Below are 278,451 nucleotides of genomic sequence, written 5' to 3'. Positions count from 1 at the left end.
AAGTTGGAAGAAACAAGAAGCTATCATTGCAATAAACATAAATAGGTGTAGGAGGAAGAAAAGGGTGTGGCATTAGGAGAGTAGCGTTGATACATACACACTACCCTGTGTAAAACAGACAGCAGGTGGGAAGCTGAGTGTAGCGCAGGGAGCCCAGCTAGGTGCCCTAACTGGAGAGGGAGGGAGGTCCGAGAGGGAGGGGATATGTGCACACATACAGCTGATTTACTTCCTTGTCCTGCAGAAACTAACACAGCATTGTAAAGCAACTGTATTCCAGTAAAATTTTGTTAATGTAAATAAGTTAAACTAACCAATTAGTCAGAATGCAATCAAGAACATATACTCTTGGGACTTGCCTAGCAGTCCAGTGGTTAAGACTCTGCGCTCCCACTGCAGGGGCGTGACCCTGGTCAGGAAACTAAGTTCCCACATGCCTCAAGGCCCAGCCAAAAATAAAATTTGAAAAAAAAAAAAAGAACATATGCTCTCAGTGAACATCTCACTTTCCCAGAAAACACAGAGAAAGAGCCAGGTTTACCACACCCAACCTCTAAAACTAAAAATTATACTTTCATGGAGGAATTGTTTTCTTCTTTCTTTGAGGCTGGACCCCAGAGAAGGGCAGGATTAGGTGGGGACAAAGACAGGCATAACCCTATGTCCTGTCTTGGTGGCTGGTGACATGTTTAAATAAGTGTTAGTCACTCAGTCGTGCCTGACTCTTTGTGATCCCATGGACTGCAGCGCACCAGGCTCCTCGGTCCATGAGATTTTCCAGGCAAGGATACTGGAGGGGGTTGCCATTTCCTTCTCCAGGGGATCTTCCTAACCCAGGGATCAAACCTGGGTCTCCTGCACTACAGGCAGATTCTTTACCTACTGAGCTACAAGGGAAGCCCTAGTTTAAGTAGGGGACGACCAAATACTTGAGGAAGCAGCTGGAGAAGGACCTGAGGGCCTTGGAGCAAAGCTGAGGGAGAAATCAGAGGGCCACTTACATGGGGCATATGGGGATGAGGGCTCTTTAAGATTGTCTAGAACTAGAGAGAGAGATATATCCATTGGAATCCTGGCCTGGAGCTTGAGAAGCAGGCCTTCCACTACCCATCCTGAATCCTGGGAGTTTCAAAGAGCTAATGCTGCCAGATTCAGTGACAGTCTGGCTATTTATGAGGATGGGGGACCAGCAAGCTGAATAGACCAAGACTTCTTGACCTTGTGCATTCATTTCTGCCTGTCCTCTAATCCAAAGCATTAAAGAACTCTGGGCCAGAGGTCATACAGCAATTGAGTAGTGTCACCAATGTCACTCTAATTACCCATATTACTGATTCCAACAATGTCCCTGTGGGTAATGAGTAAGTATACAATGCATGCGTGTGTGCTCTCTCTTCAATCGTGTCCGATTCTTTGCAGCCCTATGGACTGTAACCTGCCAGGCTCAGTCCATGGGATTCTCTAGGCAAGAATACTTGAGTGGGTTGCCATGCCCTCTTCCAGGGGATCTTCCCCATATGCCAGCACAATTAAAATTATGAGGGCCCATAACAATGTAAAACAGAAGCAACAGCAGTAATACACTAGTAGCAGCAATACAAGGCACCTGGGCAGATTTTAGCTTCCACCCAAATGAGGATGGAAGGCAGGGAGAAGTGTATGAAAGAGATCCAGCCCCCCAGCTGCTATTACAAACTCCAAATATGTTCCCATTTTCCTTCTTGTCTTGAAACACAGGAATCTTAGCTCCTAAGTTCTATCCACCTACTCACCTCCCTCATCTCCATTTAAGCACCTTGAAATTCTACCTCTGCTTCCTTGTACCTGTACTGTTGGACAGACTTCCTTAAAGTAAGAAAGCCGCCCACAGTGCTCTAATAAATCCGGTCTTCCTACACTGTCTGCTTCCAGAATTACAGCATCATGTTTATTCAACATTCTAACAAACCTAAGGCAAATACTAGTGAGAGAATTTAACCTGGGACAGAGCAACTGCTATCTATTATTTTTCCCCTTCCAGCCCCTCTTTGAGAAGGAAGCTTAGGTCTGCCTCAGCACTTACTTCTTGGGGAAGTAAGAACCCAGGAATCCGGACCATCCTCCCTTAGAAATTCCAGCCATCCTACCACTCAGCTGACCCCTAGGACTAGGAAGCAGACCTCATTTTCACCCCAGCACAGCCCCAGGACCGAGATCGGTACATTCAGCTAGAGAGGACTGCATAGTTATAAGTGATGATCAGGGCAGGATCAATTTGATACCATAATGCAAACCACAAAGGGATACCAGCAAAGAAAGCCATCTCAGGGAAGCCTGTTCTGCTGATGGATGAAGTCACTGCCTCACGTAGAGCTGGGCTCACTGCTGGAATTTGGGTGGCAATCAGTGTGCACGGTCCCCCAGCCAGCGCTGTATTCAGCACCATCCAGTCATCACTGTACATCAGGCAGTGGGCAGTAGCAGCAAAAAGGGAAGAGGGAACCGTAGTGTCTGGGTGCCCTGCCGCCACCCAATGTCACCTACCTCTTCCTTTTGGCTTAGTTCATGTATAAGAATGAGCACACAGGGATATCACGGCATGGCCTACAGAAGCAAGGGTCAGCTATGGGCCTGCTGATACAGCCCCAAGTCCGGGCTGATGCCTTGCCATCACTCCTGACTCTACCCCCTTGAACACTGGCCAGTGGTTTTGGCAGACAGACACCCAGTATCCTATCCTATGTGCATGCGTGTTAAGTCACTTCAGTTGTGTCTGACTCTTTGCAACCGCATGGACTGGAGCCCACCAGGCTCCTCTGTCCATGGGATTCTCCTGGCAAGAATACTGGAGTGGGTTGCCATTTCCTCCTCCAGGGGATCTTCCCAACCCAGGGATCAAAGCTTCGACCCGTAAGTCTCCTGCATTGGCAGGTAGGCTCTTTACCACTAGCGCCACCTGGGAATCCCTAAATTCCCAGATATTCCAAATCTTCTAGAAACAAAAGATCCATCCTACCCGCCCGCCCCCCACCCCGCCCAACCACAAATCCAGTTTTCTCAGGTTTACCAGTGTTAACTGTCGTCTCTGAGATCTCTTTCTCCAGTATCTTTCTCAAATTCTCAGCACCATTTTAAACTGTCGACCACTTTCTCCAACCCGAAGCCCTGCCCAGTTGTGGTTTGCATGTGTACCTGAGTCTCCTGTCTTCCTGACCCCTCATCTGTGGATATGACCCCGTGTCCTCTTTGTTAAGCCCTGTACATGTCACTTTGTCACAGTCAGGCACGGGATCTTGTGAGCTTCCTCGTACCCCACACAACACCAAGGGCAGTACTTTGCCCAGACTGTGATTTCAATCCATACTGGTCGCACGGCAAGTGGACTAAGTGCCCTGTTCCCTGAACCTGAGTCTGCCCAGGAGTCCACTCCCCCAACTCACATTTCCTTTCTGAAGCCTAAGCCCTCTTACCTCATCGCAGGATACTCCTCGACTCTTCTTGTTCTTTCTCTCCGTCCTCTGCAAAACCCCCAAAGTCTTGTTTCCTGTCTTCACGCTACCTCACAGGATAACATCCTGTTGAGGCTGCGGCCACTGGCAAGGTAGATGATATGGCCAGTCAGGCCCCCAGAATGAGGTCAGATGGAGAGCGAGGGCAGCGGCAGGAGGAAAGAGAGAGCCATGCTCCTTAGCAGAATAAACTCGGAGGCTGAGAACACACAGTCAAAAAGGAACGTGGGAATAAGGCTGCAGCAGGAAGAGATTAATCGCCATAGAACACAGTGGTCCAAACCCCAGACAAAGAGGAATGACTTCCTCTTCCCACTCACTGGGGAGCCTTTTCTACTGATGTCTGAGGAACAAAGCAATGCCCTGGGAGAGGGCCATACATCTCTCCTTTCTAGAAAGAAACTTGACTTGAAGTCCTTACCTAAGCAGATGAGGGAAGTGCAGGGGATGGGATACGATGCTCTTGCTTGAAGACTGAGTGCTTTCCCCACCAATTTTCATTGCCTTGTATGTAGCACTCAGTACTAAGAGGAGAGAGGTGGCTCAAGCTGGAGGATTCCAAATGCTGCAGCTGCAGGAAATGGGGGAGAGGTTGGGAGAAAAGAGAAATTTTTAATTCCAAGGTTCGCATAGGAAAACATCATTTCGATTCTATTTCCAAAAGATATCATGCAAATTATTAGATTAGACCAGATAAGAACAATTCACAAAGAAAAAACTCAGAGAGCACAGAGGGTAGTACACAGGCACACCTCATTTTATTGCACTTTGCAGATACTGTATCTATTACAAATTAAAGACTGGTGGAACCCTGTGTCAAGCAAGTCTGTTGGTGCCATTTTTCCAACAGCATTATATTTTGGTTTTATTTTTTAATACAATTTTTAAAGCTTACACTTCAGTTAACAGCCATTACAAAATACTGGCTATATTTTTCTGTGTCGTATAATACATCCTTGTAACCTATCTTACATCCAATAACTTATACTTCCCACTCCTCTATCTGCCTCTACAATGCTACCCCCCACCCCACCCCTCGCCATCTCTGGTAACCACTGGTTTGTTCTCTACAACTGTGAGTCCAGTTCTTTTTTGTTATATACACCAGCTTGCTGTATTTTTTAGATTTCACATACAGTACTTATCTTTCTCTATCTGACTTATTTCACTTAGTGTGAAGTGAAGTGAATGAAGTGAAAGTCACTCAGTCATGTCCGACTCTTTGTGACCCCATGGACTCCATGGAATTCTCCAGGCCAGAATACTGGAACGGGTAGCCTTTCCCTTCTCCAGCGGATCTCCCCAACCCAGGGATTGAGCCTAGGTCTCCCAAATTGCAGGCGGATTCTTTACCAGCTGAGCACTTAGTGTAATGCCCTGCAAATCCATCCATGGCACTGCAAATGGCAAAATTTTCATTCTTTCTTATGGCTGAGTAGTATTTTATTGTGCATATATACACCATATCTTCTTTATCCATTCATTGTTGATGGACACTTAGGCTGGTTCCACATCTTGGTGGTTGTAAATAATGCTGCTATGAACACAGGGGTTGTGTATATCTTTTCAAATTAGTGTTGTTTTTTTCCCCAGATATATACCCAGGAGTAGAATTGCTGGGTCATGAAGTAGTTCTATTTTTAGTTTTTGAGAGACCTCCATACTGTTTTCCACAGTGGCTGCACCAGTTTACATCCCAATAGTGTATGAGGGTTCCCTTTTCTCTACATCCTTGCCAACATCTGTTATTTGTGTTCTTTTTGATGATAGTCATTCTGACAGGTGTGAGATGATATCTCATTGTGGTTTTTATTTTCATTTCCCTGATGATTAGCAATGTTGAGGATCTTTTCATATGCCTGTTAGCCATCCGCAGTTCCTCTCTGGAAATTGTCTATTCAGTTCTGCCCATTTTTTAATCGGGTTGTTTGTTTGGTGTTGAGTTGTATGATCAGTTTAGATATGTTGAATATTAATTTATTATTGATCACATAATTTGTAAATATTTTCCCCCACTCAGTAGGTTGTCTCTTCATTCATAACAACTTAGACAAACACTCTTTGACATAAATCACAAGGTTTTTTTGGATCCATCTCCTAAAGTAAAGGAAATAAAAGCAAAAATAAACAAATAGAATCTAACTGAGATTGGAACAGTGAGAAAAAAATAATGTGAAGAGATAATGGTTGAGAATTTCCCAGAAATAAAGACACAATAAGGGGCATGGATCTACTGTCTCAAATATCTCAACAAAGCCAAAACAGAAATTTTTGAAAAATCCATACCTAATCACATTTGATTGAAAATATAGGAAAATCAAATGAAAAAATAGAGAAGACAAAAATAACCAGTGCCAGGAAGGAAACAGAGGCTATGGCTACAGGCTCTGCAGACATCAAAAAGGGAATATTACAAACAGCTCCATGCACATAAATTTGACATCTGAGATCTATTTCTGCTTTATTGACTATGCCAAAGCCTTCGGCTGTGTGGATCACAATAAACTGTGGAAAATTCTGAAAGAGATGGGAATACCAGACCACCTGACCTGCCTCTTGAGAAACCTGTATGCAGGTCAGGAAGCAACAGTTAGGACTGGACATGGAACAACAGACTGGTTCCAAATAGGAAAAGGAGTACATCAAGGCTGTATATTGTCACCCTGCTTATTGAACTTATATGCAGAGTACATCATGAGGAACACTGTGCTGGAGAAAGCACAATCTGGAATCAAGATTGCTGGGAGAAATATCAATAACCTCAGATATGCAGATGACACCACCCTTATGGCAGAGAGTGAAGAGGAACTGAAAAGCCTCTTGATGAAAGAACAGAGTGAAAAAGTTGGCTTAAAGCTTAACATTCAGAAAACTAAGATCATGGCATCTGGTCCCATTACTTCATGGCAAATAGAGAGATAAACAGTGGAAACAGTGGCAGACTTTATTTTTTGGGGCTCCCAAATCACTGCAGATGGTGATTGCAGCCATGAAATAAAAAGAAGCTTACTCCTTGGAAGAAAAGTTATGACCAACCTAGACAGCATATTAAAAAGCAGAGACATTACTTTGTCAACAAAGGTCTGTCTAGTCAATGCTATGGTTTTTCCAGTAGTCATGTAAGGATGTGAGAGTTGGACTATAAAGAAAGCTGAGTGCCAAAGAATTGATGCTCTTGAGCTGTGGTGTTGGAGAAGACTCTTGAGAGTTCCTTGGACTGCAAGGAGATGCAATCAGTCCATCCTAAAGGAAATCAGTCCTGAGTGTTCATTGGAAGGACTGATGTTGAAGCTGAAACTCCAATACTTTGGCCACCTGATGAGAAGAGCTGACTCATTTGAAAAGACCCTGATGCTGGGAGAGATTGGGGACAGGAGGAGAAGGGGACAAAAGAGGATGAGATGGTTGGATGGCATCACCGACTCAATAGACACGAGTTTGGGTAGATTCTGGGAGTTGATGATGGATAGGGAGGCCTGGCATGCTGCAGTCCATGGGGTCGCAAAGAGTCGGACACGACTGAGCAACTGAACTGAACTGAACTAATGAATAAACCAATTCATTAAAAAGCACAAACTAGGGACCTCCCTGGCAGTCCAGTGGTTAAGAATTCACCTTCCAATGCAGAGGACATGAGTTGAATCCCTGGTCAGGGAACTAAGTTCCCACGTGCTGGAAGCTTACAGCACAGTCACATAATAAATAAAAATAAATTTTAAAAATCAAGGGACAAAACAGCCAGATCCCAGAATGGATTTGGCTTTGAAAAAACAATTGCATAAACTCTTGCAGGACAACAGAAGAAACTCAATTATAAACTGGATACTAGATGAAAAGAATCTAGTTTTGGTTATCCTGATTTTTAAAGGTTTATACTGAAATATTTGGGGGTGGAACATCATGATGTCTGAAATTCACTCGAAAATACTTCAGTCAGTTCAGTCACTCAGTCATGTCCAACTCTTTGCGACCCCATGAATCGCAGCACACCAGGCCTCCCTGTCTATCACCACTCCCGGAGTTTACTCAAACTCATGCCCATCGAGTTGGTGATGCCATCTAGCCATCTCATCCTCTGTCGTCCCCTTCTCCTCCTGCCCCCAATCCCTCCCAGCATCAGGGTCTTTTCCAATGAGTCAACTCTTCTCATCAGGTGGCCAAAATATTGGAGTTTCAGCTTCAGCATCAGTCCTTCCAGTGAACACCCGGGACTGATCTCCTTTAGGATGGACTGGTTGGATCTCCTTGCAGTCCAAGGGACTCTCAAGAGTCTTCTCCAATACCACAGTTCAAAAGCATCAATTTTTCGGCGCTCAGCTTTCTTCACAGTCCAACTCTCACATCCATACATGACCACTGGAAAAGCCACAGCCTTGACCAGACGGACCTTTGTTGGCAAAGTAATGTCTCTGCTTTTTAATATGCTATCTAGGTTGGTCACAACTTTCCTTCCAAGGAGTAAGCGTCTTTTAATTTCATGGCTGCAGTCACCATCCACAGTGATTTTGGAGCCCCCCCAAAAAAAGTCTGCCACTGTTTCTACTGTGTCCCCATCTATTTCCCATGAGGTGATGGGACCAGATGCCATGATCTTAGTTTTCTGAATGTTAAGCTTTAAGCCAACTTTTTCACTCTGTTCTTTCATCAAGAGGCTTTTCAGTTCCTCTTCACTCTCTGCCATAAGGGTGGTGTCATCTGCATATCTGAAGTTATTGATATTTCTCCCAGCAATCTTGATTCCAGATTGTGCTTTCTCCAGCACAGCGTTCCTCATGATGTACTCTGCATATAAGTTCAATAAGCAGGGTGACAATATACAGCCTTGATGTACTCCTTTTCCTATTTGGAACCAGTCTGTTGTTCCATGTCCAGTTCTAACTGTTGCTTCCTGACCTGCATACAGGTTTCTCAAGAGGCAGGTCAGGTGGTCTGGTATTCCCATCTCTTTCAGAATTTTCCATAGTTTATTGTGATCCACACAGTCGATCCACACTACACTTTGGCGTAGTCAATAAAGCAGAAATAGATGTTTTTCTGGAACTCTTGCTTTTTCAATGGTCCAGCAGATATTGGCAATTTGATCTCTGGTTCCTCTGCCTTTTCTAAAACCAGCTTGAACATCTGGAAGTTCTCGGTTCACGTATTGCTGAAGCCTGGCTTGGAGAATTTTGAGCATTACTGTACTAGCGTGTGAGATGAGCGCAATTGTGCGGTAGTTTGAGCATTCTTTGGGATTGCCTTTCTTAGCGATTGGAATGAAAACGGACCTTTTCCAGTCCTGTGGCCACTGCTGAGTTTTCCAGCAAATTGCTGGCATATTAAGTGCAGCACTTTCACAGCATCATCTTTCAGGATTTGAAATAGCTCAACTGGAATTCCATCACATCTACTAACTTTGTTCGTAGTGATGCTTTCTAAGGCCCACTTGACTTCACATTCCAGGATGGCTGGCTCTAGGTGAGTGATCGTACCATTGTGCTTATCTGGCTCGTGAAGATCTTTTTTGTACAGTTCTTCTGTGTATTCTTGCCACCTCTTCTTAATATCTTCTGCCTCTGTTAGGTCCATACCATTTCTGTCCTTTATCGAACCCATCTGTCACGCGAGTATATGCTCCTCTGTTCTTTGTCTCGTCACAACAAAAATTTGGAGTGACGGACATTAAAGCCCCTTGGCGGGTCACAGCTCTCGGAGGACAGACCGTGTTATAGCTCTCAGGTCTCAAACGGACCGTGTTATAGCTCTTAAATAAATCAGTGTTACAGCTCAGTGTTACAGCTCTATTTATTTAGATAATAGCAGGAAAATCCATCTTTGAGGCATGAGGGCACGTTGACCCAAAGACGCGAAGAGACGATCGCCCCATCGCGCGGGGGAGAGGGAGGGAGCAAAAAGGGGAGAAGAGGGCTTTGGCTCCTCATTTTATATGTTTCTGTCCCTGGGCCTGCCTTACGTAAATTGGGCTTAGGCCGGAGCGTTGTTTGTTTCACCTGAGGTTCTCACTCCAGTCCTCGGACCTTCCTTTGTTCTATTTTCGAGGGCTTTCCCTTCCAGGTCTTTTAGCCACCGCCATTTTGGACTCTTTTTCCCTATTCTAACTACCTAACACATCTTTGCCTGAAATGTTCCCTTGATATCTCTAATTTTCTTGAAGAGATCTCTAGTCTTTCCCATTCTGTTGTTTTCCTCTATTTCTTTGCATTGATCCCCGAGGAAGGCTTTCTTATCTCTCCTGGCTGTTCTTTGGAACTTTGCATTCAAATGGGAATATCTTTCCTTTTCTCCTTTGCTTTTTGGTTCTCTTCTTTTCACAGCTATTTGTAAGGCCTCCTCAGACAACCATTTTGCCTTTTTGCATTTCTTTTCCATGGGGATGGTCTTGATCCCTGTCTCCAATACTTAAGCACATGCAAGTAAAGTAAAGAGTAACATGTTTATATGCTGATGGGAATGTGACGAAAAGAAGACTGTTAAGAGGAAAGATGATTTAGGAGGAAGAGGGAGAAATTGGCTGAGTGATATTCTTGAGTAGGCACAGGGGGATAAGGTGTAGAGATGAAGTGGTAGATGGGAGTGTGAAAAGTTATTGCTTCATTTTATTCAAGAAAGTAGGTTAGGTCATCAGCTGAGTGTGGGAATGCAGAAGGTTTCAGGAGACAGGAGAAATACATGGGCACTAGGGCGGTGGCTCAAACTTCGTGCACATCAGAATCACCTGGAGGACTTCTTGAAACAGACTGAGCTCCTTCCTGTGTGTGGGTGCTCAGTCGATCAGTCATGTCCGACTCTTTGCGACCCCCTGGGCTGTAGCTCACCGGATACTAGAGTGGGTTGCCATCTCCTCCTCCAGGGGATCTTCCAGACCCAGGAATGGAACCCGCATCTCCTGCATTGGCAGGATTCTTTTACCACGAGTCAGCTGGGAAGCCTGAGCTCCTCCTGATTCTGGTGGTCCCGATTCCAGGAGTCCTGGTTCTGTAGGTCTGGGGCAGGGCCTGAGAAGCTGTATATCTAACAAGCTGCAGGTGATGCTGATGCTGCCAGCCTGGGGATCACTTTCTGAGAACCACTGTGATTGCTGTGCAGCAGTAGGGCCCCCTTGAAGTATGTGGTCAGACTCTAAAGTGAGAACAGTCAGTGAGAAAGTTCAGAGAGAACTTTTTCTCCAAGCGTGTTCTGATGAACAGGTGCGGTTGCAAGAGGCAGAAGGTTGCATGAGCCAGAGATGATCACCGAGATCATCAGAGAGCTGGCTGCTTCTTATCTGTATGTGTGCGTATGCTTAGTCACCAGTCGTGTCTGACTCTTTGCGACCCCACAGACTGTAGCTCGCCAGGCTCCTCTGTTCATGGGGATTCTCCAGGCAAGAACACTGGAGTGGGTTGCCATGCCCTCCTCCAGGGAATCTTCTCAACCCAGGGATCGAACCCAGGTCTCCTGCATTGCAGGTGGATTGTTTACCTTCTGAGCCACCAGGAAAGCCCTTTTATCTCTGGGCCAAGCCCAAATGAAACTGCCTCAGAAGCATCTTTCCTGACCATCTAATCTGACTATCTTCCTCCTCCTCACCATCTTGCACTTTCACTTTACTTTTTCTGGCAGAAAAATTTTCATTCTTCAGAATCTTAGGTAAATTTATTTTGTTACCTGTTTCTGAGTCTTTTCACTGGAGTGTATGCACCACAAAACAGGAATCTTTTGTTGTTGTTGTTGGTCACTGCTATGTTCCTAGAACCTAGAAGAATGCCTGGACACCACAGGTGCTATTTACTCATGAAAAGTAGAGAGAAAGAAAGAAACAAAGGAAGGGTGAGAGGAAAAGAGAGAGAGAGCCAAGGAAACACAAGAAACTAAACGATAGTATTTGTTTTGACTACGAAGATGAAAATATTTATATAATTATAAACACAGATTACTAAGTCTAAGAGGCTGGGATGATTAGATAGCATCACTGACTCAATGGACATGAATCTGAATTTGCAAACTCTGGGAGATAATAGAGGTCAGAGGAGCCTGGCATGCTGTAGTGCATGCAGGTTGCAGAGTCAGGTACAACTTAGCAACTGAACAATAACAACACAAAATTAATGTAAATACATTAGAAAGATGGGAAGGAGGAGCTAGCTAGTTGCATCTTCTTTTCCTGAAGACAATGCTTCCCAAATTCCCTGTTTGGACCACGAGTAGGTTGTGGTCATTGGAACTTGGGCAGTGAAGATGCACACCATTTTCATGCCTGGCTTCAAAACATCTCAGGCAATCCTTCATTCTCTGTCTCTGTCTCTCTCAGCTCACCAGTGCGCGGAGTGCAGAGGACCCAGTAGTGACCTCTGGGGAGGCCCTAGGGGACAGTGGAGTTGTAGGATGAAAGGGACCTGGGTTCCCATGTGGCAGCTTGGAGGACAGCAGTGTAAAAGCCTGCTCCCGGACACTGGCGGGACTTCAGGTGAGTTGAAAATAAACTTTTATTGTGTCAAACAGCCACTGAAATTCCAGGGCTATTTTTATTACTGAGAAAAATAGAAATGTCAAAACGTGATTTATTAGTAATTACTAGTGTTTCCATTTATGTTCAATCAGGAGAAAAAGAAATCACATGTTAATCTGAATAGGGAAAGTTAATGTAAAGAATTATTCACTGTAACAGAGTAAAGAGAGTTCTAAAGAACAGTAGTGAGTTCTGGAATAATTCTTCACCTTACTAATTCGCTCTAAAGTGGTATCCCTTCTGCTATGTATTCCATCCACTGAGTATTCTTAAAGAATATTTCCATTTGCAAGCTAGCTAGTGAGTTCTTTGTAGGGTGTAAAGAATGCAAAGTAACATACATGCTAATCAAAATAAAATTGACTCCAGGAGGGATCTGAGTGTCTGTTCCCACATGGCAACAAAACAGCAGGAAAAAATGGAGTGAAGAAACACTGGCTGGCACTGCACTCCCCCACCTGATGTCAGTAGGGCAAAGTGTGGACCTGAACTTGCACCTTCATCTGGAGGCAACAAGGCCATGAGAACTGGTACTCCACTTACACCAGGGTGGCACTGGCAAAGCCCAAAGGAATGACACATAGCATTTGTAATATCCACAATTTAATTTTTCAAAAATGTGAATACATATAAAAAAAGAATATCCTGTGAGTGCTCACTGAGCTTCTTGACAGTGAGTTCCTTGAAGATGAAGACTTGGTCCACCTTTGAAATTCCAGTGTCTACCTCAATAACTAGCACACTGCTACCTACAAAACTTTTTTCCTATATGCCAAATTGTAATTTATTAATTTCCAAGGATAAACATGTTTCCAAGACTTACAAAGGTGTGTATAATTTGGGGCACCATTTTCTTGATTTTAAATAAGGCCATTCCTTTAGTTAGGGCTTGGAGAATTGAACACTTTCCATTTAAGCATTCACCTCTAGATCCCCAGAATCTATGCTAACTTGCAAATTAAATTATTTTTTCCTATATTGTCCCAGCTTTTCTCCCAGGACTTCCTTCTGGTTTTTGGAGACTTTTTTATTATGGCCTCTGGATCTCTAACTCTGCTCTTTGACCTTCCTTCTTTTGAAAAGGAGGGAACAAATCCCGAGGTGTAAAATAACATGTTTTCATCCATCTCAGTGGCAGAGCTGGCCTGCTTCTTCCTGTCTGAGTCCGTTGCCAAAAGATCCCAACACCACCCCCCAACCTCCAACCCTCAGCGTAGCAGAGCCTCCCGCCTGGAAGCCATGCATTCTTTTATACACCCTTAACTCAACCTTTCCTAGTGCACACGGCTTGTCCCAGGGGATTGAAGGGGCTCATCTCTCAAGTGGTACTCTTACTACACTTCACGTGACTCTGCGCCTGCCTTGTTCACTTACAAGTTGAGCACTCATGAGTCAGGGCTGTGTGTTTTCACCATTTTATTCCCAAAGCACATGATGCTTACCCCGCAGTCCTTGAAAAGTGCTGGTTGAACTGGTGTCATCAAGGTGAAGAGAACCAAGAAAGGCAGAGTTGGAGCTGGGAAGTCTGTTGATGGCTGTTTGATAGGGGAATAATTTCTTTTAGGAAAATAACAGAAAAGGAGGTTGTGTGTGACAGGCAAGGGAGTCTAGTTTCAAAGCAAACAACAACCCCCAAAAATCAGAATCAAAAAGAAAAAAAAATGCAAAGGGAGGCAGCAAAGATGCCAAACCCACAGGAACCAGCCATAAATTAACCACTGTGTTAGTCAGGGTTCTCCAGAGAATAAGGGGATGGGGTTGGTGGGAGAGAACATATTTATTTTGAGGAATTAGCTCACAATATGTGGGGACTGGTAAGTCTTGAATCTGTAGGCTAGGCCAGCAGACTGGAAATTCAGGAAAGGGCTGATGTTGCAGTTTTGAGTCTGAAATCTGCTGGGCAACAGGCTGGAACTCAGGAGTGTTTCTATGTAATTAAATTCTTGATGAGAATTCCTTCTTCTCCGGAAACCTCAGTCTTTTCTCTTAAGACCTTCAGTCGCTTGGATGAAGGCCATCCACATCATGGAAGCTAATGTGCTTTATTCAAAATTGAATACTCTTTCTACCTTATATACACCTTCACAGTGTAGGGAGGCATTTTTGTTTTTACCTCTACCCTCTTATGTTTTATATGACATGGGAGCCCTCACAAGGAAATGAAGACCCAATGAAATGGACAAATCTATGTGCTTTTTATAGCAGGCAGAAGAAAAAGAGGCAACTGAGGAAAAGTGACTAAGCTGTGGGGAGGCTAAGGAAAGATAGAAATTATTTTAATAAGGTCTGTTTTACAGAATTCTCTAGCTCTACATCCTGTAAATGGAACTCTGCTTTATGGAGAACTCTGCATAGCATTTCTCACTGCTCAATATACTTACTTTCTTATTTATTAATTTATTATCTAGCTCACCCTTTGCCCCACAGCGCCTTGAAAACAATAAAAAAAAATATGTCTTATTTGTATTCACTGCTACATCTCCAGTTTCAAGAACAGTGTGTGCCACACAGAAGGCACTCAATAAACACTGGTTGAATGAAAGACTTTGCTCCCTTCATAAGTAGTATGATTCAAATTGTTTGTGAAAATGAAACAATTCTAGCGATGGCTGATGAGCATTGTCCTGTGAAAGATTCCTCTGTGTCAAGAACAATGAGAACCAGGAATTTCTGAGGTAAAATCAAGTGTAACTTAAAAAAAAAAAAAGTTGGCTAGTGGAGCAATGGAAAAAGCATCAGCTTCAGCAACAGCGGACTCAGACTGGAATCTGGCTCTGTCGCTTGCCAGCTGTGTGCCGTGAGCAAGGCTCAATCTCTCTCGAGTTTCCACTTCCTCATCTGTATAGTATCTGGGGATATTATTACAAGGATGGTTAATGAGGGTTTGGCCAGTGTATAGATGAAAATGCTTGGAATGAGTTTGTGCTTAAAAAAAAAAATACCACAAGGCCATGGAAGGTTTTGCAGATCAAGCATCTCCACAGAACTTTCTCTCTCTACATCCCCCTCCAATTTAAATTTCATATTATAATCATACCTGATTTTTAAAAAGGCATCCATCTTCTCTAACTGGTTTTCTCCTCAAGCAGCAGCACTTAGTTTTACTTTATTGATATGATTCACATACTGTAAAATTCACCCTTTAAAACTGTACAATTCAGTGGTTTTCATTACATCCACAAGGCTGTGAAACCATCATAACTCTGTAATTCCAGGACATTTTCATCATCCAGCACAGCCATTAGCAGTCACTCCCCATTTCCCCCTCTGCTCAGCCCCCAGCAAACAGCTAATCTGCTTTCTGTCTCTATGAATTTGCCTAGTGTAGACATCTCACAGATACACCCAGATGATATGTGGCCTGCCAGGTCTGAGTTCCTTCACTTATCATGATGTTTTCAAGGTTATCCATGTGATAGCATAGATCAGTACCTCATTCCTTTTTACAACTGGATAATACTCCATTGTATGGATATGCCACATTGCTTTATCTGGTCTTTAGTTTATGAATATTTGGGTTGCTTTCTATTTGGGGGCGATTATGAGTGATGCTGCCATAAACATCTGTGTACAAGTTTTTGTGTAAACATACAGTTTTCAGTTCTCTTAGGTATGTATTTAGGAGTGGAATTTTTAGGTCCTATCTAACTTTCATTTATAAATATAGTAACTCTATATTTAACTTTCAGAGGAACCACCAATCTGTTTCCCACAGCAACTGCACAATTTTACATCCCTACCTGCAATGTATGAGGGTTCCAATGTCTCCAAATCCTCATCAAGCTTTTTTTTTATTAGTTTATCATCATTTTGCCTCACATTAATATCGCAGCAGACCTAAAAACTACTTAAATTAAAACAGAAAATTTCTATATGACACTCATATATTCAAAAAATTACCCCAAGGTCATTTTCTAATTATTCTTGGCAGAGAATATTCAGTATTACAGCTGCCTTAGCTAGGGAGGGATAATGCTCTATCACATAATTTCTTACAGAAACCCGGGACAAAAAATCGCTTTGGAACAAATTCCTGTCAGAGAGCTGCCTGAAGTAGGCACAAGAGTAACATCTGAAGAGCTCTTTATCTACGTCTCTCGCCTCTGTCACGGTTCCACCTGCAAGCCGCCTAGCATTGTTGGAATCTGCCCCCACCCCCTCGTCCCCGTGTGCGCAGGCGCAAACTTCTCAGCTCGGCCTCCTCCCTCAGGCTCCGCCCCCAGGCCCGCCCTCCGCCGACACGCCCCCCACCTTCGCGCTCTGGGGCTCAGGGGAGGGGAGAAGAATGTTCAAGAGGATGTGCGGCCAATGCACGAGCGTCTCGGAAGCGTCGCTCCGCACTGGTAGAGTAAGTCTGATGACGTAGCCACTCTCCAATCGGCATCCCGGGGGCGGGACTAAAGTCGGGCAGGGCAGGGCCGGAGGAGGAGCCCGCCGGGTGGAAGCACGTGATCACGGTCTGGAGCCGGAAGCCAGGTCGGCTGCAAGCGCTCCCAGCACCTAGAGCTGCGATGGTGAGTGAGGACGCATGCGCAGAGTTACGCTAGGCGCCGGGGGTACCTTGCCCCTGTCCCCCAATCTCTTTGGTTGCCGCGCCCTGAGTGTGCCCTCCGGCCTCACCTTCTATTCTCCCCGGGACTGGGAGGGAATGGAGAAGGGAGGGGTGGCGACGTAGAAGGCCAAGGAGAAGTCGCTGGGAGGGTGTGTAGAGGCTGGGGACTGGTCTGAGGGGGAGGCGCAGGCCACAGGTGGGTTTGGGGAGGGGGCCCGTAGGGTAGCAAAGGGGACGTGTGTAAAGCTAGTGGAGCCCCGGGCGGAGGAGAGGACTGACGGAGGCTCAGGAGGATCAGTGTTGAAAGGCTGTGTAGATGGAAGAGGGTCTGGAAGGGCCCTGGCTGGGTAAAGAGGCTTGGAGCCGGGGCAGGGGGCACTGTCAAGAGAGAGACTCGGGTTTCCCAAGGGCCGTCCTTTCGGCCTACTCCTCACTAATTGCATCTTTACCCACTAGACTTCGGCACTGACCCAGGGGCTGGAGCGAATCCCCGACCAGCTTGGCTACCTGGTGCTGAGTGAAGGCGCGGTGCTGGCGGTGCGTTCTGGAGACGGGAGGGGCGTGCTCCAAGTTCACATGACCCTGGGATGCCTTCTAATGTTGCCGTTTGGCCCGATTTGTCTCTGTTCTTGATCTTTACCTGGTATCACGCCTGGCATGTAGGATTAAATCAATTAGCCAATCTCTGGACTCTTAGTCTTGTAACTGTCCTGAAGAGGTTTACTGACTTTACCAAAGTCAGGCTAGTTACAGGTTTGTTGATAACTGACAATACCCAAGTTACTCTTGAGTATGTCTTTATTTGGTATTTATTGAAGAGGCTTGGTATTTTGTTCTGTAGTACAATACAGTGTCAGCTCTAGAAGTTTTCAATCTAGTTAGAGAGACAAGGCTTAAGGCTAAAAGTTCAAAGTAGTGCATGTGGTTAACGCAGCTGAAGGAGTCCAGAAAGTGAAGGATTCAGCCCTTCATACTGTAACTTGTGTTTTGGCAAGGAACCTTCCTTGGATGAGGTAAGAATTCATCTGGGCTTAAAAGATGGATAGATGGCAGAAAAGAAAGAATATTCAGGGTTGGGAGGTGGACGTGTTTGCAGGAGTGTAACACCAGCCTGTCTGAATTGGTGATGGGGTTATGTTGAAAAGATTTGGAAACATTTGGGGGAAGAAGAGGAGGATATGGTAGGGAAAGGTCCGATTGAAGGACTTTCACGGCTGGGTTAACACATTTGGATTAACCTTGGGGGTAATAGGTTTGAAGGGTTTTTGAACAGAAACAAGCTGATGAAGTGATTGAGTGGCATTGTTCTGTTAGGTGTAAAGGTAAGCCAGAAGGGGCGGGATTCAAAAGCAGGGATGCTGTTGCCGAAGTCTAGGTATGAAACCTCTGGTTGCAACGAGGAGCAAGGAGAGAAGGGGTTTTTAAACGAAGGATTGTCTTAGTAATGACTTAATGTTAGTCACTCAGTCGTGTCCAATTCTGTGCAACCCCATGGACTGTAGCCCACCAGGCTCCTCTGTCCATGGGATTCTCCAGGCAAGAATACTGGAGTGGGTTGCCATTCCCTTCTCCAGGGGATCTTCCCAACCCAGGGATCGAACCCTGGCCTCCTGCATTGCAGGCAGATTCTTTACCATCCGAGCCACCTAGGAAGCCCTTGTAATGACTAGAGCTCGGGAATAAAGGGGACACTTTTCCATCCTGTCCAACTTTGAATGCAAGCCTAGACCAGCAGGGTCTAGTTAAGTGCCTTAACCAGCAGGGACTTAAGGAAGGAAGCTGATTGGGGAGGGGGAGAGGTAAGGGGGATTTTGATAGTCCAGCTTTAAACACTTGAGTTTGATATAGAATAGGGTAAACTATAGGAGTTGGTGATGGACAGGGAGGCCTGGCATGCTGCGGTCCATGGGGTTGCAAAGAGACACAACTGAATGACTGAACTGAATAGCAGTTAGATAATGCCAGGAGCTAGTCTGAGCATCTTGCCAGTACTCTTGTGACACTCCCAAGCACGTAAGATAGGTACCGATGTACCCAATTTACAGATGAGGAAACAGAGGTATAGAATCCAGCAGGAGGGCCATATTGAGGAGGTAAGAAGTTGAGCTCAAAAAAAAAAAAAGTTGAGCTCATTATCAGAAAAGAGGAAGCCCAGGCCACTGTGACATCATTACTCAAGGGCCAAGTAGTCCGAAGGGGTTCAGAGACAAAAGGGATGTTTACGTGTCAGGTTCTGCAGACAGGGTGACAAATGGGAAACAGGAAAAGACGGGGCCTGGGACTCTCGCTGTGGTGGTTGGGCACTGATATGTGAGAATGTGGTTTTTTTCAAATAAGTGGAGACAGGGAGAGAAACCGAGATTCAGGGATTGGGGAAACAGGGTCAGTGAAGAAATGGATGCGAGTTCCTGCTTCCTCGGGGAAGCCCAGTATTTTAAGGATGACAAACAAGATGGCATCAAGAGGGGCAACAGTGTCATAGGAGAGTTTAGGTTTTTCCAAAACTAGGGGTGATGTACGGAGAAGGTAATGGCACCCCACTCCAGCACTCTTGCCTGGAAAATCCCATGGACGGAGGAGCCTGGTAGGCTGCAGTCCATGGGGTTGCTAAGAGTCAGACACGACTGAGCGACTTCACTTTCATGCACTGGAGAAGGAAATGGCAACCCACTCCAGTATTCTTGCCTGGAGAATCCCAGGGATGGGGGAGCCTGGTGAAGCTGCTGTCTGTGAGGTCGCAGAGTCGGACACGACTGAAGTGACTTAGCAGTAGCAGGGGTATGTAGGAGTGTTGGAAAGTCGAGACAGGTTACACATGCTAGCACCAAAGTGTTCTTGGAATTGCCTCCCAGTCCTGTTCCCTGATTGCTGCCGCCCTCCCTCTGTGTGCAGTCATCTGGGGATCTGGAGAATGACGAGCAGGCCGCCAGCACCATCTCTGAGCTCGTCAGCACGGCCTGCGGCTTCCGGCTGCATCAAGGCATGAGTGTACCCTTCAAGCGTCTGTCGGGTGAGCCACGGCCTCTGGTTGGGGGGGGGGGGTGCTGCTCCCCAAGGCCACTCTTCTGGGGGAAAGACACCTGTCCTCTACCAGCTGCCCATCATCTCCTCTGGAATCCTTGTCTTCCCCTTGGTATTTACCCCTGTATCAGAACTATGAGAAGAGCAAGAGAAAGGAGGGAATTTAATGGAGATCTTCCATCTTCTAATGTTTGAGCTTTGAACTGTTGAATTCCTTTGGCTTTGGATCCTAGCCAGTTTGTGTGCGACCCCTACGGAGGCCCCCACAACCCACTAACTCTCTCCTCCCTTCCCTCTCCCGGGGTGGGGGAAGGTGCATCTTCCCTCCAGTGGTCTTTGGAGAACACACGCTGCTGGTGACAGTCTCGGGACAGAGGGTGTTTGTGGTGAAGAGGCAGAACCGAGGTCGGGAGCCCATTGACGTGTGAGCCTGCCCAAGGGCGAGGGGCAGAGGAGGAGCCTCTGTGACAAGAAAGATGGGAACCTCCGCGGCCTGTCTCTTGGTGCCACTAGAACTAAAGCTGTCTGCTCACCCGCTTCCCCACCCCGACCTGGAAGGGCAGAGGCTCGGGAACTTTGTACTCTGTTAAGGAGAGTGAAGGTGAGAGGACCTCCCTTCTTCTCACCCTCCCTAATAAACATGAGTGTGATGTTCCTGGGCCCGGGGATGTGTTGTGTGTATTGGGGGAGGAGGGTCATACCCCATGTGTCTTTCAGCTTCCTGGGCCTCAGTCCAGAGGAGTGGGGTGGACAGAGAAAACTGGGAATCAGAAGAAAAAAAAAATGGGTAGGAAGGGAGCTATCTGGTGTACAGGCTGGAGGGAATCTTTCTGAGCCCTTAGGTCTCTGCTGCTGCCACCCACGCACAAGTAACAGTCTTCTTCTCCCTCCTGAACAGGCATTTAATAGTCTTATTTCAGTTGGAAGCAGTAGTTGGAGAATAAGTTACAGGGACAGACAGACCAAAAAAAAAAAAAAAAAACCCAAACCAAAAATCCCACACAACTTAAAGTGCTTCAGGCTGCAAACGTAAACAGGAGGATGAGGGGAGGCCACCTAGCTCTCTCCCCTGACCTGAGACAGGAGGGTCGTGTCATTGTCGGTCCCTTTACCGTCACCACCCTCTGATCTCAGCCCTGCGGGTGGGAGGGAGGGAGGGAATGTCAGAGGCGGGGAAGACAACATAGGAAGAACTAGGAAAACACTTTGTAAACTTAGAACCAGGGTGCAAGGCAGGGGGCAAGGGAGCTCCTGGAGCCCCTGCCCTGGCCACGGGGTGGGGCCAGCCCCCCCAGGAAGTCCGGGAAATACTGTTGGCTTCACGCTGCAGCCATCCCCGGCCATTTCACAGCTTCTTCCCTCGTCCCTCATCAGTAGACACAGACAGGCGGCCCTGCGGGGGCCCCCTCACCCTAGGTGGGAGGCTCCCCGGGGAGGTGAAGCCTGGAGGGAGCACCCACGCTGGGGGCTATCCATTTCCGAGAGTGTGAGAGGGAGGCGGCCGGGTGGTCTACTTGACCGGCTCCACCACCAGGACCTTGCACTCGCGTTTGGCGATCTTGTCCAGAGAGAGCACAGCCTTGTCCGGGGGCAGGTAGAGGGGGCGGCCGACAGGGGAGGCCACGGGGGGCGTGATGGCCCGGCGCTCCATCACACTGCCCGACCTGGAGGAAGGTGGAGGCTATGGGCTCTGGCCAGACCCCAGGGTCCCGTCCTGCTCCCTTTCCAATCCCAGCCTCTACTAAGCCCGCGGGCCCCTCCCCGCACACTTCATACCTCATGAGGTGGCTACGGGAGGGCTGTTGGTGGGAGAAGGACTGAGAGCGGCCCAGGCTGGCCTGGTGCCTCTCCACCAAGTCCCGGACAGCAGGGCTGCTGGGGCTGCTCTTGCGAGAGAGAGGCCGGGCCTCGGGCGGCGGGTGGGACACGCTGGCAGTGAACTGCAGCTTCAGTTTCATGTGCTGGCTCAGCTGGGGTGGGGAGACACAGATCAGCCGGCCAGCTCGGCTGCCAGGCCCCTGACCTCCTTTCAGGTCATCTTCCCCACTTGACAGGCCGAAGTGGGATCTAAAGCCCACCTTCCCTCCACCCGGCTTTGTAGCACCCACCCATTTATGCTTCAGACACAGAAGCCAGCAGCCCTGACTCCTCCCACCCGACGCTAGGCCTCACCCAGCCCACCTCGAAGAGCCCAGTCCGCAGAGCCTGGAAGGCCACACTGAAGGTGAGCGCGCTGCCCTTCCGGGAGAAGCCGAGGTTGTTGAGGGGTGTGTGGCAGACGATGGAGTCCAGGGCTGCCTGCATGGCCCGGCGCTCCTCCTCACACAGCTGCTTTCCTGAGGGTCAGAAACAGGGCTGGGAAACAGTCCGTGTGGCCTTTCTGGGTCTGCAGGGGGCTTTCATGAGCACAGTCTTGTTTGCTGCTCAGAGCCACTCTGTGGAGTAAACTGACTATATGCTATTGTTTGCTGAACTTCATAAACAACAGTAGCTAATAGTTACTGTGTGCCGAGATCTATTCTAACCACTTCACATATGTTAACTTACTAAGTTGCTGTGACAGCCCCATGAGGTATTATTTTCTCCATTTTAGAAATGAGAAATCTGAGGCTCAGAGAGGTTAAGTAACCTACTAAAGGTCACACAGCTAAGAAATGGGAGATGTACAAGTCAAACAGGGAACCCAACTCCCGCCCCACAGCCTCTCTAAACTCTCCATTATGACACTGTGGAGACCACCCAGGTACACAGCTGAAGCAGCCTGCCACAAGTCACCCGCCTCCATGACATCTTCCTTTCCCTTCCCCTCCTAGCAGCTACCTACCAGCCTGGGCGTGCTCTGGGGTCCACACGAGCCTTACAGCAAGGAAGTCTTGGAGATTGTTGAGCAGCGTATAGGTAACAGTGAAACGCTCATAGGTCCGAACAGGGGACTCACAAGAAGCAGTCATCACAAAGCACGGGCGGTCCAGGCGGATGCTGGGCAAGCTAGAAGCAGTGAGAGAGAGAGAAGGAAGCAGGATGTGTGTGTTTCGAAACAGATGAACAGGATGGTGCCCAGTGGGGAGCATGGGGGGTGTCCCACAAACTCACCGGTAGTGGGTATAGATGCTCTGGGTGAAGGGCAACTTCGGCGTGGACCACTGAACCACAGCGATCAGGGGAACCTCTAGGCCCTGTTGGACGGATGAGCAGAAACATCACCTGTGTGTGATGACCTGAAGGAGAGGTTCCCTCTCCCATTAGTCAACTCCCTGGCCTCTCCCTTCCCATTGCATTTTCTCAGCCTTTCTCCTTAAATACGCCAGTCCCTTGTACTCACCTCCTTGGCCCCTGGAGGGGGCTGCTCACCCCCTCTGAGCTGAAACAGGAAGTTATGTTCCTCCAGGGCACTAAGTGGGCAGGGGAAGCAGCCAGAGGTACCAGGGAGCCGACAGAAGGAGCCCATGGAGACTTCCCCAGATTGGTGACTAGTTGAGAAGAAAGGGACCAGAGCTGGACCTTTCGCTGCCAGAGCTCTGGGCCCTGCGGCTGTGCCCAGCACTCTGCGGCCCCGCCCCTCCCGGGCCTCACCAGACATTGTCCACCAGCAGCACAGAGCCGTCGGGCATGACAGGTAGATAACTGGCATTGAAGTTTGGGAGAATGCGGATATCCCAGACAGAAATTTCCTCCTGGGAGGAGCTGTTCAGCACTGTGGGAGGTAACCAGCTCAGCTCAGAGTATCTGAGCTCCTCGGACCACACCAACTCCCCCCTAAAACGGATCTATCCCCACTGTATTGTCCAGGGTAACTGCCACCCAGCCGGCACCCTTGCTGCTACCCAAGACTGGAGCCTCTAGTCTGCTCACCCTTGAGCACGGTCAAGTGTTTTCCAGCCACAGTGAACTGGCGGCACTTCAGAACCGGAGGGGGCAGCAGAGTCAGCAGGGTGCTCACTGCAGGAGAGGGCGGAGGCTGGAGATGACGGGCTGGGCACACCTCACCTCCAACCCACAGGTCCAGTCTTCCTCTGGACCTCTGCCCGGATCGGGCACTTGCTGGTGCCACCCCTCCACCGTCCCCACAGAACCCAGACACGAGCATTTCCCCTCTGCATTCCCCTCCCCACCTTGGGCCTTGAAAGCGCTCTGCTCGCCTCTGAAGGTCTCCCCAGGAGACCGGGTCTGCAGCAAGCGCAGGTAGCCTTGATCTCTGACCTCCGGTGCCTCAACCTCCCGCTTCCACACGGTCACTACAATCTGAGCACAGGGGACACGGGACCACAGTTAAGGAGAAACAACCTCAGAAAGGGCGTCTGAATTCAAACAGAGCTCCACCCCGTGCTAACCTTACCTTCGCCTTAGGTGTCCCTGGGGGCAGTCTATCCAGTGAAACGGTGAGTGGGAAGATGACCTCATCTGTGGACACAATTGGTTCCTCCACAGGCAGCTGGGTTGCCAGAGGGGTGAAGAGGTCAGGAGAGTCAAGGCCGCCCGCCGCGCCCGCGTCCCCTTTAAGATATACGGTACGTGGTTCTCGCCCTCCCCTCTCCTCATCCGTCATAGGCCTCCAGCTTCCCGCTAGCGTCCCTCTCCCCTCCGGTCTTGGGAGCCCAGCAAACCGCCCCTCCGCCCTGTGTCGTGGCCCTCCGGGCTCCTCACCGTGGTCGCTCCCCCTGAGGTAGCAGGGCCCGGGCCGTGGGTGAGGAGGGGGCTGCAGCCTCGAAACAACCCCCCACCGCCAGGGTCCCCGCCCCCCGGGGGTTCGGGGTCCTGGTCGCCCGAGCCACCGCCCCCGGGCGCCCCGCCTCCAGCGCTGACCGAGGCCAGGGCGGCCAGGGCGGTCGCCAGTTCCGCCCAGGCCCCACGGGAGCCCAAGCCTGGGCCGCCCCCGGCGCCGGACCCCGCGCCGCCCCGGCAGCGCAGCACCAGCAGGAAGCGAACCGTCTCCCCTAGGTAGAGGTGGTTGCGCCGGGGCAGCGCCCGGTACCGGCCCGGGTCCCCCGCCAGCTCCGCGCGCGGCGGCAGCGGCACGGCCGGGAAGTACATCGAGTAGTCGCACTGGGACTCCATGGGCGGCGCGGGCCGGGGGGCGAGGTGGGCCAGGGCCGGCGGAGGGCAGAGGGACCGCTAGGGTGGTTCCGGGAGCCCCGAGTTCCGACTGGTGCTGCGCGCGGCCGGGCCGGCCCGACAGACCAGCTGGGGCCGGGAACCGGGGCAACGAACCCGGAACCGAGACCCCACGGGGCCGGAACCGGGGTGCGGGACCGAATGACTGGTGAGAAACCGGAAGCGGAAGGGAAGGGGCGTGGCCTCGGAGGCGCCGGAATTTGTAGGTGACCGGACTTCGGAGAGGGGCGGGTGTGGCATGGGTTAGGCTGCTGTAGAAGGCTAGAGTTCTTGGACTACGAAAAGAACCCCCGCCAACCCCGTTTCTTCCAGGAAGATGCTCCATCCCCTTCCTTGTCGCTCTAGAGCAGGTCGAAGTTTCAAATTATTTATTAATTAAACATTTCATTCATAGTGAAATGAGCATAGCCCAGTAACAAGTGTTTCATAGATGGACGTATTATTCTGATCCCTTGTGTCCCAGACTTGCTCTGTCGTACTCCATGGTTTGCTCCTCCAGAAGGCCTTCGAAAGTGCAGCTTGTACCTTCAGGGATGGGGATGGGGTCGGGGGTGGGAAAGGGGAAGAGGCAAAAATGGGAGGGAGCCTGCTGCTCGGTCTGGGATTCCTTGGCACAGGCTGGAGGATGTAGGACCCACATTCTTGCAAAGTTCCACTTGTCCTCTGGGGAGCAGACATGCTTTCTGAGGGAAGCTGAAAGGGCATTTGGCTGCCTCACAGTCATCACTGGCGCCCTATGGCTTAACTGCTCTTCAGCTTAAGACAGTGGTTTGATGCTTAGGGGGAGGGTCGCCTTGAAGTCTTGAGGGGCAGAGAGACTGTTGGGGGGAACTGCTTGGCATCTAGCTTATCCTTGTACTGCAGCTCGGGGGTAGCCAGGCGCTCACACTCCTCCTGGTCTTGGAGGCTCAGCCCACTTCGGAGCACATAACCCAAAACCTTACCTGACCCAAACTGGAAAGGGCGGAATCGCCGGTCAGTGATGTACTTGGGATCTAAAGCCTCACCCCCCACCAGACAGTGTTTAGCCAGGGCCTCTCGGCGAGCCCGGAGCTCCGCCACAGCACTCTCCAGCCGGCTCTGGCCATATTGCTTTATCCGGGCCCACAGACTTCGGTTGAAGTGAACATAGAGAGCCCAGTCCAAGTTGTTCCAGGCTCGTGCCCGGGCAGTCAGCTGCCTGTCCTCAGTGGTCAGTCCACCGTCGTCAATGGTGCTTCTGTCCTGCCCACCTCCAGCCTGGGCGTTGTGCATAAAGCCTACCACGTCATCTAGACCCCAGCACAGCGCATCTGCCAGCAGGACCAGTGATTCATCAAAGTACTCAGCCACCAAGACCAGGTCAAAGACAGAGTCCAGCCAGGCCAGATTCCACTGGATGAAGGATGAAGATCCCAAATCTAAAGAGGCGGGGCTGGACATCTGGCTGTGACCATCAGCAACAGTGGGAACAGGATGGAAGAGAGCATTGGGATCCAGGGTGTGGGCTGGAGGGCCAGCACCAGAAGGTAACTGGGGAGGGTTGGGGTCTTTGGAGACACGTGGATTCCCTCTCTTGGTCCTCATATCTGGGGGGAAGGGGAGGCCAAAGTCAAACCATAGCAAGTTGCGCGCATAGTGGTCCCCCCGGGCCCCAGGTCGGTAGAAGGCTCGAGGATTGGCCAAGAAGGCAGCCAAGGATGGTGCTTTGCGGAAGGCCGATGACGCGGATTTATAGTAGGAGAAGGCAGAGCGGGCCAGAGCCGCTGGGTCTCGGACAATGGAAAAGAAGAAGCTGTCAGAAGGCATGACCTGAAGTACCTGGGGAGGAGAGGAAACCAGCACAGAGAGTGAACTATAGAGGAAGAAACTTAACAGCAGACCCAGTGCGCACTCACCCCCCGGCCGCCTCCAGCCTCCTCCTGACAGCTCTGCTGGGAACCCCCAGCTGCCTGCACTAGCTGCACAGACCTTGGTAAGGTGCTTGACATCTCTGAAACTCAATTTACTTATCTGCAAAATGGGACCCATCATACCTTCCTTCCTAGATGATTATGGAGGTTACATGAGATAAGGATAGGAAGGAACCCAGAATATGGGGAACTCCTGGAAAACATTAATTTCCTCAGGCCTTTCTGTTTGCTTTGGTTGGTAACACTTCTAGGAATCAAGCCTTGTGTTCACTTCTTCAACAAAAACCTATAACATGTCTACCCTGGGATTCTTGGTCACAGCTCCAAGAAAGGAACTGGCTTCAGGCCTCCTCAGGAGGATCACTGGCAGCAAGTAGATAGCAACCATAATTCTATCTCAGGCACAGGTGTCAGGTGGGCAGGCCAAGCCCAGCATGGCTGAAGGTCAGGGCACTTGGGAGGCTCCTTGGCATCTTGGAAAGCAAGAGACATCCCTGAAATGGGCACTGAGGAGCCATGGCCATTCAGTAAGGATCTGTTCTGAGTCTTGGGACGTAAGATGCCACTTGTTGGCAAGAAGGAAGGTGGGCATTGGGCTGAGCCACACCCTAGTGTGGTCCAGCAGGCAGATCCACACCAGAATCCAGCTCTGGGGCTCCCTGAAGGATTTCTGCCTCTGCATGTGACTGTGGTCGTTACCATGACTCCCTGACAAGCCCTCCACTCTGTTTTGTGGATGTGGGGCATGCCTGAAGGACAAGCCTGTGAACTGTGTCTTTGAAGGCATAGGGGAAGAGTGCAGAGAACAGTCCATGGCATCAGAGGGACCTGGCATAAAATTCCCATTCAGCCACTTACCAACTGGTGTAACTTTGGGCAGGTTATTGTGCTTCTTAGAGCCTTTATTCCTCCATCAATAAATCTGGGTTAATACTCACTTTGAAGAATGTGCAAGTGCATGGAACATGGGAGGTAGTCAGTGAATGGTGGTGACAGTCATCCTGAACTCCAGAGACACCTGCCTCAGTGACAGTGAAGCTGTCCTTGCTTCACTCTCAACAGTGCCCCTCGCTGCCTGTTAGATCAGTTCATGCTGCTGCTCCTTTCTTCAGCTCCAGCTCCAACAGGACTGTCTTTGCAGCCACCACTGAAGTACCGTCACCTACACACACACACACCCCACTGCCACCGTGTCTTTGAGATGTTTTGCTCTGAGAACACCCGATATTTCCCTTACTACAAAGTCATGTCCACTCTTCCCTATAAAACCCACCTGTTGAGAACACCCCACCTCTTTTGATGAATAGTCTTCCCACCGTTCCAAATAACAAACACACATACGCACACACACATGCAATGGAAGGCACTTTGGAGCAGCTGGGCCTGGGTTCAAATGCTAGTCTGCAGTTTTCTGTTAACAGAGGGCCAGTCCCTTAGCCTTTCTGGAAGTGAATCTCCTCATCTGTGTAGTGGGGACACTTATGCCTTCCTGGCAGGGTGACGGTAGGACGATTACCCAGCACTCAAGACATGTTCAGTGAAAGTTGGCTCTTGGCCTGTATGTTTTCATTTGCCCATAGATTTCCTCCTCCAAGAGCTCCCAGGTTCCTGTGTGTGTGTGTGGATGACATGTGAGTGCGTGCACGCATCACCCCATTTAGAACTGAGGCTGGGGGCAAGGAAGGGGGGCTGGGGTTGGGCTAGAGCTTGGCATATAGCTGATCCTCGGAATCTGGCAGACATGGTGAAGGGCGTGAGAGGAAGGTGGGTCCGAAGGCAGTGACTGCGCAGGGCCCCTGGTGGTATCAGTGGGAGAGGCCCGGAAGGGCCAGGGGCACCTGGAGGGAGGGTTGGTGGGGTGGGGTGAGAGTTGGCAGGGCACTGCTGCCAGCAGGCTAAATGGATCAAGGAAAAAGACTAGTAAATTCTAGATGGGAGAAGGCAGAACTTCAGGTGCCAGAAAATTCTGAGGAAGGGACAGCTGAGGAGAGGAGAACAGGACTCCCACCTTTGTGGGACCGCCCCCCAGCCCAACCTTTGGGTAAGGAGATGCCTGGGGAGCCCCCATTGCCTGGGGTCTCCCCCCTGGTGGTCTTGGCTACAGGCCTGAGCCCATTTCTCCCCAGTCCCTCCCACCCCATCAACACTCCTCACCTCTTTCAGGTTGAACCTCATGTGATGACAGAGGATGTGGAAAGGGGGCTGGGTGTCTCCACTCTGAGGGCGGTAGCCTTTGACCCGAGAGGCCTGGAAAAGTCTTGGGTAGCCAAACTGGTAGCGGGCAGGGAGGGCAAAGCGCAGCCCGTGTCGGTCCCCATAGCGGTGAAGCAGACTCAGCACAGAGCTGCTCCCGGATTTATGTGTCTTCAGAAACACAAGGCGCTGCCGCGGCGGGCACGATGGAGCAGCTGGTCCCGGGGCTGAGGCCCAGAAATGTCGGAGCTGCAGCCCGGGTAGCCTGGGGAGAGACAGGAGGGGAAGTGTCCTGTCCCTCACCAGCAGGTGGATGGGTGTCTCATGGAGCCAGGAAGGCATGGAGTGTCCTCTGAGGCCCCAAGAGTCACAGCCCCAGATGGAACAGACAAGAGCACGGGGGGCATCTGGGGGCCGTTGGGACAAGATGGGAACTCACCTCCTCTGGAAGGGACCCCCCCAGAGCTGGAGGGCAAATCCGATGGTCATGAAGACTCCCAGAGCCACCCCCAGGCCCCGGGGCCCCCAGAGGCGCATGGTCCTGGTGGGAGACAGAAGGCCCATGTGGCCCGGGGAAGGGTGACGCTGGAAAGGGACAGGGCAAGGGCCAGGCGCAGAGGCAGAGACAGCTGGAGACCGCCGTGCAGCCGCGGAAGGCGCTCATTCGAGTTCGGGGGTTCATTCCCCAGGCCTGCTCGCAGCCCCGGTTGAGTCTGCCCCCTGAGTTAGCAGATTTTTGCCTCCGTCAGCGTCTAGAAGGGAAATGAGGGGGAAGGAGGGGAATCTAAGGAGCGGGTAAGAGCCTTCGCTCCTGCTGCCGGGCAGCCGCGACCTCATTGCAGGCAGGGGGGCAGGAGGGGAGCTCTCTGTACACCCAGATCTTCCAGGTGCCCCATGACTGCGGCTCTGCTGTCAGCTGCAGCTCCCGCCAACCTCCAAGGACTGTTTCTCCCCAAGCCCCAGGGATTTGGAAGTGAAAGGGAGGACGATCAGACCAATCCACTCGTACCAGGGAGATGGACATCTCCAGGCCCCAGGCCACCTCCTCTGTCCCTCTGCCTGTGCCAAGTCCGAATGCAGCGCCCCTCTCTGAGGCTGAGAGGGGAAGCCTTAAGGAAGGCCTGACGGGGCACACGGCTTAGAAACCGAGGGAAGTGAGACCGCAGGAGCGACTTTGTAAGGAGTAAGAGTCGACCGGCTCATCTAAGCTCAGGCATCCTTTCCCTCGCGGCGGCGGCGGCGGTGGCTGCGGGCGCGAGCTGACGCCAGTGTGTGAGAGCGGCCTGGGGGGTGTAGGGTTGCTTACGAAGCCCAGTCCCAGCCATAAACGCCCCCCCAAACACACCCCCGTTTCCACTTTCCAATCCCAGCAGTGCACCCAGAGGGGATCGAGAAGGTGGGGCTGGGGAGAGAAACTCTGTGACACAAAGATAGCAAGACAAAAAAAGCGAACGCTGAGCTTTGGAATTCCTTCTCAGGCCCCAGCTTCCCAATCAATTGGGAGTCCAGACCTGCCCCTTCATTCCAACCCACAGCCACGGGCCACAGCCCGTCTTTCCAGCAAGCCCTGACAGCCCTCTTCCAGGATGAGCCCAAAGCGACCCCAGGCAGAGAACCCACACTTGCTACCTAGAGACCCGCCCTCTCTGGCATCACCCCCTTACCCCCCCCCCCCCCGTTTCCTCCCCCAACCTAGCCCCAGGGTCCAGCCCTGCACCGCACCCCCTCCCACGTTTAGATTTCTTGTCTTCCTTCCACCCATCTCTGTCTCCTCCCATTACCTCCAATTCCAGCCCTGGGACCCCTCCAGCTTTGGGGATTGCTCAGTCTGTTGCCAGCCCTGGGTTGGCTCCCTCTGGGGTTCTCTCTGTGAAACCCCTCATGACTCCTCCCATCAATTCTAGAGTCTTTCCACTGATCTAGGCCTCAGCTTCGCTTGCCCACTCACCAGGCCACCTGAGGAGCAGCAGGGAAATCGGGGTCTGGCCCGCCCGCCCCAGCCACCGCCCGGTTCCTGGCTCAGCTCAACTTTCCCCAGAAACTTTCTCAGCGCCCAGGCTCCTCCCCCTCCCTCCCTTTGTCCCGCCAGTCCGTGCCGCTGATTCGGCTTTGACGGCGGAGTCTCTGGGTCTCTCCTTCCCCGCATCTTTCCTTCTCTTTCAGCGCACCCAGCCTGCCCTTAGAAGACACTTCTACCCTCCCTTCGCAATTGTACTTTTTCTTTCAGCTTTCTGCAGGACAAAAGACTCAATTCAGGCAACTGAAAGAAAAAAGAAAGAAGATGGTAACAGTTTAAAGCAGACATTATCAAGGATATGACAAGGTAGTCAGAGGAACCTTCACTGAGGAGGAGGAGATGGGGGCCGAGGGGGCCCACCCACCCTGAAGGCAGAGGGCAGTAGTATGGTGATATTAACGATGCCTTGGTTCCAGAAGAGTTTTGCTAGTCTCCAGAATTCTCCCCATTTTGCAGATAGGTATTCAGACCCAGAGGGTGGACAGCTTGCCCAAATTCAATCCCAGGGGACAGGTTCCAAGATAAGGAGGCAGAAAATGAACTGCTGGTCACAGAGACTCTGGGGCTAAAGGTACAGAAAGTCATACACCGGGTCCAACAAATTAGCCATTTATTTACAGAATAAACACTGAGTTGAACACTGAAACATGAAATGGGGATGCCTGTGAAGGATGTGGATGGCAGAGACCATGAGATGTGGGTTTTTGTTTTTTGATATTTTAGTTTAAGAAAGTGATACTGAAAAACTCAACAGAATCCAGGCCAATAGATCCTGACAACTTAGTCCCCTGCCCTGCACCCCATAAGCGCCCAGCTTTGTCTATTTCTGAGTTTCTGAGACCAGGTGCCGCACCCATCCCACTTTCAACTTCTTTCACCACCCCCCCCCCCCCCACCACAACTGCAACTCTAAAACTCCTTCCTTTTTCCCTGTTGGGGCTCACCACCAACCTAACTATAGAGGCTGGGTTGGAGAGACCATACCTCCTTCCTAAATAAACACCCCCAGCCCTTCCTCCCCAGATACCAAATGAAAAAATAAATATTGTGAACACCCACCCCCAACCCACCAATGGAAATCTCCTGGATTTGGGGCCCCAGCCATTCACCCAAAACGTCCCTCTCTACCCTCTCTGCAGCCCTCTTCGACTCCTCCCCCGACCCAACTGATGGGGGAGAGGGGAAGGGCCATGAACCCTCCCGATGCCAGGGCACCCCTCCCCTGTTATCGAGGTCCAAGCAGGGCTAGCGCTAAGAGGAAGAGAATGAGGAGGGGTTGTGTGTGAAAACCAACAGATGTCCCTCCAGTCCTGCTCCGGTCCTGGCTGTGGCGGATAATGACACCTCCTTTGCCCCCAGCACCTTCCCTTCGAGGAGGGCGAGGAGCTCGCGCTGGGGGGGCCACAGCTGCTGCGCCAGCCATCCAGTCATCTGCATAGTGTTGTCCCTCTCCAGAGCCGCTAGCGTCCTCTAGAGGGAGAGGGAGGATAGGAAACAGACAGGGATGGTGAAGAGGGGCAGCGTGAGACGGTGCAAGAAACAGCCACAGGCGGGGAGGAAAAGAACTCGAGAAAAAACAGTCAGAGGTTGGGGCAGGGGCAGGCAGGGTGAGAGGAGGGAGAAAGTGAGTGACAGGAAGGCGAAGAGAGATCAGACAGACATGGAAACAAGGCAACGAGACACACGAAGAGACGAGACAGACAAAAAAGACAGATGGGGGGAGAGGATAAACAGGAAAAGAGAGAAAACAGACACGGAAGCAGCGAACCGAAGGAAGAGGAGTGGGGGAGGAGAGACAGAGACGGTGGGGGAGAGGGGAGAAAAATGTATGTCAGTGCCTTGCATCTCTGGCAAATTCTACTTTGGGGAGCCAGCCCCGTGGAACCCGCACCCCACTTCCCCGCCTCCCTGGATTGCCGGTGCTCCCCAGTCTCTTCCCACAGCCCACCCTCGGGAGCTTCCCACCGCTCGGTAGGAATGTTTTGCCGTCTCCCCCAAGGGACCGTGAAATCAAGGGTAGAGATCTTCTCATTGGTCTTCCACTCCCTACCCTTGAGGTAAGCGCTCAATACAGGCGTGTGAACTGCGTGAGTGAATGAATGAATGGTAACTGAGACGCGAGGGGAGGGACTACAGACGCAGGGGGCGGGGCTGCGGGTTGGCCTGCGTCCAATCGCGGAAAGCGGGGCGGAGCGAGGTCCTCTCGGTGTTCGCGGGTCTCACCCCAGTCCTCCAGCTCCAGGTCTCGTCCCAGGGCGGCCGCTTTCATCCTGGTGGTGGCGGCCCGGAGCTGCAGCCGCCGCCTCCGCGTCTGGAGGTCGGGGCTTGAAGCTTCTGCATCCAGCTCTGGGTTGTCGAGCTGCCCAGCCTGGGAGCCGACCACGGGCGACAAGTACCTGCGAGCAGAGCAGCCCCGGAGGCTCCCGCCCCACCCCGCCCCCGGAGTCAGCCTCGCCCGCCCGCGCACCCGCAGCCCACCGCCCGGCTCTCACCGGCCCGGTCCAGCTCCGGTCCAGCAAGGCGCCGCCTCCTGCGAGAGGTCCGCCGCCACGCGGGGGTCCCCGCACACAGTCTGGGGCAGTCCGGCCCAGATGCCCCTCACCCGGCCCAGACGCTCGCGGAGCTCCCACACCTGGACGTAAAGAGAGCCGGCCGGGCGGAGATGGAGCGCGCGCCCCTGTCCCCCGCGCTCGCGCCCCTGCCACGGCCGCCCGCCACTCACCAGCCGGGGCAGGCTGGAGCCCGCAGCAGTCGTCGGCCGCTCCTCCTCCGCCGCCGCCGCGGACCAGAAGCGACCCACGTCCTCCCTCGGGGCTGGGGCACGGCGGGCGCGAGTCCGCGCTGGCTGGGGGCTCCCGCATTCCTGGAATACCTTCGGCGCCGGAAGAGACCCCACACACAGTCATCCCTCAGTAAAACCCACACCCCAACACTCCAAACGTCCTTGACACCCCGGTTTATCCAGAGACCCTACAGTGTCTCCCTAACACCCCACATTGTCCCCCCACCCCAGGGCCTCCCCTCCACGCTTCTCCCTCCTGTTCTCCTGCCAACTCCCAGTCTGACACTCCCACCCTTCTTGTGGCCCCTGTACCTGGGCTGACACCCCTACACTGTTTTCCTGCAAATGCATCAAGCCTTCTGAGATCTTCACCCCGATGGACTGGGCCGCGAGCTCAAAAGAAAAGGGGCCTTGGAGCTTGTCGGCCAGGAACAGGAGGCCATCTTGAAAGAGGGTAAGACACAGAAAGGGTTAAATGAGGGGCTATCCAGGGAGATACTCACTGAAGTGGGATGTTCCCACAAATCCTGACCCAGGCCTTGGAGGCAAGCAGCGGGTCTTAGATTGGGGGGAGAACTGACATGAGAAGAGCGCCCCCCCTCCACTCAGCATTGCTGAACACTCCCTCCCCAGTCCACCCTGCCCACCCCACACAGACAGCTCTCTCAGGCTTTCCTGAATCCCCTCACCCAGATAGGGCCCCCAGTCAGGATCCAGTCCTTGGCTGCCGATACAGCCATAGGCCACGTTGAGGCAGAAGCCCCGGCAGGGTGGCAGCGAGGGGACCCCCCGGCAAAGGGGGCAGCCTGTCAGACGCATCACGGCCCGCTTGCAGCCTTCGGACAGCGGCATCTGGGAGCAGAGAGCAGGGCTGTGTCATCCACAAACAACTGGCTGCCCTCAGCCAAGCCTGGTGCTGGGCACAGAGAGAAATCAAATACCCCACCCCGCCCTTCCCAGGCTCCAAGTATGGAGCTGAATGTGAACCTCTAGGGTTGATGACCCCACGCGGCAGCAGGAGTGACCCCAGGACTGCGCCAGACCTGAGGAGGGAGGCTCCTAGGGGCCGGGTTGCACATCCTGCTTCTTGAGAGAGATGGACCAGGGGGGGCAGTGAGGGGCCTGAGAAAAGGTTCAAGGACAAGAGTGAGCCCATCATGGTTGAGGGGAAAATGAGGATGCAGGAAGTAAGGCTGGGAGGCCAAGGAGAGAATGGGCAGTCCAGAGAGGGCCTTGAAGGCCAAACCAGGAATCTGGCCTCTAGGAGGGAGCCACTGAGGGGCCCTGGAGAAAACCCGGGGGGCCAGTGGGCCAGTCTCAGAGAGGCTGTGGAGATGAGCAGGTCAGAGAGGCTGGCAGAGGGTAAGTCATCAGAGGGCAGAAGAGGGTCAGAGGTGGGAGGGGTCATGGGTCACGATGCTGGAAAGACTGCAGTCTTCTTGATTTACGCAGGACGCCAGGGCTTCACGGCTGCTAAGGGAAGGCCAGGCCTCTCCTGCCAGCTGGCCCCTGACTCTTCCTCATGGGGCCTCTCCCACTTCCTCTCCCTCCCTGGGCCCCACCCATACTCAAGCCCCTTCTAACCTTAAGTGTTTCGCTGACCACATTTCTTCCAGTCTCCAGGCCTTGGACAAAGGCCCGGGCAGCCACCAGGGCCCGGGTTATCTGGAGGAAGGGAAAAGTGAGAAAAACCACCAGACTGTTGAGGGTCAGTCAACACTGGGGCCAAGAGACTGCACCAAAGAGATGAGCAGTGGGGGTAAGGTTTGTAGGTTATCTTGGGGTGATTAGGAATGTCAGGTGGTTCTGGGAGGCAGGTTCAAGAAGACCAAAGAATTAAGAGTCTGGCAGGACCAAGGGGAACTGGGCTTGGGAAGAGGTGGAAGGATTACATTTTACAGGACTTGGAGATAAAGGGACTTATATTTTAACAAATGCTGAATCTGAAGCCAGGAGACCTGAGTGTGAAACCTAGCTCCACCCCTTACTGGCTCTGAGACCTTAACTTCTTCAAGGTTCAGTTTTCTCATCTATAAAATAGGAATGTGAACATCTACTTCATAGAGTTATGATAATTAAATGAGATACTATAAATGAAAATCCTTAGATAGTGTTGAACCGGCCTTCAATACACTCACAACTCACACTCACACTACACAGCTGAGCCAGAGGAAGTCAAGATATTGGGAACAGGGATGAGTTGTCAGAAAGGGGAGCGGGGAGCAAGAGCAGATGAGTGGGTCAACCACTAGTATGAAACTAGGACACAGAATTGGGGGGCGGGGCTCCAGTCAAAGGAAACCAAGGAGATCTGGGTCAGGCAGAGGTGACTGGGGCTCAAGATAGGGATCACCAGGTCAGGGGCGAATGAGGCATGAAAAGGGGGTCACTGAGTTGGAGGTGAGTGGTACACAGTTCAGAGGTCACTAGGTCAAAGGTGGCTGAAGCTCAGGCGTTGGGGCCCCTCACCTGCAGGCGGAGGCGGCGGGGTGAGTCCCCAAAAGGCTTCAGAGAGTCATCAGCAGAAGAGGCCAGGCGTGTGAGGCAGAACAGGTAGTCGGGGGAGAAGATGTACTGTGGGTGCAGCAGGGGGAACATTTTCTCCAGGAGCTGAGCCCAGAAATCCACCAAGGCATCATCTAACCCCTCACCGGACCTCTCATAGTAGTCCCGTAGCCGAGAGAACAGACCACTGAACAAGGGGGTGTGCTGGGCATACAGGCGGCCGAAGGAGCGGTGGAAAAGCATGGACAGGGAGTGCTCAGCTGAGGAGAGCATCTCCCGAAAAACCTCTGTGGCAAGTGCAGAGAAAGAGGTGTGAGGTGGGGTGAAGCCAGAGAAGGATGGAAAAGTGAAAAGGCAGAGGCAAGAAGAAATGGGCATGGGGAGAAAAAAGAAAAGACAAGTGAGTTAGAAATTAAGTAACGCTTAGAGGTCTGGGCAGACTGGGGTGGGGGGGAATGTGGGGCAGGACCCTGAGAGAGCACAGGGTGAGGAAGTGGGGGCTAAATCAGGGCTGGAGTGCCTTTGGGAGAAGTCAGGAGTAGGTACAGGATGCTTGTGGGGGTCATGAGCTCAGAGAGAAGGTATGAAGCCAGGTTTGGGGACGCAAGGTCCTCACCATCGAATTTTCTGTGTCGGGCAGCCAGTGTGTGAACCAAGAAGGAACCATTCTCCTCCACCAGGCCTCGGAAGGTGGCCTCAGTTTCCCAGGTCAGCCTCTGCTCTATCTCACTGGAACAGCAAGTGTACTCCTGGGGACAAATCCGGAGGTGTTCACCTGGACAGAGGAGACATGAAGGAATGGTGGGAAGTGCTGTCATGAAATTCCTTCCTTCTCCTGATCATCTCTGGGGGCCATCCTTTCTCTTCCAGCTGTCTGGTTTCTTTTCTATTGTCTGCCACCTCATTCCCACCTGGTCCTACCCCCTTCCTATTGTCCCCTCACCCATCCCAAGTGCACTGCCTTTAGGCATGGGATCAAATAGGAGTGGGCCAATTGAGTGATCAGAGAGTCCTCAGGTAGCCTGCCTAACACCACACACCCCAGATCTCAAAGGACAAACAGGATGGTTTCAATGGGAAGAATGGGGTTTGGAGGGGTGAGGTTACCTGGTAAGAAAGAAAGCACTACCATACAAGGGACTCATGTTAATAGCGAGGGAAACAAATTAGGCTGTGAAGAAAGAAACACAAGAGGGGTTGCTAATCACTAGAAAGGGATTCCTGGGGTGAGGGTGGAGTAAGAGAGCTGTTATGCGAAGGGGAGTGTTATTGTGATCCTGATAAAGAAGTTCCGGAGGAGAAGAGACATTATTACCGTGAGAGGAAAAGATTATTACAACGGCCACTCTGAAAGGGAAGAGAGTTATTGTGAGATGGGGAGGACCGGCCGCCGCCCCCTCCCTCGCCCCCAATTCTCTAGTCTCCCTCTTTCTCCTCACCTGAGATCAGGGCGGGAGGGAGTACGCTTAAGCTATATCCCCGGGCCCCCAGAATCTGCCGGGTCTCAGTGCAACTCCGGGTGACCTTTGCCTCGATACCGGGTCCAGGACCAGGACCGGGACAGAGGGGCAACAGCAGAAGCAGAAGAGAGCGCAGCGCGTACATAGCTGCTGCTGCCACCTTGGGACCGCAAAGTGGGTCGTAAGGAGGAAAGAAGAGCCGCCCGAACTCAGAAAGCCGGTTCTCTGCCACAGGACCGTCCCGCCGGCCAGAGAAAGAGCGCGACCTCCGAAAAGTGGACCTGGAGCACGATCGCTGGACCAAGGCGGCATCTGCCGAGACAATGGGAGCGGGGAGCCGGGCAGGAGGCGGGGCCCGGGGAGGGGCCCCGCCAATAATGGTTAGGAGCCGAGTTTAGGGGCGGGATCAAGGAGAAATTAAGCCAATGTACTGGGGAAGCTCGGCCGCGGGGCGGGACTCGGCAGGACTGGGAGGTTAGGGGAGGGGTGTGGTCTTCCTCTGAGGCGTGGCTATCTACATCGAAAGGCGGGGCCTGAGTGGAACTCAGCCTATGGTAGTTGAGAAGCCAGATTAAAAGGAGTTACTACTGGGGCAGTGTGAAGCCCAGCCAATGGAGGGGAAATTTGGGGACAGGGGGCCGGGCTGGGGAGGAGCCAGGAGGAGCCGAGTTAAAGCAGGTGGCCAGCGCGCGGGAGCCCACGTGATACGGCACGCCTGCAAGCTGGAGAGCTCGTGGCAGCACGAGGCTGCTGGCGTGGCGTGGCTAGAACGTGGTAAGCACGAGCTCGCACACGCTCAAGTCTCGCGACAACTTGCAACCCTGAGACAAACCGTTGGGCTCGCGCCTTCCCGCGTTTTTCTCTATTCGCCTGCCACCCAGAGGGACGGGGGCGTGACCACAGAGACCTAAGGGACCCGAGACGGTGACTTTTCCTCAACGCTGCTCGGCCAGAAGTCGCTGTCCCGGGCTGTCACAGTGAGGCTCCCCTTTCACCCAGGCGTTCGCCATCCCCCGCACTCCAGCCCTGAGAAGACCCTCCCTCCCCCACGGCTTCTTCCACAGAGGCCAGGAATCCTAGCCCCGGAAGACAGATAATCACTCTTTTGAGCGGTTAGACGGCTCTGTAACCCAAATAAAGTAACCGAGGGTGGGGTACAGAGCCTCTCTTCTGGAGAAGTGGAGAACGCGAGCTTTCCGTGACTCCTTCAGCGTTTCCGGCCCGGTTTTGATGGCGCCTCCAGGCCCAAATCCTTAAGCGCGTCCCAGTCTGGTCCTTGGTGGGGGGGGGGGGGGGGGCAGGTTCTAACCTTGCAGAAATGGAAGTTTATGAGCTTCTGTAGCGGGATGGGGGGTTATTTTCTTATTTTTCTTGTCTTTTGTTTACCCCGTGGGAGCTGGTTCCGTTTCACAGGCTCCTCTGAATTGTGGGGAGATAAGGGTGTGTTTTAAACTACCCTAATGTGTGCCTTGGGGACTTAGGGAGCACCCTCAAACCCGAGGATGGCGTTGGGGCAGTGGCGTCTTTAACTCCCTGATGCCTTGGGTCAGGACCTTCTCAGTCGTTTTTTTTTACGTATTGAAAAAAAAAAAAACGGTTTTCAATGTGCCAATCTCTGCTGTATAGCAGAGTGACTCAGTTATACACAGACATGGATTTTATTTTTGCCGTGGACTATTTTTGAAATCTTTAAAAAAATAATTCGTTATTTATTTTTGGCTGGGCCTTCGTTTCTGCCAAGGCTTTTCTCTAGTTGTGGCGAGCAGGGGCTACTCTTCAGTTGCAGTACCAGGGCTTCTCATTGCGGTGGCTTGTTTTGTTGGGGAGCACAGGCTCTAGGCCGAGTGGGCTTTAGTAGTTGCGGCTACTGGGATCTAGAGCACAGGTTCCTTAGTTGTGGCATGGGTTTAGTTGCCCCACAGCATGTGGGGTCTTCCTCTACCAGAGATGGAACCCATGCCACCTGCACTGGCTGGCCGATTCTTTATCACTGAGCCACCAGGGAAGCCCCATTTTTGAAGTCTTTATTGGTAACAGTATTGCTTCTGTTTTATGTTTTGGTTTTTTGCCTGGGAGGCATGTGGGATCTTAGGTCCCTGACCAGTGATGGAACCATTGCCCACTCTCCACCCCCATTGGCAGGTGAAGTTTTAACCACTGGACCCGATGGAAAAGTCCAAAACATACACATTTTGTAAAAAAAAAAAAATTCTCTTCCTTTATGGTTTATCCATAAAGCTGTGCTTTTCTGTTTTTTTTTTAAATTGATGTATAGTTGATCTACAGTGTATTATCCCTCTTATTTTGCACCCCCCCCCCCAACTCTGAATTCCAGAGCCATTCCCATGTAAAGAAGGGGGATTGTTGGAGCTGGGAATGGAGACGTGATAGGTGAGGACGTCTTCCCCTCTCTTCCCTCTCTCCCGAAGCTGGACCACCATGCCCACCCATCGGTCGTCCTCCTCCCGGAGCAGCGCGTCCTCGCCGCTGCGCAGAGCAGTAGCGGCTGGATGGAGGAGCGTGTCTGCTTCTTCTAGTTCTTCTGTGTCTGTTGCTATGCCCTGCGATGGCCGGGACTTGGAGCAGAATTCAGAGGGGTGAGTGGAGTTGGTGAGAAATGGTCGCGTCGTCCTCAGGTTTTTCCCATTTTCATTTTCCAAACGAGCAAACTGGCAACACGTGTGTGACAGAAAAGCTAGGAGATGCTGTGCTGGTTCAGAACAGTGACCCACGCCTGCCCCCAGTTCTGCTGGGTGCCATTCGGCTGCCCTAGGTGTTGGAAGCGTCAAGAATAATCCATCCTGTTATAAATCCATCATCCATCTTGTCTAAACTTTTCTTGAACACGTTTGTATGTTCAGCAGGGACAGCCTCTGGTAAGGGCCCAGACATGGGGGAAAGGGGAAAGAGTTCTTTATTTGGTGCCAGAAAGCTAGTATATCCTTTTTAGTTGATGTCCTGTAATTCCTTCATTTGGGGTTATAAAAACAAGTCCTTATCTGTTGGCATTTATGAGCTTATTCTGTGATGGTTATGAGAGTACATCTTGGGTTAAAAAAAATTTTTTTTTAATTTTTCCAGGAAAAAAAGTCTCATACAAGGTCTAATTTATCCCCTGGTAATTTTTTTTATTGAGGTATAGTTGATGTTTAATATTAAATAAGTTTCAGATATACAACATAATGATTCACCATTTTTAAAGTTTATATTTCAGTTATAGTTATAAAAATATCCCCTGGTAATTTTAATTGGTCTCTTCTAAATCATTGTGCTGTTTTCGACCAGGTTATATTTATTTTGTATGTTTTAGTCAGTAAGAGGTGAATTTGTTTTAAGGGCTGAAATTTAACACCAGGCACAGATACAATCTCCTGTTTGTGTATTCAGTTCAGTCACTCAATTGTGTCCAACTCTTTGCAACCCCATGAATTGCAGCACGCCAGGCCTCCCTGTCTATCACCAACTCCTGGAGTCCACTCAAACTCATGTCCATCGAGTCGGTGATGCCATCCAGCCATCTCATCCTCTGTCGTCCCCTTCTCCTCCTGCCCGCAAACCCTCCCAGCATCAGGGTCTTTTCCAATGTTTGTGTATTAGTATTAATCAAACACAACTTCCTGACCCATGCTAATTTTTCTCTACACAGCAGTGATCCCCCTGACTGCCTACGTGAATATCTTTATCTTTTTTTTTTAATGTGGATATTAGGAAAGAGCTTGGAGAAGGAAATGGCAACCCACTCCAGTGTTCTTGCCTAGAGAATCCTGTGGACAGAGGAGCCTGGTGGGCTGTCCATAGGGTCGCATAGAATCGGACACGACTGAAGCGACGTAGCAGCAGCAGGAAAGAGTTGTGCTTCATCTCCCTCAGTGCCTCATTCTTCATTTCCAATTCTTTCTTTAAGTGAAAGTTTTCTTTTAAGTGAAAGTTTTCCTTTAAGACATTGTCTGTACTTCTGGCAACAGTCAGCTCATCTCTCCTTAAAATCTGAATATATTTTTCTCATGGAGAGGGGTATATAGTTAGAGTAATTATAATTCATTTACCTTTTTATATATAGGGACTAGGGTGTTGTATCTAAGCAGAACCACACTCCTTCATAGGGATAGTGAATCTTTGTCAGCTGGTGAAGGCAGTGATTTCGAAGACAGCTTGAGACGAAATGGGAAGAAGAGAGCAGCAAAACGGCCACTCAGACCAACCCCAGTGAGTCAGTTTTGTTTTTGAACCTGGTCTGGGAAGCGGTGAAAGAAAACCTAGAAGAGGCTCAGGTGATATGCTTGATGAAAGGACAGGGCTTAAAGAGTCTTAAGGGACAGAAGTAGAAAGAAGGCAGATTTTGAAGAGCGGAGAATACAGTATTAGTGTATAGAGGAACAGGAATGGGGTTAAGGAACTTTTAAAAGGAGATAAGGCTAGAAATAATAAAGTTTACAATATAAAAAATCCTTGATTCCTAAGCTGAGTCAGTAACTCAAATTCTGCTGTGGAATTGGCAGCTTAAGCCTAACTGTGATTTTGATGAGAGTAAGTGTTAATGTCACTTTTACTTTTTAAAAACATTAATGATTTCTTTATACTAACTAGGCAAAACTTCCAAAGAAGAGGTCCCGAAAAGTACGTGCTCACGGTCAGAAAGAGTCAGAGCCACCAGCCAGTGATCTCTTTGATGCTGTGAAAGGTGCCAAAAGTGACATGCAGGTAAAACAGAGTATCTCACCTCTGTTTCTTGATACCATTGCATTCCTTGTTGGGTGGAATGATAACAAATGTCTACAAACTTGATTGAGTGAACATAACTGGTATCAAGAAAGGCAGATTAGGCCACAGAGTGAATCCTTAGAGTGATGTAAGGGAGATCTTGCATGAGGGGGAATGTTCCTTTCCTAATAGTATCACAGATGAGGGTGGGTCTTGCTTTTATTGATTGATGGAAGGGGCAAGGAAAGGCATTGGATAATTTAGAGAAGCAGCTTGGATTTGGGTGGCAACGTGTTCACCCTTGTCACTTTTAGCTCCACTTTGACAATTATACCTATCCATTCTGCCTGTGTCTCCTTTAACAAGAGAGATTGATTTACATTTATTGTCAGTACTGATATATATCAATTTATTTCTACCATCTTATGTGGTTTTGCTTTATATTGCCTTTTCTGTTTCTTTCCTCTTCTCTTTTTTCCTTTTGAATGTTTTATCTCATACAAGAACCTAAGCACATTTTAATTCCAGTTAGTCCTTACAGTTTACATACTGGTGGGGTTTTTTTTTTTTTTTTTGGCAGTGCCAAATGACTTTCGGGATCTTAGTTCCCTGACCAGGGACTGAACCCATGCCCCATACAGTGGAAGTGCGGAATCCTAATGACTGGACTGCCAGGGAAGTCCCCTTACATGCTGTTTGTTGTGCAGTGTTTTAGTTCTGTCCTTTCCTTCTCTTCCACGTTTACATCGTTGTTTTAAATAATGTTTGTTTATACTTATCTACATTTTAATCATTTTTTGTTCATCATTTCTTCTTTTTAAAAGTATTTATTTGTACTGGGTCTTAGTTTCGGCTCTCAGGATCTTCAATCTTCGTTGCAGTATGCAAACTCCTAGTTGCATCATTTCCTTTCAAATCTGAAATCTTCCACACAGAATCATTCTCTTGCTGTCCAAAGTTTATGTTTTAAAATTTCTTTTAAATAGTTTATTAACAAACTCATTGTTTGCTTGTATAAAATGTCTTTTACCCTTGTTCTCAAAAGGTTGCTGGGTATCAAATTCTAAGGTGACTTTTTTTCTCTCGGCATGTTAAAAAGATTATTCCACTTCCTTCTAATTTCCTGTATTGCTGTTGGAAGTCAGCAGTCAGTCTAAGCACTGTCTAATACAACAGTCTCTAATGATGGAGATGTCTGTATCACTGTTGTCTGGTACAGTAGTCCACCAGCCACACATGGATTTTTGATACGTGGCTGGTGTGACTGAGGAACTACATTTTTAATGTTTGATTTAATTGAATAACCATATACAGCTGGGACTGTTTTTATGCATGTCTAACTTATAAATGTTTTTGTTTGTAAATGTTAAATGCATGTCCTCTGTAAGTAATTTTTTTTTTTTACTTGACAGTTTTCAAGACTGTTTTGCTTTTGCATTCTTATGTATTATAGGATGTTCAGAGGTATAAACTTTTCTTTTCATGCTTGAGATCAGTTAGGTTCCAGGCTCTGAGGACTGGTGTCTTTTGACAACTATGCAGAAATCTTTTTCAACGTTGCCTCTTTCTCATTCTGTTAATCCCCTTCTGGAATTCAATTAGACATCATTAGAAATTCTCGCTCTATTCTCCGTGTCTTAATAACTTTTATCCTTATTTTTATTTGTCTCTCTGGGCTACATTTTGGATACTTTCTTTGACTTAATCTTCTATTTCACTTGTGTTGTAGCCAGTCTGTTTTTAATCCGTTCATTAAAGTTTCAAATTTTATTCATTATATTTTGCACATCTACACATTTTGTTTGACCCCTTTCCAAAGTTAATTGTTCTTTGCTTGTATTTTCAAGCTTCTCTTTTATTTAATCATGGAAATAATAATTTTATAATCTGTGATAACTTCAGTGTTTGAAGCCTGTGAATGTAATTCTGTTTTTCTGCTAATTGTTAGTTTTAGTGTCTTGTTTCTTTGTTGGGGTCTTTGTCAGGGTCTTCAGTGCTGGGTCTTTGTTGCTGTGTGCAGGCTTTCTCTAGTGGTGGCAAGCAGGGGCTGTATTCTAGTTGTGGTGCGCAGGCTTTTCATTGTGGTGGCTTCTCTTGTTGCAGAGCACGGCCTGTAGAGTGCAAGTTTCTATAGTTGTGGCATGCATAGGTTTATTTGCCCCATGGCATGTGGAATATTCCCAGACTAGGGATTGAACCCATGTCCCCTGCATTGGCAGGTGGATTCTTAACCACTGGACCACCAAGGAAGTCTGAAGAATCACTTTTAATTAAATTCTGATTGAAATTATTTTGATTTTATTGGTAACATGGATCTGGGCTACAAATCTAGATATGGGAACTGGCTTATGGTTATGAATTCTGAAGGAACAATTCTTTTTTTCTTCTACCCCACACTAAGGTCATAACAAGCTAGTTGTCCTGCTTCCCCTTCTGACCTGTAAATTTATTTCTCATTCTTGCTTTCATGAAGGTGTGCCTCTTTGCAGGAGCCTCCTTTTGGACTCCTCTCTTTGGAAGCCCTTTAGCCCTTGTCTCCTGCGCTCTACATTCTATACATCCATCTGGACAGAAAGTTAGGGTTCCTGGGGTTTAGTAGATCCTCAGCGAAAGTCAGCTAGCTTATCTCCCAGAATTGCGACCTTCACTTCCATTTTTGTTTTTATGGAATTCTACCTTTCATTCTCGTTTAGTAGTACATTTTAAAAGATGTTTGTAATATTTTAATCAGAAGTTTAGATGCTTCAGTTAGGAAGCTTATACAGAATTTCTAGTCTATCATTGCCAGAAATAGAAATCATCCGCACTGTTTCCCTAGTCTTTGGTAGATGAGTGGCTGGATAGCTACAAGCAAGACCAGAATGCAGCTTTCCTGGAGCTGGTGAACTTTTTCATCCGGTCTTGTGGGTGTAAAGGTGAGGAAACGTCGCCCTTTTCTAACCCCCAGCCTTTTTCTCTTATAAAAGTTTTTCTTGTGAATATGAGTGGGATTAGGCATTCCTAAAGAGAGAGGGTAAAGTGTAAGAAAAGTTTCCCTTATTTAACTACTATCAACTACACTGTTGATTGGTAAATAGGAAGTGATCCAGTAATGAAATGTATTGGTTTGGAGACAGAATCCTTTGGAGAAAAATAAACAAACATACTAATGTGATGATATTTACCGATTTGGACCATCAGACTTTTCTTTTCTCTAAGTAATCTTTTATTTTCTTATCCCTTATTTCTCAGCCATTTCATCTCATATTTCTCTACTGAAACTGTGGCCCTAGGTCCCCAAAGGCCATGACCTAATTTACTGGGGCAGATAGTGTTATAAGACTGCAGGTTGTGTTATAAGAACCTGGCATAGTTTTCTTGCTTTCTTTTTGTTTGGAATTTTTTTTTTAACTGTAGTTTTTTGCTGTTTGATTTCCTGGGGTTTTCTAGACAGGTTGCCTTATATCAGATATTCCAGTTAGATGGTAGCAGATTTATGACTAGGATTCAGGTCTTCTGATTCCCCACCTGAGTTCTTTTCAATATATTTTTAAGATCATCTTCAAATGTTTATGTAAATGGTCATGGTATCTGTTATTTTCCTTCTAAGTACCTCATGTCCTCCATTCCTCAGGCACTGTGACCCCTGAGATGTTCAAGAAGATGTCTAACTCAGAGATCATCCGGCACCTAACTGAGCAGTTTAATGAGGTGGAAGAAGACTATCCAGGATCCTCTAGCGCACTCTTATTGCAAAATACAAGGCCCATTACCTTCTTCTTTTCAATTCTGGGAAATAGGATAGCTTTTAAAAGGAGGGGTTTAATTTCTTGGGAGCAAAAGGGACCTATACACATTATCCAAATATGCCTACAGAGTTGAGAATAAGATATAAGAGATACATTTTTTTACTATATGGTTGGGTTTTGACATCCAGTCCCTATGACTCCATGGACCTGGTAGTAACTCTCCCATCTTTTTCATAAACTCTTCTTTAGGATTCAGGAGACTATCCTCTGACAGCTTCAGGCCCATCCTGGAAGAAGTTCCAGGGCAGCTTTTGTGAATTTGTGAGAACATTGGTCTACCAGTGCCAATACAGCCTCCTCTATGATGGCTTCCCCATGGACAACCTCATCTCCCTGCTCACTGGGCTCTCAGACTCCCAGGTCCGTGCCTTCCGTCACACTAGCACCCTGGCTGGTAAGCAGTCACTGTTAACTCTGTAAATGTTCTCATGGGAACTTCCCTCTGTTCTCTAGTCCTGGGTCTTCTTTCCTGCCTGCATTCTAGCTCTTTACTTCAAGGTCATGCTTATTTTGTCCTGAACCTTCATCCAGTTTCTCATTAGTGGGATTGTAAAAAGGGGTGGATCACTGTGACAGTTTCCAGCTTTAACATGTTTCTCAGAGCTCACTGAGAACAGGCTAAGGATTAAAACAAGCCCAAAAGAGGGAGAGAAAAAGCCCACTCGAGAACAGCGAGTCTTGGGATTTTAGGGTTACCCTGCTCTAGCTTTTCTATTTCACTGCCCCTTTTTTCTTCTTTTTTGAACATACCATCCCTCCTCTCACTTAATGATTTTCTTAACTTATTTTTACTGACTCAAAGCCATGAAGCTGATGACCTCCCTGGTAAGAGTTGCCCTCCAGCTGAGTCTGCACAAGGACAACAATCAGCGTCAGTACGAGGCTGAACGGAACAAGGGGCCAGGACAGAGAGCGCCTGAGCGGCTCGAGAGCCTGCTGGAGAAACGCAGGGAGGTGAGCCGTTTCCCGCCTCCCGCTTCCATCACCGCTGCTTATCACAGCACCTTATCAGTCCCCCAGCTTCTCTCTCCCAGGCAAGCTTTCAGACTATGAATGATGGAGTCTGGCAGTAGTTTAATAGACCCATCCTGTTAGAGGTCATTGTATGTTCAGCTTGTTTCTGGGATGTGGGCTCAAGAGAGCATTTCTAGTTTAGAGTAAATTTTAAAAGTTCTCTGTAATTCCACTTTTGCTCAGTTTCTGTTGTCTGCATTCATTATCACAAGTGTCTAAGTGTTGTGCCTGCATCTTGTGCAAGGAATTAAGCACTGACTTTCATCTCAAGTGTTATGGTATGCAGGAGTGCTGGGAGGCCAACTGCTGGTGGAGGAGGCCAAGTTTTCAACGAATGGAAAGGACACAGGCCTGTCATTCACTCCTGGATTTAAATTCTGTTCCAGTTAGCTATTAGCTCCATGGCCTTACATAACCTCTAAGCTTCAGTGTCCTTTCCTTTCAAAAGGGGGTAATTCTTTTTGTGAGGACTAAATGAGACGAGTAAATTGCCTACCTGGGCACATAGTAGGTACTTGCTTTGATTCCTTTTAAACCTGAAGAAGACCACCAGAGGACATAACTCCCAACAAAATCTCTTACACTGTGTAAACCTTCAAACAGTTGTGTATGTCATGAGACTTAGCACTGATTTTCCCCTCACTTCTCCAGAGTATCTGAGACCTCCCCAACCATGAGGTTGGCAGGACTCACCATGTCTAACTCTGCCAACTGACCGTTTTCCAGCTCTCATCAAAGATCTCTTCCATGCTAAATCATTAGAGGAGGGAACGTTTTACTTCCCGGATTCTCTTGCTATTTTCACTGTCAGTGTGATCTTAAATTGTATATATGTTAAGTCTGTTTCAAATCTTACATACACTCGTGTGATTGTTTTATTTGGACTTCTCTGGCTCTTGCTTCATCAGTTGTAGTTTTACTTTCTTTAATTTCTCCCTCCCCACTGGTGTTTCCTCTCTCCAGTTATAAATGTATATAAGCATTTGAATCTATCCTTAATCCTTCTCTATAAGTTACTCCATTTCTATCCTTTTAGTATTTCCTTACTTCCCTAATATCCAACTGAATCCTTTTTGCTACCTAGCTTCTACCCCCATTTTTTTCTTTCAAATTGTTCTCTCCAAACCAGTAACTTCTAAATCCCTATAGCCAAAATAAATAAATAAATAAATCCCTATAGCCAATGGCCTTTTTTCAGTCTCCCTTTTTGACTACGTAAAATTTGGTATTGATGGACCCACCTTTCTTCCTTCCCTCTCTATCTTTCCTTTTTCTTTAAATATGAAAATCTTCAAATGTTCAAAAAGATAATACTGGTAGAATGAACACCACATATGGACTATCTAGATTTAACAACTATTATTTCGTTCAGTTACTCAGTCGTGTATTTCACTATACTTCATCTATTTTTTTTCTTGCTATTTTTCTTACTAAATTGTGGATGTGTGTGTGTGTGCGCTCAGTCATGTCCAATTCTCTGCGACCCCATGGATTGTAGCCCTCCAGGCTCCTTTGTCCATGGGATTTTCCAGGCAAGAATACTGGAGCCAGTTTCCATTTCTTACTCCAGGGGATCTTCCCAACCCAGAGATCAAACCGCATCTCTTGCACCTCCTGCATTGGCAGGTGGATTCTTTACCACTAGCGCCACCTGGGGATATTTTAACCTAAAGATTTGAATATGTCCTCTAAAAAACATGTTCATGTATTATCTCAATACTATTTTCCTATCCAAAAACAGTAACAGTGAGTCCCCAATATTTTCTAATCCAAACTCCTATTTAAAATTTTCCATTTGTCCCCAAAATGCCTTTCCAGTTCAGTTCAGTTGCTCAGTCATGTCCAACTCTTTGTGACCCTACGGACTGCAGCATGCCAGACTTCTCTGTCCATCACCAACTCTCGGAGTTTGCTCAAACTCCTGTCCATCGAGTCAGTGATGCCATCCAACCATTTTATCCTCTGTCGTCCCCTTCTCCTCCTTCCTTCAATCTTTCCCAGCATCAGGGTCTTTTCTAATGAGTCAGTTCTTGGTGGCCAAAGTATTGGAGTTGCCGCTTTCAGCATCAGTCCTTCCAATGAACACTCAGGACTGATCTCCTTTAGGATGGACTGGTTGGATCTCCTTGCAGTCCAAGGGACTCTCAAGAGTCTTCTCCAACACCACAGTTCAAAAGCATCAGTTCTTCTGCGCTCAGCTTTGTAATCCAACTCTCACATCCATACATGACTGCTGGAAAAACCATAGCTTTGACTAGATGAACCTTTGTTGGCAGAGTAATGTCTCTGCTTTTTAATATGCTGTCTAGGTTGGTCACAGCTAGTCTTCCAAGGAGTAAGTGTCTTTTAATTTCATGGCTGCAGTCACCATCTGCAGTGATTTTGGAACCCAAGAAAATAAAATCTCTCACTGTTTCCATGCCTCTTATATTTGGTTAATTCCAGCCAGGATTTAGTTAAGGACTGTGCATTTCATTTGGTCTTTTTGTGTTTCTTAAGTCTCTTTTAATCTTGTATAGAACCTTTGCCCCGGCCTCCACTTTCCACTCTGGATATTGATTTATTGAGTTGGGCCAGTTGTCTTCAAGAATGTCGCCTTGCAATTCTGCTTCCCTGTTACCTGTTAGGGTAACAGATAACATCTAATCTAGTGTTACATCTAGTGTTAATCTAGTGTAACATCTAATCAACAGTGCCATTTAGGAGTCTGTTCTGGCATTGTTTCAGCATATGTGCTCAGTTGTGTCCAACTCCTTGAAACACCATGGATTGTAGCCTGACAGACTCTGTCCATGGGATTTTTCAGGCGAGAGTACTGGAGTGGGTTGCCATTTTCTCCCCCAGGGGATCTTCCCATCCCAGGGATCAAACCCATAGCATCCCTGGCCTCTATCCACTAGGTGGCGGTAGTACCCAGGTCGTAATAAACAAAACTCTTTTCAGGCTTTGCTCAAGTCCTGTGGGAACCCCAAATTGAGAATCACTGATCTAATTGCTTCCTTCTCTCTCCCTTTTTTGTTCCATTTCTTTTCTCAAACAAATTGCATTTATTAAAAAAATTTCCCCAATTGATGTTCGTAGAAAACATGTATAACTACCAGCTAGGACCTCTGAATAGCCAAAGATGGTCAAAATAACAAGACACAGAAAGGATAATACTTTTTTAAAACAAATCTCTGAGGCATTAGTTGACTATACAGCTTCTTCCAGAATTAGAAGGTTTAATCTTTTTCTATTCTGATAACTTATTGGCTACGTTTTCTCTTTCTTTGCTTTAGACTGATGAGCTTAATTAATTACTTTCATTTGCCAATGCCAGCTTTCTCATCAGCTTTGTATTTTAGAGGTATCTTACTGACTGCCTGACTTCACTGGGCTATCCACTATCACATGTGCATGAGTAGGTGATACTCTTTTCCAAGGTATCTAGTCCATACCAAAGGAAAGAGAGAAAGTGGCTTGTAACTTTCATACCTTATTTATAGATGTGTATTTTTCATGTGGAGAAAAAAGTTATTTGGGGAGATAGAAGTATTGTGAACATGTGGGAAATAAAGTCAAATGACCTGAAAATAAAGACAGTTTAAAAGGGAACATAGGATACAAGAGGTTCAGACTGTGCCCTGTAATTAATAGGAAACAGGTGAATGTCATATTTTTCTTTTTTTTCTTTTTTTTTGTATATACACCTGTTTTATTTTTTTTCCATTTATTTTTATTAGTTGGAGGCTAATTACTTTACAACATTGCAGTGGTTTTTGTCATACATTGAAATGAATTAGCCATGGATTTACATGTATTCCCCATCCCAGTCCCCCCTCCCACCTCCCTCTCCACCCGATCCCTCTGGGTCTTCCCAGTGCACCAGGCCCGAGCACTTGTCTCATGCATCCAACCTGGGCTGGTGATCTGTTTCACTCTAGATAATATACATGTTTCGATGCTGTTCTCTTGAAACATCCCACCCTCGCCTTCTCCCAGAGTCCACAAGTCTGTTCTATACATCTGAGTCTCTTTTTCTGTTTTGCATATAGGGTTATCATTACCATCTTTCTAAATTCCATATATATGTGTTAGTATACTGTAATGGTCTTTATCTTTCTGGCTTACTTCGCTCTGTATAATGGGCTCCAGTTTCATCCATCTCATTAGAACTGATTCAAATGAATTCTTTTTAATGGCTGAGTAATATTCCATGGTGTATATATACCACAGCTTCCTCATCCATTCGTCTGCTGATGGGCATCTAGGTTGCTTCCATGTCCTGGCTATTATAAACAGTGCTGCGATGAACATTGGGGTGCACGTGTCTCTTTCAGATCTGGTTTCCTCGGTGTGTATGCCCAGCAGTGGGATTGCTGGGTCATATGGCAGTTCTATTTCCAGCTTTTTAAGAAATCTCCACACTGTTTTCCATAGTGGCTGTACTAATTTGCATTCCCACCAACAGTGTAAGAGGGTTCCCTTTTCTCCACACCCTCTCCAGCATTTATTGCTTGTAGACTTTTGGATAGCAGCCATCCTGACTGGCGTGTAATGGTACCTCATTGTGGTTTTGATTTGCATTTCTCTGATAATGAGTGATGTTGAGCATCTTTTCATGTTTTTTTTTTTGCCATCCGTATGTCTTCCTTGGAGAAATGTCTGTTTAGTTCTTTGGACCATTTTTTAATTGGGTCATTTATTTTTCTGGAGTTGAGCTGGAGGAGTTGCTTGTATATTTTTGAGATTAATCCTTTGTCTGTTGCTTCGTTTGCTATTATTTTCTCCCAATCTGAGGGCTGTCTTTTCACCTTGCTTACAGTTTCCTTTGTTGTGCAAAAGCTTTCAAGTTTCATTAGGTCCCATTTGTTTATTTTTGCTTTTGTTTCTAAAATTCTGGGATGTGGGTCATAGAGGATCCTGCTGTGATTTATGTCGGAGAGTGTTTTGCCTATGTTCTCCTCTAGGAGTTTTATAGTTTCTGGTTTTACATTTAGATCTTTAATCCATTTTGAGTTTATTTTTGTGTATGGTGTTAGAAAGTGTTCTAGTTTCATTCTTTTACAGGTGGTTGACCAGTTTTCCCAGCACCGCTTGTTAAAGAGGTTGTCTTTTTTTCCATTGAATATCCTTGCCTCCTTTGTCGAAGATAAGGTGACCATAGGTTCGTGGATTTATCTCTGGGCTTTCTATTCTGTTCCATTGATCTATATTTCTGTCTTTGTGCCAGTACCATACTGTCTTGATGACTGTGGCTTTTTAGTATAGTCTGAAGTCAGGCAGGTTGATTCCTCCAGTTCCATTCTTCTTTCTCAAGGTTACTTTGGCTATTCGAGGTTTTTTGTATTTCCATACAAATTGTGAAATTATTTGTTCTAGTTCTGTGAAAAATACCGTTGGTAGTTTGATAGGGATTGCACTGAATCTATAGATTGCTTTGAATAGTATAGCCATTTTGACAATATTGATTCTTCCAATCCATGAACACAGTATATTTCTCCATCTGTTTGTGTCCTCTTTGATTTCTTTCATCAGTGTTTCATAGTTTTCTATGTATAGGTCTTTTGTTTCTTTAGGTAGATATACTCCTAAGTATTTTATTCTTTTTGTTTCAATGGTGAAAGGTATTGTTTCCTTAATTTCTCTGTTTTCTCATTGTTAGTGTATAGGAATGAAAGAGATTTCTGTGTGTTAATTTTATATCCTGCAACTTTACTGTATTTATTGATTAGCTCCATATTTTTCTAATATTTCTGTGGCCTTGAACTGTTGGGGAACATGAGAGATTGACCTGTTCCTCCCCATCCTCCAGCTTCAAGAGCATCAAGAGGAGATTGAGGGGATGATGAATGCCCTTTTCAGGGGTGTCTTTGTACATCGGTACAGGTGAGTTACTGGGCTCCTCTCATTGAAACAGCTGGGTCCTCAGTTACAGAGTCTGTAGAAATAATGAGGTCCCCTCCTAACCATGTTATCTGGTTAGTCCCACAGCTCACACAGCTGGGAAAAAACTCTTTAACAAATGTTCCAAATAAGGTTTAATTTATTCCTGCCTACAAAGGATTGTATAAACTCTTCTGGGAGGGGAGATAAGAGCATCAGGCTTTGATGAGTATTCTGCTCCAACTTTGCCCAAGACCTCCCCTCCCCCATCTTCCTGGGACTTGAGCCTTGAGAGGACAAGAGGAGAGAGCCAAAAGCAGGGTCTTTCTGAGGGTTTACAGCTCTGCAGGCCTTTTCCCAGCCCACTTCACCCTGCCTTTCACTGTGCTAAAGGCAGGGGAGTTTTATACTGGGTAAACAGCTGGTAGAATTAAGTTAAGGAGTGTATCCCACTCCTACGTAGATTTCAACCTCTGCCTTTCAGAACCCTTCAACTGATTTAATCTTTCCTTGAAGTGGAATCAACACACATACGTGGATATATTGTACAACATAGAGACTATAACCCATCGTTTTACAATAAATGAAACATAATCTTTAAGAATTATGAGTCACTGTTGTACACCTGAAACTTATGTTGTATATCAGCTGTATCTCACTTCACCACACATGCAGTTGGGCTGATAAAGATTCCAAAATCAGTTTTTAAAAGGGGCATGGAAGATAAATTTTAATGATTGGTTACAGAAGGGAACTGTTCACTTTTTAATGTATTTTATTTACATTGGGAGGAGGAAGTGAAAGGGCTAGTCCTTGATGATTAGTCAAGAACATAGACTCTTCTGTGACAAACAGGTATCTGCTAGGATGGAAAGTCAGTTTGGAGAGAAGGTGAAAAGGGTCAGTTTTGTCTCTGTGCCTAGGGATGTCCTTCCTGAGATCCGTGCTATCTGCATTGAGGAGATTGGGTCTTGGATGCAGAGCTACAGCACCTCTTTCCTCACTGACAGCTACTTAAAATATATTGGCTGGACCCTGCATGATAAGGTGAGAGTTGAGTCAGTCCTCTTCCCTGCCCCAGGATGCTTCAGCTTTTCCTGATCTCACCACTTAGGTGTTTCACTAGTGATCAGTGATGAACTCATCAAGACACTGAACCTCAAAACTCCCCTAGTACTGGGGAGGATGGGAGAAGTTAGGGGAGAGACGAGTATATTTAGGGGACTAAATGCTTTAAAACAGAGTTGAGGGGAGACTTTCCCTATGAAAAGGCAAGAAAGTTATTGATAGGGTGGTAATACAAGTCCTGGGGTGGTAACCAAAAGATCCTTTTAATCAGGATTGCTGGATTCTGCTGAAAAGGAGAATTTTGGGTTTTAAGTGAGAAGATAGTCATTCATTCTCTTTGAGACATCTCAGAGTCTTCAATATAGAGGACACCCAGGCCCAGAATGAGCAATCTGAGAGGGAAGTAGGGACATCCAGTGGGGGTAAGTAGAGGAGGAGTCATTCATATTTCCATTCTCCTCAGTAGCATCGAGACGTGCGTCTGAAGTGCTTGAAGGCTCTGCAAGGGCTGTATGGCAACCAAGACTTGACTGCGCGCCTGGAGCTCTTTACCAGCCGCTTTAAGGTAAAATCAGGACTGTGCTCCTGTGCTTGGCTCTGTCTGTGGTTCCCATTTCCTCACCTCATTTTTCCACTTCTATTGCTTTTATGTATCCGTGGCTATCCCAGTATCTGCTTCTACACCCCCCCTTTAGGAATCTCTCAAATTCTAAGAGGATGGTGTTCGGGGATGGATACAAGGAGGTACTGAGTGATGTTCTCCTTCTTACAGGACCGGATGGTTTCCATGGTCATGGACCGAGAGTATGACGTGGCAGTGGAGGCTGTTAGGTTGCTGATACTTATCCTCAAGTGAGTCCTGGGAAGTGGAGAGACAGGCATCTCAGGGTTCTTTTCAGTATCAGACAGGCCCTTCCAGAGTTTCTCTCCCTCCACCCATTGTAGGTTGACTCTTGTCTGTGTACAGGTTGAAAGACAGAGATCATTCCCAAGTTGCAAGAGCTCCAGGGGGGAAATTTCCCATCTTTAACTCTCCATATCCCTCTGTCTCCCATTCATCTATTTGCAAGTTCTTTGTGAGTTAATCCTTGTTGGCTTTGCCTTGTTTCTAACCTTAGTTGTGCCAGAGGACAACATCCATATCCACCTGCTCTTTCTGCTTTTCTCCCGGCAGGAGCATGGAAGGGGTGCTGACAGATGCAGACTGTGAGAGCATCTACCCTGTTGTCTACGCCTCTAACAGAGCCCTGGCCTCTGCTGCAGGGGAGTTTCTGTACTGGAAGTGAGTGGGGCTCCTTTTGTTTGTTTCTTTAACACCATCTTCTCTTGGTTTCTCCCCATCATCTGCTGCCGCTCTAAGCTCCTCTCCCCAACCCATTAGTCTCCCTTGGTATCTCCGTCCCTCCTCAATTCCTTGAGACTTGCCTTAGCTCTGTGTCTCTTTCCCCTTTAATCCTCTCCCACCAAGGTAACTTGTACTCCTTCCTTTCTCCTGTGCTGTGCCCTTTCCCTGTGTCCCTTCTACCAGGCTCTTCTACCCTGAGTGTGAGACAAGAGCGGTCAGCGGGAGAGAGCGACGCCGAAGTCCACGTGCCCAGAGGACTTTCTTCTACCTTCTGCTGTCCTTTTTTGTGGAGAGTGAGGTGACGTATGGAAAGGAGCTGTTGTGCTAAGATGTGCAGGTAGAGAAGGATGGGAGCTGGCTCTACAGGAAGGGGAGAAATGATTCATCAGGAGCCACTTCTAGCATGTTAACATGTGGCTTCGGTGACTTAACATCTACCTGCTCCCACAGCTCCATGACCACGCCGCATACTTAGTTGACAGCCTGTGGGACTGTGCGGGGCCTCTGCTGAAGGACTGGGAGAGTCTGACAAGCCTGCTGCTGGAGAAGGACCAGAGTGTGTACCAGCTGGTAGCCAGGGAAGGGGACCTCTCCCCTCCTTGTAGGAAACCAGGAGAGATTGCTCTCCTGACTTGTAAAAGGCATAGGTCATGGGTGGTGGGGGCGATGGAGGGGGTTCTTAGGGATTGGGGGTGGCTAGTCTATGAATCTGTTTTCTGTCCTCCTGCCCACCCAGACCTGGGCGATGCACAGGAGAGCACGCTGGTAGAAATCCTGGTGTCCAGTGTCCGGCAAGCTTCAGAGGGCCACCCGCCTGTGGGACGGGCCACGGGGAGGAAGGTACAGCGTGAGGGGCGCGGGCTGAGGGTTGTTGGCAGGTACTGTCTGTCCTTACCCTCGAGTCTTAGGTTAGGGTGCTCCTTCCTCTGCCTCTCAAAGAATTCCACTTCTAGCAGAAGAGATCTGAAGCGAGCTGCTTATCTTCCTAGGAAGATAAGATTATCAGGCAGAGGAATACACATACATACACCCTTCCCCCATCCCCAAATGACTGATTTCAGGGCTTAACCGCAAAAGAACGTAAGATCCAAGCCGATGACAAGGTGAAGCTGACTGAGCACCTCATCCCCCTGCTCCCCCAGCTCCTGGCCAAGGTAAAGACGCCTCAGCGCTCAGCCTCTGGGAAAGAGCGGGTGGAAGGAAGCGGCCTCGAAATGAGCAGGGCGGAAGTTGTAAGTGGGCCCTCAATCCCGCAGTTCTCAGCTGACGCAGAGAAGGTGGCCCCCCTGCTGCAGCTTCTCGACTACTTTGACCTCCGCATCTACTGCACCAGGCGCTTGGAGAAGGTGAGGGGGGCGGCGACGCATTCCCTGTCCTTGCTGCTCTTGTCCTAGAGCCAGAGTCTACTGCCACTATCTGGTTTTGCTTAAGGACATGGGTTCTAGAAGGACCAATAAGCCTTCCCTCTCTCAGCCATCTTATCCTTGAAGTTTAATGTCAGTGCTCTTTCCTTTCTCCCCGTCTCTAGTTCCCTCAGGAGGAGTTCTCTTCCCCCAGCTCCCCCACAACACTGTCTTTTCCCACCTTTTCTCTCTCAGCACCTGGAGCTGCTCCTGCAGCAGCTCCAGGAGGTGGTGGTGAAACACGCAGAGCCCGCAGTGCTTGAGGCTGGCGCTCACGCCCTCTATCTGCTGTGTAATCCTGAGTTCACGTTCTTCAGCCGGGTGGACTTTGCCCGCAGCCAGCTGGTGGATCTCCTGACTGACCGCTTCCAGCAGGAGCTTGAAGAACTGCTTCAGGTTGGAAGTAGGGCTGTGTGACAGGACTCCCCAGACCTGTGTGGGAGAGGCCACTAGATATGGGGGTGTGGATCCGTGAGTTCTCGGGGAAATGCCACATGGACCTCCTTTCTTCCTCAGTCGTCCTCCCTAGATGAGGATGAGGTGTACAGTCTGGCAGCCACTCTGAAGCGCCTCTCTGCCTTCTACAAGTGAGCAGCTCCCCTCCTGCTCCCGCTTCAATTGCTGCCGGTGTCTGTGGGGTGGATGCCTGTTTGTTCTGTTCCGTGTAACATTTCCCTCTTCCCGCCCCCCACCCCCGCCACAGTGCCCACGACCTAACCCGCTGGGAGCTTTATGAGCCCTGCTACCAACTCCTCCGAAAGGCTGTGGACACAGGAGAGGTTCCTCACCAGGCAAGTAGACAAGTTGGAAATGTGGAAGCAGGTGTTTTAAGGGCCCCGCGTCCTCAGTGGCCATCTTTCAGGTGGTTCCAGTCCCAGGGGTGTGGAGTTTGTGAGAGAGAGCTCCATCGTGTGTGTTGCTCCTTCTGTCCTCCTCTTGGAAGGTGAATGTACTTTTCTAGCACCTGAAAATAGTCATTCTGTCTGGCTTCTGGGGAGTCAAGGATAATATTGAGGGATTATAGGAGACTTTAAATCAGGAAGAGATGGCATTCTTGCTCAGGATAAAATCCTCTGAAGACTGTCCAGAATCACTTTTTTCCTCACCAGAAAAGGAAGTAGGTCTCTCCTCATCTCACTCACTCTAGTCTGCTTTTTTCTTCTTTCCTTCATGTGTGTCTGCCTGTCTGTCTCTCTCCCCACCTGCCTGTTACTCTACTTACCTTTGCTTTTTAACATGTGGTTCTTAGGTGACCCTGCCAGCCTTGACGCTTGTCTATTTTTCCATTCTTTGGACACTATCCCACATTTCTGGATCAGATGCTTCCCAGGTGAATATGGATCTGAGGAGGGGGAAGAGGAATGGAGTACCAGTGTCTTCCTTCATTCCTTCCCCCTGAAGTCATTGTCTCCACAGAAGCAGCTGTTGGGTCTGAAGGGAAGGATGGTGGCCTTCTGCGAACTCTGCCAGAGCTGCCTCTCAGATGTGGATTCTGAGATCCAGGAGCAGGTGAGCGTTTGCCAACGATGCATGTTGTCTGTGGCTCTGCTCCCATGGTCTGAGGAAACCCATTCTGAGGGGAAATTCGCAATGTAATTTCTGTCATGGTCAATTTTCTGTCCTTTTTAAGCATTCTTTTTTTCCCCCGACAGGCTTTTGTCTTGTTAAGTGATCTGCTTCTTATCTTCAGCCCTCAGATGATTGTAGGAGGACGAGAGTTCCTCAGGCCCCTTGTCTTTATTCCTGAAGCCACCCTGCAGTCTGAGCTAGCCAGCTTCCTCATGGATCATGTCTTCATCCAGCCTGGGGAACTGAGCAGTGGTACCGGGGCTCAGGGAGGGTTTGGGGCTCAGGCCTGCCTCAGGCTGGAGGGCAGGAGGCCTGGACTGTGATTCTGATGTTTGCACTCTGCACTTGGGGTGAGCCAGGTCGTTCCCAGGAGGACCACATACAGATTGAGCAGCTGCACCAGCGGCGCCGCCTCCTGGCTGGCTTCTGCAAGCTGTTGCTTTATGGGGTGCTGGAGATGGACGCAGCCTCAGATGTTTTCAAACACTACAACAAGGTACAGCGGGGCGCCAGGCAGAGCACGTCGCTGACCCAGGACCTCAGACACTGTAGCGCTCCAGGAAGGGTGGGGGAAGTGATAGTACCAAGCTTAAAGGGAAAGCGGGGGGAAGGCCCGTAGTTTAGAATAAAGGGACAAAGAAAAGAGACTTGGCTTTTTCTTCACAAGCTGTTAGGCAGAAATTCATTGGAGGGAAAATACCTTAACCTTCCTGTCCAGAAACTTTTTTTTTTTTCTTTCTGTGAGCCTAGTCTGTGGAATGGGGTAATGTAAGAAGGAGAATAAAAAGAACAGAAGAGGTTTCAGTCCTTCCAAGGTACCTAGATACCTACCTTGGTCTCCTCACCCCACCATTGTGTTGATTTCTATTTATTGAGCACCTAGTATCCCAGGCAGTAAGGGCCCCTCAGTGAACAAAAGAGTCAACAGTTCCAGCTGCCTGGAGCTTCTGTTCCAGGGTCAGAGACAAACAGCGAAGGCTGCAGTGCAGTGTGTTCTGGCAGGTTCACTACTCTTCTCTAAGAAGTGGACTCCAGGCAGGGCTTCTTTCCTTAATTATTTGCCTAAACCGTGATTTCTCTGGGGCTTTGTCTCTACTGGCTGGAGATGTGGTCTAGTGTGAGTTGTTTCATGCTTAGATTCATATTCCCTACCTCAGGTCCTTTTGGAAGGAGGTAATAGTTAGGGCTGTGAAGGAAAAATCAGAACAGAAACAGTCCTTTGCTGTGGTCGACATCGTTTTCTCCACTTCCTTCCCATCAGTTCTACAATGACTATGGTGACATTATCAAGGAAACACTGACTAGAGCGAGGCAGATGGACCGAAGTCACTGCTCCCGAATCCTGCTGCTGAGCCTCAAGCAGGTACCCTTCTGCCAGGGGGCCTCAGGCCTTCTGCACCCTCCCTGCGGCCCACCGCTAGCTGTTCAGAACATGAGATCTTTCAGAGCAGGAAGTTTATGACTTATTTTGACTTTTATTTCACATGACAGTCTCCTTCATAACTAGTAGATCCATAAAAAGTAACTTATTTTAACTGTCGGGGCAGTTTCTACCCCAGTCCCATAGAACTCCTGTGTGAGTTAGCACATGGGAGCACCAACAATAAAGTGATAGGGAATTCCTAATTTTCTTCTAGTCTGTTGTCTCTCAGCTCCTTCAGTTACTACAGACATTTTAATTTATTGTTACAGAGCATGGTGAAGTCTTCTCTGGTGCAAGGCAGTCAGGAATAGGGTCAGTGTCCTCGGAGGAAAGAAAGTAAAAACAGCAGATGGTGTCCCAAGCCCTTTAGCGTTTCTGGACAGAGAAGGGAATGCTGTACTTGCTTGTTCTATCTTGTTCCTCCCTCCCCACATGTGCCCTGTCTCCTGGACAGTTATACACAGAACTGCTGCAGGAACAAGGGCCCCAGGGCCTGAATGAGCTTCCAGCTTTCATCGAGATGAGGGACCTGGCCAGGAGATTTGCCTTGAGCTTTGGACCCCAGCAGCTACAGAACCGTGACCTTGTGGTCATGCTACACAAGTAAGGAAGTATTGGTGGAAAGCAAGGTACTTAAATCTTTCGGAGAGGGCTGCACCAGAGGCTGTGTACAGGATCAGCTGGGAGTGAGGTCTCAGAGGGAGGGTCATCAGGTCCAAGAGTAGCAGTCACGTGGGTGAGCAGGTATCCCTGGGCAACAGGCTGGGTCCAGGGGGAGGAAGAAGCTCTTGGACAGGATGCCTCAGCCCTGGGAGAGAGTTGGGAGGGGCCTGTCTTCCTAAAATGATTCTGCTCAACCAAGGGAAGGCATCAAGTTCTCCTTGTCTGAGCTTCCTCCAGCTGGCTCCTCCAGTCAGCCCCCAAATCTGGCATTCCTGGAGCTCCTTTCAGAGTTCTCCCCCCGACTCTTCCATCAGGACAAGCAGCTGCTGTAAGTTAGGGGTGGGTGGATAAAGATGTGGGTGAGAGAGGAAGGGTATGGTGAGGGCTGTGACCACTTCAGCCAGGCTCCATCCCACCTCTTTCTTAGACTCTCCTACCTGGAAAAGTGTCTGCAGCGTGTCTCCCAGGCACCTGGTCGTCCCTGGGGTCCAGTCACCACCTACTGCCACTCCCTCAGCCCCGGAGAGAACACGGCCGAGGTCAGCCCTCAGGGCTACCCCCCCTCCAAGAAGAAGCGAGTTGAAGGTAAAGTGCTATGAATGTGGGTATCAGGGTGCTCAGTGCTCCTGCCTTGATTGCCACTGCTTAGTGAAGCAGCATATGGTCTTTTGCCTCTCAAAGTCTTTTGAGTTTGGTCAAATAAGGAGCCCCTACTATCATCAAGGCTACTCATTTTCTTCAAGGTTTATCTAGCCAAGTAAAAATAGCCAAGTTCTTTGAAAAATTAAATAGAAACTCATGATAAAACCAAAGATTGAACTAAAAAATCTGTACATTTATGATGCCTGTTGTTGACATCTTATATTGTTGTTTTGCAATTTTAAAACATTTTATAGTCTTCATGATTTTTATAGTCTTCAGATCATTACCTGTTATATTCACATAAGTTTTTTCTTTAAAGTGATTTTTTTCAAATATAGTTTCATCTTGTGATAATACCCTAGAAATCACAAATCTGAGGTGTAAGTTTGTTTTCTAGTGTACATTTTAAAATACTGGTAGTCATACCCCATTCCCCCAGGTCTAGGCAGTATACTTACCTATTTCTTCTCTCTGGGTTTGTTTATTTTAGACATTTTATGTAACTGGAATCATAGTCTGTGGCCTGTGTCTTCTTTTAATGAGCATGTTTTTAGGGTTCATCCATTCTTAGCATTTATCAGTACCTCATAACTTCATGGCTGAATAATATTCCATTTGTATGGATATGTCATTTTATCCATTCATCAGTTAATTGATACTTAGGTTGTTTCAACTTTCTGTTAACACATGATACTACTGTGAACATTCATGTGTAAGCTTTTGCATGGATGTAGGATTTCACTTCTCTTTAGAGAAATTGCTGGATTATATGGTAACTATGTGTGTAACTTTATGAGGAACTACCAAACTTTTCCAAAGTGCCCACATTGTTTTGCAATTCCTACAAAAATTGACAGGGCCCCAGTTTCTCTACATGCCAACACTTGTCTTTGATTTTATCCATCTCTTAGTGACTGTGAATTGGTATCTCATCCATTGTAGCTTAAATTTGTATTTCCTTAAGTACTAATACTGTTGAGCATCTTTTCACATGCTTATTGGCTATTTGTATATCTTCTTTAGAGAAATATCTATTCAAATTCTTTGCTCATTTAAAAATAGGGTTGTCTTTTTTTATTGTTGCGTTGTCTCTTATCAGATATACAGAAAAAATTTCTCCCATTTTTTGTTGTCTTTTCATTTTCTTGATGGTGTCCTTGAAATACAAAAGTTCTTAATTTTGATGAAATTCAACTTACCTGTTTTTTTGTGTCTTTTTTTTTTTTTTGAAGGTGCAAACTAAGTCGCTTTAGTAGTGTGACACTTTGCGACCCCATGCACTGAAGCCTGCCAGGCTCCTCTGTCCATCAGGTTCTCCAGGCAAGAATATGGAGTGGGTTGCCAGGGCCTTCTCCATTGTTTGTGCTTTTGATGTCATATCTTAAGAAACTTGCCTAATCTAAAGTCACAAAAATCTATTCCTGTGTTTTCTTCTGAGAGTTTTCTAATTTTAACTAATACATTTAGGTCTGTGATCCATTTTGAGTTAATTTTTGTGTGTGGTGTGAAATATGGTGTGAATTCTTTTTAAGGTCTTCTGTACACCACCTAAAATTATCTTTCATACCACCAGGAAACTCTGCTTTTAATTAGTAAAGTAATACTTGTTAAGGACCTACCATGTGCAAGATATTGTATTAGGTGTTTTAGAGGCCATGACAGATTCTCAAGCAGCTTACCATCTAATAGAAAAGCAAAAAAATACATTTATAGAAAATCTGAGCTGTGAAGTCACCAGTAAGTGATAACTTCCCTGGGGTTTCACAGATGACTGCTATAGAATTCAGAGAAGAAAGGTATCATTTTATGTTCAGTTGATCTATGAAGGCTTTATCAAGAAGATGGTATTTAAGCTAGATCTTGAAAAATGGGTAAGATTTATGTAAGCTGAACAGAGGAAGAAAATAAGTACCATGAACTAGCAGAATAGCACAAGCAAAACAGAGGTCAGTGTTTGCCAAAGCACATGAATATATAGATTGGTTTGCCTAAAACAGAGGGTTTGTAAAGTTAGGATAAAACTGAAAAAATTGGTTCCATTGTTCATTGGCACCTTGCATTCAGTTGTGCTTGGAATGCAGGAGTGAGCTTTCTTTGGAATAGTGTCAGATAGTAATGTGCTGTGGAAGAGGGTGGGGAAATACTGGGGAGGTAGGGACTGCAGTCTTACAAAAAGTAATCAGAGAAAGCCACAGAGTATGAATGCAGGACAAAAACTGGAGAAAGTGAGAAGGGTGCCTGGTGTACATCAGGCAGACGAGGACTTAACCTGGCGGTCCAATGGTTAAGACTGTGCTTTCAGTGCAGGGGCTGTGGGTTTAATCCCTGGTCGAAGAACTAAGATCCCACATACAACACAGCCAAAAAGTTAAAAAAGGGGCAGCTGAGGGAATAGCAGACAGGCGGGTGCAAGTGGTCCAGAGGCCATGGTGGGATGTCTCTGGCTTGTTCAAGGAATAGCTAAGAAGGCCAGTATTGCTGAGTGGAGATTGTGTAGGATACAGGACCAAAGAGTTTGTCGGGGTCCCGAGCATGAGTCAGAATAAAGACTCTGGCTTTTACTCAGAATAAAGTGGGTAAACATTAGGGATTTGAGCAGAGGAGTGACAGGATCTGCCTTACATTTTAAGGGGCTCCTGGGTGCTGTGTGGAGAACTGACTGAAGGAGAGGCAGGGCTTGAAGGCAAAGAACTGCTGAGGAGGCTGCTGTAAGGGCCCAGATAGGCGGAAGCTAGTGAACTGGGGAGAGGCAGATGTGAGAACTGACCAGACTCTGGACATATTTCCAAGCTATCATTAATAGAGCCTCATAATAAGAAAGAATGTAAAATTGAGAGAGAGAGGAGTTGAGGATGACTCCAAAGGTTTGGGCCTAACATTGGAAGATTGGAGTTGATAGCAGCTGAGATGGGGAAGTCTGTAAGAAGTGAGACCAGGACTTTGGTATGTTACAGGTGGAGATGCTGGAGACAGGAGTCTGGAGTGCAGGGGGGAAGGCAGAAGCTTGAGATAGATGTAGGAGTTGGTGCTTAAAGTCGTGAACCTGAAGGGCTAAGAAAACCACTATGGATGGAGATGGGGAGAGGTCCTAGGCTGAATCCTTGGACATTACACCAGTTAAATAGGCTGGGAGATTAGGAGTCACATGGGGGCTCAGGTTTATTCTCTGGGAAGACAAGCTCACAGGTGTGGCTCTTCCCTGTTTAGGGAATGTCCTGCTTACAGCAGAAGCAGCTCACTCTCTGGTTACTGGTTTCAGAGTGCAAACAAGGCTGTGGGGAGGGAGACAATGGGGATATGAGTATTTCCAGTTGATAAATACTAATATCCATTTGACTTATGTTTTGAAATAGCATTACCTGGGTTTTCTAAACATTTTGGCTTCTTTCTCCTATGCCTTCGTCAGTCTGTATAAGAGACAGTCCTTTATATTTTGAGCCCCAGGTCTTCCTCTTACCCTTCATATTAGAACTATGCTGACATTACAGTCATTTCATTTTTTTTCTGGCTTTTAGAAAATCCAGTCTTTCATTTTTCTGTTTCTCCTTAACTCTCATGCTTCCTGCCTAGTTTCAGGCCATTCTAAACTTTTTCTCACTACAAAAACCTTGAATGAATGAAATCTGAGATTTCTTCATTGATTAAATGAGACCTCTCAATCTCAGGGACTCCAGCCCTCTCTCACATTTGTGTTTGTATATTACTGTTTATCTGTGGAATGTATGTCTCTTTCCATCTTGTTTTCTAAGGTATGTATGAATCTCTCCTGGACAAGCCCTTGATACAATCCTATAAACCCTACATTTTAGTACGTAGGGAGGGCTGTGCTCAGTTTTAGTCATGTAGTAATGAGACTATCTAGATTTTCCACTGCCGCCTTATTTAACTGTTTAACAAATCCTGAGCAGGTCTTGAAAACCTGAAGTGTCCGGTTGTACCTGGTCTCCAGTAAGCATGTGCCTCTGCTGCTTGCAGGGCCCTCCAGGCGGCACAGAGAAGACGTCTCTGTATCCCAGGAGGAAAGCCTAGAGCCGAACAGCATCCCAGCCACACCTACCCTCACCTCCACAGCTGTGAAGAGTGGGCAGCCCCTCGGGGCATCGGAGAAGATGGAAGAAGGCGGCAGCTCAGAATTGGCATTTCCCCAAGGGTGTGTCCCCCGGGGAAACTTGGCTCTGATTTCCCAGTCTGGTGTCTCCCCGTTTCTGTTGTGTTGTTCCCTGCCACAGGACCCCCTCATTCTTTATTCTTCCCAGACCCTTTCCCCTTTTTTCAGCTTTTCATTTTCTCTTTTTCCTTCCACTCTGAACTTTCTGCTGGCTTTAATGCTGGCCACTTTACCTCCTCTTTTTACCCTATATTTTTATCTCTTGTCACTGATCCAACTTCATTCCCAACAGCCTGTACCTTTTAGGCAACCCAAGGTCAAGGTCCTTGAGTCCACAGCATGTCCAGACTCCACTCAACCCTTCAGGTTCTGGTCTGGGCAAGCAGCTGACCCGGTGAGCTTTTCTCATCATCTGTCTTCACTTCAGGTCTGTCCCCCGTTATGAGGGCATTCTCCCGGATCAGTGGTGCTGTGCTGGTGCTTTGTGGACTGGTTTTAACCACACAGCACTGCCTTCCAGTGTCATGTGGAGCCCTGTGTATCAAGCGGATGGAAGTAGAGCTGCTGTGTTGGGAGCGGGGTGTGATCTGGAGCCCTGGTCCGCTTACTGCCCTGCCCCCGCTTCCCCATCCCCTGGGGGTGCCTGGGAAACTCTTGGGTCCTTGAAAACTGCTACTCTTGGCCACTGCTTCCAGGCTTAGCTTGATGGAAGAGGATGAAGACGAATTCGAAATTCAGAATGACTCAAGTGAAGAGTGGCAAGGTTCAGGCAAGGTGAGTGGACCCAACAGTCCCTTCTCCCTTTAGAATTGGAAGCAGATGTGAGGGAGAGAACCTACAGTGAGTCTCCTTTGTCTTGATGCTTTGTCCTTGGAAGCTCTCAGACGTTTTGAGTCATAAAAGAGGAAGGGTTTTTGTAAGTTTCTGTTCACTTTGCTTGGACTTAAAATATTTCTCCCCTATATCTTCTTAAAAAAGTAAAGTACCAAAAAGGACTGGAACCACACTCCCATTCTCAGTCCCATGTAAGTATTTAGTTTCTTAACTGCCCCAGAATTAAAGGGAGCCCTTGAGCTAGAGAGAGATGGGAGGTTACCCGGCGCTTGGAGCCTGGCAGCAAGTCTCTCCTGTCACAGCGCAGGCTCAGCCGACCTCCTCTCCTGAGAGGGCTGCCCTTGCCTGCCTGCTTCCGCAGGAGGAAGTGCTGCCAGTTCAGTAGGAAGCACATGGGATTCAAATGAGGAGAGGTCTCATAGGAGTCCTAGGTTCCCCTACTTTATCAAGTTAACTCCATAACCCCTCTCAGCCTCATCTGAAATGGACCTTTTACGCAAGATACAGAGAGAAGGCACCTTATAAACAGAAGAGGATTGTGTTTCTGTTGCTGTTCGCTCCTTTCTCTGCTCTTTTGAGGAGGAACGGGCACAGCGGAGTGGGGTGGGGAGTGGGGGGTCTTGTGCTTGAAGGCAAAACCAGACAAAATGTTCCACCCAGAGCCTAGACAGCAGGACCTCTGTTATAGGTGTTTAATCCTATAGTTCCCCCAGGAAAACCCAATCTCTGGTTCCAGAGCTGAGCAAACATAAGGTCTCAGTTGGCAGGCCAGGAGAGGAGGCACTGCCCTGATGACTCTGACTGTGCTCCTCTGCCCTCCCTGGCTGCTTCAGGGACCTACTCGGTCTCAAATTTGTCACGTGAGAGGGAAAGGCCCCTCTGTTGTTGTCTGCAGATGATGGGAATGGTGAGGGACTGTTCTGACATCTGACCCTGTTCTGTCTAGTCCTCCTCCTCCAGTGAGCACAGGCTGGACCTTTTAGATTCTACAGAGCTGAACTTTGAGGTGAGCGTCCCCAGAACAGACTGCAGAAACAGGTTAAGAGGCCACAGCCCTGGGCTGCCGTCTCAGTTGCCAGGGGCTTTAGCATGTCCTGGGGGAGGGGCGGTATGGGAAGAGGAGGAGAGTTTGTTACCTGGAGGACATTGACCTCTGGTCTCTTTGACCTCTGGTCCATTGTTAGGTCTCTGTATTCTACTTTTATCTTTCTCATTACAGGATTTCTGATGTAACCCTAGGCCCTTCCCCATCTCCACGACATGACCACTTAGAAAAAGGCCAGCAGAAGACGGAATGAAAGGAATCATTACTTCCGCACCCCTGGTCTCTGAGGGGAAAGAGGTGGGCTGTGCCTTGCTACCCTGGCCTGTCCTTCCTGGGGCTCCGTCCCCCTGTTTGAGCAGAGTGCCTATTTTCTGCTGTTTGGAGGTGGGGGTTGGGGGAGGGCGTTACCTCGGTCGTGGAGAGGGGCACCGAATACCTGTGTTGAAAATAAGGAGCCCATAATTTTTTCTGTATTGTGAGAAAGTTTGAGCTGCTTTTGTGCCCTATTGATTTAGCTCAATAAACATGTATGAGTCAGTTGCAGGATCTGGCTTGAGACTTACACTGATGGGACGTCAGGTTCTTTGCTGGAGTCTTAAGCGGCTCTGCCCAGCCCTGTGTTCCATGGACAGGTGCTGGCACTGCCCCCGCCCCCAGCAGGTGCTTTGTGCACTGGCTCTCAGGGATGTGTTGCTTAGTAAATGGGAGACTGGCTGCCTCCGAGTAGTCTGTCTGGTGGAACGACTTTAGGTCGAAGAGGAAAGGTAGGGGAAATGTGGCGAAGGGCGGACTGTGTGCCTCCACTGAGACCAGGCCAGTTCCCGTGTCTTGGCAGCCTTCACCCATGTGCTTCTTTCTAGGGATAATTTCATGCCCTCATCCCAGAGACAGCTGTTGTAACTGGAACTTTATTATAGAACCTCAGTATCTGAGAGTTGGGAAGAAACTCAGAAGATATTTTGAATGTCCAACCCCAAACCCTCACCACCACCCTCTCCTCGTCCTTTCATTCCCCAGCTAGTTCCTCACCAAGTCCTTGCAAGTCATTCTCCAAAATTTCTCTGATCTCTTTCCTGTCAGTGCTGCCATCATCTCTCACCCAGACTCCATAGAATAGCCTCTGGCTACTGGACTTCTTGAAACTCTGACTTGTTCTCATTTTGCTTCTTCGAACAGCTGTTCTCTGTTCCCTCTGACAAGTAATCAAATACCTGTGAAAACACTGTTGTCACTTTTCTGCTGTGACTGCTTCCTTGTGTGATTTAAGGAACTCTTCAGCCTCTCCTTTTAGAGACGAATTCAGTTCTCCCCCGTCCTGGGCATCTGCTGTAATCTCAAGTTCTCGCTGTGTGGTGTCCCAGGCTGGACAGAGTCATCCAGCCGGTCTAGTGGTTTCTGCAGAAGGATGCATGGTTTCCTATAATGAGGTCACTCAACCAAACTCATTTCTTCCTCCTCCCTCCCTCCAGATAAAAGATAGAAGTTGGGCTTGTGAGTTTCATTTTAGAGAGGCAGAGTGCCCTGGGCACCTTTACTTGTATTCAGTGGAGCAGTTCCCAAGAGGAGCCTTTTCTGTGGGGTCTGGGAGCCCAGTGGGAAGACCAAGGTGAAGATACAGAGGTCACTAGGGGTCTAGGAGGAGAAAGAATCCCAAGTTACTTAAATACCAGTCAAGCTGGTACTTTATGAGATCAAAAGAAAGTTGGAAGCTCTGTAAATGTGGAGATCTTTATGCAGCCAACAGAACAGTGTAGGAGGTTGAGCCCCAGCCTTAGAATCTGTACATGTTTTATATCATGTTCCCCAAATTCTTTGCCACTCTTCACATATTGAGAGTTTGGGTCTAAGTCCTTTCCCTTTGAACAGGCTCTGTGAGCGCTAGGTAAACAGAATATGGTGGAGTGATGCTGGGCCAGTTTCTGAGCCCAGACCTTGAAGAAACTGGCAGCTTCCACATCCCGTTTCTTGAGGTACTCACTCTTGGGGTCCCAGCAGCCATGTGGAAAGGTCACATGTCGTCGTCCCTCCAGCAGCCCCAGCTGAGGGCCCAGCCCGTGCTGAGCTCCGAGCACCAGGCATGGTTCCGACAGGAATCAGGCGATTCTGATGCTCAGCTTTTGAGTCTTCTAGTTAAGGTCCCAGACATCGGGGAACAGAGACAAGCCATCTCCCAGTACCTCTTCCAGATTCCTGACCCACAGAATCGAAGAGTGTAACTGAACAACGGTGTTTACACCATTTTGGGGGGTTCGTTATGTAGCATTAGTAACTGAAACAGAACCTTAGAGTCATAAGATGCTTTGAACATATTTGTCAGCTTAAAAATTATATATTAAATAAAAAATTACCACTTTTATTATGCATTCACATGTAATTGATGAATTTATGATGGAATGTTCTTAAATATTTTATTGGTTAACAGTACAAAAACCCCTTTTTTTGCTCTAAAAGAAACATTATACTGAGAGCAAAGTGAGAAACATGAGAAAACATTTTTATCGCGATTGCACCCGTCCTAACATCTCCTTGTGGGGCCCTGGTCTTTGGACGTAGGATATCTTTCCTTGGTAGGTGCCAGCATTTGCCAGTGGTTGTTTAGCAGTTCACTGTGATTTTGGCAGATTTTGGCATTTTTTAAGAGGTGGTACGCTCATGTCCTTCTCCACCACCTTATCTCTGCCCCTATTTTGAGAAACATTTTTAAAATCATGGCTTATTTTCTGAAGTTCTAGTTAAAAGTTTAAAACTATCAAACTGAACTTCTTAACTGAAAAGAGTATCTTTCAAACATGTATAAGTCCAAATGGAACAAGTGCTTCTTTGGCTGCATTTGTTGCTTTTTAAACAGATGAGTCAAAACCCACTGAGACTCTTCATTTGGAAGACTTGTCAGCAGGTGGGAAAATGATTTCCGAGTTGAAACAAAACAGCTTCTTAGAGGGAGAAACACTTTGTTCGGGACAAAAACCACCACATCCTGTAGCACATTCAGCTGCAGTTGGTCATACAAGCTGAGCTTGCTTCTCTGACCTTATGATACTGATCTTGTTAGCAGTGAACCATGGCATGTGTAGCCAAGTGAGGGCACCATTGTGTCACTTGAAAATACAATGAAGTTAACTTTTTATTAGTTATCTTTGAAAATTAGAAATTTCATTTTTCCTACACGACACCAGTGGATATTTTGCACCACCTGAGTTGCAGACACCACACCTTGACAGCTGCAGCTCTGGAGGGTTCTGTGCCAGTAAGCCCCGTGCTGGCAGAGGCAAGGCTGTGGGCTTCCTAAGCAGCAGCTCCGGTCAGTCAGGCCCAGGTCAGGATGGAACCACAGCTGAGGCCAGTCCTGGCAGGAGAGGTGGAGGCCTCTGCACGGCTGACCCTTCCCGTGTTAATAGTGACACGAATGTTTGCAGGGGACTGGCGTTGCTATGCCTGGCCTGTCTGCTGAATCACTGCTTAAATCATTTTAAATATTTTTCATTAAGACATTTTCTCCCCTTGCAACCATGAGCTCTGCCAGAAGGTGAGTTGTTGTTGAAAAAAAGTGAAGTGTTCGTCATGTCTAGCTCTTTGTGACCCCATGGGCTGTACAGGCTCTTCTGTCCATGGGATTCTCCAGGCAAGAATACTGGCATGGGTTGCCATTCCCTTCTCCAGGAGATCTTCCCAACCCAGGGATCAAACCCGGGTCTCCTGCACTGCGGACAGATTCTTTACTATCTGAGCCACCAGGGAAGCCCTGGAGGAGTTGGTGGTGTCTCCTAAAGTGAAGAGGGTTTTTCCAGTTTGTTGAGAAAAGCCTTCTGCTAAGAAATATTTAAAGTTTTCACTTTGTCCTTTGAACTCCAGGCAACACTGACCCTGGGGATTACAGGATGAAAGGAGAATTTGTGCCTGGATGACATGAGAGAATGGGGTGGTATTTTCATAAATACATTTTAAGGTCTTCTCTGTAGTTCCTTCCCAGGGAAAAGGGAACATCAGGATCCCGAGAAGACGCCAAAAAGCAAGTCACCCTCTACCACAGATTCCCTGAAAACCCTGTGTGTTGAGTGGTATTGCTGAGAAATAGGCCCTGAAGAGTGTGCCCAGGCAGGAGGAGAGAAATGGAAAGCCTGCAAACTCACCAAAGATGAGCCTCGGAACCTCAGGAAACTAGAGAACGGGAGCTCAGAATGCTGGGGAAACCTAAAGGACAATCCATTTAATTCAGTAGCTTAGACCCGGTCATGGGCTGAGTGGTGTGGTAGACGCTGAGAAACAGGGTCGTGTGTTGGCCTCCCCCATCAGGATGGCGAGGGCACCTGAGGTGGGAACTCAGCACAAGTTCTCTGCTGAGGTGGCAGATGCTGCTGCTTTTGTGACAAAAACCTTATAATTCCACTTAAATTTTTCACTGGGACAAGCAGCTGAGCGTAGTGGTTAATAGAGTGAGTTTGGGAGCTACAACTTTGTTCACTGTGTACTACTAGCTTTGTGATGCTGGATAAAGTATTTGCTCTTAAGGTCGTTGTTATGAGCAATTCACATATGTTAGCTTCATAGTTACAAATTTAGCACATAGTATATACTCAGATATCATCTTTTACATTATTTTGATGCAAGAACTTAAGTGGCCTATTATACACATTTAAAATAGATATAAAAATGAATCTGTCTCTACAAACTCAAAATGAGGATGGTCCTCATTGTGGATGGGCACCAGGATCCACTGAGAGGGCTTGAGCCCGTCGCGGGCAGAGCGCTGCCCCGCGCTATTACCTGGTCCTCCAGTCACACTCAACCAGCTTTCCTGCTGCTTTGCCTGATCGTGAAGACCTGGGAAATCCTAGCCCCGGTTCAAACCCTCGAGGTTTCCAGAGACTGATCACAGACGCTGCTTGCTCTGCAGGAGGACTAGGGCTGTGGCCACAGGGGTTTCACCAAGAAATGTCAGAGCAGGAGGTGGCCAGTACCAGACCTGTGTTATCTAACCTGTACCTCCAGGCCAGAGGGCAAAGGCCAACAGTGGTGAACACAGGGCTTCACTGTACTTGGATTTTAATGACCTTTGTGTCTCCAGAGCTCAAAATTCTGGAGACTATTCAGGAATAGCCAAGAAAGTTCTGAGAAAGGATGAGCACCTTCACACACATCAGAACATAAAAGCATTCTACTTAGGACCATGTGATATGACACTGGAATAATCAAATAAATCAATGGATAGATTAGGAAAAAGTCCAGAAGTAGGCCCCTTTGTGAGAATTAATGATTAAGACACCAGGAGATGGAGGGGACTTGGCCAAAATGGAGTAGAAAAACCCTGAGTTTACCTCTTCTCATGGGCACACCAAAATTACCACTGTTTACAGAAGATTTAATGAGAAAGACCAGAACCTACCAGAAAAGATCTTCTACAACTAAAGATATAAAGAAGGAGCCACAAGATGGATGAGAGGGGCAGAGTTGGGACAGAGTCTACCCAGAGCAAGCAACCCTCAAATAAAAAAGGAATTACAGTTGCAGAGGTTCTCCCCATGGAGTGTGGGATTGGCGGCCCACATCAGGCACCACAGCCACTGGGAAGGTGAGCCTGCAGAATGGCCTTGAAGGCTAGTGGGGCTTGCTTGTGGGGGAGCCAGAGGGCTGTGGGAAATAGACTCCACTCTTAAAGGGCACGTACAAACACATGGTGGGGGACTCTGGGCAGAAGAGGCTGAGTCAGAGCCACCTCGGACAGTCTCCCAGAGAGGCAGGTGGCAGCCGGCGTCCACCTTGGGGATGTTCTACCACAAGGACACGGGCACTGGCAAGTTCCACTGTGGACTCCCCTCCAGTTCATCAGCCTTGGGACTCGGCCCCACCGCTGCCTGCACCAACAGCCTGGAGGCACCAGCGCTGGGAGCCTCGGGCCAGGCAACCAGCCAGGGCTCATGCGGTCCTGGCGGAGCAAGCTGCAGGGTTGCGGTGGTCCTGGAGTTGGTGTCTGCCCACTGGTGGGCTGGACGGGGGTCCAGGGCACCCCACCCAGCAGCTGGCAGGCTGCCTTAAGACCCCCAGAGCCCACAGCCACTGTCCACTGGAGGGCACAGGATCTGACTTCTCTTTACACACCAACCCCGAGACCCAGCTCCACCCATCAGTCAGCAAGTACCAGCCCCGAGACCCCTGGGCCCCCGGGTCCATCTAGTAGTGAGCTGGCAGGCCCTAGCCCCACCTGCCAACAGGTAGACATTAGCCCCAGACCACTGCAGCCCCAGAGCCTGCCATAGTGGGACACAGCCCACCCATCAGCAGGCAGGCAGGCACCAGCCCTGGCGCCCCCCTGGGCCCTGCTCACCGGTTCTAGGACACCTTGGGCCCCTTGGCCAGAGAACTTGGGATTTAGCACCACCCAGCAAGCAGGTTAACACCTGTGTCCTATGATCCACAGGGCCCAGTAACCAGAGACCCTGGGACCCATCTCCGCATACCAGTAAACCAGCACTGGCCCCAGGACCCCTGGGTTCTGCAATCAGCTGCCTTGTGATCAGGCCCCAACTAGGAGCTGGTAGACTTTGCACAAGACAGGGCCTAGAAGCCAGCCCAACCAGGGGCCAGCTATGCCTACCAGACTGCCCACAGTAATTAGCCTGCCACCATAACCCACACAGGGTCACCCCTAGAGCGTGTATCCCTGGTGACCAGAGGGGAGTGCGCTGCTGGGGCGCATAGGACGTCTTCTACAAAAGACCACTTCTCCAAGACCAGGAAACATAAGCAATCTACCAGATAGTGTGTTGGTCACTCAAGTCATGTCCAACTCTTTGTGACTTCATGGGCTATAGCCCACCTGGTTCCTCCGTCCATGGACTTCTCCAGGTAAAAATACTGGAGTGGGTTGCTATTCCCTTCTCCAAGGGAACTTTCCAACTTAGGGATCAAACCCAGGTTTCCTGCAGTGCAGGCATATTCTTTACTGTCTGAGCCCCCAGGGGAGCCCAGGAATTCCAGTACATTCACAACAAAGAGTCTGGCCCTACATAGAAATAAAAACAGCAAATTAGGCAGAGTAAGGTGACAGAGTCCCTTGGACTGCAAGGAGATCCAACCAGTCCATCCTAAAGGAGATCAGTCCTTGGTGTTCATTGGAAGGGCTGATGTTGAAGCTGAAACTCCAATACTTTGGCCACCTCATGCGAAGAGTTGACTCACTGGAAAAGACCCTGATGCTGGGAGGGATTGGGGGCAGGAGGAGAAGGGGACGACAGAGGATGAGATGGTTGGATGGCATCACCGACTCAATGGACATGAGTTTGAGTAAACTCCGGGAATTGGTGATGGACAGGGAGGCCTGGCGTGTTGCGGTTCATGGGGTCACAAAGAGTCGGACACGACTGAGCGACTGAACTGAACTGAAGGTGACAGAGCAACATGTTACAAATGCAAGAAAAAGACAAAGTTGCAGAACTACATGAACTGGAGACAGTAATCTACTCAATAAAAAGTTTAAGGTAATGATCATAAAGACGATCAAAGAACTTCAGAGAAAAATAGAAAAACAGAGGAAGAAGTTGGAAGTTTTTAAGGAAGAATTAGAAAATACAGAGAGGAACTGAATAATAACTAAAGATAAAAATACACTAGAAAGAATCAACAGATTAAATGATACAGAGGAATGGATCAGTGAGCTGGAAGACAGCAGTGGAAATTGCTATAGCTGAACAGAAGAAAATAAAAAATGAGGGCAGTTTTAAGAGACCTCCAGGACAACACTGAACACACTGATGTTCACATTACAGAGGCCCCGGAAGGGAAAGAGAGAGAGAGAAAGGGGCAGGAAACATATTTGAAGACATAAGAGCTGAAAACATCCATAACCTGGGGAAAGCAACAGACATTCAAGTCCAAGAAACACAGAGTCCCACACAGGATCAACCCAAAGAGGACTACACCAGGACACGCTGTAATCAAAATGGCAAAACTGGAGAATATTCAAAGCAGGAATATTCAAAGGGAAAAGGAACCAGATTCATACCAGGGAACTCTCCTAAGGCTGTCAGCTGAGTTTTCAGAAATTTTGCAGGCCAGAAGGGAGATGCATGATATGGTGATGAAAGAGAAAAACCTACACCTAAGAATACTTTACCTGGCGAGGTTTTTGTTCAGATTTGATGGAGAGATTAAAAGTTTTATGGACAAGCCAAAAGCTGGAAGAGTTCAGCACTTCCAAACCAAGAAACCTTAAAGGCACTTACCCAAACGAGAAAAAGGTAACTACTAGAAACATGAAAATTACAAAAGGAAAAAGCTCATTAGGAAAGGCAAATATACAGGAAAAGTAGTAAGTTAACCACATACAAAGCTATTAGTAAGATTAAAAGTCAAAAGTAGTGAAAATCATCTATACTCACAATAAGCAGTTAAGAGATGCACAACAAAAAGACATTAAAATGTGTTTGAAATCAAGAGATCAGCAACTTAATCACATATATATATATACAGACTGCTATGTGTAAACCTCATGGTAACAACAAACCAAAAATCTATAATACACACACACACAAATTCAAATACTAAAAATAGTCATCAGTTCACAAGGGAATAAGGCAAAAAAAGAACAAAAGAACTACAAAAACAAGCAGAAAACACCACTTGGACTGGAGACACGGTAATGCCACAGGTGTTAGTTTCTGCAAAAATCCCCCAGTCAACATTAACACCACAGGTGTTCATTTCTGCAGAAATTCCCCAGTCAGTAATGTGTTAATAAAACAGCCATAAGTGCATACCTATCAGTAATTACTTTAATGTCAATAGACTAAATGTTTGAATCAAAAGACATAGAGTGGCGAAATGGATACAAGACCTGTGCTGCCTACAAGAGACTCACTTCTAATCTGAAGAGACAAAGACCAAGGGGATGGAAAAAGGTATCCGTGCAAATGGCAATCAAAAGAAAGCTGAGGCACCAATACTCACATCAGACAAAACCAACTTTACAACCAAGACTGAACAGGAGACAAAGGAGGACATTATGTAATGACCAAGGGATCACTCCAAGAACAATGATTAAAGATACATATGCACCCAACATAGGAACACCTAAATACATAAACTAATATTAACCGACATAAAGGGGGAAGTTGACAGTAACACAATAGATGGACCTGGAGGGTGTTAATGCTTAGTGAAATAAGTCAGAGAAAGTCAAATACTGTAATCACTTATAAATGGAATTTTAAAAAATACAACAGACTAGTGAATATAACAAAAAAGCACTCATGGAGAAAAAATTAGTGGTTACCAGTGGGGAGAGGGAATGGTAGACGGGCAAGATAGGGGTGGGTGATTAAGAGGTACAAACTACTATGTATTAAATAAGCCAGAATGATATTAGTATGTAATACAGGGAATATAGCCAATATTTTATAATTATAAATAGAATATAACCTTTAAAATTACGAATCACTATGTTGTACACCTGAAACATATAATATTGTACATAAACTACACCTCAATTTAAAAAAATAAGGCTGCAAGGTTTGTACAGTACAGGGAATATGGCCAATGTTTTGTAACTTTGAATGGAGTATAATCTATAAAAAAGTTAAATCACTATGCTGTATACCTGAAACTATATTATAACTCAACTATCAATAATAATTTTAAAAGATGGCAAGTGACTATTCAACAAGGGGTTTGGGGACATTGGCTGGCCACCTAAATTGTAAAATAATACCACCTCCAAATTAAAATTCTTCGTGGATTCAAAGTAAACCCTCATAAGAGTTAAGCATAAAAACAAAACTATGAAGTTATAATTTGGCCCTCCTAAGCAATACACAAAATCCAGAAACAAAAGACGGACATTCTTAACATTACTGAAAAGCAAAACGCAGAGGGAAAAGGGAGCGGGCAGGCTGGTGAAGAATGGTAATGTTTTCTACTCTTCAGTCACAACGAACAAAACACCACCGTGGCGTTTGAATCTCCCACGATGAGGGCTCACTGGGGACAGCGTGGCGTACAGACGGAAACAGACGGAAACTGCTGGTGGACAGCGAACCGTGCCACGGCTTCTCACTCGCCGGTCACCCCGTATTAGCTCCTCTGTGTACCTGGGCCGTGTGGAGGTTACTAAAAGGCCGCCACGCAGGGCTCGCCATCTGGGCAAGAGGTTATCCATGAAGGGAAGGCGCGCTCGAGACAGCTTCCTCGGTGGGGTTTGACCTGGGCCTCGCCAAGCGGGGAGAAGGAAAGGGTCCTCCAGGCTAGAGGCTGAAGTCGGCGGCCCATGCACCCTGGTGCCCGGCACCCGCGCTGGGCTGGGCCTCCTTGAATCGGGCGAGCTCTGCACAGGGCTCCCTCACCTCAGGGGAACGAGGGGAGAAAGCGGGTGAGAGCAGGTCTGAGTCAGGTTTGGAGGGAAGGTCAAAGGGTAAGAGAATGCACGCCACCTGGGCTGGGCGCCGAGAAGTGACTGGCCCGGAGGCCCTGCTTATTCTGGCTCTTGGGTGTGGATGGCCTGACAGTTCACTTGAGACCGGCGGGCTGATGGCTGGCACCACGGAATCTGAAGAGATGCTGAATCAGGGGCATGTGGCCAGGGCAGGCCTTGGCACCACTGCCTTCTGAGTTCTCTCCACACCCCGGACAGAAGTCCTCAAAACAGACCCGTGGCTCTATGCCTTAAGCTCAACAAGCCACTCTCAGCCCAGATGCAAGTTCAGCGAAAGACAAGACAGGATGCAAAGCATTCTGATCACTCATCACTGCTGACAGCAGCACTCTGGGCAGTGTGTGTTCTGTAAACAAAGGTGCACAGGAAAGCAATTCAGAGTGATTCTTAGGGGGAGAGACGGCGTGAGCCCGAGAGGTGGGGGTGAGGGTGGTTAAAAAGAGGCCAGGTGGTCAGGATGGGAAGCCTTCAGAATTTCGTGATGGGCTGGAGGTGGGTGAAGGGTTGCTAAGGCCTTTGGCCTCAGCAGCTGGAAGCCAGCTGCCCTCAGATGTGGGGAGGAAGGTGCAGATGGAGCGGAGCTCCGCAGGCAGATCACAGCCCAGCTGGGCCTGGCGGGCTCCGCTTCCTCTCCCCAAGGTCTGCCACATTCCCTTCAGTGAGCTTGATGGGGGGGGGGGGTGTCTCAGCCTTCTTCCTAAAGACAAACCAGGGGGTCCCTCCCTCTCCAGGGAAGAGCATCTTCTGGGGTCCCCCTGCAGTGTATCTCCCCTCAGAGCCAGCCCCCAAGGGCTGGTACCCTTAGGCAGGGCAGGGCTGGGAACCTGAGGCGAGGCACCATCCCGCTCACACTGGAGCGCAGCATGGGGACACGGAAAATCTTGTCACTGTCACTTTAAATTTCTTGGGGGGAAGGGGGGTTCCTCGACCCCAGATTCAGAGAAGGAAGTGGGGCAGGTTTGCAGAGAGTACCCAGCAGCTGCTCCCAGGGCCGGCTCATCCTCATACGTAAAACTTCCTGCGATGACACCGGAAATACAAGTGCTGTCCCCACGACCACAGCCCCCTGGAGCCCGGGCCAGAGGGGAGCCATGGACAGGCCCCGGGCCCTGGGCCTGCTCTGGGTGCTGCTGACTCTCTGCCTCACTGCCGGTGAGTGGGGGCCACAGAGGAGCAGAGGCCCCGGGTGCGGGTGGAGACCCAGGCCCGGACCTCGTCTCTGCACCTTCTCCCGCAGGGACTCCGGAGGTGTGGCTGCAGGTTCAGAGGGAGGCCACCGAGGCCTCCTTCACCGTCCGCTGTGGATTCCTGGGCTCGGGCTCCATCTCCCTGGTGACTGTGAGCTACGGGGGCCCCGACGGTGCTGGGGGGACCACGCTGGCCGTGCTGCACCCCACACTCGGCACCAAGAACTGGACAGCCGCCTGCCGGGCCCGCTGGGAAACCAGCACCAGCGTCTCCCTCACCTTGGAAAGCGCTCCCACCGCAGGGAGGGGCTCCGGTCCCAACACCACCTTCTGCTGCAAGTTCACTTCCTTCCCTGAGGGCTCCCAGGAGGCCTGTGGGAACCTGTCCCTCAGCACAGACCCAGGTGGGGCGGATGAGGAGGGGGTTCGGGGGACAGGGAGGGACTCGGGCAGCCGGCCACCTGACTGGCATGTCTCTCTGTGCACAGGGCTCCCTGCTGCCAGTCCAGCCCCCGTGCTGCGGGCCGACCTGGCCGGGATCCTGGGGGTCTCGGGGGTCCTCCTCTCTGGCTGCATCTACCTTCTTTACCTCCTGCGTCGGCAGAGGCACTGGTGAGACACAGCCTCCGCCGGTCCCAGTCCACCCCCCGCTTCCCCCCTCCCAGGCCGGCCACACGCTTTGCCTCTGACCCTCCTCTCTCCCCCCAGGGCCATCATGAAGCTTCAGCCGCCCAGACACAGCAGCCCCCAGACAGACGGGAGAGCCAGTGTGAGGATGGGGGCTGGTTTCGGAGGGGAACGGAGGGGGCTGCAGCTTGGGCGCCAGGAGAGGGAGCCTCACTCAGGCCTCCGTCCCCATCACCCCTGCAGGCAGCCGGCCAAGCCTCCCTGACCTCCTTCCACGTCCCCTATGCCACCGCCACCGTCACGACCGCCAACTACTTCAGCCCAGCAACCCTGCACCGGGTCCCCCCACCCCAGTCACTGCCCGGGTGGGTGCCGCTCCCCACCCACGCCGCGCACCGACCCCAGGGCCCCGGTCCCTGGGCACCCCCGCCGGCCTCCACACGAAGCAGCTTCATCTCGGTCGAGAACCGACTCTACGCTCAGGCGGAAAAGCGGCCGCTCCACGCCCGCGCCGACCGCATCCTGCTCCCGGACCCTCTGGGGCGCAGAGCCGCTTTGGGGCCTTCAGGAGTGCGATGAGAGGGACCCCAGGTCACTGCCCTTCTCTCCGGGCCTCGAGAACCACCCCTCTGTTGGATGTCTGCGTTCTGGGGGCCACCGTCTTTGCACAGCTTGTTTTATCCCTAGGCTTCCAGCCAGCGTCTCCACACAGACCCCGCGGGCTGCGGATGTGGGCAGCACGTGTTCAAGTCTGGGCACGCAGGTGTATGTGTGAGGTGACAAAGCCCCATCCCTGGTGGTTTCCTGTTTTCAAGTCCTCAGCCCCCCAGGTGAGGGCGATAACTGTCAACAAAAATGGTTTCTCTGACCTGGGCCTTTTCTTCTTTGGGGGGGGCGGGGGCAGGTTTGTAAGAGTTTAGGAGAGTTTCAACCCCTGGGAGGCAGAGGCCAGGTGAGGACTGGAGGGGAGGGGGCGTCAGCATGGCGACCTCTCCTCTGCCCCACCCCCGGCAGGGGTAGGGGGTGGGGGCGTCCTGGCCCTGCAGGTCTGGTTGAGGAACGCCAGGTGGAAAGCAAGGTTGGGGGTCTGGTGGCCCAACCTCAAATCCCACTATGTCCTGGGACCGCAGCAAAGGCTTCTGGGGCTTCAACCCCAGAAAAGTGCCCGGGTCAGGGGCTCCCCGAGATGGCCCGGGCGTGGGGCCCTGATGCCCTCCCTCCAGAGCTGACACTCAGAGGCAGGGGACCCGCCTCAGCTCTGCCCACAGCGGCTTCCTCCGGCTCCTGTTACCTGGGCACCAGGATTGCTCCCCACTGGCCACCTTGAAGGGGTGGGGGGCAGGCAGAGGTCGCTCAGACACGGCCTGAACCCACGCTCCCCACCTAGGAGAGGTTTTCCTCCTGCAAACAGGCCCAGCAGCCCTCACTGGGCCTGGGCCTCCTCACACCTTCGCCACAGGAGACGCGGTGAGAGGCCTGGAACTCAAGGACCCACGGGCCGCGCCGGGTTCTGGGTGGCAGGCTGGGGGCCGCAGGATGGGCCTGGAGCCGGGCTGGGACAGCACCCAGCCAGGCGGGGGCACCTGCCGCCTGGCCCCTTCCTGGGTCCTGCCTGTGGGAAACCCCAGGAGTGCCACCTCTATCCCAGGAACCGCCTCCCCTGCTGGCTCAGGGAGGGTCTGCCCAGAGGCTACGTCCAACCACAGAATCTTCCAGAAATCTCGCTTACTCCTGCAGGCATTGTTCAAACATGGTGCTCCTAGAACCCATGGGAGCCCCGCCAGCCAGCAGCTCTACACCACACAGGGGAGAGGGTGAACCAGAAAAGGGGGTGGTTGAGGGGCATCAGCATCCCCTGAGGAGCCCTCAGCACTGGCCTGGTCAGCTCAGTGGTCCATGTAGGATTGGGGGTTCATGGGAAAGAGGTGGGGTTGCTGAGGAGGTCCCCGATGGTAAACCAAGGTAGAGAGATGTAAGCGAGGGAGTAGCTTGGGGCCAGGCAGCCTTGGGACCACGTCAAGACCAAGGACAGATGGGTGGGCAGGGGCTGAGGGGAGGCCTTGAAGGAAGCCTCACTTGCCTAGTAGAGATTGTTCATGGCAGGAGGGGGCCGCTCTGAGGGCTCCTGGGCCCCCAGCCAGGCCACCTGCCCATCAGAGCCAGGAGAGCCCCCCACCCGCGGCCTGAGTAGGCCTTCTGCCAGCTCAGGCGGCCATGAAACCCTCATCCTCGGACCGGAAGGTTTCCACCGCGGGTCTGTTCCTAGCCAGCCCCACGACAGAGCCAGCGGTGGTGAGGGGCCCGGCTGAGAGCTGAGGTGTGGCTGCGCACAGCCCCCTCAAAATCCAGTCTTCGTTCAACATGTGGGGTCCCTGAGGCCCAAAGGGGCGAGTACTGGCGCCAGGGGACGGGACTTAACCAGCCCCAGCACCTCTCCTGGGCACTGGGGCCATGCCCTCAGCCGATCAGGCGTAAGGTTTGGGTTCTGACCTCAGGCGCCGCTCCCTGCCTGGGGGACCCGAGGGGCTCACTTCACCTCTAAGAGGCTCACTTTGCTCCTCACAGGAGGGAGCTAAGGCCCTAGGGGCATGAGGAGATGGTAAGCCAGGCCCAGGAACTAAGCAACTCCGCTCGGAGCATCCTATTTACTACTCTGAAAACACCTGCCACTCGGGGTGTTTAACAGCCCACTTAACAGATGTGGAGCCAGAGCCGCAGGTCCCACAGCTGGGAAGGCGAGGCGTTCTTAGCGGGAGGAGGGGAGCAGAGAGAGGCCGCGGCGGAGACCCCGGCCGGGCGTGCGGGGGCCACCAGGTGGCGCCACCGACACGACTCTGCGGCCCTGCGAGGCGGCCCGGAGGCCCCTCCGCAGAAGCCGCCCGCCCAGCCAGCGGGAGCGAAGAGCGTCCTCGAGGCGCTCGGGGTGGGGCGGGGGCATCCGGGACCCCATCCTCTCTCACCTGGCCCAGGAGCCCACCCCAGAGCCTGCGACCCCAGCCCAACCCCCAGGACCCTTCCTCCCCGCGACTGCCTGCCACCCCGGCCACCTGCTCCTCCTGCCCCTCCCATCCCACCACAGCGGGGCAGGGGGGTCCCTGAGGACGCACCCCAACCTCCCCCCTCGGCGACCCAGAAGCTCTCTTTCTGCAGTTCAGCACCCACCCACCCTCGGGCTCGCCCCGCGCCCCGCCCTGAGACCGCCCCCAATCCCCAGCGCTCAGGAGCCCTCCTCCCCACCCCGTCCGCCACCTCTCCCGCAGCGGCTCCCACCCTCCCTCCAGGTAGCCCACCGGCGACGGCTTTTCTAGGCTTCCGACTCTCGGCTGCCAGTGCCCAGTGCTGCTGCCGGCCCAGACGGAGCGCTGGACCCTGGGCATCACCACCACCTGCCGGGTGTGACCTCGGGCTTCCTGTGGGTCCGGGGAGCCTCACACCCTTGCTGGTTCGCTGTAGGGGCTGGGCAACGTCGTGGCCTTGCCCCCTAGTCCAGTCCAGGCGCCCACCAACTGGGGTTGACCTTAGCAAAGGAAGGGAGGGGCCTGGGACCTAGGGAGCAGAAATCGGACGCTCCCTGAGGGCTTAACCAGCCCCAGCACCTCCAGAGAGAAGGGCTGGCCTGGATGAGCCGGGGGATGGAAGGGGCCAGAGTTGAGGAGCCAGGAGAGCCTCTGGCCTCCCTGCTGGTCTCTGGGCCTCTCCCAGGCCCCTGGGAGTGACTCCCCAGAGAGAATGCACAGACTGTGCCCCATCCCCAACACAGGGACGCCCAAAAGCACAGGCTGCTATGTCTGCTGGCACAGCCAAGGGTGGGAAGGCCCTCCAACCTCAGGTTCCACTCAAACCCTGCTGAGGGTGGGCATGACATCTAGAATTTCCATTAGTGACCCCTCAACAGCTTCATTTCAGCATCCATGAAATGGGTCAGAAAACTATTTTGGATAAAATAAACAGACATTACAAAAGATTAGGGTGCTCTGAGAAGCAGTAATAGGGATCCTCTGGGATGACTTTTTTCCCCAATTTTTTTTTTCCTGTGGCAAAATATACAAAATTTACCACATGAGTCATTTTCTAAGGGAAAAGTTGAAATGCAGTTGAGGAAAAATGGTAATTCCAGGTGTACTAATTGATGCTTTTGAACTGTGGTGTTGGAGAAGACTCTTGAGAGTCCCATGGATAGCAAGGAGATCAAACCAGTCCATCCTAAAGGAAATCAACCCTGAATATTCATTGGAAGGACTGATGCTGAAGCTGAAGCTCCAATACTTTGGCCACCTGATGTGAAGGTGAGGGTCATTGGAAAAGACCCTCATGCTGGGAAAGATTGAGGGCAGGAGGAGAAGGGGACAACAGAGGACGAGATGATTGGATGGCATCACCGACTCAATGGACATAAGTTTGAGCAGACTTTGGGAGACAGTGAAGGACAGAGAAGCTTGACAGGCTGCAGTCTATGGGGTCTCAAAGAGTCGGACACCACTGAATGACTGAACAACTACATAGTGATTTGACATTTGCATATAACATGAAATGATCACCATTCTAAGTCTAGTAACAATCTGTCCACAAAGTTATTACAATATTATTGACCATATTCCTTATGCTGTGTATTACATCCCACGACTTATAACTGGAGGTTTGTACCTCTTAATCCCCTTCACCTATTTTGCCCCCCATCCCCCTTCTGGTAATCACCCATTGGTTCTCTGTATTAAGGACTCTGTTTATTTTGTTTGTCTAGATTCCCCATGTAAATAAAGTCATACAGTATTTGACTTCTGACTTATTTTGCTTATAATACCATCTAGATCTACCCATGTTGCTGCAAATAGAAAATTTTCATTTTTAAAAAATGGTGGTGTAATATTCCATGGTGTATGCATGTGTATCATATCTTCCTTATCCATTTATCTGTTGATGGGCATTTAGGTTGCCTCCACATCTCGGCTGTTGTAAATGCTGCTGCAGTGAACTTGGGGTGTGTATACTTTTTCAAATTAATGTTTTTATTTTCTATATCACATGGCAGTTATATCTTTAATTTTTTGAGGATCCTCCGTACTGGTTTGCACAGTGGTTGCACCAACTGACATTCCTACCAACAGTGCCTAAGTGTTCCCTTCTCTCTACATCCTTGCCAACATTTGCTATTTGTTGTCACTTTGGTAACAGTCATTCTGACAGGCGTTAAGGTGGTATCTCATAGTAATTTTGATTTGCAAGATGACATTTAAAATAAAACCTGAGGGACTTCCCTGGCCCCTGGTTGGGACTCTATGATTCCCAGGAAGGGGACACAGGTTTGATCCCTGGTTAGGGAACTAGAATCCCACATGCCACACGGTGCAGCACCCGCCCCCCCAAATTAAAATTAAACCTGAACACTAGTGGTAGTGCTCTATGCAAAGATTGTGACGAGATCTTTCCAGGCAGGAAAAAGTACGTACAAAGGTGCCGCGGTTAAAAAGAGCTTGGCATTAGCATGGCCCAAGGAAGGGCAGGAAACAAGGAGAGAGAGAGAGAGCAGTAAGCAAAGCCCATAAAAAGGGATTTGGATTTTGTTCGGGCAGTAGTCACTCTTGCTGGGTTTTAAGCAGAACAGTAAGATGATCAGATTTACATTATACAAATATCGTCTGGTGCTGGGTAGAGAACACCTGCATGAGAGGGAGAATAAAGAGCAATTAGCAAGCTACCGTATAGTCCAAATAGGAGATGGAGTGTCTGAGTCGAGTATGGTGAAAAGTAGATGGAAAGAAGCGGATGGATTAAAAATGTGTTTTGGAGGCAGAGGGTTGTTCCCGGCTATGGAAAGAAGGGATCAGGATGGTCTTAAGGGTAAAGCCCAGTTTTCCAGCTTGAACAACTAGGTAGGGGGAGATGCCATTCACTGAGGTGGAAGATTGACAGCAGCACGTCCCAGGGAAAGGGTGATAAGGGGCCAATAAGAGCTCAGGTTGAGATAGCTGAGATGCTGAGATCAAATCAGGAGCAGGTATGTCAGTGCCTCCTAACAGCCCAGGCAGCATCTTAGGAAGGGACAAGAACTATATGCAACATATTGGAAAAAAATAAAAGCTCTAAGTAAATGGTAAGATATACCATGTTTATAGATCATGGTATATCTATAGATATACCATGTAGAAACTGCCCAGAAGATTTTAAAACTTACACTGTATTTGGAAAATACAGAAGTAAAATTCCTATATCATATGGCAATTATATCTTTAATTTATTTGGAAAAAGCAAAATAATTCTGAAAAAAAACAACAAAGTTGGAGACTCATATTATCGAATTCAAAACTTATGTAAAGCTAAAGTGAGGAGTATTGGGGGAAGAATAGATGTAGATTAATGGAACAGAATAGTCTTGAAATAGACCCCACATGTGTATATGGAGAGTCAGCCCTCTGTATCTGCAGATTCAACTAACTGTGGATCAAAGATATTTGGAAAATTTTTTTCAGAAATTTCCAGAAAGCAAAAGTTGAATTAGCCACATGTTCACAACTCTTTACATAACATTCACATTGTATGAGGTATTGTAAGTAATCTAGAGATGATTTATTATTTTTTTTTAGGGATGATTAAAAGTGTACAGGAGGGAGATTGCCAAGATGGTTGAGAAAAAAAAAGTACACAACAGCAAAGAGTCTACAAATAATAAATGCTGGAGAGGAAGTGGAGAAAAAGAACCCTCCTACACTGTGGGTGGGAGTGTAAAGTGGGATAGCTATTATGGAGAAAAGTATGAAAGTTCCTTAAAAAACTAAAAATAGAGCTACCATATGATCCTGCAATCTTACTCCTGGGCATATATCTCGAGAAAACCATACTTTTAAAAGATACATGCACCCTAGCTTCACTGCAGCACTATTCACAATAGCCAAGACATGGAAGCAAACTAGTACATGTATACAACGGAATATTACTCAGTCTTAAAAAAGAATGAAATAATGCCATTTGCAGCAACCTGGATAGACCTAGAGATTATCATACTATGTGAAGTAAGTCAAACAGAGAAAGACAAATATCATATGGTAGTGCTTGTATGTGGAATCCAAAACAAATGATATAAATGAACTCATTTATAAAACAGAAACAGACTCAGAAGATAAGATTATGGTTACCAAAGGGGAAGGGTGGAGAGAGAGAAACTAGGAGTTTGGGGTTAACAGATACACTTTATATATATAAAACAGATAATCAACAAGGACCTGCTGTATAACACAGGGAACTATGTGCAATATCTTAGAAGAACCTATAATGGAAGAGAATGTAAAAAAAAAATATGTATTTATTTACACATACAATTGAATCACTCACTTTGCTATACATCTGAAATTATCACAATAAAAATTTTTAAAAAATAAACTATACAGGAGGGAGGTGACCAAGATGGTGGAGAAGGAAGACCCTGAACTCACCTCCACCCATGAATAAACCAAAATTAAACTACTTACCGAGCCACTATCTATGAGAATGACCTGAAGATGAACAGAAAAGATTCCCCACAACTAAAGACAAAGAAGGAACCACACTGAGATGGATAGGAGGGGAAGAAATGCAGTACAGTCAAGACCCACACCCCCAGGTTGACAACCCACATATGAAAGAAATATCACAACCCTAGAGGTCCTCCCCAAGGAGTAAGAGGTCCAAGCCCCACATCAGGCTCCCCAATCCCAGAGGTCCTACACTGGGAAGATGAGTCCCCCAGAACATCTGGCTTTGAAAACCAGTGGAAGTTATGTTCAGGAGAGCATGAGGGCTATAGGAAACAGTCCAAAATCTCACACAGATCCCAGTAGAGAGGCAGATACACAAAAATCCACAACAGATACACAAAAACTAGAAAGGAATACAACCATACCACTGAAGAAAATCAGCCAAAGGGGAAGAAACTAAACGAACAGAAGAACTACAAAAACAACCAGAAAACAACTGACTCAGCTTGAAAGGAGCCTGGGTCAGTTCCACACGCTGATCTTGGAGCCCCCTAGACAGGCAGAAGGCAACTGGGTCTCCCCCTAAGGACGGAGGCCCTGTCCACCGGCAGGCCCGCGGCAGCCTCACGCCCTAGCCCAGGCCGACAGGCCAACCACAGTCTACGGCCCCCACCCTCCAGTGGGCCTTGGAGCCAGCGGGGCCGGGACGCCGCAGCTGCTAGCACACCCGCAGTAGTTGTTCTTGCTGCGGCGGAAGGGCCCAGGCAGTGTATGCAGGGGGCACCCCAGAACACATAGGTCTGGTGACCAGAGGGCACCGCGCTGCTGGGCCCCACTGAACGTCTCCTACACACGGGAATTTTTTAAATGTAGGTCTTTCAGGATTCATGTGAATTTAAATGACTACCAGTTTAAAACAAGTGAGTCTAGTTATAGGTCAACATGTATGAACTCCGTGGTAACCACAAGTCACAAATCTACAACACATACACAAAAACTAGAGAGAAAGGAATACAGCCATACCACTAAAGAGAATCAGCCAAAGGGGAAGAAACTAAAAGCAGAACGGAAGAACTGCAAAAATAACCAGAAAACAAGGAACAAATGGCAATAAGTAATACAGAACAATAGTCACTTTATGAAGAAGGAAATGGCAACCCACTCCAGTGTTCTTGCCTGGAAAGGTCCATGGACAGAGGAGCCTGGCCGGCTGCCGTCCATGGGGTTACATGACTGAGCACATGTGCATGAGGGTGGAGGGAGGTGGGTTGGTAGCAATAAACTGGTAGAACTGGAAAAAAAAAATCACTTTAAATGTCAGTGAACTAAATGCTCCAATCAAAGAGTGGCTGATTGGATTATAAAAGACTCATCTATATGCTCTTTAAAAGAGATTTGCTTCAGAGCTGAAAACATTCAAATTGAGAGTGAAGGAATGGAAAGAGATATTTCAAGCAAATGGAAATGACAAAAAAGTAGCAATACTCACATCAGACAAAATAAATTTTAAAACAAAGTCTATAACAAAATATAAAGAAGGGCATTATATAATGATAAAGGGATTAATACGAGAAACTATAACATGCATTAATTCATTAATTCATCGAATATAAGAGCACCAGTTATTATACACAGCAAATATTAACAAACTTAAGAGTAGAAACTGACAATATAATAACAGTAGGAAACTTTTAACACGTCACATCAATGGACATTCTGTTCGAACAGAAAAATAATAAGGAAATGATGGTCTTAAATGACACCTTACACCAGTTAGACTTCATAGATATCTATAGGACATTATATCCAAAAGGAACAGACTACCCAACATTTAAGTGCACATGAAACATTCTCCAAAACAGATCATACACTAGGCACAAAAGAAGTGTCAACAAATTTAAGAGTAAAGAAATTATATCAAGCATTTTTTCTAACCACAATGGTATGAAGCCAGAAAACAATTACAGGAAGAAAAATGGGAACATCACAAACACACGGAGACTAAACAACATGCTACTGGAAAAAAAAAAAAGGTTGAAGAAATTAAAGGGGAAATCAGAAAATACCTCCATACAACGAAAAGGGAAACAACTTTCCATAATCTATGGGATACAGAAAAGCAATTCTAAGAGGCACGTTTATAGCTATATAGGCCTATCTCAAGAAACAAGCAAACTCTCAAACAACCTTACTTACCATCCAAAGGAATTATAATAATAATCATAGCCCAAATTCGGCAGAAAGACCAGAGAGGAAATAAAATAGAGACCAAAAGGAAAAAAAAAAAAATCAATGAAACAAAAGACTGTTTTTTTTGAAAAACAAAATTGATAAGCCTCTGTACAGGCTCATCAAGCAAAAGGACCTAATAAAATAAGAAATGAAAGGAGAAATAACAACTAGAATTACAGGGACACACACAAAAAATCCCAAGTGAATACTGTGAACAGTTGCTGTTTAGTCTCTAAGTTCTGTCTCTTTGGGGACCCCGTGGACTGTAGTCCACCAGGCTCCTCTGTCCATGGGGCTTCCCAGGTAAGAATACTGAAGTGGGCTGTCATTTCCTTCTCCAGAGGAATCTTCCTGACCCAGGGATCAAACCTGCATCTCCCACATTAGCAGGCAGATTCTTTACCACTGAGCCACCTGGGAAGCCCACACACACATACACATCACAGTATGTTACTCAGCAGTAGAAAAGAATGAAACTCTGCCATTTGCAACAACGTGGATAGAAATAGAGGGTATTATGTTCAGCGAAATAAGTCAGACAAAGACAAACACTGTGTGTTAACATTTGTATGAGGACTCTAAAACAATAAAATAAATAATACAACAAAATAGAAACAGATTCACAGATGTTATTAGTGGTTAACCAGTAGGAAGTGGGGAGGAGTGCAAGATAAGGGTAAGAGATTAAAAGATACAAACTACTGTGCATAAAATAAATGAGCAAAAATGATATAATATATAATATAAAGGATCATAAAAGAGATTACTATGAACAATTTATGTCAACAAAATGGACTACCTAGAGGAAACAGACCAATTCCTAGAAATTATAATCTCCCAAGACTGAATCAGGAAGAAACAGAAAACATGAACAGATTACCAGTAATGAAATTGAGTTAAGTAATAAAAGCAAAGAAACCCTCCCAACAAACACAAGTCCAGAGCAGATGGCTTCATAGGTAGAGTCTACCAAACATTTAGGAAACTTTCTTCTTCAAACTATCCCAAAATATTGAAGAAATGCTTCAGAAATCATTCTAGAAGCCCAGAATCACACTGATACACAAACCAGACAAATGAACCACAAAAAAAAAAAAAAAAAAAAAAAATTCCAGGGCAATATCCCTCATGAACATAGGTGCAAAGTCTTCAAAATATTAACAAACCAAAAACAATACATTAAAAGCATCAAACCCAAAAATCAAATGGGATTGACTCCAGGGATGTAAATTCAATGTCATTAAATCAAAGTGTTACATTACATTAACAAATTGAGTGATAAAAATCACATGATAACCTCAATAGATGCAGGGAAATCTTTTGACAAAATTCAACATTCATTTACAATAAAAAGCCTCCACAGAGTTGGTACAGAGGGAACTGACTTCAGTATAACAAAGGCCATATATGACAAACCCACAGCCAACTTTATACTCAATGGTGAAAGACTAAAAGCACTTTTTCTAAGATCAGAAACAAGACAAGTATGCCCACTCTTACCACTTTTTTTCAACATAGTATATTGTAAATCCTAGCTGCAGAAGTCAGTGAAAAAAACAAAAAATCCAGATTGGAAAGGAAATAGTAACTTTGTCACTGTTTTCATGTGATATGATACTATATACAGAAAATCCTAAAGATGATAGCAAAAAAATAACCCTACAAGAATAAGTTAATTCAGTGAAGTGCAATATACAAAATAGAACAAAATATGCAGCATTTCTGTATACTAAAAATGAACTATGAGAAAAATACATTAAAACAATCCCATTTACAATTGCATTTAAAAGAATAAAGTACTTAGGAATAAATCTAACCAGAGGGCTAAAAGACTTGAACTCTGAAAACCTTAAGACACTGATAAAAGACATTTAAGTTGACACAAATGTAAAGATACACTGTGCTCATGGAATGGAAGAATTAATATTGTTAAAATGACCAGACTAAATCTACAGATTCAGTGCAATCTCTATCAAAATACCCATGACTTTTTCCACAGAACTAGAACAAATAACTCTAAAATTTGCAGGGAAACACAAAAGACCCCAATAGCCAAAGCAATCCTGACTATCACATGCCCTGATTTCAAACCATCCTACAAAGCTGCAGTAACCAAAACAGTATGGTACTGGCATAAAAACATGTACCTAGATCAATGGAACAGAATAGAGACCAGAAAATGAACTCACATTTATATGGGCAATAAATATATAAAAAGGAGGCAAGACTATACAACAGGGAAAAGTCAGAATCTTCAATAAACGGCACTGGGGAAATTCAACAGCAAAGTAACATGCTAAAGAAACAAACTGGATTACTTTCTCACACCATGTATGAAAATAAACACAAAGCGGATTACAGACTTAAATGCAAGACCTGAAACCATAAAACTTCTAGTAGAAAATACAGTCAGTAGACTCTTTAACATCATTCTTGGCAATTTCTTTTCTTTTTTTTTTTTTTGGATCTCTCTCCTCAGGCAAAGCAAACAAAAGCAAAAGTAAACAAATGGGACTACACTGGATTGCAAAACTTTTTTACAGAGAAGGAAACTATCAACAAAACATAAAGATCTCCTACTGAATCAGGAAATGATAATTGCAAATGGATAAGGGGTTAAAATCCAAATATACAAAGAACTCACACAACTCAACATCAAAAATCAAACAGTTAAAAAAATTTAATGGGCAGGAGAATAGACATTTTTTCCAAAGAAGACCTACAGATGGCCTCCAGACACATGGGAAAACGCTCAATATGACTAACAAGAGAAATGCAAATCAAAACCACAATGAAATGACCAAAAACTGCACATCTGCCACAGTGGCTGTCATCAAGAAGATAAAAATGAAGTGTTGGTGAAAATGTGGAGAAAAGGAAATTTTGTGCACTGCTAGTGAGAATGTAAAAGAGTGTAACCACTATGAAAATCAGGGTGGAGGTTCCTCAAAATACTAAAAAACAGAACTGGATATGATACAGCAATTTCACTTCTGCGTATTTATCTGAATGAAAACACTAACTGGAAACAGTATTTGAATGCCTATGTTCACGGAAGCACTACAGTACCCAAGATATGGAAGCAGCCTAAGTGTCCATCAATGGATGAATAAAGAAGATGTGGTATATTTAAACAATGGAGTAATTACCCAGCCATAACAAAATGACATCTTGCCATTTGCAGCAACATGGATTCATGAAGAGGGTACTACGCTAAGTGAAATAAATCAGAGAAAGACTAATACCACATGACCTCACTTATATATGGAATCTAAAAAATAAGACAAAATGAAAGACAAATGGATACAAACAACATATTGATGGTTACCAGAGAAGAGAAGGTAGAGGGTGGGGACAAAATAGGGGAAGGAGATTAAGAGGTACATACTTTCAGCTATAAGTCATGGGCATGCTTCCGTGATGACTCAGATGGTAAAGAATCTGCCTGCAATGTAAGAGACCTGGGTTCCATGCCTGGGTCAGGAAGATCCCCTGGAGAAGGGAATGGCTACCCACACTCCAGTCTTCTTGCCTGGAGAATTCCATGGACAGGGGAGTCTGGCAGCCTATAGGGTCTACAGTCCATAGTGTCACAAAGAACTGGACATGACTAAATGGCTAACTTAACTTTCAATAATACTGTAAAACTTTTGTATGGAGACAGATGGTTACTAGACTTAAGGTTATCATTTCATAATGTATGCAAATGTCAAATTATTATGTAGTACACCTGAAACAAATTTTATGTCGTTGTATTTAAGTATAAACTAATTAGGGTTAAATGTATGAGAAGATTGTGCAGGTTATATGCAAATACTATGCCATTTTATATAAGGGACTTGAACATCCTGAGATTTTCGTATTCACAGGGTGGGTCCTGGAACCAATCACCTCCATAGATAACGCAAAGAGTCATGTCCGTCTCCTTGCAACCCCATGGTCTATACAGAAAATCTTTGTGACCTTGAATTAGGCAAATATTTCTTAGATTCAATACCAAAACCACTGTCCACAAAAGAAAAACACTGATAAATTGAACTTTTTCAAAATTAATAACTTCTGCTTTTCAAAAGATGCTATTAAGAAAATAAAAAACCACCTACAAACTGGAGAAAATACTTATAAAACACACATCTGATAAAGAACTTGTAACACAACATGTAGACTTCAATACTCAATAACAAAAATCCCAAGTTTTAAAAACTGGAAAAATACTTGAACAGCTATTTTATCAAAGAAGAGATACAGATGACAATCACATAAAAGGAAGTTCAAAATTATAAGTCATTAGGAAAATGCAGAATAAAACCACAATGAGACAAGACTATAGTACCAAGAATTGATGAGAATGCAAAGCAACTAGAATTCTCATACTTTACTGATGGGGATGAAAAATGGCACAACCAGTTTGAAAATCATTTTGACAATTTCTTTTTTTTTCATTTATAACATTTTGACAATTTATTATAAATGTAAATATGAAAGTGAGTGAAAGTCACTCAGTTGTGTCCGACTCTTTGCAACCCCATGGACTATATGGTCCATGGAATTCCCCAGGCCAGAATACTTGAGTGGGTAGCCTCTCCCTTCTCCAGGGGATCTTCCCAACCCAGGGATCGAACCCAGGTCTCTCACATTGCAGATGGATTCTTTACCAGCTGAACCACAAGGGAAGCCCTTGTATAAATGTAAATACATATTATCATATGACCCAGCAACCACACTGCTAGGTATTTACCCCAGGAAATGAAAACATGTTCTCGTGCAAATCTGTACACCAATGTTCATAGCAAGTTTACTCATTATTATTCACAATGAAGGGAAGATTGTCCCTCAACTGATCAACTGGTGAGTGGGTCAGTAAGTCATGGCACATCCATACAGTGAATATAACTCAGCAGTAAAAAGCCATCAACTACCAATACGCAAAGATGTGGGCAAATCTCAGAAGTATTTTGCTAAGTGAAAAAAAGCCAAACTCAAGAGGCTACATACTGCATGATTCCATTTATGTGACATTCTGGAAAAGGCAAAAGTACAGACAGAATTCAAAGCAGTGATTGCCAGTGGCTAGAAATGGGAGGAGAGTACTGAATACACAGGGCATGAAGGACCTCGGGGTAGTGAGGTTCTCCATGTCGTGACTGTGATGGTGGCTACAGAACCTTATTCCTTTTAAAAGTTCAATGAATTGCAACATCTAGAAAAGATAATTTTACTCTATGTAAATTACACTTCAGACCTGAATTAATAAAGATACAATTATCTAAAAAAACAAAACATGCTAATAGCAATAAAATGAATAAATCAAAAGATATGTAAGACCTTTTTGAAAATTTTATGAAACTATTAAAATTTAATTTTACACCATGGTCATAGAGACAATATCATAAATACACCAATTCTTCTCGAATTAGTCCATGAATGCACATTGTTCCAATAAAAATCCCAACAGGTCTTGTCATGGAAATCAACAAGCAGATTCTCAAATGCAATTAGAAAAACAAAACATATAGACTAATTTCATTTAGATGAGGGTCTCAAATACCAGGTCTCACATATTGATACTACTTAAAGTTACTGAAATTAAGACAATGTGGTTTTGGCATAAATAGAGCAATGAGAAGACAGCCAAGAAATGGAAACTTCATGTTTAAGAGAGATGGCATTATAATTCAACAGGGAAAATAGCCAGGACAACTGGCTATCCATCTGGAAAAAGCTAAATTCCGACTTCACACCATACACAAGAACCAAGTTAACTGGATGAAAAACTTAAATATGAAAAGCAAACCTTTCATCTTTAACACAAAATACAGGAGGCTGTGTTTATGACCTTAAAATCAGCCAAAATTTCTTACAAAGACACACAAAAAGAGAAGGATGAATCTGAGATCTGATTTAAATTTCTATAGTTCAAAAGTAACGTGAAGGGCTTTCCTCGTGGTCCAGTGGTTAAGAGTCTGTCCGCCAATGCAGGAGACACGGGTTCAATCCCTGGTCCGGGAAGATCCCGTATGTCTTGGGGCAACTAGGTCCATGGGCCAGAGTCGCAGCCCTAGAGCCTGTGCTCTGCGACAAAGAAGCCACCACAATGAGAACCTAGCCCACCCCAACCAGAGAGGAGCCTCGGCTCCCCGCAACTAGAGAAAACCCGCGCACGGCAAAGACGCAGCCAGCCAAATAAAAAGCTAAAGTGAAACAACAAGCCACCGACAGAAAGAGGACATGTGTAACATATAAGATTGACAAATAATTAAAATTCCAAATATCTAGTGAACGGCAAACCCAATTTAGAAATAGGGAAATATGTTACTGAACTGGTTTGTTTGCTGGACAGGTAACTGGCGGAAGAATGAGACTCCGAGGTTTGTGTGTTCAGGAGGCAGCCATGCCAGCAGAGGGGAGAACATCCCAAATCTGCCTCCGGGAAGGGAAGCGGAGCGGCTCAGGAGTCTGCGGCGACCAAGCCGAGGCCGGGGGAGCACGCGGAAGGTGACTGGAGAGAAGTGGTAAAGCAGTAGGCCTTCTGCGCAGGCGCAGTCAAGCCAAGGCGGCATCACCGGAAGCACCTGGGAGAATGATGGCGTTACCGTGCGGGGGCGGGGTCCTGTCGTGGCTGAAGGTCCCCGAGTGAGCGCTCGCTGGACATGCCCGGCTGGAAGGTCAGTGGTCTTTGTAACCTGCTCAAGCTTGAAATGGACACAGCGGACTCCCGGTTACTAAAAGACCAACTTAACGCAAACACCTTTATTCTTTAGGCTACAGGGAAGCTTGGAGGACATGCAGCAATTAAAGGAACTTGAGCGGTGAGGTCAGGTTACAGGTGTAGTGAATCTAACGATCACCCTCGGTTTCCAGTATAAGCAAGATAACTACAGAGACAGTTCACAGAAACATAAAATGGGGGAAAACATGAGACATTTTCTCTTCTCTAGCCATCAAGGACATACCAATAAAAACAAAGTAGGTCAGAGACAGATGAATACTGTATGATATAATTAATATGTGGCATTAATAGGATACAAATGAAAATTTACAAAACAGAAACAGGCTTGAAGACACAGAGAATAGACCTGTGGTTGCCAAGGGGGTTGAAGGGGTCGGGGAGAGGAGGATTGGGAGTTTGGGATTATGCATGCATGCTATGTCTCTTCAGTCCTGTCCAACTCTTTGCAATCCTGTGGGCCACAGCCTGCCAGGCTTCTCTGTCCATGGGATTCTCCAGGCAAGAAGACTGGAGTGGGTTGCCATGCTCTCCTTCCAGGGGCTCTTCCCAACCCAGGGATTTAACCCACATCGCTTATGTCTTCTGCACTGGCAGGTGGGTTCTTTACCCCTAGGGCCACCTGGGAAGCCCTCTTGGGATTAACACATGCAAACTATTATATGAAGACTGGATAAACAACAGATCCTGTTGTATAGCAGAGACTTATATTCAATATCCTGTGATAAACCACAATGGAAAAGAATATGAAAAAGAATATACATACTGAATATTCATTGCAAGGATTGAAGCTGACGCTCCAATGCTTTGGCCACCTGATGGAAAAAACTGACTCACTGGAAAAGACCCTGATTTTGGGAAAGATTGAGGGCAGGAGAAGAAGGGGGCAACAGAGGATGAGATGGTTGGATGGCATTACCGACTCAATGGACATAAATTTAAACAAACTCCAGGAGATGGTGAAGGACAGGGAAGCCTAGCATGCTGTAGTCCACTGGGTGGCAAAGAGTCAGACATGACTTAGTGACTGAACAACAACTGAATCACTGTGCTGTACAGAAAAAATTAACATTGTAAATCAATTGTATTTCAATAAATGTTTAAAATATAATTTATAAAAACAGACAAAATGTGGCTTTGCATAGAGACAGACACACAGAGCAATGGGAAAAGAGAACCTGGAAACAGATCCCTGTGCTTTTGGAAACTTTGAGATGGCATTACAATTCTATGAGGAGGGATGACCAGAACAACTGGCTATTCATCTGGAAAAAAAAAAAAGTTACAACTTCACACCTTACACAAAAAATAGTTCTAACTGGATGAAAAACTTAAATATGAAAAGCAAACTTTCAGTCTTTAATGTAAAATACGGGAGACTGTCTTTATGACCTTAAGAGTAGGACAGGATTTCTTACAAAGACACATAAAGAGATATGGATGAACCTGAGATCAGGTTTAAATTTCTATAGCTCAAAAGTCAGATAAGTGAAACCGACAGAAAAGAGGACATTTGTAACACTGAACACATATGACTGACAAAGAATTAAAATTCCAAATACCTAATGATTGGCAAACCAATTTTAAAATAGAAAAACGGGCTTCCTTAGTGGCTCAGTGGTAAATCCCCCTGCCAATGCAAGAGAAATGGGTTCAATCCCTGATCCGCCAAGATCCCACAGGCCACGGGAGCAACTCAACCTGTGCGTCACAACTACCGAGCCTGTGCGTCGCAACTACAGAGCCTGTGCGTCGCAACTGCTGAAAGCCTTCGTGCCTAGAGCCCGTGCTCTGCACCAACAGAAGCCACCGCCATGGGAAGCCCCGAGCAATGCAACGAAGAATCGACCCTGCTTGCTACAGCTAGAGAAAAGCCCCACCAGCAGCGAAGGCCCAGCACAGCCAAGAATAAATTAATTAACTTAAAAAAAAAAATAGAAAAACACAGTACCGAACCTGGTATGTTCACCCAACAGGCAGCAAACCAAACACTGAGACTCCGAGGTTTAGAGCTGAGAAAAAGCGTCTTCACGAGGCAGCCATGCCAGCAGAAGAGAGAACATCCCAAATCTGCCTCCGGGAATGGGAGGGGCTCAGGAGGATGATGGGACAAAGCTGAGGACTGGGGAACATGGGGAACGTGATTGGAGAGAAAAGGGTGAGGCAGTCGTCCATCTGCGCAGGCGTAGCTAAGCCAAGGCTGCTTCGTGGGGCACACGTGCAGAAAATGATGGCGCTACCTTGCCGGGGTAGGGGAGGTAGTGTGGCTTGGGCCCTCTGTCATCTAAAGTTCCCAGAGTGGTCACTCGCTGAACATGCCCAGTTAGAGAGTCAGTGGTCTTAACAGTCGTAACCGGTTCAAGCTCAAACTGGACACACATGACTCCAAGTTACTAAAAAACCAACTTGGGCAAACATCTTTATTCTATAGGCTACGTGAAGCTTGGAGGACATGCAAACGTTCTGTAGCAACAAAATGAGCTTGCTCAATGAGGGCAGGTGTGACGGATCTAACTAATAATCACCTTGGGTTTCCAACATACACAATACAAAGAGGCAGTTCACAGAAGAGAAGACTAAAATGGTGAAAACATGACGCATGCTCTTTCTAGCAATCAAAGACATGTCAATAAAAATGGCCATTTTCACACACATCAGATTGGTTAAAAATTTAAATGTGACTAATAGATTGTTGGAGGCAATGTGAACAGTGGTGGAAGACTGTCTTGCTACTGTCTGGAGAACAATTAAATATAATCTCAAAAAGTTCAAGTGCACAAACTCTGTGAACCAGAAATTCCACTTTTAGGAATATACACTGGAGAAATGCTTGCACATACCAAAAGAAACATGTAAACAATGTTTACTGCAGCATTATTTACAAAAGCCAAAGACTGAAAGTAACCTAAGTGTGTCCATGAACAGGAGAATGAAGAATGAATAAGTAGATCATCGAACATATTCACACTGAAATATGTGTATTTTTTATGGCTGCGCTGGCTTCAGCCTGCATGCAGGCATCCCTCTAACTGGGGCAAGCAATGGCTACTCTTCGTTGTGGTGTGTGGGCTTCTCCTTGCGTGGCTTCTGTTGGGGAGCATGGTCTCTGGGTGCAGGGGCTTCCATAGTTATGACTCACGGGCTTGGCTGCTCCGAAGAATGTGGGATCTTCCCAGATGAGGGATCGAACCCGAGTCCCCTGCATTGGCAGGCAGAGTCTTTACCACTGAGCCACCAGGGAGGCCCTCATTACATACATATGCTTGAGTAAGTTACTGGTGATTAATTCAAACTTCAGCCTCTATGCCCACTACAGAAATCAAGGGGTGTGGTCTTGATTGGTTCCCTTGGCAACCAGTCCCCATCCTCACATGCTTTTTAAAAGGCACCGCATCAACACAAACCCAGTTATGGTGAAAAGGGGCTTGTGAATAACAAGATGCCCATTTCACCTTTATGGCTCTGAAACAATAAGAACTGAGGATGCTGCTGCTGCTGCTAAGTCACTTCAGTTGGGTCCGACTCCGTGTGACCCCACAGATGGCAGCCCACCAGGCTCCTCTGTCCCTGGGATTCTCCAGGCAAGAAAACTGGAGTGGGTCGCCATTTCCTTCTCCAATGCATGCATGCATGCTAAGTCACTTCAGTCATGTCTGAGTCTGTGCGACCCCATGGACAGCAGCCCACCAGGCTCCTCTGTCCACAGAATTCTCTAGACAAGAATACTGGAGTGGGTTGCCATTTCCTTCTCCAAGAACTGAGGATAAGAGACCAAATTTTATAACAAAAGATGCTCCTATTGTTTTTATGGCTCAGGAAATTCCAATGGTTTGGGGAGCTCTGTAAATGAAGGGTTTGGGGAACTGTGAACGAAGAACAAATAAATATGAGAAATATGCTCTGGTCATCTGAATAACCAAATATATATTTCTTATCAATCACAATATTGTAAGAGTAAAAAGCAAGTTGCAAATGAATATATTCTGGGAGATACCATCATTCATCCAATCCCCAGGGGCCTAAAGATCTTTAAAGCCTGGTCTTTAACCAGTTTCCCAATCCCTGGTGACAAGAGACAAAGCCCAGACCAGAGCAGGGTGGAGATCAGACAAGACCTCTGCATAAAGCTGAGACCCCTAAATCACTGACCCTCAGACAGTGAGGCAACAGAAAAAGAAGTGCCTGAGGGGGGAGGAAGTAGAGATGGATTCTTCAGCAACAGCTTTAGAGAAAAGAATGAAAAAATCTTCCAGAGTATCCCTAATCCTCACCCACACTCTAGAAGGTTTAGGCCAGAATCCACAATACCTATGAGACTTGAAAAATACAAAGCCAAATTTTTCACTTTAAGGTGACTCTGGAGGACTTCCCTGGTGGTCCAGTGGTTAAGAATCCACCTGCCGATACAGGGGACAAGTGTTTGATCCTGGGTCTGGGGAGATTCTATAGAATCTCTTAGTTGCTGTGGAGCAACTAAGCCCATGTGCCACAACAACTGAGCCTGCATACCCCAGAGCCTGTACTCCGTAGCAAGTGAAGCCGCTGCAATGAGAAGCTCTCACACCGCATCTAGAGAAAGCCCACACGAAGCCATGGAGAGCCAGCACAACCAAAAATAATAAACACATTAAATAAATTAAATAAATAAAGTGACCCTAAATGGGTGTACACCTACACCCAGCAGATGAAAACACAGATCATCTCTGGACGAAGACACTTACCCCAAGGCCTCAAAGAATTCCCATGAGCTAAGTTCCAAGTAAGATGTAATATCAAGGTAAAAACCATCAAACACAATAAAACAAGGATCATGAGCAGAAAAAAAAAAATGCAGAAACAACCGTAAAGTTAGGCCTTCAAAGACTGCTGATACTAGTGTTATCTGACACTCTTCGTGAATCAAACAGGTGTAAGGAAATTAAAAAGTATTAGAAACACGATGAAAGAAGAGAATGTAAAACTGACCAAGCAGATGGGGCGGGGGGATGGGGGCAAACACAAATAGAGACTCTACAAATGTAAAATGTGAAAATTGAAATAAAAGAGAAAATGGATAAGTTAAACAGCAAATTAATTACAGCCGGAGATAAAAACTCCTGGGTTGGTTTAAGATAGGTCCAAAAACGTTGTCAGAATGCAGCCTGGATGCACAAAGGGAGAATGTGAAGGAAAAAGAGTCAAACGTGAAAGAGTAAACAGGTGGGATGTGTCTGCTCACTGTAGTCTGCAGTGGCCTACACATGGCAAAAGAATCTAAAACAGAGTGGGTATATGTTTATGTATAACTGATTCACTTTGCTGTATATGAGAAACTAACACAATACTGTAAATCAACTATACTCCAATAAAAAAAAATTTTAAGTCTGATGTGTCTAATAACATGCCTTCAGAAAGAGAGTATAGAGAAAGTCGGAAATAAATAGTATTTGATGAGACAATGAATTTTCAGGAAGGGCCAATAACCTCCAAGCATAATAAATAAATAAAAAGAATTCCGCAACCAGAAACGTTCTAGTCTAACTGTAAAATACTAAAGACAAAGGAGATGTTAATAGCAGGCAAAATGAAAAATCAGTATGTACAGAATGAACCAGCTGCCTATGAAACCCAAAAGACAGTGCGATGTCATCTCTGAGGTGTTAAAAAAAAAAACCAATGTCCACCTAGAATCATGTACCCAGATAAGTTGTTTTCAAGAACACTAGCAAAATAAAGCCATTTCCAGACAAAATAAAAATAACAGGAAGAAGTAAGGTCTGAGGGAATATGGAATTCTGGAAGCAGAGGAGAAAGGGATCAATGCAGAAGAAAACATTTGAACAACCAATGGCTGCAGACTTCTCAAATGCTTGAAACAGATCAATTTAAAGATGTAAGAAGCTCGGTGAACTCCAGACAGGACCAACTCAAAGAAAACCATGTCCAGACACATCATAATCAAACCAGTGAAAACTAAAGATAGAGAGGGAAATCTTGCCAGAGAATCACAAAGCACTACACACAGGGGACAATGATTCAAATGACTGCAGATTTCTCATCAGAAACCGTGGAGGACAGAAGACAGCAGAACTGCATGTTTAAAGTGCTGAATGAAAAGCACTGTCAACCCAGATTCTACCTCCAGCAAAAACATCCTTCAGTAATGAAGACGAAATAGATGTTCTCAAATAGAGAAAAACTGAATGGACTCATGGCCAGCAAACCTGCTCTAAAAGAGATGCTAAAGGAAGTTCTTCACAGGGAAGAGAAACGAAACCCCAGAGAAACTTAGTGCTTCAGGGATGCAGGTTGAGCAACAGAAATGGTAATTATCCAGGTGAATAGAAGAGGTGGTTTTCTCTTAAGTACACATATTATCACACACAAAAAGTAAGTACACATATTATCATCCTAGAGCAACCACTAAAAAAACTACAAAAGTTTTCTTTAATAAATGGTGCTGGGAGAACTGGATAGCTACATGCAAAAGAAGGAAGTTTCTGTCTGGGGTAATGGAAAACTTGTAAGGAGGTAATGGTGATGGTTGTACAACATTGTGAGTGTAAGTATGCCACTGAGTTGTACACTAAAAAAAGGGTTAAAATGTAAAATTTTATGCTGTGTGTATTTTACCACAAGTATTAAAACCTAATAATGTAGTATACCAACGCTATAGAACTGTACACTGTACAAGAGGCTGATTTTTTTTTTAATGGGACCAAAAAATCTTAACTACATATACTGGAAATGAAGTTGTTCTTGTTGTTTAGTCACCAAGTCCTGTCCAACTCTTTTGTGACCCATGGACTGTAGCCCACCAGGCGCCTCTGTCCATGGGATTTTCCAGGCAAGAATACTGGAGTGGGTTGCCATGCCCTCCTCCAGGAGATCTTCCCTACTCAGGGATCAAACCCATGTCTCTTGTATCTCCCGCCTTCACAGGTGGATTCTCCACTGCTGAGCCACCAGGGAAGCCGGGAAGTGAAGAGATGCACTCTTAAATAACTCTTGGATTAAAAAGAAAAAAAGGGAAATAACAAACCTCTTAGGAAGCAATAAGAAGGACAACATGTCACCAAAACCTTGCACACAATGAGTGTGTATGCAGAGGAAAGTGTCTTGAGTTAAAGGTATTTGTGATCAAACAAGAAAGATGAGGAATTTCTCTGACAGTCCAGTGGTTAAGATTTTGTGCTTCCAATGCATAGGGTGCGGGTTTGATCCCTGGATAGGGAACTAAGATCCCACATGCTGTTAGTCGAGGCCAAAAAATAAAAGAGGAGAAAGGTGAAATATGTAAAGGATGAGAACACAGTGTGGGGGTTTGGCGGAGACTCTTACGTGTTCCTTAAGATCTAGCTCCCTTTCCTACCAGACACACAGAAGTGTGGGCCTTGAGGTACATGCTTTCATGTGCTTTAAAAACTATTTTCTTGGACACACCCCACGGCATGTGGGATCTTGGTTCCCCAACCAGGGATCAAACTTTTACCCCTTGCAGTGCAAGCGGGGAGTCTTAACCACAGAACAGTCAGGGAAGTCCATCACGTATTCTTAATGGATAATTTTTAACAGAATACTGAAGAGTTGAAAAAATATTGAAAAATTGAAAAGGTCTATTAAAACTCACAACACTATTTTAAGTTTAAAGATTCTATTTATATCAAAACCAGAATTTATTATAATTTGACATCCTAGCTTTAATGGAAGCAAGCATCAGTAAGATACTCAAAACCGACTGAATTCTTTGGCATCCCCTGAAACCCTCAATCTGAGGTGAGTGCTCCGCCTGCCTCACCCTAATCCTCTTCCCACATCTAAACACATTTCCCAGCCTCTCTACGCACAGATTGGGGTCAGGCAACTGATCCCTGGCTGATGCAGTGTGGAAGGAAGTGAAGCATGTAACCTCCACAGGAAGTGGTGTCAAACCCCCTCGAGCAGCCCTCCGAGCTCTGTCTCCCATCTGCCAGGTGAACACAGAGGACATGAAGGAACCTGCGAAGGTGAGACGGAAGGAGCCGGGGTCCCTGAATCACCGATGGGAGCAGAGACGCCCTGGAAGCCTGAGACCAGGAGCGTCCACACTGGAACGTTACAGGACCCAGGACAGAGCACCCACTGTGCTCAGCCACCGGCATCTTGGGCTGTTTGTTACACAGTCGTACGGATTTACGTTACCGCGTGCACTCCAGGTCCAAGAATGAAGAGATACAGTCGCCATTTCTTTAGTAGACTCCAGGTCCCTTTCCTTCCTGCCTACATTTTCCAGTCCACGTTGTGCTCTCATGCAGCAGGGGTTTTCAGCAATAAATAAGACAACAATCGTGAGCAGCTCTCTTTCTATCTACCACACACTGGCCAATGCATTCAGGCTCTGTCATGAAGTTGGGGGTTCCTGGCTGGAAACAGGTGGCTCTCTCAGATGAAGGCAGTTGGAGGAGAGCTGAAGAAAGGGATGCTTAGAGAAGAAGGGGGCGGGCAGGGTGTTATTGTTGTTTAGTTGCTAAGCTGTGTTGGACTCTTCTGCGACCACATGGACAGTAGCCCACCAGGCTCCTCTGTCCGCGGGATTTCCCAGGCAGGAATACTGGAGTGGGCTGCTATTTCCTTCTCCAGGCGATCTTCTTGACTCAGGGATCAAATTTGCGTCTCCTGCATAAGCAGGCGACTTCTTTACCACTGAGCCACCTGCGAACGCTGAGAGACAGGGTGGTGGCCCAAGGCCAGGCCAGTAAGTCTGCTCTTATACCTGCCATCCTGAGGGGGCAGAGAAGAGACAGAGCCGTGGGAGGGCTACTTCATGGGTCCCTCCCAACGTTCAGACATCATCCCTGGACTTCGGAGAAGCCTTTCCCTCCCTTGGTCCTGGTGTTGCTGCCCTCACTCACTCGTCTCTGCAGAAACAAACTCCCTCCCTGCTGCCCCAGGTCTCATCAAGTCTCACATGCCTGCGTTGTCTGCAGTTCAGTGTTAACTATTTTCCTCACAATTTCGATTTGCCCCTCAGAGGATCACGCTAGAGCCATTGATCCAGTTTTGTGAACCAGGAATGCAATGGAGCCCAGTCGTAACACAAAAGAGTAGACATGGGGACATCCCTGGTGGTCCAATGGTTAAGAATCCTCCTGCCAATGCAGGGGACGCGGGTTCTATCCCTGGTCCGGGAAGAGCCCACCAGGCGTGAGGGAACTAAGCCTGAGTGTCACAAATACTTAGCCCGCGCTCTAGAGCCCGAGGGCAGCAACTACTGAGACCCGAGCACCTTCGCGTCCAGAGAAGCCACTGCCGTGAGAAGCCTGTGCACCGCAATTAGAGAGCAGCCCCTGCTCGCTGCAACTAGAGAAAGCCCTCATGCAGCAAGGAAGAGCCTGTGCACCCCAACAAAGACACAGAGCAGTCAAATAATAACAGTAATACTTTCAAAAAGAGACGTGGGAGACAGAGATTGAAGCGATGCATCTACAAGCCAAGGAATGCTGAGGACGCGGGAAGAACCAGCAGCTGGAAAAGGCTGGGAAGCATCTTCCTCCCATATGCTGTTGGGAGGCGTATGGCACTGCTAACCTTGTGATTGTGGATTCTGGCCCCCAGAACTATGACAGACAAATTTCTGTTGTCTTAAACCAAAACCAGATAAATATGAGGGGCCAGTGACATGCAGTAACACTACGTTTTGTGGGCTGAGATGAACTGTATCTGGGATCCAGGACCTTGGCTGAGATCCATTTGCCAATTCAGACCTTGTAAGTAACTCTCACTCAGCTGTTTAGGCTGAGTGTTTACTAAAAAGATATTGTAAAGAAAGAAGGGGGGAGTGGGAGAGACGGAGGAAGAAAGGGGGAAGAGGAAGAAAAAGGAGGATTTTTATGTCAATCATAATACATCATAAATTTGAATTCTTTGAAATGCACAAGAATAAGATCATTTCATGGCTTTTTATCCTAAATTTGCTGACCAACCTGAGGATTGGTGGGGAGACCACATAGACAGGGATGTGCTGGAGTTGATTGTTAAATTTGGGGGAATGTTACAAGCCAGTTGTTAAATACAGCCTTGTTAAAAATTAAATAGTACCTGTACAACGTGGCTTAATGCCACTTGGTGAAAATGGTAAATTTTATGTTAGGTATATTTTACACAATTAAAAATCTTAATCAAGAAAAAAAATATGAACTTAAATGTGTGCATGTGCTAAGCCCTTCAGTCCTGTCCGACTCTTTGTGACCCCATGGACTGTAGCCCACCAGGCTCCTCTGTCCACGGGATTCTCTAGGTAAGAACACTGGAGTGGGTTGCCATGCCCTCCTCCAGGAGATCTTCCTGACCCAGGGATCAAACCCACGTCTCTTAAGTCTCCTGCATTGGTAGGCAGGTTCTTTACCACTAGCTCCACCTGGGAAGCCCTACAATCGAATAAATCAAATTAAAAATGAGGGACGCGCATCCCTGCCTACTTATTTCACCATATTCCACTACTTTCTCTGCTTTCGAGGTTACTGTTACTGCACCTGCGTGGTGGGAAGACCGCACACGGCACGTACTGCACATTTCTTCCCGCCTCACTTTCAGTGATTTCACATCGGTAGCTGTATTACCTGCTTAGGCTGCCAGGGCCAAATACCACAGACAGGGTAGCTAAAAACGAGAACTTGATTTCTTATAATTCTGGAGGCTGGGAAGTCCAAGACTCTGATGCTCACAAGGCAGGTTTCACCCTGAGGCCTCTTCCCCTGGGTGTGTAGGCGGCCGCCTTCTTGCCATGTGTTCACATGGCCTCTGAGTGTAGGCGCTGCTCTGGGCTCACTTCTGATGAGGACACTGATGCTATTGGGCCGGGGCCCCCTCCTCGTGACCTCATTCAACCTCTAGTATTTCTTTAGGGCCCTCATTTCCAAATACACACTGAGGGGTTAGGGGCTCAACATATGAACTTGGGGTGAGGGGGGACACAGTCCACACAATAGTTAACTTGACTTTGTGGGACTGTTTACACATGGAAATTGTAAAAACCTACAAATCAGGACACCTTTTCTGAAAACTGGCCAACACTCGCCAGCACACTTCTCTGAGGGGAAGTGCAGACAACAATCCCCTGGTCCCACTATTGTGATTGTCCTTCACTTCTCCCAGCCCGGGAGCTCAGCAAGGTCATGGGTCAGCCTTTACTCCCCAGTTCTTTGCCCTCTGTTCTCATGTCCTGGGAGCCTAATCAGCATTTGTTGGTGGATGAGGAGCTGAAATGCACCCTAGTGACGTGAGGAAACCTAGTCACACAAAGATGAACCTTGTGAATGTGACAGAGGCAGGAACTGCAGATGCAGGCTCTGGAGCCAACTGTGGGGCAGAGGACTTCCCTTCTCTGAGCTTCTGGTTTCTCCTCTGCAAAGTGGGGGTGATAACAGTACCTCCCTTGGAGGGGCCCAGTGAGGACAGGATGACACAGAGGGCTCTGCACGCGGCCTGGATAGCTACGTGGATTGTCACACTGATACCCATCCTTTAAAGATCTCTCCTTTCCATACACATTAGGTCCTCACCAACTACCCCACACCCTGTGCTGGGTGACAAGGACCCAAAGCCCCCTGAGCCACTGTCCCATTAGATCCTCAAGCATCTCCTTGTGTAGCAGGAAGACAATACAGAAAAGGGAAGCGTTGGTTGTTAATATGGCCAGAGGGCTGCTGACCTTTGTCACTGCATGGGGAAGTGGTCGGGAGCATGGGCTCTGGATTCAGACCCAACACCACCACCGACATTCACATGCAATGTGACTTCGGTTGAATCTCATAGTCTCACTTGGAGCCCAAGTATATTCCTGCACAAAATGAGGATCAAGACAGACCCTGCATACCTCCTGGGGTTGGTGGGAGAGTTAAGAGAAGTTGTTCATTTTGATGAACTCTAATTTTTAAGTATTTTCTTTTATGGGTCATACTTTTGGCACTGAATATAAGAAATCTTTGCCTAACCCAAGGTCACAAAGGTTTTCTCCTGTTTTTTTTTTCTTCAGTTGTATAATTTTAGGACTTACATTGATATTATTAAAATACTAATATATTTTTATACTTTAAAAAAACTGGATTTATTTTAATCAAGTATCATAATATAGACACACAAATAACTGTTATGAAGAAAGCACTTTTTATTTACAACTCCTTAAAAACGAGATGCCCATCACTCCATGCATGGAAGCACCAGGATCAGGCAGAAAGCAGAGAGAGGAAGGGGGAATCATGGGCAGGAGCCTTTGCTGTATGTTCTTTGAGAAAGACAGGCAAGGGAGAGCAGGGAGATTTAGGATTGGCTGGTTTGAGTAGTGTCTGCAGGCTCTGGGGATTAGGGGCTGTCACTGGTAACCTGGTACCTGGCCCTGGAGTGAATAAGGCAGAAGAATATGGGCCTCGTGGAGTGTAAGAGCTAAATGGAAGAGGTGGTGGGGAGTGTGGGCTCTGGACTGGTTGGTTTGCATCTGACAGGCGAGCTCCTGGGCACGTCCGTTGCTCTTCTAAGAACTGGCAGCCTGGGAGGGACAGTCTCTCCCTGGTCACTGAGGCCCTAGATGTCAGGCCATCAAGAATACAGCGAACAAGCAAACACAGTCAATGTGGGCACAGACACCCAGTACACAGTAAGTAGGAGATGCCATTCCTGCCTGTTTCAACATTAACTTTGTGGGGCCTGGGTCTCCCTCTGCTCATTTCATGCTGTGGATCCTCCCTTCCCAGCTGGACTCTAGGTCCTGGAGGGCTCACCTGCACGCCTGCACCCAACCAGGGCACGACAAGCCTTCCCTGGGCCCCTTCTCCAGGGAAAACAGGAGGAAATAAAGGGTGCTGATGTCACCAGAGGCCCGTGGACTGTCCATGGGAGAAAGTAGGGACCAAGACCTTGACCCTCCTCTCTCCTCTGTCCCTGTCCTTCCGAGAACCCCTCGTCATCTTTCTGTGCCTCGTGTGTCCTGCCTCGCCCGGGCCCGGACCACGCTCACATCCCTCCTGCCTTTGTTTCCCCAGACTCTGAGAAGTGGCCAGCTGAATGGAGTACAATGAATGATCTCCTCTAGTCTGGGCTGTGGGAGGAAGGGGAAGTGAGGGAGGGTAACCGGGGGTGCTTGGTGGGGGACGGGCAATCTGGGTAAGGGCCAGGTTCACAAGGCAGACGGACATGAGTGTGGTCCAAGTCCTGTCCTGGAGGGAATGAGAGCCTGTGAGGTGACCCCTCTGAGCCTTAGTCTGTTCCTCTGTCAGGTGGGAATCAAATTCCTTCATCTCACAGGATTGCTGTGAAAAGTGAAGGTAACACACAAGGCAATTTCCAGTGTCCTTGCCCCAGGGCAGTGCTTCTCAAACTTCAGCAGGTCAGGCTGGGGCCTGAGAATTGGCATTTCCCACCAGGTTGATACTGCTAGTCAACACTGTGATACCTGCGAGGGGTATGACTAGGTCATACGGTAGATGTGTCTTCAACTTTTAAAGGCGTGGCCAAAGTAGTCATACCATTTCACATTCCCACCAGTTGTGTATGAATGTTCTGGTTGCTCTATGTCCTTGCCAACAGTTAGTATGGTTGGTCTATTAATGTTAGCCATTTAATAGATGTATGTTGGTATCTCACTGTGGTTTTCACTTGCACTTCCCTAGTGACAAGTGATGTTACACATCCTCTCGTGTGCTTATTTGTTACCTACATATATTCTTTAATGAAGTATCTATTCACATCCTTAGCTCATGTTTTTAATTGGAATTTTGTTTTCCTATTAAATTTTGAGAGTTCATTGTACATTCTGTATACAAGTCCATTGTCATTTACATGACCTGCAAGTATTTCTTGTCTGTATCTTGTCCTTCATTTCCTTGATAGTATCTTTTGAAGAACAGAAGTTGTTAATTTTTATGAACTCCAATTTTTAAATATCTTCTTTTATGTTTCATGCTTTTGGTGTTGAATCTAAGAAATCTTTGCCTAATCCAAGATCACAAAGCTTTTCTCCTATGTTTTTCCTTGAGTTATATAACTTTAGGACTTATTTAGGCCTACAATTCACTGAGTTCATTTTTTTATATAGTGTAAGATGTGGATTAAAGGATTTTTAAAATATATTAATAAAAGTCAAATTGTTCCAGTACCATTTGTTTAAAAGACTACCTTTTCTTCACTGAATTACCTTTTCATCTTTGTTGAAAATTAATTGACTATAAATTGCTGGCCTCTTTCTCTCCTCTCTGTTCTGTTCCATTGATTTATTTGTCTTCCTTGATGTGAAAATGTCTTGATTACAATAGCTTTATAAGAAGTCTGAAAGTCAGGGTAAATCCACCAACACTTTTCAATTGCAGAGCTTTTTGTAGCTTTTTTAGGTACTTTGAATTTCGATAGGAATTTTAGAAATGACTTGTCAATTTCTAAAAAAAAAAAAAAAAAAACGGGATTTTTATTGAAATTGTGTTAAATCTTATTATTATTGGGAGGAGAACTGACATCTTAATAGTACTGAGTCTTCTCATGTAAGAAGTATCCGCCTGTTCGTCTTCTTTTTCAGCAATATTTGATAGTTTTCAGTGTTCAGATCTTGCACATTTTCTGTCACATTTATTCCTACATATTTTATATCACTGATAATATTATAGCATTGTTCTTATTTCAGTTTCTAATTCTTTGATGTTGGTATATACAAATACATTTGATTCTTTTGTACTGATCTTGTATTCTGCAACCTTGCTTAATTCACTAATGGTTCTAGTAGCTTTTTTGTGGATCCCACTGTCTTCTACATAAACAACCAAGTCATCTGTGAATAAAGACAGTTTTTACTTCTTCCTTTCCAATCTGTTTGTCTCAATTATTGTACCTGCAGGATTTTAATTTACAGAGAGGACTGACTGATGATTCACAGAGGTTAATGCCACTGAAAGAAGATTTTCATTACTTACATTTCCCAAAGAGGGTATTACCTATAAGGTACACCACCCATTATATGTGGGGAAGCACCAGAGTCATTCAAGAAGCAGAAACAAGAATGAAGATAAAGAAAACACAGCCTTTTTTATGCTTTCTGTGGGAAAAGCAATGCAGGAGAGGTAAACAGTTTGGGATCGGGTAGTTGGAATGATTCTGGTTGACTTTGGGCTATAGATAGTGCCTGGTACCTGGCCATGAATTGATTTCAGGCAGGAGAAATACTAGGTTGGTGTATGAGAGTTAGAGAAGGGCGGTGCTTTAGAGTATGAGCTCTGGAGTGGTTAGTTTATATAATGAAAGGCACGCTGCTAGGAATCTCTAAGGCATCTCTAAGAATTAGCATTAACTCCCTGGTCCATTAGGCCCCAGCTGTGAGAGCATCAAAAACTCAAAAAATAAAATACAGTTAGCAAAATGACCTTGTGATGAATGTATGCCAAACAGAAAAATAGAGAAAAAAAATTTTTTTAGATATTTAAAAAATACGGTTAGAACAACTTTGTTCCTTACTTTATTGCATGAACTAGAACCTTCCAGCACAATGAATGGAGGTAGTGAGAAGAGATGCCTTTGCCTGCTCCCTAACCTTGGGGGGGAAACAGGACGTGCCATGGAGGGGGAAGGGGTGGGGCAGTGATGGACGTGGTCAATGGGGAAAGGAGGATGGGAGCTTGGGAGAAAGTGAGGAAGACCTGAGGCAGTGGGTCTTGCGCTGTGGTGCACGGCTCCTAGCCCTCACCCGTCCCTGCTGCGGATCACACAGCTTCTGGCCTCTCCCTCAGGGCCACCCGCTGGGCTAAAGGGCTGCATTTAGGTCCTGCTCATGTTTAAATCACACAGCTCCAGCCCCTTCCCTCCCACAAGGCCCTCCTCCTCCTCCTCTGGGAGTGGAGCCACAGTGCCAGGCAGAATCCCAGGCCCTGGATTTCCTGTTAGGGGGAAGGAGGATGACCACACGCCATCACCGAGCAGAAACCACACATCACAAACCCTCAACTCATGGGGGCCCAACTGGGGTCTAAGAGCCCGAACATGATGTAAGATGTTCAACTTGCATCCAGGGAGACTTTATGTGGAAGCAACAGGGCCTAAGGGCACCTGACAGTCAGTGCTCTGCAAAGTTACCCAGAGCCTCTTTTGTAAAAGTTCTGTGCCGTCAAACAGAGTAGGCCGTGGGGCCCCCTGGTAGGATCCAGCTGCCTCCTCTGAAAGCCTGGCAAGCAAGAGGCATTCCAAGTCCCAAGCCAGTGGGGTGAGGCGAAAATGGAGCCCGGGGATCACCCCCCACAGGTACTGTCTGAAGGCACTGCCAAGAAGCCAGCAGGTCCCCGTCCTCCTCTGCACACATTTCCAACTGTCAGGATTCGGCCCAAGCACCTTTCACAGCCCAAAGGACTCTATGATATGATTTTGTGCCTCAGTTTCCCCTGGGTGAGATGGAGACAGGATACATCCACCACATAATGTTGTAAAGCTGAAAAAGAGAAAATAGATGTAGGGCCTGACTCAGATAAGAGGGTTCCATGAAAATGTAGAACCTTTCTTCTCAGGCCTGGGGGGAGGGGTAAGAAAAGCAGATATGGAGGGCAGGGGCCACTTGGCTGGCCATGGGAGAAGCATGGAAGAAAACTATCAGGATTGGACAAAAAACTGAACGGGAGAAAAGAAGTCGTTCTGCTCACTCCCACCTCTAGAACTGAGGCCCCTTCCTGTGATGAAATCATGTCCTTCCACCCCCACAGTCCATTCAGTAAGCCAATGCTGATTCAGCCTGCAGAGGCTCAAACAGCCTTATTCTCAGCCAGCCCTGGGGGTCACCAAGATCACCAGCCCCCGTGTCTCACCCCACCCAGCACCAGTCACAGCTGGCAGTGTCTCCCTCAGAGATGATCCCAGGGACTGTCACCAGGATGACCCATGACTGCTCTGACCTTCCTCCTCTCTGTCCAGGGAAGGCCCTGCATGAGCCAGGGGCTCACAGCTGCAGATGGAACCCCCCGAGGAGTGTTATTAACTGCAGCCTCCTGGGGGTCACCTCCCAGAGCTCTGCACTCAGAGGGTGAGGCCCAGAGAGTCTGAGGTGCGACCAGGAGGAAGCTTCCAGAGGGAGCAGAAGGCTCTGTGGGCTCAGCAGGACTGGAGCTCAAGTGCTGGTCCCACTGCTGAGTCCTGGACATGGGCCTTGGTTCTGCCTGAAGACTGGGAGGGGGAGACACTGCAGGGGAGCCCCGGCCTGGAGGGAGAGGGGCCCAGAGCAGGCTGGTGCCCCCGTGTCTGAGGGGGGCTGAGCGTCACCGCCAGGGGCTCCCCCCTCCTCCTCCCTGAGGGGCTGCAGCGGGGCGGGGACCCGGGCCCACCTCTCCCTGAAGGAGCCTGAGCTGCTGGTCCTGCTGCCGCCCCTTCCCCTGGGAGGACAGACACTCAGAGAAGCAGAGACCAGCAGAGACAGAGACGGCTTCCCAGGGAGATGTGAGGCGGGAGACAGGAGCTGAGGGGGGAGGCCCAGCGGGCGCAGGTCAGGACCAGCCCCCAGCGTGAAGACGGGGGCGGGGAGCCCCAGACCATGGCTCCCTCTGCACTGACCACAGGGAAGCCCTTTTGCAATAAAGGAAAAGAAGAAGCCAGGTTGATAAAGGAAGTGCCCGTCACTGTCGGGGTGGGCGGGTTTGGGGAAGGCCCCCACCCTCCTCCGTCCTCTGGAGGAGCCTGGTCCTCACTCCTGGTGCTGAGTCTCCCCCAGGGCCCCCAAAGGCCTCCCGCCTGGCCTTGAGGGCTCTGCCTGTCCTCTCACCCGGGAGGGGGGCAAGGCCATGGGGCTGCCCCTGCTGCTCCTGGTGTCTCTACAGGCTGGTGAGTGGCTGGGCGTGTCCTGCTCTGCCAGGGACCCCGGGGAGGGGCTGTGGCTGGGTGTGTGTAGAAGGGCCCCCTAGGGTTGTTGGCCAGGCCTCCCACCCCCAACAAACAGAAGGGGTCCCACAGTGCGGGTCTCCCAACCCCTCACCCTCCAGCCTGCCCCAAGCCTGGAGAGATGATCACCCAGGCCAGAGGGCCAGTCCTACCCCCCGTCACACATCCCCCTGCGGGTGAGGGTGCCCGACGGTCTGGGGTCACCCTCTGTGTCTCTCCTGGTGGCTTCAGAGTCTCTCCCTCCCTCCTCTAGGTCACTGGGCACAGACAAATCCAGAACCTCTCTTTGGGATGAAGCAACCAACGCATCTCTCAGCCCCCAAGGGCGGCTCCATTCACATCCCCTTCTCCTTCTTTCACTCCTGGGCATTAGCCGAGGATCCCAACGTGAGAATATCCTGGAGATGGAAACACTTCCATGGGGAGTTCATCTACAACATGACCCCTCAATTAATCCATGAGAATTTCAAGAACCGGCTCTTCCTGAACTGGACAGAGCGTGAGAAGACCGGCTCCCTCCGGATCTCAAACCTGAGGAGGGAGGACCAGTCTGTGTACTTCTGCCGGGTGGAGCTGGTCACACTGACATACGGCAAGCAGCAGTGGCAGTCCATCGAGGGGACCAAACTCACAGTCACCCCTGGTGAGTCCAGCTGTCCCTGAGGCTCTTGGAAGCTGTTGGTACCTTGTAATGCAGGCCTGGTCTAGGGCCCCACCTCCTGACTTTCCTCAAACTCCTCTCCCTTCCCCTCCTACTCCTCCCCAGGCCTCTACCAACTTTACCTTAATCTTCCCCAGCTCTGGGCTGCCTCCCTTGCCCCTCCCCCATCCCCAGGCCCCCGAACCCTGTGTGCTCCCAGCTGTCCTCCCTTCCCTCTCCAAGCTGGGCTCCAGCCAGCCCCTGCCCACGCCCCACGTCCTCCAGGTGACTTGACATCTCGGGGTGCAGCTCCTGCCCTTTGCCCTGAGTCCTGTGTGGAGCCCCAGCTACCCCATGTCTGTCCCCCAATAGCCATGAGCTCAGCCCGCACACACAGCAGGTGCCGAGGGGTCCCGTGTCCTCATCACCTGATTTCCCATCTCCCCTTCCTTCTCTGCTGTGCCCCCCAGAGTATGAGTCTCCAGACCCCCACCTCCATCCCATCTCTTTCCTCTTTCCTCCATCCTCTTTACCTCCTTGTCTCCCCCCCGCGCCCCGCCACCATGTGGTTCCGGTCACCCTGTCCCTGTGTCCACCCTGACCTTGCCCCTGTCCTGGTCATGACGAGGCAGCAGTCCCGGCAGCTCCCCTGACTGTGCCCGGCATCCCGGGGGGACACCTCGGCAGCACCGGCCCAGCTGACCTCCCCCAGGACCCCCAGTACAGCGGCCCTGCTGCCATCCTCCCGTCACAGGAAGGGGACCCGAGGCTCACACGGCACACATCACTCTGCCCCGTCACTCCTGGTGCAGGTGGGGTGTGACCCCAGCTTAACCCCAGGGCCTCCCTTCTTAACCAGGAGCTGCTTGGCCTCACCTCCTGACCTGTGATCTTGTTGCCTTGACTATTTTTAACCTAACAATGGATGTGTAGCATCTGTCACTCAGTGGGGCATCGGAACTTGAACAGAGTATCTGACTCCAGGGTAGAGGAGGAGTTCTCTTCTAGGCACAGGCAGTAAAGGAGTGTGTTATCTGTAGATAATTTTTTTGAAAACTGAAAATCGATTCAGTTTGTTTGCTTTTTGCAATCACTTGTGCTGGTGATTCTAAGCAGTATCAGTGAAAAATTTCTGCTCCCGGCTGGGATGGACATTCCCCACATCTCCCCCCTTGGAAAATCACTGCCCCTTCTTGACCACTGTGCTGGTTTTAAAGCAAATAGATAGTGACTCACAACTGAAATAAGCAGGACAGCCTTGGATTAATATTTTCTTCACCTCCTCCAGATTCCTTTAAATGGCCTTTTTTGAGGGACTTTGGCTCTCCTTATTCCCTCTTCTTCCTTTCCTAATTCTTCCTTTTTTTTCTCCTTTCTGTTTCAGTCATATCTCCTATGAGTTTTTTTATCAGTAAATTAACTTTTTCAATTAATTCAATTAATTGGATGGTCATGTTCATTTTTATAGGGAAGTAATAAAAAGAAATATTTTTAATCCAAGTGAAGTACCACCATGCAAAAATATCATGCCAGAGGAATATATATAACTCATAAGTTTGAAACTGGCTTATTAATTTTTAAACAAATAGTAGTTTTATTTACGTAGCCAAATCTAATTATATTCTCATTTGTAGTTTTTCTCTTTTATTTCTAAACCCAAAACCCCACATCCCACTAGAGTCATTTTTTTCCTTATTTTTTTGTGAGATTTGATTACTTTTCACAAAAAAGTTCTTATATATAGTGAGATTCATCTTGGTAAATGGGGCGCAATAAAGAACTAAGTTGATCCTTATACCAAGAAACAAATCAACTGTTCTCACTTTATTTATTGAATATTTTTTCCTTTTTCCACTGATTAATAGGCCTAAACTTTTAAGTTCTTTTGTAGAATAGCATCCATTTCTGGTCTGTCTATTCTGTTTCACTAGTCTGTGTTTTCTTTTTTTTTTAACATTCATTTATTTGGCTGTGCTGGGTCTTAGCTGTGGCATGCAGGATCTTCGTTGTGTGTGGGATGCAGTTGTGGCATGCAGAGTCTAATTCCCCGACCAGGTGTGGAACCTGGGCCCCCTGCATTGGGGGCGCAGAGTCCTAGCCATTGGACCACCAAGGAAGTCCCTATATTTTGTTGTATTAGTATCACACTGTTTTAGTTATTATAACTTTATCATGTTTCAATGGCTGTTAAGACTTTTTCCATCACAACCACATTACTTCCTTCTCAAACTTCATTAGTGTTGCCTGCCTATTCTTCCACACAAATATTAGAATAAGTTTGCCAAGTTTCTAGAAAAACATTCCTGTTGGTTTTTTAAATCAGAATTGCATTAAATCTATAAAGTAACTGACAGAAATTGAAATCACTGTAACGCACGATCTTTTCGCTGAGGAACAGGTCCTATTTTATATCCCTAAGTAAACCTTTGTAGTGTTCTTCCAAAGATCATGTGTCTCATAAGACTTTTCATATTCTTTACTTTTATTATTAATATGCAATATGTTAAAAATAAAACTGTGTACTTGGTATAATTTTCACTCTAAAAGTAATGCAAAAATTCTGGCCAAGATGCTAGGTTATATGCATATGTTTCCCTCCACTCCCTTTGAAAATCTACTAAAATGACAGCAAAGGGAATTTTTTTTAAGACAAAAACCCAGAGGAACAAAAACAAAATTTTGGAAGCAGGAAATAGACCAGAGGAATTAAACCCTAAGTCAACAGTGGGGACATCCAGAAGGAAGGCAATTTGCACTGGAAAACCCCTTAAAGGGTCAGGAATAGCAACTCCTAGTACCCATGAAACTGGGCGTGGAAGGGGATCTGGAAACTAGATGACTAACTGAAATGTATTAGGAAGCAGAGACACCTCTGCACCCTCACACCTCACCTCAGCAAAAGACTGGATATATGCGTTCTAGAAACAATAATCCACTGATTATTAGGCCTGAGCTTTTAAGTTCTTTTGTAGAATAGCATCCATTTCTGGTCTGTCTATTCTGTTTCACTAGTCTGTATTTTCTTTTTTAAAAATATTCGTTTATCTGGCTGTGCCAAATAATAAATGAGTAAATAAATGAGTCTTGCGGGGGTACCCTGGGGCATAACTGGGGACAAGGGTTCAGTTTTTAAATTCAGAGATTTGGTGAACTGATGAGACCTGAAATACCTTGACCCTTGTAGAGGCCTCACAGGACGCAGGCAGCCAGGCTGGTACTTCCACACCACACCCACTAAGGGCAGACAATCAGGAAACTCTTCTCTGGAATAGCTATCTGATAGGCCTGGAAAGATCTAGAAATCTAACAGATCACTCATTGTAGAGTGAGTCATGCTGTCCTACTCACTGTAAAGTGATCTGAGATGCACTTTCTGCTATAACACACTCACAGCTTCGTGCATGTTGGGAGCCAAGGGGACAGGGTGGCTGGGGTCTTGGCCTTGCACCAAATCCCCTGCAGTCAGGACTGGACCCTCACCTCAGCTGTGCCCAGGATGCCTGAGGTAGAGGGTCTGTTTTTAAAAGCTTTGAACTAAACATTTAAGGAATGCTTGTCTCATGAGATGCAGAGAACAGATCAAGGGGGAAGGGAACCTGGAAGAATCCAAAACAATGAAAGGAGATTAAAATTTTCAAAGAACCATTATCTTCATAAAGTTAAATAATTTCATGTATATGACACAATAGAATGCTTTGCAAAGGAGCTTTCAAAACAAAAAAAGAGATCTTAGAAATTAGAAAAAAAAAAAGAAATTAGAAGTATACTAGCAAAGATGGAAAACTCAATATATGATTGAAAGATGAAGTTCATGGAAATATCTTAAAAGGTGGGAGAAAACTGAAAGATTTGGATATTGTAGTTCAAGAAACTTCAGAGTTGGATATTGTTATAGTGGTTTGAACAGTGGCCCCCAAACAAGTGAATAATATCTTATATGGCTGCAGATGTGATTCAGTTGAGGAATTTGAGATGAGGAGGTTATCTGGGATTATCTGGGTGGACTCTAGATGCTAATAAACATGTCCTTATAAGAGAGGGGCAGTGGGAGACTGGACACAGATGGAAGAGCAGGCAATGTGACCACAGAGGCAGAGACTGGGGTGAAGCAGCCATTAGAAGCCAAAGCAGCAAGGAACAGACTCCCCCCGCACAGAGCCTCCTGAGCGATGCAGCCTGGCTGACATCTTGTTTTCTGCCTTCTGGCCTCCAGAACTGTGAGCAAGTAAACTTCTACTGTTTAGAGTCACCCAGTTTGCAGCAATTTGTCATAGCAGCCTTAGAAATATAATATAGGAATTATAAGGAAGGATAAGACAAATTGAGAATTGGTCCAAGAGTTCCAATCTCTGAACAACAGGAGTTTTAAAAACAGAGAAAAAAGAAGGCCATGGGGAAGAAAATATCAACAAAACTACTACAGAAATTTTCCAGAATGAAAGAACCCAACAACATGAGTAAAAATAAAAAGACCAAGCCTGGGGTACTGCAACATAAAAAGTTCAAAACACCAGGGATAAGTTCAATTCAGTCACTCAGTTGTGTCTGACTCTTTGCGACCCCATGGACTGCAGCACACCAGGCCTCCCTGTCCACCACCAACTCCCAGAGTTTACTCAAACTCATGTCCGTTGAGTCGGTGATGCCATCCAACCATCTCATCCTCTGTCCTCCCCTTCTCCTCCCACCTTCAATCTTTCCCAGCATTTGGGTCTTTTCAAATGAGTCAGTTCTTCACATCAGGTGGCCAAAGTATTGAAGCTTCAGCTTCAGCATCAGTTTTTCCAATGAATATTCAGGACTGATTTCCATTAGGATGGACTGGTTGGATCTCCTTGCAGTCCAAGGAACTCTCAAGAGTCTTCTCCAACACCAAAGCTCAAGAGCATCAATTCTTTGGCGCTCAGCTTCACAGTCCAACTCTCACATCCATACACGACCACTGGAAAACCACAGCCTTGACCAGACGGACCTTTGTTGGTGATGGTTTTTGTGGTAATGTCTCTGCTTTTTAATATGCTGTCCAGGTTGGTCATAACTTTTCTTCCAAGGAGTAAGCATCTTTTCATTTCATGGATGCAGTCACCATCTGCAGTGATTTTGAAGCCCAGGGAAGTAAATCTGTCACTGTTTCCCCATCTATTTGCCATGAAGTGATAGGACCTGATGCCATGATCTTAGTTTTCTGAATGGTGAGCTTTAAGCCAACTTTTTCACTCTCCTTTTTCACTTTCATCAAGAGGCTCTTTAGTTCTTTGCTATCTGCCATAAGGGTGGTGTCATCTGCATATCTGATAAAGGGAGATCCAATACATTTCCAAGGAGGGAAGAAACTGGCCACATAAAGAGAGTCAGGAATTAGAGTGGCTTGACTGTCTCAATAGCAATAGAGGACAATGAAAGGCAACAGTTGAGTGTCATGAATCTCCAAGGGAAAATTATTTTGTTTAATCCTTTAACAAATCAAATAGCAAATATTGATTGAGTGCCTGCTATGTGTCAGGTCCTAAGCTGGCCACTGAGGAAAGAGCAGTTAAGACAATACAGAACAAAACATTAATGTCCTTAACCAGGGAACTTATACTTGAGTGTAGAAAGAATATCACACACACACAAAAAAACAAATTAATTATGTGTGTCAGGTAGTAGTGAAAAGAGAAAAGCAGGAAAATGAAGCAGAATCAGTGGCTAGAGGTGCTAGGGTGCTGCTTTATTCAGATGGAACAGGAAGACCGCTGGGACATAAGTCAGAGTCCTGGTAGAAGGCAGCTGCTCCAACAGGGTAACTAAGAGTTTTGATGGGGGGCACAGGGTAGGGAAACCAGTCAGGGACAGTGAGACCCCTGGGACCAGCCACAGGCCTAAGAAGCAGGGGAGGAAGTAGGTTCTGGGACCTAGAAAGGAGCTGTGGCCTCTAGGAAGAGAGTTTTGTGTCCTTTTGACTGGCTGAGGGATGGCCAGACAGTTGCTGAGACATTATTTCTGAGTGTCTCTGTGAAAGTGTAGAGAGATTATCCCACTGTGGAGAGAGGAGGTCCCAGGGTTCAATCCCAGGACCTCCTCTCTCTACACTCACTTCCCAGATAAGCCTGTGATTTAGAAATGTGAGGTTAATGCCAAAAAATAGCAAGAGGTGCTAAAAACAGTTCCATCTGGGGAGTGGGAAAGGAGTGAGGAGGGGGTGTTGTTTTTATAACCTGTGGGGAATTTGTTGATTCTTTAAATTATGTGCCTATACAACTTATATAAAAATAGATGTTACATTTTAAAAATAAAAGTACTGGTAATACATACTTGCACATAGTTTTAAAAACAGTCAAACAGCACAGAAGGGAATCAAATGAAAAACACATTCCTCTCCGCTTTATCTCTCAGCTACTACCCCTTTCTGCAGAAATGCTCTCTCCACAGATAAGAGATACAGATACAGATGTACAAGAGATGGAACATAATAGACTCAAACTGCACACTCTCCTGATCTTCAGCTTGCTATGTTTATTTCATGGACCTGAAGTATCTTTCCACTTCAGCACATATACATCTATACCTTTCTTTTTAAATGACTGCATGGTCTCCCACTGTAGCAATGGATTGTAGTTCACTTAATCAGTCTCATATTTAAAGACATTTAGGCTGCTACCAAATCACAAATAAAGCTGCAGCGAACACCCTCAAACACAGGCCTTTGAACACTTGTACCAGCACGTCCATTGGGTAATTTCCTAGCACAGAAATCACTGAGTTTAAGGGCGTGCTCGGATATTTTACAGATACACCCAAACCTTTCCCAAAGGTTGTGCCAACCTGTATTCCCGTTGTGTCGATACTAGGTATTTTCCCCTGACTCAGGTCAGTTTAAAACAAAAATAGCCTTTTATCCTTTTAATCTACATTTCTAAAAGTTATGATTGATTATTAGCATCAGGATTATGTTATCATTTTATGAAGTGAATTAGAATTGTACCGTTATCCATATTTTTCTGTTCTAGAATCTTCTGAGAATTATCTGTTCCTTAAATATTCACAAGAATTTTTCCATTAAATCTTCTGAACTTGAAATCTTTATGAAAAATAGTTCTTTAATAGTGTTCTCAATTTCTTCTTTGTCTAATCCATTAAAGGTTACTATTTCTTAAATGCATTTTTAAAAATTATTATTTGTCTCAGAAAATCATCCATTTCACATAGGTTTTTAGAATTATCAACCTATAATTGAGCACACACTCACTCATGATTTCAATACTTTTTGTTGTTGTTCGATTTACAAGAGTCTTGTCTGTTTCCTTGTTGTTGTTTTTTTTCCCTCTAACCATTTTCTGCATTTATTATTCTTTCTGCTGTCCTGTTTCCTAAAAACATTTATTCCTATGTAGGTTTTCATTACTTTTAGTTTCCTTAGAGCTAGATCCTCTCTGTTTGGTTAACTTTTTTCTTTGGAAATTGACTTTTTAAAATTTTCATCCCATTTTAAATAATTATAGCATCATTCATTCATTTCAAAACTTTCATCCCATTTTAAATAATTATAGCATCTAATACTATGAATTTAGCTTAGAGTTTGGCTTTAGTCATATTCCAGTCCATGGGGTCACTAAGAGTTGGACACAACTGAGCGACTTCACTTTCACTTTCATGCATTGGAGAAGGAAATGGCAACCCACTCCAGTGTTCTTACCTGGAGAATCCCAGGGACAGGGGAGCCTGATGGGCTGCTGTCTATGGGGTTGCACAGAATCAGACACGACTGAAGCGACTTAGCAGCAGCAGCAGCATATTCCAGGAGTTTTTAAAATATACATATATATTGCTATTGTTTTTATTTTCTAAATAGCATGTCATTATATATATATTTCTTTGACTAAGAATTTAAATTTTTCGTCTCAATTGAGAAACAGGATTCATACTTTCATTATTAATTTCTACTAAGTGGACAGAGAATTCAGTCCACACAAGATTTTACTGGAGTTGGGTTTTTTGTATGTGGCTTAGTATTATGCCAGTTTTTTCATGGTGCCTTAAACATCTACAAAGGTAGTGTCTGTTTGTAGTAAGTCAAGTTCAATACATATTCATTTAACAGTAATATATTTCCAATAATACTAGGTGCTTTACAGATGTTTTCTCACTTAGTAAAACAATCATGTAAAATGAAAAACACTGTTTGAATCCACTTCTAGGAGGTACCTAGAGCAATCAAATACTTAGGGTCAGAAAGCAGAACAATGAATGCCAGGGGCTGGGGGGAGGGGGAATGCAGGGTCAGTATTTAATGGGGACAGAGTTTCCATTTGGACAGATGAAGTTCGGAAGATGGATGGTGATGATGGTTGCACAATAATGTGAATCGACTTGATGTCACTTAAATATGGTTAAAATGGTAAATTTGTGTTGTATGGATTTTACCACAATAAAAAAAATTGTTTTTGATCCTGTGATTTACTTCTCCCTATATGTAAGTAATGAAATGAGGTTCTGAGATCACAGCACTGATCAGTGGTAAAGTCAGGGTTCAAACAGAGTGAAGAAGATTTCAGAGCTTCCAGAATCTCTCTTTGTTACTCCCCTCTCTGGGGGAGAGCTTCAGAGAGTTGCTCCCCATTCCCCACATTCCCCAAACTAGGGAACAAGATGTGACAGTTTTCACCCAGATACTTCCAGCCCTTTAGTGAATAATTTGCATATTTCTCCTGTCTTCCCAGGCAGCAAGACAACCACCCAGAAACCCACCACCATGGCTGCCACCACTGCTACAGCTGGCCTTAGGAACTCAGAGAGTGGAAACAGTCCGTGGTCTTGGCTCGAGAGTACTGAAGCTATAGTCGGGTTGGCACTGGCCAGCGCGGCGCTCGTAACCACAATTGTGGGGCTGATTGTGTACTTTAGATGCAAGAGAAGCAAAAGTAAGTGATCCAGGACCTTCAAGCTCTCCCCAAGATTCCCAGCTAAGTATTTCTCAGAACCCTCCTGCATCAGAATGACCAGAGCTGCTCAGCAAAAATGCAAATTCCTTCTGGGCCTGAGGTCTGGGCCTGGGAATCTGCATTTTACCTCCTCATGTGGTTTTTTTTTTTTGTTAATACACATCTGTGGAATGGCCCTCCAGTCCCCCATGGCCATGAAGGGTAACTACAATTGTTCTGTTGCTTTTCTTTTTTTTTTCCATTTATTTTTATTAGTTGGAGGCTAATTACTTTACATCATTACAGTAGTTTTTGTCATACAATGAAATGAATTAGCCATGGATTTACATGTATTCCCCATCCCGGTCCCCCCTCCCACCTCCCTCTCCACCCGATCCCTCTGGGTCTTCCCAGTGCACCAGGCCCGAGCACTTGTCTCATGCACCCAACCTGGGCTGGTGGTCTGTTTCACCCTAGATAATATACATGTTTCAATTCTGTTCTCTTGAAACATCCCACCCTCGCCTTCTACCAGAGTCCACAAGTCTGTTCTATACATCTCTTTTTCTGTTTTGCATATAGGGTTATCGTTACCATCTTTCTAAATTCCATATATATGTGTTAGTATACTGTAATGGTCTTTATCTTTCTGGCTTACTTCGCTCTGTATAATGGGCTCCAGTTTCATCCATCTCATTAGAACTGATTCAAATGAATTCTTTTTAATGGCTGAGTAATATTCCATGGTGTATATGTACCACAGCTTCCTCATCCATTCGTCTGCTGATGGGCATCTGGGTTGCTTCCATGTCCTGGCTATTATAAACAGTGCTGCGATGAACATTGGGGTGCACGTGTCTCTTTCAGATCTGGTTTCCTCGGTGTGTATGCCCAGCAGTGGGATTGCTGGGTCATATGGCAGTTCTATTTCCAGCTTTTTAAGAAATCTCCACACTGTTTTCCATAGTGGCTGTACTAATTTGCATTCCCACCAACAGTGTAAGAGGGTTCCCTTTTCTCCACACCCTCTCCAGCATTTATTGCTTGTAGACTTTTGGATAGCAGCCATCCTGACTGGTGTATAATGGTACCTCATTGTGGTTTTGATTTGCATTTCTCTGATAATCCTCATGTGGTATTTGTGTCAAGTTTGGGACTCCACTCAAGACCAGTCCCTCTCTACAAACCTGATAATTTCCAGTTCTTGTCTCCTGACTTAATCACTTCTCATCAGTCTCCCTTTTGGTTCACAAGGAGGGAGGTCCTGCCCTGGGAAACACAGAAGAGAGAGAAAGAAGGGACAGGAAGGTGGCTCCACTCAGCAAGTACTGGTTGGACACCGATTTTCCAGAGCCTGGCTGGTAACTGGAAATGCAAAAGTAAATAAAGCACAGGCCCTGCTCTCAAGGATCTAGGGGCCAGGAGGAAGAGGGGAGCAGTGGCCTCAAGGGCTAATGGCCTCGTGTGGAAAGAGCTGTGGTAGGTTTGGAGGAAGGAAGGGTAATCAAGGAAGATGTCCAAGAGGAAGTGCAAAACTATCAAAGAATGAAGACGAATTAGCCAGGTGGTGAGGGTGGCATAGAGGTCACTGTCTTTCCAAGGGAAGGAAGGCATTCTAGGGACTGTAGGTAGCTCAGGGCTGTGGAACAGCCAGGAGATGAGAAAAGACGACCTTGGAAATCACATCCCAGAGCCTCTGACCCCAGAAACAGTGTGAAGCAGCGAAGTGGCCACCTCAGCTTGGCCTTGCAGATACACAGTCTATGGTGGAGAGGCCAGGCTGGGGTCACTCTGAAATCGTTATTTTATTCTGCAGAGCAAAAACCATAGTGGTTGTGTCCTGAGACTAAGGATGAGGGTTTGAGATGAAGAAAAAAACATGATGTAGTCACTGAGAAAATGCAACATGGTATTTAATGATCAATTTAGATGAGAAGCCATAAATCTGTACAAGCATCATTGTATTTGATTGTGGTTTTTTTTCAGCAGTATTCAACTAAAACCGTTAGAAATGACTGATTAAGAGCTAATTCCCTGGTGGTCCAGTGGTTAGGACTCTGTGCTTTCACTGCCTAGGGCCTGGGTTCAGTCCCTGGTTGGGGGAGTAAGGTCCCCTAAGTTGTGCCATGGCCAAAAAAAAAAAAAAAAAAAAGTTGTGTTCATCTGCTAGCATCAGAGAACAGAAGTAACAGTGGGCAAATAACACAGAGGGGACTTTCTTCCTCTCATCTAAAAGGATCTAGAGGCAGAAAGCAGAGAATACTAAGACACTGAGTCTCCTATATGTCTGCTCACTGTCTTGGATACTGACTTCTATCCTGAAGGTTGCTTTATGTGCAAGACAGCTGCTAGGATGCCAGATTTGTGAATCTAAACAGGAAGTAGGACGTAGGAGGAAAAGACAAAAAGACTATGTTCCAGCTGTCTGTCCTCCTTTTAGAGTCTTCCTAAAATTCCTGCAGCCATGAAATTAAACGCTTGCTCCTTGGAAGACCAGCTATGACCAACTTAGATAGCATATTAAAAAGCAGAAACATTGCTTTACCAACAAAGGTCCATCTAGTCAAAGCTATGGTTTTTCCAGTAGTCATGTATGGATGTGAGAGTTGGACTATAAAGAAAGCTGAGCACCGAAGAACTGATGCTTTTGAACTGTGGTTTTGGAGAAGACTCTTGAGAGTCCCTTGGACTGCAAGGAGATCCATCCTAAAGGAAATCAGTCCTGAATATTCATTGGAAGGACTGATGCTGAAGCTGAAACTCCCATACTTTGGCCACCTGATGCAAAGAGCTGACTCACTGGAAAAGGCCCTGATGCTGGGAAAGATTGAAGGCGGGAGGAGAAGGGGAGGACAGAGGATGAGATGGTTGGATGGCATCACCGATGCGATGGACATGAGTTTGAGTAAGCTCTGGGAGTTGGTGATGGACAGGGAAGCCTGATGTGCTGCAGTCCATGGGGTCACAGAGAGTCAGACACGACTGAACAACTGAACTGAACTGAAAAATCCTCCCCACAACTTCCCCTTATTTTAATACATCATCAGCTAGATTTCACCATAGGTCCCACATCTGCCTGTAGGGGGGTACCCTGACACTCCAAATAAAATCAAGGTTCTGTAACTGAATAAGAAGAAGGGAATGGATATGGGGCAAAGAAATAGCATCCTCTGCCTGAGGGCACAGCCAGGATTGGAGATGTCAGCAAGTGTGCCAGAAACACAGGGGGACCCAGGGGGTCAGGGAGCCCGTGAGAGGGCGCAGGTGGAGAGGAGGGGGCTCAGTGGGGGGCTTGGGTAACCTGAGGGAGAGCAGATCATCAGGACAAGAGTGCAGTGAGGTCACGCACAGGTACAGAGGGATGATGACTGAAGAGAGCTGGAAGGAAGGAAAGTTGAAGCATAAAAATGATACCAGTGTTTACTATGTCAGAGTTCTTAGTCCCAATGGAAAAAAAAAAGTCCAGGATGTGACTGAGTGGAACCGAGGTCACTGGAGTTGGGGAGGTGGATAAATCCAACCTGTTCAGAGGGTGACGGGGCACAGGGGGCAGGGAAGAACTGCTCTCCTGACTGATGGTGAGGACAAGGCGGGACAGGTGTGGGCAGCCTCAGGGTGGCGGCTCTGAGTCCTGAGCCCTTCCCAGGGAGCTTTCAGATGGGATGGGGCAGAGAAGGCGGGGAGGAGACAGGCCTCCGTGGATGGCACAGTGACACGCTGTTGGTCCCCCTACAGGTGCGCAGACTGAAGCCAGGACCCCAACCAGGTGAGCACTTGTCCTCCAGTATGGGGGGTGCGGTGGGACAGGGCTATTTTATGAGCAAGAAGTTTCCTCCTGAGAGCAGCACCAGGGAGCCTTTCACAGGCCTCCCCTCCTCGACCTCCATCCACATCCTCCCAAGTCCCCACAGGCCAGGGTCTGCACTTCCTGAGGCTCCCGATCCTTAGAAAGTCAGAGCAGTGGACCAGCACTTTCTCTCTCCCAGAACATCTCCCTTTGTCTGTCTCTGGCACCCGCCTTTCCTCCTTCCATCCCCAGGTCTCAGCCTTTCCCTCTGTTGATCCTGGTCTTTCTCCCCCTTGAACACCATCCTTCCAGAACACACCCGCCCCCTCCACGCTCTGTCCCCTTTCTTGCTCCTCGTCCAGTCTGTCCTCTGCCCTGTGACACGGGGCCTCCGGCTGCCCCGGCCTGTCTCTCCTCAGAGTGGCTCCCTCGCGGCCCCCAGCCTGGCTCCCTCTCCTCTGGCCCCGGCTCCTCTTCCTTTCCTGACACTCACCCTCCTCACCGCCCACCGCGTTCCCTTCTCATCCTCTCTGCCACGTCCAGGCTTTTCCTTCTCACAGCCCCTCCCTCCTTTCTCGCCTTCCTGACTCTTGACAGTGTCCTCCCGGGACCCCTCCCCAGATGGTGTCTCCTCGGGGACCAAGGCCTGAGCACCGCCTGGGGGACCTGAGAGAAGCTCCCTGGTTCTCGCGCTCCAGTTTGGACCCAGGCGCTGCCGCAGAGAGGACAGGCGCCCCCTCCTGCTTCTCCTCCTTGCGCCCCTCAATAAAGCTGCTTCTCTGCAAGAGTCCACCCCAGTCAGCTCTCAGGGATGGGGCTACACTGCAAACGGCCCCTCAACCCCATCCAGGCAGCCTCCTCCTGAGAGCCCCAAACCTCTGCCTTCATGTCCGAGTGTGACCAGGCAGGTCACAGAGCCCCCACTGAGAGAAGCGGCCCGAGGCAGGTGGTAGCTCTTTTCTGCCCAGATTCTGACACATCACTGCTCTCCTGTTCCCAATCAGGGAGTCCTCCCAAAACGCGGAAGAGAATTACCAGAACACCGGGAATAAAGGTGAGTCCTGCCGCCATCATCCCTGCTCTCACTTGGGTCTTCCTTCTTCTCCCCACACCCCCTCCCCACACAGGTGCCCTCAGCATCCTCCTCTCTCCCCTGCCTCACCCGCCCTCCCCTGAGACCCTGGTCCTGACCTAGAGATGACCTCACTGCTGGAGCCCCTGCCCATTTCTCTACCCTGGCTGCCTGGTCACCTGATCCTGGCACATGTTGATTTTTTCTAGGACAACATGTAGACCCCAAGCCAGATGCCAAGGTAAGCAGCTCAGATTAGGACCTGAAAGGATGAGAGGGAAGTCTGGAGAAGGGGCGTGGAAGAATAGAGGGACTGCGGTGTAGTCAGGGCATCAGCTGTGGGATCATGGCTCTGAGATGGGACTCCCCCCACTTCAACTGTCTCACTCCCTCCCCTTTCCCTTCTCCCCCAGGATGATGGTGGTGGCAGCGGAGGAGTCCTCTATGCCTCCCTCACCCTCTCTACGTTAAACTCACCAGCAACAGCAGTGCCTCCCTTGCCCCGTCCCCAAGAGGGCCCCCAGGAAGAGACCCTATACTCCGTCTTAAAGGCCTAAGCAGTGGGACGGAGTGGGGACCTCCTTCGAGTCAGCGGTGCACAGGGATCTCAGCTCCTCATAATCTCCCCGGCCAGACGCAGACAGCTCAGAGGCCGGCAGGTGTGGGGCCACCAAGGACCTGAGAGTCACACAGCCCCCACCCCGATTCCCTCTTCACTTCCCCAGCCTTTCACCACAAAAATAAAAGGACCTGTGCAATCTGCCTGAATGCATCTTCGGAGAAAGCTGACATCACCTTCCAACTTCTGTCTTTCCGGAAGTTGATAAAATGAACCATGATAGATAGCTCACACCCAGATCCCTCCCCTGGTACTTCTGTTCAGTGACTGCCTCAGGCCAGAGACAAATAAATCCCCAAACACTGGTAATCAGTCTGGAACCCAAGGTCCGTCCCCCTAATCTAACCCTTCTACTTTCCTTAGGATAATAACTAGCATGTGTCGTGTTCGTGCTTTACGTGCGTGGCCTCATTTCAGCATCATCAGCCACTCTCTATGGCACTGGATGCACCATTTGGGACAGGAAAACAAGAACCAGAATGGTCACAGTGCTTTCCCCGAGGCCAAGTTACCAGTAAGTGGCTGAGGCAGGCTGTGAACCCAGACCTGCCCTCTCGACCTCCTTCTCCTAAGGCTCAGGTGTCATCACCTTCCCAGATCCGTACACTGACAGGTCTTTCACCAGAAGGCACCATGTGCCCAGTGACACGGAGAAGAGGAAGAAGCCAAAAAAGACCAAGTGGTTAGAGACAAACCAAACCAAGTAAACCAGTAACCTGGTTTATTAACATAAACTGCACAACTCTGACTTTAGCCAAGTAAGCTCACAGCCAATGAACAACCCCAACACTTATCAGCTTCTTGGGGATCCTGAGAGGCTCTTCACCCAGGAAGGAGTGACACAGCAGGAAGGAGGCACAAGTCCACAGCTATTCCTCACAGAAGGCCACAGCGAGCTCCCCTGTGTGTGGAGCTCTGTGCTGTGGCTCCTCCCTCTGCTCCAGCTCTTCTCCAACATCTTCCATGAGCTGGTCCACATCCAGGTCACTGGAGGCTCCATCATCAGAAGGGACACTTCCAGCATCCTGGGGTTCAGGCCCTTCTTCCCCCCCAACAAGACAGGCCCCACGAGCAGCTGGTGGGGTCAGGACTTCTGGCACTAGTCTAGCTTCTTTTTCTTCAGATAGGCTGCTTACTGGGGCTTTGCTTTGGGGAGCTTTAAATTTTTTCTTAGGGTCTAAATGGAAAAGTGACAAAACTGAGATTCTTATCGGGTCATCTGTCCTCACCTTGTATAAGTCCAATTCCTAAACCTTCTATTTCCAAAACAATCTCTGGGAAAAGATGACCTTTCTTTATAGAAAGAAAATGGGGTTTGGAATCAGAAAGACTTGGATCCATGGACCTTGAGAAAACTTTAAACCCTTTGAACCTCAGTCTCCTTATCTTTAAAATGGTAAATACCCAGTGACAGAGACACTGAAAGAACTAAAGGGACGGTGTGTAGAAGTATCTACCCAGCCGGCCCACAAAAACACCAATACATGTTACTTCTACCTCCTTACCATTCTTGTGTCCCTGTATGTCCCTGAATAAAATCAAATAATAACCATAAGATGTTTCTACAGTGTGTGTTGTGTTCTGTGATTTAGATGATGCCCTTTTGGCCAAACTTTTGTGTGTTTTTTATTTCATTTTTGTTTTTTCCCCAAAATAATGAAAAGCTGTGGAAGTTTTAAGGAACTATCAAAGGAGGAAACCTGCAGACGTGAGCCTCCCTCCCCACAGTCCCCAAGTCTGCATCTTACCCGGCTGCTCAGGACCTGAATTTCCATGCCCTTTTTTCCTTCCTATTATGGGCACAGGTGGAGGTGCAGGTTCGTTTAACAGAGGTCTCTTTGTTGTTCTCCTTTTCAGGGTCCCATCTTGTCCATCTGCTCCACCGACATCACTCCCAACCCCCAATCCTGAAGGACATTGGTTTATTTCTGAGTGACAGTGTGGCTAGGGTCCACAAACTCCAAACATTCAGTCTTTGCCCTGTGTCTTCTGCTCATTTTCAATCTAGTGAGTCCTTCTGGTTCCTTTCTTTTCCCCCAAATATTTCTTTTCTTTCCCCCTGGGTCTTCTTCTCTTTATAGTTCACCTCAAAACCTGCCTTCTCCAAGAAGTCATCCTTCTTGGCTAAGAATTTAAAATATTCATTCCACCTTTAACCTAAGATTTTGTAATTCAACTCACAGAAGTGAGAAGCTACAGATTCCCTGATCACATTAGCATGAGTCTTGCCCATTTTCTCAGGTTCTGGAGCCGAGAGGTCAGTAAGGCCCAGTCACCTGCAGATCCCTCGCACTTTCTGCTACTTCATTGCCTTAACAGGAACACGTCTCATTTCCAATTATCCTGCTTACCTCTTGCCTTGGGTTTTTTTGTTTGAATTTTGGCTGACTTGGAATTAGGCAAAGTTGGATCCTGAGAAAAATAAAATATAAATGAAGTCATATAATTGTGATTTAATAGAGTAGGATGCTACAGAAATGATGGGTGTACTTAAGGAAGTTCCAGATGCTAATTCTACCCAGTTTGATCTACAGAATCTATCTAACTTCAGTCAAAATCCCAGCAAGTTATTCTGTACCAGTATATGATACCATAATGATGGATACGTGTCACTACACATTTGTCCAAGTCCATAGAATATACACTACCAGGAGAAAATCCTAATGTAAACGATGGACTCTGCATGATTATGATATGTCAATGGACTGAATAGGTTCATCAACTGCAAACAAATGCACCACTCCGGTGGACGATGTTGATAACAGGGGAGACTATACACGTGTGGGGGCAGGAGGTACATGGAAACTCTCTGTACCTTCCTCTCAATTTTACTGCAAACCTAAGACTGCTCTTAAAAAGTCTTTAAAGATGAAAAATATCTATATTTCATATGCCTGAAAAGAGACTAAGGAAATAAAATAATGAATATCCTAAGTGTCCACACAGGGAAGAAAGTAAAGAGAGGCAAACTGCTATTCTGTAAAACTGCTCCAGTAAGAACCAAATAACTATAGTGGGAAATGAGATTATCATCAAAAAATAAGTTCCTAGAGATATGAGGTATTAGAATAACTGAGGACAGAGGCTCTTCTTCCCTGAAGAGTCCTAAGACAGAAAACCAGTCCATCAGGGCTACCCTGATGCAGGTAGAGGACAGCTCCTTAGAAAATACAAATCCATGCTAACCAGATGCCCTAAAGCAATCTCCTCAAAGGAATCCCCAAGATCAATCTTACTGTTTTATCTTGCTCCTCGTCTTCATCCTCCTCCAACTCTGGCTCTTTCTTTTCTTTCTCCAAGGAGGAATCTAAGCTGCTAGCCCCAAAGAGCAGTAAGTCTAGAACAGGAATAGGAAGGAAAGGTTAAATAATTTATCTAATAAAATAGGTGATGAGTTAGTGGAGCTAATCCCAGAAAATCAATCTTCCAACTCTGTCTTTCATATCCAATTCAAAATTTCTCCATAAAATCTGATGCCAGATTATCATGGTTCTACCCTCTTCCAAGTCCTTTCACTAGTCAACATGCACTCTCCCTCCCTCCTCCCTTTTTTCTCCATTCTTCTCACTACCCATGTGTCCATCCATCCATCCTAGACACTTGCTCAACAGCATTTATGTAAAGCCTCCTATTATAGAATCCAGAACTAGGTTGACGGCACTGGATATAAAATAAAAGCTTCAGCAGCTGCCCTCATGAAGGAATCCCTTCCATCCCTCTCTGGTCCTTAGCCTCCTACTTATCCTACCTTTTTCTTCCCCATTAACGGCAGGTCCACTGTATCGGCTCCAGAAACCAAACAAGTTAACCCGCTCCTGAGGGAACCAAGAAACAAAAGCATCATCCACTAGTCTCCCAGGGGCTAGTTTTGCCTCCTGTCTTCAAGGTTTCTAGTTATAGAGTTTGTATTCATACTGCACACCATTTTCACTTGAAACTTCACAGTTTATCTAAATTTTTGTAGAGCTTAACTACTATAGCATGTTATAACATTATACAATATTATTATAACTTCTTCTTCCAGTTTGTTTATAATTCAGTTAATAGCTGGGAAGAGGAAATTAACTGTTTGTTATCCTGCACCCCCTACCCAAAGGCAGGATTTGCGGGTAAAAACTAACCCCACAGAATAAGGTACGTACACCTGAGACCTGAAGTTAAATGGGTGGTGGGATTCCCTCTACCACAAACAGCCTCTGTTCGGACAGAGAAAAAAATTCCATTTGTCCAAGGGTAGAGAAAAGAGTTTAAAGAGTCAAGGGAACTTGGCCTGGGAAGAAAAGACTAGTTCTAGAACTAAGACTGTGTAAGAGGGAAGGAGAGCCAATTTTCTACAGGAGAGACTGTATGACTTGTTTTGCGTCCCAAGTCCCAAAGAGAAGGAGGTATGTGATCTAAACTTTCCCACCTGAATACTGATCTGCTCTGCCTTTTGAGCCATCATCACGGCTAACCCCAGTTTCTGGATGCAGTCCTTATTCTTGCACTTTCTCTGAAATAAAAGAAGATTAGAGTCAGTGATAAACATTAGGGAAGTGACTCCAACCTACTGTTACTCACCAGACATTATCTTTACATTTATTTCTACTTCCTGGTATTGATATGATACTCCTATTCTTAATATTTTGAGCTCAGAAACACAACCCTCCCTTGTACCAAAACAAACCTTTCATCAATTTCTAGCAATATTTTCAACCAACATTTTGGCATCCTCTCCAAAGTAAAGCCCATGGAAATTTGTAAAGGCAAAATTAAAGAAGTTCAGATGACTGCACTTTTAAGCTTTTCACAAGTTTCTTTATATCCAGCTGCTTGACTTAGTACTCATGGCCTGATTATCTAACGTCCCTGAGCTCCTAGGCATTATTGGTAAGGCCCAAAGTGATTATGGGCTTCCCTGGTAGCTCAGCTGGTAAAGAATCTGCCTCAGTGCAGGAGACCCTGGTTCAATTCCGGAGTCAGAAAGAGCCCCTGGAGAAGGGATAGGCAACACACTCCAGTATGCTTGGGCTTCCCTGGTGGCTCAGATTATAAAGAATCTGCCTGCAATGCGGGAGGCCTGGATTCAATTCCTGGAGGCCTGGGTTCAATTCCTGCGCTAGGAAGATCCCCTAGAGAAGGGAATGGCTACCCACTCTAGTATTCTTGCCTGGAGAATTCCAGGAGGAAATATCATTTAGTTACTTCAGTGGTTCTCAACCAGGGGAGACTTTTCTCCCAGAAGACATTTGACAATGTCTAGAAATTTTTTGGTTGTCACAACTAGGGCGAGGGCTACTACTGGCTAGATGCCATTAGAGCCCATGGATGCTGCTAAATATCCTACAACACCTAGGACAGCCCCTCATAATAGAAAATTATCTGACCCAAAATGTCAATAGTGTTGAGACTGAGAAACCCTGAGTTAATCTGTGCCTTCATTTCTATCACACTTGCTTGGGCTAACCTGCAGAAAACCATGGTCTTCATGAAGGCCCTCTATCTGCAGACAGGGAATGAAAATAAGAAAAATCATTTTCCTGTTGCAATCATGGTAGAAAGAAGTGTTCCTCATGAATAACCTCACCCCGGCATACTTGGTCAGACATGCGACTTCCTCCTGGCATAGCTTCCTCCGGGAAAAATCACATTTAATAAAGGGAAGATTTTGCTTCTCAAGTTCCCTATATCACAACTGATCCCTGGAGGTTGCTTACCAGTCCATTTAGCTCCAGGGACAGCTCCTGGAAGTTCTTTAGCATGTTGACTGGGATCCAAGCACGAGAGACTGTTTCTCCAAAAAATGTCACATGGTACTTGGACTGTAATAAAAGATAGCTTTGTTATAGCCTCTTGTCCTTCTTCTTGCTTTGACCTACTAGCCAGGAAAAGGCAGAAGAGCTGAGAATTCACAAGAAAGGAAGTGCTGGGCCTTGTCTGTTCCTTTAAGCCTGACCCATCTATCCCACCTCATTCCATTGTTCTTCCATGCTGACCTCAGATGTCCTAACCAAAGCCTATTTGTCAAAATCACAAATTTCCTAGTAATTAATAAATATTTAATTAGATATTTGTTTGTTTATATATCCATTTGTCACTCTAGCTAAGTATCTGTTTCTGCTTGTGTCTGCTGGCTGTGTCTGTATTTCTAACTCTGTACATCTGTTAGGATGGATTTATTCATTACTTTGCCCTGAGCACTGACCCACCCTGAACCAGGAAAACTCACCGGCAGGGAATCAAGATGAGAAGCAAAGAGAAAATATTCTCCCAGGTCAGGATCAGGTTCTACCATGCCTGGCCACCTGGAGAAGATGGGTGTAGGGGATGGAAGAGAAGGGGTTAGATGAACAGAACACAAACTCATCAATATACATGTACATAAAAGGGCACTGGGCTTCCCTTGTGTCTCACATGGTAAAGAATCCACCTGCAATGCTAAAGACCTGGGTTCGATCCCTGGGTTGGGAAGATCCCCAGGAGGAGGGTATGGCAACCTACACTAGTATTCTTGCCTGGAGAATCCCATGGACAGAGGAGTCTGGTGGGCTACAGTCCACAGGGTTGCAAAGAGTCAGGACACAACTGAAGTGACTTAGCACGTAAAACAGCAGTAGGTTTTGCAAATAAAGGATCCCCAAAATAGACCCCTCTGTCATCCCTCCACAGTGGTCACTACCAAATGACTGAGGTAACTTCCATCAATGTACAAAGAAGCTCAGAATCTTCCTACTAAAGAATATCTTATCTTCTAGACCTCCTGGCAACCCTGAGAACAAAAATCTTCTGACTTGGGATATCTCCAAAGAAGAAACTATTCCACCCTTCCCTTTTTTCTATTTACTTTGTATATCTCTCCTTTCCTAATGTCTAAAAAAATTTCTTAGAGCCACTCATCTCTTTCTACCCATTCAGGGTAGAACTGGCTGACCCTTTTTCCCAGGGAGATACCATGTCCACCATGAAATCTCTAGAAATCACTCTTTCAAAGCCTCCAAGATTAGTACTTTATATTCTCCCTCACCCATCTCTTTCTAGGCAGGTAACATTTCCATCATAAACCCCTTTCATTTTCTTCCCTCTCTGCCTGAATCTACCACTCTCGAGTTTATGAAGGATGCTCTGACTCTACCATGGCACCCTACCAGGGGTAGCCGTATTGCTTGGCCCAGATGATGGATCCTGGGATGTAGGAGGCATAGGCCACATCACTTTCATGACCAGTCCAGGTCTCCTCAGGGATATCACAGCGATTATACTGCAAGTCTGCCAAAAGAGAGGAGGAGTGCAGGGGAAGAAAGCCTTATGAGGTGGAAGTCTGGATGAGGGCAGAGAAGAGGTCAAAGGACATCGTTACGTGCAGCAGGTAGGACCAAAAGGACACCTGGGGGACGGGCTGGAGGGCGAGCAAAGGCTCGTGAAGGAAACGCAGCTAGAGCGAGAAGCAGGGGTGTGGCTCATTACGTTCTGCAGAAAGAGACCCCAGACTTCTACCTGAACCCCGCAGGTCTGACCCTGCTTCCATCTGTGTAACATCATGAAGATAAGTTCTCCAACATTGTTTTCTCACCTGTAAAACAGTTGGGCTAGACTAGATCTTCATAAACTTGTTTAAGTAGTTTCAAACATTCTAGAATTCTAAGCTACTGAATCTCTCTCACTAGCTTTTCCTCATATATCCCATACCACCCCAATACCAAAAGTCTAGTCAGACTTTTGCTCAGAACAATTGTTTAGATTTACTCAGAACAATCATTTAGATTCCAGGACCCTCCCTACTCTTCAGAGTGTCTTCCTCTATCCCTTTTTGCCGAATTCATTCCGAAAAGACAGCAAGATGACCACCTCTCCCCAAACACCAACTACAAGGACCCCTGGAGTTATAGCTATACTTTTGTCATATTTAATCTAAAGCATGAAAGCAGGGAAAGAAAGGAACATAAAAACTGAAAAGAAATTTCCATTTTACCTGTGTTCTGGTCACAGGACCAATTATCTGGGAGGACTGAGGGGTCAATGTTCCCATGTAGCCGCCTCCATTTCTCACAGTTTGGGGAGGAACACTGGACCCAGACTAGACATTGACCTGTCACAGCAAAGAAACCTGAAATAAGAGACTCAAAAATGTTCTTCCTTCTTCGATTTAATTAAAATCAATATACTCCCTGCCACCACCACCTCTGCCAGAAACACACAGCCCTAGAGATCAACTTGTTCAAGCCCTGACTTATAAACAGTAAAACCAAAAGCTTGGAGGAGATAATTGACTGCTAAAGATCAGTCTAAATTGGTGGCAAAGCTGAACTTAGAACCCAGGTCTCACATCCCAGTCTTTCTCCTGAACCATGCTATCATCTCTTCTCCCCCAGGGCAGAAAGGAATGCTTCCTGTATTGACATTTCTTTAAAAGGCTGCCTGGCCTCTTTTTGGCTACTGCCTCATTTCCTGGCTGGCATGTCACTACTAAAAAGTTTTCCTGAAGGACTGTGTGTGCTTCAGCAGCATATAGACTAAAACTGGAGCGATACAAAGAAGATTAGCATGGCCCCTGCACAAGGATGACATGAAAATTCGTGAAGCATTCCATTTTTTTTAGAAAAATGGTACTGAAGAATTTATTTGCAGGGCAACAATGGAGAAACAGACATAAAGAATAGATTTATGGACATGGGGAGAAGAGAGGAGAGGGTGAGATGTATGGGAAGAGTAACATGGAAACTTACATTACCATATATAAAATAGATAGCCAATGGGAATTTGCTGTATGGCTCATGAAACTCAAACAGGGGCTCTGTATCAACCTAGAGGGATGGGATGGGGAGGGAGATGGGAGGGAGTTTTAAAAGGGAGGGGATATATGTATACCTATGGATGATTCATGTTGAGGTTTGACAGAAAACAGCAAAACTCTGTAAAGCAATTATCCTTCAATAAAAAAATTAATTAATTAAAACACAAAAAAAGTTCTTCCGAAGGACTGACCAGCATCTCTTTAGCACACAGCATCCAGAGTTCCTATTTGAATTAACCTGTCTTATTTGAATTAACCTGTCGCCAAATCACCAAGTTGAAGCCTTTGGGACCAAGAGCTCTGAGTTCATCCCTCACCAAAGACAGGTTTAAGCCTACTGTTTCTCAGTCAACTATTTACTTCAGGCCCTGCTCAAAGGACAAACATTCTTTTTATCCATTACATTCCAAACTCTCATCCCCACCTTTCTCTACCCCACATCTTCTAGGCTGACCCAAAGCTCCACACAGCCTCTCCTCTCTCCCTCCCAAACTCTTCCACTATATTCTTTGGAAATGAAAATGAAATTAATATTCTTTGGAATTCCAGGCAAGAGCAACTAAAATCCACGTCTTCAACCTGTTTTCTGAACCTCTGCCTCCTTTTTGAAATCTGGTGATGCTGCCCCAACCCGATCCCACCTGACCCATGCAGCCCTCCAAGCAGAGGCTGTCCTTCTCACATCCCCCAGACCAGAAAGCGGGGTCAGTATCACCCTTACCTCCCATTGACACTTGTAGACCATTACTATCCTCCATTCTATAAAAACACTCCCTCCCTTAAGGTCCATGCCATGAGATTACACTGCCCTCTCATCTCCCTTGCAGTGACAATGCTGGTATCTGGTTCAGTCTTTTCCTTCTCTCTGCCTCCTGCCCTCATAGATTACCATATATCCACAAGGGTAATGTACAAGCGCCCCAAACCTTCTCCTCCATGCCACCTCAGTAGCCCCTTCACCTCAGGAACCCATGCCCATCCTGCATGCCACCCCCCCTCAGTCATCTGCAGGGACCGCACACTCCCCTGAATCACTTATCTAAACTCTTCTCTGATAAAAATGCCCCATCAGTCCACCTTGCTCCAAGAACCCGTAGCAATTTTCACTTTATCTAGATCTCCAATCCACTGGCCCCACCTTCCTCTCAACTAGTAGCAATCTCTTTTCTTCACTCTGTATAGTTACACACATTTGATTTCCTTAGATTCTCTTGCAGACATCACCAACTCCCTTTCCCTCTGTCCTTCCCCCCACTCAGCTGGCAAACACAATTCTGAATGAACCCACTCTTTTTCTGTGCCTACACTCATTCAACTGAGCTTTGCTAGAGAAAATCACTTACCAGGTACACTATATATTCAGTTAACGACATCAACCAATATGTTTCTCTAGTAAGTTCACTCTCCCACTGTCAGTTTACCTTAAATGCTGAAACATCCCACCAAAATCATTCCTCAGAAAAGTAGATGGCTTACATTTGGGTCCTTTCAAAATATCTCATATTATGTATCACTTTCTCAGTTATTTTGAAGAAGTACTGGTTGGGAATGATGTATTAGTTTGAAATGACAGTTGCCACTGACAGTTTTAGATGTTTACAGAGGTGACCTGGCAAGGCTAGAAAAAAAGAGTGGGAGAAAGGGCCAGGGACCATAAAAGAGAACAGAGATCAAGAAAATAAATGGTGGTTGTAAAAATATAAATATTCATAAGAAAATGAGTGGGGGAAAAAAATCATCCTAATGCTATAAAACTAGATATATATGGTTTAGGATGAAATTTCTATGACAGTTTTAAAGACATACAGTTCTTAAAGTTTCCTTTCCAACAACTTAGAAAGAAGAGAATACGTGTTAGAAAACTGTTTGAAGTTCAGATGTGGCGCTGTGTTAATGAAGGCTGATGTCACAGACACAGGTCAAGAGCATTTCAGTTGACCACTAATTTTTGAAACACTAGCTTCCTTGGGTTCTGTGATCCCTCAATCTCCCTTTTCCCCCATCCCCTCCCATTTTTCTGGTAACTCCAGCCTCAGTCTCCAAATTGGGTTCACCTCATTCTCTGTCCAATCTCTAAACTGGAGTCCCAAAGCCTAACCATGGGTCTTCACTCCCATGCTGCACTTTCTCCTGAGGTCAGCTCACCCATATCCTCCATTTGAAACCCATTTTCATACCTGACAACACAGAGATGTATGCCAGTAGCCTCTGTTCTGAGCTCCCAGCTTCTATAGCCACCTTGCTCTTTGGCATCTGTATTTGGAGGTCTCACAAAAATCTCAAACCCAATGAGTCCAAACCCAAATTCTTGATCTTATCCTACAGAACTGCTTTTTACCCACTCCTTTAACACAACTGCTCGAACCCTCTTCTCTCTCTCACTTTCCAATATTCAATTCATCACCAAGTTCTGACAACCTTACCTCCAAAACATATCTTAAAACCATTTGCTTTTCGTCTCCTTCATCATCCTAATCCAAGCCACCAAAATATTTAATCTGAGCACTAACTTCTTAACTGGTCTACTCTTGACTTCTCATACTCCACCCTCCAATTAATTACCAAAAGGATCTGTTTAAAACATCAGTTTGAGGATGTCACTTCCCTGGTTAAAACCCACCAGGGGCTTCCCACTATACTTAAGATGAAATTCTCACTTTGTAACATGGTCTTTGAGCTAGCCACTGCTAACTCCTTGTGAAGGAGAAAACAGACAGAACAGGCTCCATCTTGAAACAGGACTCCACCTTGGGCCGGACTGTGGACTTTGAGCTCTGTGCCCAGTATCTATGGAAACGACAAACCAACTGGAAAACCAGGCCCCTGGAAGGAAGAGCCCCAGGGCTCATACCTAGACTCTCCCTCCCTAAAACAATACCCTAATTGTCTGTGGAACCGAATAGAATCAAACATTCTATTATGTTTGCTGGGGTATGACCAAAGGCCTGTTGATAACTGTCCACTGTTAACTAGGCCTAAGGCATATGAATCAGGGTTAACTTTGTATCTTTCTTTTCCTTTGTTCAGACTAGTTTCAGGGGATTTGGGGAGGTGGGTTTGGGCACATATACTTAGGGTATATAAGGTTTTCACAAAAACTGGTTGGGGTCCTTGGCTAAGGGGAGACTCTGCCTTGGACTCACTGGTGTAACAAACTGCACTCCACTATCTGCACTGGCCTTCTGAGTGAGTTTGTTTCCCGGAACACGTGGCTATAACAGTCACATTTATCTAGAGCCACACTGCAGCCTTGCTTCCCTTGCTCCCTGAATCCCAGTTATACCAGGTTTCTTCTGGCATCCAGAGTAAGCCAAACTTCACCTTATCTAAAACTTTCTCTTACACACTTTAGTTGGCTAACTTCTACTCTTGCTACAGGTTTCAGCTTAAATGTTATTTCCTTCCAAATGCATTCTCTGACTGACCCTATCTTAATGAGATCTCCACCGTTTCCTCTCAGGACATTGTTTTCCTTCCCTTCACAGAACTTAAAGCAAATTTTATTTACTGGATACTTCCTTTCTGCTTCCTACCCCAGGAGCACCCATCTCTCCTCAGCAACTGTAAAAAAAACAGGAAGGGTGGTTCACTGATAGTAAGAGGCCTACACATTCGCTACAATCACAATTCAACCCACAAGCACTGCCAAAAAAACAAACTTCCTCCAACAACTACGGATTACATGACTGAATAACTGAATGAATGAAATAGCTCTCTTTCTTCCTCAGCGCTATATCCTCTCAACAAGTAGCTGTATGAGATAAACTATAGTCTTTGCAGAATTTCCTCTAACATCCTAACGTGTTACCCTTCTCCTCCACCTCCAATTTTCAAGTTCAAGTAGGTTTGTCAAACCATGGCTGAACTTACCAAAACCACTTCCTTCTCCTTTTTGTTGGTCCCTGTCCTGGGAATGATCCTGAATGGTTTCCTTCTGTTGGTCATCCTGTCTGTGCTCATGTCCACTTTGGTCTGTCTCCATTTTCTCATCTTCTGGGAAGATAAAAGAAAAACATTGTAGGGTTAGGAGATGAAGAGAATCTTTGTAGATAGTAAAAGAAGGAAGAAGAATCGCAGGTCATTAGTTTTAAGTCTTGGGCTGAAAATTCTCAGTACACCCACTGTCCCATTCCCTAATTTCATGGAATAAGTACTTGAGCCAGATGTCAAAGTATATCAGATTATACTTACGAGCTTCCTTCTTTCTTTTGCTTAAGGAGAATTTATTGACTTTCTTCTCAGAGGATGCAGAATCTGGCTGGCCTGGCTTAGATATCTTTATCTCAGGGATTATTCCATCTTCCTGAGAGGCTGAAATCTCTAGAATAGGAGGTACCACTACTCTGTCTCTGCAAATAAGATTTTTAATTAAAAGACAGAAAAGGGCAATTTGTAGTACCCCTCTTTTGAAAAAACCCAAGGGTAAAAGGAGGACAGAAGACTTGCAAGTTCTCCATGGCCTCCTGGGATCATTTTATCCATTTACTGGCCTATTTTTCCCAATTCAAGTATCTTTCCTGAGATGAGAGAAATCTACCAAGATATGAAAAACATCTAGATAGAAAGAGAGAGAGATGGATAATCATTTATCAGTATTAAGTCTACCTTGTGATCAACTCGCCACACTGGGATAAACTTACCCATCAGCATTATTATTATCAGAAGTATTAGAAGAAGCAATTCCTGGTTCCTTGTCTAATTGGGTACATCTTGTAGGCTGGGTACAGGAAGTCTCTGAAAAATCAAGGCTAGATTCTGTCCTCCCAAAACAAAATACTATAAGCAGAGAAGCAACTAAAGAAAAGAACTACTCCATTATTTCCAAACTGTAACCTCTCATTAACATATCTCCCATCAGTTGCCTGGAAGAACCTACCTTTAGACTTTTGCGATACCATAGAACTTGCAAGTTTTTTAATTCTCAGGAAAAACCACAAATGTGTATCTTTCTGAAAGCTTTTCCAGATGGATTTGCCTATTCTAGGATAGTCAGGTAATGTTAATTTTGTGTACATAACAGAAATTTTAGGTATCGTCTTTTATATCATTTGTCCCTCAAGCTTTCTCTAAAAGTGGAAGTATACCTAAGAAAAGCTGAAAATGTCAAACCACTGCCCTTCGCCTCAAGACCTTATGGAGGAAGGCTTCAGGGCCTATGCCATAGAGCTTCTTATTCTAAAAATCAAATTCCTGAGCATATGTTAAAACAGTATTGGAAATAGAAATATACAAGAAACAGAAACTAAGGTCTTCAAATCTGGGAAAAATAATTTATCTTTTCTATGAAAATTGTAAACATATAAAAATAAATTTAAATTACATTAAAAAATCTAGATGAGCCTATATTTATATTCTGAAGTCAATGTAATCTACTTTTCTAAAAGTCTATACCTTCTGTCTAAGATGGCTTAGCTATAGTCCTGTTGATAGAAGATGAGTATTTAAAACTATTTTGAAGTCTCATCTAATATTTCCTTATGTAGAAAGATGGAGAGAAGGAGAGGAGCGATTAACTTACTCCACCCTTCAGATAATTTCTTTGCCTAACTGAAATTCTCTCACTAAAAGCCATACCCAAGCACTCCTGGAAGGACTTCCGTAGCACAGTCTGGACAATCTCCTCAAATTCTGCACTGGTAAGAGTTGATTTTTTCTGCAGAGAGACAGGTAGGGGAGAAAAACTGCTCGTCTTTCCCCATTCCTCCTCTCTAGGAAGGAGGAAGCCTCCTTTGGATGAGGCAGCAAGTTCACAAAACTGAGAGCATGAATTCAACCTAAAGATTCAACTACAGATCGCCTGGGAGTAAGAAGTCAAAGAAAAGGAAAACATTGATAGTCTCTACTTCTACTCTTACCTACATCCAACCTCAGCCCCAACCTGCCCAGTATTCCCTGCTAAATGCTTTCATTAAAATATTTTTTACCTCTTTGAGAAGAAAATACACACCCCCACACAAGAAAAAAAAAACTGAAACTACAGGATGAATCTCCCCTGTGGCATTTACTACATTCAAATTTATGTTATAAATATTTAAATATCTTCTGAAATGGAAAGATCCTATTTGCCCAGGCTGGATGATGAGGAGAAACTATCCCACTACAGCCATCCTTTTGATTTTTACCTTTTCTTTCTTTGCTTTCTTGCTGTCTTGAGCCTTTCCTTTTATTTCCTGGCCACTGACTGGACCATTCTCTGTGGGTGTTTTCTCCTTCTTCTTCTCTAACCCGGCCTTTAGCAGGCTTGGCCTGACCTCTGCCTGTGAGGAACTGATCTCCGGGATCTCCTCCTTTGATGAGTTAAGGTTATAGGGCATCGGGCTATGCAATTTTTGTGCAGGTGGGGCAAAGGTATTTTTTTGTCCCTTCCCACATTCTGAAAGAAATTTTGTCAGCAAATGTAATTTGTGAAACATGGAATCTAACACAGAAATTGCCAAACATTGCCCACTGACTCACAATATCAGAATTATCTGGAGAGACCTTTTAACAAATTCAAATTCCTAGACCTCTCCTTACCAAACTTCCCCAGGCCCCCACCTTCTCAACCCTGCCCTAAGATCCTGACAAAGTAGTCTGAAGTGAGACCCAAGAATCTGTAATTTTATAAGGCTATCCAGCTAACTCAGATGCACTTCAGGTTTAGGAATACTGAGTAATTCAAAAGCAATAAAAACAAGTATGCGGAAAACTAAAATATTCAAACATGAAATTTTTAAAATTTGCTTTTTTTTTAAACTTTGTACAAAGTGTTATGGGAAATTAGAGGAAAATTTTAAAAAACTAGTCAAAATCTACAAAGGATGCAATGAAAATTGTACTGATCCTCCCAGGCATAAGAAATCTATCTTTCTTCGGAGCTTCCATAATACTTTGTATCTATGCTGTGGCATTTACCACATTCAAAGTTATTTATAAATATTTAAATGGTTCTTCTCTCCCTACAATCTCATACATTTCTAGAGTAAGACTGTTCAAAGTCAAATATATTTCACTCAAAGTGGCTAGAAAAGCAGTAACTCTAACAAAGTGAACATGAAATACATATGAACTGAGCTTCCCTTTGGTGGGAAAGGTGTCCAGATGACCTAAGACTGAGAAAGAAGAGAATGACTCTTGACTCACTTTCTTTACTCTCCAAGGTTGGCATCATTCAGCTCAGAAGCTACACTTTCTTTATGCCTCTGCTGAAAAAGAAATGAACTGTTATGCTCTGATTGAACAAAATTTATTTTATTGAAGCATAGTTGATTTATAATGTTAATGTCTGCTACACAGCAAAGGGATTCAGTTAAATATATGTGTGTGTGTGTATACACACCCACACAGTACTGATCGAACATGATTTTAAGCTTTCTCCTCTTCTTGCCTTCTTGGGCTCGGGCTCGCTTTGCCTGGGATGCCTAACCTACATTTTCTGCCTTACTGACTACAATTGTACTCCCGGGCAGTGCCGATTACATGCTGGAGGGTAATGAAAGTTGTTCTAAAGATTAGCAACAATCCTTAGTGTTTTAAGTGTTTAGAACTATGTCCAACATGAGGTAGGCACTTATAAGTAGGTGGAAATGACAGTGGTAGTGATTTGTTTAAAAAAAATTCAACTGAGTAAATTTTGAGGATCTTATTGGCTTTATTCAACAACTCATGAATTGGGCAGCATTGAATCTACCAGATGGATAGAAGCTCCAAGGAGCTATACAGCATTAAAACACTTTTACAGGCAGAAGAGATAAGGAACACAGATGTAATACTAGGCAAAAAAGGAAAGAAAGAAAAAGAAAAAAGCAAATTGATTAAACAAGGTTACTTTCCTTTAAGGAATTACTGGGGTCTATCAGGCAGATTACCCAACTAGTGCTGATCAGGCAATTCCTGACTGACTGGTTTAAGATTCCATTTCTGAGAGAGCCAAACTGTAATTAAGTTGTCTTGGTTTAGTGACAAGGGGCTTAGCATAAGCAACCCCATTTGGTGCCTTTTATTAAAACAAGATGTGTTTTTAACAGCCAGAAGTAAAAATAGTAGTAGAGTAGCAGCAGTTGGGTGTAGACAGTCCTGGAGTTAAACAGTGAGATTTTTCTTCAGAGCAATAACCTCTCACAAGGTTCTTCTAAATACTCAAAACAAACACACTGTAGATTCACTTACCTATTTCAGACATCCCTATGCATAGAGAACTCCCCTTTTAACATCACTATAATGTATTATTTTCCTTTTACTTAGATCTTCTAGTCCAATAAATTTCCCAATGTGCTAGATTCTTGTAAAATAAGAATTATTTTATTCATGGCTCAGAAATATTTAGTAACCAGCAGATATTTTTGAACTGTGGTGTTGGAGAAGACTCTTGAGAGTCCCTTGGACAGCAAGGAGATCAAACCAGTCAACCCTAAAGGAAATCCACCCTGAATATTCATTGGAAAGACTGACACTGAAGCTCCAATACTTGGGCCACTTGATGTGAAGAGCCAACTCACTAGAAAAGACTCTGATGCTGGGAAAGTTGAAGGCAAAAGGAGAAGAGGTGGCAGAGGATGAGATATTTGGATAGCATTACCGACTCAATGGACATGAATTTGAGCAAACTCCAAGAGATAGTGGAGGACAGGGAGGCCTGGCATGCTGCAGTCCATGAGGTCACAAAAAGTCAAACACAACTTAGTGACTGAACACAGAGGTCTCCAGAGAAGCTAGTAATAAGAATCTAGCATATTCATTCTATATCCATAGTTTATCTGTAGTTATCTACTCAGATGTGTTCTAAACAACATCCGTACGTTTCATTACTTCTACCAAAATTGTGACTAATAATAAATACACTTACTGGGCACTGACTATAATTTTTGAATATGTCATCTCATTTAATTCTCCCAATAAATCTATGAGATTGATGCCATTTTACACTTGGGGAAATTGACACTTAGAGGGAGTTAGAGATATTAAGTAATTGATAAATGGTAAAATCAGGATTAGAATCTGTCTGATTTATGTTTGTGTCATGAACTGTGCTACAGTACATCCCAGTAGTCTAGTTTAGTAGTTCAGTACTTCACACCCATTTTAACATCACAGCACACATGTAAAGCATCCACTAAAAGTAAACACTGAAACACACAGAAAATATTTCTAGGTATTCTAGGGTAAAAAGACCAGGCTGCTCACAGCCATAGACAACTGAGGGATGGGAGAGGGAGGCCTCCAGCCACACCAAAGGCTGAAGAGGTTAATATCTCTAGCTGTATGTCATTTGTGACCCAGCACAGTGCCAAGACTCATTTTATGATGTTCCAAGAACTTATACATTTTCCAGTTTTCACTTTCTACTACTGATATTATTTCTACCCAGCTGTGGTCTGCCAAAACCTCAGAGTTAATACATGGTAGAGTAAAATGAATCCAGGTCTTTGGCTTCTAAATTCTAATAACATGTCTATTCTTCTCAGTGATCTGATTTCTGGCTGTTGGTTTTGAGTACTTTGAAGGCCTTGGACCTGAAACTCAATCCTTTAACTCTGCTATCTCCCACTATAAAGAGATCCAAGAGGTTTTCCAAGTGGCACAGTGGTAAAGAATCTGCCTGCCAATGCAGGAGAAATCAGTTTAGTCCCTTATCTGGGCAGATCCCACATGCCATGGAGCCATTAAGCCCATGTGCCAGGACTATTGCGCCCGTGCTCCAGAGGGGGGGACACGACTGCGGAGCCCATGCGCTGCAACTACTGAAGCCCCCACACCTCGAGCCTGTGCTCTGCAACAGGAAAAGGCGCTGCAGTGAGAAGCCACAACTAGAGAGTAGCCCCTGCTCATTACAACTAGAGAGAAGTCTGACCAACAACAAAGACAAAGAAACAAAGAAAATGAATGAGTGATAATAAAAAAGAGAGAGATCCAAAAGTTGCATAAAATGGATCTTTGGATTTGTATATTTTTCTCTCTAAAGGGGCTGAAAATTTTATGACCCTCAAATGGTCAACTTTAAGTTGACTCAGTTGCTCAGGGCGTAGAATTCCACCCTCCAGATTCCAAGATGAATTCAAAAGTTACCGGGGACTTGACTTAGTGTGGCCACAGCATGGCTGAATATAAAGTCTTTAAAAATTTTTTTGGTATTTTTCTGCTCCTTTTCTTAATTCCATAAGTGCAAATAATTGATACGTGCTGGTTTGCAGTAATTCTTTTTCGTTTATACTCGTCTAGTGTGTGTGAGTCGTTCAGTTGTGTCTGGCTCTTTGTGACCCCATGGACCATAGCCCGTCAGGCTTCTCTGTCTATGAAATTCTCCTAGCAAGAATCCTGGGGTGGGTTGCCATTCCCTTCTCCAGGGGATCTTCTCAACCCAGGGATCGAACCTGGGTCTCCCACACTGTAGGCAGATTCTTTACCATTTGAGCCACCAGGAAAGCTCAATTTAAGGGGCACATTTTATCACAGTTTCCATCTTAACTTTTCACCACCAACTCCCAAACTTATTTGACAGTGAAAGAAAAAGCAAGTAGGAAATTGGGGGAGAATCACTATAGCAAACTGGTCTCCTTCTTCATGATAGTCCTAAATAGAAGCTACAAATTGTATAAAATTAGGCCATAAAGGGAATAATAATAATAAATGACAAACATATCTTCTCCCAGACTCTAAAATTCCAAAAATGACTATGAGAAGTCCCTATGAAGATAATCAGAATTACAAAACTATACCGAACGAGGACTGCAAAATGAAATTAGTGTACTTGAGATGACAAAATTTTATTTTTTAAAAATGTTCATCTATACAATATGTTTGAGTGTCCATTAACTATCTTTGGAAGAACACACAAGAAACTGACAAAAAAGTCTCAGTGGAGTGGTAACAGGTAGCTGAGGGTGGAAACAAGCTCTCTACTGTAGCCTCTTGTGTAACTCTAGTATTTTATACATAGACTGTCATTTCAAAGTGATTTTTTAATTCTATTTTTAAAATAAAATTTAAAAAAGAGTATTTTGATCAACCTAAAGAGGCAAAATTTTTCCAAGTTAGCTTTAAATCATTATCTAAACCTATACTGACCTCTCTAGGCCAAAGTGTGTTACTGAAGCCCCAACCAACTAGATAAAATTGTGATCACTGCTGAGTTAATAAGATGTAGTAAATATATAAACTTTCCTTATGGCTCAAACAGTAAAGAATTTGCCTGCAGTGCAGGAGACAAAGGAGATGTGGGTTTGATCCTTGGATCAGGAAGATTCCCTGGAGAAGAAAATGGCAACCCACTCCAGTGTTCTTGCCCAGATAATTCCATAGACGGAGAAGCCTGCCAGGCTACAGTCCATAGGGTCCCAAAGAATCAGACATGACTGAGCACGCATGCAGAGTGAGGGTGTGATGAAAAACATTACTTTTAAAGAAAATCTCTATCCTGATCAATAGAGAAGGGAAAGTTTGGAAGTCACTGTCTGATAAGTCTCTGCTCCTCTGTTTCAGATGAAGTATTTTCTTCCACCATAATGAATACTGAAATCCACCTCAGAGACAGTAAGACAATTTTAAAGATAGTTAATAAATATAAAATACCACCAACTTTTATCTGGCCAGCTACGAAATGACTGGGGGCTCTAAACCCAGGAATAACATTTGAGATTTTAGTTTCTCTTTTCTTACCTTAGATGAAAAATATTGGGAAAAAATCCAATAAAGCTTTAAATGTTAAAGTAAAAGAAATTCCATAACCAGATCCTAACTCCTCAACTAACATAAGAAAGAAAGGTGAATAAGGAGGAGGAAATAACTTAGAAGTAATAAAGGGACCCAAGGGAAGGTGAATGAGGTGTTCCAAAAAATAGTTTTCTTTCATTTAGAACACCAAAAATCATCACACTGATTAGAAAATGAAATCACCTAGCTCACCAGATCTCCAACTATTTATCTGTGTTAGGTTTTCTCATATTCTTCAACCAAAACAAGATATCACAACACATTGAATTCAGAAACAGATGAAAATCCAGCTGTTTTCTATTAGGCCAGACATGCGAGAGATGTGCAGAAATGTAAAATAACACCATTCTTCATACTAAATTTTCTTTCACTTAGGAAAATATATTTTCATTTAAATGTTATCTACATTAACATTATGTAAATGGTTTATTATCATCATTTTAAAATTAGTCAATAATTTTTCTCAGTTTAATTTCTAATACTTAAGTATCATTGCACAGGTACAGAGATATAAACCAATCTTTGGAGTCCTTCAAAATTTTTAAGAGTATAAAAGGATTCTCAGAGGACTTCCCTAGAGGTTCAGTGGTTAAGAATCTGCCTGCCAGTGCAGTGGACACAGGATTGATCCCTGGTCTGGGCCCACATACTGTGGGACAACTAAGCCCATACACCAAAGCTGCTGAGCACATGCTCTAGAGCCCAAGAGCCACAACTGCTGAAGCCCAGGTACCCCAGAGCCCATGTTCTGCAACACACGAAGCCACCACAAAGAGAAGCACGTGCATCACAACTGGGGAGTAGCTCCTGCTGCCCCAACTAGAGAAAGCCCACATGCAGAAACAAAGACCCCATGCAGCCAAACAACAACCGCCGAAAAAAACCTTTAAAACATAACTTAAAAATAAATTTTAAAAAAGGATTCCAGGGCTTTCCTGGTGGCTCAGTGGTAAAGAATCTGCCTGCCAATGCAGGAGACTAAGATTCAATCCTTGATCCTGGAAGATCCCAAATGCGGAAGAGCAACTAAGCATTTGCACCACAACTAGCGAGCCTCTGCTCCACAACAAGAGAAGCCCTCTCAGTGAGAAGCCCACACACCACAACTAGAGAGTAGCCTCTGCTCACCACTGCCAGAGAAAAGCCTGTGCAGCAATGAAGATCCAGAACAGACAAAAATAAATAAGTAAATTTAATTTAAAAATAAAGGGATTCCGAGACCAAAATGTTTGAGAACTGACTTAGCTAAATAATTCAGTCTTGTCAATATTTTTCAAAAAGCCTTAATCCTCCTCCTCCCACTCGGAATGTGTTCACAAATTTCTCCCAAGTATCCAATTACTCCCTCTTTATATTGTCCCTGGAATCCTTGGTCTAAGAGGACAAAAATAAACCCTTTAGAATTTCCCTCTAACACAGACTCTGTGAGCCTCAAAAAATTGTATTTAAAAACTATATTTTGAGCAGAGGAAAAAAAAGATCAAGTTTCTATTCTTACTGAGCTGACATTCTAGTGGGAGTAGTTAGACAATGATCAAAACATGTAAATATATATATTGCAAATTTAAAAAAGATTATATATTCAGAGGAAGCACTTTTCTCAGGGTTACTTGAGATGCTGCCTCCCAGGCTTCAGTGCCTCAGTATGTCCACCAAATAAAATATAACTCTCAAAAAAAAAATAAATAACAAGATAAAGACTATATTTAACTCTCCTTTAAGCTGGAGTTGGATTTCTTTTTGTCTTAATGTCTGATGGTATGTAGATTCCTGCTTATTTTCATGCCTCCATCAGTAAGTTTGTTCTTTCTTCCTTCCTTCTCTCATGTGAGTGCAGCAAGCATGATTCTAAACTTTTAACAAGACAAAAGGAAAAAACTGATCCCAGCTACCCTTATTACCTATACTAGGCTGCCTAACAAGACATTTGGGGCTTCCCTGATGGCTCAGTGGTAAAGAACCCACCTGCCAATGCAGGTGAGGTGAGTTGATTCCTGGGTCGGGAAGATCCCCTGGAAATGGAAATGGCAACCCACTATCCTTTGGGTATCCTTCCAGATCCTTGCGGGGGAACTCCCACGGGCAGAGAAGCCTGGCAGACTACAGTTCATGGGGTTGCAAAAAAGTCTGACACAACTTAGCAGTGAAACAAGACATTTACTGTCATAACTACTTGAAGTAAAACCTTTTATGGAATCTCATAAATTAATGGTGACTAAAGCTTAAAGTTCAGGGAGTGCAAGGAAGCAGAGAGACACGGCCAATTATCACCAAGACAGACTCTTTAGTACCCTGATCTTGGTTCAGACCCTTTCTATCTAACCGCTGAAAAGCTTCCACACGTGCCTGGAATAATGCCAACCTCAAACAAGCCATTTTGTGTTGCTTTCCAAGGGGCCATGCCCATGAACTCCCAGACCACTGCACCACTTCCCCTCAAAGAGTGCCAAGATTTGGAACAATAAAAGACCTAATCTCACTTTTCTCACTTTTAAAACCAGAGGGAAGAACTTGGAGACAACCACATTTTTTCTCTTTCCTTACCAATTCTCTCTTAAAAGCACAGCACTTCAGACCGGAGGTACCACAGGGCAAAAAGCCCATGACTCCTCTCTAAGGGTAAAACAGCGGCTCTCTAACCTCTCCTCTCCATCAACAACCCCCCCATGAGACAATTTCCCCTCAGCTCCCCCTCCCCATTCCCACCCCCAACCCACGGAGCACCAGGATCCTCATTCTCGCTCAGCTCGACATTGCCCACCATAATACTGAGGTAGTTTTGGTTTTCTCTTAGGAGCAAGTCTGCGGTTAGACACTCTGATGAGAGGGCTAAGACATCACCCTGAGGAGAAAACTTTTCCTCGGGCGACAGGTGCCAAGACTGGCCAAGCCTAGAGCCTTCAGGTGCAAGCGGAAAAACACCAACTACCTTCTGGTGCGTAGAGGACCTAAGGGTGAGGAGCAGACATTGCAGCAATTCTACCAGCCGCGCGAACCTCCAACCAGCTTTCCCGCCACCAAGGAAAGGCGCGAGGCCACTCACAAGCTCCACCTCCTCCGGCGGCGTGCTCGAAGGGCTAATGCGCATGCGCAGTTGGAGGCCGTTTCTGCGTTTGCGCAGCAGTTATTGCCGCCATCTTCCAACCGAATACCCCGTAAAACTACAAATCCCATAATCCCCGTTGGCCTCGCTTTTTTTTTTTTTAGGTGGCAGCCGTAGCGCCTGATGTTTAAAGATGCACATCTTCCTTTTGCTGACTTCTCTCTCTGCCCCAGACTGCCTTTTCCATCCTCTTTTCGTGCCCTCATTCGCATTCTTCTTAGTATCCTTCATCCCCTTATTTTGATATTTTATTTGAGATCTATCCTTAACCCCATTCTCGCCTCTTCCTTTTCTCAGCCACAGGACCCGCACCCCAAGCGCTGTTGGCAAGGAGATCAAGCCACCAAACACCCAGTGGGAAGGCCGTCCAGTAGCTTCTTCCCCATAGGCTAAGGCAGGGAGCCCCCAAAGCGGACCGAAATCTCTTCCCCGCCCACATTCGTTTTTATATAAGGCGGCCCGGAGCCGCAGCGTGTGCTCGGGAAAGCCTGCGTGCGGAGTGGGGGGTGGGGGGGCGGCGGTGCTGGGTGTACTGCTGCTATTGGCAGCTGTAGTGGGCGTCGGATAGCTGTCCGCGGGCTGGGGAGGGGCTCGTGCGCAAGCGTCGGGTGGTGGGCGGAGGCGTTGGTGTTCGGGAGGTGGGTGTGGAGGCGGAGAGGAGGGCGTGGTGTCCCCAGGTGATCGCGATTGGGGGTACAGCAGAGGAGCGAGAGAACGACGCGGCCGTTTAGGGGGAAGAGGAAGTTAGACAACATCGTCTGTTTTAGTGCTTGTTTTTTCTTTTTCCAGTTCAGCAGAGACTATTTTCCAGGGGGGGATGAGTTAAAATGATGTATCGTGTTATACTGAGAACAGTTCGTAGGAAGACGGTCAGTATGCTCCGCTCCTTCCCCTCCTCTCCTTTTTAGGTGCACCCCTCCGCTCCCTCGGAAGCCTTTCTAAATAGGTGGTCATCGGGGGGAAACCGGGTCATGAATAATTCATAAGAACAGCCCCGCCCCTTAGCCACGCCCCTCCGAATCGTGCTGACGCACGTTGCGTGTTCCCAACCGAGGAAGTAACGTAACAGTCCCCGCCCCTAGCACGGAGGGCGGGGCGTCATCTCCAGCACGTGCTGCATCTACCCGCGCAAGCCCAAAAGGGTGTGCGCAGGCGCTGCTCGCTAGGGGGAGGCAGGAGGCGGGGTGGGGAGGTTGCTGGGTTTAGAGCCGGGCGGAGACCGCTGAGACTCATTCCTCAGGAACAAGGGTCGGGTGTCAAGGAGACCTTTTCACACCAGCTCCCCGTCCCCCGCCTACGGTGGGTGGGATCGCGCGGCAGAGACAAAAGGATATCAGTAGGGACGGACATAGCTGCGAAGGGAAGTAGGGTGTCAGTTTGGGGTGGTGGGCTTCTGGGGGTGGGGGGCGGGCTGAGAAGGGCTATATTTAAACTCCCGGAGCCGTTAAGTTGGTTCGTACTTCGATGCGCGCGCAACCAGGGTGGTGGCGGAGTGCGCCTGCGTGATTCCAGGGAGCGAGGAACGCGCCCCAGCCGTGCGCGCTCGCGCCGGAGCGGTAGTGGTAGAGGAGAAAGGGGTCGGCGCACGCGCGGTTGAGTCCTCGAGTTGTTCGGGTCTCGCGGGCATCTTGTTTTGGTCTCGCGGGCGAGTGGGGCGAGCTTTCCGGGGAGGCGCTTGGGCGCGAGACCAGGGGAGACGAGCAGCACTGCGCGCGCACTCGGGGAAGGAGGGGGGGAAGGGAGCGTGGTCTAGGAAGGGGGGTTAAGCCCCCGCCCCCCCCCCGGTTGCCCTCGACTGGAACGGAATAAGGGGAGGAAATGATCGAGATGGCGGCGGAGAAGGAGCCGTTTCTGGTGCCGGCCCCACCGCCGCCGCTCAAAGATGAGTCGGGCGGAGGGGGCGGCCCCACGGTGCAATCGCACCGAGAGGCCGCCTCCGGGGAGCTCCGCGGCGGGACGCAGCGTGCGCCGGGCCCGCGCGCTCACTCGGCGGGATCCCCGGCCTCTGGGGCCGGCAAGGAGAGCCCCGGGGCTGCATCCACCCCTCGAGGCGGTCAGTCGCAGCAGCAGCAGCGAGGGGGCGGCCCCCAGGCGCAGTCACACGGGGAGGCCTGCTTGTCGGATCCGCACGGGCGAGCCGCTCCCCCGGACGTGGGGGAGGAGCGACGGGGAGGAGGCGGAACAGAACTGGGCCCCCCTGCCCCTCCTCGACCCCGGAATGGCTACCAGCCCCACCGGCCCCCTGGGGGAGGTGGGGGCAAGAGAAGAAATAGCTGTCATGTAGGGGGAGGTGGTGGAGGCTTCAAACATCCTGCCTTCAAGAGACGCAGGCGGGTTAATTCGGACTGTGACTCTGTCTTACCCTCCAACTTCCTCCTGGGGGGCAATATCTTTGATCCCCTGAACCTGAATAGTCTCCTGGATGAGGAAGTGAGCCGTGCACTCAATGCGGAGACCCCTAAGTCATCCCCGCTTCCGGCCAAGGGGCGAGATCCAGTGGAGATCCTCATCCCCAAAGATATTACAGACCCTCTCAGTCTCAATACTTGCACTGATGAGGCCCAAGTTGTCCTTGCTTCGCCACTCAAGACTGGTCGGAAGCGGCATAGACACCGGGGACAGCACCACCACCAGCAGCAGCAGCAGCAGGCAGCGGGAGGGAATGATAGCCACTCCGCGCTGCCCACAGCCCCCCCCACTTCCGCACTCCACGGGGAGGGCACCACGCAGCAGCTTGGGGGCCAGAACCGGGACGCCCCCCAACCCTATGAACTCAACACAGCCATCAACTGCAGGGATGAGGTCGTGTCTCCCCTTCCATCTGCCCTCCAGGGTCCCTCAGGCTCCCTTTCAGCCCCTCCAGCTGCCTCAGTTACCTCTGCGCCCCCGTCTTCCTCCTCACGACATCGCAAACGACGCAGGACTTCCAGCAAGTCAGAGGCAGGGGCTCGGGGTGGAGGCCAGGGTTCCAAGGAAAAGGGCCGAGGGAGTGGGGGGGGCCGCCACCACCCCCAGCCACTACCTGCTGCAACCTTCAAAAAGCAACAGTGCAAGTTCCAGTATGGGAATTATTGCAAGTACTATGGGTACCGCAATCCTTCCTGTGAGGATGGGCGCCTTCGGGTATTGAAGCCTGAGTGGTTTCGGGGTCGGGACGTCCTCGATCTGGGCTGCAATGTGGGCCACCTAACCCTGAGCATTGCCTGTAAGTGGGGCCCATCCCGCATGGTGGGCCTGGATATCGATGCGCAGCTCATCCACTCAGCCCGCCAGAACATCCGACACTACCTGTCTGAAGAGCTGCGTCTGCCACCCCAGACTTCTGAGGGCGGCCCAGGAGCAGAGAGTGAGGAAGGGACCGCAGCCGTCCGAAAAAGGAGCTACTTCCCAGCCTCACTGACAGCCAGCCGTGGTCCCATCGCTGCACCCCAAGTGCCCTTGGATGGAGCCGACACAGCGGTCTTCCCCAACAATGTTGTCTTCGTCACGGTAAGAGGGCCCCCAGGCTCCTGGGATAGGGGTCAGGCATGAAGATGAGAGTGAATGAGAACATGGAAGGGAGGGTTATAACCCAGAGGGTTCCTGTGCATGACCCCACCCTGGATAAGCCAGGTCCTCAAGAGAATGGTCTGAATCTGCAATTGATTCCATTTTGGTGTATCTGCCCTCCTATAACTTGGAAAGGCAGGGGCTGTACCTGGCGTCCTTGCTCGTGATCAGAAGCCCCAGGATAGGGGCAGGTTCCTTTTGCTTTGCTCCTGGGCAGTATCTAGACCCATCCACCTTCCTTTGGGGGCTGCTGCTCATACTCACTGGGGGATGTGGTCCAGATGAAAACTTGTCCTCCAGCCTTCTGTAGGTGCCTGAAGGGATGGGTGTCAGACACTGAATGTCTTGGGATGGGGAGGAGGATTAGGGTAGTGGCTGGCTAATTATGTTCTCTGCTTTGATAGGGACCTCATTTGTGTTACACACAGAGTTGATTGTCAGTGGCCAGGAACCCAAGTGACTTGGCCTTAGATCATTACCACACTGACTCTAGATGGTGGGATGGGGAAGTGTGCGGAGAGTACCGAGTCTTAAGTATCTGTCCCCTGACTGCACATGGGCCCCCATGAAATGCTTTAGTTAGTCCACCTACAGGAATAGTTGGCAGTGTGTTCAGTCACACCCATAAGAATGGACTTTGCAGAGGGGTGGTAATGAGCTAATCATCTAGGTTTCCTGAAGGATGGAGGTCTTCATTTCTCTGGAAAAAAGGAATAGGCCTGAAACTTTGACAGTCCCACCTAGGGAAGGAACCCACAGGTCTCCCTTTCAACCCGAGTTGGGGCCCTTTGCAGAACATTGAATCTCTCAGCTTAAATGCCTGTGGGGTGGGAATAAGTACTGAACAGGATCCTCGGAGAACCCAGCATTATTTCTCTGTAATTTGACCTTAGCTTTGACTACCTTGTGGATAATTTGCTCAATTTAAAATTACTCAGGCTCCCTCTATGTTTGATTGGCTTACCACCAATACAGAGCAAGAAAATGAGACAAAGAGGGTACCACTTGGGAGTTGTTTTGAGGAGTGCCAGAGAAGACTGGCCAAGGACTAAAGTGAGGCTGCACAGTGGGTTGTGAAGGGGCGGTGGTTCTTTTTCACCTCTGTTGTCCTCACCCCCAATTCTCGCCCTCAGGGTAACTATGTGCTTGATCGAGACGAACTGGTGGAGGCCCAGAAACCCGAGTATGATGTGGTGCTCTGCCTCAGCCTCACCAAGTGGGTACATCTCAACTGGGGAGACGAGGGGCTGAAGCGCATGTTTCGACGGATTTATCGGCACCTGCGTCCCGGGGGCATCCTAGTTCTGGAGCCCCAGCCTTGGTCCTCCTACGGCCGGAGAAAGACTCTCACAGTGAGTGGGGGGCTTCTGTGGAAACTGGGGCAGTCCTTCCTTTAGTTGAGGCAAGGAAGCAGAGAAGACTTTCTGAAGAAGATGAAAAGGCCCCCCCTGGTGGGCCTTATCCTTCACCAGCCGAGAAGGCAATAAGCTGAAGTGGTCCCTTACCTTTCTCCCTAGGAAAGAATCTACAAGAACTACTTTCGAATTCAGCTGAAGCCAGAGCAGTTCAGTTCCTACCTGACATCCCCAGAGGTGGGCTTCTCCAGCTATGAGCTCGTGGCCACACCCAACAACACCTCCAGAGGTAAGGCTGGCTTCTTTTTTCAGGGGAAGGGAAGCCAGTGCCGGTGCAGGGTGCAGACCGGTGGTGGGGTCTGTAGGCCCTGCCAGCCCCTCCTGAGTGCACACTCTTCCCTCAGGCTTCCAGCGTCCTGTGTACCTGTTCCACAAGGCCCAGTCCCCCAGCCACTAAGTGGCCCCTGAACAGAAAGTGTGAAGAAGCTGCCTGCTGCTCCAAAGGACTTAGGGGGAGAGCAAAGTATCTCAAGGTCTTTCCTTTCTGGCTCCAAAAATAGTTTCCTCTCCTGGATCTGCAGAGAAAGCTTTTCCTGTGTTGCTGCCCCACCTTCCCTACACCTCTGGCACCTAAGCAGCAAGCCCAGCTGTGCTGGAACCACCATCTTCCTCTCCCCCAGCCCACTGGGCTGGATGGCATGGACTGTTTGCTGACCTCTGTTCTCCTAGGGCATGGGAGGTGGGGGGTATCAAGTTCTCTGGCCTCTTCCTCCTGTTCTACCAAGGAGAGAGACTCATTTCTCCTTAGCCCTTGTCCTCAGCTGTGTTTCAACGGACCACGGATAGATGGGCTGAGGATTAAGAGGGGGACAGCGGTGGGGAGGCATGCAGGTACTGTGAAAATCCTTCCCTCTGCTGTCCCCCACTGGGAGAGGTGGTTGGGTTCAGAATGTGAGAACAGCACAATAAACTTGATGTTTAGGGCAGTGGCCCCCACACCTGTGTTTGGCACATTGTAGTTTGAGGGGGCATAGATGGTGGCTCCTGGTAGAACCTGTGCTTCCTCTCTGCCCAAACTATAGTCTTAAGGAAGAGAACTGGCTTTTTTTCAGCGGTTGGGAAGACTGTTGAATGCCAGTGAGCATGTGTGCTGTGTTGTGTCCCACTCTCTGCTACCCCACGGACTAGCCCACCAGGCTCCTCTGTCCTTGAGATTTTTCAGGCAAGACGACTGGAGTGGGTTGCCATTTACACGGAAGTATAGAGAGAACCCTAAGCCAGGAAAAGGGAGTATAATGTGAATTCTGAAGAATCCATCTACCTTCCCCCCAAAACCCCACTGACAAAATTTGTTCTGTGGAAGCTTTGGGCACAGGCTGACTTTGAAAGAGTTAACCATGGAGTTGAAGTAGAACCAGAAGGACCGCACTTTTAGGACCAGCGTGGGACACGACTTAGCAAGAACCTGCCTGCTCTGCTTCTCATCACTACCAAGTTTCTTTAAAAGGGGGCCAAAACGTTGACTTTCTGGCCGCTTCCAACCTGAGCCTTGACCCCATGTTAAGGCTCCCCAAAAGAGTCCCATTTATTAGCAAAATCACTTTATTCTGAGAAACAGTTTCGACACCAAAAAATACGAACTAGCAATACAGGGAGCCCCCAGGTCTACGCTTCCCATCGCCTCAGTGTCCGATGCATAAGGAAGGTATCCTCTGAAGGGCGGGGCCGGAGCTGAAGCCGGAGTGGGGGCAGACCTTCCAGGGTCAGGTGTGGAGATTCATAAAATAATGTTTCCGGATCACACAATATGGTCATGTCTGGCCTTGGCCCAGGTGGCTCCTGTTGGAGCACAAACAAGGTTGCACTCAGGAAGGGGAACTCGATCCCTGGCATTTGGGGGCGGGAAGGGGGGTGAGCGGTAGGGGAGGCAGCCCAGGTACCTCACCTTTGGAGGTGGGGCTCGGGCCTGCGGCGGCAGGAGCGCCAGTTTCTCCCTCAGCGCGGCGTTCAGAACCTGTTCCTCCGGCACCTGCAGACTCACCAGGTCTCGGAAGAGCCGCTTGGAGCGCGGCACGTTCAGCCCTGAGACCGCAGGAAGGGCGGAGGTGAGCGGCGCCGCGCATCCCCGCTCCCGCGCCCGGCCGGCCGCCTGCCCCCCTCACCCTCGGTCACGCTCTCCTCCAGGCCGCAGCGGGTCTGGAACGACTTTCTCAGCTGTTCTTCCACGGCCTTCGCGGCATCGAACTGGCCCCCGGCTGCGGCCCTCGCGGCCTGCAGCTCGAGGCTCAGGGCCAGGCTACTCTGCTGCACCGGCGCCCCCAAGCCCTGCGGCGCCTCGGGCTTCTCGCTCGATGAGGCGGCGGCCGGCGGCGGCTCGGACTGGACCGGGGAAAGCGGCGCCAGGCGGAAGCGGACCTTGGAGCAGAGAACGGGGCAGTGAAGGGGTGAGCCGGGGGTCGTCTGCGAGCTGGCCACCAAGCTTTCCCCGAGCTCACCTGCCGCCCCTTGCGGGCCCCGCCCCGCCGGTCCGCCCGCCCCTTCCGCCGTCCGGGGCTGCAGTTGGGCTGTCCGCGTCCGGGACTCTCGGACCGCGGGCTCAGGCTCAGGCTCAGGTCCAGGCCGGGCTCTGGCACCGGGGCTCCGGGCTCGGGAGCGCGGGGTTCTGGGGGTGGCCCTGGGACCGCCACGGCCTCTCCCCCTTCCACCGACTCCAGCTGTGACTCGTCACAGACCATCATCTTGCGGCGTCTGTAGCGGTGCGGGGTCGCTGGGGGCCAAGGGTCACGGAACCGCCACTTCTCCCCCGCCCTCTCAGACTCCGCTACCGGAAACCGTCAGCCCCACCCAAGGGGGCGGGGAGACCAGCTCCTCACCCGCCCTATTGGTGTGCCTAAGCGTCATTTCCGTTGCCTCCTCCCTCGCCTCCCGACGGGTTTCCGCCTGCACCACCTCGCCCCGCCCCCAGGCCGGCGTTTTAGAGTGCAAACCCGCGGAAGCCCTACGGGTCCTCATTAGGGCCATTTCCATTTCGAAAAGAGCTACAGTCTCCTCGCCCTGTCCAGTCGTCACCACCTGGCTTCTGCTGGAATCCAGACTGTATCAGTCCTGCCTACCAGGGCACTAAGTGGGACACCTTTAATTAACGGTCAAGCGCCCTTGCACTCGACCTCCCTACTCCGTGCCTCCAGGGCATCTCCGGGTGTTCCATCGCTTCCCTACTCTGACCAGACTCAGTGTGAGTGAGGGCGTGGCTCGCTGACTCCAGCCAGGGTCCTTCCTAGGTGGTGGCTTGGGTGAATGGCCCTTTGTGAATTTTTCCTCTTCGAAGGGCCACTAAAATATTCATCTATAAATTGAAAGAGACACGTGTACCCCAATGTTCATTGCAGCACTGTTTACAATAGCTAGGACATGGAAGCAACCTAGATGTCCATCGGCAGACAAATGGATAAGAAAGCTGTGGTACATACACACAATGGAATATTACTCAGCTATTAAAAAGAATGCATTTGAATCAGTTCTAATGAGGTGAAGTAAGTACAGAGTGAAGTAAGTCTGAAAGAAAGTAAGTAAGTACAGAGTGAAGTAAGTCTGAAAGAAAAATACCAATACAGTATATTAACGCATATATATGGAATTTAGAAAGATGGTAACGATGACCTATATGCGAGACAGCGAAAGAGACAGATATAAAGAACAGACTTTTGGACTCTGTGGGAGAAGGCAAGGGTGGGATGATTTGAGAGAATAACATGTATATTACCATATGTGAAATAGATTGTCAGGCCAGGTTCAATGCATGAGACAGGGTGCTCAGGGCTGGTGCACTGAGATGACCCTGAGGGATGGGATGGGAAGGGAGGTGGGAGGGGGGTTCAGGATGGGGAACACATGTACACCCATGATTCATGTCCAATGTATGGAAAAACACACTACAATATTGTAATTAGCCTCCAATTAAAGTAAATAATTTAAAAAATGATCTATATAAAAAATAAAGATCTATGTTGAGTACTGTTTAAAAAAAAAAAAGGCTCAGGGGATTTATCCTGGACCCCTGGACTGCAGGGCAGAAGACATGAGCTCTCACCTCCTTCCCTCATGTTCCTTGAGGTAGACCCTCTCAGTTCTCTGAGCCTGTTTCTTCTTGGGTAAAAGTAATTTGTGTTCATGACTTTTGAGGCTCTCCCAAAATGGGTTAACAATCAACAGAAATGTTTGTGTACCATTTTAATTTGTTTTCCTATTCATTATCTTCCCAAGAAATGCTGTGGAAGATCAGACAGAATGGATAGTTACCCATATTTTACAAAAGTTTTCAAGGATCTCAATGGGGAAACTAGAAGATTTCCAGCTAAAGTCAGGAATAAGAAAGTAGGCCTATTCCCTCTACTGCAGATCTTCCTCCACTTATGAGGGGGTTATGTTGAAATAAATATAAGTCGAAAATACATATATTACACCTAAGCTACTGACCATCATAGCTTAACCTGCTGTTGCTGTTAAGTCGCTTCAGTCGTATCCGACTCTGTGCAACCCCATGGACTTCAGCCTACCAGGCTCCTCCATCCATGGGATTTTTCAGGCAAGAGTACTGGAGTGGGTTGCCACTGCCTTCTCCGATAGCTTAGCCTAGCCTACCTTCAATGTATTCAGAGCACTGACAATAAATTTCTGTTGTTGCATGTCACCAAGTTGGTGGCAATTTGTTACTGCAGCCCCGGAAAACTAATAAAGCTGAAGAAAAGCTCTGGGCTGCACCTCAGGCTCAGACCACTGTCCCCCAGTATCTCATCCACACCTTCTTAGAGCATCCCTGTTCCTAGGGGGCTAGGATTGGAGGCTCTATGGTAGGAAAGATTTGGCCATGAAGGACCATCCTTCCTTTGAGGGCTTCTCCAGGCCCCAGAGCATTGCCAAGGGAAACCAGGGCCAAGGCAGGAGGAGAAAGCCTGGGTGATGGGAGACAGGAGAAGTGTTGGAGGCACTGGGGAGGGAAGCCTGGGACTGGGATCACAGAGGAATAACTGTGGGTCCCTCTGTGGGGAGAAGGAAGCAGGAGCCATGACAGTACAGATGGAGAGGTGGCCATGGGGAGGCATGCTGTGTAGAGAGGTTGACAGGGAAGGTTATGTCTAGCCACGCCCATCCAGAGGCCCCCAAGATCTTAAGGTTTTGAGTATGACCACCTAGCTGGTCACCAATCATACTCAACGAGTGTCAGGTTGTCATGCAACCCAGAAGGGTAGTCAAGAAACTGAGGCCTTAGCACTTAGGTTTCCTAAAACCTAAGCTACTAGAGAGCCCTAGGAATCAGGACCCAGCCCCCTCCCCACAAGTTATTCCCCCCCACATACACACAATGCCAGTCCTTCAACCTGAGAAAACCCCTCAACACCCAGTACATTTCCTACTGGCATCCCAGACTGAAGAAACACTGTTTACTTTGGCAACAAAGGGTTGAGGCTGGGTTGGTTCTTGGCTGAAGGCATAGAGGGGGCTGCAGGCAGGGACTGGGTAGTCCAGCAGGAAGTGAACTTGGTGAAGAAAGAGGTCTTTGATGCCAGTGACCAGTATGCTATGACCACAGCACTCAGACCACCTCCACAGTCCCAGGTCCAAAGTCTGTTCCTGGGGGACAGAGAGAAGAGTAGGAAGGACTCACATCCCATAAAGGACTGGACCTGGGGTCAGAGGTCAGAGAATCCCACCACCTCCCAGCCCAGCAACACCCCCTTTCTCCTCTTTGGGCTTCAGTCCCCTCATCCGTAAAATGGGGGGCGGGGGGGGGGGGGTGGATGGTGAAGGCTATACTAGTTTATCTCTGAGCAGCTTGTTTTCAGACAATATCCCCCAATATCATACACACACACCTTATTTCAGTCCTTTGCCACCACCCCGGGGCTAGTCCCCTCTCCTTGGCATCTCTTGCAGCCAGCCCCTTCCTCTCTCCCAGGATTCCCACGTCTCCCCAGGACTCCAGCATCTGCCCTCTTCTGCCAAAGTGGCCTCCCTATCCAGCCCCCTCCAGCCTCACTCCCGGGAGCAGCAGCAGCTCAAGATAACCGGGTAGAAAGCGCATGCCCACAACAGCCAGGTCTACCAGACACAATAGGAAGTAGCAGGTGTCCTGATACAGCTCAGAAGTGGCAGATCTGGGGGACGCTGGATGTTGAAGATTAGCTGCTCTTTGGCAGGAGAGAAAGCCCTAGAAGCACAAATTGGGTGCATTGGGTGCAATGAGAGCTTAAGCAGTGGAAGAGGTCAGATCCTCTGCCAGCAACAAGTTGTATGCCAGGGAGTGGAAGAAACGTTGGGGAGATGGCTGCAGGGACAGCAGGCCAGCCCCAAGGCCTACTTTGTGCAAATGAGAAAACTGCTCCTTCCTCGAAGCTCTTTACTGCCCTAATGGTTCTATATAGTGGTGGGCAGAATTGTGCAGCAGACAACCTGCACAGTGGCAAGGGGTGGCCGTGAGGGATGGAGGAGGAAGTCCAGAGAGACAAAAACAGACCCCTGGGTCCAGTCAGAGAGGTGGTGAAAGCAGTGGTCCGTGACAAAGGCACCTGCCTGGCACACCTGCTTCCCCTCCAGTGTCACTAACTGGAAACTTGCAGGAGCTGCTGAACCCCTTAAGCCACCACTTACTGATTTGGAAAATGGGGAGGATGCTCTTAGGGCGAGTTGACGTTCCCTTAGGATTAAATAAAGCGACGCAAATCTCATTCGACAAGTGCCTCAATGGTGGTGAACCTGGCAAGAGCAGCGGGACACCGGAGAGCTGACAGAGAGGCCGACTGTTCCCGGGCCCACGGACATGGTTTCACTAGCTTGTTGAGCTGTTTTAACTAGAAGTTAAGTGTCCTGTAGAACCTGTGTCGCCAGTGGCCCATGCCACCATGGGTGAGACGGAGTATTTAAGGGTACGGGGTAGGGGCTCCTCCATAATCCTCCATTGGCTAATGCCGTCGGGGCTGGGGGTTGGGGTTGGGAGCAGACAGGCCCTCGGTCCAGGCTCAGGGGTTCACGAAGGTAGGCCTTCCTGTTCGTGGACACCGCCACGAAACCCCACCCCCGGCGCCATCCCTCCCAGCAGGCCGCGAACTCTTAATCCAGAGGCCCAGGAAGGCGCGGCCAAAGGGCGATGGCGGCGCCGCAGGGATAACGGCTTCCGTGCACTGCCGCGCCTCCTGGAGCTCAGGACCGCGGGGTGGCCGGTCGTCCAGCGCTCCGGCTCCATCGCCGCCCCTCTGTCGCCCTCGTGCTCCCCCCACCCCCGCAAGGTCCCCACCCTGCGCTGGGTTCCCTCTGGCCAGGCCTCTTTCCACCCACACCCACCGAACGAGGAGGCACGTCCCAGCAGACCTGGGGCGGAGGTGGGAGAGACCCCGCCTCCCAGAGGCCACGCCCCTTCGGACAGAGCGTCGCCCTCTCAGGGTGACGTCAGAGTTGGGCAGGTGTCCACGTAGGGCACGACCTTCCCTTATTGGACACTCCTCCTCCCCATTCCACAATGACTTCAGGGTAAAGTCCAGATTCTTCCCTTCTCCAGCTAGAAATCCCCCTTCTCCACCCGTGGGGAGCCCTCAGCTCCGCAGGCTGGAGCCGGCTATGACCCGAAACGCTTTCCGAAATCCCCCCAGGGCAGCCTCTGGTGCCAGGTCCCCCATCAAACTCATCTCAGGTTAAAACATAGATTCCCAGGTCCCACCTTAACCCTTGGCTTTGAGGCCAGGAATATGAACTTTTAACAAGCTTCCAGGTGGTTCTGATGTCTCCTAGGCTTCAGAGTCTGATTGTTGACATTCCCATTCAAATGGCAGGAGTTCTCAAACTTCAGCAGGCTTGTTAAAACAGGTTGCTGGGCCCCACCCTCAGGGTTTCTGATTTCCAGAGGTCTGGAGTGTGGGGTCTGAGAGTTTGCATTTCTATCTTTCCCTGGGGATGCTGAGGTTGCTGGTCTAGGACCACACTCGGAGTACCACTTCTTTAATGATACACACTGGAGAAGAGTTTCCACCTGTTGTTGATTCACGGGGTACCAAGCCCTTGTGCAAGGCACTTCACATTCATGCCACTGTGTGAAATAAACATTTACCATATTCTCAGGATAAGGAAAGTGAGAACCAGACAAGTTAACTCACTTGCTCAAGGTCACATAGACAGGAAGGGCAGGTCTTTCTGAATCCAAAGGCTCGACTAGCCCGGCACCCTGTGCACTGCTAGTTACCCCTTCCCAGGGGCTTGTTCTGTCTCTAGACATCAACCAGGCACTCTCTGAAGCCTGAGAGGTGCAGGATGGGGCTTTGTAGCCTCCTCTCCCACACTGGCTTGAGTTCAGGGGACTGGCTTTTCTGGGAACCAGTACTCTGCTGGGTACCAGCTTTTCTGCCCAGAGTTGATAAAGAGAGGCTAAAGAAGCCCATTCCTCATGTGGTCCTGCCTTCAGACGGTAAAGAATCCGCCTGCAATGCGGGAGACATGGGTTTGATCCCTCGGTTGGGAAGACCCCCTGGAGAAGGGAATGGCAACCCACTCCAGTATTCTTGCCTGAGAAATTCATGGACAGAGGAGCCTGGCAGGCTACAGTCCACGGGGTCGAAAAGAGTTAGACATGACTGAGCGACTTTCACTTTCACCTGACCCCTCCTTTCTTCACTGTCCCTCACGTTGGAGTGGAAGTTCCCCTGACTCTGATTGGCTCCAGGGTCTCCTGGATGACCCCCGGGGACTAGGAGAAGGAAGGGCATTTGGGTGCTGCAGGAAGAGCAGGAGGGAGGCAGGACCACTGGGTCTGCAGAGGAGAGAGGACAGGTGGTACCACACAGGTGCCCGGGCCCCTGGTCAGTGCTGCCTGAAGATTCTGCCCAGGCAGGCCCCTGAGGAAGCCTGTCCTTGGGGGTAAGGACACACAGGTCAAGGCACAGCTGCTGACGGGGTAGAGAGGTGAGCAGCACATCTCCGTGGGGGCCTCAGGTGAAGGGCCGTGTGGTGAGGAAAAGAACGAATCTAGGTGCGCTGTTAGGGATGAGGAGTCCCTTCCCGACTTCTCCCGTCTACATCGGACCTGGGTTTCTCCCTTGTCACTCCCTAACCCCCACTTCTGTGGAGTGGGCCAGAGATCGGGGGTCAGCAGCTCCCTCAGGACACTGCTCATTCTCCTCTGTCTCTTCCTCGCAGTCCCCAGCTTTCTACTTCTCCTCACTGGCTCCTGGGTCTTAACCGTTCCCTTGGGGAGGGGAGCACAGCCTGGAAAGGGGGTATAGTTGGGGAGCCAGAGACAGGACCTGGGAGGGAGGGAGTCTGAACTCTGGGTGGGCAGGCTAGGACGCAGTGGGGATGTCCTTCCCGCCTGAGTCTTCCTTCCCTACCCGAGACACTACTGCCCGGCGCATCAGGTGAGCCCTGGGACATGGCCCTGAACAAAGCCCGCGGACGGGGTGCGGCGGGGATTCAGGGAACGTACCTCTCTCTGAGGTAGACAGTAAATCTGAAGGAGAAATGAGAGCAAGCTAGTGAAGAATGTGGCGGAACCACTTTCAAAGCAGAACAGTCAGCATTTGCAAGAGGAAGTGAACTGAGACTAGCCAAGCACAGCGGAAGTGACCGCAAGAGACACCTGGAGAGTTGAGGCCAGGCAGGAGGGCAGGCGCCTTGACCAGACACTGAAGTTTGGATTTCATCCTAAATGCTACAGGATGCCCTGAGAAGATCTTAAACAGAGAGATGATATGTGCCGAGTTACACTAAAATCTCTATCTAACCCCATAAACTTTAAAAAATATATCTGCATCGTTAAAAAAGATAAATAACCTCACCCCTATTGGAATGGCTATAATCAAAAAGCAAGAAATAACAAATGTTGGCCATGACATGACAGCTACAGACTGGGAGATTATATTTGCAAATGACATCTCCAACAAAATATTACATATATATATATTACATACAAAGTATTACATATATATATATATTGCAGGAGATGGCATAGATCACAGAGATCATAAAGAAAGCAAGGGATTCCAGAAAAACATATACTTCTGTTTCGTTGACTGACTACACTAAAACCTTTGACTGTGTGACTCACAACAAACTGAAAAATTCTTAAAGAGATGGGACCCGTAAAAAAGTTCAGCAGATTGCATTAATGTCAGTTTCCTGGTGGTGATATTGTACTATAGTCATGCAAGATGTTACCACTGGTGGGAACTGGATGAAGGGTATACAAGAGTTCCATTATTTTTGATGATTGCATATCAATTCCAATTATTTCAAAATAAAAAGTAAAAATAAAAATGGAGGACTGTGTTAAAATATGTGCAACTCATATCATAAAGGGCTGATGTCCCTCACATATAAAGCATTTCTAGATAAATAATAATAAAACCAAACATGTATACAACATATAATATGTAGCAAGTACTGTTCTGTTTTATTTTTGATGCATTAATTCATCAAATTCACACATTAGGGATTTCCCTGGTGGTCCAGTGGCTAAGACTCTGCACTCCCAAGGCAGGGGGCCCCAGGTTTGATTCCTAGTCAGGGTGCTACATCCTGCACTCCACAACTAAGAGTTGGCATGCTGCAACTAAAAAAAAAAAAAAAAAAAAATCCCAAGCCTATGCTCTGGAGCCTTCGAGCCACAACTAATGAGCCCATGTGCCCTAACTATGACTTTCCTGGTGGCTAAGCAGTAAAGAACCCGCCTGCCCATGCAGAAGACATAAGAGACGCAAATTCAATCCCTGGGTCAGGAAGATCTCCTGGAGAAGGGATTGGCAACCCAGTCCAGTATTCTTGCCTGGAGAATCCCATGGACAGAGGAGTCTGGCAGGTTGCAATCCATAGGGTCAGACACAACTGAACCGGCTTAACGCACACGCATACCCCAACTATTGAAGCCTGCATACCCTAGAGACCCTGCTCTGCAACAAGAAAAGCCCCTGCAATGAGAAGCCGGCCCTCCGCAACTGGAGAGTGCCCCCACTGTACGCAACTAGAGAAAAGTCCCCTCAGCAACAAAGCCCATCACAGCCAAAAATAAACAAATACAATTATTAAAAAAAATTTTAGGACCCAGACCATTACTTATTAAAAAATCCTCAACAAAATATTAGCAAGTCAAACCCAGCAATAAACATAATGCCCCTCAATCGAGTGGGGTTTATTCTGTGAAAGCAAGAGTGGCTCAAAAATCAATTAATGTAATTTGCACACTAAAAGACTGAAGAAAGAAAATCACTTAATGATATAAATAGATGCAGAAAAACCTTGACAAAACATCTACCATGACAAAACATCTACCATGACAAAACTTCCAGCCACCTAGGAGTAAAAATCAACTCCTTCAAGCTGATCAAAGGCATCTGCAAAAAAGCTATAGCTAACATATTTAATGATAAAAAACTGAGCACCTGGCCCCTACGAAAGGAAAGGGCAAGATGTCTGTTCTTACCATCCTGATTCAATGTTATACTGAAAGTCTTAGCATAAAATGGCAAGAAGAGGAAATAAAAGGCATAAAGATCAGAAGAAAACTAAAAGATCCCACATGCTGCAACTAAGACCCAGCACAGCCAAATAAAGAAATAAATATTTTTTAATAGCAAATGAAGCAACAGACAAAGGATTAATCTCAAAAATATACAAGCAACTCCTCCAGCTCAACTCCAGAAAAATAAATGACCCAATCAAAAAATGGGCCAAAGAACTCAACAGACATTTCTCCAAGGAAGACATACAGATGGCTAACAAACACATGAAAAGATGCTCAACATCACTCATTATCAGAGAAATGCAAATCAAAACCACAATGAGGTACCATTATACGCCAGTCAGGATGGCTGCTATCCAAAAGTCTACAAGCAATAAATGCTGGAGAGGGTGTGGAGAAAAGGGAACCCTCTTACACTGTTGGTGGGAATGCAAATTAGTACAGCCACTATGGAAAACAGTGTGGAGATTTCTTAAAAAGCTGGAAATAGAACTGCCATATGACCCAGCAATCCCACTTCTGGGCATACACACCAAGGAAACCAGATCTGAAAGAGCCACATGCACCCCAATGTTCATCGCAGCACTGTTTATAATAGCCAGGACATGGAAGCAACCCAGATGCCCATCAGCAGACGAATGGATGAGGAAGCTGTGGTACATATACACCATGGAATATTACTCAGCCATTAAAAAGAATTCATTTGAATCACTTCTAATGAGATGGATGAAACTGGAGCCCATTATACAGAGCGAAGTAAGCCAGAAAGATAAAGACCATTACAGTATACTAACACATATATATGGACTTTAGAAAGATGGTAATGATAACCCTATATGCAAAACAGAAAAAGAGACTCAGATGTATGGAACAGACTTGTGGACTCTGGGAGAAGGCGAGGGTGGGATGTTTCAGGAGAACAGCATTGAAACATGTGTATTATCTAGGGTGAAACGGATAACCAGCTCAGGTTGGGTACATGAGACAAATGCTCGGGCCTGGTGCACTGGGAAGACCCAGAGGGATCGGGTGGAGAGGGAGGTGGGAGGGGGGACTGGGATGGGGAATACATGTAAATCCATGGCTAATTCATATCAATGTATAACAAAAACTACTGTAATGATGTAAAGTAATTAGCCTCCAAGAAAAAAAAAAATATTAACTATTGTTGCATCATAAAAAAAAAAAAAAGAATGACAACAAGAAACAAGTATCAGTGTATGTTAAATCTTCTTGGGTAATGCAAAATTCTTTTCTCTCTCAGCAAAGCTATATATACAAAAGTAAAGTGACACACACAGCTCTTTATTAGAAATTATTTATCAATAACATCCAAATCAGGTCCAAAAATATAAATATTAATAAATTTAGTAGAAATAGAAGAAGAAACAATAAAGTCCCTTTTCAAAAAGAAAAAAAAAAAAAAAAAAGAAATAAATATTTTTTAAAATTCTCGTTCTTAAAAAAAAAAATTCTTCCCATATCATCTTAATTTTATAGGTGAGGCAACTAAGGCACAGACAGGTTAAGCAACTTGCCCAAGGTCATAGAGCTAGTAAGTGGCAGAGCCAGGATTCAAAACCCAGCAGTCTGGTTCCAGAATACAAACTCAAACTCTGCAGGTCTCTAGCAAGGATCCACAGCCCAGTGGAAGAATTTTCAGCGTGTGTAAACAGTAAAGGAAAAGCAAAGGGGTCTTCAACTTAAGAGGCGAGAAATCAGAGAAGAGAGGTGCAGGCCTCCCTGCATCCAGGGAACCAACCTTGCCCAGCTGGGACAAGCCCAGCTCAGGCCACACCTCATTACACAAGGCACAGACTCCTCCCTCAACTCAAAAAGACCAAGCCCCGCCTTCTGGAACCTTCCCCTTTACAGCCACCTGCTCCAGGAGGCACTGAGGGAAAGGGAGACGGGCAGAAGGCCAAGCCTGAGCTTTAACGGGGAGATAGACACAGCATCCGAGGTGAGCTGGGAGACAGGTGTGGGGTGGGTGGGCTCGGCTTCGGAAACAAAGAGGATGAAGACAGGAAGGGGAGAGCCCCTCCCTTGGAGATCTTCCCAGCCGCCTACCCAGTCCCCCGGACTGACCCAGTGAGCAGAAAGGCAGCTCCAGGAGGAGTGGACAGCACTGGCAAATTGACTCAGCATGAAGCCATCACCAGAAACACCTGCTCCCAGGCCTGCTGCCCTCCAGGCCCCATGCAGAAGCTCCAGCCCTCTGGGTCCCAGAGGTGACCCCTCCCATCCCCCTCCCTCCTCACGTCCTGGCGGATTAGGGGCATAGTTGGGGGGCCGGGGGGAGGGCAGACCAAGGAAGCTAGCCCCACGACAGTCCTAGAGACTAACATCTCATTTGACAGGTGACTTCTTCCCTCGAATAGAGGGTAGAGAATGCAGGACTAGTGAATCAAAGTCCTGCCACTCATGAGAGGAAAACGAGAACAAGTTAAAATATAACTACAGAGACCCACAGTATGCACGGGCACATGCTCATGTGTGCTTACAGCTGCACACACACCATGTCTGCCCGTCTCAGGCCAAGGCCTTCGTGCCCGTTCCCAGCCCACGGTGTGGCTCAGGCAGGGCTGGCTCTCCTCCCTGCCTTGGGGCTCAAATACACAAATGGATGAGGCTGAAGGGGAGGGAAGGACAGGGGTAGAAAGAAGATCTGAGGTCCAGGGTTGAGGCTCTGTCTCTGGTTTCAAAGGCTTAAACCAAGAATCTTTTACCCAGGTCAACTCTTCCCGTTGAACTTTGAACTGTTAGGAAGCAGAGCTGAGGGAGGTGAAGGCATCACACGTTGCCAACTCTGAAGAGTTTGCAGTGGACAAAGGGAGCACAGGACCTGACTGGACCCCTTGGAAGCTGGCAGGGAGCTGAGCAATCAGTCAGTTCAACCCATCATTTTATTTCAAGAGCCTGAGGCCCACGGAAGTAGAGGGACTCAGTAGAGCCCCATAGCAAAGTGGCAGCAATACTGAGACCAGGACCAAGGTCTCTCTCTTTTTCTAAATTAACTTCTTTGGCTGCACCAGGTCTTACGGCAGGAGCAGAATGGGGCAACAGGGGATGAGATGGTTGGATAGCATCATCAACTCAATGGACCTGAGTTGGAGCAAGCTCTGGGAGATAGTGAAGGACAGGGAAGCCTGGTGTGCTGCAGTCCATGGGGTCCCAAAGAGTCAGACAAGACTGGGCGACAGAACAACAAAGGTCTTAGCTGTGGAAGGCGGATTCTTCATTGGGGCATGCGAGCTCCTAGTTGGGGCATCCAGGATCTAGTTCCCTGACCAGGGATAGAACTAGGCCCCCTGCATTGGGAGTATGGTGTCTTAACTGCTGGACCATCAGGGACGTCCCAGGACCAAGGTCTCATGACTCTCGCTCAAGCGCTCTTCACTGCACAGGGCATTCTTTGTCACTTCCAAAAGTGGTGTTCCCTCTACCAGAGAGCAGTGGCTCAGACAGTAGAAGTGTCTGCCTGCCATGCGGGAGACCCGGGTTTGATCCCTGGGTCGGGAAGACTCCCTGGAGAAGGAAAATGGCAACCCACTCCAGTACTCTTGCCTGGAAAATTCCATGGACAGAGGAGCCTTGCAGGCTACAGTCCATGGGGTCGCAAAGAGTCGGACACAACTGAGCACCTTCACTTCACTTCACTTTCCTCACTCTAGGTGAAGGTTTACTTGCTGGTTCATCCAGCTCTGTATTAGGCCATGGAAATAGTAATCATAAACTGCAGATCGTAGCCAGTAGCGTCATAATAGCAGGTAACATTTATTAAGCCCTTATGGCGTGCCAGTCATCTCCCTGCCCCTCGTGACAGACCTATGACACCAGCACTACTGCCATGCCCACTTCACAAATGAGGAAACCGAGGCTCAGAGAAGTTAACCAACTTACTCAAGGTTGCACGTCCAGGAAGTGTTCGAGTAAACCACTTCCCATGCTCTGAACCACTGCAATCCACTGCTGCCACCCTGGTACACTGGTAAAGAAACCAATACGACTCCAGCTCCGCTCCTCTCGAGTCTCCGCCCGACCCTCTCAGACCGCGCTCGACTCACCACCATGGATGCGCTGTCAGAAGCAAACGGCACCTTTGCCTTGACCCTTCTGAAAAAGCTGGGTGAAGACAACTCGAAAAATGTGTTTCTCTCGCCGCTAAGCATCTCCTCTGCTCTGGCCATGGTCCTCGTGGGGGCCAGGGGCAATACCGCAGCCCAGATGTCCCAGACCCTTTCACGAAGCATGAGCAGCGGCGGAGGTGAATATGTCCACCAGGGTTTTCAGAAACTTCTCAGCGAAGTTAACAGGCCCGGCACACAGTACTTGCTCAGAACCGCCAACAGGCTCTTTGGAGAGAAGACTTACGATTTCCTCTCGTCTTTCAAAGATTCCTGCTGCAAGTTCTACCAAGCAGAGATGGAAGAGCTGGACTTTGTCAGCGCTACGGAGGAGTCCAGGAAGCACATAAACACCTGGGTGGCCGAAAAGACAGACGGTAAAATTAGAGACTTGCTCGCTGCGAATTCAGTTGACCCCATGACTCGTCTGGTTCTCGTGAATGCCATCTACTTCAAAGGAATTTGGGATGAACAGTTTAACAAAGAGCACACGATGGAAAGGCCATTCAAAGTCAGCAAGAACGTGAAGAAACCTGTGCAAATGATGTTCAAGAATGCCACCTTTAAAATGACCTACATTGGAGAGATAAGCACCCAGATTCTGGTGCTTCCCTACGTCGGCCAAGAGATGAACATGGTCATCCTGCTGCCCAGTGAAAGCACTGACTTGAACACGGTGGAGAAGGCCCTGACCTACGAGAAATTCATCGCATGGACGAAGCCAGACGTGCTGGCCGAGGACGAGGTGGAGGTGTTCCTGCCCCGGTTCACTCTGGAGGAGAGTTACGACATGGAGGGCGTCCTCCGAGACCTGGGCATGACCGACGCCTTCGACGCGGCCCGCGCCGACTTCACTGGGATGTCGTCCGGGCGAGGCCTGCACCTGTCCAAGGTCGTGCACAAGTCCTTTGTGGAGGTCACCGAGGAGGGCACGGAGGCCGCGGCCGCTACGGGGGCCGTGGTCATGATGCGTTGCCTGCGGATCGTGCCCCGGTTCTGTGCAGACCGGCCCTTCCTCTTCTTCATCCAGCACGGCAAGACCGGGGCCATCCTGTTCTGCGGCCGCTTCTGCTCGCCGTGACGGGGTGCTGGAGGCGCCCCGGTGCTCCTCACCACTCTCCCCGATGTCTGGAAGAGCTGAAACCCCAGTGACCTTGGCGAAGGTCCACAAATAAAGGGCTGATGGAGAAAAAAAAAAAAAAAAAAAGAAACCAATACGATAATTTCGGATACTGATAAGTACTGTGAAAAAATAAAACATGGTGAGAGCTAGAGGACGACCTTGACAGTGGCTCTCTCCTGACTTCTAAAGAGTCCACGAAGATGTAGCCACATTTGTACCGAGTCCAGAGGTGTAAGGAGCCCACCAGGCCAGGATCAGAGAGAAGGGCATTGTAAACAAAGGGGACAGTTTGGGCTTCTTCCCAAGGGTGATGGGAAGCCATTGGAGAATTTAAGTAGGAGAGTGACATGTTTTGCTGTGTAATGAGTAGATTATAGGGGGATCCCAGGGAAGAAAAGACCCAACATTTTCAGGAAGTCTGAGGATGAAGGGAGGAGGGGAGATGGGGCAGAACTGGGAATAGAGCAGGGGCATCTGGGACCAGCAATCTCCTTTGCTCCCCACACTTCCAGGGCACCCCCTCTCTAATATGATGGGTTGTAGTTCAGTCACTCAGTCGTGACTGACTCTTTGTGACCCCATGGACTGCAGCACGCCAGGCTACCCTGCCCTTCACTGTCTCCTGGAGTTTGCTCAAACTCATGTCCATTGAGTCAATGATACCATTGAATCAATCTCATAGGGCTTTGAAAATAAAGACCCCTGGTCCCCACTGGGGCCATCCATAGCCCTACCACTTCTGCCTCATGGAGTCCAACAGCCTTGGGGAAGGTGAAGTGCCTGGGGTCTGATGGGGACAAGAAGGCAAGGTGTCCAAGGTGGGAATTTTCTTTTTTTGGCCATGTCACACAGCATGCAGGATCTTAGCTCCCCAACCAGGGACTGAACCCACACCCCCTGCAATAGAAGTTTGGAGTCTTAACCAGTGGACCACAAGGAAGTCCCTTTTTCTTCTTTCTTTCTTTTCTTTGACCAAGGTGAGATTTTTGCTCAAGACACTCACCAGGACGTAGATTTCTCCAGGGGTCACACTGCTATCCACTGTTCTCTACCAGGAAAGGGCTGAGTGGGTAAGAATCCCACCCCCCCCCCACCCCCAACACAAATCTCCACCCCAGGAGATCCTGTATGCCTTCCCTCGAGTTGAGGACTTCTTCCTCACATCCCAACACGGGCCTTCTCCACGGTTCTGGACTGGATTACTTGGGGTGGGGAGGAAGGAGGCCGCCTGAGTGCACTGAGACATCGAGGAAAAGTCAGTTCCATCGACTCTGCCCCTCCATCCCACCCCCTTCTCTCCCACAAGTCTCCTGCCTCCGCTTGGCCAAGCCCAGACAGGACTCCATCGAGTCTGGAGAGGGACAGACGGTGGGAGGTGCCGGCAGCTCCCTTGGCTGCTGGCTGAACTCACCTTCTTCCTTCCCTCCCCTCACATTCTAAAGACAGAACAGGAGCGGTATTCCTTCCCACAGCAGCAAGTCTGTTGGCCTGTAGGTACTTGCAAAGCTATTTACCAGTGATCCTCAGGGGCAGCCGTCCTTCATCCTCCCCTCCTGTCCCTGAAACCTTAGATCCCCAGCAGGAGGAGGAGCTCATCTCTAAGGATTTGGGGGTGGTGGGATACCGGGTGGGAGGGCAGATTTTGGACCTTAGACAGTGAGGGACTATTCCAGAGCCCTGGGACCCATTAAACCTCCAGGCTTCCTGGGACCCATGGCTTGCTCCACCCCTAGAACAGCTCCTGGCACATAATGGAGATGTGATGAGAGCCCCAGAACTGAGCCTCTATGTACTAGTGTTTTGAGTCCCTGCCTGGCTTCAGGCCAAACTCAGGACTCATGCCTGGAGAAGTCACCACATTCACACATGGAACACCTACTATGTAACATATACCTGTGTGTAACTTGCATGTAACATGTTCCTCTGTGAGCGAGACTCCGTTGGATGAATGAAAGTGACAAGACCTTAAACACGACCTTTCTGTCCCTCAGTTTCCCTCTCTAAAAAATGGAAGTGATAATGTCATCATAGCAGCCATTTGTGAGAATCACTTAGAACAAGACATAAAAATAGTCCCAGTGGGTGTTTAATAAGGGGTGGGTGGCATTACCAGGGCTGTAAACGTTGGGGTGTGGTGCCCAGCTAACAGGCTCGGGGTAGCAGGGCCGTAGGACACGGGCAGGGCAGCCCGGGGCTGCTCCCGACTTTTGGGATAGGCCACCCACTCTCCCGCCAAGGAGCCCAACTTTGCCAGAGCTGCCGGGGGTGGGGAGGGGGCAGGAGGAGCTTGCTGACTTTTCTAGCGAATTCCGTGCTTCCAGCAGACGGTTCCTGGGACTCCTCCCCGGCTCCCAGCTTTGCTCACGCCCGCCGCCTCCTCCTCACAGCTAACCTCAGGCTGAGCGAGACGCCGCGTCGCAGCGTCCCTCCCCCGGTCCTCGGGTCTCTGCTGCCCCCTAGAGCGGTCGCGGTCGCCAACCCTTGCTCCTTCCCCGACCTCCAAAGCCTGGGGACTCTGTGTCTAGTGGCTCAGTCGCGTCCGGACTCTTTGCGACCCCATGGAGTGCAGCCGACCAGGCTCCTCTGTCCATGGGGATTCTCCCGGCAAGAACACTGGAGTGGGTTGCCATGCCCTCCTCCAGGGGAATCTTCCCAACCCAAGGATCGAACCCAGGTCTCCCGCATTGCGGGCGGATTCTTTACCCTCTGAGCCACCAGGGAAGCATCCCTGAATGTTGCCGCCTTGCAAAATACCCTGCTTTTCCTTGGGGAGCCACCTCTGCGCCCTCGCGTGGCCCGGCAAGAGGGCAAGCTAAGGAGGGAGAGGGGACTTGCGCCTCCACGGCCTCCCCTCGCTCGCGTGGCCTCCCGCGCCTCAACCTCGCGTCAGATCGCCGCGGACTTCCCCCGCCGCTCGTCCCGAGGCGCCAGGTGGACATCCAGCTTAGCCCTCCGCCCGCGACCCCGCGGGCCCCGACCCGGGCCCTCTCCCCGCGGCGGCCCAACCTCGCCCCCGGGAACCCTGGGAGATGTAGTTTTCGGCAGCTCTCGGGGGGAGCGGGAGGTGGGGGTCCGCTGGCCCTGATGCGTGTCCGCGGCCGCCAGGTGCGCGACCTTGACCCTCGCTGTGGCCTGGCCCAGGAGGGCCGGAGAGGCAGAGCAGCGGGCTGGCTGCGGAGGCAGAGATTCCAGCGCGGTCTCGTTCGGCTAGGGGCCTTGGACGAGCCCCGTAGCATCTCCAACAGTCATTCTTGCAGGATTTCCAGGGAGAGCGCGGGCTCAGCACCCGGTTCCCAGCGTGTCCTCAATGAGCCAGTGCCCATACCTGGTACCGTGACAGGCAGGGCAGAGTCCCCAAAGGCCTTCAGCCCTGAGAAGCGTGTGACCCAGGGCCAGACCCCTCTCCACTGCCACCCCCCACCCCCCCAGCAGGTCCAGAGATGACTCCCACACGTGTCTAGGCTGAAGCCTCAGGCCACCCTCCCATATCCCACCCAGGTTCCCCTCCTTCACCCACAAACACACTCTACATCTACTCGGAAATATCTGATATTATTTCCCAACATTTTGATAATTCTTTTTACAAATTGAATAAAAGGAATGGAGGGGAGTGTATGTGGGACCCCCCGGCCAGGCCTCCAGGTCTCAATGAGAGGTGACAGTGTGACAACTTCTCCTCACCCACAACTCCTGGCCTGCTGCTCTAACCTCTCCCATCAACCTTACCTAAGAGTGAGGTGGGGGCTTTCTGAGGATGTGGGGTTCCCCCCTAGAGGGGACTCCGGGCATCCTGTTTCAGACCCTGAACTGGGTCAGGCTGGGGGCCCGTGTGGGCCCAGAGGTGGCGCCGGTGCCGCCTCTCCTGCCGGCGGGCCAGCTGCCGCAGCTGTTTCCGAATGGCCCAGAGCACCAGGTACACTTCCCGCAGCATCTCAGCCTCTCGCGACTCCAGGGGGGACCCGGTCTTCATTTGGGAGGCAACTGAGGTAGAACTCACAGATGACTGTGAAAGAGAGAAGATGAGCACAGGTGAACGGCGTGGCCTCCGGAGAAACTGCTGGTGAAAACACCTGCAGATAAACAGCAAGGCTTGGTCAATGCCTCCTCTTCTGTCAGGCCACAGCTTGGGTACCGCCTCCTCCAGGAAGCCTTCTGGGGCTGTCTCTGCTCTCGGGTTTGCCCTGTTATACCACGTTTTATACACGATTTGTTCTGTGGACTCATCTGTCTTCAATACCAGCTCGCAAATTCTTGGAAGCCAGGGACCATGTCTGACCTACGTTTGAGTCCCCACTAGAGTTCCATGGAGAAATGAAGGACAGTCTCCAACCCAAAGCTCTCTCCTGACCTCAGGCCTGTATTTCCCACTGCTTCCTAGACATCTCCCTAAAGATGTACTTTGACACCTCAACTTATCCTGTCCCAATGCCCTAAACTCGTCACTCTCTTCCCTAAGTCAGCTCTGCTCCCAGTGAATGGCTCCAGCCTGCTTTGACCTCTGTCTGTCTCTCTCCTTCACCACCACCCAATCAAGCACCTGGCACAACAATTCTACCTCTTAAATATCCCTCCAACCCATTAATTTGTTCTACCTGATGCCTCCCTCCCCATCCAGAACATTCTTCCCTGCTGACCTGAACTGCAGCACCTCCAGTGGGTCTTCCTGCCTCTCTGCTCCTGGCCCCTTCTGACCTCCCTCCACAGGACGCCAGGTGAACTTTTATTTTATTTTTTGACTGCGCTGAGCAGCTTGTGGGATCTTAGTTCCCCAACCAGGGACCAAACCTAGGTCTCAGCAGTGAGAGCCCCAAGTCCTAACCACTGGGCTGCCAGTGAATTCCCAAGGTGGACTTTTAAAAATTATTATTAATGTAGTAACACATTATTCAAAACCAAAATAAATTGACTTGATGGTGAGCTAGACATTTCCCTTTTTAAACTAAAATTTTGACTTTGAGATAATTGTAGACTCACATGCACTTGTGAGAAATAGATTCCTTATTCTGTTTACAATAGCAAAATCTTTTGTAAAGATTTTCCCTTTATTTTCCCTCAATAGTAAAATCTTTCAGATCTCTAGTTCATACGCTATTGACATCAATACAATCCACTGATCTGCATTTACTCATATTTCCCCAGTTCTACTTGCACTCATTTGTGTGTTTTTGTGTGTTGGAGTCTACCCAATTTTATATCCTATGTGCAGGTTCATGTATCCAACGACCATAGTGAAGATACAGGAGATTTCCATCCACACAAGGATTCCTCATGTTGCCCTTTTATAACCAATCCACCTCCCCCAACTCTCCCTCTGTAGCACAGCCCCTGGAAACCACTAAACCACTAATCGGATCACCATTTGTCTAATTCTGTTATTTCTGGAATGGTATATAATGTAAGTGGAATCATATGATATATATATATATATATATATATAAGCTTTTGGATTTGTTGTTTTCACTCAGCATAATTCCCTTGAGAGCCATCCAAGTTGTTGTATGTATCAATATTGTTCCTTTTCATGGCTGAGCAGCATTCCAGGATATGGATATAGTGAAGTTTAACCATTCATTCCTTGAAGGACAGGTGGGTTGTTTTGGGCTATTATGAATCAAGCTTCTATGAACATCATGTACAGATTTTTGTGTGAACATAAATTTTCGTTTATCTGGGATAAATGCCCAAGAGTACAATCACCAGGCCATACGATAATTGCATGTTTAGTCTGATAAGAAGTGACCAAACGGTTTTTCCGGAGTGGCCACACCATTTTACATTCCCACCGGATGAATGAGCAAGGGGGGTCTGGGAGGGAAGGGAGGGGCTGTTGGGGACAAAGGGGACATAGTGCTGACCTTCCAGCTGCACATCTGCCAGCCAGACTGCAGGGCGGAGGCCATGAGCATGGAGACGGACTTGACGGCCGCCTGGGGCAGCTGGAACAGTGATCGCCGATGGCGACCCTCCTCCACCACAGCCCCATCCATGGTGGTCTTGGCTAACAGGCAGGGGTCAACCACCTTGTGGGACACATCCATCTTGGAGACCTTAGCCTCCTTGGGGGGCTCAGCCAACTTGAAAGTCTCAGACACCTTGAAAGCCTTCTCTGCCTTCAACTCATTTTTCTTGGAGTCAGTATGATCCTTGATGACTGACTTAGATTTGTGTTTCCAGAAGAAAACCTACGAACCGGACAGGGAGAGGAGGGATGGAAGAGAGGAGAGGAGCAAGAGAAAAGTGTCAGGAGAAGGGAAGGCCCAGAGGAGAAGGGGCAGCGAGTGTCCCGGCCTCCTCCCCAGCCACCCCATCCCTCACCTCCTCCCTCCCCAGCTTGTCTGGCCACCGGAGGCCAGGAAGGGCAGGACGCCAGGTGAGGAAGTGGGGGGCTTCTGTGACCTAGAGGTCACTGGCCAGCATCTCCCACCCCAGCATGTCGGGAGAAAGGGGCTCTGAAACTTACCCAGCGGCTAATCTTTTGCCAAATCCATCGGAAGAACCTAATAACCACTGCCATTTCTCCCGATTACACGAGCCCCAAGAAAGGGGCAGAACCAGCATTTAGTTCAGTGGGGACGGGGAGGGGGAGAGGCTGCGGGCCAGTGGCCGCCACCCAAGGGGTCTCTGAGGAACTTCAGGCACAGCAGTGAAGAAAGAAATAGGGAATCCAGGAGGAAAGATCCTCCCAGTGACTCATCCTAGGCCCTTCCTCCCCTCCCTGAGACAGGGAGAGGAGTCAAAAGTGGATGAGAACCCAGAGGGAGAGAGAGTTCTAGACCATTGTGAGAGTCTGCCTGGCCCTGACCCCAACCCCCGAGGCCCTTCCAGGACCCCCCAGAGCCAATTCCAGTGCTCTCAACCCTCCTTCCCCCAAATCCAAGGAAGGGAAACTCACAGTGAACACCTGGTACTCCTTGGGCAATTCCCATGTATGATGTCATGTAACCCCTCCCAGCTGCCCTTCAGGTAGGTCTTCTTGTCAGGGCCATTTCACCCAGGAGGAAGCTGAGACTCCTGGAAAACCAGAAGAGCCTGCCGAAGTCGTAAATCTAGGGAGCCACAGGGTGGGGAGTCCAAACCCCAAGTCAGCCCCCAGGATCCCGCTCTCGGTGACCGCTCTCTCAGTCCCGAGTGGCGGCTGCTGCTTCCCCGCTTCCCCACTAGATGGTCCTTCTCCCCTGCCTCTTCCGCCTGGGACGGGAGCTGAGGCTGTCAGGGAGGGGCCTGCTCACTCAAAGGGCCCCAGCGTCAGCCAGCTGGGGGTGGAGGCCACGGAGGCTGGCCAGGCCTGGCGAGGGCATAGTGTGCCCGGGGAGCCTGGCCCACACCCAGCATTGAGACAAGGGGCCCATTCAGGGCCCCCTGCCCCGCCCCCAAGCAGCCACCCGGATCCAGCCCGCAGAGGGGACATGCTGGGAAGCTGGGGGCGGGGTGGGGGGGGAAGGATCCTGCACAATCACCAAAGGCTCCATTGTTCCCGTCCCCCACCAGCACGTGGGCTGACGCCCCCCCTTCCCCACTCCCTCAGCCTCGCCTCGCCTGCCCCTTCCCAGGACCCAGGCCGTGGGCTCCCTTTTCCTCCCACATCTCCACGCTGAGCCACATTTCCCCTCCCCGGCCTGGGCAAGAGCTTCAGAGAAGCCCACAGCCCCGGTTTTTCCCCCACAAGTGGGAACTGGTGGTGCCGGTCCCCCATCTGGACGCAAGCAACAAGATGCCAACCTCCAGATTCAAGTTTCTTCGGATTCTTTAATTATAATTATTATTTCAATAACAACCTGAATCCCAGAACTTCCAGATACACTGTCTGTCCTCCCTCCCCTGGCAGAGGAGGCAGGGGGTGGGGGGGCACGCTCCAGGGAACAAGGTGGGGACGGCTGCCAGGGAGCCTCCAACTCCCCCAAACCATCTATTGCTGGGGGTCCCGGAACACTGATGGCTGGGAAAGGAGGAGGGGGGGCTCCATCCAACATCCCGTCCCAATGCATTCCCTCCTCCGTCAATGTGCAGGGATGCCCCAGCCTGGTCCCCGGGCATTGCAGGGATATCAAGGAAGGGTGGGGCCAGGCCCCTTCTCAGCCTTCCACGCCCGTCCCCAGGGATCAGGGGGCGTTAAAGCTGCATAGGAAGGGGGGCAGGCAGCTGGCACAGGGCCTGGCAGCTCTGGTGGCCCCCAAAGGCACATTGTGAGGGAAGGGAGGCTCAGACCGAGGGCCCATTGGGCGCTGGGGGTCCAAGCCGGGGGACCCCCGAGGAAGGCAGCTGGGCCAGCTGCTCTGGGCTGGCCAGGGCACGCAGCAGTCCGTTCTCCTGCTCCAGCGCAGCGTTCCGCTCCGCCAGGTCCCGGATCTGCTCCTTCAGCACCTCCACCTCCTCCCGGACCGCAAACATGAGGTGGGACTTCACCAAGTCCTGGGGGGTCCAGGGACAGGCAAAGAAGCGTCAGGGGTCTCAGGCCACCACCCCACCCTCAGCCCCTGCCTGGTGCCTTGAGGAGGTGGGTGTTAAGAGATCCCCCTGCTCCCAGATGACGGGGGAGTGCTGGGGAAGAAGAAGTCAGCCAGGGAAGGGGCAGGGTGTGGGGGATGGGGGTGGGTAAGGACGCTGGACAGAGGCAAGGTCAGGGCTCAAAGACAAAGATGGTGGCCAGGAGTAGGCTAGGAACCAAGGTATGTCAAGGGTTCAGGTGGAGACAAGAGGGGGTAGAGGATCCAAGGGAACCCAGCTGGGAGCAGGTCGAGCAGCTGGGAGTCAGCATCCCTAATAACGGAGGGGATGGAGCTTCGGGGCTGGGGCCTGGGCATCAGCACGCGAACTGGGACCTGCTAGGATCAAGATGGCTTCTCTTACCATGGCTTGTTCGATCTTGTTGTCAATGCCAACCAGGCTTCCGGAGCCACTGGAGAGACACAGGGAGACGAGAGGTGAGGAGAAGGAAGAGGGGCCAGGCCGGGTGTCTGGACACCCCAGCCCACTGCCTTCCAGGTGCTTCCTCGGCGTGGGCTCTGGCCGCCTCCACGAGCCCCATTTGCCGCAGCCTCCCGCCCAGACCCCGGCCTGTACCTGTGGCAGTAGAGAATCAGGGACAGGAGGGTTTTGTCCATCCCCCGGCGGGGTGAGGGCCGCTGCCCGGGCCCCCCCAGGCCCCGGTGGGGTGGGGGTCCAGATGCCCCTCGGATGGGGGACGCTCCCCGGGGGGAGCAAGGAGAAGAGACACAGCCCCTTTTGCGGGGAGGTGCCGGAGCCATCCCCACAACTCGGGTCTCATAGGAGGACACCAGGGACTTGACAGACACCCCTGGCTGGGCCATGCCCGAGGGGAAACGGTCCTCAGGCCTCCCCAGAGGGAGCGGGCTACAGCAGAAGGACCGCCTGGGGGGCTCAAAGCCCCCCGGGCAGAGCAGAGTCTGGCTGGTGCCAGGCAGGCAGAAGGGAGACAGTGCCTAGGGGGTGCTGGCGTGAAAGATATACACCACCCCCAGGGCAAAGCCTGGCTGCTATTGGCTCCTCGGGGACACGGGGACCCCCTCCCGCCGGCTCCATGGTGGGCGGGAGTTCCCAGGCACGGTCAGTGCCAGTGTCCCCTTCTCACCCTGGCAACGATCCCAGCGCCGAGGGGAGGGGGCCGGCTGAGGACAGTCAGCTGGTGGGCCGAGTCGGGGGAGGGGCTGCGGGGCCAGAAGCCTGGGTCAGGGAAGGCTGTGAAGGGTGTGAAGGGGGAGCCTGGCCCTGGGAGGCCTCTTCCCACGTCTGACCCTATCCTACCCACTCCGGGTGAACACTGGCCTCCCTCAAGGCCTCAGCTGCTCTCGGCTGGGAGGTGAGAGAGGGAGTGGAGGTGATGGGGTGAGGGGGCGTCTCTGATGTGTGTGTGGTCTCCCTTGGACTAGAAGCACCTCCCTGAAGCACTAAGGCCACATCAGGGGTGGCCCCTGGGGCCCAGCCAGAGGGTGCCCCACACCTCCTACAGTGAGGGTGAGGAGGAATGGGAAAGATTACCATAGCAACAGAAAGAGCCTGAAAGACAAGTACCAGCCTATGGTCCCGGAACCCGGGTCTGCTATCTGGGATCTCGGAAAGAGCGAGAGTTTAAGAGGTGGGAAGAGGAGGATGGAGGTGGGATCCTGGGGAAGAGGCGCAGGTGCTTTGAAGATTCCTGGGAGCAGACGGCAGGGACGGGAGAGCAGGTCTGGCTGCAGTTTATTAAGTGGCCACCAGAGGTCGACTCAAGCCTGGCTCAATGGTCCCCAGGGCCAGGCTCTGGGTCCCAGAATCTGGCTCTCCCCCAAGCTGGTCTCTCCATGGCCCAGGGCCTGAGCTGTCCTTTGCGCCCTGTCCTCTCCTCGAAGGCTCCCTCTCCTCACCCCGTGGCTCACCACCCGCCCCGTCAGGCTTCTGCCTCAGCCGCCTCAGCCCTGAGACCAGCCCTCCACCCCAGGACCGCAGGAGCCCCGATCCTGCCCTCTGGCCCCCAGCTCCGCCCCTCTCAGGGCAAGGTGGCCCCAATACCCGCACGTGCTGACTGCCTCGCCCCTGTGTTCCCTCATCAAGCCCTCTCTCCTGGTTGTCAGTTCCACCTTGCTTCCCCGTGGGGGGAACTAGCACTCAGCCCAAGGTGACCCTTGCATGGGGCCCTGCAGCCAGGAAGAGGGCTCGAGGGCACTGGGGATTTTCCACTTCCCATCCAAGGTCTGGGTGCGGAAGCCGCTGACAGGTGGAGTAACCAACAGGGCGAACCAGGCCTGCAAGGGCAGGATAGGATGAGGGAGGGGAAGGACACCTAGGACACTCGGGGTTTGCGGGGAGAGGACAAGATTAAGAGCAGAGGAAGGGCCAGCCGGCTGGAGCATCTAAGCAGTTTTTAAGGTGTTTCAAACCAAGACACCTGGGTGGAGACAGGCCACCAGAGAACCCCCACCCCACCAGTACACACAGACACTCAGAGACCAAAGCGGCGCAGCTCCGCCGGAATAGGAACACTGGCCTTGCTTGGCGGACACTCGGTAAAGATGCCAAGTAAGTTGTTCCTTCTTGCCAGAAATAAAGGAAAAATACAACAATAAACATTTGTTGGCTGATAGATGATTATCTCCTGTTTGTCTACTGCTGGAGAGGTTTTGACAGCACTTTCCACTGGCACTTTCTAACATTAGCATTTCAAGGCACCAGGACTCTGGCAAACCAAGCCCTCCCTTTGAGAACCTCCGAGTGAGGGACCGCTGGCACTGTGCTGGAATTCCTGAACAGGGTCTGGAGTGGGAAGTTTGAAGTTGATTGGATGGGCTCAGGCTTCACCACAAGCCCCTAAAGCAACTTTGTGTGAGTCAGAATAAAATCTTTCAAGACGCTTATCGCCATCTTCTCGAAAACTGTTATGACTTCAAGCGTGAGTGGCGCCCCCTGGAGTTGTGCAGCACATAACAGGGGACTCTGGCCCTGCGGGACTCTCAGGTCCTGGGGCAAGGATAGCGGTAGAGGCTAGTCCTCCTTTTGAAGGTCAAACAAAACAGCCTCAAAGTGAGGATCGGAGGAAGAAACTGGACATCTAGGAGAGTGGTGGTGGGGGGCGGTTTCCGATGCTGAGGACAAGGGCCAACCCTGCTTCCTCAACATGTTTTGAGGAGCCCCTAGGGGCTAGGCCAGAGGCCAATGAAGTGGCATCCGGCTGCCCTGGCTATACTCCCTCCCAGATCTGTGGTGCCTCTGGGGTGGGGCCAGGCCAGGGAGCGGAGGATGGCTCCTCGCCCGGATTGGGAGAGCCGTCTCTGCCTCTGTCCTGGAGAGAAAGTGCATCCCAGAGATGGCTGTCTCCGCCTCTCCTCTTGGGACACAGGCATTTCAGTAGGAGAATGGAGAGAAAGTGGCTTTGGGGGCCGACCCAGGCTCTGACAGCAGGCCTGCCACTTACTAGCGGGGTGACTTTGGACAAGTTTCTAAAACCTTCCTCCTCCAAGTCTCAGTTTTCTTCATCTAGTAAGAAGGATCATGGAGTTGCTCTTAGAATTATGTGAGATAAGAAGTAGCATCTGACCCCAAGGAAGCAGTAGATAAACAAATGCACCATTTCTTTCCTGAGTTCCTAGAATTTATTCCTTGTAATACTCAGATCCCCCATGCTGGCCATCTACCCAACCATCCACCTATCCCCTCATCCATTTATTCAAGTACTTTTCAACCTCCAGGCCCTGTTGGAGGCCGGAAGGTTCTTGCAACTCAGGAGCACATGAACAGTTTGATTTCATCATTCACCCTCTGTTCTCCCATCCCCAGATTTCTAGAATGGTCAGGCACCCCCAACTCCCCACCTGGGATTCAGGCACTTAATATGCCAGCCCACTCTCCCTAATCAAAAGGGAGGTCCCATGCCACTCATATACCCTGTTCTGCCAGCTCCAGGCACACCAGAGAAATGAGGTGGGGGCTACACGCCCCATTCCAGGGGGCCAAGGAGGTAGCCCAACCCAAACCCGCTGGCCCAGCAGGGTGGAGCAGGAGGGGCTGGGCTGGGCCCGAGCCCCAAGGCTTGGAGCTCAGCAGGGTAAAATGGAGGCTGGGAGGCAGACCGGTCAGACTCGGTCAGACTGGGGTGTCTGAGGGGGTGGGACAGTGGGAGGAAGGGAGGGAGGAAGCCCAAAAGAATAGAGCTCAGGAGGCTTCTGGAAGCAGAACTTGCTAAGAGAAAGTAGGAGGCTGGCCTCTGAAATCAACAGAGGTGGAGGAGGGGAGGGAGCCCTTCATGCCAGCAAACCTCCCAAGTGGGAGTGGGAGGGGGAGCGGGTAGGAAGCACAGAGAATAGCATCCATGGGGGCAGGTGACTCTCCTGCTGACCTCGAACCTCACTCATTCCCTAGAGCAGGGAACCCAGAGGCGGCCCGGCCCACCCCTGCTCTGTCCCTCATTCTCCAGGTGCCCCCAGCAGGCCCCTCACCCCTCCATCCCACTGGCTATCACCCCTTCTCTTTCCTCTCTGCCCCCACCTCAAACACTCAGTCCCTGATTCAAGGAGAAGGGGGCACCACTTGAGTGCAAGTCAGGAAGGAGAGACTCCCCTCTGGAACAAGTCCCCTGGCACCCACAATGCCCTGCCCCTTGGTGGCCTCCAAACAGGAAATCCCTCCCCCCAAGGGCTTCAAACAGGAAGTCCCACTCCTCCCTCCAAAATGAAAGTGGCGGCTCCCTGGCCCCTCTCCTGGGCTCCTGTCAGTCCACAGCCAGAAGGCAGCCGCTTGACCACCTGCCTCGCCACTCCGTCCCTCCCCTTTTGGTTTGCTGACATTCCTATGTTGAAACCTGGCCCTCAAAACAGGAAGTTCTGCCCACCGTGCCATGAACGGGACACTCTCTCCTGAAGGGCAAACCCCAGCAGATCCTGCTCTCCTGTGCCTTCCCTGTGACCGACAGCCAGCCTCTCCATGGCTCGGGCTTGGCCTTGGCCTCTGGGAAGGGTTCAGAGCCAAGGGTGATCCTAGTGCAGAGAAGAGGAACTTAGGGACCTGCTTTCTTGGTACCAGAGGTCCCGGGACCCTAAAGTAGTCTGCATGGAGTTTGAGGATGTCACCTCCACAGCCAGGAGTCCCACTGCCCTTGGGAGGGAGGGGGGGAAACGGGGAGGAGACCGACTCCCCATTCTGGTCTCCTGCACAGTTGCCAGTAAATTCTTAGGGTTGGCCAGATGATCGCTAAATCTGCAAGAGCTCTGGAATTTGACAACAATGACTCCCTTCAAACTCAAAAAAAAAGTCTACAATTTGACAGTCTTAAGCCAGGGAGTCCCACCCAGCTCTCTCCACAGAGAGGGGAGTAGGTCTCAAATCAGCTTTGCCCAGCTTCATGCCCAGGCCGGGCTTCTCTGTTTAAGAAGTCCTCTCCAAGTTCAAGCTGCGGGGCAGGACACCTATCAGGCAGTTTCCCCGCAGGTATCCCAGGTGCTGGGTGTGGGGGGAGTGGAGCCCACCTACCTATCATCATCGCTGTCCAGGTGGCCACTGATGGCCAGCATGGATCGGGCGAAGTTGAGGCTCTGGGCAGCCGCTGTTCCAAAGGGGTCTGGAGACTTGTGAACCAGACTGGCATCGGGGAAGAAGTAGAGGGCTGGGGAGCTGGGGCGAGAGTCGACCGGGGGCACCTGGAGACAGACAGGTAGGAACCGTCACATTGAGCAAGAGAAAGGATCCAGCCACCTTACAACTTGCCTAGCAGTCTTCCTCCCTCCCCAGCTCTCCCCACACATCCCCTCTGTCTTCTGAGGACACAGGCGTCCTTCCCCCACAGACCTCTTTTCCCCTGTCTCTGGGGATGGCACTGGGCAGGTACTAGAGGCAAGGGAAACAGGGACCATCCTGAGGGCTGGGTTGACTGGCTTCCAAAAAGTGGCTCATGGGGTATCACAGAGGGGCTCTGGTCTACCCTCCAGTATCTTTCCCCAACCTAAGCCAGGACCGCTAGTCAGAGGCTAGTCAGAGAGTATGCCTTCTGTCACCTGACTTCTTAAGGCGACTCAAACATCACTTCCTCAGAGGGGCATTTCTGCATCCTTTGACTCGTGAGTTCCACTAAACTGTTCTATCTTTTTTTTTTAGTAGTCCCTACTATTATCTGGAATAAAAGTATTTTTGCCTCTCTGCTGCTGGAAGGTTAGCTCCAGAGGGCAGAGCTTATGGTTTGTTCAATAGCTATTTGCAGAATGAATGAATCCTCAGAAACTGGTCCTCCGCCTCCTCCCCGCTCACCCCTCCTCTGCCCATTTTAGTCTCTCCTCTCAGACTTCTAGGGACTCAGGTGAAGTCCTGCTCCTGAGCTTGGCTCTCGGGGGCTGGCGGGGGGAGCAGTTGCAGAGACGGATGGAGGTGGAGCCCGGGCGTGGACCCACACAGCCCAACAGGCGCTAGAGGTGGCTGCAAAAGGGCGGGGGCCACAGGAACAAGACGCCTCTGTGAGGCCCCAGGAGGCCCCAGCTTCTCGGAAAAGTCAAGAACAGACAGTCCAAGGTGGTTGCCCGGGCTAAACAGAGGAAGGGGGCCCAGGTGGTGCCCCCGGCCCTCCTTCAGGACCCTGTTAGAAGCAACCCAGGGAGAAGAGGCATGGGGGGAGTGGAGATGGAGACAGACTTGGGGGCAGGGAAACAGCAGCACGGATCCCTGCACGCAGGAAGAGATCAGGGTGTGGGGGAAGGAAAGGGGGCTGGGGGCGCAGAGGGGAGAGGGGCAGGGTCTGCAGGCCCTGGGGACGCTCAGGCAGGGCTTAAGGACAGAGCGAGCCGAGGCTAGGGGCAAAGGGGGCTTGCTTTGGAAGCGTGTGGGGAGAGGGACCAGTAAAGGACACACATTCTCCCCTGGGGTAGGAACTAAATGAAAGAACTCAAGAAAAATGGGGGGGTAGCATGAGAGATGTGAGTTTGAGGCCAGGAGGGGGTGGGGGGAGCCAGTCCTGACCGGTCCTGACAAGGCCCAGACACACAGTCTCAGGTTATTTTTATACTGTGGTTTGTGCCCAAGGCCAGGAAGGGGAAAAGTTCTCATCCTCACACTCCCTGCCTTTCGTCCTGCGTCCAAGGTGTTATTTTCTCCTTCAAGACAGATGCATCCAACACCCCCTGGCTGCCCACCCCCTCCCACCCCCAAGGACCCAGGCATCCTGCCTCCCAGCCCAGACTTGTTCCTCTTTGGGAGGCAGCAAGCAGAATGAGCAAAGGATTGAGCCCTTTCTCGGCCGCCTCCCACCTCTCTCCTGCTCCACAGTGGCCACCCCCAGTGATTGATCCTGGAGAGGCTCAGACACGGGAAATGGAGAAAGACAACTGGGGGTAGAAAAGACAAACCAGCCCAAGTCCCATCCTTGTAACAGGTTCCCTCACCCCCACCCAATTCTTCAATGTCTTGGGACGAAGCTAGAGATGGGGCTGGGAGGGTGGCTCATGAAAAGAAAGAAGATCCCCTTCCCCAACTAGAGAGGGGACTGCAGAGGAGAGATTTACAGTGGAGTGCCTACTTTTTCTCTTCTCCCCCAAACTCAGCGGCTCCCAGAGGCCCAACTACCCCAGCCCTGCCTGGGGCCTCCACCCTCAAAGCCTGAAGAAGTGAGATCAAGACAGAAAGTGAAGGCCGAAGTGAGGAGGCCACATCTCCAGGACAGACAGAACTGGGCTACGTGGAGATGGACGCTCAGGTCAAAGGCAACACATGGAAGGCCAAAGAGAAAGAAAGGACAGAACGTGGGGAAGAGGGAGCCTAAGAGAGAAAACAAGGGCCACGTAAGGAGCAGGAATGGGCTTCCAAGAGAGATGGCAGGAAGAAAAAAGACGGGCAGGCTGATCTGACAGACAGGTGACCGGGGAGCAGGCAGAGGTCAGTGTGGAATTGGGGGCCAAGCACTGCCCCTCAGGTTTCTGCCCAAACCCTGGAACCCAGCTCTTACCTGTCCCATCTCCTCTGGAGCAACCAACTCCATCCTCAGCCGCAGGGCTCCATCCTTCACACGGGACAGTGGAGGGGTCCCCGCTCCTGCTGCCGCTGTGGAGCCTCCTGCCTCTGCTTCTACTCTCAAGGTGGGCAGGGGTGTGGCAGCCCCAGAAGGGCCCGCGCTATCCCCGGTCCCAGGCTCTGGGGGGCGCTGCTGGGGTGGGGAGGCGGACAGCGGAGGTGTTTCCACCTTGGCTTTGCCGGGCACTGCCAGCTGGCCCAGTCCCCCTGTGAAGGAGCGGGCCTGAGGTCCAGGGGAGGTGGGGGGCGGGCGGAGCCAGGAGGTGGGGACCTGAGACAGGCCTGGCTGTGGGATAGGGGTGCCCAGGCCCAAGCTGGCCAGCTCCAACCTGGAATCCAAAGATCTGCCCCCATTGCCTCCTGAGGCCCCTCGAATACCCTCCAGGAGCCGGCTAAAGCTAGGGGGCTCCAGGTCTCTCTCGTAAACATCCACACACGTCCAACGGCCTCGGCGATAAGGCTCTCCCAGGCCTTGGGGCAGCTTCACCACCCGGAAACGGGAGGCGGGGGCCCCAGGCGGTGGGGAGCCATTCCGGGGGGTGCTCTTGCCCCCTGGCTCGGGGTTAGGCTCCCCATTGGGCAGGCGGGGTGGGGGCCCGGTGGGGGCCGGGGCTGGTAGCCCAGCGGGGGCGGGGGCTGATGGCCCGGTAGGGGCCAGTGGCCCAGCAGGGGCCGGCAGGGCAGGGGCATCTGAACCCCCGGGGCTCCCTGGGCCCTCGTAGTCCAAGGTGACGCTGGTGATTTGGAAACTACTCTTCTTCTTGCCCCCACTCATGGTCCCTGGGGCTCAGGACTGGGCCAAGGTGGGCAGGGAGCTGGTGGTGGCTCTTCAAGGGGCTCAGGCACCCCTGGAGCAGGGGGGCCACATGGCGGGGACATCAGGGCCCCTGCGGATGTCTGAGTCCGACATGGCAGGAGGGCCTTGCGGGAACTGGGGGGTGCCTGGTTGGTGAAGGGAGAACAGGGTAGGGGAGGTGGCAGGAGTGGGGGGGCAGGGGCAGGTTTTTCCTGCTGCTGTCGTTGCTGAACTCCAGAGCTGAGTTTGCAAACTAGAAAGAGAAGGAGAGAGAGAGAGAGAGAGAGAGTGTGTGTGTGTGTGTGTGTGTGTGTGTGTGTATGTGAGAAAGCAGTGGGCAGGCCACCTCTGGGGCTTCCTCTCTGGGGAGCAGAATGGGGGAGGAAGGGGAAACCGCCAGACACCCAAAGACAAAGACAGAAATGACAGAGACCCGAGCAGAGGGAACGGAAAAGACAGAGAACCCGAGCAGATCCGGGCGGGAGCAGAGAGCAGGAAGAGGCAGCCCAGACCCAAAGTTGGGCATTCTCCCTGGGATTCAAACTCGTGCGAACCCAAGTCGTTGCAAGAGCAAGAGCTCCAAGGTCTGGGTGAATAGGGGTGAAGCTGCTCCTCAGCCCGGCCAGGCCGCGGGGAGGCCTGTGCTGGGCATCCGAGCGCCCCCTCCAGTACCCCCCCACCCCCGGCACCCCAGTTCCCCCACCCCCGGGCAGTCTCTGCCCCGGTGCCCCGCCCAGCCTAGAGCCCTACCTCTCGACGGCGGCCACCGAGCTGGGCCGGGGGTCCCGGCCGCCTAAGGTGTGGGGCTGTCCCTTCCCTGGAGCCTCCTTGGCCCCAGCAGCTCGGGGTAGGGGTGGGGGTGGGCGCGCAGGCGGCGATCAGAGGCTGTCAGGTTCTCTTCGGGGGCCGCACCTCGCCCCCCACGGCATCTCCACGGAAAGTTTGCTATCCAGAAAAGAAGGAACTCCCGCCTCCTTGGCGGAGCTCAGGCGCGGCCTCTGAGGTCCCCAGGCTCGGCCGACTGAAGCAGAGGGGGGCGGCTCAGCCCCCTCCCCCCGATCCCGCAGGTGCTGCCGCCTCGGTGGTCGTCGCGGCGACGGGCCCTCCCAAGTCTGCTCCCGCGTGGCACCGATGGGTCTCTCTCCGTTCCTCTCGGTCTTTCTCTTTCTGGGCTGTTGACAACCCCCACACCAGGAAGTCCTGCCTCCTCGGGCCTGCTGACTGCTCCTCTCCTCCTCCTTCCCCTCTTCCTCCGCCCTCTCTCGCTCCTGGGGCTCCCGGCCAGCTGGCCCGGGGCCAGGTCTGCCACCGCCACTGCTGGTGCAGTTGCCGCTGCCGCTGCTGCTCTTACGGGGGCCCCGGGACAGGCTGCCTTAACCCCACACCTGCTGGGCCCCAGCCCAGCACTTCCTCGGAGGGAGGGGCCGCGGAGGGCGGAGAGAAAGGGGGAGGAGTTTGCGGGGAAGCCAGGGATTCCCTTACTTGTAGGCACTTGCTGCCATTGGCCTACGAAGGCGCGGAGGAGGGGGGAGGAGCTTAATCAGGGTTCCGCCGGGTGCCTGCCACCCCATCAGCGCCCAGTAAATGGTTATGGTGCTGCTGCATCTGCTGTTGTCGTATCTTCGCTGGCTTTCACAGTAACCGAACGAGGTGGATACCGTTTTTCTCCCGTTCTTGTTTTTTCAAGTGGATCTTTGTGGCAATTTTCAAACATGCCTCTACGTAGAGAGAACGATAAAAGGAACTCCTAAAGGACCCGAGATGCAGTTTCAACAACTGTCAGCTCACAGCCGACCTTGTTTCCTCTATATTCTCAAAATCTTTCGTGGTATTGTGCTGGAGGATTTGAATCAAACCCCAAACATTGCCCAAGTTCCTCTTGTTAAATGTCTATATGGAGACCCAAGAGGTTCAGAAAGGCTGTCAGTGGTAGCGCAGGGACAGTTCTCACTCAGGTGTGTCCTTGTCTGGCTCCCTAGATAGGAAGACACCACGAAGACGCGCTAAGGAAGGTGCTGACTTGCATTTTCTCTACCAACCGCTGTTAGCACAGCAGCACCCATACAGATGTGCCCGCTTGGAGGAGGAACCTGGCTGGCCACAAACCCGGACCCTTTCCCTCACCCCCACCTCTCACCCTTCCCATCCCCTGCTCACTATGCAGAATCCACACACACTCATTAAGCGCCTACTGTGTGCTTGACAGGACTGAGCCACTACCACTTTCACTTTCATATGCTTGGCAGCATTCTGAGGGGAACTGTTTTAGCAAAAGCAGGCTTTAATGACCACATCTGCTGTCACTCCCAGGTTCGTCACATGGAACTCTTTCCAAGCATATGAAAATTCTCCATATTTGTCCATTTCACATAATTAGCTCATGGATTCTCAAAACAGCCCAGGGCAGACATGGGTGGGTTTTGAGCTCCACTGTCTAAGCTGAGGAAACTGAGGCTTGGGTTACTTGCCCAAGGCGTCAGAGCTAGCATTTGATGCCATTGAGACTAGTTGACCCGTCCTTCCTTCCTCAGGTTAGCTCATGGAAATTTTTAATCACCTTTAAGCAAAAACAAAACAAACCCCCTTCCCTCCGGTTTATATATTTCTTCTTTATCTCTTTGTTAACATGCATCTGCACTCCTCTCTCTCTCTCTCTTTATGGCAACAACGGCTACCACAGCCAGATCCCGAGGCCTCCCAAGTGATGAGGTCCAGGAAGCAGCCTCCCACACAACCCCTCACCCCACTCTCTCCCCTCTGGCAAAATTCACAACACAGCCCCGCGGCTCCGCCCCCAGAGCCTCCTTCCTTCGGTGATGACTGGCTACAAACTATTCAAACTTATGTTTGAATCCTCCCCTTCCCACCAACTCAGACACTCGGCATCAACTTGGGCTCCTCCGTGTCTGCAGTCCCAGGGACATTGATGGTCTTTGTGGAAATGTTTGTTGAGTGAATAGATAAAAGTTTATTCACACCAAGGTGTGTAAATGTGAAACCATAGTTATGTATTTTTGATGTGTTAACTCTCCCGGGGCATTTATAATGCCTTCTATTAAATGTGGGGCAATTTACGACTTACAAAGCTGTATTTATGATTTGGTTTTGGAGTCAAAGGTCACTGGGAGGACGACTTGGGCCATGGGGGCGGATGGGCAGAAGACGTTAGTCCAGGTGGTGAAATAAGGTCTGGACTCCTGGGAAGCTGCAGGGATAAGGCGATGAGCACCCAGCGAAACAGCCTCGCAGCCCTCCCTGTACCTGGGGGGCGGCTGGAAGACGCCGCGCGGACAAGGGAGCACGCCCCCTGCTGGACAAAGACGCGGATGGTCCGGCTGCCGACTCTCAGAGCCCCTCCGCCCGGAAACCGGCCCCCCCTGCCGGCCTCGCCGCCTCACTGCACTCCGGGCCCCGCAGCCGCAGCCTCGCCCTGGCCGGACGCGGGGTGCGCACCCGGGGAGCGCCGGGCACACTGGGTACGCGCGTGTGTGCCGGCCCCTGGCCGCCGCTGGGGGGCGCCGCTGCGCTCGGCACCCCGCACCCCCGATTGCTCCGCCGGGGCCTTGGACACCGAACCCAGCGCGGCCCGGCGGGGCAGGGGCGAGGGGCGGCGAGGAGCGGACGCCCCAAAGCGGGGGCGGGCTGGCTCCGGGTCCCCCAAATCCCACGACCTTTCTCCAAGTGCCCCCCGCGGGCTCCGCTGGCCCCATGCCCCCCACCCCAGCCTAGCGGCAGAGCCCGGCCCCGCCGCTCCCACTCCGTCCTTGGAGGGTGTGGAAGGGTGGGTTTGGGGCCGGGGGCGGGTCTGGGGGCGGACCCGGAGGCGGGGCTGTCTCTGCGGCAGGGCCCTGTTCGGCTCCCCCCGGTCTCTGTCTCTCCTCCTCCCTCCTCCTGCTCCGGGCGGAGCCCGGCATGGGGGGGCCGGCGCCCGGCAGGCCAGGTACGGTGATGTAGAAATTGGGGAGGCTTGGTGCGGGGAGGTGGGATGGGGGGACAAGGGGTAGGGAGGAGTGGCGGGGCGAGAGACGGAGAAACCCAGGGTAGCAGGACAAGGAGAAGGGGAGGGGTGCCCGGGAACCTGGGGCCTTCGGATGGAGAGGGGGATGAAGCCGACCAGGTTTGGAACAAACCGGGAAGGGAGAGGACGGCAGTGAGGAGGGGCGCCTAGGCGGAGAGGTGAGGCTGAAGGCGCAAAGGAGAGTGTGTTTGGGGGAAGGGAAACCAGAGCAGGTATGGAGGCCGCAGCTCAGAAGGTAGCTATGGGGCCAGACTGGAGACCCCCGGGTGAGAGGGAGGGGCGGAGACTGGGAGAAGGAAGCCAGGAGCCTCCCAGATCCTGGAGGAGGAAGGTGATTTGGGCCATAAGCGAGGGAGGCGGGGACGGTCGCTGAGGGCCCAGGCGAAGGTCTGGCGAGGGGGTCGTTAAGAAATGGAGAGACATGGATGGGTGGTCTTGTAGGTGCCCAACTCAGAGTGCCCCCACCCTTTCTCCCGAGTCCCCGCCCTGCCCCCATGACACCCCCCACCAGCCTCAGGTCCCAAGAGGGGGTAGGGAGTCACTGTCTCCCCCTTCCCCAGCCGGGTGCAGTGTAGCCAAGTAGGCCCCAGCATAACTCCTTGTCTATATAGGTAGGTCCACTCCGGTGCAGCCGATTTGTGTGTGTCTGGAGGTCTGTGTGTGCTGTGGGTGTGTCAGGGTGTTTATGTCTATGTGTCTGGCTGTTCTAGGTTGTGTTTACCTATGTCAGTTTGTGTGTCTGGCCCTCTGTTTGTAGAGGTGGGTCCGTGACCTGGTGGTTGGTGTGTCTGAATGTGTGTTTGTGTGCCTGCAGGGCTGCTGTAGGTCTGTGGGGCCTGTCCGTGTGCTGGATCAGGCTGGATTTACAGGATGGGGTTCTGTATCAGGCTGATCACTCCAGAGTGTGTGTTTGTGGCCCTGAACACCTTTGTCAGGGTGTGTGACTCTCTATACCTGTCTGTCTGTCTGTGGGTCCTGGAGGCGGAGTTGGGTTTTCTGTGCCTCCATCTGTTTTCCTTTCTCTGAGGACCCGAGTCACATCTCTGCTCCTTTCTCTCTCTCATTCATTCCTGGCCCCGACCCACCCCACATATTTCTTTTTTTCCTTTCCATCCCTCTCCACCAAGTGGATCCGGGACCCAGGGAGGGTCGCCCCCCGGGCCTGGTGGCGCTGAGCAGGGCCCCCCAGCCCCCACCTCCTGCCCCACGACATGAACCTCCTCTACCGAAAAACCAAGCTGGAGTGGAGGCAGCACAAGGAAGAGGAGGCCAAGAGGAGGTAAGGCTGCAGCCCCAGAGCGCCCCCTCTCCTGTCCCACCTCCGCTCTCCCCCACTCCAACCCGGCCGGGCCACATCCCTCTCTGCCCTTCCTGAGCCCAGCAGCCTGGTCATCAGTCTGATCTCAGAGTCTGTGCTCAGTACAAAATTGCTGGAATTGCACACGCCCTGTCTCTGTCCTGCTCGTGGCTCCTGGCTCCAGCCCCTGCCCTGGCCTCTCAGGGGGCTTCCGGCTCAGGGGGCCCCTGTTGGCTCTTGCCCATCCCCAGAGGCCCGGTCACTCCCTCCTGGTCACCTCTGGCCTGCGATCTCCTGTCTGACAGTGTGGGGCTGGCTCCTGGTCCCCCTGTCACCTGACCTTGGAAGGGGCGGGCCCTGCTGCCCTCACGGTCCAGGACGGAGTCATCTGAGGGGCACCAGAGACGATCCACTTGGCCCTTCCCAGTGACAGGACTGTGTGTGTGTGTGCGTGTGTGTGGTGGGGGACATGCAGGCTGGGCCCTACAGAAGAGCCAGGGCTTGGAACTGACCCCCCCCCCCCCAGCCCCGCCACTGCTCGCCCCCTCCCCTCATTCCCCCGGGGACCTGGTGCCTGGCCTCTCCTGTGTTGTCACTTCTCTTTTTCACTCCCATTGACGGCACAGCCTCTTGGAGCCTGAGTCAGAGCCACCTCCCTGCTCCCTTCTCCCCCCTCGAAACTGTGGAGTTTAATTCTTGTTGTTAATTAGATTAATCAGAGCTATCGCTGCAGTGATCTCTCCCTAATGAAGGGTTAGTAGACAGGGCCCTAATGAGAGCCCACCCCACAGCGACTCCCCCTCTTCCCTGCCAGCCGCCCCCCACCCCCTTCACTCACACAGAAGCTCAGGGACTGTGACCGGGAACTGGGGTGAGCCTGGGAGGGTAACAGAGAGAGGAAGGCAACGGAGGGAGAGGGAGAGAAAGAGAGAAAGAGGCAGGGAGGAAAGAGAGATCAGCCGGGGGAGGCTCTCTGATGATGCGGCAGGCAGTACAGCCAGGGTCTGGGAAAGGAGGCGCCCGCGCGGTGTGGGAGCGGAGGCCGCAGCAGCAGCCGGACACGCGGGGAGGCCAGAGGCCGCGCGTGGGCCCGCGTCAGGGGGAGAAGGAGCAGAGCTCGGGCGGCAGGTGCATGTGCCACGCAGGGCTGGGCTGCCCGGGCCGGCCTGCCTCTCCGTGTGCCGAGCTGTCCACATGAGCGGTGCCCACGCTGGGGCCCGCCAGCTCCAGGGACGCTCCCCTGCACACGGGCTCAACCTTCTCTCATCCCTGTCCCCGGCCTCCTTCCCTTTCTCAAGGCCTCGGGGGTTCGGCCTCTCCCCATCCCCACCCTGGCCCCCGCCCTCCTTCCTGGGAGGCCCCAGGGTTGCCCACCGCTCCTCCTCACTCTTGAGGTGGAAGAGGAGCGGAAGGCCCAGGCCTGAGGCCCGACCCCGGCTCCCCCTGGGTCTTCTCTCCCCAGCTCCAGTAAGGAGGTGGCTCCCGCAGGCCCAGCGGCGGGGCCCGGGGCCGGCCCGGGGCCGGGCGTCCGCGTGCGGGACATCGCCTCGCTGCGCCGCTCGCTGAGGATGGGCTTCATGACGATGCCCGCCTCCCAGGAGCACACCCCTCACCCCTGCCGCAGCGCCATGGCTCCCCGCTCCCTGTCGTGCCACTCGGTGGGCAGCATGGACAGCGTGGGGGGCGCGCCTGGGGCGGGCGGCGGGGGCCTCACTGAGGACGGCGGCACCCGAAGACCCCCGGCCAAGCCCCGGAGGCACCCCAGCACCAAGCTTAGCATGGCGGGGTCGGGGGCAGAGACGCCCCCCAGCAAGAAAGCAGGTGAGACACCCCCCCGCCCCCCCGCAAGGGGGAACCGGGAGGATCCACTGCCGGCCTCGGGAGGCCTGCCTGGAGGGTTCATTGGGGAAGAACCCAGGAAGTGGAAGGTTCCATTCTCACAGGGAATGGGGGGGGGGGGTGTTCTTTTTTGGAAGGGCCTGAGATGAACCATTCAAGGGCAGGGAAAAGCTGCTTGAAAAGTTCATTCTTGGGAAAGGGGTGGCCTTTAAGGGCCTTGAGGGTGGGGGCAGAGTTGAGGGTGCGAGCTGCAGACTCTGGAAAGTTCTTTAGAAGGCGCCAAGGCCAACTGGTAGGAAAGGAACCCACTGGGGCTGTGAGTTGAGGAAAGCTGGGGGAAATGAAGAGGCATAAATGTCCTTGCAGGTGAGTCAAGAGACCACAGTGGGTCTCCCCCGTTTCCTTCCCCGACTGAGAGCCTGGTGTCTCGTTCTCTTTCCTGTCCTGCCCAGGCTCTCAGAAGCCAACCCCCGAGGGCCGCGAGTCCGGCCGGAAGGTCCCTCCACAGAAGCCCAGGCGAAGCCCCAACACCCAGCTGTCGGTGTCCTTCGATGAGTCCTGTCCCCCAGCCCCCTCCCCTCGAGGGGGGAACCTGCCCCTTCAGCGCCTCAGCAGGGGCTCCTGTGTGGCCGGGGATCCTGAGGCGGGCGCCCAGGAAGAAGAGCCCGTGTACATCGAGATGGTGGGCGATGTGTTCAAGGGAGGAGGGCGGAGTGGAGGAGGCCTGACGGGGCCCCCTCTGGGGGGTGGGGGCCCGACCCCTCCCGCTGGCGCTGACTCGGACTCGGACGAGAGTGAGGCCATCTATGAGGAGATGAAGTACCCGCTGCCCGAGGAGGCCGGGGAAGGCCGGGCCAATGGGGCCCCTGCACTGACCGCAGCCTCCACGCCACACCAGCCTCACGCCCTTCAGCCCCTCACCCACCGCCGGCCAGCTTCAGCCCTCCCAAGCCGAAGGGATGGCACGCCCACCAAGACCACTCCTTGTGAAATTCCCCCGCCCTTCCCCAACCTCCTCCAGCACCGGCCTCCGCTCCTGGCCTTCCCCCAAGCCAAGTCTGCTTCCCGAACCCCCGGCGACGGGGTCTCGAGGCTACCAGTCCTCTGCCACTCCAAGGAGCCAGCTGGCTCCACCCCAGCTCCCCAAGTGCCTGCCCGGGAGCGGGAGACGCCTCCCCTACCGCCTCCGCCTCCCGCTGCCAACCTGCTGCTGCTGGGACCCTCGGGCCGAGCCCGGAGCCACTCAACACCATTGCCGCCCCAGGGCTCTGGCCAGCCCCGGGGGGAGCGGGAGCTCCCCAATTCCCACAGCATGATCTGCCCCAAGGCGGCAGGGGCGCCAGCAGCCCCTCCTGCCCCGGCTGCCTTGCTCCCCGGCGCCCCCAAGGACAAGGCCGTGTCTTACACCATGGTGTACTCAGCAGTCAAGGTGACCACGCACTCCGTCCTGCCAGCTGGCCCGCCCCTGGGTGCTGGGGAGCCAAAGACGGAGAAGGAAATCTCAGTCCTCCATGGGATGCTGTGCACCAGCTCGAGGCCCCCTGTGCCCGGGAAGTCCAGCCCCCACAGCGGGGCTCTGGGTGCAGCAGCTGGGGTTCTCCACCACCGCGCCTGCCTGGCCTCCCCACACAGCCTTCCGGATCCAACCACAGGCCCCCTGACCCCCCTCTGGACCTACCCAGCTGCAGCAGCTGGGCTCAAGAGACCCCCTGCCTATGAGAGCCTCAAGGCTGGGGGGGTGCTGAATAAGGGCTGTGGGATGGGAGCTCCATCCCCCATGGTCAAGATCCAGCTGCAAGAGCAAGGGACCGACGGGGGGGCCTTCGCCAGCATCTCCTGTGCCCACGTCATCGCCAGTGCAGGGACGCCAGATGAGGAAGAAGAGGAGATGGGTGCCTCGACGTTTGGGGCAGGCTGGGCTCTGCAGCGGAAGGTCCTGTATGGAGGGAGGAAGGCAAAAGAGCTGGACAGTGAGTGAGGAGGGGGAACGGGGAGGGGCCCAGGGATGTCTGTGATCATCTGGGGGAGGTGTTGAAGGGGTTACTTGGAAGCCACAGCCCATTGTCCTGAACTGGGAACTTTTCTGGGAGAGCAGAGGGATGGGGGCATGCAGCAGACTGAAGGGGTGAGGTCCCCGCGTTGTGTGCACTGGTAGGGCAGGAAGACCTGGAGTAGGGAGGGGGCAAGATCTGGTCTCCTCCTGTCCTGTCCCGCTGTGTTCCCCGCCCCTCCCTCCACTGGGCTGCAGGGGTGTGTGTGTTTGTGAGTGTGCGCACATGAGGAGCTAAACACAGCTGCCTCCCAGCTGTTACCATGGCAACCCATCCAGACAGGAGGGAGAGGAGAGGGAGGCCCCTACGGTTGCCTGGCAACGCAATGCTCTGCCAGGCTTACTCAGAGATGAGCTTAGTTCACATGCAGCCCTTCCCCCAAGGCCCCCCTTCATGTTCCCCCAGCTCAGAATTTGGGATTCTCCCCTCGCTCTAGGGAAGAGCCCCCACTGCTCTCCGCTTAAGATCATTCTGGCCCCGTAGGGGGCTGGAGGGGTTCTGAAGTTAAAGCTGGGGTAGGGGAGACCCCTCTGAACAGGGAAAAGGGTTTGGCAGCAGTAAATATCTACAATTCTCAGCCCAGGGGTGGTGCCAGGACTGGCGTCCCTCCGGTGTGTGTGTGTGAAGCGTGATGTCGGGGCCCTCCCTTCCCAGCTGTGACCTGCAACAGGGCAAATCTTTGTCCTGGTCCAGCCAGGTCATGGTGCGTGTAGCTGGGGGGTCAGCAAGACCCTTCACATTGTACAGCTTCTGAGCTCTCCTTGTCACCCAGCAGAGATCGAGGACAGTGCCCGGGCCTGGAATGGCAGTGCTGAGGGTCTAGGCAAGGTGGAGCGTGAGGACAGAGGCCCTATGGCATCAGGGATCCCCGTGAGGAGCCAGGGGGCAGAGGGCCTGCTGGCCAGGATCCACCACGGAGGGGACCGAGGAGGAGGCCGCACGGCGCTGCCCATACCCTGCCAGACCTTCCCCGCCTGCCACCGCAACGGAGGTGACACCGTCTGCCCCCGCACACAGATGGGGTGGGCTGGGGGAATCTCCCAGGGCCCAGGCCCTACCTCCTAATAGCAGGTCTCCATCCCCCCCTCCGTTGAGGCTAGGCTCAGTCTGACGGGGCCTCTCCTGTCCTCGGGGCATTGGGGGAGGGGAACCTGGCACCCCCTTCCTTTCTCACTCCTCAATCTTCTGCCTCAGACTTCACTGGAGGTTACCGCCTGGGGCGTTCGGCCTCCACCTCCGGAGTCCGGCAGGCCGCGCTCCACACCCCCCGGCCCTGCAGCCAGCCCAGGGATGCCCTGAGCCAGGTGAGGAGGGAGACAGGCTTGGGCTTTTTATTTGGGAAGGAGCAGGTAGGGGTGAAGGCCCGGGTGTGGGAGGAAAGGCGAAAGGTCAGGGTGGGGCCTTGGCACGGACTCACCGCGGACCCCGCCGGATGGATGGAGAGCGAGGGGTGGGGGAGAACCTGGGTAGCCAGGCTGGCACCACTGGCTGATGAGGGCCTTGGTGGCTTTAGAAAGAGACTTCCCGCAGTGGAAAGATTCGTCCTACTGGGAAGACGGTTTTTATGAGGCAAGCTCTCCCTAGGGGAGACAGGCCTTGCCTGGCACCAGGGTGCAGGGGGAGAGGACGTGAGGCCTTGGGGTCAAGAGAAGACTCGTTTCTGGGCGACGCGTTGATCTTGGTGGGGTTTCGGCGGTGGGGACGGGGCCTGGTGACTCTGAGGTCCTTGACCCCCCTCATTCCTTCCTCCCCCACCCCACCCCGTCGGGGGGCCGGTTGCGGGAGGAGGGGGTGCAGACCCAGCCTGCGCTGCCGCTGCCGCTGCCCCTGCCGCCCCAGCCCGCCCGCGAGCGCGACGGCAAGCTGCTGGAGGTGATCGAGCGCAAGCGCTGCGTGTGCAAGGAGATCAAGGCGCGCCACCGGCCCGACCGCGGCCTCTGCAAGCAGGAGAGCATGCCCATCCTCCCCAGCTGGCGGCGCGGGCCCGAGCCCCGCAAGTCCGGCACGCCGCCCTGCCGCCGGCAGCACACGGTCCTCTGGGACACGGCCATCTGAGGGGGGCGGGGGGCCGGGGCCCAGGGGCGGGCGGGGCACCCGGCTCTCCCAGAGACTGGCCTCGAAAGAGGGACGCTTGAAGGACCAGGTGAAAGAGCGCCGCCAGGGAGAAGCCCCCGCTGCCCTCCACCCTAACCCTTGCCCCCGGACGGGGAATCGGTCGGGCCGGTCGGGCTTGGAGTTCCAAGCCGCAAACCCCAGAAAGGTGAGGGAGGGGTTGCTTGAAGTTGGGAATGAGGTCCTCCTGCTGCTCTCCCCTCTGAGCAAAGTAGACCTCCCCACCCCAGGTCAGCATGGGGGAGGAGGAAAGGGGGGCGGGTCAGCGAGGGACAGAGAGTGAGAGGTAGAAGGGGCTCTTTTAGAGAGTGGGGAAGGTGGTAATTATTTTGATGTTTATTTCGGTTTGTAAGGCAATTCTGGGCCCGTCTGATCCACTCCTGATCAAGGAGTGGGGAATCGCGGGCAAGTAAAGGGAACCAAGTTGGCACTCTCCCCAGTACCCAGAGGCCCTGCCATCCAGCTGTGCCCTCCCTGCCCCGTCACTCCTCGCAAAGCCAGGGACAGACTGGTCTGGAGAGCAGTGGAGCCGCAGAAGGGAGGGGCTCTGAGAGTGGAGAGTCGGAGTCGGGAGGGCCAGAGGGCTCATTCACAGTATTTACCAGTCACCAGTATTGGGTAGTGAGCTTGGCCTGCTCTGAACCGGGCATCTTATTTAGCTCCAGGGTGAGGGTCTAGCACCAGGGATGGGCGGGTGATGGGGAAGGAGGGGCATTTTCGGGGTGGGGGGTGGGCAGGGTATTTATTTAAATTAAAAAAAAAAAAAACCCAGAAGAGATGTCAGGAACTTTTTTTTAATTCCTTTTTTTTCAGAAATAATATATTAAAAGACTAACGATCCTAGAAGTGGCTTCTTATATTTCAGTGCGCTTCGCCTTTTTTTTTAAACACCTGTTTTGTTTTCCCTCTGGCCCCTGGTTGGTGGGAGCAGGGAGGGTTACTATGGTAAGTGAGCGGGAGAGGTGCAGCTGGAGGTAAGTCTTTGGGAATGCCACCGTGCACTGACTCCACAGACATTAACTGAGCATCTGATGTGTGCTGGCCCTGCGCCAAGGCAGCAGGAACATTCTGACAGAAGCCTGCCCCCCCAGCAGCTTGTAGTCTATTCAGGGGCATGAGATTCCTGAGCTGACACTAGACAATGCTCCAGGACTAAGAGAGGGAGAGGGCTGGACTCTTCTGACAAGGCTTCCTGCACAATGCACCTAAAAGTACAGGTAAGGCTTGGATGAGCAGGGAGAAAGTCCCAAGCTCACAACATGATTGTGGGATTGCGGTGGGGGCAGCAATTGTGTTTAAATATGCAGGTGGCAGTGAGTCAACCTTGATGAAGCTGGTGCAGAAAGAGGGGCCTCAAAGCCCAAGAGGCTGGTCCTCAAGAAGGAATCCATGGAGGAGGATTACAAAGAGTCTGGGAGAATGGAGGGCACAGGACAGATGGCAAGATGCAGTTGAAAGAAAACATCCTCTGGTTGGAGATGAAGGAGATGAAGGGGGAATCTATGAAGCCCTAGGTTGGCACTCAGATGACTGAGGAAATGGTCATCTTGACAACCCATGGAAAGTGGGGTTGAGAGGGACTTTGAGGGAAGAATGTTGATTCTGAAACAATGGCAAATATTCAGGTTTGTTACCAGATAGACCAGAGATTCAAAAATATAATGGATGATACCAGAGATGTCTTTTAAGTGACATGAAGAACATTTTGAAAAACTTTAATAGTTTTGTATTTCTTTTCACACACATTGAGAGAAATGACAATCAGCACATCAGACTATTTGTTATTTCATATCGATTACTGCATGCACAAGATGAGGCTAAATATATTTTTAATGAGTTGGTTTAAAGAAAAATAGTAAGCAAAGAAATAATAGTACAGGTGATACTCAGATTATGAAAAATTATAACAGTGGTGTGAGAATATTTGAAATTTAGGAAACACCAAGTTAGGGATAAAATGATGATGGTTTGAGAGGGCTGACAAACATGTGGATGTTAGGAGTCATCAACATAAAGATGGTACTCAGGGCCAAGACTGAGCTCTATAAGAGACAGTGTGGACAAGAGATAAGAGTTAAGAACAAGGAATAGCTTTTAAATTATTTACATTTAAAAAAATTGTATAATGGACATATAACAATGTAGGTGTACAACATAATGATTTGATATATGTGTATTTTGTGAAATGGTCATCACCAATAAGTTTAGTTGACATCCATCACCACAGTTAGAATTTTTTTCCTTGTGATGAGAACTCTTAAGATCTACTCTCTTAACAACTTTCAAACATAGAACACCGTATTGTTAGCTATAGTCACCATGCTGTGCATGCCCTCCCCAGGACTCAGTTATCTTATAACTGGAAGTTTGTACCTTTTGACTACCTCCACCCATTTTTCCCCATCGCCCCCTCCCACCTCTGGCAACCCTCAACTTATTCTCTGTATCTGTGAGTTTCATTTTCTTTTTTCAGATTCTACATATAAGTGAGAGCATACAGTATTTGCCTTTCTCTGTCTTTTTATTTAACTTAGCATCAGGCCTTCGAGATCCATCCATGTTATCGAAAATGGAAGGATTTCCCATAGCTTTTTAATAGTTAGGAAATTATTGGAAGGAATTATCTCATTTATAACAGCAAATAGAATCATAAAATATTAGGAGAAATTTTAACCAGAGTACAGGACCTCTATTCGATTAATCAGTAAAACTAAAGGCTTTTGAGTTACTCAACCAAGGAAGACTTGACCAAACAGAGTAATAACTAGTTCTTATTACTAGTTATTACCAAACCATAATGTAAAAGATGTAAGTTTTCCCTAAGTCAGTAAATTCAATGCAGTCTCTAAATCCCCAAAGGATAATTTGGGAAATCTGACAAAACAGTTCAAAAGTTCATCCAGAATGATAATGAGAAAAATGAAAATGTTCAGTGAACTTTCTGAAATAGATGAGTAATGGGGGACCTGGCCTAACATATACTGAGAGCATGTGAGCTGGGACTGGTACAGGACTGGCATGATCTATCAGAAGAGTCCAGAAAGAGCAGGAAATGCACACCGGAATTTAACATGTATCTGGTAAAGATGGCACTTGAATGGTGGGGAAAAGATTGTTTGAGAATTGTTTCTTTAAACAACTAACTAGTCCAGGGAGAGTGTGGGAAGCTGGATTTCTATTCCATTCATGACATCAAAAGATTTGAATGTAAAAACAAATTATTAAAAGGGAAAAGAGGGTGAACATTCTTACAACCTTGGGAGGGAGGAGGCCCTTCTAAAATGATATGAAGACCAAGTAACATGTAAATTAACTATACTCCAATAAAAATTTTTTAAAAAGTAACAAATAAACCAAAAGGCTTGTAAGTTTGATTTCATTTATAGCTAAAACTTCTATATGGCAAAGTCAAACTACAAACATAGCTAGGAAACTATTTCTAACACATATGAAAAAGATTGATATGATATATAAGAAACATTTGTGAACTGATAAGAGAAAGAAAAAATGACCCCAACAAAGGTGAAAAAAGGATGTGAATAGAGAATTCACCCAAGAAAAGAGAAATTACCAACAAACGTGTTCAACTTTAACAATAAGTAATGCAAGATAAAACAATAATAAAATACTGTTCACCTGTCAGGCAAAACTGAAAAAGATTCACAACATCAGTCTGGCAAGTATGCAGAAAACAGGCACTCATTGTGTAAATGTAAACCAATATAGACTCTGGAGGTCAGTTTAAAAATATTTGTGAAAATTTTAAATGTGCATGGTTTTGACTCAGAAATTCCATTTCCAGGAATTTATCCAACGGAAATACTTACACAAGTGTGCAAAGCTAAATGCACAAAGGTGCTAATTGCAGCATTGTCTGAAATAATGAAAAATGGGAAACAACCCCAAAGTTCACTGGTATGGCACTGACTGAATGATTTATGGTAACAATGGAAAACCAATGCTGCTAAACAGATTGCAGGAAATACAGATGTTCCAAACACAAGAAGCCGTTCCCAATACATTAATAAGTGAATAAAGCAGTGTGCAGAAAACTACAAAAAAAGCACATCTTTAAAAAAATCATTTATTCATGAATGTTTATGTAAGTCTGGAAGGAAATATACCAAATAATTGATGTTGATAATTTTTAGATCTGAGAAGAGGAAGGACTTAATTTTACTTGAAAAAAAACAATAAAATTTATACTGCTTGAATTTTTATGTGTATGTCTTCACTCCAAAATCAGAAAATAGATATTATTTTTATTTTATTTTTTTAAGATATTATTTTTTAAAAAGAAAAATAAGTAGTGCTCAGCGCCAAGAAGCAGAGCACTTGGTGTCAGTGGCTGTGGACTTGGCACGTGTGGTTCAAATCCCAGGTCAGCATGAACATCTAAGTTTCTCACTTTCCTCATCTATAAAATGGGAATGATTAGAGGGTTGTTGAGATTGAATAAGATAGCGCGGGGTATCCTTTGAGGATGAAGAGAGACGCATAGAGACAGAGATGAGGGAGATGAGAAAGAGGCTAGAACCTGGAGTGAGAGGCAGGACTGGACAGAGTCGGGGTATGAGGGGCTCAGCCAAAGGTGGGCTGCTGAGGCTGACTTGAGCCAGGGCTACACAGCCTTCCTGGGCTTCCCAGGTGGCTCAGTGATAAAGAATCAGCCTGCCGATGCAGAAGACGCAGGAGCCGCCGTTCCATCCCTGGGTTGGGAACATCCCCTAGAGGAGGAAATGGCAACCCACTCCGGCATTCTTGCCCAGAGAATCCTATGAACAGAGGAGCCTGGCGGGCTACAGTCCATGGGGTCACAAAGAGTGAAGTCCAATATGACTGAGCACGCACGCAGCCCTTCTGCAAGATCAGAAGCCTGCGAAAAGTTAGAAGTTGAAAGAACAGGGTGTACTGGAATTATAAACCTCACATAGCAGCTGGAGGAATGAGCATCCCCTGGGAAGTCAGCCTGCACCCAGTTCTGCCTGCACGTGTGTGTTAGTCATTCAGTTGTGTTAGTCATTCTTTGCGACCCCATGGACTGACTGTAGCCCACCAGGCTCCTCTATCCATGGAATTCTCCAGGCAAGAATATTGGAGTGGGTTATCATTTCCTTCTCCACCTGCGTGCATGACACCTGTTAACAAACTCACCTGGGACTCCACATCCCTTTCTGGGGTCACTAAGGCACTTCCAATGCTGACTTCCCACTTTTGAAATGCCAGCAAAGCAGGGAGCTCTTGGGCAGCACAGTCAAAGGTGAGAGGGCTCTGGGACATTTGAGTCAAGGAGACAGGAGCTGAGTGGGGGAGACCTTCACTGGGGCAGGCAATGCTTTCGAACCAGAGGGGAGAGGAATAATAAGGCCTCAGCAATAATACCCTGCCTTATTTTTCATGGCCCGTTTTGCCCAATGAGATCACATTTCAGCTCTGAAGGGAGATTTCTATCAAAGATTACTAGGATCATGTCAAAAAGACTCAGGAGCAAACCTGAAGAGATTCCCAGTGGCCAAAGGATGTAATAATTGAGCAGCAAGAAGGGTAAGAACTACAATAGATTGAAAGATGAATATGGAAAAAAAAAAAAAAGAAAGATGAATATGGTTAAATTCATGAGTTCATTCATGAGTAATGACCAATAAATTGCTCACCTGTGGATGACACCAGAGCATCACTGGGTTGTTTTGAAAACTTGTTAGTAAAGGGAAAAGTCAAGCATCTGTCTGCCTCCATGATGCCACTGAAGAGGAGTTTTTCTTTTTGGAACTATTCCAGCTAATAAATGAAGACAGAATTGTAGAATTGGAGTATCACCAGGAAAGAATGGATCCAGGCATTGAGTTTTAACAACTAACACCACACATCACATTACAAGGGACAATCAGACATTCTCTATGTCCTGTTGGAAGAAGGCACCACCACCTATGAAGTGTTCTGCCCCTCCAGAATCGAACATAGGAATATGATCAAGCCTCTAGATGCCACTACCAGTTACAGGAAATACAGAGGAGAGGGGAACGCATTGAATATCAGGGGATATCATCAACAAAATCTGGACTATGGGAAACACCTCAGGGCAAACCACCTGGATTCTTCCACAAATCTGCCTCCAGGGAAAATAAAGAGATGGAGAAAGAACCCATAGATTCAAAGACAAAGAGAAAGATATTGTCCATTGCAATTTATGGACCTTTTTTGGATCCTGATTCAATCAAATAAACTTTTAAAAATTGATTTCTTGGGTTTATGAGACAATCGGGATTATGACCACTGGCTGGATATTTGATCATATTAAGGAATTTTTTTAAGTGTGATAATGTATTGTGGTTGTGTATTTTTGAGTCCTTAAAGAAACAGTACAGCAATATTAATGAGATAAATTATGTGAGGTCTGGGATTGGCTTCAAAATAAAAAGGAAAAGGAGAAAGTATGCAGGAGGGGCAATAGAGGAAACAAGCATGGCCATGAGTTGATCATTGTTGAAGCTGGTAGAATGTTTTGTCTATGCTTGAGTCTCTTTGAAATTTTCCACAATAAAAAGTGTTGTTGTGTTTTTAAAAGTCAGTGTGATGAGTCAAAAATTTTCCTCCTTTGAAAAAAAAATGAGGGTTGTGAGTACACAGTCTAGGAAGTCCCTCCCAGGTCACACTCCCTGTCTAATTAAAAATAACCTTTTACTTTTACAAAGCAATATATATGCATTGTAGAAAGTTACCAAATACTGAAAAGAAAAAATAAACACCATATTTCCATCACCCAGTGGTTACCATTTCACAGCTTCCTGTGTAACATTACAGAACTTTTCCTATGCATATACATGTTTTTTAACAAAATGAGATTATCTTGCACGTGATGTTTTGAAAGCTGCCATTCTCTGTTAATGGTCGCTACTTCCTCATGTCAATAGATTTTATCTTATCTAATATCCAGGCTATATGTGCATTTCCCTAATTGTGCTCCAAAGTGTTCCGGTGTCTTAGTCAGCATGGGCTGCCATAACGAAACACCAGAGACTGGGTAGCTTAGACAACAGACGTGTATGGAGGCTGGGAAGTCCAAGATGAAGGTGCTGGCCGAGTCCGTTCCTGGTGAGAGGCCTCTTACTGGCTTGCAGCCAGCTAGTCATCTTCTTACTGTGTCTTCACATGATGGAGAGCGAGCGGTTCTGGTTTTTTTTTTTTCAGTTCAGTTCAGTTCAGTAGTTCAGTCGTGTGTGACTCTTTGCGACCCCATGGACTGCAGCACACCAGGCCTCCCTGCCCATCACCAACTCCCGGAGTTTACTCAAACTCATGTCCATTGAGTCAGTGATGTCATCCAACCATCTCATCCTCTGTCGTTCCCTTCTCCTCCTGCCTTCAATCTTTTCCAGCATCGGGGTCTTTTCTAAGGAGTCAGTTAGTTCTTCACATCAGGTGGCCGAAGTATTGGAGTTTCAGCTTCAGCATCAGTCCTTCCAGTGAATATTCAGAACTGATTTCCTTTAGGATGGACTGGTAGGATCTCCTTGCAGTCCAAGGGACTCTCACTATAACTCACACTCCCTAATGCCTGGTTTTTTCCTCCAGGCGCCTCTGCTGTTTTAGGCCGAAGAGTTAGCGCCTCTTGCCCGTCATACGCAGGTGCCTCCACAGACGCGCAGAAGAGTTAGCGCCTCTTGCCCGTCATACGCAGGTGCCTCCACAGACGCGCCGAAGAGTTAGCGCCTCTTGCCCGTCATACGAAGGTGCCTCGATAGGCGCGCCCTCAGAGGGGCAGCCCAGCTTCCCTTGCTCCTCTGCCTCCTCTGACCTGCCCGCAGATGACGTGAGGGGCGTGCTGCCCGGAGACTCACCCAGGCCACCCGCTGGCCTCTGCCACCGCCCCAGGGCAGTCTTTTGCCACCAAAAATGGCTGGCAGCCAGAAATAGCAGGCTGGAGGCACCAGAGATGGTGTCACCACCATTTCAAAAAATTTCCACTGACCAAGTGGTGACCTTATGCTGATTGTGTTTGACATTCCTGCCTTAAAGCCCAGGGATGGGTGGAATGGCAAGATGTACACATTCCAGAGATTTCAGAGTCATGAGGGAGACTTTCCGGGAAAATTAGAAACAGGGACAATTTTATATATATATATATATATATATATATATATATATCTTATTTCACTGCCCATTCAGATCTGAAATCACTTGGTTCATTTAATAACCAAAAAATGCATCCTTGCATTTGGGTCATAAAATTGTAATGGTTGATCTTCTTACAGATAAGGAAATCTGAAAACTGGAGGATGCCTCCTTGCCTTATTTTGAGGTGGGGGCTGGGTGAGTGGCAAGGTCTGTGGGGAAAAGTTCTCCTCCTCTTCTTCATTTTTCTTTCTTCCTTTTCTACCTAGCTCAGTTGGTAAAGTATCCACCTGCAATGTGGGAGACTTGGGTTTGATCCCTGGGTTGGGAAGATCCCCTGGAGAAGGGAAAGGCTACCCACTCCAGTGTTCTGGCCTAGAGAATTCCATAGACTGTATAGTCCATGGGGTTACAAAGAGTCGGACATGACAGAGACTTTCACTTTTACCACCTAGCAGGTTCCAGGACAAAAGAAACAAGACAGCTCTAGTAGGAACTTTGTACCGAGGCAAAGCCATACACCCCGAGTGGGGAGGAGAGTCAACTTCTAGAATTCCCTCCTGGTGTCAGGGTGGGGACCTCCTTCCCAAGAAAAGAGCAGGAGGCTGCCCACCCTTCCTGTGACGGGTGGAAGATTCCCCTTCCATTGCCATTCCGGAGTGGGGGGCGGGGGTTCTTTGGGGGGAGGGGCATTGCCCCGCCCACCAGCAGACCCTGGCTCTTTCTACCGTGGAAGGGGCGCCCACTGGGGCTCTGCAGTTTGTGCAGTGGGGGAGGGCTCAAGGGGCCAGCAGAGGGGACAGCCATTGCTCCTGGAGGTGCAGGTGAAGAAATGGCACCAAACCACCAGACCCACGCAGGGAGAGGACGGACAGGAGCCCCAGCAGCTGTGTCCTGCCAAGGAGGAAAGTGCTAACCCTCCCAGAGGAGGAAGTTTGATGAGCTCAGATGGCCAGAAAGTGACCTAGGGATGCCTGCACCCGGGGTGGGCCCAGCGGACAAGAGTCCCTGACCCTGGTGATGTTGTAGCCCAAGGGGAGACTCTACCACCAGGGGATGTGCTAACCGCATGGCTCTCAACCGGGCGATTTTGCCCCCCCAGGGGACATCTGGCAATATTACTGGTTGTCACAACTGAGAATGGAATTGCTCCTGGCATCTGGCAGGTAGAGGCCAGAGTTGCTGCCTAAGGATTCTACAAGGCACAGGACAGCTCCCCCACAGGACAGCACCTGGTCTGAAAGAAGCCTTTGGTCTGAAACATCAATAGCACTGCAAAGTCTTGAGTCTTGCAGTTGAGCAGCCCTGCAGGTTAGAGTATCTTAACCTTTAGAATATGGTACCTTGAAATTCCTACAGTAAAACCTAACAGCTTTATTTCATCCACAGTTTTTGTATTTTTTTGAGTGTGGCAGTAAGACTTCTTATTTCTAACTCAGACTGGGTGAGGGTGGGGAATTACAAAAACCTTCCTTCAGTTCTAACCTTTGTCACTGGCTAACATTTTAAGTTCATATTATGTCTTGTTAAGAACTAGTTATTGACCCCTGATGCATGCACAATGAAAGCTCTGAAATTACATTTCTATTTTTTTAGATCTTTTTGTTGTTGTTGTTGTTCAGTCGCTAAGTCATGTGCAACTCTGCAACCCCACGGACTGTAGCCCACCAGGCTCCTCTCTCCATGGGATTTTCCAGGCAAGAATACTGGAGTGGGTTGCCATTTCCTTCTGCAGGGGATCTTCCCGGACCAGGGACTGAACCTGTGTCTCCTGCATTGGCAGGTGGATTCTTTACCACTGAGCCACCAAGAAAGCCCTTAGACCAGTTTTATGGACATGTAACTTACATATAACAAAACATACCCATTTTAAGTCTACAGTTTGAGAGTTTGGATAACTCTATATGCCTGCATCCAAAAGTTAAGGAAAGAAAAACTAGGGAATGGGGGTGGGAGGGAGACACAAAAGTGAGGAGATATATGTATTCTCATAGCTGATTCATGTTGTTGTGCAGTAGAAAACAACATTATAAAGAATATAGTGAGTATGGTGTAGTGAAGTCACTCAGTCATGTCCGACTCTTTGCGACCCTATGGACTGTAGCCTACCAGCTTCCTCCATCGATGGGATTTTCCAGGCAAGGTTACTGGAGTGGGTTGCAATTTCCCTCTCCAGGGAATCTTCCTGACCCCGAACCCCAGTCTCCTGCATTGCAGACAGACGCTTTACTGTCTAAGCTACCAGGGAAGCAATTATCCTCAAATTAAAAATAAGTTTAAAAAAAAACCAAAAAACTATGCTTAGATTTATGAAGTAAAGATTAGTAATGTAGACTTTGAGGTTGATCAGACCTCGGTTCAAATCCCAACTCTGTCATCCACTAAGCCTGTTTTCTCTTCAGTAAAATTGGATTAATGATATCCACCAAAGGGGTTATCCTGAGGATTAAACGGATACACTTGAAGCATTTAACTCAGAGACTGCCTGGCTCATAGTGAGGTGCTTCAGCAGTGGTCATAATTACCACGATCATTTGCATTCTCAGCATTTCATGATATACTTGGCTAATAGAGGCCTTTTTTTCCTGCATCTATGTGTCTTTCCAGAATGATCACACCTTTCTGAAGGTTATAATAATCATATAGACACATGTGGTTCCCAGACTGGTATTTCCAACCTCTTTCCTGGCTCCAGAAGAACAGGTCAGTTTCCTGCACTTGTTATCCTCCTCGCAAACCGCCTGCCAGGTCTTAGGCTGCACAGCTCCATGGCATCATGTCCAGTCTGAGGAGGCAGAAATACCTGCATCCTTTCTTTCTCACACGTGCCCTTTATTCATAAGGATGTCTTTTTAACTGCTTCAAAACAGACCCAAACGACAGTGGTTTTACTGAAATGTGAGGCTTACTCATACAAGCATCTAGACATAAGCAATCCATAGCATATCTGGAGGCTCCAGGGTATCAGGGGCCAGGCTCATGCTCTTTCTACTTGGCTGCTCGGCATTCCAAGGCTGCTGCTTTTGCTCCCCGAGGTCTGAGTGGCTTACTGCCAGGTCCACTTTTCATGCAGCAGGATGGTGCTTGCTTACAATTCAACAGGCACCATGTTTCATCTGCATGCCACCTAAGCAGTTGTGGTTTTATTGTGTTGAACCATGTACAACTGCCATTTTTGTTGGTCAAATATGGTACAATCTTGGGAATTTCATATAATTCAACCCTATACCAGCTCTACTTTACAGACTAGGACCCTGATGCAGAGATAAGCAACCTGCCCAAAGTCACACAGCAAGTAAATGGCAGAGAAGCAATTCAGATCCAAAGCCTTCCTGGGAGCTGACCGGCGGCAGTTTCTTCAGTGAGTAAGGTTTGGCTCCTCTGTCCACCACGTGCTTATAACCAAGCTGAAGAGCAACACATGAAAGCTAAACGGCCTCAAAAGCCAAACGGCAACCGCTCGATACAGCTATGTTAGGATGTCACCAGGCCATTTGTAATCCCCCCCCCAAATAAGTGGCAAGGCAAGACTTTCTTTCTCTGGAAATTGAGGAGACAGAACAATGGCTCCAGAACGGTGTGGCCAGGAAGGCTCCTAAGAGGAAGAGTGTTCAGCTGAGTCTTGAAAGCAGAGGAGGGCCAGTTTCATGGTGGTGGTGGAAGTGATATTTAGTGGTAATAATCCAATTGCTGCTGCTGCTGCTGCTAAGTTACTTCAATCGTGTCCAACTCTGTGTGACCCCATAGACGGCTGCCCACCAGGCTCCTCTGTCCATGGGATTTTCCAGGCAAGAGTACTAGAGTGGGTTGCCATTGCCTTCTCCAAATAATCCAATTCTGTGCCATTTAATCCAAAGTTGAGATGTTACTATGAAGACTTGGGTTCTGTCCTTACTTGGGTGTGTGCACACGTGGGGTGTACACTCCAGCAGTGCACTTGTGGATTTCTTCCTGTTGTGGCACTTCACATGTCTTGCTTGTGTATGTGCATCGGGGTGTATCTTTCTGTGTCCCTGTCTTTCCGTGTCTTAGCATTCATTTCTCTCTCTCCCTCCCGTTCTTTCTTTATTTCTCTATCACTCCCCCTCTCTCTTGTCACCTGTCTCTCCTCGTCTCTGCTCTATAATTGGTCCCATATAAATCCTAACTGTATCTTTTACTATGAGTTGCACACAATATATAGTTTGACGTGCTCTATCCCTAATTTAAAATGCAAAGGGACAAAATGTTCTATGGCCTCATCTAAATCTCTTTCATTGCTCCTGCCCCTGGCCTTCGATTTAATTAATGTTTTTATTTTTATTAAGTTGGACACAGACATCATTTTAAAAATCAAATACTTGAAGACTAATCCTGAAAGAAAAGCAATCCCACCTCATTATACTCTCGACCCACATCTCAGAGTCATTTTCAAGTCTTTTGGTCGATCCTTCTGGTATGTACCTCCTGTTCCTAAACAGCATGCTTTTGTCTCTTTTTCTTGATTTTGTTCAGTTTTAGGTACTTAAAACAGAAAATAAGAATTTAACTCTTACACCTTAATACACACACACACACACACACACACACACACACACACACACCTCTTCCCCTTCCCCTATTCTTCCTAAAAAAAATTATATCCTAATTTTTGGCCAGAGCAGAATTCAGTGTTTATAACATTGTGTTAATGGCTCAGTTATGTCCAACTCTTTGCGACCCCATGGACTATAGCCTGTCAGGCTCCAGGCAAGAATACTGGAGGGGGTTGCCATTCCCTTCTCCAGGGGATCTTTCTGATCCAGGGATCAAGCCCAGGTTTCCTGCATTGCAGGCAGATTCTTTACTGACTGAGCCACTTGGGAAGCCCCATTTATAACATTATTATTATACAAATATTATTTACAGCTGAGCCCATTGATAAGACTATGATTATATTTTCCTTCTTGGAGTTAATTGTCAAATACAAAGGTTTTGTTTGTCTAGTTTTCCAGCTACCAATCACAAAATCAATCCTAGAAGGTAATGGATCAGTCTAATTGAATTGGGGCCATCTGTCCTGTGGCCCATCAGTCACACTCTAGGTGGCTCGCTGTAGGCTGGGACACAGCTTCTGCTGGGACGGCTTTCACCTCTCTCCCCTCCTCCTGTCCCTGAGTCCTGTGCTTCCTCTCCCTTGGATTATTCCCTCCTTTTATTGAAGCCTCTCCTCCAACAGCTTCCTGGGAAAATGTGCCAGGAAGATAAGTTTTCTGCAGCTTCACATACCTGAGGGCTTCCCAGGCGGCACAGTGGTAAAGAATCTGCCTGCCAATGCAGAAGGTGCAAGAGATGCAGGTTCAGTCCTTGAGATGGGAAGATCCCCTGGAGAAGGGAACGGCAACCCATTCCAGTATTCTTGCCTGGAGAATTCCATGGACAGAGGAGCCTGGTGGACTATAGTCCATGGGGTCGCAGTCAGACATGACTGAACACACACACTTCAACAACTTTGCATACCTGAAAATGTCTTTTACCCTAACAGGACTGATAGTTTGGCGAAGTACAGAATTCTAGGTTTGCAACCATCTTTTCTCAGAATTTAAAAATATTTAATAATCAGTCTTTTTTAATAATAGCTTTTCAATAAGATGTATCAATATAACACTTTTCCATGGGAAGTCTGCTTTTTTAAAAATTGTGTTGTAACTGACATACAACATTGCATTAGTTTTAGGTATACAACATAACGATTTGATGATGTAAACATATCTCCTCCAAATTTTGAAGTCATTGCTTTATTATCGTCTTCTAGTTTTCAATAAAGTTGTTGAAAAGTCTGAAGTCATTCTGATTTCCTTTTCTTTCTATAAACTTGCAGGATCTTAACTTTGGCTTCTGCATTCTGAAATTTCAAGATTGTTTGTCTTCACATGGGATTATTTTAATTCACTGTATCAAATCACACTTGGGGCCTCCCTACTTAGAAATTCATCCCGTCAATTTTTCTAGAGGCTTATTTTATTTTGATACTTCTTCCTGTCTAGTTTTTTGATGTTGGATCTGTCTCCTAAATGGATCCTTGAATTTTTTTTTTGGGGGGGTGTGTCTTTGTCATTCATAGGGCTTCCCTGATAGCTCAGTTGGTAAAGAATCTGTCTGCAATAGAGGAGACCCCAGTTCGATTCCTGGGTCAGGAAGATCCCCTGGAGAAAGGAAAGGCTACCCACTCCAGTTTTCTAGCCTGGAGAATTCCATGGACTGTATAGTCCATGAGGCTGCACCGCTTGTCATTTGTTCTACAGATATTTTTTCACCTACTTTCCAACATTTCTGTTGAATTTTTCATTTTCAATACCATAGTTTTAATTGTTAAGAGCTTTTTTTTGGGTTCTCTGAATGTTCTTTTTACATGGTCTTTTGTACTTACTTCAAGGATGAAATATCAATCTTATCTACCCAACAACTTACAATATTAAGTTTTTTCTCTAAGATTTTCTTCTGCTTCTGCCTCTCCCAAGATCTTTTTTTTTTTTCTCTCTTTGTTGCTTTGGATTCTGTCTTTTACCGTCAAAGGCTGGTACGACCTTTTAGGCCTCTGTTTATATGTCAGTCCACGGGGTCGCAAAGAGTCAGATATGACTGAGCGACTTCACTTCACTTTCACTTTATATGTCAGTATCCAGAAGGTCTTTCTCTTAAACCAGTCAGTTAATCCAGAAAAAAAAGAAAGTGAAAGTGTTAAGCACTCAGTCGTGTCAGAGGCGCCTCTGTCCATGGAATTCTCCAGCTAAGAATACTAGAGTGGGTAGCCATTCCCTTCCCCAGGGGATCTTCCTGACACAGAGAGCGAACCCAGTTCTCCTGCATTGCAAGCAAAATTTTTTAAAGCATCTGAGTCACTAGGGAAGCCCCGGAATCGAGAGAGAACTCCTTCAGTGAGGGTGTGGACATCATAGTCTTAGCTTCCAACACTAAAAAAGGCAAATGAGGGGCCTTCCCTCTCCCTTGGAGATCTCCCTGGAGACCTCCCCCTCCCTGGAGGGTCTCCCTTGCCCTGTTAAACCCCCTGCCCTCAGCTGTGTTACACCCTCTGGCCCAGACTTCCTCTTGCTATACCTCTCCAGACAGTCAGCATCACATCTTCAGCCTAGATTGGTGGAGGGACAGTCATCTTGCTCAGGATGAGGAAGAGGAGCTAAGAATCTATTTCTTTTTCAACTTTATTTTAACCGTGGTAAAATACCCTTAACATAAAATGCATCGTCTTAACCAGCATACAGTTCACTAGTGTCAGATCCATTCACACTACTGTGCAACCCATCTCCAGAACCCTTCATCTGCAAAACTCACACTCTGTCTCTGTTAAACTCCTGATTCCTCCTCCCCCCAGCCCCTGCCAACCACCATCCTACTTCCCGTCTCCATTTGAGACTTTTAAGTGCCTCAGTGAAGTGGAATCAAACAGTAGTTGCCCTTTTGTGGCTGGTATATTTCCCTTAACATAACGCCCTCGAGATATGTCCATGTTGTAGCAGGTGTCATAATTTCCTTCCTTTTTAAGGTTGAAAATATTCCGTTGTATATAAGTACCACATTATGTTTATGCATTATCTGCCAATGGATATTTGGGTTGCTTCCACCTTTTGGTGGAATAATACTGCTAATACCTGTGAATAACACTGTTATGAACATAGGTGTACAAACTTTTTTATAAACTGTTGCCTGATCTCTTTGTTCGACCCCATTTCACTGCCTACCGTTCTCAGGGATACCCGGTCTCTGTAAGATCTGAGCCTTTCTGGGATCTGTGGCACCAGCCAGCTTTCTACTGAGATCCCCCACTGCTAGCTTAGGTCTTAGCTGTCTTTGGTCTGCTCTGAGGCACTCGCCATGGCCCATCGGCTTTTCAACTTCAGAACATTTTGTTATCATTTTCTTCTTTTCGTCCTCTTTATCCAAGAGGGTTTATATCTTAAAAGAAAAACTTAAACTATCATTTCAGTGGTGTTTCAGGAAGGAGAAGAGGTAAATATCAATGTACCTTCATACTTAGTCTCTAAATTGTGATCCTTCTGAGTGATATAATTTCTGATTATTTTTCCCCTTGTGGGTAAGTGACTTTCAATTTTTTTTTAAAGCGTTATTTCCTCAGTGTAAAAATATACATGATTATGAAAAACAGTAACAGTTCCTCAAAAAGTTAAACTGAGTTACCAAATCATCTAGCAATTCTACTCACAGGCATATGCTGAAGAGAATTATAGACGTATGTCCAGGGAATTCCCTGGTGGTTCAGTGGTTAAAACTCTGTGCTTTCACTGCAGAGGGCCAGGGTTCGATCCCTGGTTGGGGAACAAGGTTCCCACAAGCCAATAAAAAATAAAGATAAATAAAGATATGTCCACACCAAAACAAATATATATGAATGTTCATTGCAGCATTATTCATAATAGCTAAAAAGTAGCAACTATTCAGATGTTCATTAGCAGATGAGTGGATACACAAAATGTGATTTATCTATACAGTGAAATGTTATTCAGCCATAAAAATGAGCTACTTGACACATACAACAAGGATGAACCTTGAAAACATGGTGCTAAGTGAAAGAAACCAGACAGAAAAAGGTTACATGTTGTACTAATCCATTTATGTGATTATACTAGAAACCACCGAACTGTACACTTCAAGATGGTGAATTTTGTGGTATAGGAATTACACCTCAATTTCTTTTTTGGCCATAGTTCCCTGATCAGGGATTGAACCTGGGTCCACCACAGTGAGAGCTCAGAATCTTAACCACTGGACCACCAGGAAACACCCTCATTTTTTAAAATGTATGTGGGTGAGAGGAAGAGCAAAAACTAGGACAAAAAAAAAAATATTTTTTTTTTTCTTTTTTTTTGGCTGTGCCACTCCGCATATGGGATCTTAGCCCCCCCGCCAGTGATCAAACCCATGGGGTGGAAGCACAGAGTCCCAACTGCTTACCAGGATCAAAAAAAAAATTTTTAAGTAAGAGACATAAAAATGCAATAGTATATTAATTTCTTTTTTTTTTTTTTCATGGACCATGGAGAGGTGGAATGTGAAGATCAAGATCTACCTCGTGGGCTAAACCTCTGAGCTCACATAATATTTAACCATCACACAGCTGGGATTAGCCATGATGCTGAGAAAGAAAAAAAATTCTGGTGACAGCAGAGAGCCACAGCATCGCGATCACAACCAGGCTTCTCCGCTGGCTCAGCGGTAAAAGTGCAGGAGACACAGGTTCGATCCCTGGGTCAGGAAGATCCCCTGGAAGAGGAAATGGAAACCCGTTCCAGTGATCTTGCCTGAAAAAAGTCCCCGGGAAGATCCCACGTGCTGTGGAGCAAGTAAGCCTGTGCTGACAACTACCGAGCCAGTGCTTTACAGCCCTGGAGCCAAAACTACTGAGCCCACGAGCCCCAACTATTGAGGACCACACGCTCGAGGGCCTGTGTCCTGCAACCAGAGACGCCGCCGCGACGAGAAGCCGGCGCACCGCAACAAGAGAGTAGCCCCCACGCGCCACAACTCGAGAAAAAAGCCCACGCAGCAGCGAAGACCCCATACGTCATAAATAAATAAATATATTTTTTAAAAATCACAACCAAATGAGCAGCGTTTGAGTCTCAACTCTGTCCCTTGTGTCTTTTGTTCTTTTCTGTAAAGTGAGAAGTTTGGATTAAATCCTGAACCCTACTCAGATAAGATTTGGCAGTTCTGGGTTGAGGCCCAGAAATCTGATTTTTTTTAAGTTCCCATGTGATTCTGATGCCTATCTATGTTCAGAAACCACTTTTGAGAAAAAGGAGTATTCCAACGGTTTAAAAAAAAAAATTATGTCAGAACTTCCCTGGCAGTTCAATGCTTAAGACTCCGAGTTTCAATGCAGGGGGCACAGGTTCGACCCCTAGTCAGGGAACTAACATCCCATATTCCTTGTGGCGCAACCGAAAAATAAAATAAATTTTAAAAAAGAAGATAAAAAATCATATCAAACTGCTTGTATTCTGAGACTCTTGAACTTCAGAAATTCTTTTTATGAAAGATCAATGGATTAAAAAGGTCAGAGCCCCCCCCCACCATTGAATGCTAAGTATATTTGCCAATAAGGAACGTGTAACAAATATAGTTATTCTAGAGCAGAGGTGGTATCGAGTCCGTCTGTCTGGGACCCTATTTGAAGGGGTAAGTTATATATGCAGCTCATTCCCACACTCCATGCTCTTTAAAGCCTCAGTGGCCATTACCTGTCCTGTCCCCTAGGCCTGGAATACTCTTCCAATCATCCTAGACAATTCTTATGCACCCTCCAAGACCCAGTAAAGTTCCTTTCCTTCAGAAAGTCTCTTTGACCTCTCTCGCTGAGCTAATGCCCCATTCTTTGTGTTCTCTTAATGCTCTGTGCTCACCGGCCATCACGGCACGAGCTCTAACAAATTACCTCAAAACAGCAGCTTGAAACAACAATGATAACTTATTATCTCCCAGGGTCTACGGGTCAGGAACTGAGGACACGGCTTGTCTCTGCCCCACGGTGTTTGGGGCCTCAGCCGGAAGACCGGAAGCTTGGAGGGCTGAAGCCACTTGCTGGCTGGACTGAGGCTGGAGGATTCCTTTTCCAGGTGGGTCATGCCCATGGCAGACGAGTTGGTGCTGGCTCTTGGCAGAGGTCTCATATCCTCCCCATGTGGGCCTCTCGGCAGGCTGCTTGGGTGGCCCCAGGATAGGGCAGCTGGCTTCCCCCAGCATGGGCAATCCAAAAGACAGCAAGGTGGAAACACAGAGTCTCTTATGACCCAGCCCCAGAGGTCACACACTAGCACTCCATCACATTCTATTTGTCAGAAGTAAGGCCCTAAGCCTGGCAAACGTTAAAGGCGAGGGGAATTAGATTCTGTTTTTTGGAGGAAGGAGAATCATAGAATATGTGGACATATTTTAGGACCACCACAATCACTGTGCATTACACAATAATTACACGTTTTGCGGTGGACACCCCCATAACAGGCTCTGACACAGGGCCTGGCAGCAAGGGAGCACTCAAAAGATATTAGCAAGTGCTTGGATATCAGAGAATTTAATCCCCCGGACGACGGAGCAGTTGGACCTTCTCTGGCTTGTGAGAATGGGCTCAACAAACTTGGATGCAATGGTCCAGGCTGTCTGATTGCTCCTCCAAAGGCCCTCAACACTCTCCTAGCAAATCTCTCAGGCTTGGTTAGGACATTTCAAGGTTTAGGGTGGTACAGTAGTACAATAGGGCTTCCCAGGTGGCACAGTGGTAAAGAATCCACTTACCAATGCAGGAGACACAGGAGACGCAGGTCCAATCCTTTAGTTGGAAAGATCCCCTGGAGAAGGGAATAGCTATCCACACCAGTATTCTTGCCTGGAGAATTCCATGAACAGAAGAGCCTGGTGGGCTACAGTCCATGGGGTCACAAAGAGTCAGACACAACTGAGCAGCCGAGCACGCGTGCACACACACACACACACACACACACACACACACACACAGCAGTACAATGCTATAGAGCTTAAAATACAGCATACATGTTCCAGAGACACAATAAACTCAACATGCCCAAACCATGTGCCTCTTTCCTAAACCTGCTGCTCCCCTGGTATCATCATTCCAGTGAAGGACATCAGAAACCCAGGCACCATCCAGCATTCCCACCTCCAGACCACTCAGACACTAAATCTTATAATGAGGGGCAAGGACCCAGGGGGAAACACCCAATTACTATAGGGTGGGTGTTTGAATCCATATGAACACTGAGTACTGTCTATAGACTGGATAAATGATATGTCTCATTTACACAGTTTCAAATTTAAGTAACATGTTAATAACATGCTAAAATCCTTAAAGTATTCCTGAATTCAGGACGTCTTTGGCAATATCAACAGTTTTCTTCATGGGGACCTGTGAAACCTTTTGGTGTTAAGGAGAGATCAATAAAATCAGCTCCCCAGATACATTTGCACCTGTGAAAAATGTAAACAAATTGTGGAATAGCCATACAATGGAATACTAGGTAGCCATGAATAGCAATTAAGAGGTACCTTAAGAACTGATATGAAATGATTTCCAAGATACACTGTTAGCTGGAAAAGGCAAGTTGTGAGAGCAGTGGGCTAGGCCCGCAGTGGCACTGGGAACACCGGTGCACTTGGTTTCCCCCAGAGAAGAAAGCTGGAGGCAGAGCTATAGACCAGAGTCTGAAAATGAGGGTTGGGAAGAGATGCTTTTTCCAATACAGCCTCAGCACCTTTTGTATCTTAAATGGTGTGATGGCACTGCCTGTTTTTCAAAACCAAATTGAATTGAAATTTTAAGAAGGGAGAGTCATCCAAATAGTTGGCATGGATGGTTTTAGATTCTATCTCCTTAACATCACAGGCATCCAAACTTCTCTCATAAAGCTCTTGAGCGGCTCCTCACTGTTTTTTGCATCAAATTCATCAACAAGACATGGCATTCACAGCCCTTGTGATCTGGCCCTTTTCAGCTCTCAGCTCGCTCGCTCTCTCTGACTTCTCTCCCAAAACCTCTGGTCCAGAACTGTGAGAAATAAACGTCTGTTGTTCACAAGTCTCCCCAGCTCCAGATATTCTGTTAAATTAATAACAGCTTGAACAGACCAGGCCATCTCTCATTCAATCCATCTTCTTAACAGCCACCACAGTTTCCGTCTCAAAAACTCGGATCTAATTGCGTCCTTTTCTTCCTCAAAGTCTTGCCGAAAATCTGAAGCCAGTTTACCTCTGCTGGGCTGGGTTCAGGGCTGCTGGCCTCCTTCCAGCTCCCCGAGCGGGATGGACGAGCCCCCTTCCTCCCCTAACCTCAGTGGTTCATCCCCACCCACAGTCCAGGATCCAACTCGTGTGTTACCTCTCCTAGGAAGTGCTTCCTGCCCCCTCTCCGAGGTGAGTTAGACAACTCTTCTCCTCCTTTCAGCCTTCTGTAAAGACTTATTGTCACCAGTAGACTAGGACCCCTACCAGATGCTGTCGGGACAGAAGTTAAAAACACAGCCCTTACAGAGATTATCCTACCGAGTGAAGTAAGTCAGGAAGAGAAAGACCAGTATCGTATGATATCACTTACACGTGGAATCTAAAATACGGCACAGATGAACCTATCTATAGAACAGAAACAGACTCACATGGAGAGCAGACGTGGCCGTCAAGAGGGAGGGAGAAGGATGGACTGGGTAGCCACAAACTACTCCGTTTAGAACGGATAAACAACAAGGTCTTACTGTATAGCCCAGGGAATTATACCCAATCTCTTGGGATAAACCATTTGGAAAAGAATATATAAAAACAGAATGCACACAGGTGTATATGTAAAGCAGAAACGGGCATAGCACTGTAAACCAACTATTCTCCAACAGAACCAAACAGCCCTCACTCTTAAGAAAACAGTAGATCAGTGACAAGGGATCCGTTAGGATTGCATCAGTGCCTCCTCGCCGAGTTCTCAGTCCTTGGACTGGGAAGTCAGCTCGACTGTGGAATTTTCAATCTTTCAAGCAACTGAACAGTTTCTGCCCTCCTTCCCCTGTCCTCCCAGGACACGGTGTACACAGCCAGAGTCTTATCGCCTGGTAATAGAGAGCTCAATTGTCTCATTTATCTCCTCTACCAGATGGTGTGCTCCAAGAGTGGGGAGTAAAATGAAAATTTTTTAAAAAGAAAGGTGACAAGAAGGTGGTAGAATTACAATCAGGCCTTGAGGAATGGAAAAAAAATCTCAACCCTTGTAGATGTGGAGGCAGAAGAACATTCCTACTTGAGGAAACAGGGTGAGCGAAGGAGGGAAGTGGAGCAACATCAAAGAAGTCACGTGGTTCCCTGTGGTTCTAATGAAAGACGTGTGTGTGTGTGTGTGTGGGCACGCGCGTGTGTGCGTGCACTTGTGCACAGTGGGGGAGGGGAGGTTGTGGGAGAGCTGTGTGAGATAAACTGGGTGCAGATTACTTGAGATTTTGAGAAAGTGATACAATTAGAGCTGAGTTTTAGGAAAGAAACTCTGGTTTAGAAGATATACTGGGGGGGGCAGGTCTTAGTCTGTGTCTTTTAACAGAATCCCATAGACGAGGGGAGCTTATAGACTACAAATGTTTATCAATCACACTTCAGGAGACTGGAAATCCAAGATCAAGGCGCTGGCAGATTCAGCGTCAGGTGAGGGTCTGCTTCCTGGCTCGTAGACTTGCTGCTTCTCACTGTATCCTCACAGAAGGGGCAAGGAGCTCTCTGGGGTCGTGCTCTCTCTCTCTTTTTTAAAAGATTTATTTATTTATCTTATTTTTCGGCTGTGGTGGGTCTTCGTTGCTGCACCCGGGCTTTCTCGAGTTGTGGTGAGCAGGAGCTGCTCCTTGCTGTGGTGTGCAGGCTTCTCGTGGCGGCTTCACTGGTTGCGGAGCACAGGCTCTAGGCACATGGGCTCGGCAGTTACAGGGCATGGACTTGGCTGCACCAAGGCATGTGGGATCTTCCTAGGCCAGGGATCAAACCAGCGTCTGTTGCATTGCAAGGTGGACCCTTCACCCCTGAACCACCAGGGAAGCCTTCTCTTTATATATATGTGTGTGTGTGTGTGTGTGTGTGTGTGTGTGTGTGTGTGTGTATGTACATACATATGTAATTCTCAACTTTTAGGTTGTGCCTTTTAAAAATATTTTTATTTATTTACTTGGCTGTGCTGGGTCTTAACTGCAGCATGCAAACTCTTAGTTGTGGCAAGTGGGACCTAGTTCCCTGACCAGGGATCAAACTTGGGCCTGCATTGGGAGTGCAGTCTTAGCCACTGGACCCCCGGGAAGTCCCTGGGGTCTCTCTAATAAGGAAACTATCACATTCATGAGGGCTCTGACAAAAGGGCCCACTTCCCAAAGGCCCCATCTCCAAGTTTCATCACACTGGGGTTTAGGATTTCAATGTATGAATATCGTGGGGACACAACATTAGTCTGTTGCAGGGGAGAGAGAGGCAACACGGAGATAGCTCTGTTAGGAGCCAGCAGGACGTGGTAACTAATCAAATGTGGAAGGTGAAGGAGATTCATATTGGACCTTTCCTTTTAGTCCCCAAATTCATCAAATCACCATGTGACTGTAGCATGTCCCTTGCCACTGCCTCAACTGTACAGTGAAAGCTATGGTTTTTTTCAGTAGTCATGCACATGTGTGAGAGTTGGATCAGAAAGAAGGCTGAGCACCGAAGAACTGATGCTTTCAAATTATGGTGTTGGAGAAGATTCTTGAGAGTCCCTTGGACTGCAAGATCAAACCAATCAATCCTAAAGGAAATCAACCCTGACTATTCACTGGAAGGACTGATGCTGAAGCTGAAACTCCAGTACTTTGGCCACCTGATGTGAATACCCGATTCATTGGAAAAGACTCTGATGCTGGGAAAGATTGAGAGCAGGAGAAGGGGACAACAGAGGATGAGATGGTTGGATGGCATCACTGACTCAATAGACATGAATTTGAGCAAACTCCGAGATAGTGAAGGACAAAGGAGCCCGGCGTGCTGCGGTCCATGGGGTCAAAAAGAGTCTTACACAAGATAGTAACTGAACAACAACAAAGAGCTCAGCCTTCCCCATCTCATCCTCTTGTCTGGGGCAGGTTGTAAATCTTCATGATGGCTTCCAGTTACATTGTTCCCAACTGCTAAAGGAAAGCAGCCTTGCTCTATTTATTTTTGTAGGTATACATTTCAGTGGTTTTCAGTGTATTCATGAACCATCACCACAGTCTGCTTTATAACATTTTTATAATCCCCCAAAGAGACCCCATACCCTTTATCTGTCATTCCTCAATGCCCTCGTCCCCTCCCAGTCCTGCACAGCCACTGATTTACTTTCTCGCTTTGTTGACTTGTCTCTTCTGACACATGGTATAAATGAAATCAGTCTTTTTTGCGTCTGGATTTTTTCACTTAGAATAATGTTTTCAAGGGTTTCCATATATCAGTACTTCATTCCTTTTTACTGTCAAATAATATTTCATTGTATGGCTGTCCCACATTTTGTTATCCATTCATCAGTTAATGGACATCTGGATTGTTTCCACTTTTTGATTATTAATGCATAAATCTGCTACAAACATTCACGTACAAGTTTTTGTGTGAACATATGTTTTCAATTCTCACTCGTATATACCTAAAAGTGGAATTGTTGAGTCCTAACTCTTTGACTAAACTCCAGGCTCTTTCGAAAAGCATTTTACATAACCATCAGCAGTGCATGAGAGTTCCAATTTCTCTACATCCTCACCAATGCTTTTTTTTTTTTTTTACTATAGTCATCCTATTGGGTATAAAATGGTATCTCATTGATTTGAAGTTTTAATTTGCATTTCCCTAATGACTAATGATGTTGAGCATCTTTTCATGTGCTTACTGGCCATTTTTATATCTTCTCTGGAGAACTATCTTCAGACCCTTTGCTCATTCAAAAAATATTTATTCACTTATTTGACTGTGGCACATGGGATCTTCAATCTTCGCTTTGGCATGCAGGATCTTTGGTTTCACAAAATGCAAACTCTTAGCTGCGGAATGTGGGATCTAGTTCCCTGACCAGGGATTGAACCTCTGCATTGGGACTGCAGAGTCTTAGCCACTGGACCACCAGGGAAGTCCCCCTTCGCCCATTTTTAATTAAGTTATTTGTCTTATTAACATTGCATTGTAATAGTTCTTTATATGTTCTAGATACAACTCTTTTATCCTTCGTAAAATATATGATTTGTAAAAATATTCCCTCCTTCTAATCTGTATGTTGTCTTTTTGCTTGTTGATGATGTCCTTTGAAACACAGACATTTTAAATTTTGATGAAGTCTAATTCATTTATTTTTTCTTCGGTTATTTATGCTTGTGGTGTCATATCTAAGAAACCTTTGCCAAATACAAGGTCACAAAGATTTATGCCTATATTTTCTTCTAAGAGTTTTATAGTTTTAGCTTTTACATTTTGGTCTTTGGATCATTGCAAATTAATTTTTGTTTTTGGTATGAATTAGGAGTCCAACTTCATTCTTTTGCATGTAGTTATTCAGTTGCCCCATTAGTGTTTGTTGAAAATGCTATTCTTTCCCCATATAGTTTTCTTGGCCCCATATGATATTATTGTCAAAATCAATTTACCATAAATATAGCATTTATCTCTGGAAGTTTGATTCTATTTCATTGAACTATATGTCTAATTCTTATGTTAGTACTATATTGCATTGTTTTGGCTCTTCTGAGTTCCTTGAATTTCCATATGGATTTATTTTACTTATTTATTAATTTATGCCCATGTCACATGGCACTCAAGATCTTAGTTCCCCAACCAGGGATAGAACTTGAAACCCCTGCATTGAAGGCTCGGAATCTTAATCACTGGACCACCGGGAAAGTCCCTCCATATGAATTTTTAGAATCAGGCTGTCAAATTCTGCAAAGATGTCACCTGGAATTTTGATAGGGATTGCACTGAATCTGAACATCAGTTTGGGCAGTATTGCCATCCTAATATTAAGTCTTCCATGTCTTTCTACTTATTTCATTCTTTTAAAAATTTCTTTGAGCAATATTTTGTAAGTTTCAGAGTATATGTTTTACATTTCTTTTTAAAAAATTTATTCTGAAGTATTTTGTTATTTTTGATGTTGTTGTAAATTGAGTCATTTCCTTAATTTCACTTTCAGATTGTTCATTGCTAATGTATAGAAATATAATTGATTTCTGTTGATTGGTTTTGTGTCTTGCAACCTTGTCCAACTCATTTATTAATTTTAATAGGTTTTTAGTGGATTCTAAGGACTGTTGATATGCAAGATCATGCCATTTCTGAATAGAGATAGTTTTACTTCTTCCTTTCGAATCCAGAGGACTTTTATTTCACTTTCTTGCCTGATCACTCTGGATTGACCTCCAGTATAATGTTTAACAAAGGGGGTAAGACAGGCCATCTTTGTCTTGTTTCCAACATTAACGGGAAAGCATTCAGTCTGTCACTATTAGGCATGATCCTAGCTGTAAGGTTTTTGCAGATTCCCTTTATCAGATTGGAGAAGGTCTCTTCATTCCTAGTTTGTTTAAAGTTTTTATCATGAAAGAGTGTTGGATTTTATCAAATGCTTTCTCTTCATCTATTGAGATAATCATACGGTTTGGGGGTTTTATCCTACTGATACAGTGTATTATCCTAATTGGTTTTTGGATGTTAAACTGATCCAGCATTCCACAGATAAATCCCACTTTGCCATGCTGTATAATCCTTTTTATATATTTCTGGATTCAGTTTGCTCCTATTTTGTTAACAATTTTTGTGTCCATGTCATATTGGTCTATAGTTTTCTTTGATGTCTTCACCTGGTTTTATTTTAAATATTTATTTATTTATGACTGCACCAGGTCTCAAGTGCGGCATATAGGCTCTTGGTTGCATGTAGGCTTCTCTCTAGTTGTGGCGTTCAAGCTCAGTAGTTGCTGCACACAGGCTTAGTTGCCTCCTGGCATGTGGGATCTTCGTTCCCCAGTCAGGGATTGAACCCAAGTCCCCTGCATTGAAAGGTGGACTCTTAACCACTGGACTACCAGGGAAGTCCCCTTCCTGGTTTTAGTATCAGGGTAATACCGGTCTCATGGAATGAAAGTATTCCCTCCTATTCTATTTTTTTGAAGAGTCTGTGGATAGCTGGTATTGATCATCTTTTCTGTATTGGTAGAAGTCACCAGTGAGGACATACTGACCTGGGTTTCCCCTGTGTGTAGTTTGCTTTGTCTACGGAATGACAGAAAAGACAGTAACCTGTCCCCAGCCCAACCTCAGATTCTGAGTAGACTTCCAGTTCAAGACCATCTATATCCTAAGAGTATACCCACACACTCTTTTTTTCCTATAAATTTCAAAGTTAGCCCTATTTCTTGCAAACAAAATACCAAACTACCCTAACAAACGCAGAAATTTATTTCTAGGAGTAGAGTTGCAAGCAACATAATCTCAGAAGAGGTATGGGCTCTTCTGTAGCAATATAGTGGAGAGGGAGACGGAGATGATTTCTACATTCCTATTTGGGAAGTTCAAAGTCCACTGATTAATAAAACAGTTCATGAAGTCTTGGTATTCTGATATTATATCCATTAAAAGTAAAGCGTTGATGACTTCTCTTGTGGTCAAGCAGTGAAGACTCCGAACTCCTAATGCAGGGGGCCCAGGTTCCATCTCTGGTCAGGGAGCTAGATCTCACATACCACAACCAAAATGTTCTGTGTGCCACGATGAAGATCGAAGATCCTGAGTGTTGCAAAGACTCAGTGCAAATCAAAGAATTTTTTAAAAAGATAGTAAAACTTTGGTGGACTTTATTGCCATACCTTTAGAGCACCTTAAATCACCTAAAGTTTTTTAAAAATTGTGGGTGGGACATCCCTGGTGGTACAATGGATAAGAATTCGCCTGCCAATGCTGGGGACATGCATTTGATCCCTGGTCTTGGGAGATTTCACATGCCGTGGAGCAACCAAGCCCATGTGCCACAACTACTAAGCCCACGTTCTAGAGCCCGTGAGCCACAACTACTGAAGCCGGTGTGCCTAGAACCTGTGCTCCAAAATAAGAGAAGCCACAGCCATGAGAAGCCCCCACACTGCAAAAAGAGTAATCCTCATTCCACACAACTAGAGAAAGCCTGCCGGGGCTAACGAAGACCCAGTACAACCGAAAACTAAGAAATAAAAAGCATGGATACGTGGGTTGCATCCATAGATTTTCTGATTTCATTGTTCTGGAGGCAAGACCAGGGCATCAGGTTTTTTCAAATTTCCCCAACTGATCCTAAAATACACTGAAGTTTGAGAACCACTGCTTGAGAGACATTCTCAGGGAATAAGGAGTATAAAGACTGTAGGGACATTTTTCATAGCATTAGGTGATTTGAATCAGGAAGGAACAGATTTTAGTCCCAGGGTACCTGGATAGAATCCGTAACAATACTCAAGGCTACTCAGTGGCCCTGTCAACAAGAAACCATTTTACTAGTAGCCAGCGATTGGAAACCACTGAAAAGTAAGTTTTGGTAAATCTTTATCATATTCTCCTTAAAGCAAATATTGGTCATATTTTATTTTTCCACTTGAGTAGCAGGTTTACCATTGCTTATTTATTTTTATGCATCATGCATATGTGTAATATGTATTCTTTGTATATTTTCAAATGTTATCAACAACATTTTCCTGTGAAATATTTTACATTGAAAAAAAGACACTATAAATTGCCAAATTACAGTGTTTGCTAAGTTCACAACTGTGCTTGGTTTCTGTGGTTAAAACTGAGGTCTTGATTATCAAAGGCTGAAATCCTGGCGGTTGGAATAGCCATATCTTGAGGGGAGGGAACTCCCCAGTCTCCTGGGCCCCTCCAAATAATTTCTGCTGCTTTCACCACGATTGCCAAGAAAGTGTGATGAGTCACCTCATAACAAGGAACATCTGGTTACAGGAGTTTGGAAACACTGTGAAACCAAGGATGGTGTGCAAAATCCAAGCAGAGAAAAAGAGGAATCACAGGCAAAATGGATTGCAGATATTTTCTAGGGAGTTGTTGTAGAAGTGTCTATGTGGACTTGGATTCCATGGGTTCATAATCAAGGAAGATGGAACAAATAAAGAAGGCTAGACTATGACTTCACTCTCCTCCTCCCTCCTGCCTCCCTTTTTTTCTCTCTGTCTCAGTTCCCTCCTCCCCACCCCTACCCCCGTTTTCCTTCTCTTCCTGCTCACAGTTTGCCTGATGATACTTTGTCAAGCTGACACTGAAGAGCCTGAGAACTCTTGGCACATCATCCTAGGTGAAAAAATACCAAGACTGAAGGAGAAGGAATGCCAGTATGTCACCAATGACCTGCTGACGGCTACATCCACCGCCCTCCTCACCCACCAACACACACACTTCATCAGAAGACGTCTTCATCATCAGAAAAATTCACCACTGATGAAACACTACTTAGTACAGCCTCTTTGCTGGGGGATGGGCAGGGCGAGGCACTGGAAGAGCTGTCCCAAGCCAGAAACATGGAAGGAGGGTGGTTAACCAAAATGAAATCACTAATAGCATTGAAAAAGGTGGAGCCTAGATGGTTAAACTCAAAGACAGGCAGGTATTAAAAGCAAAGTGAATGGACTGTCCAGTCTATTCTTTGCTGAGGCCAGGCTGACCTTCTGCTTGTGGCCACACTGGTTGTTGAAGGACTGAAATGCTTCCCACCAGTTTGTAAATCGCTGCCTTGAGCCCCCGAGGGCCCCGCCCCCATTTACCTGTCTCCAGGCCCCAGACCTCCTTCTGATCCCGCAGCTAAACGGTTGATCCCTGGCACAGCTGTCAGCCTCCTGGGGTCTGTCTCCTCGCTACAGTCAGTGTCTATTCTGACTGGCTGGTGGCCGTGTGGTAACCAGCTGCTAAATATTTTGAATATCACCCCTAGCTGTGGCCACAAAAAAGCAAAAGCCAAGTAGGTGTGGTCCTTTTGGTGCAAGAAATGGCCTAAGACACCGAGCTGAGGTTTTGGCTTCTGCGGGAGGCTTTGGCAGGAACAGGACAGATGGGCAGGTCCCGGTTCTGCTTGATTTGTACGGCAAAATAAACCCTTAGTTTAATGAACAAAGAGGGAAGTCAAGCCAGCACAGTACACAGTCACATGCCCTCTGGTAGTAACCAGCCCTGAGTCAGTTATTGACCTAGAGCTTGGGAACCTTGGAGGAAGGCTGCTTCCTTGGGAACCTTGAAGAAAGGCATCATTCCATTCTCCAGGCTGGCTGGTACCAAAGGTTGACAGGACTTGAAAAATAATGGAGGGTTATCTCAAGCTTAATTATGTAGGTACTTGGTATATGATTAAAAAAATTTATCTCTTTATTCATACCAGCAGAAGGTATTTATCTTCTGGTGGCAGGTATAGCAGGGTATCTTCACAGACACCTCATCTACTTTACCAAATTTGTCCAGGACTGTCTGAAAGTTCTGCATCCCAGGAAACACCTGGGTCCCTGGCCAACAGGGATGCTTGGTTACTCTAATTTATTCCTTCATGAATGTCACCTTAATCCGCTGCATTGATGATACAGTATCATCCTGATTTGCATTGGACATTAGGAAGTAGCACGTATCTTCTTTTTTTAGAGGGGCTGCGGTTCACAGCTTGTAGGGATCTTCGTTCCTCCACCAGGGATTGAACCTGCATCCTCGTGTAGTGAAAGTTAAGAGTCCTAACCACTGGACCACCAAGGAATTCCCAAATAGGAAGTATCTTCGCTCTCTTGCTGAAACATGACTGTAATGGGGTGTGAGGGGAATTTTGCAGAAATAAAAGGACCTGCCACATCAGTGAAGTTCTTAGGAGATCATAAAGTATAATGGAATCTCTCCTTCAAAATGAAGTAGAGGCAAAGAGCTGGAATTTCAGAAGCAACACTTATCTCTATTTAAAAAAAAAATGTTTCCATATGCCCCACAGCACGTGGGATCATAGTTTCTCCAACAGGGATCAAACCATGCCCCCTGCCCTGGAAGCACTGAGTCTTAACCATTGGACTGCCAGGGAAGTCCCTCATAGCTCTATTTTAGCAGGACTTTTTTCCACTGCAAGAAATAGAAGTTCACTCAACAAAGCTCAAATAAGGGAAATAGATTGATGAGAGAGACGAACTCTCCTAGATCTGAGGCTCTAATGGGATCAGGTGTCGTGTAATTGGAAGCCTAACGAAGTCGGGAGTCCGGGAGAACTCTGGGAATAGGGATTTGTGGATTTTCTTCTATCCCAAGTTCTTAGTGTGGCTTAGCCACTGTCTACCATTCCTGTCAGTGTTCGTCTCCTACTGTCTGATGCCACATTTCTCACATGAAGAGCCCAGGAAAGAGAATCTAATTACCTATTCTTTAAAAAAAAATTACATTTTAAGGTTTAATGAAGTTTGGCAAGTAAATAGTTAGATACTTCCAAAGGCTTGTTTGTAAAAAATGGAAGATCCCTTTCAATCCTTCTTCATCTCCAGCTCTTTCAGAAGGAAGCACCTTTTTCAGTTCTTATAGCTGATTATTTTGGCATTTGATATTTATCTCCATATTTCCAAATAATATGGATATGTTTTGAATTCCTGATTTTTCTCGTTTTAACCGTCATTTGTTGACTTACCACGGTTGGACAATGAGATCTAGCTCTTTTCCGTTATCCAGTCTCTCTCTCACACACACACTCATACACACGCACTATGTCACCATCCTCCAAATATACATTTGTGACTTTAGTCAGAAAGATATTTGAGATTATAGTTTTATTTCTTATCTTTGGCTGTGCTGGATCTCATTGCCTCGAGGGCTCTCTTCAGTCGCGGCGAGTGGGGCTCCTCTCGAGCTGAGGTGTGTGGGCTTCTCACTGCGGCGACTGCTCTTATTGCGGAGCACAGGCTCTCGGGCACGCAGGCTTCCGTAGCTGCAGCGTGTGGCTCAGTAGTGGCAGCTCCTGGGCTCTGCAGCTCTGGCTCAGTACTTGTGGCACACAGGCTTAGTTGCTCTGAAGCATGTGGGACCGTCCCAGCCTAGGGATCAAACCCATGTCTCCTACATTGACAGGCAGATTCTTTACCACTGAGCGACCAGGGAAGCCTAGGATTATAATTTTATAACTATGTAAATGCTATTCATGATTGAACCCTATGTTATGACATTATTATTTTTCCATATGTTTTCCTTGGAGTTAATAATTGCCTTTGAGTTAATAATTCCTTCGTCTTTTCATTTGCCTAGTTTTCTAGGTATTTATTCCTAACTGAACCTCTGATATATAAATGTCTTCTCATTATATTCAAACATATGGAGTAGACTGTCACAGAAGTAAAGGTATGTTGCTGTGCCTGTCAGGTGAAAATAAATTATGAAGTCTTCTGTCAGTGTCATCTTCTTAAAGAAACCCCTACTGGAACCTTCTGACCTTCTCTACTCTGGGTTGGCCACCATCTAGGCCTGCAGCTCAGCTGTCATCCTTCAAGCAGCAACCAGGGGAGTCCCTTTATTTCCCTGGTGTTGGATATCCTTGTTCATGGATCTTAAGTCTTCCTCTTTCTTGCCTTATCCCTTCACTTTAGGTAGTACAGACTTGCAACAGAACCCAGGATACATATGGCCAACTATACTGTTCCATTTTATATAAGGAACTTGAGCATCATTGATTTTTGGTAGGAAGTTTCTGGAATGAATCCCCTGCAGACACTGAGGGACAGTTGTACCCTCTACCAGGAGCTTCAGGAAAAGAATGCTCAAAAAATGTTCAAGACTGTGTAACAGGAACTGCTATTTAGTCCACATACCTGTCTTCTCTTTTTCCATAGTAACAAATGTCTTTAGCTGGGCACAAGATCATCCAAAATCAAGTCTTTTATTTCTACATTTTCCAGATGAACAAATTTTGACAAGTGTGATGTAAGCAAAAGCGTTACTTGGCAGTTTCTGAGAAACTCCTAAAGATGTAGCTGGCAAATGCCCTTTGCTCCTTCTTCATCATCCCTTCCTCCATCTGGTGGCTGGGACTCAGATGCTACAATTCTGAACCATGAGGATGAAGCCCACATCTGGCCGTGGCAGAGCGAGGGCTGGAATGAACCTGAGATGCTGAGCGTTTCATGGAATGGAGCCACTCTAGTGACCTGGATTTTTATGTGAGAAAGAAAATTGTAACTACTGTTTTGGGTTTCTGTCACTTGCATCTGAACCTGGAATTAATGAATATGCCTTTATTCTAGAGTAATTCATAATTGCAGGTTAGCTGTGTACAGAATTGCAGGTTGGAAATTATATTCTAGCAGAATTTTTAATGCTTTTCTCCATTGCCTTCTGGCTTCCAGAGCTGCTATTATAAATTCTAATTTGGACCATTTGTTTGTATCCTTAGAAATATATATGTACTAAATACATATGTTTAATCTCCAGTATTTTAAATTTCAGAAGGATGTGCCTTGGTGAGGTTCTTGGTTTTTCTCAATTGTGTTGGGATACTTGATAGGCCCTTTATATCTAGAAATTCATGCCCTTCTATTCTGGGAAATTTCTTAAAAATTTTCAGTTTATAGTTTTTACTCATTTTTTTCTCATATTTTTTCATATTTTTAATTTCTAACATCTCTTTCTTGTTCTCCGACTATACTTTTTTTAAAAAGCATCCTATTTTTGCTTAATCAAGGTAGTACCTTCTCTTATCAAGGGATATTAATTATGGTGGGTTTTTTGGTAAAGTTTTCTTCTCTCTACATTGTATCTGTTTCCTTCAAGTTGCTTATTTCTGTTTTTGGTTTGGTTTTTCGATCGTCAGATTTCGGTTTTTTATCTATGCCTTTCATATAAAAGGTTTCCCTCAGAAATACTGGTGGTCCTCAGCAGGGCACTACAGTGAGAACTAGAAGATGACTGCAGCTCTGTGTGACTGGGTGGAGCTTTACGGCCCGTGGGGTTCTCTGTAGGGACCCAGCAGAGCCATTTCTGTGGAGGAACTCTAAAGTCAGTGTCTTTAAGTCAGTTCTCTTGGGCTAGTCATATTTCAGAAAATACTTCGAAGGTATCAGAAGGTTAGGTGTGGGGGTAGGTTTGGTGTCTCAGCATCTTACACCAGCTTCTTTGCTGTCGTACATTCGCTAAGTCTTGTCTGAATCTTTGCGACCTCATAGACTGCAGCATGCCAGGCTCCCCTGTCCTTCACTCTCTCCTAGAGTTTGCTCAAATTCATGTCTCACTTTCTTTAAATCCCTGTATTTTCAATAAGCTACCCTCACCATCAACTAGGCTTGTGTCCCATAGTCCAGAAACCTTCTGTTTTATGTTTTCTAAGAATAAACCTCCAATGTTCTTTCCAAGTGGGGAAGGGGCAGTCACCCACCTGTGGGCCCTAATAGGTAGAAAATTTAGGGAATTTAGAGAATTTAAATCAAATATCTTTTTTAAAAATTGAGGAGAGAAAAAAAAAAATTGAGGTGAGAGAATTCCCTGGTGGTCCAGTGGCTAAGACTCTCTGATCCCAATACAGGGGCCTGGGTTCAAACCCTGGTCAGGGAACTAGATTCCCACATGTCACAACTAAGACCTGGCTACTGCTGCTGCTGCTAAGTCACTTCAGTCGTGTTCGACTGTGCGACCCCATAGACGGCAGCCCACCAGGCTCCTCTGTCCCTGGGACTCTTCAGGCAAGAATACTGGAGTGGTTTGCCATTTCCTTCGCCATAAGACCTGGCATTATAAAATTAATTAATTTATTAATTAAATAAAATCGAGGTGATATTCAAATAACATATAACTAATCATTATACAGCATACAATTCAGGGGCATTTAGCACACTCACGGTGTCTACCTCGCTCTAAAGCATTTTCATTTCCCCTAAAGAAAGCCTCACAGACATTCAACAGTCACTCTTCAGTCCCCTCTCCCTCAAACCCAGGCAACTACCAACACACTTGCCGGCTCTATGGATTTGTAAGGATTTACCTATTCTGATACATTTCATGTAAATGTAATCATACAACTTGGACCTTTCTGTATCTGAATTCTTTTACTTCAGCATAATGTTTTTGAGATTCCTCTACATTGTTGCAGCATGTTTCAGCACTTCACTCCTTTTTATGGCTGAACAATATTCCATTGTATGTGTGTTCCACAATTTCTTTATCCATTCACCCACTGATGGACATTTGGGTTGTTTACACCTTTCAGCTCTTGTGAATAGAGCTGCTATGAACATTTGTGTAAAAGTATTTGTTTAAGTGTGGACTTTCCTGGTAGCTCAGAGATAAAGAATCCACCTGCCAATGCAGGAGACATGGGTTTGATCCCTGGGTCGGGAAGATCCACTGGAGAAGGAAATGGCAACCTGCTCCAACATTTTTGCCTGGGAAATCCCATGGACAGCAGAACCAAGAGAGATAGAGTCCACCAGGTCACAAAAGAGTCAAACATGACTTAGCAACTAAATAACAGTAACAATTTGAGTACCTGTTTTTAATCATTTTAGGTATATACGGGCATACCTCATTTTACTGCACAGATACAGATTTTTTTTGTTTTTTTAGAAATTGTAAGTTTGTGGTAACCCTGCATTGAGCAAGTCTGCCTGCATCATTTTTTTCCAACAGCATTTGCTCACTCCACATCTCCATGTCACAGCTTAGTAATTCTCAAAATATGTTAAGCTTTATTATTATTATATTTGTTATACTGATCTATGATCAGTGATCTTTGATGTTACTATGGTAATTGTTTTAGGGCACTACAAACTGCACTCATAGAAGACAACAAACTTAAGCAATAAATGTATGTGTTCTGACTTCTCCATCAACTGGCTATTCCCCCACCTTTCTTCCTCTTTTGGGGCCCCTCTATTCCCTAAAACAGCAATATTGAAATTAGGCCAATTAATAACCTTATAATGGCCTCTCAGTGTTCAAGTGAAAGAGTCACATGTCTCTCACTTTAAATCAAAAGCTAAAAAAGATTAAGCTTAATGAGGAAGGCATGCTGAAAGCCAAGACAGACTAAAAGCTACGTCTCTTGCATCAAACAGCCAAGTTATAAATGCAAAGGAAAAGTTCTTGAAGGAAATTAAAAGTGCTAGTTCAGTGAACACACAAATGATAAGAAAGCAAAACAACCTTATTTCTGATACGGAGAAAAATTTTTGATCTGCACAGAAGGTCAAACCAGCCACAACATTCCTTAAACCCAAAGCTGAATTCAGGTGACCCCATGGACTGTAGCCCACCAGGCTCCTCTGTCCCTGGAATTCTGCAGGCAAGAATACTGGAGTGGTTGCCACTCCCTTCTGCAGGGGGTCTTCCTGACCCAGGGATCAAACCCAGGTCTTCTGCACTGGCAGGCAGGTTCTTCACCGTCTGAGTCACCAGGGAAGCCCTGGAGCGAGCTCAATTCTCCTCAGTTCCGTGGAGGCTGAAAGAGGTGAGGAAACTGCCAAAGAAAAATCTGAAACTAGCAGTTTGGTTAACGAGGTTAATGTGCAAGGTGAAGCAGCAAGTGCTGATGTAGAAGCTGCAGCAAGTTATCCAGGAGATCTAGCTAAGATAATGAATGAGGATGGTTACACTAAATAGATTTTCAGTGCAGAAGAAACAGCCTTCTATTGGAAGAAGTTGCCATCTAGGACTTTCTAGCTAGAGAGAAGTCAGTGCCTGACTTCAAAGTTTCAAAGGACAGGCTAACTCTCTTGTCAGGGCCTAAAGCATCTGGAGACTTTAAGTTGAAGCCAGTGTTCATTTACCATTCCAAAAATCCTACAGCCCTTAAGAATTAGACTAAATCTACTCTGCCTGTGCTCTATAAATGGAAGCACAAAGGCTGCATGACAGCACATCTGTTTACAAAATGGTTTACTGAATATTTAAGCCCACTGTTGAGAACTAGTGCTCAGGGGAAAAAAAAAAGATTCTTTTCAAAATATAAGATCTCTGATGGAGAAGGATAACAAGGTTAATTTTTTTGAGGGGGGGACTTCCCTGGTGGTCCAGTGGTTAAGACTCCCCTTGCAATGCAAGGGGCATGGGTTGGATCCCTGGCTGGGGTATGGCCATATGCCTTAGGGTATGGCTGAAAATAAATGAATAAAATTTTTAAAAAAGGTTAATGTTTTCATGCCTGTTAACACAATATGCACTTTGCACCCCGTTAATCAAGGAGTCATTTTGATTTTCAAGTCTTATTTTTTTCCCTTTTTTTTTTTTAATTTCACTGAAGCAGAGTTGATTTACAATGCTGTGTTAGCTCCAGTAGACAGCACGGTGATTTATATATCTAGATATAGAACATATATACATAAAGAATCTTTTTCAGATTCTTTTCCATTATGTGTATATGTGTGCACTCGGTCATGTCCAACTCTTTGCGGTCCCATGAAAAGTAGCCCACCAGGCTCCTCTGTCCATGGAATTTCCCCTTATAGATTATTACAAAACATTGAGTAGAGCTCCCTGTACTATACAGTAGGTCCTTGTTGATTATCTATTTTACGTTGTTGTTTAGTTGCTAAGTCATGTCTGACTCTTTGCGACCCCATGGATAGCATAGCCCAGCAGGCTCCTCTGCCCATGGCATTTCCCCACCAAGAATACTGGAGTGAGTTGCCATTTCCTTCTCCAGGGGATCTCCCAAACCTAGGGATCGAATCTGAGTCTTTTGCATTGGCAGATGGATTCTTTACCTCTGAGCCACCAGAGAGTCCTTATCTATTTTACATATAGTAATAAAATGTTATTATTTAAGAAATATGCTTTGTAAGGCTATAGCTGCCAGAGGTAGTGATTCCTCTGATGTCTCTGGGCAGCCAATTGAAAACCCTCCGGAAAGGACTCGCTATTTTAGATGCCATGAAGAACATTCATGATTCATTAGAAGAGGTCAAAATGTCAACATTAAGAGGAGTTTGGGAGCAGTCAACTCCAACTCTCATAGATGACTTTGAGGGGGTTCAACTTCAGTGGGGGAAGCAACTGCAGATGTGGTGGAAACAGTAAGAGAACTAGAATTAGAAGTGGAGCCTGAAGATGATACAATTTTCATGGATGAGCAGACAAAGTGGTTTCTTGAGACGGAAACTAGTCCTGGTAGAGATGCTTTGGAGATTGTTGAAATGACAGCAAATGATTTAGAATACTATGTAAACCCAACTGATAAAGCAGCAGCAGGGTTTGAGCGGATTGACTCCACTTTGGAAGACGTTCTCTGGGTAAAATGCTATCAAACAGAGTTGCATGCTGTGGGGAAATCATGTGTAGAAGGAAGAGTCAATCAATGTGGCAAAATTCATCACTGTCTTATTTTAAGAATTTGCAATAGCCACCCTAGTCTTCCGCAATCACCCTGATCAGTCAGCAGCCATCAACACTGAGGCAAGATCCTCCATCAGCAAAAAGGTTATGACTCGCTGAGATGATGGTTAGCATTTTTAGCAGTGAAATATTTTTAAAGTATATACACTGATTTTTAGAAAGAATGCTATTGCACACTAATAGACTACAGTATAGTATAAACCTAACTTATATATGCACTGGGAAGCCAAAAATGTTGTCTGACTCACTTTACTGTAATATCCACTTTATTTTGGTGGTCCAAAACCAAACCCACAATTATCTCCGAGGTACGCCTGTACCTGTGAGTGGAACTGCTGAGTCATATGGTAATTCTATATTTACCTTTTTGTGGAACTGTCAAACTGTTTTCCACAGCGGCTGCTGAATTTTACATATCCATCAGCAATGTACTAAGGTTCCAATTTCTCCATATCCTCATTGGCATTTAATTTTCCTTTTTTGGAAAAATTATAGCCATCCTAGTGGGTGTGATTTTGATTTGCATTTCCTAATGGCTAAAGGATACTCAGTATCTTTTCATGTTCTTATTGTCAGTTTGTACATCTTCTTTGGAGAAATGTCTGACCAAGTCCTTTGCCCATCTTTTTAATGGTTGTTGTTGTTGTTCAGTCATTGAGTCCTGTCCAACTCTTTGTTACCCCATGGACTGCAGCACACCAGGCTTCCCTCTCCTTCACTATCTCCCGGAGTCTGTTCAAACTCATGTCCATTGAGTCAGTGATACTATCTAACCATCTCATCTTCTGCTGCCCTTTTTCCTTTTGCCTGCAATCCTTCCCAGCATCAGGATCTTTTCCAATGAGCCAGCTCTTCACATCAGGTGGTGAACATTTTGGAGCTTCATCTTCAGCATCAGTTCTTCCAACGAATATTCAGGGATGACTTCCTTTAGGATTGACTGATTTGATCTCCTTGCAGTCCAAGGGACTCTCAAGAGTCTTCTCCAGCACCACAATTCGAAAGCATCAGTTTTTTTGGCACTTAGCCTTCTTTATAGTCCAACTCTCACATCTGTACATAACTACCAGAAAAACCATAGCTTTGATTATACAGACCTTTGTTGCAAAGTGATGTCTCTGCTTTTTAATATGCTGTCTAGGTTTGTTATAGCTTTCCTTCCAAGGAAATTTTAATTTCGATTTAATGGATGCAGACATCATCTGCAGTAATTTTGCAGCCCAAGAAAATAAAATCTATTTGCCATGACATGATGGGACTGGACGCCATGATCTTCATTTTTTGAATGTTGAGTTTTATGCCAGCTTTTTCATTCTCTTCTTTCACCCTTATCAAGAGGCTCTTAACTCCTCTTCACTTTCTGCCATTAAAGCAGTATCATCTGCACATCTGAAGTTGCTGATATTTCTCCCAGCAAATCTTGATTCCAGCTTGTGATTCAATCAGCCTAGCATTTCACATGATGTGCTCTGCATATAAGTTAAATAAGCAAGGTGACAATATACAGCCTTGTTGTACCCTTTTCAAAATTTTGAACCAGTCAGTTGTTCCACATCCAGTTCTAACTGTTGCTTCTTGACCCACATAAAGGTTTTTCAGGAGACAAGTAAGGTGTCTGGTAGTCCTATCTCTAAGAATTTTCCACAGTTTGTTGTGATCCACACAGTCAAAGGCTTTGGCATAGTCAGTGAAGCTGATGTTTTTCTTGAATTCCCTTGCTTTCTCTATGATCCAATGAATGTTGGCAATCTCTGGTTCCTCTGCCTTTTCTAAACCCAGCTTGTACATCTGAAAGTTCTCAGTTCATGTACCACTGAAGCCTAGATTGAAGGATTTCAAGCATTACCTTGCTAGTATGTGAAATGAGCACAATTGTATGGTAGTTTGAACATTCTTTGGCACTGCTCTTTTTTGGGATTGGAATGAAAACTGACATTTTCCAGTCCTGTGGCTCCTGCTGAGTTTTCCAAATTTGCTGACATATTTGACTGCAGCACTTTAACAGCATCATCTTTTAGGATTTGAAATAGCTCAGCTGAAATTCCATCACCTTCAGTAGCTTTGTTTATAGTGCATGCATGCGTGCTGTCACTTAGTCATGTCTGACTCTTTGCGACCCTGTGGACCTCTATCCTAGGGATTCTCCAGGCAAGAATACTGGAGTGGGTTGCTGTGCTCTCCTCCAGGGGATCTCCCCAACCTGAGGATCGAACCCCACCAGGATGTAAGTGTCTCTTATATCTCCTGCGTTAGTATGCAGGTTCTTTACCACTAGTGCCACCAAGAGTAATGCCTCCTAAGGCCCACTTGACTTCACACTCCAGGATACCTGGCTATAGGTGAGGAACCACAACATGGTGGTTATCTGGGTCAACAATATCTTTTTTGTATAGTAGTCCTGTGCATTCTTGCCACCTCTTCTTAATCTCTTCTGCTTCTGTTAGGTCCTTACCATTTCTGACCTTTAGCATTCCCATCCTTGCATGAAATGTTCCCTTAGTATCCCCAACATCCTTTAAGAGATCTCTAATCTTTCCCATTCAATTGTTTTCCTTTATTTCTTTGCATTGTTCACTTAAGAAGGCCTTCTTATGTCTCCTTGCTATCCTTTGGAACTCTGCATTCAGTTGGGTATATCCTTCCTTTTCTCCCTTGTCTTCCATTTCTCTTATTTTCTCAGCTATTTGTAAAGCCTTCTCAGACAACCACTTTGTCTTCTTACATTTCTTTTTTGGTGGGATGGTTTTGGTCACCGCCTCCTATACAATGTTATGAACCTTTGTCAATAGTTCTTCAAGCATTGTGTCCACCAGATCTAATCCTTTGAATTTATTTATCACCTTCACTGTATAATCATAAGTAATTTGATTTAGGTCATACCTGAATGGCCCAGCAGTTTTTCCCACTTTCTTTCATTTAAGCCTGAATCTTGCAATAAGGAGCTCATGACCTGAACCACGGTCAGGTCTTGTTTTTGCTGACTGTATAGAATTTCTCCATCTTCAGCTGCAAAGAATATAGTCAATCTGGTTTTGGGATCACCCATCTGGTGATGTCCATATGGAGTCAGATCTTTTTGCCTTTTCATACTGCTCACGGGGTTCTCGCGCCAAGAATACCAGAGTGGTTTGCCAGTCCCTCCTCCAGTGGACCAGGTTTTATCAGAATGCTCTACTGTGACCTGTCCATCTTGGGTGGCCCTGCATGGCATGGCTTACAGTTTCATTTATGGCTTACAGTTTACAAGCCTCTGTGCCACGACAAGGCTGTGATCCATGAAGGGGTTTTAATTGAGTGGTTTTTCTTTTTGATGTTGAACCTAATGCCTTTGTAAACTGACTTTCAATTAAATCTAAAATCTTATTTTTAGCCTCTATATTAACCCCACTTCCAGAGGTACCTGCCTCCACCAGTTCCTGAACTTGTGCCATAGCTTGCTGGGCTTCTGTTTGTTTGTGGGGGTTTTTCCCCCATCTTTTTTCCCACTGTATTTCATTTTCAGTAGTTGCTATTGGTATGACTTCAAGTTCATAGTCTTTTCTTCTGTAGTGTCTAGTCACTGTTTATCCCATTCACTATACTTGTCACCTGAAATATTTTATTTATCATTTCTAGAACTTAGATTTGGGCCTTATTATATCCTCTTTATCTTCTCTTATGCTTGTGCTTTCCTCTAGCTTCTTCAACATATATACTTTTTAATAGCTATTTTGATGTCCTTGTTTACTAATTCTACCATCTGGGTCGTTTCTGAGTCCGTTTCTACTGTTTGGTTCTCTTGCCTCACTATGGGCTGTTTTCCTGCTTCTTTGAATGTCTGTTTGCTTTTGGCTGCATCACGTGGCTTACGGGATCCTAGTTTCCCAACCAAGGGTCGAACCTGTGCCCTTGGCAGTGAAAACGTGGAGTCCTAACCACTAGACCACCAGGGAATTCCCATCCAATTCTTTTCTCATTAGATGCCAGACATTGTGAATTTTACATCTGGCTGCTGAATTTCTTTGTATTCCTTTAAATATTTTTGGCTTCTCTGTTGGGATGCAGCTAAGCTATTTGGAGATAGTTTTGTAATTTTTCTTCAAGGTTTGCTTTTAAGTTTTGTCAGTGGGGACCAAAGCAGCCTTTAGTCTAGACTATAGTACTATTTAGCAAATAGTCTTCAGAGTATTCTCAAATGCCTTGTGTATGATGAGGTTTTCCATTTTGGCTATTAGGAATGTGAACTATTCCTAGACTTGTGAGATCACCAGAGAATGTTTCACCTGTTCCTTTCTGATGGTTCATTATCCAGCCTTGAGGAGTTTCTTCACTCACATGTGATGATAAGTACTCAGCCAAAGACTCGAGAGGAACCCTCTGAAGATTTCGGGGGCTCTTTCTCTGTCTCTGTGGTGCTGCTCTCCTTCCAATACTTTGCCCTGTAAACTCAAGCTCTCTTCACCTAAACTCTGTCTCTTCAACTCAGGGAACCCAGTGGCCTGTGTGTCGGGTCTCCCTCACTGAACTACAGCCTGGGAACTCCATCCAGACAGCAAATTGGGGCAGCAGTAGGGTTGAACATATTCTTTTCCCTTTTCTCAGATATTATTGTTCTGTGCTACCCATTGTTCAATATCTGAAAACAATTGTTTTATATACTTTGCCCTTTTTTTTTTTTTTTTTCAAAAAACCTGGCTATGCTGCGCAGCTTTCAGGATCTTACGTCCCTGACCAGGGATTGAACCTGGGCCCTCAGCAGTGAAGTGTGGAGTCCTAACCACTGAGCCACCAGGGAATTCCCCTTTGCCCATTTTTTAAGTCATTTAAAGTGGGAGGGTGAATGCAGGCCCTGTTATTCCATCATGGGCAGAGCTGAAGTCTCCTTGCTTGTCTCATCACACCAAACAACTTTATTTCTTCTTTTTAAAAACCATTTATTTATTTTTGGCAGCACTGGGTCTTCATTGCTGTGTGCAGGTTTCCTCTAGTTGCAGGAGTGCCAGCTACTCTTCGTTGTGGTTTGCAGGCTTCTCGTTGTGGTGGGTTCTCTTGCTGCTGTGCGTGGGCTCTAGAGCCCAGGAGCTGCAGTAGTTGGGGCCCATGGGTTTAATGGCTTGTGGCATGTGTAACTGGCCCAGATCGGGGATTGAAACCACGTTGCCTGCGTTGCAAGGTGGATTCTTAATCACTGGACCGCCAGGGAAGTACACACCAGACAACTTTCAAGGCCACAGGTTGTGATATGATTTGATTGTCTTAGGATCATGGGTCTTTCCACCCACCAATCAGTTGTGGCCAGTGACTCTGAGCACAAAATTCTACCGCTAGAGTGGGGTGCCCACTCAGTGGGGGCCATGGGAAGACAGGCCGATTTCCTTAGAAGAATCTGTGAGCCCGGACAGGCTCGTAGCCAGCTTGCATAAAGCAAATCTGCTTAGGAGTCCTTCTTTGACTTGTTTACTGGTTGGCCTGAAAACAAGTCTATTCGAGTGAGGAGAAGACAAGAAAGGAAGTTTTGAAACTAGTCCAGACTGCAGAGCAAACTGCTCTTATGGCCTTGCCAACCACGGTGCTGGAGGTGTCTAGTCCACTGAATTTCAGCATGGCCAACAGAGCATCACAGTGGGGACCCCAGGGAGTTGAAGAAAGACCACATTTCAGCAGATAACTAGTTATTTCTTTATTTTTGGCAGCGCTGGGTCTTCATTGCTTCATGCAGGCTTTCTCTAGTTTCGGGAGCAGGGGCTACTCTTGCTATAACTATTCTCCTTTCAGGAAACATGTTCAATCTTGCTCCTGAAGTCCCATGTAAATAACTGGAATAGAAAGTTACCATGAAACTCAAGCTGAACATTATTTAATCCATTTGCTTCAAAATGGGGCAACCCAGAGCTTCCCATTACTAAGTAGACTCCAGATTCTGAAGGCCTATGTAAGTTACCCAAGCACATTGTGTACGTCTTTATACCCTCTTCCCTTCCCCTGTCACATATGCTTTCATTTGCCCCATTTGGGAAGGAGTCCCCTATGATGAGTTCAGTTCAGTTCAGTCGCTCAGTCGTGTCCGACTCTTTGCGACCCCATGAACCGCAGCACACCAGGCCTCCCTGTCCATCACCAACTCCTGGAGTTTACCCAAACTCATGTCCATCGAGTCGGTGATGCCATCCAGCCATTTCATCCTCTGTTGTCCCCTTCTCCTCCTGCCCCCAATCCCTCCCAGCATCAGGGTCTTTCCAAATGAGTCAGCTCTTCACATCAGATGACCAAAGTATTGGAGTTTTGGCTTCAGCATCAGTCCTGCCAATGAACACCCAGGACTGATCTCCTTTAGGATGGACTGGCTGGATCTCCTTGCAGTCCAAGGGACTCTCAAGAGTCTTCTCCAACACCACAGTTCAAAAGCATCAATTCTTCAGTGCTCAGCTTTCTTCACAGTCCAACTCTCACATCCATACATCACCACTGGAAAAAACCATAGCCTTGACTAGACGGACCTTTGTTGGCAAAGTAATGTCTCTGCTTTTTAATATGCTGTCTAGGTTGGTCATAACTTTCCTTCCAAGGAGTAAGCGTCTTTTAATTTCATGGCTGCAATCACCATCTGCAGTGATTTTGGAGCCCAGAAAAGTAAAGTCAGCCACTATTTCCGCTGTTTCCCCATCTATTTGCCATGAAGTGATGGGACCGGATGTCATGATCTTAGTTTTCTGAATGTTGAGCTTTAAGCCAACTTTTTCACTCTCCTCTTTCACTTTCATCATGAGGCTCTTTAGTTCTTCTTCACTTTCTGTCATAAGAGTGGTGTCATCTGCATATCTGAGGTTATTGATATTTCTCCCAGCAATCCTGATTCCAGCTTGTGCTTCCTCCAGCCCAGCATTCCTCATGAAGTACTCTGCATGTAAGTTAAATAAGTAGGGTGACAATATACAGCCTTGACGTATTCCTTTTCCTATTTGGAACCAGTCTGTTGTTCCACGTCCAGTTCTAACTGTTGCTTCCTGACCTGCACACAGGTTTCTCAAGAGGCAGGTCAGGTGGTCTGGTATTCCCATCTCTTTCAGAATTTTCCACAGTTTATGATGAGTTAAACAAGGGTAAAAAGATTTTAGCCACATTTACAGATGGTTCCGTGTGGCATGCTGGTACTATCCAGACATGAACTGGTTCACCATTAGTATATTAAAAACCATAGAAACTTCCATTTTTAAGATGGTAGTATAAAAGTATTTTCTCTCTACCTTTTTGCAGTCATCCAAAAGTAATGGGGAAAATAAGAAACAAAAATACAAATTCCAGTTTCAGCAAAACAATGAACTAGCTCAAACTTCAAACCACAATTCAAATGGAATTGGCTGCCAAAAGTAGTGAAGTTCTAGTGGAGGTGTGCATGGAACAAAGGGTAGCAAGCTCATGGCTTTTGCAGATCTGAAAGAGAGCAAAAACATTACGGTTCTCAAGGGCGAGAGGAATACATGACATAAAAAAGCCCTGCAGGATCTGTCTCAGGTATTTGAGATGGGGGAACTGAGTAGACAGAGGCTCAGAGAGGTGCTTCCTGGACCCAGTGTAACTCAGAGAAACAGAAGAGTTGGAGTGGATGACAATCAGACTGGTGAGTCCTGGCATGGGGCCGTCTTTCTCTGAGACAGCAGAGTAAAAGAGGGACTTTACAGGACTTCCCTGGCAGCCCAGTGGTTAAGACTCCATGCTTCCACTGCAGGGGGCTTGGGCTCCATTTCTGGTCAGGAACTAAGATCCCACATGCCAAGTGGGTGGTGCAGCCAAAAAACAGACAGGGACTTCACACTATGAAAATCTCTACAAGTAAGTAAACAAGGAGTTGGATGAACTCAACAGCATAATTAATAAGGTAGGTCTGATATCATCATACACACCTTAGTTTCAGGTACCAGAGAAAATTCACACAATACTAGGCTACAAAGAAAGCCTCATTAAGTTAAAAAAAAAATAGAACTAATACATATACATCATTCTCTGAACACTGTGTAATCTCACTAAACATTAATATTAAAACTAAGAGGAAAAAAATGTTGCTATCACCTGAATATTTTTTTATTGTTCTCTTTTAAAAGAACTCCTTTTTTTTGCAGGTCAAGGCAAAGGTAACATGAACTGGATAGTGAAGAAGGGAGGTGATTCGTACCAGCTACAGTTTTGCAGTAGAAAAAGTCTGAGCTGCTACATGTATTTCTTTAAAAGAAACTCTTCAGTCAATAAGAAGTACAAATCAAAACCAGAATATTTAGAAAATAATAACAAAAACTACAACATTTCAGAATCTGTGAGATACAGCTAAAAAACAGTGCTTTAAAAAAAAAATTGATCTCAGCTGTGGGATCTTAATTCCTGGACCAAGGATCGAACTCTGGCTCCCAAAGTGAAAGCACCAACACCTAACCATTGGACCACCAGAGAATTACCTAAAACAGTGCTTTTGTGAAAAATTTTTGGCCTTAGTTAACAAAAAATTGAAATAAAGTAGTAAGTGTCCGGGCTTCCCCTTATTCAGCTGGTAAAGAATCCACCTGCAAATGCAGGAGAGAGACCCAGTTCAATTCCTGGGTTGGGAAGATCCCCTGGAGAAGGGACAGGCTACCCACTCCAGTATTCTTGGGCCTCCTTGCTGGCTCAGGCAGTAAAGAATCACCTGCAATGAGGGAGACCTAGGTTCAATCCCTGGGTTCAGAAGATCCCCTGATGGAGGGCATGGCAACCCACTCCAGTATTCTTGCCTGGAAAATCACCATGGACAGAAGAGCCTGGTGTGCTACAGCCCATGGGGTCGCAAAGAGTCTAACACAACTGAGCAACTAAGCGCAGCACAGCAGTAAGCATCCAAGTCAAGAAATTAAGATCTTTAGGACATTAACTGGTATATGGGTCATGGTGGAACCATCCCCTCTTCATCGCCTGTTGAAATGTGTGCTCCCTCCTCCCTCTGCAGGTAGCAGTAAGCAAGCCCCACCTCACATTTTACCTGTGGCCCACCTGCCAGCTCCCAGCCCTTCCTAAGGGACATCAAGAGACACAGGTAATATTTTGTGAAGATACCTTTTAAAGCTTTCCATGCCTTGCTTTACCCTAAGCTAATTACAGCTCCAAGTGGCAAAGGAGCAGTACCACCAGAAGCCAGGCTGATGGCCACAGCCAGGGCAACTACAGCTTTCTTGTAGAGCTTCTTCTGACATTTCTCTTCTTACAGGAGAAAAGATATCCAGTATTATGTAACTAGTTCTAGAAGTCCAAACAACTAAATTACACAAGAGAAAGTAATTAGAGATTTTTAAAAATCAAAAGAAGTGAAAACCATCATTTTTGGAATATAATGTGATCCTTATTTGGAGAAAGGAAGAAAATAACTAAGGGAAAAAAAAGTATTATAAACAGTAAGTGAAATCAGTAGGAGGCTGGATACAGTCCTGAGGCCTGAACAGAGCCCCAGGCTTCTTGGGAAACTTTCAGGAATCTAGTTGGCAGGTCAGCTTTTATCAGGCCCATTCTGTCACTGAAGGTGTGGTCATTTAAATATTCTGAAGAAATACTTATTCTGTATTTAAGTTTTCTTTCCCTGCAGGTCAAACCTATAACTATTTCACCAACCCTGAAGTTACTGACTTTGTGTAACACAGGGTGGTCCAGACAAAACTGTCTCCAACCAAGAAACTCATTTCTCAGTGAGAGAAATGAGGCAGTTGGCCAGCCAGGGGCCATGATCATATTTCCCATCCACGAGAAGCAGCTGGTCGTATCAAACAATGAAATGGTGTTCTGAAAACAGATCTAGCAGTACCCAGGAGATTGCACCTGTGAGGCTGGGACACTTTCTGGTAGAAAATGATATGTGATCTCACACAGTGACTGAAATGCAGTGTCAACTATCGCTCAGCCAATATCAGAGGTTCAGAAACCACGGGTTGGGGTGGGAGGTGGAAGGTGGCAGCTCTCACTGTTATTTTGCTCTCTGAAAACATTCACTTTGCATCCCCCAATCATTCCCGTTCTGTGAACTTCACTGAGAGTGCGAGGTACTTTTGCCAGGGAACCCAGTGAGGGTCCCACCTGGCCATTGGGGACCCCCCCCCCCACCAGGGCAACGGCGAAAACTGCTGTTCCTGCGCTAGCTGTGCTCTGATTACAAAGGGGAAACAGGGCTGTTACTCCCCGACAAGGCTTGGGAGGGGCAGAGGCGGTTGCCTCCCTGAACCACCACGCCCCATGGCACACATTAACAGGAAAAGATCACAATCCACATTAACGTGCTAATCTTCCTCCCCCATGACTATCATGTACATCGGGGTTTGTGGTAGCCAAGTCTACCAATTTGTTCAAAGTTTCAGGATAGTAAGAAACAACCCTTGGCTAATAAGAAATCTAGGAGGAACAGGCAGCATTTGGAAACTGCGAACTCAACAAGGAATGTTTAAAGTGGTCTGAGGTGTCATAGCTGCATATCTGGATGTGACTTGGTGTTGCCTTTTATTTTTTAGGGCTGTTAATGTGCATTTGCAGAGTCAGACATGACAGTGACTAAGCACACACACAGCTGCATTTGCAGCTGTGAGAACTGGAGAGGTGCAACCAAGTATATATATATATGGGGTCCCCAGAGCTTAGTGCTGGGCCCTCTTCTTTATCTACATGCTGTACCTAAGTATACTCCTCCAGTCTCATGGCTTTAAATAGCTACTGTATGCTGATGATTCCTAAACCTACATTTCCAGTTCCGGCCTCACTTGCAAACCTAAAATCCACATATCCACCTGTCTACTTGATCAACTACTTGGAGGCCTCACAAGTATCTCACATAAACACATCCAAAGCAAAACTACTGATTTCTGGCTGTCAACATCTCGTAACCTTTACTTGGTACTGTTTCCTTTTTTTCGCCAATAAATGGCACCATAAGCCACCCAGTTGCTCAAAACAAAAATCTAGAGCTGCCATGTCTAATATGGTAGCCACTAACCACATGTAACTAATTTGATTTAAATCAATTTAAATAAAATGAAAATTTCAGGGGAATTGCCTGGTAGTCCAGTGGCTAAGATTCTGCATTCCCAATGCATGGGGCCCACGTTTGATTCCTGGTCGGGGAACTAGGTCCCACATACCACAATTAAAAGTTTGCATGCTGAAATTAAAAAAAAAAAAAGATCCTGCATGCTGCAACTAAGACCCAGCTCAGCCAAATAAATAAATAAATATTTTTAAAAATAAATATTTCAGATTCTCAGCTTTCTAAGCCACACTTCAAATGCTGAATGGCCACATGTAGCCAGCAGCTACCATATTGGACAGTCAGATACACAGCATTTCCATCATCACAGAGAGTAATACTGGACAGCGCATCTCTAGAGATGTTGCCATTGATGCCTCTTTCCTATAATACCTCCCACATGTAATCCACTAACAAATTCTATGGATTTTACCTCCAAAAACATTCCCTCTATCAATTCATTACTCTCCAACCCACTCCTACAACCCTGGTCTCTGGCCATCATCAGCCTTCACCTGGACTGCTGAACTCACGTTTTAATTGCTCTAGTTCCAATCATTCCCATTGTAACCATTTCCCCTATAGAAGACAGAATGATTGTTTTTTTTTTAAGTGAACATCAGATCATGTCTTGCCCCTCCTACAGTCCTTCCAATGGCTTCCATGGCAGAAACGGTGGTTTCATCCTAATGTCCTTTCTCCCCAACCACTTCAATAATAGAATCTCTGAAGTTTAGGAGCGCACATAGAAGCCCAAAATAAAGAATACATTTTCCAGAGAACCTCCCTGCACTTAGCTGTGGTCACAGGACTGAGTTCTGACCAGGGAGAGACAAATAGGTTGTGTGCTTGTCCTTAAAAAAGCAGCCTCTTCCTGCTGCTGTAACAGGCATGATTGCTGAAGCTGGAATAGACCACGAGGTGAACTTGGGAGGGGAGGCAACTGCACTGTGAAGAAGCAAGATACAAGGAGTATGGGCCCCTGGCGCAGTGGAGCAACCCATCAGCTCTCGAATGCCTGCCTGTACTTTTACATGAGAGAGAAACAAATTTCATCTGGTTTAAGCTCTGATTATTTGAGGTATCGGAGAAGGAAACGGCAACCCACTCCAGCATTCTTGCCTGGAGAATTCCATGGACGCAAGAGCCTGGTGGGCTGCGGTACATGGGGTCGCAAAGAGTTGGACACAACTGAGCAACTAACACACACACACACACACACACATTTGAGGTATTCTGTCATAGTAGGACCTAATTCTAATTAATACAGCTTCCCATCATACTTAGAATAAAATCCCAAATTCCTTACTGAATGAAATCCGAAGCATTTAACATCATCAGGTCCCACTCTAGCATTATCTGCCCCCTATTCCTCACCACACTCCAGGCACCCTGCATTTTCCTTTCTTTATAAAAACAGTATAGAGGTCACATATACCCTTCTCCCCCTTATTTTACTTTTAAAAATTTCTTTATTTTTGGCTGCTCTGGGTCTTCCTTGCTAGTGCAGGCTTTCTCTAGTTGTGGCAGCTGCGACTACTCTCTAGTTGCAGTGCGCTGGCTCCTCATTGCCCTGGCCTCTCTTGTTGCAGAGAACCAGCTCTAGGTGCAAGGACTCTAAAGCCTGGTCTCAGTAGTTTTGGCACAAGACCTTAGTTGTTCCTCATCATGTGGGATCTTCCCAGAACAGGGCTTGAACCTGCATCCCCTGCAGATGTATGCCTTGGACTACCAGGGAAGTCCCTCTGCTTGCTTTCTTTTTTTTTTTTTTTTTTTGCTGCTTTCACACACCAAGCTTCCTCATGCTTTAGGGCCTTTGCACTTGCTTTTCCTTCTGCCTGGGTTGCTCCATTTCATAACTGACTTCTTTTTTGTTACTCAGGTCTTAGCTTAAGTATCACTTGTCAGAGATGGTTCCCTAACCAATCTAAAATGCCCAACAAGTCACTCTCTTTTACAATACCTTGATTCTCTCCAATCATCAGAGCTGATGATTCTTTGTTTATTGTCTGCCTCCCCTACTAGAATGTAAGCTTCCTAGGATAGGAATTTTGATTGGTTGGTTTACTGCTGTACCCCAGTATCTACAACAGTGCTTTAACCTAGTAGACTACTCAGTGAGTATTTGCCAAATGAACACTCAAAATACTGTTTCACGGATAGAGTTGCGGTAAAATGTAGGGTTTCCAAAGTCAGACGTCCCAGGTCAGAAATCAGTCGTGTGACCTATACCAAGGGGTACACTAAGACTGTCCAAAAAATAAGATTTCCTACATCAGAGTAGGATTTTAAAAAGAAAAAAAAGTGTTGATAAAGCAATTGCTCTCCTCCTTTTCTTTGAGCGTTCCCTTGTTTTCTACCACCTCTTGCCCTCTCATTTGGCCACTTCCTTTCGGCTTTGCGGTCCTCCAGGCAGACTAGCTGAAATGAGTCCTTTGAAATTTAGCGGGAATTAACATCATGCGTCAGGAGGGCCACAGTTGCGCAAGCGCGGGACACCACTCTTTCTCGCGCGCTATCTTTGCAGCTTCTACAGCCAGTCAGAGTTAGCGTTGGGGCCAGAGTTCCTAGGACTCACCAATCGTGTGTGGGAGGCGGGGCGCCCTGGAGGCAGTGGCGAGAGGGGGCGGGAACAAGGAGAGAGCACGCACGGTTCCCGGGGCCAGGGTCTCTGCAGGCCAATCCGAGAGGCCGGAGGTCTGAAGGCAGTGGGGCGTGGCGTTGTTGGCTCCCGCAACTCGAGGCCGTCCAAAGCCGAGCCAATCAGAGTGAGGAGGTGGAGGCGACTAGCCAATCAGCGTGCAGAACAGGCGAAGCAGGGGGGGCGGGCTGAGGATCCTTGCACGGATGCCGCCGGCTCCCTAGGTTCTGTCAAGGGAGCCTGGCGTGCGGAGGCGGCTGAGGAGGCGGGAAGGCGGCAGTGGTTGAAGAGGCGATTGCTGACTTGCGGGGAGGAGGTCTAAGGGGTTGAGCAGCCATGGTGATGGCGGCGAAGAAGGGCCCAGGGCCGGGTGGCGGGGTCAAGGCGGAGGCGGAGGCGGCCTCGGAGGTGTGGTGTCGCCGGGTGCGGGAGCTGGGCGGCTGCAGCCAGGCCGGGAACCGCCACTGCTTCGAGTGCGCCCAGCGAGGGGTCACCTACGTGGATATCACCGTGGGCAGCTTCGTCTGCACCACCTGCTCCGGCCTCTTGTGAGTGGACCGGCGCGCGGGGAACAGTGCGGGGAGGACTGGGAAAGGAGCGGTGGGGAGTCGGCGTTGGGGACATCGGGACTCAGGGCGAAGGGCCAGAGCCGAGGTCGGGCGGGGGCGGCGGGGTGGCCTGAGACACGACGGATGTGCCGACAGGGTCGTCTGCTGCAGAGGCGTCACGGGGAACGGAAAGGCTCAGGGGCGACAAGACATGATTAGAGTCGCGATGCAAAGGAAAGGAAAGACAGAGTGAGAACTGCAGAAACTCCCTAAAGGAGGGGGAGCGATCCGAAAGTGGGGAGAATTGAAGGAAACTGGGGTGGGGGGTGGGAGGGTCACAGGTTTAAAGGGTCAGAGAATGACAAACACCCCAAGGGAACTTCGTGTAGGTGGAGGGCAAACAGGACAGACTCAGGTTGACAGCAGAGTGATAATGTCAGGTAAAGGGCCATGTTCTAGTGTTCAGGAACAGATCCTAATCTTTCAGGACTTTGGAATGCTACCCAGAGGGAAATTTCTTACAAATCTGAGAGATGAATGCTGATAGGTTGCCCTCTCTAGAGAACTTAACTTTTCCAGAGGTCTGGGGATCTGGATGAGCCATCCTAACTACTAATTTACACTTTCAAGCTCCTTGTTTCCACGGCTTACTCCCAGTAGTAGCATCTAGAAACTCTTCTAGATTGGGGGGGGGGTCCCCTTGTATAATCTGCAATGCTACCCTCGGCACTGTATTTGGTCACACTTGAGCTAATTTAGAGCCACAGTTCTAACCCAGATTTCTGGTTACATGGTGAAGTTCTTTTCCCCCTTAGGGAATTATTATTATTAGATGCATATCTAAAATTTGATACCAAGCCTGTATGTCTTTAACAAGGGGTTTATTTTTACTTTTTTAGTATTAATACATTGGTTTGGTTGGTTTTAACTAGGAGTGCCTTCCTTGTTTCTTCTTTCACCTTTAGGACCAAGAAGGGAGCAGTCTTGTTCTTGGGTGACAGATGGGAGGACAGAAGCAAAGAGAGGTTCAGTAACTTATCCAATGCCAGACGGGGGTTGCTGTTTTCAGCATTTGTTGCTATTAGTTATGATCATGGCAGACCAGAAATGAGGATCCAGGTCCCCTCATGCAGTTTAGGATTATTTCTCTATTTGGTTTTTACCTCTTTTGCCAAACTTTTATGTTTTGATCAACTTTACTTGTATGTTGTGAGGACAGAATTGACTTTGGTGTAAGTAAAAATTTTGTGGCTCTTGGGACAGTGGTTTAGAACGCAAACTGGAGTTTGTCAAAAGTTGATATACAGGCTCAAATGGAGTAGAAGAATGCAGACTGAAGACTGGGACAAGTATTTTGAGGAGAATAGGAGCAAATTATAGGACTATTTATAGGGTAAAGTAGAAGGAGCATATTCCTGAAGATCCCGTTATGAAAAGGCAAATCCAATTACAGACTCAGTAGAGAAATAAAAGGAAGCAGGGGGATAAAACTGATGGCACATCACAGTCTAGGTCCTAGGAAGAAAATGTCAGCAATAGTGTCAATTCATTGCCATGGTTAGCTACCATGGCATGAAACCTCAAACACTGAATAAAGGGCAAGTACTGACATCATTATTTTCTAGACCTCGGTTTAAAGTATCCCATAGACAACATTTCCCTTCTATAATGAATATCCTTCAACCAGGACAGATGGAGGGCCAAGGGATCTGGCTCACATTTACAACCTGGTTTCTTTTGCTGGAAAATTTAACTCTTTAAATGTCATTGTACAGTTTACAGAAATTTACCACTTCCTCCTGTGGTCACTGTTGATCTCACTGGTGAAAAGTCAAACACCTGTGATCTGGACATACACTGGGTGATGATGACCTAAGGATTGGTTAATGTAACAGAGAGGCCTGTCTCTTATCTGCAGCATGTGTATGTCCAGCTAGGGGCTTAGCTCCTCAGGAACTTAAGTTCCTATAGGATCAATGGTGGGAGTCTCCTAGCGCACCCCCCCCCCCTTTTTTTAGTTTCAAAACAATTTAGAAAGGACATTTTTGCTTAGTATTTTAGTAAAGCATTATGAGATTCACTTGCAGTGATTCTCAAGGTGGTAGACTTTAGGGAACACATTTTGGTGGCTGGGAAATGAGAAGTTAGGCCAATCCTCTGTTATCAGGAAGTGAGGAGAGAATGAAAGGTCAAGAAGCTGGACCTGTAAATGAAGCTCAACTGTGATGGCATGTTGAGATTATAAAGAGAGAAATATCAAAAGAAACTCCACAAGAAAGCTGTAGTTGCCCTGGCTGTGACCATCAGACTGGGTTCTGATGGTACTTTTCCTTTGCCAATTGGAGTTGTAATTAGCATAGAGTAGGGCAAAGCGTGGAAAGCTTTAAAAGGGATCTTCACAAAGTATTACCTGTGTCCCTTGATGTTCTTTGGGAAGGGCTGGGAGCTGGCAGGTGGGCCACAGGTAGAATGTGAGGTAGGGCTTGCTGGCTGCAGTGTAAGGAGGGGGCACACAGTCCAGCAGATGCTAAAGAGGCATGTCTCCATGGTGATCCACACACCAGTTAACATCTTAAATCCACATGGTTGACTGCCTACAGATTAGGATTTTGTAGTGGTAGGAAGTGAAATCGTAGTAGTAGACCAGTAGCTTGCACATACAGTTAGTAAGTCAGTCAGTCAACAAATATTTGTTGAGTGTCTCTGAAGCCTCAGATACCAGTTTAGGCACTGGAGATATGGTAATAAACAAAACTGACAAAATCCCATCTTCAGGTAGCCTGAATCCTAGTGGAGGCCGTGGCCCTAAATAAATCATCAAATATATAAATGCAGGTATTGATAAGCACTATGAAGTAAACTAAAGCTCAGCATGGGCTAGAGACTGATGGAAGTTCATACTGAGGTGTCATAATGAAAAGAGAAGATTCTTTCTTAAAATAAAGAGGATATTGACATATACTTTAATAAGGAGACAGCAGGATTGGCTTTCTTCTGAAAGCTAGTTTTCTGTTGAGTGTGTTACAAATATATCAACCACTTAGGGGGATGGAGTGTTCTGGGGGCAGAAAGCAGAACTGCCAGGGTTCCCATCTGGCCTGATTGACTGATATAACAAAGTTGACAGTTGCAGCCAAAGTTGAATCTCCCAAGGTCTGAAGAAAAATTGAGATTCTAATGGTGGTGGGTGGGTATGACTATGCTTTCCTGTCTGCATGTGCGAGCTTATTCTTGCTGTCTTTTTAAATGAGACATTTTTTTCTCATCTCTAGCAGAAACCCACAGTGTTGGGTGTGGGGGCCTGAGAGAGAGGCTGCTAGCTTCTCCCGTTGCTAAATTTACATACATGCTGCCACAATTGTAGGTCCCAAATTTGACCTAGTTTTATTCATTTGGTTTTCTTCCAATACCTAATTTCCTTAACCTGGATATAGATCCTTTTAATCTCCCCAATCTGTTCATGCGCTTGCCTGTTTAGTATATTTCTAACTCATATACTAGAAGATGAGTCTGCCATTTGAAGCTCAGGAGGGATAAAAATTGCCCCTGAAAAGGATTTCTTTTCAGAGCAGTGCCTCAGTGCTCTCTCTTGTTCTTGCTTGCTTGGATGCCTCAATGGATAAAAATGGATAAACCACTTTTCTTGAAAAAGGAAATAGATGGCGAGGCCTGAGATCTCATTGGCATCTAGGCTAGGCGCTGTCTTTGACACCCAGTTTTTCAGCCAAGTTCGTGACATGCTTCCTTGACCTGTCTGTTTGGGTCTATCCTTCAATCCATCACCCTTCAGGTCTCAGTAGTGGATATTTGTGTCTTCTACTTCTTTATATCTTTACTGTGACAATGGGACTAAGTCAGGATTCAGATGGACAGAGCTCTGGACTGGGTGTCAAGAGATGAGTTTGACAGATCTTTCTTTGTGATAAGTTGCTACCCTCCTGGTGCCTTAGTTTCCCTGTCTGCATCATTAGTAGCTGTTCCTAACTGAAACACTTTATCTCCTTGGAAGGAAAGGTATAATATGCTGTTCAATAATTCAGTGCTTTTCCATCTGTCAGGGTTGGAGAGGTGGACATGTGCCTGTATGCCCTGCCCTTACTTTAGTCCTGTCCCTCCATCCCCTTGCACCTCACCTTTCATATTCACTTCTGCCAGGCAAGATGGACAGAGTCTCTAAAATTACAGATTTAGGCACTTTATCACAGAGGGCCCTTGGAGAACCTGAAAAGCTCCTAAGAAAACAATAAATTACCAAAGGGATGAGAAGAAAGTGGGGGATGTGAAAGGTCTGAGATTGAGCCTAAAGAGGAAAGTACCTGCTAATATCAGATTCAATGTATCTCTATATGAAGGCAGCTGTTTATTATTGTTACTGAGGAAGAGCTTCAGGAAATGGGTCAAAGCAGGGAAATTTCGATTAGGAAGAAATTCCCTAAAATTAGTGAAATTGACCCCAGAACAGGGTAGTAAGGGAGCCATCCTAAATAGGGACTCTTCTTGGTAATGTTTGGGTGCTAGCCCATTATACAGAGTGAAGTAAGTCAGAAAGATAAAGACCAATACAGCATACTAACGCATACAAATGGAATTTAGAAAGATGGTAACGATAACCCTATATGCAAAACAGAAAAAGAGATACAGATATACAGAACAGAATTTTGGACTCTGTGGGAGAAGGCGAGGGTGGGATGTTTCGAGAGAACAGCATCGAAACATGTGTATTATCTAGGGTGAAACAGATCACCAGCCCAGGCTGGATGCATGAGACAAGTGCTCGGGCCTGGTGCACTGGGAAGACCCAGAGGAATTGGGTGGAGAGGGAGGTGGGAGGGGGGATCGGGATGGGGAATACATAAAATCCATGGCTGATTCATGTCAATTTATGACAAAAACCACTACAATATTGTAAAGTAATTAGCCTCCAACTAATAAAAATAAATGGGAAAAAAAAAAAGATAAAAGCAAACCTGATTTAGCTGAAGCCAGCTCAGAGGCAGAGAAATGGAATCCCAGGGGCAAAGAAACACAGTCTAGGGTAGATTAATTTGAACACAAATATTCAGAGGTAAGGAATTCCCAAGTTCAAATCTGGCACAAATGAAGGAACTTGGGTGGTGGGTGGAACTGTTTTTTTCCACTGTCGACCTGGCAGAACTTTCTTATTTGAGTAGCTGAGCAGGTTTGAGGCTTTTATGAAGCAAGATAGAAGCAAAATACGGGCCAGTTTGAGGGTGATGACCACAGAGAAACAAAAGTTGTGTTATTTTCAGAAATAGTAGTATGCTTAACAGAAGCCAAAGGAAGAGAGAGAGGCAAAGAGAGAGAGGATTGGACAGAGTAGGGTCTCTGCAAATCACTTCATTTGCCAAGTAATTCCGAGTACTTCAGAGAGTGATTCAGAGTACTCCAAAGGCCGTTTGGGTGCCCTGTGAAAAAGAAACTGAAGTAGAAAAAGGCTGAAGGCTTGAGCCCTAGTAATGTACTTGCTTTCAATTAGAAAAAGTTGCCCTATTCTGGGCAAATAACTTTATGTACTTCCCCAGCTCCTCCTGGTTAGAAAGAATATATTTGTTGTGATAACCAAAGAAAGGGCAGTGCCTCCTCGAGCTCTCACTTCTTCTTTTGGGGAGAACCTGAGAGTTATGTTGGGGAGACCAGCTGCAAGTTGGAGAGTCAGATGTGTTTTAATTCCAGGCCAGTGCTTCCCATCTGGCCCCAGTGCATGACCCTGGTATGTATCCAGTAACACACAACACTCCTAGATCATTTGCTTTCAGCTCCTGAGGGGAGAAGGGCTCTCATTTCTAACTTGCTTCACTCAGCCAGCAGTGACCTCTCAGTGATTCAGAGACAAATGCTCTGACTCATAGGCTGTGTAACTAGGCCCTCTTCCTGGGCTGCAGAGTGTTACCTTGTAGACTCTCCCTGCCCCCAAACCGTGGCTCTGGTTATACATAATCCAGTCTACAGACATCAAGGTCAGAGCAGTGCTTTTTGTACTGTGCTATGGAAACATCCTGTTCCATCAGATTCGTTAGGCCCAAAGCACCTAAATCACTTCTTTTCTCTGCTTTGCCTTTATCCTGTCTCCACCCCATCCCTGCTCCCCCCCCCCCCCCCCCCAACCCAGTCCAAGCTCAGCCTAGGAAGTTCTGTTCTAAGCTTCTCTAGATTGATGAATGGGTCAAGCTCCTCACCCCCCACCCAAGGAAGCACACCTCCCTGTTTACACTTTGCTAACAGTTCCTGGTGTCCTTTCAGGAAATGTCAATGACCTTTTTTGTGATAGGCTTAGAATCTGTTCTTCTAGTGTAAACATAATCCATTTTACTTTTCCCATGATCATTTGTCTTCCTGCTGCATCCTGGTGCCACATGCTCCCTGATCTGACTGTGTGTGCCTGCTGCACTGGGAAGCACCCTCGTCCAGGCTCCCCTGGCTCCTTCTTGGAAACAAGTGACTGGTGATCAAGGACTAAGTCCTGTAATTTTTGTATCCCCCACAGTGCCTTCCACAATGCCTCGTATTTTATTTAGCAGAGTAAATATTTGTTAGTGGGAGGTGGCAGGGCAGCCCAGGCTCATAGGAACTGAGGGCTCTGTCTACTCTGCTGAGACCTCAGAAAGGCCTGGCATTCCCGGGGCAAGGGCACAGTGGTTAAGGTGAGAAAGGGCCAAGGAAAGAGTATCAAAGCAGGAGGTCCGGACTTTGGAACAAACAGAACCAAGCCACTGGTGAGAGGCTGAGGAGGAAAAACTGGAATCTCTCTGAAATGCAATCAGAAGACAATCTTCAGGTCAAAACAAGTTTAAGAGCTATTGTTTGACAGAGTTACAAAGCCTGGCTCTTGGTTTTTCCTGCTCTCATCTTTCCTCAGGGCATCTGTCCTCTTTGATATTGCTTATCTTTTAAAGGGTTATTTTGAGAACCATCCAAGTCTAGTAGCAGAATTGCTGAAAATGCCCCCAGTTGTAGCCTCCAGCGTCCTTCCTGTCCTTGGTTAGAGTCCCATTAACGGTAACCTCTCGTCCAGAAGAGCAGCTGCCCTTCACCGTCCACCTCGTACTCTGTCCTCTGTCTGCTCCCCTGCCAGCGCTGCCTTCACTCACACTAATCCACACGCTGCCGTTCTGCCGGCTCCCGATCACCTTTGTTCAGCGTGTGCACCTGGAAGCTCGGCCATGTGCTTTCTCCACCTTTCCCTAAGATTTCTATCTGGTCAATTCTGTTTCCTTTCCTGAGGGCGTCAGTCAAGACCCTACGCTAGAGTTACTTTTATTTTCACATCTTGCTTTGCCCATTATTTCCAGGGAGTGAAAACCCAGAGGCCTCTCAGTTGAGACTTTCTTTCTCGCATGCACCCGTGGTCTTTCACTCCTGGCCCCAAGGTCCAGTTTATTTGTTTTGGTTCAGCTACTAGTGTTTTGATCTGTCGAGGGTGGTAGATTTAGATTAGAGCAAAACTGAAGGTAAGGAGACGGGAACCTCTGAAACCATGCCTGGCTTAGCCCCAGGCTCCCGTTAGAACACTCTGGAGGGGAGCTGAGTGGGAGGAAGGAAGCCGGCTTGGCTGTAGTCTCCACGGGGCATCTGTGGGCAGAGCTGGACTCCCAGGGAGTTAACAGAATGAAAACACAGGGCTGGCACAAAAGAATCCTTACAGAGTATATGTTCCTGACTCCTGCCCGTCTCGTAGCTTATGGCTGAACCTTACTCTTGCTTCGTTTAAAGATCTAGAAGTGAGAGGAAAGTCTGGAGTATTTCTCTTCCCAGAAATCACTTCCTAAAAAAGGGACCCCCTCCATGCCTCCACCACGCGGCCTCCTTGTGTAGAGGAGCAGCAGCCAGCCTAGGGACTCTTTTTGTCTCCAAATTTTATCTGTGTTGGTATTATCAGGAATAGTCAGGGGCCTTCATTTTTGCCTTCCCTCCTGCTTGAAAGATTTGTGTCTCCATGGATTCTGGGACCCTGAGCATGTGCTGTAGGCCTCAAACAATGATGAAGCAGGAAATAGGAAATGGTCACACACCTGAGTTCCCTGAAGTACCCCTCAGCCTGAACATTCAGCTGCCGGGGTCTGAGCCAAGAAGAGGCGGCTCTGGATGGACAGCCTCTACCTTCTTGGGAATGACTAGGGTTCCCTGTCTCTCAGGAGAGGCCTCCAAAACATTCTGGTCTCCCTTCTTTCCTTGAATTAAGAAGTAGCTTCAGTCAGAGAGTTTCATTTACATGTGACTTTATCCTTTCTCCCTCCCTTTCCTCCCGTAAGAAGATCTGCAGTGCTAACAGCATTCTACTTCTCTTTTGTTCTAATTCTCTCTCACAGGAGAGGCCTGAACCCCCCTCACCGAGTCAAGTCCATCTCCATGACAACTTTCACTGAGCCTGAAGTACTGTTCCTGCAATCCCGTGGAAACGAGGTGAGCCACCACTGCCAGAATGATTCCAGGCTGTACTTGCCCTGTCAGCGGAGTTTTGCCTCAGATCACAGGAAAGCCCCTACAGTTTTCTGTTCGAGTTTCTCTTATTTTTTAGTATGTAAGGTATCTTACCTTATGTACCTGTGTACATTTATGGAATCTTAGTTATACAAATTGGGGTTTGTCTGGGCCCATTGTTGGAAGAATCAGGGGAAGGAGCAGTCTCTGCTGGGGTGACCCTTGAGGGAGAGATGCTCCACAGTGATGAGTGTTCAGAGTTGACCGAGCGGCCCCTCTGAGCAGGAGCTCCTGGAGCTAGCTGTGCTGACGTAAGCAACTGGGTTTAAGCCCATGTCTTTACTTGAGAGTAAGTTAAACCCCTTCTCCAGCTAAATCTGCTGGTGGGAAGATTCCAACCTTGGTGCCAGCAGTACTCCTTTGAGGGGTCACTTGGAAAGTGCAAACAAGAGCCTGTAGAGGGTGTTCTGGAAGCCACAGCTCTGAAAATTGCTCCTGACCCCACCCCCATCCAAATTTAGTTTCCCTTAATTCTCATGACCCCGTACTTTCTCTCACAAGACGTGTCCCAGTGTGTCATTATAAATGTATCTGTATTTATCTAAGACACCATTTCCCCATTAGATTATCAACTCTGTGAGGACAGAGATCATGTTTGTTTTGTAGTTGTACCCAGATCCTCATGTTGCATCCATGCTCAATAAATGTTTATTGATTGATGAGTTCGAAATGGTATGATTCCCATCTCATACTTTCTGCCCCAACTTCTCTGTCACTTGACTTCATCCCTTTAGGTTTGCAGGAAGATCTGGCTGGGTCTTTTTGATGCTCGGACATCTTTAATACCAGATTCCAGGGATCCTCAGAAGGTGAAGGAATTTCTCCAGGAAAAATATGAAAAGAAGAGATGGTAAGGAGGAGGAAAGAGATTACTCTGGAGACACGTGTCCAAGACACTTCATCTTATGGTCCACTTTCCAGAGCTGAAGTGGGGCTTCTTTCAAAGGCTAGACGAGGGTTGAGTCTGTTCCACTCAGATTCAGTTAGGGCTGAATTCTGACTTCTAAATAATAAGGCATAAGAAAGGACAATTTGCTCTTGGTCACTGACCCTGCAGATTTGATATCCCCCTCCTTTGGGGAGACAGAAAACTGTGTGGAGGGGAGAGCTAGGCTCCCCAACTATGAAGTGTGGACTAGTTTTTAGAGGTCAGATGATCTCACAGAGAGAGGTGGCTAAGAGCACATGGCCTCTAGATTTACTAGAGGAAATTTACTAGGGGAAGGAATTTACTATATTTACTAGAGATTTACTAGGGGAAGCAGTATCTCTGTTCTCTCTTGCCTTTTCTTCCCCCACATGCCACTTCTTGTTCCATCTCTGGGGGGTGTGCATCCCCCAGTTATCTCTGGGGATAACTGTAGGGTGAAGAAGAGAATGCAGAGAGCGAGGAGATGGGTGAGGGTACAACAGCATTTTGTAGTTCCTCCTGGGAGTGTCCTTGGGATAAAAAAGATACATCCCAAGTAGAGACCACATCCATTGGAGTGGAAGGGAATTTTATCAGAAGTCCAGGAACCAGCAGGGTAAATCCTGAGTGCTTAGAAGATGGAAGTGGCAGAGAAAGAGGAACCTGAAGACACGCCCAGGAAGTAAAAGGGGGCCCTTGAGTAGGAAGCTGGAAAATAGGATCACCTGTTGGTCAGCCCGATTGCAAGTTGCTATTATCTGAAACCCAGATGGTTCACGTGTCAGAAAGAGGAGGGAGAGGTGTGGGGAAGACTGGCACAAGCCAAAGCAAACTGAACAACATCCCTGCAGGAAAAAATGATCATCTGGGAGTAAAGGAGAAACTCAAGTTAGGTGGAACTCTTCCTACGTCTCTGCTTCCTTTAGTTCAAAAGAGAGAATTGAAAGAAAAAAAAAGACTCGGTAGGGAAAATAAGAAAGGACTTTGCTGAAACCTGTGTTCTCAAGCAGTTAAGCTGAGCAAGGTCCAAAGTTTCAAGGTTTCACCCCTCCTGTCTGCCTAACTATTCTTTTTCCAAGGTATGTCCCCCCAGACCAAGTCAAGGGGCCCACTTACACCAAAGGCAGCACCTCCACCCCCGTCCAGGGCTCCATCCCAGAAGGCAAGCCCCCCCGGACACTTTTGGGGGATCCTGTGCCGTCTCTCTCAGCTGCTGCCTCCAGCAGCCAGGTAACTGTCAGATCTGCCCTTGACATTATTATGGGATTTGGGAGACAGGGGTGTCAGTTTCCTAAATCAAATCCCCTGGACTTAGCAGATGATCATCCAGGAGGTGTAAATGGGTTCTCAGCCCTGCTGTGACCTAGGTCTTGCATTTCTCACCTTGGACTTGTGTATTTTGGAAGAAAGAACCCAACAGGAAGTGGTATTTAGGGAAGTCAGAGTATCAACTTCAAACCTGACCACTCCTCCAAAGAAAAACAGGGGCCAGGACACTGCTTCAAGCACCTGTGAAAAACAAGGAGGTAACAGCTCCAGGGGGTGCTGCTGGGCGCCGTCCCTGTGTATCAGGGTCACCTTGACGCACATGCTCTAAAGTGTGTGGTTCTGGGAGTGGCTGTCCTGGGACGACAGAGGAACTAGGTATGAGAAGGGCTGAGGCAACGCTTCTTCCCAGGACCCTCTCGGTTGAGGGCAGTTTCTCGCCACTCGCCTGTCTGGGGGCGGCCAGGGGAGCCATGCAGGGGCCTGGGTCATGACTGGCATTCCAAGTGCTGTATGTACTGCCTTCTCCTCCAAGCCTGTCGGTCAGCCTCGGACGTCCCAGCCCCGGAGCTCTCAACCTCCCCCCCCTTCCTCGGTCAAGAAAGCCAGTACTGATCTGCTGGCTGACATCGGCGGAGACCCCTTTGCTGCTCCCCAGGTGGCACCAGCTTTTGCTGCATTCCCAGCCTTTGGGGGTAAGTGGGACTTGGGACGAGAACTTTTGTCCCCATCAAACACGGAATTTCACTTAGCTCCAGCTCTGCACAGAAGTGAACACGATCGTGATTCTGAAGCATCACAGCCTGGAGGGTGAGGGTCAGATGAGTACGGCCACAATTCCATTAGGGAGTCTGACCAAAAGCATGACAGCAGGGGGCTTCTAGCCCTTCCTTTTAGATCACTGGGAAGAGCCTTTTTCTTACTTTCTCCCCAGTAAAATGGAGCAAGGGAATTGTGACAGGTTCCATTTCCCCTGCCCTCTTTCCCGAAGGCCAGCAGTAGCCAATAGAGGGTGGAACAAAGTGGTTATCTAGTTTCCCTTTTTCTTTCTTAAAGCCCTTCCCCGTAACAAAATTTTTTTCACACTATTCCACCCAAACTAGACCCTGACAAAAATGTTAATACCTCATGGAGTAAGGGTAAAAAGCGGGGAGTAAACTTGGAGACTCTGAGAGCACCTTTCCCTCTGCATGGGTCTGGCTGTCTGCCCCAGGCTCCTGCCAACTCCCTCTGAAGCGGGCCCTGTGGGGAGGCAGATGTCTCATGGAGTGGCTCTTGGCCGCTGTATGATACAGATTACATGTATTTTATATAAACATAACCTTCATATTCTCTCCACCTACAGGCCAAACGCCTTCCCATGGGAGTTTTGCCAACTTTGATGCCTTCGGTAGTGGTCCCGGCTCTTCTGCATTTGGAAGCATTCCTCCAGCTGGTCAAGCCCCGTTCCAGGCCCAGCCGGCGCCCCCAGGTAAGTGCTGCCCCTCCAGCTTCCTTTCTTTCTGGCAACTGCATTCCACTGTCCACATCCATACATCATCCTTCATTCACATCCACACCAGCCCAGAGAACCACACAAAGAGAGGAAGCTCCAGGAAAGGATGAGAGCAATCTGATGAGGTTCTTGTCAGGAAGAAGGGGCTCTATTGTTCTTTTTTTTCTTTTTCATGTAAGGAAAATGGCTAAAACCACAGCAGGAGTTGTGTGGGCTGTGCAGTAGGAGGTTGCTAACTGGGAAGTAAGGGAGACTGAGACTAGAAAACTTGGACATGACCTTTCCCCTGGAGGGCCCCCAGAGCAAGGGCTGGAGCAGTGTCCAAGGTAGCCTCCAGGAGACCTCACCCATCCCTCTTAGAGCAGAAGCCTGTCAACTCTATGGTGTTGCTCTTGTGCGAATGAAGGAGAGTCTAAAGGCCCTTCAAGCACTCCGTCGCTCCCAGACGACCGTCTCTGGAGCTCTTGGGCGGCCCTCTCCCTTTGGCCATCCTGAGGCAGTCGGGAGCACTGTGAGGACAGACATCCAGGGACAGCCAGTGACTGACTCTCTCTCTCTCCTCCCCACCTACCTGCCCTTTCCCTTCCCCACCCTCGCTGCCAGCCAGTCGGATGCTAACTGGAAGTCACAGCTTTGGTAAGTTACTCCTCCGACCCCACAGCCGACCCAAGGCAGGAGACTGTCTCAGACCCTCTGACCCTCAAGCTTTGAGGTCTGGGAGGAGCCCCTCAAATTTACCCTTTTTACAGGGGAGGCAGCTAAGCAGTTTCCCTAGTCATTCGGTCCACAGAGAGACACAGTCCAGCCCACAGCACATATTTCTGACTCTGCTCTGCCCACAGCCCTCACCACCTCTCACCATGAACTGGTTGATTTTTTGTTTTGAATTAAATTTTTTGAATGGAACAAGAGAAGACATTTTATATTGACAGGAGTTAAAATTCACAACAAAATTCTCACATCGTGAACTTAAAGTAACTGATGAGGTAGCCTAAAAATCCATAAAGCAAAAACTACTAGAATGAAAATCTGATAAACTAACAGAGATTATAATAGATTCTCTCATAAAATTAACTGATAGAATAGATGGACAAAGAAGGAAGGAAGCTGACCATCTGAGTAACACTTTAACAAGTTTGACCTAAGAAATACAAGTAGAACTTTATAACAAAAATAAAGATATATTATTTTCAAACATATAACCCTTTTATAATTTGACAATGTATATTTAAAAAGTAAAAGAATATATATATATAATTTGACCATACACTGGGAAACAAAATCTACATAAATTCTAACAAGGAGAAATTGCATAAGTCAGAGTATTTTATATGGTAAAAGATGACCTAAACAAAGATGTCCTAAAAAAAGTCACAAAACAATGTTTTGTGTCCTTAAAGGCATGAAGCAGATAGGGAGAAGATACATATTTACAACATGGAAACAGACAAAAAGCCAATAACCATAATGTGCCTTTAAAAATTCCTATTAATAAGGAAGAATAGAATGGTCAAGGGATAGAAGCAGATAATACCCAGAAAAAAACATGAATATGTCCTCAACCTAACTAATCAGAGAAAATACAATTATAAGAACTACATTCACACAGTTTTTAAAGATTGATAATCGCCAGTACTGTGTGGGGAAATAGGTATGCTATTGTTAAGAATATAAACTGGTACCAGAATATACAATTTAGCAAGAGGAAAGTATTTCCAGGCATGGTACCTCAAAGGAAACAGTCTATTACAAGATTGTTGTAAACGGGTCGTCCAGAAATGCATTCCTAGCACAACTGATTGCTTTAAAGAGAGAGCTTAGGGGACTTCCCTAGCGGGCCAGAGGTTAAGAATCCGCACTTCCCACTGCAGGAGCATAGGTTCGATCCCTGATTAGGTAACTAAGATCGTGGGTACCTCTAGGTGTGGCAAAAAACAAAAACAAAAAAAAAAGAGCTTATTAAAGGGGCTCTTTTAAAAAGAGAGAGGGAGAGAGTAAAGGTGTCAGCCTTGGAGCCATCGCAGGCTGAACCTGGGATGGATTTTTGGTTCAGTGTCTGCTCATCTCAAGAAGCAGACAGCTTCCGCCCGACCCCAAGCCCACCAGCCCCGATGGTGCCCGGAGAGCAGCTGGCTATCATCTCCTTGAGGGAAGAAAGCTCTCCGTTTGCAGTCAAGGAAGCTGGCTCACCAGGCCAGTGCCTTGGCCCAAATCAAATGGCTGCTCAGGGGCGGATCCAAGCAACTTCTCACCACCACGGTCACGGTCACGAAGGGGCTTCTGTGAGGGTGACACGAGGAGCCACTAAGGTTCGGGGGAGACGTGGGCGACTCTCCTGACGTGTCGGGTTATATTTTTGTGTTTCTGAGGGGGAGGAGAAGGGGAGGTTTCTAAAAGTGCGGTTTCCTCTGAAACTGTGAGGAGGCAAGTCTACACACCCAGCCGCGCAGGGCGAGGCTCTGGCGGTGGATAAGGTGCCCACCAGCAAGCGCGCAGGTATCACCCGAGCCCCGGCCGCTCTGCCCTCTAGCGGCCGCCGGGAGGCACGCAGCTCCCGCTCTCCCCGCTAAGACGGACGGCCAGGTCCTCATCGCGAGGGGCACCCCAACCCGAGGGCCCAGAGTGGCGCTGAAGAGTCGGGCCCCAGGGAGGGCAGGGAGCCGCGTCCGCTCGGCAGGTCCATGTACCTCGAGTCCGTCGGGCAAAGGAAGGGCCTGGAGTCTGCGAAGTGACAATCCAACCGTCACCCCGCTGGTTTTTCTGTTGTCCTCACGGCCTCCGGGTGGGAGAGGACTTAAGACCAGTGTGCGTTACAGCCCAGCGCGTGTCCCTCGGGAAAGCCAGGGGTGGGGAGGGAGAGGGCTGAGGCGAGCCCTGTCCCCCGAGTGCCGACCCTCAGGAAGCAGCCTGTGCCCGGATCCTCGCGGCAGGCAGCCAGGCCTGGGCACCTGACTTCCCCGCTGGATTCTCTGCTCCTCCACGTTAGGCCGTCCCATCAGGTGTGCCCAGCACCAGGAAGGTGTCCTTACCAGGGGGGTCTGGACAAACGCGGCAGCCTCACGCTTTGGAAAAGGAAGCGCAGGGAGGGCCACAGTACAGTTCTGAGGCGCTCAGAAGAACCCCAAACTTCACTGACAAGAAACCAGGGCTAAGGTCTGAGGGGGCCAGAGCGCAACCACATGAATCTGAGAACCCCCTTGGCCCTGCGGTTTCCTTCCTAGTCCTGAATGTTAACTTTTCCTTTCTCTTTTTTTTGGGGGGGGGGGGGGCGTTGGGCCGAGGCTTTCTGTACTTACACTGCATGTGGGCCTCACATGTTGATGTCTCACGTGTTGACGTCTTCACGTTGTTGACGTCTCACGTTGTTGACGTCTCCACGTTTTTGTCTTCACGTCATTGCAGCCTGGGGAGGGGCGGGGCTTACGTGACAGACGTCTTCACGCTCCTGTGGCACGTGCTGGCTTACGTGGTGGACGTTTTCACGTTGTTGTGGTGCCTGCGGGCCTTGTGCTGTAGTCTGGGGATCGCATTTGCGTCAAGTGCATTGGGAGACGAGAGTCTTAATCTCCGGCCACCAGGAAACTCACTCCTGTCCCTCTTTTTCCTCTTGTGTCTGAGGAAGCATTTTCCCTTGTGAAGGTTACCCCTCGCCCCCTTCCTGCCTTCTGCGAGGTTTTCTCCCGTGAACTTTCCGATCAATTTCACCTCCACTTTCTCCATCTCTGCTGGCACGTTCCTTTTTCCCCACAAATACATTTCAAGTCTCCCATCCCACAGAGTGTTTCTGCAGCCTGACCCACGCTGGTCTCTTGTCTCATCTCCTCTCCACAGCCCTGCTTCTGGGAAAAGGAGGGAGCCGCCTTCACTTACTCATTTTTATTGTCCTGTTTTCTTCCGTTTTTTACTACACATTTTATGACATAATATACATACTGTTCTGCACTTTGATTTTTCTAGCTAAACAGTACTGTTAGATTTCTTTTTTTTTTTTTAGTATATGTGCTGCCGAAGCGAGCACTGTTATATTTTTTTAAAATCAGTACGTTAAGAGCTTCCTCATTCTTTTTTATAGCTGCACCACTGTCCAATTTATGTCTATACCATGATTTATCTACTTAATCTCCTGTTAGTGAATATTTAGGATGATCCAGTATTTTGCTATTAAACAGCACTGCAGTTAATAATTTTGGGGGGGGAGGCATTGGTTAAGTTATATCTGAAAGGAAATTTCCTGGCAGTGGAATTGGTCTAGTGGGGATCCAGTTGATACAGAAGTAAAATATATCACTACAAACATGTCAGGTGCTGGGAAGCAAAAGGACAAGGCTCTAGGAGAGAAAAGCCAGAATCAAATATTGGGGTCAGGAACGCCCGTGGAAGGCATAGTTCACTGGCCCATGGGCAGTGCATCCCAGCTGTGATCTGAGGTCGTGGCATCAGGGAGGTCTTCCCAGAGGGGAGGAGGTGGCTGGCTGGGTGTGGGAGGATTCTGGCGAGGCTGGAAACCAATGCTCAGCACCTCCAATGCCATCTGTATGTTTCCTGAGTCTCCCAAGTGACCCTGAACCTTTTGTGCTCTTCACAGTGCTTCCCCCACCCCCACCTGCCCCTACATATGATTTATCCATAAATGGAAATGCTGCTTTAGGGAAAAGACGAAACTTTTCCATCTCTTAAGGAAAAAATGGGAAGTGTAAGCCAAAGTAGAGCAGGAGGGACAGTGACCTGGACGAAGAAGAACTGCTTGTCTTCCAGAGGTGGCAGTTTCCAGCATTTGGGAGACTAAGAAGGGCTGGGTATCACGTTGCCTAGAATCCTCAGTGGGAGACAAGCCCTCCAGAACTGGGCAATCAGGGGAAGAACGGGCTGGCTAAGAGGACCCTGTTGGTGCCATTCATGCCATCCCTCCCCTCCCCGTCCACTGCACCCCACCTCCATCCCTCCTCTTGGCCCTTCCCTCCTGTCTCACACCAGCACGCCCTGTTTTACTCCTGTTCCTGCCCAGGGAGCAGCCAGGGGACTCCATTTGGTGCCTCTCCTCTCGCACCTGCTAGTCAGCCCAACAGCCTCGCAGATATGGGCAGCCTCCTGGGGCCTGGGGCATCAGCTGGAGGCATCCCCAGCAGGTAGGTCCACATGTCGGGGAGCTCGCCCTCGGGCAGGAAAGCCAGCCAAGAAATCCTGGCCTTGGTTATCCCAGCCTGCTCAGCTCCTCCTGTCTGGCAGGATGGGGTCTGCACCTCCTGGTCCCTTGCCCAGCCCACCTCCTCGGTGCTGGGTGATGTGCGTGCTGACTTCTCTCCCTGTGTCACAGCATCTTCGGGATGGCTGGCCAGGTCCCCACGCTCCAGTCGGCCACCACTGGCGGAGGTGGCAGCCCAGGGCTAGCTTTTGGAGGTGAGTCTTTCGTGTAGGAACCTCAGGAGGGGATCTAAGGTCAAGAGGAAATTGAGGACTCTAGAGGGAGGGGGTGGGGAGAGTTGCACACTGGGATTTAGAGGAATGCTCAGTTATGATGTTAACCAAATGAGAAAAATTAACCAGCTCTTCCTCCCACCTCTACCCCATTCCACCCTGAGCAGCCTTCAACCCTTTCACCACACCTGCTGCTCACGCCCAGCTGCCTTCCACCAACCCTTTCCAGCCCAATGGCTTGGCCACAGGTAAGCTTCCCAGACTATCCCCTGATGCTAGCTAGCGCTCTCCAGAGTCACCAGCCCAGGCCAGACTGGTTTAACTTCCAAGCCACCTAGTGGGCAAAAACTGGAGACACCCAGGTCACGGAATTTCAAAGTTAGAAAAAACAGCCTGCCTCTTCACTGAGTCGGTTCCGAAGGGTTGACGCTGACTGGTAGTGGTGGGGATGCTTTTTCCTCCAACCCTGTTTCCCTCTGGCGGTCTAGCCTCCTCCCTTCTGCGTCCCACCTGAAACCATGGCTCTGATCCCTGCCCTCCTCAGCCGGAGTTTTCTCTCTCCAAACTCAGGCTCGTGTGCCTCCTCCTCCTCTTTTTTTTTTTTTTTTTTCTGGTTGTTCTCAAAAAAACCTTGAAGCCGGAGAGAGAACAATACTCCCTGCTAAGCTGACCCACGTGGTAGGCCCAGCGCTTAGGGCTCTGCACCGTTATTTCATGTTTGCAACAGTCATGCCGAGGAGATAGGCATGGTCCCCATTTCAGAGATGAGAGTAACTTGCTGTGGTTTGTGCAGTATAAGAGATGCGGAAAGCGGACCCCAGTTCCATGTTGTGCCTGTGCCCATAACTAGCCTGTTCTCTGACCCACAGGCCCCAAGAGGGCAGGTTTGGCAGGGTGCAGGGATGCTGAAGGGTTTCATGCTCTTTCCGGGTACTTCCACTAGGTACCTCTGGGTAGGGAAAAACTAGCTTCCATTTCCCTATCTTGGAGGGATTAGGAAGACCTGTTCTCCAGCCTACCTTCCAGAACCTCGCCTATCTCACGTCCCTCCCTCCACAGGGCCGGGCTTTGGGATGAGCGGTGCTGGGCCAGGCTTCCCCCAGACAGTGCCACCCACCGGGGCTTTCGCCAGCCCCTTCCCACCACCGCTCTTCCCCGCACAGACCTCGATGACTCAGCAGCAGAATGGTAAGGGGTTCAGACCAAGCCCTCCTTTCTAACCCCATTCCCAGCCCCAGGGTCTGGGCGGGTCTGTGAGTGTGTGAATATCAGGAGTATGTATTAGGGAGCAGGTGTCTGAGCTAGTTCCCTCTTGGACCAGCAGGGGGAGCCCAGGGAAGTAACAGACCTGCTTGTGTCCTCTGATTGTTCCACATGTTTATTCCCCACTTTGGAGAGGACCCCGCTGGGCCCCCCGCCTTGGGTTGTATCTGGGCCTGCCCGGCACGGAGACAGACGAGCTGGGCAGCACCCGCCTGAGCGGCAGGGCTCCCGTCAGCTGAATTTTTGCTCTTGCCTCCCAGGCTATTCCTTCGGAGACTTGGGATCCGCCAAGCTGGGGCAGGGGCCACTGAGTCAGCCAGCTGGCATCTCCACCAACCCCTTCGTGGTGAGCGCACCAGAGCAGGGCCCGGGCCTGATTAGGGTGCTTGGCCTTTCCCTCTGGGGGCTGAGGACGGAATCCTTCCAGGAGAAGAGGGCAATGTGGGACAGGACGCATGCCCGTTCCCCGTGAGACTCTGCTTGGCTCAGCCAGGGATGAGTGGGCTAGTGACGGGGCCTCGGCTCTCCTTGGCCCTGACTTCATCCACCCTCCCCATGCCCTCTAAGACTAGCCTCCTAGCTCCCTCCTTTGCCCTCTTCCCTCCACGCAGTCATTTTGAAGGAGAAAGGAATCCTGGGCCACACATCGTCTGTGGCCTCCAGCTCTTCCTAATTTAACAATTTGCGGTTGTTCTTTCTTTCCAGACTGGATCCTCATCAAGCCCATTTGCTGCCAAACCTCCGACCACCACCAACCCATTCTTGTAGCACTGTGTCCTAGAGGGGCCTGCTCTCCGGGGCCCCTCTGCTCCCTGGAGTTCTGAGGACCACTTGCCTGTGGCATTTCTGCGGGTCTGAGACCAGATGGGTCTTGTTTTGCAGGGTAGGGGGCTGAGGGTGGCAGAGCCGCTAATGCTTTGCTTGGGGCTTGCAGATAAAAGGACAGCTTCCCAGGTCAGCTGCCCCCCAGGTCTCCTTCCTTTCCTTCTCCAGCCCCCACCCAGGCAGGGGGCGCCCCGGGAGGCAAGATGACAGAGCCAGGCCTAGAGGAGCTGTGGTGTTTTATTTCTCAAATTATTAACGATGATGACAGTAGTCCTCCCCTCCTGCCCTTAGCGCTCCCTTCACTCTGAACCCTGTCAGGGGAGGAAGCCGTGGGCATAGGCTGACCAGTACTCCCCGTGGGAACGACTCCGCAGTGCCCAGCTTGCTGATTGTTCTCCTCGTGGTCGGAAGCACTGTGGGGAAAGCAGGGCAGAGGTGGGGGTGAGGCGCAGAATGGTGACCAGACAGGCTGAGGAGGCCCTGGGGGGCCAGAGTGCCCTGGCTCGGGCCAGCAGCCCTTTCTCCATGTTCTCGCTTCCCCAGCTTCCTGCCACATCCTGGGCACTTAGGATGAATCATTTCACCTACAGACTTACACATGCCCAACTGCCGTCAAGCACTTTAGTTAGCTGTGGTGTCATGTTTGGATACCAGTGTTTTATATTTATACATAGAGAGAATTTTCTAATATAGCCTGTTATATATCTATCTATATATGCACACACACATATCCACACGCAGCATCCTCCCCTCCCAGACGGCTCTTCCACGCGAGAATGGGACGAACCCCTATCGGGGCCTCGACTGCAAAGCCGGCGCTCCAGGGGGTGCGGGAGGGAGCCACATGTCCCAACCACCCCAGGGCCTGAGCTTTTTCAGGAAAAGGCTTTGTGCAATTGGCTGGGGTTTTTTTTTTTTTTCTTTCTTTTTTTTTCCCCATGTGCCTCCCTCCCCCTTCCCTGCCCCCCAAATCTCTGCACCAAAGCTGTTGCGGGCAATGTTGGGAAAGAACTGCATTAAAAAAAAAAAAAATGGCTCTCGTAGTCTTGCTTTGGGCCAGCCTCAGGGTCCACGTGTCAGTCAACATGACTGCCTGGGTTGGTGACGATGCTGCTGTTGGCCAAGGACACGGCCAGCCCCTGCCTGAACTGCAGTCCAGTTTTAGCAATGGAGGGAGCTGGAGGGGATCGGGGGTGGTCATCAAAATCCAGCACTTCCGGGTTAGGGGCATCCTCAGACCCCACCCAGACCCTCGCCACCTGAGGATGTTTTGTCAATAGTCACATGTCTGGGCTGTTTGTGTGATGACAAGACAGATGGCTTGGGTTAAACACCGCAGCTGGTGAAGGCGAGGCCCAGGACTGGGTGCAGCTCCCCAGCCTCCCACCCACTGCCCAGGAACCCTGACCCTTCGGCTGCCCTTTCTTGGGATTTCTCTGGGTCTTTCCACTCAATGACCTTTAACAACCTGGCAGCCAGGAGAGGTGGGGACAGTGTTATCACTGACTGACTCTGAGGACTTTTTTTGTAAATCCCTTTAGCTGCTGCTCTCGCCCAGCCAGGTGTGGCCTTCCCACCGCTCCAGGGCTCAGTCTTCATCACATCTTGTGTCTGTCTGCCCCTTCTCTAGCCTCTACCCTCCTTCCGTCTCCTGGTGGTGCTCCGAGAGTGGACCACCGTCTTTTTTACCCCTGGGTACTCCATGGCAACCCACTCCAGTATTCCTGCCTGGGAGATTCCATAGACAGAGGAGCCTGGCAGGCCATAGTCCGTGGGGTTGCAGAGTCGGACACAACTGAGCGAGTAAACAACAGCTCTCCTCTGTCAGTCTTTGTCTCTGTTTCCCATTCCCTGCTCAGAGCCTTCAAGGGGAGGGAAACTGAAATCTGGCGGGTGGGGTGGGGGAGGAGCCTTTTCTTCCTGTTCCCCAGCTCCCCTTACTCCTTTCCCAGCCAAGAACACTGAGGTTTGGAGGTGAGATTGAAAGGACCACGAGCCTCAGTGCCTCTTACTGTTTCAGCCACACTCCTGCTGCTTCCCAGAGGCATTTCCTTAACTGCTTGGTGCCTGGGTCCAGGACCTCCCTGCAGTCCCTGTCCATGCCTCCCAGCCACTCTGTCCGACATGGACCCCAGCCAGCTCACTTGCCAGGGCAGGATGACCAATCAGAGAAGTAACCCTGGGTCAGCATCCAACTCCAGGGGAGAAAAGTCAAGAGGTCCCCAGGCACGGGCCGGGCCCAGGACTGCAGAACAGCCCTAGCACTGCCTCCACTGGGTGCCCTCTTTCCAGGGAGGCTGCCAGGATGGAAGAATCCCTGACCTGATAATGGCTGGGCTGTGTTCCCCCTGCCCCGTCCTCCAGGGTCTCCCTGCAGGCCCAGCCTGGTGGTTGCCAATATGAACCCACACCGCGGGGCTGGAAGGACTCCCCCAGGCTGCCCCTGGGCTTCTGACCAAGTTCTCATGGTCCCCTGGCCAATGCTGTGACCGCGCTCTGCAGGCAACAGCCCTCTGGCTTGACCCCAGCCTTCAGCAGGTCACTGGCAGCTGCCTTTCTGGGTGAGGAAGCAGGAGCTGGTCCCCATGACTTCTGCCAAGCTCTCTGTTCTCACTACATCGGGACCTGGGAGCCGTGGCAGCGGGGAGGACGCGGGTGGTGCTGTCCCCACATGCTGCTCCACGGGAATCAAGAACCCGAGGGAAGAGAGGGAGCCGGGGCCTCAGAGCCCAGCCTCCCCGCTGTAGGCTCCTCCGTGGTGAGTCTTCCCGAGGCACATGGAATGTGGGAGTCCATCCCTCAGCTGCCCTGCACCTGGCAGCTGGATGCGCAGGGGCACCCTCTCAGGTTGGGGGAGGCATTCTCACCCAGCAGAGCTGAAGTTCTGTCACTTCCTGTCACTGGGGGGTAGTGAAACGAGTTACCAGGGTAACCAGCGGAAATAAATCTTGTCTGGGTAGAATCAAGGGCAGTGTTGTTGCCAGGGCAACTGATTAGGTCAGGTGTTTGGCTCCGGGCTTTTCCTGGTACCCAGCAGGGTATATCACCTGGCATTGATGACCAACCCACTGGACCGTGGTTGCTCACCCAGGGCCCATGCTCCTATCCCTGCTACTTCCTGCTTTGTCTTGACCCAGCATTTAGGGGTTCAGTGACACAAGATGGTCTGGAGCTGTTCTCTGTGACAGCGGCTGTGATTTCACAAGGCCTGGGGTGCTGCAAGGTGGACTGGTTGGTGGGGAATTAGAAGGACTGGATGTGAAGAGACCCTCCCATGGGGTAGCTTCAAATCAAGGCTGGGGAGTAAAGGCTCCAAGCAGGCGCACAGCAGGTACATAGGCCTGTGAGTGCCCTGCTTCTCGAGGCAGCACCAGAACTAAGAAGCAGAGAGGCCTGCAGGTGTCTTTTGTGTCCCTGCAACTTTGCACGTGGCACATATGTCAAGGCCACACTGGAGGCCATGACCTTGAACATACTTCCAGTTGTGATGTCCACTTCAGGATCTACCAGACCTGCCTCTTTAGACAACATCCATCAGAGGTGGAGGCTGCAGCTGGCCCCCGTGTACCACCTGAGCTGCAGGTACCGCCTCTCTGGCACCTGCAGAGGCTGCAGCTCACAGGGAGGCATCTGGAGCAGGCCTTGGGCATCGCCTGCCCCCTGGCCAGATGCTTATCCTCACGATGCCAGGTAGTACTCTGCATCACACTTTCAACACACCCCTTAAAGCTGTTCAAGGATCTTAGCCTCCCTGCACATTACACCATTGTCTTCTCCAGTATTCCAGCTCATAGACCAGCCCCTTCCTTCCACCCCTGGAAAGTGGAGGCGCCTGGGTGGGAAACCCAGCCCTCCCTGCTCAGGCTTACTTGGCCTGTGGACTAGCCTGAAGGAAAGAATCAGGGGGCTTTGCTTCAGTACTGCTGCTATAGCTCCTTCCTCACCCGACGGTACCACATTTAATAGGGGCTACAGTCACCCTCTTCCTCCCCCAAACCCTCAGCTCCCCTACTTCAGATAAACTACCTCCCACAACAGTGGTATGGTAAGGTCCTCTAAGACCCCCACCCACGTGTCAGCTGCCAGTTTGTCTCATAGAGTGTGCACTGACCAGCGCCATCATCTCCAACGTGAGCGGGTGGTCCTTAGAAGGATCAGAAGTGGGTGTCAAAATGTCTGAATTCCAGCCCCATTCCAAGCGTCTAGGGGATGCGAGGGGCAAAGGGCACCGCCCTCAGTGCAGTGAGTCTACATAATCAGAGCTTCCAGCTGGCCTGAACAGTGATGGCGGGGAGGGGCCGAGGGCACCAGTGCAGCAA

The 278,451-nt window shown here is 48.1% G+C and overlaps 15 protein-coding genes, 5 long non-coding RNA genes and 2 other non-coding genes across 40 annotated transcripts; 13 read left to right on the top strand and 9 right to left on the bottom strand.

Annotated features, from left to right (window-relative positions):
* Window positions 1–16,381: 16,381 nt before the first annotated feature.
* Window positions 16,382–20,203, top strand: LAMTOR4 (late endosomal/lysosomal adaptor, MAPK and MTOR activator 4). Its single transcript, XM_020909539.2, has 4 exons — window positions 16,382–16,490; window positions 16,985–17,065; window positions 19,421–19,538; window positions 19,880–20,203. The coding sequence occupies exons 1-4, from the start codon at window positions 16,488–16,490 to the stop codon at window positions 19,975–19,977; spliced, it is 300 nt and encodes a 99-aa protein (XP_020765198.1). The 5' UTR covers window positions 16,382–16,487; the 3' UTR covers window positions 19,978–20,203.
* A 224-nt stretch (window positions 20,204–20,427) lies between these two features.
* Window positions 20,428–24,947, bottom strand: TRAPPC14 (trafficking protein particle complex subunit 14). The gene is made up of 11 exons (XM_020909535.2): window positions 24,194–24,947; window positions 23,886–23,981; window positions 23,662–23,791; window positions 23,402–23,488; window positions 23,123–23,243; window positions 22,872–23,019; window positions 22,643–22,725; window positions 22,374–22,537; window positions 21,731–21,885; window positions 21,326–21,519; window positions 20,428–21,213 (listed from the first exon to the last, which is right to left on the bottom strand). The coding sequence occupies exons 1-11, from the start codon at window positions 24,602–24,604 to the stop codon at window positions 21,060–21,062; spliced, it is 1,743 nt and encodes a 580-aa protein (XP_020765194.1). The 5' UTR covers window positions 24,605–24,947; the 3' UTR covers window positions 20,428–21,059.
* LOC139032723 (uncharacterized) lies at window positions 23,979–27,490 on the top strand. The gene is made up of 2 exons (XR_011485299.1): window positions 23,979–24,057; window positions 25,900–27,490. It is a non-coding gene; the product is annotated as an uncharacterized lncRNA (long non-coding RNA).
* GAL3ST4 (galactose-3-O-sulfotransferase 4) lies at window positions 25,015–30,800 on the bottom strand. 2 transcript variants are annotated; one of them, XM_020909536.2, is made up of 4 exons: window positions 30,695–30,800; window positions 29,186–29,498; window positions 28,708–29,011; window positions 25,015–26,461 (listed from the first exon to the last, which is right to left on the bottom strand). In XM_020909536.2, the coding sequence occupies exons 2-4, from the start codon at window positions 29,308–29,310 to the stop codon at window positions 25,439–25,441; spliced, it is 1,452 nt and encodes a 483-aa protein (XP_020765195.1). In that variant the 5' UTR covers window positions 29,311–29,498; window positions 30,695–30,800; the 3' UTR covers window positions 25,015–25,438. The 2 variants fall into 2 exon arrangements, with proteins under 2 accessions (XP_020765195.1, XP_070316441.1); XM_070460340.1 differs by lacking the exon at window positions 30,695–30,800 and adding an exon at window positions 29,756–30,344.
* Window positions 30,801–31,351: 551 nt separating this feature from the next.
* GPC2 (glypican 2) lies at window positions 31,352–38,276 on the bottom strand. Its single transcript, XM_020909540.2, has 10 exons — window positions 37,490–38,276; window positions 36,667–36,825; window positions 36,015–36,337; window positions 35,130–35,210; window positions 34,235–34,397; window positions 33,858–33,988; window positions 33,486–33,635; window positions 33,256–33,395; window positions 32,987–33,159; window positions 31,352–32,233 (listed from the first exon to the last, which is right to left on the bottom strand). The coding sequence occupies exons 1-10, from the start codon at window positions 37,653–37,655 to the stop codon at window positions 31,989–31,991; spliced, it is 1,731 nt and encodes a 576-aa protein (XP_020765199.2). The 5' UTR covers window positions 37,656–38,276; the 3' UTR covers window positions 31,352–31,988.
* Window positions 38,277–38,310: 34 nt separating this feature from the next.
* STAG3 (STAG3 cohesin complex component) lies at window positions 38,311–67,521 on the top strand. Of its 4 annotated transcripts, none has more exons than XM_070460336.1 (34): window positions 38,311–38,487; window positions 39,940–40,107; window positions 41,614–41,716; window positions 42,098–42,211; window positions 45,030–45,126; window positions 45,825–45,901; window positions 46,189–46,393; window positions 46,802–46,953; window positions 52,808–52,881; window positions 53,802–53,925; window positions 54,413–54,511; window positions 54,719–54,798; window positions 55,121–55,228; window positions 55,475–55,589; window positions 55,742–55,847; window positions 56,028–56,131; window positions 56,353–56,445; window positions 56,548–56,637; window positions 56,890–57,090; window positions 57,211–57,281; window positions 57,398–57,485; window positions 57,944–58,024; window positions 58,111–58,203; window positions 58,347–58,515; window positions 58,623–58,759; window positions 59,525–59,626; window positions 60,141–60,289; window positions 60,549–60,677; window positions 60,777–60,934; window positions 64,967–65,141; window positions 65,392–65,493; window positions 65,795–65,873; window positions 66,880–66,939; window positions 67,153–67,521. In XM_070460336.1, exons 2-34 carry the CDS (start codon window positions 39,950–39,952, stop codon window positions 67,159–67,161), a joined length of 3,702 nt encoding a protein of 1,233 aa, XP_070316437.1. In that variant the 5' UTR covers window positions 38,311–38,487; window positions 39,940–39,949; the 3' UTR covers window positions 67,162–67,521. The 4 variants fall into 4 exon arrangements, with proteins under 4 accessions (XP_070316437.1, XP_070316436.1, XP_070316438.1 ...); XM_070460335.1 differs by having other exon boundaries at window positions 58,096–58,203; XM_070460337.1 differs by lacking the exon at window positions 66,880–66,939 and having other exon boundaries at window positions 58,096–58,203.
* A 349-nt stretch (window positions 67,522–67,870) lies between these two features.
* On the bottom strand, window positions 67,871–78,361 carry LOC139032724 (uncharacterized). Its single transcript, XR_011485300.1, has 3 exons — window positions 68,957–78,361; window positions 68,514–68,610; window positions 67,871–68,373 (listed from the first exon to the last, which is right to left on the bottom strand). It is a non-coding gene; the product is annotated as an uncharacterized lncRNA (long non-coding RNA).
* A 28-nt stretch (window positions 78,362–78,389) lies between these two features.
* PVRIG (PVR related immunoglobulin domain containing) lies at window positions 78,390–80,083 on the top strand. Its single transcript, XM_020909524.2, has 5 exons — window positions 78,390–78,553; window positions 78,639–78,992; window positions 79,077–79,200; window positions 79,297–79,357; window positions 79,459–80,083. Exons 1-5 carry the CDS (start codon window positions 78,493–78,495, stop codon window positions 79,792–79,794), a joined length of 936 nt encoding a protein of 311 aa, XP_020765183.2. The 5' UTR covers window positions 78,390–78,492; the 3' UTR covers window positions 79,795–80,083.
* Window positions 80,084–95,440: 15,357 nt separating this feature from the next.
* On the top strand, window positions 95,441–130,042 carry PILRA (paired immunoglobin like type 2 receptor alpha). 6 transcript variants are annotated; one of them, XM_070460327.1, is made up of 9 exons: window positions 95,442–95,560; window positions 108,081–108,232; window positions 110,459–110,681; window positions 113,723–114,112; window positions 122,809–123,009; window positions 126,745–126,775; window positions 127,801–127,850; window positions 128,078–128,109; window positions 128,282–130,042. In XM_070460327.1, exons 2-9 carry the CDS (start codon window positions 108,164–108,166, stop codon window positions 128,423–128,425), a joined length of 1,140 nt encoding a protein of 379 aa, XP_070316428.1. In that variant the 5' UTR covers window positions 95,442–95,560; window positions 108,081–108,163; the 3' UTR covers window positions 128,426–130,042. The 6 variants fall into 6 exon arrangements, with proteins under 6 accessions (XP_070316430.1, XP_070316428.1, XP_070316429.1 ...); XM_070460329.1 differs by lacking the exon at window positions 128,078–128,109 and having other exon boundaries at window positions 95,441–95,560; window positions 128,282–128,370; XM_070460328.1 differs by lacking the exon at window positions 108,081–108,232.
* Window positions 129,187–152,501, bottom strand: ZCWPW1 (zinc finger CW-type and PWWP domain containing 1). 5 transcript variants are annotated; one of them, XM_020909534.2, is made up of 17 exons: window positions 151,875–152,501; window positions 144,380–144,441; window positions 143,380–143,630; window positions 142,832–142,910; window positions 141,898–141,991; window positions 141,449–141,606; window positions 141,128–141,247; window positions 136,436–136,552; window positions 135,612–135,732; window positions 134,696–134,771; window positions 134,184–134,288; window positions 132,896–132,979; window positions 132,236–132,302; window positions 131,724–131,824; window positions 130,839–130,899; window positions 130,236–130,394; window positions 129,187–129,664 (listed from the first exon to the last, which is right to left on the bottom strand). In XM_020909534.2, exons 2-17 carry the CDS (start codon window positions 144,405–144,407, stop codon window positions 129,357–129,359), a joined length of 1,929 nt encoding a protein of 642 aa, XP_020765193.2. In that variant the 5' UTR covers window positions 144,408–144,441; window positions 151,875–152,501; the 3' UTR covers window positions 129,187–129,356. The 5 variants fall into 5 exon arrangements, with proteins under 5 accessions (XP_020765193.2, XP_020765190.2, XP_020765191.2 ...); XM_020909531.2 differs by having other exon boundaries at window positions 141,128–141,250; window positions 151,875–152,499; XM_020909532.2 differs by having other exon boundaries at window positions 141,128–141,250; window positions 144,380–144,438; window positions 151,875–152,499.
* On the top strand, window positions 136,957–137,059 carry LOC139032918 (U6 spliceosomal RNA). Its single transcript, XR_011485556.1, has one exon. It is a non-coding gene; the product is annotated as a U6 spliceosomal RNA (small nuclear RNA).
* A 422-nt stretch (window positions 152,502–152,923) lies between the features above and the next one.
* On the top strand, window positions 152,924–157,950 carry MEPCE (methylphosphate capping enzyme). Its single transcript, XM_020909541.2, has 4 exons — window positions 152,924–155,537; window positions 156,731–156,949; window positions 157,115–157,241; window positions 157,357–157,950. The coding sequence occupies exons 1-4, from the start codon at window positions 153,867–153,869 to the stop codon at window positions 157,407–157,409; spliced, it is 2,070 nt and encodes a 689-aa protein (XP_020765200.1). The 5' UTR covers window positions 152,924–153,866; the 3' UTR covers window positions 157,410–157,950.
* A 586-nt stretch (window positions 157,951–158,536) lies between these two features.
* On the bottom strand, window positions 158,537–159,828 carry PPP1R35 (protein phosphatase 1 regulatory subunit 35). Its single transcript, XM_020909544.2, has 4 exons — window positions 159,448–159,828; window positions 159,115–159,367; window positions 158,898–159,034; window positions 158,537–158,791 (listed from the first exon to the last, which is right to left on the bottom strand). The coding sequence occupies exons 1-4, from the start codon at window positions 159,688–159,690 to the stop codon at window positions 158,618–158,620; spliced, it is 807 nt and encodes a 268-aa protein (XP_020765203.1). The 5' UTR covers window positions 159,691–159,828; the 3' UTR covers window positions 158,537–158,617.
* A 10,474-nt stretch (window positions 159,829–170,302) lies between these two features.
* LOC110147815 (uncharacterized) lies at window positions 170,303–179,066 on the top strand. Its single transcript, XR_002316971.2, has 4 exons — window positions 170,303–170,412; window positions 174,677–174,769; window positions 178,315–178,411; window positions 178,906–179,066. It is a non-coding gene; the product is annotated as an uncharacterized lncRNA (long non-coding RNA).
* Window positions 172,446–173,787, top strand: LOC110122234 (serpin B6). The gene has a single exon (XM_070460325.1). It carries the CDS (start codon window positions 172,521–172,523, stop codon window positions 173,655–173,657), a length of 1,137 nt encoding a protein of 378 aa, XP_070316426.1. The 5' UTR covers window positions 172,446–172,520; the 3' UTR covers window positions 173,658–173,787.
* Window positions 177,233–180,246, bottom strand: SPACDR (sperm acrosome developmental regulator). Its single transcript, XM_020909548.2, has 3 exons — window positions 180,160–180,246; window positions 179,555–179,881; window positions 177,233–177,702 (listed from the first exon to the last, which is right to left on the bottom strand). The coding sequence occupies exons 1-3, from the start codon at window positions 180,211–180,213 to the stop codon at window positions 177,469–177,471; spliced, it is 615 nt and encodes a 204-aa protein (XP_020765207.1). The 5' UTR covers window positions 180,214–180,246; the 3' UTR covers window positions 177,233–177,468.
* Window positions 180,247–180,584: 338 nt separating this feature from the next.
* LOC110147814 (uncharacterized) lies at window positions 180,585–181,563 on the top strand. The gene is made up of 2 exons (XR_011485296.1): window positions 180,585–180,662; window positions 181,250–181,563. It is a non-coding gene; the product is annotated as an uncharacterized lncRNA (long non-coding RNA).
* Window positions 181,426–192,398, bottom strand: TSC22D4 (TSC22 domain family member 4). The gene is made up of 5 exons (XM_070460324.1): window positions 191,722–192,398; window positions 190,111–191,224; window positions 187,656–187,822; window positions 182,547–182,595; window positions 181,426–182,108 (listed from the first exon to the last, which is right to left on the bottom strand). The coding sequence occupies exons 2-5, from the start codon at window positions 190,948–190,950 to the stop codon at window positions 181,899–181,901; spliced, it is 1,266 nt and encodes a 421-aa protein (XP_070316425.1). The 5' UTR covers window positions 190,951–191,224; window positions 191,722–192,398; the 3' UTR covers window positions 181,426–181,898.
* A 1,966-nt stretch (window positions 192,399–194,364) lies between these two features.
* On the top strand, window positions 194,365–203,143 carry NYAP1 (neuronal tyrosine phosphorylated phosphoinositide-3-kinase adaptor 1). 4 transcript variants are annotated; one of them, XM_070460320.1, is made up of 7 exons: window positions 194,365–194,911; window positions 196,117–196,268; window positions 197,749–198,107; window positions 198,578–200,095; window positions 200,949–201,167; window positions 201,371–201,480; window positions 201,974–203,143. In XM_070460320.1, exons 2-7 carry the CDS (start codon window positions 196,201–196,203, stop codon window positions 202,229–202,231), a joined length of 2,532 nt encoding a protein of 843 aa, XP_070316421.1. In that variant the 5' UTR covers window positions 194,365–194,911; window positions 196,117–196,200; the 3' UTR covers window positions 202,232–203,143. The 4 variants fall into 4 exon arrangements, with proteins under 4 accessions (XP_070316421.1, XP_070316424.1, XP_070316422.1 ...); XM_070460323.1 differs by having other exon boundaries at window positions 194,367–194,911; window positions 200,952–201,167; XM_070460321.1 differs by lacking the exon at window positions 194,365–194,911 and adding an exon at window positions 194,981–195,147.
* A 15,499-nt stretch (window positions 203,144–218,642) lies between these two features.
* TRNAE-UUC (transfer RNA glutamic acid (anticodon UUC)) lies at window positions 218,643–218,715 on the top strand. The gene has a single exon. It is a non-coding gene; the product is annotated as a tRNA-Glu (tRNA).
* Window positions 218,716–254,073: 35,358 nt separating this feature from the next.
* On the top strand, window positions 254,074–274,265 carry AGFG2 (ArfGAP with FG repeats 2). Of its 3 annotated transcripts, none has more exons than XM_020875631.2 (13): window positions 254,075–254,459; window positions 262,787–262,880; window positions 263,693–263,808; window positions 264,948–265,098; window positions 265,670–265,829; window positions 266,480–266,605; window positions 267,233–267,265; window positions 271,635–271,755; window positions 271,944–272,026; window positions 272,212–272,292; window positions 273,104–273,232; window positions 273,568–273,653; window positions 274,013–274,265. In XM_020875631.2, the coding sequence occupies exons 1-13, from the start codon at window positions 254,248–254,250 to the stop codon at window positions 274,073–274,075; spliced, it is 1,455 nt and encodes a 484-aa protein (XP_020731290.2). In that variant the 5' UTR covers window positions 254,075–254,247; the 3' UTR covers window positions 274,076–274,265. The 3 variants fall into 3 exon arrangements, with proteins under 3 accessions (XP_020731299.2, XP_020731290.2, XP_020731310.2); XM_020875651.2 differs by lacking the exon at window positions 254,075–254,459 and adding an exon at window positions 261,118–261,255; XM_020875640.2 differs by lacking the exon at window positions 267,233–267,265 and having other exon boundaries at window positions 254,074–254,459.
* On the bottom strand, window positions 263,734–269,889 carry LOC110126168 (uncharacterized). Its single transcript, XR_011485295.1, has 2 exons — window positions 269,317–269,889; window positions 263,734–265,377 (listed from the first exon to the last, which is right to left on the bottom strand). It is a non-coding gene; the product is annotated as an uncharacterized lncRNA (long non-coding RNA).
* Window positions 274,266–278,451: the final 4,186 nt, after the last annotated feature.

This window comes from Odocoileus virginianus, chromosome 33 (genome assembly GCF_023699985.2).
Source record: "Odocoileus virginianus isolate 20LAN1187 ecotype Illinois chromosome 33, Ovbor_1.2, whole genome shotgun sequence".
Taxonomy (NCBI): Eukaryota; Metazoa; Chordata; class Mammalia; order Artiodactyla; family Cervidae; genus Odocoileus; species Odocoileus virginianus.
The sequence above is the reverse complement of the archived record's forward strand: the minus strand, read 5'-3'. Positions and strand labels throughout refer to the sequence as shown.

Coding starts and splice junctions, on each gene's coding strand:
- LAMTOR4 (XM_020909539.2), top strand. Junction 17,066..19,420: donor GTGAAGGCGCGGTGCTGGCG/GTGCGTTCTGGA, acceptor CTCTGTGTGCAG/TCATCTGGGGATCTGGAGAA. Junction 19,539..19,879: donor ACCCTTCAAGCGTCTGTCGG/GTGAGCCACGGC, acceptor TCTTCCCTCCAG/TGGTCTTTGGAGAACACACG.
- TRAPPC14 (XM_020909535.2), bottom strand. CDS start 24,604: ATGGAGTCCCAGTGCGACTACTCGATGTACTTCCCGGCCGTGCCGCTG. Junction 23,792..23,885: donor CAGGGACACCTAAGGCGAAG/GTAAGGTTAGCA, acceptor CCCTGTGCTCAG/ATTGTAGTGACCGTGTGGAA. Junction 23,020..23,122: donor CTGCTGGTGGACAATGTCTG/GTGAGGCCCGGG, acceptor CTTCTCAACTAG/TCACCAATCTGGGGAAGTCT.
- GAL3ST4 (XM_020909536.2), bottom strand. CDS start 29,310: ATGGGCCTTCTGTCTCCCACCAGGACCATGCGCCTCTGGGGGCCCCGG. Junction 29,012..29,185: donor GGGGGTCCCTTCCAGAGGAG/GTGAGTTCCCAT, acceptor GTCTCTCCCCAG/GCTACCCGGGCTGCAGCTCC. Junction 26,462..28,707: donor TGAGGTTCAACCTGAAAGAG/GTGAGGAGTGTT, acceptor TCTCCTCCCCAG/GTACTTCAGGTCATGCCTTC.
- GPC2 (XM_020909540.2), bottom strand. CDS start 37,655: ATGTACGCGCTGCGCTCTCTTCTGCTTCTGCTGTTGCCCCTCTGTCCC. Junction 36,826..37,489: donor CCCTCCCGCCCTGATCTCAG/GTGAGGAGAAAG, acceptor TCCTCTGTCCAG/GTGAACACCTCCGGATTTGT. Junction 36,338..36,666: donor CCGACACAGAAAATTCGATG/GTGAGGACCTTG, acceptor CACTTGCCACAG/AGGTTTTTCGGGAGATGCTC.
- STAG3 (XM_070460335.1), top strand. CDS start 39,950: ATGCCCACCCATCGGTCGTCCTCCTCCCGGAGCAGCGCGTCCTCGCCG. Junction 56,446..56,547: donor TCCCCCAGCTCCTGGCCAAG/GTAAAGACGCCT, acceptor TCAATCCCGCAG/TTCTCAGCTGACGCAGAGAA. Junction 57,486..57,943: donor CAGGAGAGGTTCCTCACCAG/GCAAGTAGACAA, acceptor TGTGGTTCTTAG/GTGACCCTGCCAGCCTTGAC.
- PVRIG (XM_020909524.2), top strand. CDS start 78,493: ATGGACAGGCCCCGGGCCCTGGGCCTGCTCTGGGTGCTGCTGACTCTC. Junction 78,554..78,638: donor GACTCTCTGCCTCACTGCCG/GTGAGTGGGGGC, acceptor CTTCTCCCGCAG/GGACTCCGGAGGTGTGGCTG. Junction 79,358..79,458: donor AGACAGACGGGAGAGCCAGT/GTGAGGATGGGG, acceptor TCACCCCTGCAG/GCAGCCGGCCAAGCCTCCCT.
- PILRA (XM_070460327.1), top strand. CDS start 108,164: ATGTCAGGCCATCAAGAATACAGCGAACAAGCAAACACAGTCAATGTG. Junction 123,010..126,744: donor TAGATGCAAGAGAAGCAAAA/GTAAGTGATCCA, acceptor GTCCCCCTACAG/GTGCGCAGACTGAAGCCAGG. Junction 127,851..128,077: donor CCAGAACACCGGGAATAAAG/GTGAGTCCTGCC, acceptor GATTTTTTCTAG/GACAACATGTAGACCCCAAG.
- ZCWPW1 (XM_020909531.2), bottom strand. CDS start 144,407: ATGATGCCAACCTTGGAGAGTAAAGAAA. Junction 136,553..141,127: donor AGGAGAAGGAAGTGGTTTTG/GTAAGTTCAGCC, acceptor TTGCTGTGACAG/GTCAATGTCTAGTCTGGGTC. Junction 129,665..130,235: donor TTCAGGTCCTGAGCAGCCGG/GTAAGATGCAGA, acceptor TTTTCCATTTAG/ACCCTAAGAAAAAATTTAAA.
- MEPCE (XM_020909541.2), top strand. CDS start 153,867: ATGATCGAGATGGCGGCGGAGAAGGAGCCGTTTCTGGTGCCGGCCCCA. Junction 155,538..156,730: donor ACAATGTTGTCTTCGTCACG/GTAAGAGGGCCC, acceptor TCTCGCCCTCAG/GGTAACTATGTGCTTGATCG. Junction 157,242..157,356: donor ACCCAACAACACCTCCAGAG/GTAAGGCTGGCT, acceptor CTCTTCCCTCAG/GCTTCCAGCGTCCTGTGTAC.
- PPP1R35 (XM_020909544.2), bottom strand. CDS start 159,690: ATGATGGTCTGTGACGAGTCACAGCTGGAGTCGGTGGAAGGGGGAGAG. Junction 159,035..159,114: donor GGAGGAGAGCGTGACCGAGG/GTGAGGGGGGCA, acceptor CTGCGGTCTCAG/GGCTGAACGTGCCGCGCTCC. Junction 158,792..158,897: donor CCCGAGCCCCACCTCCAAAG/GTGAGGTACCTG, acceptor GTGCTCCAACAG/GAGCCACCTGGGCCAAGGCC.
- LOC110122234 (XM_070460325.1), top strand. CDS start 172,521: ATGGATGCGCTGTCAGAAGCAAACGGCACCTTTGCCTTGACCCTTCTG.
- SPACDR (XM_020909548.2), bottom strand. CDS start 180,213: ATGGCAGTGGTTATTAGGTTCTTCCGATGGATTTGGCAAAAGATTAGC. Junction 179,882..180,159: donor GGCAAAAGATTAGCCGCTGG/GTAAGTTTCAGA, acceptor TCCGGTTCGTAG/GTTTTCTTCTGGAAACACAA. Junction 177,703..179,554: donor GGCAGATGTGCAGCTGGAAG/GTCAGCACTATG, acceptor TCTCTTTCACAG/TCATCTGTGAGTTCTACCTC.
- TSC22D4 (XM_070460324.1), bottom strand. CDS start 190,950: ATGAGTGGGGGCAAGAAGAAGAGTAGTTTCCAAATCACCAGCGTCACC. Junction 187,823..190,110: donor CTCCAGAGGAGATGGGACAG/GTAAGAGCTGGG, acceptor GTCTGTCTCCAG/GTGCCCCCGGTCGACTCTCG. Junction 182,596..187,655: donor CTGGACAGCGATGATGATAG/GTAGGTGGGCTC, acceptor GTGTCTCTCCAG/TGGCTCCGGAAGCCTGGTTG.
- NYAP1 (XM_070460320.1), top strand. CDS start 196,201: ATGAACCTCCTCTACCGAAAAACCAAGCTGGAGTGGAGGCAGCACAAG. Junction 198,108..198,577: donor GCCCCCCAGCAAGAAAGCAG/GTGAGACACCCC, acceptor TGTCCTGCCCAG/GCTCTCAGAAGCCAACCCCC. Junction 200,096..200,948: donor GAAGGCAAAAGAGCTGGACA/GTGAGTGAGGAG, acceptor CTTGTCACCCAG/CAGAGATCGAGGACAGTGCC.
- AGFG2 (XM_020875631.2), top strand. CDS start 254,248: ATGGTGATGGCGGCGAAGAAGGGCCCAGGGCCGGGTGGCGGGGTCAAG. Junction 265,099..265,669: donor CTGCTGCCTCCAGCAGCCAG/GTAACTGTCAGA, acceptor TTCTCCTCCAAG/CCTGTCGGTCAGCCTCGGAC. Junction 272,293..273,103: donor GCCCAATGGCTTGGCCACAG/GTAAGCTTCCCA, acceptor CTCCCTCCACAG/GGCCGGGCTTTGGGATGAGC.